Below are 288358 nucleotides of genomic sequence, written 5' to 3'. Positions count from 1 at the left end.
GTGGGGTGTTTCTCTGGAGGCAAGAGAGGTCTTTATTTCTTCTAATAGGGGAAGCTAGTCCTTCGGCTGGCGCGAGACGTCTAGAATCATCGTAGGCACGTTCCCCGGCTACTGCTAGTGTTGTGAATTAGGTTCAGGATCGCGGTCAGCTCAGTTTCCATCACCCTAGAGCTTGTTCTGTTTTTTGTGTGCTTGTCCTTTTGTGATCCCCTGCCATTGGGATCATGACAGTATCGCCGGCCCAAAAGTGGTAATCGTATTGGCTGAAGTAGGAGGAAAAGTAGTCTGAGGAAGTTTTTTTTTTTTTTTTCCTTCCCTCAGAGTTAGTTAGTGCCTAGCCTTAATTGCAGCCTGGCTGCGTCTTACCTCCTCTTAATCCTTGAATGGCTCTGACCTCAGCTGTTTATCATGGACGTCCAGAGTTTGGCTTCCAGCCTGAATAATCTTGCTGCTAAGGTTCATAATATACAAGATTTTGTTGTACATGCTCCTATCTCTGAACCTAGAATTCCTATCCCAGAGGTTTTTTCTGGAGATAGATCTAGTTTTCTGAATTTTAGGAACAATTGCAAGTTGTTTCTTTCTTTGAAATCTCGCTCCTCTGGAGACCCTGCTCAGCAAGTCAAAATTGTAATATCTTTCCTGCGGGGTGACCCTCAGAATTGGGCATTTGCATTGGCACCAGGGGATCCTGCGTTGCTCAGTGTGGATGCGTTTTTTCTGGCATTGGGTTTGCTCTATGAGGAACCTAACCTAGAGATTCAGGCTGAAAAAGCTTTATTGGCTCTCTCTCAGGGGCAAGATGAAGCAGAAATATATTGTCAGAAATTTCGGAAATGGTCGGTGCTTACTCAGTGGAATGAGTGCGCTCTGGCTGCAAAATTCAGAGATGGCCTTTCTGAGGCCATTAAAGATGTTATGGTGGGGTTCCCGGCGCCTACAGGTCTGAATGAGTCTATGACTATGGCTATTCAGATTGATCGGCGTTTACGGGAGCGCAAACCTGTGCACCATTTGGCGGTGTCTTCTGAACAGGCACCTGAGACAATGCAATGTGATAGAATTCAGTCCAGAAGTGAACGGCAAAACTATAGGCGGAAAAATGGGTTGTGTTTTTATTGTGGTGATTCAGCTCATGTTATATCAGCATGCTCTAAACGCACAAAAAAGGTTGATAAGTCTGTTGCCATTAGTACTTTACAGTCTAAGTTCATTCTGTCTGTGACTCTGGTTTGTTCATTATCAGCCATTTCCGTCGATGCCTATGTGGATTCAGGCGCTGCCCTGAGTCTTATGGATTGGTCATTTGCCAACCGCTGTGGGTTTAGTCTGGAGCCTCTGGAAGTCCCTATTCCTTTGAAAGGAATTGACTCTACACCTTTGGCTATGAATAAACCTCAGTACTGGACACACGTGACCATGCGTATGACTCCCGTTCATCAGGAGGTGATTCGCTTCCTGGTACTGTATAATTTACATGATGTCTTAGTGCTTGGTCTGCCATGGTTACAAACTCATAATCCAGTCTTGGACTGGAAGGCGATGTCTGTGTTAAGCTGGGGATGTCAGGGGGTTCATGATGATGCACCTCCGATTTCTATTGCTTCATCTACGCCTTCTGAGGTTCCTGTATTTTTGTCTGATTATCGGGATGTTTTTGAGGAGCCTAAGCTCAATTCGCTTCCTCCTCACAGGGATTGCGATTGTGCTATAGATTTGATTCCTGGCAGTAAATTTCCTAAAGGTCGTTTGTTCAATCTGTCAGTGCCAGAGCATACTGCTATGCGGGATTATGTTAAGGAGTCCTTGGAAAAGGGACATATCCGTCCATCTTCATCTCCTTTGGGAGCAGGTTTTTTTTTCGTGGCCAAAAAAGATGGTTCCTTGAGGCCTTGTATAGATTACCGTCTTTTGAATAAGATTACGGTCAAATATCAGTATCCTTTGCCATTGTTGACTGATTTGTTCGCTCGCATTAAGGGGGCTAAATGGTTCACTAAGATTGATCTTCGGGGTGCGTATAATCTTGTGCGGATTAAGCAGGGTGATGAGTGGAAAACCGCATTTAATACGCCTGAGGGCCATTTTGAGTATTTGGTGATGCCTTTTGGACTTTCTAATGCTCCTTCTGTCTTCCAGTCCTTTATGCACGATATTTTCCGTGAATATCTGGATAAATTTATGATTGTGTATTTGGATGATGTTTTGGTTTTTTCTGATGACTGGGAGTCCCATGTTCAGCAGGTCAGGAAGGTGTTTCAGGTCCTGCGGGCCAATTCTTTGTTTGTAAAAGGTTCAAAGTGTCTCTTTGGAGTCCAGAAGATTTCTTTTTTGGGGTATATTTTTTCCCCTTCTACTATTGAGATGGATCCCGTCAAGGTTCAAGCTATTTGTGACTGGACGCAGCCTACATCTCTTAAGAGTCTACAGAAGTTCTTGGGCTTTGCTAATTTTTATCGTCGTTTCATAGCTAATTTTTCTAGTGTTGTTAAGCCTTTGACGGATCTGACTAAGAAGGGTGCTGATGTTGCTGATTGGTCTCCTGCGGCTGTGGAGGCCTTTCAGGAACTTAAGCGCCGGTTTTCTTCTGCTCCTGTGTTGCGTCAGCCAGATGTTTCGCTTCCTTTTCAGGTTGAGGTTGATGCTTCTGAGATTGGAGCGGGGGCGGTTTTGTCACAGAGAAGCTCCGATTGCTCGGTGATGAAGCCATGTGCGTTCTTTTCTAGAAAGTTTTCGCCCACTGAGCGGAATTATGATGTTGGTAATCGGGAGCTTTTGGCCATGAAGTGGGCATTTGAGGAGTGGCGTCATTGGCTTGAGGGTGCTAGACATCGTGTGGTGGTCTTGACTGATCACAAAAATCTGATTTACCTTGAGTCTGCCAAGCGTCTGAATCCTAGACAGGCTCGTTGGTCACTGTTTTTCTCCCGTTTCGATTTTGTGTTTCATACCTGCCAGGTTCAAAGAATGTGAAGGCGGATGCTCTTTCTAGGAGTTTTGTGCCTGATTCCCCTGGAAATTCTGAGCCCACTGGTATCCTTAGGGATGGGGTGATTTTGTCGGCTGTCTTCCCAGACTTGCGACGTGCTTTGCAGGAGTTTCAGGCGGATAAACCTGATCGTTGTCCGCCTGAAAGACTGTTTGTTCCGGATAATTGGACCAGTAGAGTCATCTCCGAGGTCCATTCTTCTGCGTTGGCAGGTCATCCTGGAATATTTGGTACTAGAGACTTGGTGGCCAGGTCTTTTTGGTGGCCTTCCTTGTCGAGGGATGTGCGTTCTTTTGTGCAGTCTTGTGAAGTTTGCGCTCGGGCTAAGCCTTGCTGTTCTCGGGCCAGTGGATTGTTGTCACCTTTGCCTATCCCGAAGAGGCCTTGGACGCACATTTCCATGGACTTTATTTCGGATCTCCCTGTCTCTCAAAAAATGTCCGTCATCTGGGTTGTGTGTGACCGCTTTTCTAAGATGGTTCATCTGGTCCCCTTGCCTAAGTTACCTTCCTCCTCTGAGTTGGTCCCTCTGTTTTTTCAGAACGTGGTTCGTTTGCATGGGATTCCGGAGAACATTGTTTCTGACAGGGGATCCCAGTTTGTGTCTAGATTTTGGCGGACGTTCTGTGCTAAGATGGGCATTGATTTGTCCTTTTCGTCTGCATTCCATCCTCAGATGAATGGCCAGACGGAACGAACTAATCAGACCTTGGAAACTTATTTAAGGTGTTTTGTTTCTGCTGATCAAGATGACTGGGTTACCTTTTTGCCGCTTGCCGAATTTGCCCTTAATAATCGGGCTAGTTCTGCTACCTTGGTTTCTCCTTTCTTTTGTAATTCGGGGTTTCATCATCGTTTTTCCTCTGGTCAGGTGGAGCCTTCTGATTGTCCTGGAGTGGACATGGTGGTGGATAGGTTGCATCAGATTTGGAGTCATGTGGTGGACAATTTGAAGTTGTCCCAGGAGAGGGCTCAGCAGTTTGCTAATCGCCGTCGCCGCGTGGGTCCTCGACTTCGTGTTGGGGACTTGGTGTGGTTGTCTTCTCGTTTTGTTCCTATGAAGGTCTCTTCTCCTAAGTTCAAGCCTCGGTTTATCGGTCCCTATAGGATCTTGGAAATTCTTAACCCTGTGTCGTTTCGTTTGGATCTCCCGGCATCGTTTGCTATTCATAATGTGTTCCATCGGTCATTGTTGCGGAAGTATGAGGTACCTGTTGTTCCTTCGCTTGAGCCTCCTGCTCTGGTGCTGGTGGAGGGAGAATTGGAGTATGTTGTGGAGAAGATCTTGGATTCTCGTGTTTCCAGACGGAAACTTCAGTATTTGGTCAAGTGGAAGGGTTATGGTCAGGAGGATAATTCTTGGGTGGTTGCCTCTGATGTTCATGCTGCTGATTTGGTCCGTGCATTTCATAGGGCTCTTCCTGGTCGCCCTGGTGGTTCTCGTGAGGGTTCGGTGACCCCTCCTCAAGGGGGGGGTACTGTTGTGGATTCTGTTTTTGGGCTCCCTCTGGTGGTTACAGATGGTACTGGGTGACTTGTGTTCTCTGCGGTCTCTGGTGTCCACCTGTTCTATCAGGATATGGGAGTTTCCTATTTAACCTGGCTTTCTTGTCATTTCCTCGCCGGCGATCAATGTAATCAGTGTGTCTTGCTACCTCTGCTTTCCGCTTCTGTAATCATCTGGACAAGCTAAGTTTTTGATTTTCCTGTTCCACGTTTTGCTTTATTTTTGTTTTAGTCCAGCTTGCAGTTATGTGATTCCTTGTTGCTGGTTGCTCTAGTGGGCTGATATTACTCCTCATGTTCCATGAGTTGGCACATGAGTTCAGATAATTTCAGGATGGTTTTTTGTAGGGTTTTTCGCTGACCGCGCAGTTCACTTTTGTATCCTCTGCTATCTAGTTTTAGCGGGCCTCATTTTGCTGAATCTGTTTTCATTACTACGTATGTGCTTTCCTCTTATTTCACCGTCATTACATGTGGGGGGCTGCTATTTCTGTGGGGTGTTTCTCTGGAGGCAAGAGAGGTCTTTGTTTCTTCTAATAGGGGAAGCTAGTCCTTCGGCTGGCGCGAGACGTCTAGAATCATCGTAGGCACGTTCCCCGGCTACTGCTAGTGTTGTGAATTAGGTTCAGGATCGCGGTCAGCTCAGTTTCCATCACCCTAGAGCTTGTTCTGTTTTTTGTGTGCTTGTCCTTTTGTGATCCCCTGCCATTGGGATCATGACAGAGAATATCCTCGTAAAGCAAATAGATGAAGCTGCGACTCAAGGAGAAGTCATTATTATGGGGGACTTCAACTACCCTGAAATAGATTGGGGAACAGAAACCTGCAGTTCCAGCAAAGGTAATCGGTTTTTGACAACTATGAGAGACAATTACCTTTTACAACTGGTTCAGGACCCAACAAGAAGGGGGGCACTGCTAGACCTAATATTAACCAACAGGCCAGACCGCATAGCAAATATAAGGGTTGGGGGTCACTTGGGGAATAGTGATCGCAAAATAATACGTTTTCATGTATTCTTTAAAAACATGTGTAATAGAGGGGTTACAAGGACACTAAACTTCAGGAGGGCAAATTTCCAAAGGATGAGAGATGATCTTGGTGCAATTAACTGGGACGATATTCTGAGACATAAAAACACACAAAGAAAATGGGAGACGTTTATTAGCATCCTGGATAGGACCTGTGCACAGTATATACCATATGGGAATAAACATACTAGAAATAGGAGGAAACCAATATGGCTAAATAGAGCTGTAAGGGGCGCAATAAGTGACAAAAAGAAATCATTTAGAGAATTAAAGGAAGTAGGTAGTGATGAGGCATTAAATAAAAACAAAAAATTGAATAAAGTCTGTAAAATGCAAATCAAGGCAGCAAAGATTGAGACAGAGAGACTCCTTGCCAGAGAGAGTAAAAATAATCCCAAAATATTCTTTAACTACATAAATAGTAAGAAACTAAAAAATGATAGTGTTGGCCCCTTTAAAAATAGTCTGGGTGAAATGGTGGAGGAGGATGAGGAAAAAGCCAATATGCTAAATGAGTTTTTTTCATCAGTATTTAAAAAAGAAAATCCCATGGCAGACAATATGATCAGTGAAAATAAAAATTCCACATTAAGTGTCACCTGCCTAACCCAGCAGGAAGTACGGCGGCGTCTAAAAATCACTAAAATTGACAAATCTCCTGGCCCGGATGGGATACACCCCCGAGTACTGCAGGAATTAAGTACAGTCATTGAAAGACCATTATTTTTAATCTTCAAAGAGTTCATAATAAAAGGGTCTGTGCCACAGGACTGGCGTATAGCAAATGTGGTGCCAATATTCAAAAAGTGGACAAAAACTGAACTCGGAAATTATAGGCCAGTAAGCTTAACCTTTACTGTGGGTAAATCCTGGAGGGCATTCTAAGGGATGCTATACTGGAGTATCTGAAGAGGAATAACCTCATGACCCAGTATCAGCACGGGTTTACTAGGGACCGTTCATGTCAGACTAATTTGATCAGCTTCTATGAAGAGGTAAGTTCCCGGACTGGACCAAGGGAACCCAGTAGATGTAGTGTATATGGACTTTTCAAAAGCTTTTGATACGGTGCCACACAAAAGGTTGATACATAAAATGAGAATAATGGGGATAGGGGAAAATATGTGTAAGTGGGTTGAGAGCTGGCTCAGGGATAGGAAACAAAGGGTGGTTATTAATGGAGCACACTCGGACTGGGTCGCGGTTAGCAGTTGGGTACCACAGGGGTCAGTATTGGGCTCTCTTCTTTTTAACATATTTATTAATGACCTTGTAGGGGCCATTCAGAGTAGAATTTCAATATTTGCAGATGACACTAAACTCTGCAGGATAATCAATTCAGGGGAGGACAAGTTTATATTACAGGATGATTTATGTAAACTAGAAGCTTGGGCTAATAAATGGCAAATGAGCTTTAATGGGGATAAATGTAAGGTCATGCACTTGGGTAGAAGTAATAAGATGTATAATTATGTGCTTAATTCTAAAACTCTGGGCAAAACAGTCAATGAAAAAGACCTGGGTGTATGGGTGGATGACAAACTCATTCAGTGGCCAGTGTCAGGCAGCTGCTACTAAGGCAAATAAAATAATGGGATGCACTAAAAGAGGCACAGATGCACATGAGGAGAACATAATTTTACCTCTATACAAGTCACTAGTTCGACCAAACTTAAGGTACCTTCACATTGAACGATATCGCTAGCGATCCGTGACGTTGCAGCGTCCTGGCTAGCGATATTGTTCAGTTAGACACGCAGCAGCGATCAGGATCCTGCTGTGATGTCGTTGGTTGCTGCAGAAAGTCCAGAACTTTATTTAGTCGCTGGACTTCCTGCAGACATCGCTGAATCGGCGTGTGTGACGCCGATTCAGCGATGTCTTCGCTGGTAACCAGGGTAAACATCGGGTTACTAAGCGCAGGGCCGCGCTTAGTAACCCGATGTTTACCCTGGTTACCAGCGTAAAAGTTAAAAAAAACAAACACTACATACTTACCTTCTGCTGTCTGTCCCCGGCGCTGTGCTTCTCTGCACTGGCTGTGAGCGCCGGCCAGCCGGAAAGCACAGTGGTGACGTCACCGCTCTGCTTTCCGGCCGCTGTGCTCACAGTCAGTGCAGGAAAGCACAGCGCCGGGGACAGACAGCGGAAGGTAAGTATGTAGTGTTTTTTTTTTTTTTTTACTTTTACGCTGGTAACCAGGGTAAACATTGGGTTACTAAGCGCGGCCCTGCGCTTAGTAACCCGATGTTTACCCTGGTTACCAGGGGACCGGCATCGTTGGTCGCTGGAGAGCTGTCTGTGTGACAGCTCTCCAGCGACCAAACAGCGACACTGCAGCGATCGACATCGTTGTCGGTATCGCTGCAGCGTCGCTGAGTGTGAAGGTACCTTTAGAATACTGGTAGAGAAAGGAAATATGGATCCAGCTCCAGGAATAAAATGTAAAAACTTTATTAGTTCACATTAAAATGCTGCTGAGACATGACCGGCATAGTGGGTAAAGGAGAGCAACCAGCACCCGACTGGACGCGTTTCGAGCAACAAATGTGCCCTTAGTCCTCAGTATGCTGATAGAAACACAAGTTGCAATAAGTATGTTCACAGCAGGTGAGAACAACTAAAATGGACATGTGAGATAAATACAAACGTGATAAACTCAACATAGTGAACAAATTAAAACTACTTGACGAAAAGGTTGACAGAAAAATATATAAATAAAGAACGTGCGATTACATAGAAAAAATGAAAATGATAATAAGGGAAAAAAAGAAAAAAAAACCCACAAGATTCGTTAGTAATGGAGCATAATCTCCTTTCTAAGATTTAACCCTGAAGGGGCTCTGGTATTGAGTCTGAAAATCCAGAAAGCCTCCCTATCACGCAGTTTTTTTTCCGATCACCACCGCGTATATCTTTATGTATTTGCTCAATGGCAAATGTCTTAAGATGCATAGTTTGCCTGTCATGATTATTAATAAAGTGGTTAGATACATTGGATACATGTCGAAGTGTAGGATGTACTATATCATAAAGATGTTCTCTGAATCTTTCTGTGAACTTCCTAATAGTAGATCCAACATAGAACAATTTACATTCAGTACATTCAACAATGTAAGGGTGGTTTCACACTTGCGTTTTTGTCTGCAGCGTTTTTTTTCCCTATCTTTAACATTGAAAACGCATGCGTTTTTTTGTGTACGCGTTTGGTCGCGTTTTTTGACGCATGCGTTTTTTTACTGCATGCGTTCATTTTCTGAAATGCTACTTGTAGTATTTTTAGAAGCGTTTCTTGGACCAAAAAAAAACGCATGCGTTTTCATGCGTTTTTTTTGGGTCAAAAAATACATTGGAGTCAATGGGGACGCATGCGTTTTTTTGGTGCATGCGTTTTTTGCGGTAAAAAACGCATGCGTTTTTTTATTAAAAAACCAGAAAACACACTGATATGCCACCCCCCAACATAAAGGTGATAAAGGGAACCTAACCCTACCCCTAACCCTACCCCTAACCCTAAACCTACCCCTAACCCTACCCCTAATCCCTTTATGGTTAGGGGTAGGGTTAGGATCCCTTAGGGTTAGGGTTAGGGGTAGGGTTAGGGTTAGGGTTAGGATCCCTTAGGGTTAGGGTTAGGGGTAGGGTTAGGGTTAGGGGTAGGGTTAGGATCCCTTAGGGTTAGGGTTAGGGGTAGGGTTAGGGGTAGGGTTAGGGTTAGGATCCCTTAGGGTTAGGGTTAGGGGTAGGGTTAGGGTTAGGATCCCTTAGGGTTAGGGGTAGGGTTAGGGGTAGGATCCCTTTAGGGTTAGGGTTAGGGTTAGGATCCCTACCCCTAACCCTAACTGTTTCTGTTTATAGTGGGTTTTTTACTTTTTTTTGATGATTGGCAGCTGTCACACATTTCTCAGCATGCATTTAAAAAACGCAAACGCATGTAAAAACGCATGTAAACGCGTCAAAACGCCGCTTTTTTTTACCACATGCAAAAACGCATGCGTCAAAAAAACGCAGCGTTTACATGCGTTTTTTACCGCAAAAACGCACCCCAAAAAACGCCAATGTGAAACCAGCCTAAACCACATGATCAGAGTTGCAATTAAGAAATTTTTTTATGGGAAAAGTGGTAAAATTTTGTGAGCAATTAAAAAATGCGTTTTTTTTCATGCAAGCACAAGTTTTACAGGAGTGCGAACCGCACTTGAAACAGCCTGTGATGGACAACCAATCTGCATGATTTTTAGTTTTTTTGGAATGTAAAAAACTAGGCGATAAAGCATTCCCCAATGTTGGGGCTCGTCTTGATACGATTCTGATGCCGTCTTTCAAGATAGAATCCATGATATGGTCATCTCTGAGTAAATTTAGATTACGTGTAACAATTTGGGAGACAGATTTGAAAAAAGTACTATAAGTAAGAACCAGCACAGGCTGTGCTGAATGCGCATTGCGAAGGGAATTTATGTTGGACACAGTATTTATTTGAGTGCGACTATCAATTACTGTAGGTTCAATGAGTTCATTCGTCATCTTGTCAATGAAACAGCCTGTTTCTCAGATAAATCCAATTTGTCCAGAAGTGAACGGGATTCTCTTGTGAAAATTAGAGCTAATTCAGACATAGTGATCAAAATGTCCGATAAAGGAGGGTCGGTGGTCATTTTGGATAAAGTTGATTACTTTAAAGCCATTCATGACATGCTTGCAGAAAGTGAAATATATAGTGTGTTGAAATCAGATCCCACTTCTGCATTCATGTTATTGATCAAGGAGCTTATTGATAATGGTTTTGAATTGGGTTTTCTTACCAGACAACAATCTGAACATCTTTTTGTTGATAACCCTATCATTCCTATATTGCATGCGCTACCGAAAACCCACAAAGGTGTCTTTCCACCTCCCATGCGACCTATCGTTTCGGGCATAGGCTCATACAGTGAACACCTTGGGGAATGGTTGGATACCATTTTACAACCATTGGCACAACGTGTCCCAGGCTATCTTAAAGATTCTAGAGACGTTTTGAATATGTTTAAAGGGGTTTTATGGAATCAGCAATGGTCTTGGCTAACTTCTGATGTTTCTTCTTTGTACACTTCCATTCCACACAAGGTTGCACTGACAGCGGTTGAATTTCATTTGTTCAAGTACAGTAATTTTTCTCATGATTTTCAGTCTTTTATTTTATCAGTATTATCTTTTTTGTTATCACATAATTATTTTCTATTTGATGGCAAATGTTTCATTCAAACCAGTGGCGTGTCAATGGGTGCTAAATTTTCCCCTTCAGTCGCCAATCTAACAATGTCATGGTGGGAAGAACATTATACTTATTCCCACAATAATCCTTTTTTGGACAACATCAAATGGTATTCTAGATACATTGATGATTTATTATTATACCCTATAGAAAACCTTTGGAGGGAGTTGAAAGTCCGTGTTGCCAAGCGAAAAGCCAAAAACATCACTGCTCTAGAGGAGATCTGCATGGAGGAATGGGCCAACATACCAACAACAGTGTGTGGCAACCTTATGGAGACTTACAGAAAATGTTTGACCTCTGTCATTGCCAACAAAGGATATATTACAAAGTATTGAGATGAAATTTTGTTTCTGACCAAATACTTATTTTCCACCATAATATGCAAATAAAATGTTAAAAAACAGACAATGTGATTTTCTGGATTTTTTTTTCTCAGTTTGTCTCCCATAGTTGAGGTCTACCTATGATGTAAATTACAGACGCCTCTCATCTTTTTAAGTGGTGGAACTTGCACTATTGCTGACTGACTAAATACTTTTTTGCCCCACTGTATGTAACCACTCCACGCATCCTGTTAGCCAAAAGCTTCGCATAAATCTTATAATCACAATTTAGCAATGTGATCGGCCTCCAATTTTTTTGATTTTTCAAATCACCTTTTTTTGGCAATAACACAACCACCCCTGCACGCATACCATTTGCCACCTCTGCATTCGCCCACATTTACTTACATACATCCACAAAATCCTTCCCAATCACATCCCACATCACACGATAAAATTCCACTGATAGACCATCCTCCCCCAGTGATTTATTCAACGCCATACTACACACCACCTTCCATAGTTCTTCACCCGTCACATCACCCATCAAACTTTCCCTTTCTATCCTATTCAAATTTTTTTCCAAAACACTCAGCACCTCACTCTCCAAACCTTCATCCCTCCATTTCACAGCATACAAATCATCATAAAACTTTGCCACTTCCTCACACAAGTCCGCACCACTCACTTCATTTCCATCCATCCCATTGAAAACACACATAATCTGTCTTTTCCCAAAAACTTTTTTAAAGAAAATATGCGAACACTTCTCATTCTTCTCCAAATTCTCTATTTTGGCCCTGTACACAAAACTCCTCCCTCTTTCTAACAAAACATCATTCACTTCTTTTTTCACTTTCACTAAATCTTCACTCACATCCATCCCTCCGGCCCTCAACTTATACAACACACTCAGTCTTGCATTTAAAAAAACAAACCTTTCTCTCTTTGCAGCCGCACACTTGTAACCGAGTTTTTAAAAAAAACCTCTTAGGCTAGGTTCACATTGCGTTAGGGCAATCCGTTAAGTGCATAGCGCTAGCAGATTACGCTAATGCAATGTATCTATAGGGATCTGCTTGCAGCGTCCGAGGTCCGTCCGAAAATAATGGCACATCGCTAGCGCGTGCCGAAAATGGCATGCGCTAGCGATGCACTACAGAGCAGATTCACATTGCAGTCAATGGGTGTGCTAATGGACCCATTGCATGGCGTCAGCGACAATGTCGCCATGCAACGCAGTCCGTTAGCCTTAACCCATTAACGCAATGTGAACCTAGCCTCAGTTTTCCATTTAACCCAATCCCACCATTCACACACATTTCTGAAATCACTCCTGCACCCACACCAATCTGCATAATGCCTTTCATACTCCTCTCTCACCCCCCCTCCTTCCAGCAAACTCACATTCAACTTCCACACACCTTTCTCAGCCATCTCATTAACATGCAAATCCAATTCACACTTCATACACACATGATCGGAAAAAAACACACTATCCTGTGCATAACTAACAGGAATCAGATTTTTTGAAACAAAACAATAGTCCAATCTAGACGCCACCCTCCTACTATCAGAAAAAAACGTATTTAACAATGGAGTTATCTTGCATGCACACTGCATATCCTTTAAACCAAAATCACTCACCATATCCATTAACACTTTCCCTGACACATCCACATTCACACTTCCCACATCACAGTTCATATCTCCCACTATCACAACAGGTACTCTTCCTGGAATAAAAAACTTAATTTTTTCAAATAAAACTTTACACTTCGGTTTTTCCACAGGCGCATATACATTAATAACGCAAAAGCGAACATTTCTAAACTCAAAATTTGCCAACACACACCTCCCAACCTCAATCACCATATAGTCACACACACTCACATCATTTCCCTTCATCAAAAAACCCACACCATCATTTTTATTACAGGCACTCCCTGACCACACAGACAAACCATGAGGCCATTCACTCCCCTTCACATAATCCACAATCCCCCACTCCTGCAAACAAAAAATTCCTGCATTTTGGGTTGCAAAAAAATCCAAAATGGCCGCCCGCCGCAACCTGTTTTTAAAAACCCTCACATTTTGTGATATGATTGAAAAAACCATAACATACACAGAAACAAAAATATAAAAAAATACTAAATACTAATACATAATACTGGTATGGGCTGGTATCATCAAAGATGAACTTGTGGGACCTTTTCAGGTTGAGGATGGAGTGAAGCTCAACGCCCATACCTACTGCCAGTTTATGGAAGACAACTTCTTCAAGCAGTGGTACAGGAAGAAGTCGATATTGTTCAAGAAAAACATGATTTTCATGCAGGACAATTCTCCATCACATGCCTCCAACTAATCTACAGCGTGGCTGGCCAGTAAAGGTCTCAAATAAAAAAAATAATGACATGGCCCCCTTGTTCACCTGATCTAAACCCCATAGAGAACCTGTGGTCCCTCATAAAATGTGAGATCTACAGGGAGAGAAAACAGTCCACCTCTCGGAACAGTGTCTGGGAGACTGTGGTGGCTGCTGCACGTAATGTTGGTCGTAAACAGATCAATAAACTGATAGAATCTATAGATAGAAGGCTGTTGAGTGTCATCATAAAGGAAGGTGGCTATAATGGTCACTAATTTTTGGGGGGTTTGTTTTTGCATGTCAGAAATTTTTATTTCTAAATTTTGTGCAGTTATATTGGTTTACCTTGTGAAAACAAACAAATGAGATGGGAATATATTCGGATTTTATTAAGTTGCCTAATAATTCTGCACAGTAATAGTTACCTGCACAAACAGATATCCTCCTAAGATAGCCAAATCTAAAAAAAAAACCACTCCAACTTCCAAAAATATTAAGCTTTGATATTTATGAGTCTTTTGGGTTGATTGAGAACATAGTTGTTGATCAATAATAAAAATAATCCTCTAAAATACAACTTGCCTAATAATTCTGCACACAGTGTAATAAAATTCACTATAGTGCAATAATACCGTCATGCCCATTTAAACTATCAGTGACTTCTGTCACCATGGCAATAAACAACCAGTAGGATTGTTAGATTTGAATTTGAAAAGAACACAAACGTCAGTTATGCTCAGTCTGTTCTATCTCAGCAGAGAGTGAAGATGGACACCTGCGGCCACCGCGACATATCAGGTATAAACCTGTAATATTACATAAGTGACGGCTGATGATCTCATCACATATTCACACAGAATAACCCGAGATGTTCTGTTACTAATTGTTCTTATTTACCCCAATACTTCACATAGAGGCATGTACATGAGGAGGAGCCGACGGCTTATACTCCGCTGTCACCACTTGTCACATCTTATTGGATGGGTCCAATATTTATCATCAGCTCCGTTCTCCATAGAGAACGGCGCCTGCAGAGCGGAGAACGGACCAAAGTCGATTATTCCGAATATTCCTCCATATACAGCACAGAATAATGGGGGAGGGCAGATATTGGATATAGAACCGTCATATCCTGCACATTGCCCAATGTTGCCTTTGCCCCGGGAGTGCCTCCAAAACACACAGACGGTGTTTCCCAAAGTTTCCAGTAACAGTACACTCTGGTCAATGAGCCCAAAACCTATTCTGACTTTTCTGCTATTTTACAGGATTTTGATAGATTTCGACACGAGTGAAGCCCACAGCGAGACCATGTGGACCGGACCTTCATCCAGCATTGGATCAGGTGAGATTCCTCACACTGTTAGACGACCATTCTCTGTGCTGTGGTCAGACGTGCTCCTAGCACTTAGCGGGATGGTTAGCAATATGGCGGTCAGTAGTGCCGCCTGTCACATCCTCTCTGTATGTTTATGGGTGATCCTTATATTTGGTTCTTTTCTCTGCAGTTGATATCACACCGGAGGAGGCATTCAGAAGACTGGCCTTCTGTATGAATTTTCTGCCGTCACCCCTCTACAAGATGGAGGTTAGTGAGAAGATTATACTGCTGCCTTTAATTTTACAAGGGTGTATAGGAATGTCTTATTACATGAGTAACTTAATCTGCTGTCGTCTTAGCGCCTCATGCTGACCAGCCCAGAAGCCCAGAAGAAATATACACCAAGGCATGAATATGAAGAGCAGCCTGCACCATCCATGAAGACCAGGATCACAGGTCAAGAAGCAAGGGCAATGCGGGCTAAAGTACTATGTATGGACCTGGATGAAGAGCAGAGAACCCAAAATGAAAAAAGGAAGAAAAAAGAGGTCAAAAGCACAATTAAGATCAGCGCCAGAAGAGAGACCCCAACAGAGGCCAGAAGAAGCAGCAGGACAGAGGCCAGAAGAAGCAGCAGGACAGAGGCCAGAAGAAGCAGCAGGACAGAGGCCAGAAGAAGCAGCAGGACCACGCAGTGCCACATCCTCCACTATATCAACCAGTATTTGAGAGGAAAGAAGATCATCATCTGGACAATCCTGCTAGGACCTCTCAGCCGATAACATCATATACGGTAAATACTGGGAGGTAAGTATAAAAAAAGAATAGCAATAAGATTGGTATAATAATATTAGAGCAGCAGTATATTAATATTAGTAGGAAAAACTGTAATAGTAGCTATCATAGTAGTAACAAAAGTAGTAATTATAGTAAAAAACAGTAGGAATAAAAATGTAAAGTAATAATATTAGTAGTTATAAAAGCAGGTTTGATGCAGCAGTAAGTAACATAGGGACCTTATTATTGGTAGGGGCGTAGCATTAATAATAATTAATAATATAAACAATTAGTTACAGTAGTATAAATAGGATATAGAGAAGTAGTTGTCATAACAAGGTTGTCAGCTAGTATTAACCACTATTCTATTAATATAAAACAATATACACATTTTATTAGAATTAGGCAGCTTGATCCAGGGTTCTAGGACTGATCGCCTTTTCCCGGGGTCAAGAAGGAATTTTTCCCTTCAGACACAGATTGGCTGAAAGTGTCCAAGGGTTTTTGCCTTCTTCTGGATCAAAAGCATTTACATAGTATTGTAGTAATATTTATAGTAGAAAAGGTACAATAGTCTTTTTATAATAGCAAAAAAACAAATAAAGCTGCAATGGTAGAATATTTATAATAAGGAAGAAAAAGTACAAAAATCATAAAATAATTATAATAGTTATTAAATTAGTATACTAATAATAATATATAGTAATTTTAGTTTCAATATTAGAATTTACATTACTTAAAATAGAAACAATAATAAACAACGGATAATGTGGGATAATAATAATAATAATAATAATAGTAAAAGCATAATGATAATAATAACCATAGTATGAGTAGTAGGGTTTGATCCAGGGTTCTAGGACTGATCGCCTTTTCCCGGGGTCAAGAAGGAATTTTTCCCTTCAGACACAGATTGGCTGAAAGTGTCCAAGGGTTTTTGCCGTCTTCTGGATCAAAAGCACATACATAGTATAGTAGTAATATTTATAGTAGAAAACGTACAATAGTCTTTTAATAGTAATAGCAAAAAAATAATTAAAGCTGCAATGGTAGAATATTTATAATAAGGAACAAAAAGGAGAAAAAGCATAAAATAATTATAACAGTTATTAAAGTAGTATTTTAATAATACGCATATAGTAATGATTTTAGTTTTAATATTAGAATAAACATTACTTAGAATAGAAACAACAATAATAATAAATAACAATAGATAATGTGGGACGATAATAATAACCATAGTATTAGTAGCAGGGTTTGATCCAGGGTTCTAGGACTGATCGCCTTTTCCCGGGGTCAAGAAGGAATTTTTTCCCTGAGTCACTAATTGGCTGAGTGTGTCCAGGGTTTTTTGCCTTCTTCTGGATCAACAACATTAGACATAGCATACAAAAAAAACCTGTTTGGGAGAGAAGAACAGACAAATCGCGGCGCCCTAAGTGCGTAAACACAATATTATAGTCTTTAAAGGGTGCACAATTTTATGCACTCACCTGATAAAAGACTAAAATGGCTTTAGATCGTGTATCCTCCAAATTCCCTCTGAGATACTTTTCAATATACAGGGCCTGCAGCTTGCCTCGGGTGGATCCAAGTGAGAGAGCCAGAGTAAGGCTCACACAGGATGAGTAGTTCAAGAAAAGCACATCCAGCCCATGAATGGCAGCGCTTCCCAGGACTCACATTCAAAGATGATATTTCATATTTTTTTATTTCATAACTTAAAATAGAAGAGATACAACGCGTTTCGGATACAGTATATATCCTTCTTCAGGTATCATAAAAACACAGTACAAATCCTAGTTGTAACCATAATCGTATGTAACCATATCGCCCAGCGCTGAAGTTATACCCTACACTATCTTCACATTCAGAAGTAGGACACGAAATACTCTCCTCTGTCTAATATGTCTTACCCTCCACAGTTCTGGATTGGTCTGGTGTATAGCGCCACTCTTCTCTTTAGGCTGTGTTTGGTATTGCAATAATAATTGTATTGTAATTCAAAGGAAGAAGGAATAAACATTGCTTCACATTCAGAAGTAGGACACGAAATACTCTCCTCTGTCTAATATGTCTTACCCTCCACAGTTCTGGATTGGTCTGGTGTATAGCGCCACTCTTCTCTTTAGGCTGTGTTTGGTATTGCAATAATAATTGTATTGTAATTCAAAGGAAGCAGACAATAAAAAAAATAAAGAAATTTTTTTTTTTCCACTAATGTTAGAATAGGGTTAGGGTTAGGGTTAGGGGTAGGGGTAGGGTTAGGGTTAGGGTTAGGGTTAGGGTTAGGGGTAGGGGTAGGGCTAGGGTTAGGGGTAGGGTTAGGGGTAGGGTTAGGGGTAGGGTTAGGGCTAGGGTTAGGGTTAGGAATGTGCACACGTATTCTGGTCCTCTGCGGATTTTTCCGCTGCGGATTTGATAAATCCGCAGTGCTAAACCGCTGCGGATTTATGGCGGATTTACCACGTTTTTTTCTGCGCATTTCACTGCGGTTTTACAATTGCGATTTTCTATTGGAGCAGTTGTAAAACCGCTGCGGAATCCGCACAAAGAAGTGACATGCTGCGGAATGTAAACCGCTGCGTTTCCGTGCAGTTTTTCCGCAGCATGTGCACAGCGATTTTTGTTTCCCATAGGTTTACATTGAAATGTACACTCATGGGAAACTGCTGCGGATCCGCAGCGTTTTCCGCAGCGTGTGCACATACCTTTAGAATTAGGCCATGTGCACACGGTGCGGATTTGGCTGCGGATTCGCAGCAGTGTTCCATCAGGTTTACAGTACCATGTAAACATATGAAAAACCAAATCCGCTGTGCCCATGGTGCGGAAAATACCGCGCGGAAACGCTGCATTGTATTTTCCGCAGCATGTCAATTCTTTGTGCGGATTCCGCAGCGTTTTACACCTGTTCCTCAATAGGAATCCGCAGGTGAAATCCGCACAAAAAACACTGGAAATCCGCGGAAAATCCGCAGGTAAAACACAGTGCCTTTTACCCGCAGATTTTTCAAAAATGGTGCGGAAATATCTCACACGAATCCGCAACGTGGGCACATAGCCTTAGGGTTAGGGTTGGAATTAGGGTTGTGGTTAGGGTTAAGGGTGTGTTGGGGTTAGTGTTGTGGTTAGGGGTGTGTTGGGGTTAGGGTTATGGCTACAGTTGGGATTAGGGTTAGGGGTGTGGGGGGGTTAGTGTTGGAGTTAGAATTGAGGGGTTTCCACTGTTTAGGCACATCAGGGGTCTCCAAACGCAACATGGCGCCACCATTGATTCCAGCCAATCTCGTATTCAAAAAGTCAAATGGTGCTCCCTCACTTCCGAGCCCTGACGTGTGCCCAAACAGTGGTTTACCCCCACATATGGGGTACCAGCATACTCAGGACAAACTGCGCAACAATTACTGGGGTCCAATTTCTCCTGTTACCCTTGTGAATCTAAAAAAATGCTTGCTAAAACATAATTTTTGAGGAAAGAAAAATGATTTTTTATTTTCACGGCTCTGCGTTGTAAACGTCTGTGAAGCACTTGGGGGTTCAAAGTGCTCACCACATATCTAGATAAGTTCCTTGGGGGGTCTAGTTTCTAAAATGGGGTCACTTGTGGGGGGTTTCTACTGTTTAGGCACACCAGGGGCTCTGCAAACGCAACGTGACACCCGCAGACCATTCCATCAAAGTCTGCATTTCAAAAGTCACTACTTCCCTTCTGAGCCCCGACGTGTGCCCAAACAGTGGTTTACCCCCACATATGGGGTATCAGCGTACTCAGGAGAAACTGGACAACAACTTTTGGGGTCCAATTTCTCCTGTAACCCTTGGGAAAATAAAAAATTCTGGGCTAAATAATTATTTTTGAGGAAAGAAAACGTATTTATTATTTTCACGGCTCTGCATTATAAACTTCTATGAAGCACTTGGGGGTTCAAAGTGCTCACCACACATCTAGATAAGTTCCTTTGGGGGTCTAGTTTCCAAAATGGGGTCACTTGTGGGGGGTTTCTACTGTTAAGCCACATCAGGGGCTCTGCAAATGCAACGTGACGCCCACAGAGCATTCCATCAAAGTCTGCATTTCAAAACGTCACTACTTCACTTCCGAGCCCCGGCATGTGCCCAAACAGTGATTTACCCCCACATATGGGGTATCAGCATACTCAGGAGAAACTGGACAACAACTTTTGGGGTCAAATTTCTCCTGTTACCCTTGGGAAAATAAAAAATTGCAGGCTAAAAGATCATTTTTGAGAAAATAATTTTTTTTTTTTTTTTCATGGCTCTGCGTTATAAACTTCTGTGAAGCACTTGGGGGTTCAAAGTCCTCACCACACATCTAGATTAGTTCCTTTGGGGGTCTAGTTTCTAAAATGGTGTCATTTCTGGGGGATCTCCAATGTTTAGGCACACAGGGGCTCTCCAAACGTGACATGGTGTCCGCTAATGATTGGAGCTAATTTTCCATTTAAAAAGCCAAATGGCGTGCCATCCCTTCCGAGCCCTGCCGTGCGCCCAAACAGTGGTTTACCCCCACATATGGGGTATCAGCGTATTCAGGACAAACTGGACAACAATATTTGGGGTCCAATTTCTCCTATTATCCTTGGCAAAATAGGAAATTCCAGGCTAAAAAATCATTTTTGAGGAAAGAAAAATTATTTTTTATTTTCATGGCTCTGCGTTATAAACTTCTGTGAAGCACCTGGGGGTTTAAAGTGCTCAATATGCATCTAGATAAGTTCCTTGGGGGGTCTAGTTTCCAAAATGGGGTCACTTGTGGGGGAGCTCCAATGTTTAGGCACACAGGGGCTCTCCAAACGCGACATGGTGTCCGCTAACAATTGGAGCTAATTTTCCATTCAAAAAGTCAAATGGCGCGCCTTCTCTTCCGAGCCCTGCCGAGTGCCCAAACAGTGGTTTACCCCCACATATGAGGTATCGGCGTACTCGGGAGAAATTGCCCAACAAATCTTATGATCCATTTTATCCTACTGCCCATGTGAAAATGAAAAAATTGAGGCGAAAAGAATTTTTTTGTGAAAAAAAATTACTTTTTCATTTTTACAGATCAATTTGTGAAGCACCTGAGGGTTTAAAGTGCTCACTAGGCATCCAAATTAGTTCCTTGGGGGGTCTAGTTTCCAAAATGGGGTCACTTGTGGGGGAGCGCCAATGTTTAGGCACACAGGAGCTATCCAAACGCGACATGGTGTCCGCTAACGATGGAAATAATTTTTCATTCAAAAAGTCAAATGGCGCTCCTTCCCTTCCGAGCCTTACCATGTGCCCAAACAGTGGTTTACCTCCACATGTGAGGTATTGGTGTACTCAGGAGAAATTGCCCAACACATTTTAGGATCCATTTTATCCTGTTGCCCATGTGAAAATGAAAAAATTGAGGCTAAAAGAATTTTTTTGCGAAAAAAAAGTACTTTTTCATTTTTACGGATCAATTTGTGAAGCACCTGGGGGTTCAAAGTGCTCACTATGCATCTAGATAAGTTCCTTGGGGCGTCTAGTTTCCAAAATGGGGTCACTTGTGGGGGAGCTCCAATTTTTAGGCACACGGGGGCTCTCCAAACGTGACATGGTGTCCGCTAAAGAGTGGAGCCAATTTTTGATTCAAAAAGTCAAATGGCGCTCCTTCCCTTCCAAGCCCTGCCGTGCGCCAAAACAGTGGTTTACCCCCACATATGAGGTATCAGCGTACTCAGGACAAATTGGACAACAACTTTCGTGGTTCAGTTTCTCCTTTTACCATTGGGAAAATAAAAAAATTGTTGCTAAAAGATTATTTTTGTGACTAAAAAGTTAAATGTTCATTTTTTCCTTCCATGTTGCTTCTGCTTCTGTGAAGCACCTGAAGGGTTAATAAACTTCTGGAATGTGGTTTTGAGTACCTTGAGGGGTGCAGTTTTTAGAATGGTGTCACTTTTGGGTATTTTCAGCCATATAGACCCCTCAAACTGACTTCAAATGTGAGGTGGTCCCTAAAAAAATGGTTTTGTAAATTTCGTTGTAAAAATGACAAATCGCTGGTCGAATTTTAACCCTTATAACTTCCTAACAAAAAAAAATTTTGTTTCCAAAATTGTGCTGATGTAAAGTAAACATGTGGGAAATGTTATTTATTAACTATTTTGTGTCACATATCTCTCTGGTTTAACAGAATAAAAATTCAAAATGTGAAAATTGCGAAATTTTCAAAATTTTCGCCAAATTTCCGTGTTTATCACAAATAAATGCAGAATTTATTGACCTAAATTTACCACTAACATGAAGCCCAATATGTCACGAAAAAACAATCTCAGAACCGCTAGGATCCGTTGAAGCGTTCCTGAGTTATTACCTCATAAAGGGACACTGGTCAGAATTGCAAAAAACGGCAAAGTCTTTAAGGTCAAAATAGGCTGGGTCATGAAGGGGTTAAGGAAAACCAGTGCTTCCCTCAAACTAGCAATGTTAGATGTCTTAGAAAAGCAGTTTGTGTAGATCAGAAATTGCTGAGCTTATTAACCCCTTTACCCCCAAGGGTGGTTTGCACGTTAATGACCGGGCCAATTTTTACAATTCTGACCACTGTCCCTTTATGAGGTTATAACTCTGGAACGCTTCAACGGATCCCAGTGAATCTGACATTGTTTTCTCGTGACATATTGTACTTCATGACTATGGTAAAAATTCTTTGATAGTACCTGCGTTTATTTGTGAAAAAAACGGAAATTTGGCGAAAATTATGAAAATTTCGCAATTTTCCAACTTTGAATTTTTATGCAATTAAATCACAGAGATATGTCACACAAAATACTTAATAAGTAACATTTCCCACATGTCTACTTTACATCAGCACAATTTTGGAACCAAAATTTTTTTTTGTTAGGGAGTTATAAGGCTGAAAAGTTGACCAGCAATTTCTCATTTCTACAACACCATTTTTTTTTAGGGACCACATCTCATTTGAAGTCATTTTGAGGGGTCTATATGATAGAAAATACCCAAGTGTGACACCATTCTAAAAACTACACCCCTCAAGGTGCTTAAAACCACATTCAAGAAGTTTATTAACCCTTCTGGTGCTTCACAGGAATTTTTTGAATGTTTAAATAAAAATGAACATTTAACTTTTTTTCACAAAAAATTTAATTCAGCTCCAATTTGTTTTATTTTACCAAGGGTAACAGGAGAAAATGGACCGCAATAATTGTTGTACAATTTGTCCTGAGTACGCCAATACCCCACATGTGGGGGTAAACCACTGTTTGGGCGCATGGCACAGCTCGGAAGCGAAGGAGCGCCATTTGACTTTTCAATGCAAAATTGACTGGAATTGAGATGGGACGCCATGTTTCGTTTGGAGAGCCCCTGATGTGCCTAAACATTGAAACCCCCCACAAGTGACACCATTTTGGAAAGTAGACCCCCTAAGGAACTTATCTAGAGGTGTGGTGAGCTCTTTCACCCACCAAGTGCTTCACAGAAGTTTATAATGTAGAACCGTAAAAATAAAAAATCATATTTTTTCACAAAAATTATCTTTTCGCCCCCAATTTTTTATTTTTCCAAGGGTAAGAGAAGAAATTGGACCCCAATAGTTGTTGTACAATTTGTCCTGAGTAAGCTGATATCCCATATGTGGGGGTAAACCACTGTTTGGGCGGATGGGAGAGCTCGGAAGGGAAGGAGCGCCGTTTGACTTTTCAATGCAAAATTGACAGGAATTGAGATGGGATGCCATGTTGCGTTTGGAAAGCCACTGATGTGCCTAAACATTGAAACCCCCCACAAGTGACACCATTTTGGAAAGTAGACCCCCTAAGGAACTTATCTAGAGGTGTGGTGAGCACTTTGACCCACCCAGTGCTTCACAGAAGTTTATAATGCAGAACCGTAAAAATAAAAAAATCATATTTTTTCACAAAAATTATCTTTTCGCCCCCAATTTTTTATTTTTCCAAGGGTAAGAGAAGAAATTGGACCCCAAAAGTTGTTGTACAATTTGTCCTGAGTGCGCTGATACCCCATATGTGGGGGTAAACCACTGTTTGGGCGGATGGGAGAGCTCGGAAAGGAAGGAGCGCCGTTTGACTTTTCAATGCAAAATTGACAGGAATTGAGATGAGACGCCATGTTGCGTTTGCAGAGCCCCTAATGTACCTAAATAGTAGAAACCACTCACAAGTGACACCATTTTGGAAAGTAGACCCCCTAAGGAACTTATCTAGATGTGTGGTGAGCGCTTTGACCCACCAAGGGCTTCACAGAGGTTTATAATGGAGAGCCGTAAAAATAAAACAAACATTTTTTCCCACAAAAATTATTTTTTAGCCCCCAGTTTTGTATTTTCCCGAGGGTAACAGGAGAAATTGGACCCAAAAATGTGTTGTCCAATTTGTCCTGAGTGCGCTGATACCCCATATGTGGGGGGAAACCACTGTTTGGGCGCATGGGAGGGCTCGGAAGGGAAGGAGTGCCATTTGAATGCAGACTTAGATGGAATGGTCTGCAGGTGTCACATTGCGTTTGCAGAGCCCCTAATGTACCTAAACAGTAGAAACCCCCCACAAGTGACCCCATATTGGAAACTAGACCCCCCCGGGAACTTATCTAGATGTGTTGTGAGAACTTTGAACCCCAAGTGTTTCACTACAGTTTATAACGCAGAGCTGTAAAAATAAAAAATCTTTTTTTTCCCACAAAAATTATTTTTTAGCCCCCAGTTTTGTATTTTCCCAAGGGTAACAGGAGAAATTGGACCCCAACAGTTGTTGTCCTATTTGTCCTGAGTACGCTGATACCCCATATGTTGGGGTAAACCCCTGTTTGGGCACACGGGTGAGCTCGGAAGGAAAGAAGCACTGTTTTACTTTTTCAACGCAGAATTGGCTGGAATTGAGATCGGACGCCATGTTGCTTTTGGAGAGCCCCTGATGTGCCTAAACAGTGGAAACCCCCCAATTATAACTGAAACCCTAATCCAAACACTCCCCTAACCCTAATTCCAACGGTAACCCTAACCACACCTCTAACCCTGACACACCCCTAACCCTAATCCCAACCCTATTCCCAACTGTAAATGTAATCTAAACCCTAACTGTAACTTTAGCCCCAACCCTAACTGTAGCCCTAACCCTAGCCCTAACCCTAGCCCTAACCCTAACCCTAGCCCCAACCCTAGCCCTAACCCTAGCCCTAACCCTAGCCCTAGCCCTAACCCTAGCCCTAACCCTAACCCTAGCCCTAACCCTAGCCCTAACCCTAGCCCTAGCCCTAACCCTAGCCCTAACCCTAGCCCTAACCCTAACACTAGCCCTAGCCCTTTTTTTATTTTTCCCTAACTAAGGGGGTGATGAAGGGGGGTTTGATTTACTTTTATAGCGGGTTTTTTAGCGGATTTTTATGATTGGCAGCCGTCACACACTGAAAGACGCTTTTTATTGCAAAAAATATTTTTTGCGTTACCACATTTTGAGAGCTATAATTTTTCCATATTTTGGTCCACACAGTCATGTGAGGTCTTGTTTTTTGCGCGACGAGTTGACGTTTTTATTGGTAACATTTTCGGGCACGTGACATTTTTTGATCGCTTTTTATTCCGATTTTTGTGAGACAGAATGACCAAAAACCAGCTATTCATGAATTTCTTTTGGGGGAGGCGTTTATACCGTTCCGCGTTTGGTAAAATTGATAAAGCAGTTTTATTCTTCGGGTCAGTACGATTACAGCGACATCTCATTTATATCATTTTTTTATGTTTTGGCGCTTTTATACGATAAAAACTATTTTATAGAAAAAATAATTATTTTGGCATCGCTTTATTCTCAGGACTATAACTTTTTCATTTTTTTGCTGATAATGCTGTATGGTGGCTCGTTTTTTGCGGGACAAGATGACGCTTTCAGCGGTACCATGGTTATTTATATCTGTCTTTTTGATCACGTGTTATTCCACTTTTTGTTCGGCGGTATGATAATAAAGCGTCGTTTTTTGCCTCGTTTTTTTTTTTTTTTTCTTACGGTGTTTACTGAAGGGGTTAACTAGTGTGCCAGTTTTATAGGGCGAGTCGATACGGACGCGGCGATACTAAATATGTGTACTTTTATTGTTTTTTTTTTTTTATTTAGATGAAGAAATGTATTTATGGGAATATTTTTTTTTTTTTTTCATTATTTAGGAATATTTTTTTTTTATTTTTTTTACACATTTGGAAATTTTTTTTTTTACTTTTTTACTTTGTCCCAGGGGGGGACATCACAGATCAGTGATCTGACAGTTTGCACAGCACTCTGTCAGATCACTGATCTGACATGCAGCAGTGCAGGCTTCACAGTGCCTGCTCTGAGCAGGCTCTGTGAAGCCACCTCCCTCCCTGCAGGACCCGGATCCGCGGCCATCTTGGATCCGGGACCTGGAGCAGGGAGGGAGGGCGGCAAGACCCTCGCAGCAACGCGATTACATCGCGTTGCTGCGGGGGTCTCAGGGAAGCCCGCAGGGAGCCCCCCTCCCTGCGCGGTGCTTCCCTGCACCGCCGGCACATCGCGATCATCTTTGATCGCGGTGTGCCGGGGGTTAATGTGCCGGGGGCGGTCTGTGACCGCTCCTGGCACATAGTGCCGGATGTCAGCTGCGATAGGCAGCTGACACCCGGCCGCGATCGGCGCCGCTCCCCCCGTGAGCGCTGCCGATCGCATATGACGTACTATTGCGTCCTTGGGAAGTAGGGCCCACCCCCCATGGACGCAATAGTACGTCTGATGGCAGAAAGGGGTTAAAGACTAAATAGAAATCTGCAATACAGCATAAAATAGTATTGTAATAAAAGTCCAATGGTGACATAGTGTCAGACTTCTGGACAAAAAGACTCAGGAATGCGCTGAAACATTGCAGTGATAGATACAAGTGATACAATTTCTCACTATCTTGAACTTAACCCCTTCACCTGTTGGTGATTTTCTGTTCTTTTTCATTTTTCTTCCCCTTCTTCCAATAGCCATAACTTTTTTTCTTAGTTTTTCCATCCATATAGCCATATGAGGGTGTATTTTCTGCTAAACGAGTTGTACTGTTGAATAATACCATTCATTCTACCACATAGTGTACTGGAAAATGGGAAGGAAAAGTGCTGTGAAATTCTTTAAATCTTCAGCTTTGCGAGTGTGAGCGAGCTGAGTGTGACCTGAGCGTAAGTGTGAACGGCGGTAAGTGTGACTTGTGATTCAGTGACTTTGGAGTCAGGGAGTTTCCAAGGGAGGAATTACTGAATTGCTGTCTGTGTTTTATTGATACTTTGCATTTATTTTATTTTTTTGTTTAACGCTTTTGTCTGGTGCAATCCCCATTAGGAAATGTGCTCCGCTATTGTTAATGCCATCCAGTGCACATCTTGCCACAAGTATGCGGTCCTTGAGCAGCCAGTCGAGGGTGCATACTGCTGTGCGAGATGTGAGCACGTTGTGCATTTGGAAGCCCAGATTCTGGATCTAAATGTGCAGCTGGCAACACTGAGATCCATAGGCAATATGGAAAGGAGTCTTCTGCTCACGGAGCAGACGCTCAATGGGATAGATGAGGTGGGGGATGGTAGGATGGAGCTGCAGGACGGTGAAGTAGCAAGCTGGGTGACAGTTAGAAAGCAGGGTAGAGGGAAGAGTGCCAGGGAGGCTAGTCCTGATCTGGAACACCCCAATAAGTTTGCTAAGTTGGCAGATGAGGGGGGTGCCAGTACAGGGGTAGCACTGCTTCAGCCAGGCATGTCCTCTGAAAGCCGGAGGAGTGACTGCTACAGTAAGGAGGGAAATAGGAGAGCAGGGCAGGCCAGACAGGTGCTGTTAGTGGGGGACTCAATTATTAGGGGAACAGATAGGGCAATCTGTCACAAAGACAGGGATCGTCGAACGGTGTGCTGCCTACCTGGCGCTCGAGTCTGACACATCGCTGAGCGGGTGGACATTACTGGGAGGGGCTGGTGAGGACCCAGCGGTCATGGTGCACATTGGCACAAATTACAAAGTTAGAGGTAGGTGGAAGGTCCTTAAAGATGATTTCAGGGAATTAGGCCGCAAGCTGAAAGCAAGGACCTCCAACGTGGTATTTTCTGAAATACTGCCTGTAACACGTGCCACGCCAGAGAGGCAACGGGAGATTAGGGAGGTTAATAAGTGGCTCAAGAATTGGTGTAGGAAGGAGGGGTTTGGGTTCCTGCAGAACTGGGCTGACTTCTCAGTTGGCTACAGGCTCTACGCTAGGGACGGGCTGCACCTCAATGGGGAGGGTGCAGCTGTGTTGGGGGAGAAAATGGCTAGAAGGTTGGAGGAGTGTTTAAACTAGGGATTGGGGGAGGGTATTCATTTTATAGGAGGGGAAGATAGTGCAGACAGAGACCTGGGCACAAATAAGGAAGATGGGGGTGGCGGTGGCATGCGGGTTGGGGTTAGAACAGTTTATAATTTAAGAAAGAATAGAGGTACAGAGAGAAACATCAAGTGCATGTATACTAATGCCAGAAGCCTCGCCAACAAAATGGACGAATTAGAATTACTGTTGTTGGAGCATAATTATGACATGGTGGGGATATCTGAAACATGGCTGGATGAGAGCCATGACTGGGCTGTTAACTTGCAGGGTTATAGTCTGCTCAGAAATTACCGAAAGGATAAGCGAGGGGGAGGGGTGTGTCTGTATGTAAAATCATCCTTAAAACCCATCCGGCGTGATAATATAGGTGAATCTAATGAAAATGTAGAATCCCTGTGGGTGGAGATAAGGGGAGGGGGAAAAATAATAAATTACTGATACGGGTTTGTTATAAATCTCCAAAAATAATGGAAGCAATGTAGAATATCCTCGTAAAGCAAATAGATGAAGCTGCGACTCAAGGAGAAGTCATTATTATGGGGGACTTCAACTACCCTGAAATAGATTGGGGAACAGAAACCTGCAGTTCCAGCAAAGGTAATCGGTTTTTGACAACTATGAAAGACAATTACCTTTCACAACTGGTTCAGGACCCAACAAGAAGGGGGGCACTGCTAGACCTAATATTAACCAACAGGCCAGACCACATATCAAATATAAGGGTTGGGGGTCATTTGGGGAATAGTGATAACAAAATAATAAGTTTTCATGTATCCTTTAATAAGATGTATAGTAGATGGGGGCGTGTCCTAGTTGGCCATGTGAGCGGACGCAGGGAAGAGCGCTCCCGCTGCCAGAGGGATAAAAATCCTGTATTAACCCCGATTTTCGGGATTTCTTACCGCACACCAGCTGGCTGACGGTCTGGAGAACACAGCAGTGCTGAGCGGCAGTAACGGCACCAATGACCAGGCGGCGGCAGAAAGACGCGGGAGCTGGCGATGCAGGAGCCAGCCAAGATGGCGCCGAGGTCAGAGAAGACGCTGACAGGGAGAATGCTGCATGTCAGCGGCACATGGAGGTGGCAGCGAAGCTGCAGCAATATGCCAGAGTGGAGGCTGCGGAAGGGGCAGAACAAGGACCCGGAGCTGGAGCTGACGAGGAGGAGGATGCAGGCATGGCTAAGAAGCATGAGGTACAGAAGGGGAAGGAAGGAGGCAGCATGGCGGGGGCTAGTGGGGGACCTGAAGGCATATCACAGGAAGAGGAGCCGACCCTCAGAGATGTTATTACACTGATCTCATCGTGCCAGCAATCCCTGAATTTCCTGGCCCTGCAGATGCAGGAGGTTAAAAGGGGATACGGCACAGATTAATGCAGCCCTGCAAAAGATGGACAAATGTATGGGAGCAGTGGAGGAGAGGGTGAGCACGGCAGAATACCACATAGTTAAATTACAAAAAGCTGAGAAGAAATTCGCCCAAGCAATAGCCGAGCTCGCTGCCAAAAATGAGGATCTGGAAAATAGATCCAGAAGGAATAACATATGTATAGTGGGGCTGCCTGAAAAGACTGAGGGGAGAAACCCCACAGAGTTTGTTGAAAACTGGCTGCTGAAAATTGGGAGCACAGTATTGTCAAAAGTTTTTGCTGTTGAAAGGGCTCATAGGGTCCCGCCGCAGCCCCCTGCCCCAGGAGCGAATCCCCATACCATGCATGCAAAAATACTGAACTACAGGGACAGAGACATTATCCTCAGAAAGGCTAGAGAGATGGAGGATCTGACGGCTGGAGGTAAAAAAAAAAAAATCGCCATTTACCCGGATTATTCCACTGCGGTTCAGAAGCAGCGGATGAAGTTTACTGGGGTCAAGTGACGACTGAGGGAGCTGGGAGTGCAGTACTCTGTGATGTTCCCCGCAAAGTTGAGACTAGTGGCTTTTAATAAGACCCATTTTTTTCTGACGCCAGAGGACGCTACCCAGTGGATTGATACTAACAAGAAAAAACTTATGGGAAAGGGCGACTGACATTTCGGCGAGATCCGGAGGGGAATTGTTTTCTCTGTCGCTGGAAGAGGGATCTACGCCTGTTAGCGCTGATTAAAAAATTGAACAACTGCTGAGGGATTTGCTGGCCCATATTGAGTGATTGGCTGGAGTGGGCAGTACCGTTTAATAAGTATGGGGGAGGAGGGTTATGCCGGGTACTGTAAATTGGTTTGGTATTTTTTCTACATGATTATATAAGTTGGAATGTTAGGATAAAACAAAAGTCGTGGGAAATTCTGATTGTTACATTTATTAACATCCTGGATAGGACCTGTGCACAGTATATACCGTATGGGAATAAACATACTGGAAATAGGAGGAAACCAATATGGCTAAATAGAGTTGTAAGGGGCGCAATAAGTGACAAAAAGAAAGCATTTAGAGAATTAAAGGGACACTGTCACCTGGATTTGGAGGGAACAATCTTCAGCCAATGAGGCGGGGTTTTGGGGTTTTTGATTCACCCTTTCCTTACCCGCTGGCTGCATGCTGGCTGCAAGATTGCCTTGTGCAGGCATGTACTACAGAGGACAGAGAATGAACTTCAATCCAATATTGCAGCCAGCATGCAGCCAGCGGGTAAGGAAAGGGTGAATCAAAAACCCCAAAACCCCGCCTCCATGGCTGAAGATTGTTCCCTCCAAATTCAGGTGACAGTGTCCCTTTAAAGGAAGTAGGTAGTGAGGAGGCATTAAATAAATACAGAAAATTAAATAAATTATGTAAAAAGCAAATCAAGGCAGCAAAGATTGAGACAGAGAGACTCATTGCCAGAGAGAGTAAAAATAATCCCAAAATATTCTTTAACTACGTAAATAGTAAGAAACTAAAATATGATAGTGTTGGCCCCCTTAAAAATAGTCTGGGTGAAATGGTGGATGAGGATGAAGAAAAAGCCAATATGCTAAATGACTTTTTTTCATCAGTATTTACACAAGAAAATCCCATGGCAGACAAAATGAGTAGTGATAAAACTTCCCCATTAAATGTCACCTGCTTAACCCAGCAGGAAGTGCGGCGGCGTCTAAAAATCACTAAAATTGACAAATCTCCGGGCCCGGATGGGATACACCCCCGAGTACTGCAGTAATTAAGCACAGTCATTGATAGACCATTATTTTTAATCTTTAAAGACTCCATAATAACAGGGTCTGTGCCACAGGACTGGCGTATAGCAAATGTGGTGCCAATATTCAAAAAGGGGACAAAAACTGAACTCTGAAATTATAGGCCAGTAAGCTTAACCTCTACTGTGGGTAAAATCCTGGAGGGCATACTAAGGGATGCTATGCTGGAGTATCTGAAGAGGAATAACCTCATGACCCAGTATCAGCACGGGTTTACTAGGGACCGTTCATGTCAGACTAATCTGATCAGCTTCTATGAAGAGGTAAGTTCAGGACTGGACCAAGGGAACCCAGTGGACGTAGTGTATATGGACTTTTCAAAAGCTTTTAATACGGTGCCACACAAAAGGTTGATACATAAAATGAGAATAATGGGGATAGGGGAAAATATGTGTAAGTGGGTTAAGAGCTGGCTCAGAGATAGGAAACAAAGGGTGGTTATTAATGGAGCACACTCGGACTGGGTAGCGGTTAGCAGTGGGGTACCACAGGGGTCAGTATTGGGCCCTCTTTTTAACATATTTATTAATGACCTTGTAGGGGGCATTCAGAGCAGAATTTCAATATTTGCAGATGACACTAAACTCTGCAGGGTAATCAATACAGAGGAGGGCAATTTTATATTGCAGGATGATTTATGTAAACTAGGAGTTTTGGCTGATAAATGGCAAATGAGCTTTAATGGGGATAAATGTAAGGTCATGCACTTGGGTAGAAGTAATAAAATGTATAACTATGCGCTTAATTCTAAGTCTCTGGGCAAAACCGTCAATGAAAAAGATCTGGGAGTATGGGTGGATGACAAACTCATGTTCAGTGGCCAGTGTCAGGCAGCTGCTACAAAGGCAAATAAAATAATGGGATGCATTAAAAGAGGCATAGATGCTCATGAGGAGAACATAATTTTACCTCTATACAAGTCACTAGTTCAACCACACTTAGAATACTGTGCACAGTTCTGGTCTCCGGTGTCTAAGAAAGACATAGCTGTACTAGAGCGGGTGCAGAGAAGAGCGACCAAGGTTATTAGAGGACTGGGGGGTCTGCAATACCAAAATAGGTTATTACACTTGGGGCTATTTAGTTTGGAAAAATGAAGACTAAGGGGTGATATTATTTTATTGTATAAATATATGAGGGGACAGTACAAAGACCTTTATGATGATCTTTTTAATATTAGACCTAAGACAGGGACAAGGGGGCATCCTCTACGTCTGGAGGAAAGAAGGTTTAGGCATAATAACAGACGCGGATTCTTTACTGTAAGAGCAGTGAGACTATGGAACTCTCTGCCATATGATGTTGTAATGAGTGATTCATTACTTAAAATTTAAGAGGGGACTTGATGCCTTTCTTGAAAAGTATAATGTTGCAGGGTATATATATTACATTCCATGATAGGGCGTTGATCCAGGGAACTAGTCTGATTGCCGTATGTGGAGTTGGGAAGGAATTTTTTTCCCCAAAGTGGAGCTTACTATTTGCCACATGGTTTTTTTTGCCTTTCTCTGGATCAACATGTTAGGATATGTTAGGTTAGGCTATGGATTGAACTAGATGGACTTAACGTCTTCCTTCAACCTTAATAGCTGTGTTACTATGTTACATGGGAAGCACTCCGCTGAATGGCTCTGCTCAGAGTTTAGGCGCTGGGCAGCTGAAGTTTCTTAGAATGATGCAGCCCTGAGGGGGTTGTTCTGCAAGGGTCTGTCCGACCGTCTGAAGGACGCTCTAGCCCTTCATCCTCCTCCTGATACCCTGGAGGATGCCATGACACAGGCAGTTCGAATGGACTGGAGACTCCGTGCTAGAGGAATGATGCAACAGGAGACTTCCTTGTCCTCTAAGTTATGTGACTCTGCACCTGTATCTGAGCCCATGGAGATTGGGTCAGTCTCGGTCTCTGAGAGAGAGAGAAGACATTGCAGAGATAATCAACTGTGTTTTTACTGTGGAGCTTCTGGACATTGGAAAAGGAACTGTCCATCCTGCCCTTCTGTGAAACAATCTGAGAAACGACTGAGTCTGGGCAACAATTTAGGAGGTTGTCCAGACTCCCAGGTACATTTTTTCTCGCTTACAAAACTTGTGCTCCAGGGAAAATTGGAGCTTGCTGGCGGTCCTGTGGTGACCGCCGCTTTTGTTGACTGCGGTTCTTCCGTTAATTTGATTGATGCCCAAGTTGTGACTCGTAATAAGATAAGGACAGTTAGGTTGAAAAACCCTGTTAAAATTGTGGCTGCTGATTCGTCCCCTCTTACCTGGGGTGGAATTTGTTTCAAAACTGATGCTTTTTCTCTGTAACTGGGTTCCACTCACATGGAGCAATTAAGTTGTGTTGTATTGAATAATCTGCCTGCAGGACTGGTTCTGGGAATGCCCTGGCTGCCATTGATTGGGTGGCGGGGGAGATTACTCAATGGAGATGTAAGGGTAATGGTCCGTGTTGTAACCTGGGACCTTTTGTTAACCCGATAAAGTCTGTATCTGTGTCGTCTGTTGGTCTGGAGGGTATTCCGGAGTACCTGAAAGACTTTGAAGACGTGTTTTCCAAAAGTGAGGCTGAGGCGCTTCCACCGCATCGATCCGGTGATTGTGCTATTAATTTAATCCCAGGAGCCAAATTACCCAAGGCTCGTTTATACAATTTGTCTGGGCCCGAGCACCAAGCCATGAAAGAGTACATCGTGAAGAGTCTCCGTAAGGGCCATATTCGGCCTTCTGTTTCACCAGTCGCAACAGGGTTATTCTTTGTGAAGAAAAAAGTCTTATGGTACCGTCACATTTAGCGACGCTGCAGCGATATAGACAACGATGCCGATTGCTGCAGCGTCGCTGTTTAGGTCGCTAGGAGACGTCAAACACGGCAACAGCAGAACGATGCAGGAGCGATCCAGTGACGTACTTATCGTTGTCGCTGGTTGTTCGCTCTATGAGAAAACATTGCAGGCATCGTTGCTTTTGCTGTCAAACATGACGAATCACGCCAACCTGATGACCAAATAAAGTTCCGGACTTCTAGCAACGACCAGTGATGTCACAGCAGGATCCTGATCGCTGCTGCGTGTCAAACACAACGAGATCGCTATCCAGGACGCTGCAACGTCACGGATCGTTGTCGCTCTCGTTGGTAAGTTGTTCAGTGTGAAGGTACCTTTAGTTACTCACCAGTTAACGGTGTTTTTCGGAGTCCATGACAGCACCACGGAGAGAGGGGATCCGCCCTTCAGGAACAGGAAACATACAGATACATAAGGGCTGCACCTCTCCCACGCATCAGTTGGTTTACAGAGCACAAGAGGACCACCAAGGTTAACAGCATAATCTATATACAACGATACTACTGCTAACTATTCACGAGTGGATTATATATAAAAAAAAAGGGAAGAGGTGTACACCCAGTTTTTAAGAAGACAGGAGGGTATGTACGGGTGCTGTCATGGACTCCGAAAAACACTGTTAACCGGTGAGTAACTAAGACTTTATCGGTCGTCCATGACAGCACCACGGAGAGAATTACAGAGAATAACTATTTAGGGAGGGACTACAGCTTGCAGCACCCTAACACCAAAAGAGAGATCCGAGGAACCCCCCATGTTCAATCTATAATGGTTATAGAAAGTGGTTTGGAGAAGACCAAGTAGCAGCCTTACATATTTGGTCGATCAACACCTCTAAACCTCTCCGCCCACGAGGCAGCCATAGCTCTAGTGGAATGCGCTCTTAGACCTTCAGGCGCAGGTTTGCCCTTTGAGACGTATGCCAGCGAGATAGCCTCCATGATCCACCTAGCTAGCGTAGATTTTGATACTCTATGACCTTTCCTGCTACCCTGATAGGACACAAATAGGGCGTTATCTATCTTCCAAGGATCAGTCACTGCTAGATACTCTAGGATACATCTTCTTACATCTAGAGTGTGTAGTTTCCTTTTTTTATCATTAGTAGGATTAGGGAGGAAAGATGGAGGAACTATCTCCTGTGTTCTATGGAATCTAGACACTACTTTAGGAAGATATGCTGGATCAGGGGAAAGTATCACTCTATCATCTCTAAGTTGCATGTAAGGGGAAAGCCTGGATAATGCCTGGATGTCGCCTACCCTACGAGCTGATGTTAGGGCCACCAGGAAGGCTATTTTAAGAGACAGGTTTTTAATAGAAGCCGAAGAAATTGGCTCAAATGGAGCTTTTGTCATGGCCGTGAGGACTAAGTTTAAGTCCCACGGCATGACCCTATTCTTCACCATTGGTCTAGACTGTTTTGTCGCTTTGATGAATCTGCAGACCCAGTAATTTTCAGAAATGTTGCATCCAAAGAGGGCCCCTAAGGCTGACACCTGTACTTTAAGAGTGTTTGGGGATAACCCCATATCCAACCCCTTTTGGAAAAACTTTAATATCTGGTCTATTGGTGTTGATTGACCAGCTACCACCCCCGAATTTTGAAGAAATCTTTTCCAGATACTGCCGTAAATTTTGGTGATTATTTTCCTGCTTTTGAGCAGCGTGTTAATCAGGTCCGGTGAGAAACCTCTATCTCTTAACAGCGACCGCTCAAAATCCACGCCATCAGATGAAGGCCAACTGCCTGAGGATGGTAGACTGGGCCCTGGGATAGATCTGGAATGTCTGGTAAGACCCATGGCTCGGATATTGACATGGTCCTGAGGCATGAAAACCACATCCATCTGGGCCAGATGGGGGCATTTACTATAACTCTGGCTTTGTCCTTCTTGATTTTCCTCACCACCAGAGTAAGTAGAGACAGTGGAGGAAAGGCGTAAGCTAGCCTGAAGCTCCAGTCTATGAGGAGGGCGTCTACTGACAGAGGACTTTCTCTGGGGCACAGAGAGCAGAATTGTGTCACTTTTCTGTTTTCCTTTGTGGCAAAAAGATCTACCTCCGGTTGACCCCATCTTTCCACAATGAGATTGAAGGTAGCGTCGTTTAGTGACCATTCTCCCTGCCTCAAGGTGTTGCAGCTTAAAAAATCCAACGTAGTATTTTCTATTCCTCTTATGTTAAATATATCTCAAGGCACGGTGCACATAGCAATTGTACATGGGAGGAGAGAATATATATATATATAACCACCAATGTGCACCAATGGAAGGTGTATCGGACAAATCGGGAAAACATAGAAAAAACGAAGAAAAACCGAAACAAAGTCCAAAATGCAGTATAAATTACAATATTTATTAAAATATATATAATATAGTGTAACGGTGGGAAAAAATACCATAAAAAGCACAACACCAGGGACATGTAAATGGCAGCACTAAAAATAAGTTAAATATATAACCACATGTGTATATATATGTGCATACCTGTTGTCAATAAGCCATAAAATATATAGCAAGCAGATTTACCAAATGAATATTATAAAGTGCATGTACAAATTTAATTAATTGGTGGCAAAAAGGAGACCGAATAGAGATGCTGATAATAAATATTGGTGCAATCTATTGGCACTAAATCTGGCCGGTATATAGTATAATTTTCATAGTGACCAGTGAGCTATAAAGCACCCAGCGGGCAAGCAAACAAACAAAAAAAAAAAAATGCCCCCCAAAAAAACCAAAATAAAAATCGGAGTAGAGGTCAAAAAGAAGCCACCTGGTATTACCTGCTGAATGGGATGAATGTCCCTGGTATGTGCCGAACCCCAACGCGCGTTTCGGCGTCTGCCTTCGTCAGGGTGCCTCTTATGTGAAGAGCTGTCAATGAGAGAAAGTGCTGCTCTGCTAGCTGGAATAGACGATTTGCCACGTTGATCAGGGATTTGGAACGGGTTTCACCTTGATGATTGATATATGCCACGGTGACCCGATTGTCGGAGAATATCCACACGTGGTGAACCCTGTAGACAGACAAGGAGTTTTTTAACTGCCTGCTCCACCGCCATTAACTCCTTCAAGTTTGAGGACATTTCCGTTTGAAGCTGGTCCCAAAGTCCCTGGATTATAATCTCACCGATGTGAGCCCCCTAACCCGAAGGGCTAGCGTCTGTGGTGATTATACGGGTTACATTGTATTCCAAGGCAACCCCCGTGGATAGGTTATTTCGGTCTAGCCACCATTCTAGGGATACAATAGTGTTTTGGGACAAGGTCAGCTGGCTCTCCAGGTGACCCCCCCCAAATTTTTTGCTGTAATAACACCTCGCTCTGAAGTATCCTTGTATGATACTGGGCCCATCGGACCGCTGGAATGTAGGAAGAGAGAGAGCCTAACAGAGACATCGCTTTTCTAAGGGACATGGTGGGGTTTTTAGAGGCGTTTAGCACTTGAAGGTGCAGGCAATCTATTTTCTCATGAGGTAAATGGCATTCCTGATCCTGGGAATGAAAGGTCAGGTCTAAAAATCACTGCACTTTCATGGGCTGTAGCCGGGACTTTTTGACATTAGTAACCATCCCAGACGCTCAAGGCAGACATAACTTTTTGTAGTTGTTCTAAACAGTGCTCCTCTGTTTTGCCCACTATGAGGAGATCGTTCAGGTAGGGATTACCAGAATGTCAGACTCATGTAGGTGGGCCATTACCTCAGCCATGACCTTAGTAAAAACATGGGGGGCGACCGATATACCAAAGGGGAGAACCCTATACTGGAAATGTCTGACCACCCCATCTAACCGGACCGCTACCCTCAGGAATCTTTGGTGTCCTGCATAAACTGGGATATGGTAATAAGCGTCCTTTAAATCCATCACCACCATAAAACAGTTTTTAAACAGTAGTTTTATTGCGGTATTAACAGTCTCCATTTTAAACGGTTGTATGGTCAGAAAATTGTTAAGAGCCCTAAGGTTGATAATAGTTCTGAAGGAGCCGTCTGGTTTACGTATGAGGAATAGAGGAGAGTAGAATCCTCTACCACATTCTCCTTCCGGAACCTCTGATAGGATTTTTTTACTGAGCAGGTCGTGAATTTCTGTTTCCAGGGACATCTGTTCTGCTGCAGAGGACCTGAGTGGGGTAACCCTGAAGAAATTATGAGGGATAGAGAACTCTAGCCGTAGACCTGTAGCTATTATTCCCAAAATCCAATCGCTACTGGATATATTGGACCAGGCTGGGTAGAAGGCAGATAGTCTACCTCCCACCGGGGCGACTAGTCATTGGGGTGGCTTTTTGATCTCACAGGATGGCTCCTGGCATCCCCCACCACCAAACATGAATCCAGTACCTCTTTTCTGTTTATCGTCCCATCTGCCCTGGTCCTTGGCCGACCTTCTGCGAAAGAATCTTTTCCCTGTGAAGGGACGCCTAAAAGTAGTGGTCGGTAGACTGGGAAATTTCTTTTTCTCATCACTGCCCTTCTCCAGTAGTTCGTCTAGAACCGCACCAAACAGGTATTCTCCTTCGCATGGGATAGAGCTAAGACGGGACCTGGCCTGAATGTCGCCGGTCCAACACTTCAGCTATAGGGCCCTGCGTGCCGCATTCGATAACCCTGCAGCCCTAGCTGCCATCCTTGCAGAATCTGCTGATGCATCTGCGAGAAAAGCAGCGACATTCTGGATTGTCGGTAGGGACATTAATATGGATTCCCTAGAGGCTCCATCTTCTAGATTAGACCCTAGTTGGTCCAGCCAGACCATCATTGATCTGCCTGCACATGTCGCAGCTACTGCAGGTCTTAGAGCACCAGCTGACATCTCCCAAGTCCCTTTAAGAAACGAATCTGCCTGCTTATCAAGAGGATCTTTTAAGTAAGCCATATCATCGAAGGGAATAGAGGATTTCTTAGAAGCTTTAGCCACCGCTGCGTCTAATTTTGGTGCCTTATCCCACGTGTTCACCAAGGGGTCGTCAAAGGGATATCTCCGCTTAAATGCCGGTGGTAGGGAGCCCTTTTTTTCTGGCTTTTTCCACTCTCTTTTGACAAGGTTTTGAACCCTGTCATTAAGAGGAAATGATTTACGTTTTCTTGGGTCTAGACCGCCGAACATTAGGTCTTGCATCGAAAGTTCTTGTTTTTCATCAGCCACCCCCATGGTGGATCTGATTTAACCAGTCCATCTGGTCTAGCAGGAAACAGAATCGGTTAGCATCCTCCTCTGAAGAGGATGCCGAGGAGACGGAGGCTTCCGAATCATATTCTTTCCTAGGGGCAGTAGACGAATTTGAATCTGAGATGCTAGGCTCCTTTCTTCTCTTGGAAAGCTCCCTTTGGGACAAGAATTTTAAGGAATCTTTTACTTCTCTCCTGATAATATCTCTAAGGTTTGAAGTAAAATCGGGACTCTTCCGCCACCTAGGGGAGCGGAAAAAACCCTATGTAATTTAACCAGTACTACATCTATACCATGTGTATATATTATATATATATATATACTAGATGGTGGCCCGATTCTAACGCATCGGGTATTCTAGAATATGCATGTCCTCGTAGTATATTGCTCAGCCATGTAGTATATTGCCCAGTCACGTAGTATATTGCCCACCCACGTAGTATATTGCCCAGTGACATAGTATACAGCACAGAGCATATTGCCCAGCCACGTAGTATATTGCCCAGTTACGTAGTATATTGCCCAGCGACGTAGTATACAGCACAGAGCCACGTAGTATATTGCACAGCCCACGTAGTAAATTGCCCAGTCACGTACTATATTGCCCAGCCAAGTACTATATTGCCCAGCTACGTAGTATATTGCCCAGCCATGTAGTATATTGCCCAGCGACGTAGTATACAGCACAGAGCATATTGCCCAGCCACGTAGTATATTGCCCAGTTATGTAGTATATTGCCCAGTTATGTAGTTTATTGCTCAGCGACGTAGTATACAGCACAGAGCCACGTAGTATAATGCACAGCCCACGTAGTATATTGCCCAGTCACGTACTATATTGCCCAGCTACATAGTATATTGTCCAGTCACATAGTATATTGCCCAGCTACATAGTATATTGCCCAGCGATGTAGTATACAGCACAGAGCATATTGTCCAGCCACGTAGTATATTGCCCAGTTACGTAGTATACAGCACAGAGCCACGTAGTATATTGCACAGCGACGTAGTATACAGCACAGAGCCACGTAGTATATTATATTGCCCAGCTACGTAGTATATTGCCCAGCCACGTATGTCACATGTTAAAAAGTAAAAAATAAACATATACTCACCTTCCGATCCGAGGGCCCCTTGTAGTTCTGTCGACAGCTTCCGGTCCCAGGGTGTGATGACATCGCGGTCACATGACCGTGACGTTATGGAAGGTCCTTCTCGCGCAGGCCCTGTAATGATGTCGCGGTCACATGACCGTGACGTTATGGAAGGTCCTTCTCGCGCGGGCACGCAGGACCTGTGATGACGTCGCGGTCACATGACATGGAAGGTCCTTGTCGCATACCATCCTTAGCACCGGAACGTCGCGAAGAGCGGGAAAGGCGCTGGAGGGCGAGTATATGATGATTTTTAATATTTTTTATTATTTTTAACATTAGATCTTTTTACTATTGACACTGCATAGGCAGCATCAATAGTAAAAACTTGGTCACACAGGGTTAATAGCGGCGGTAACGGAGTGAGTTACCCGCGGCATAACGTGGTCCATTACCGCTGGCATTAACCGTGTCAGTGGTGACTGCGGGGAGTATGGAGCGGGCGCCGGGCACCTGACTGCAGGGGAGTAGGGAGGGACTAATCGGACTGTGGCCGTCGCTGATTGGTCGCGGCAGCCATGAAAGGCAGCTGGCGAGACCAATCAGCGACTTGGATTCCATGACAGACAGAGACCGCGACCAATAAATATCTGCGACAGACAGACAGAAAGACGGAAGTGACCCTTAGACAATAATATAGTAGATTTCCTTTACTCCCTACTGTCTGTCGCACACACGACGGACATAGTCTTTTAGGGTAGGCGTCTGGCAAAGGGCAACCACATAGTGCACACTTCTTATTCTTTACTTTACCAGCGCACTTTTTCCCCTAAGGAAAAAACATAGGGAAAGACTGCATCAGGGCACGTTCACAAAGATCTCTTACCCAGGCAGCAGCGGTAAGTACCGGATTACTGGGGGAGCGAACCGGATCCTTCAGTCTAGACGAAGTCCTGTGCCTGGGCTGATCACTGTGTCCGCGTGTCTTCGGCTGGGGGTTAGCATGGGACCTTTCCGAGGCTCTGTCCTGCTCCAGCAGACCGACGGGAGCTTCTGGCTCATCCATTGCTGCAGATGGACTCATGAGCAGCCCTGCAGCCTTCTATGCGGCTATATATAGCTCTTCCCCCGGATCCGGATTGTCCGCAGGTGTGTTGCCAGCGGTACCGCCCCCTCCCCGTGTGGCCACAAGTCCCCCTATAGCCTCCGACCGCCCCCACGCTGCAGTCATCGCTGCAGCGGCACCAGCTGCAGAAGCCGGCCGGCGTCCGACCTCCGGTCTAGGCACCGTCCCCCCGCCGCATCAGTTCCGGTGCAGGAAGTATGCAGACCGAGGCCCGACCCCGGGCAACCGACTCCAGTGCCGTCGACCGACCCCGCCGCACACCTCCACGCCGAGCCCCACGAACTGGACGACAGACGGCCGCAGGATCTGCCAAGGCACCAGGCAGGCTGAACGGACCCTAAGGGGGGAGGAAAATACTCACCAATGCTGGTCTCTGGAGACAGACATCCCCCGGACTCCACTCCACCTGCTCCGCTCACTGTCGTGGAGCCCTACCCAAACCCACCGTGGCGCTTTCAGGGACCGCACTGCCCGGGGTAGGAGACCCCATCACTACCTGGGTCTGAGAGCCGGCCTGGGTATTCCAGATGAACTTCAGATATATGTAGGGCATCCTGTCCTCCAGGAACAGGAAACTAACTGATGCGTGGGAGAGGTGCCGCCCTTATGTATCTGTAGGTTTCCTCTTCCTGAAGGGCGGATCCCCTCTCTCCGTGGTGCTGTCATGGACGACCGATAAAGATGGTGGTTTGCGACCGTGCCTCGACTTTCGGGAACTGAATAAGATCACTGTGAAAAACACGTATCCTCTTCCTCTGATTCCTGATTTATGTAATCAACTCACTGGGGCCAAATGGTTTTCTAAGCTTGACTTACGAGGGGCTTATAACCTGATAAGGATTTGAGAGGGAGATGAATGGAAAACAGCTTTTCTAACTACCGAGGGCTTATTTGAAAATTTGGTTATGCCCTTCGGTCTCACTAACGCCCCTGCTGTGTTCCAGAATTTTATGTTGATTTTTCTGACCTGATTGGGTGCTATGTTGTCATTTACCTGGATGGCATCTTGATATACTCAAAGGACAGTCAGTCTCACTTACACCATCTTCAGACAGTTCTTGTGAGACTCGGGGAGAACCATTTATACGCAAAACTGGAGAAGTGCTCATTCTTTATGCAAGAACTGTCTTTCCTGGGATTAATTGTATCTGGGGATGGGTTCCGCATGGACCCGGGGAAGGTTCAGGCCATTTTTGATTGGGTGCAACCTCATGACCTGAAGGGGTTGCAGCGATTTCTGGGCTTCGCTAACTATTATAGGAAGTTCATTAAAGGGTTTTTGCAGATGGTGAAACCCTTAATGGACCTCACACTAAAAGGGGCGGAGGTAAAAAATTGGTCCGAGGCCGCAAAAAATTTCTTCCAGACACTGAAGAAATGTTTTGTTTTAGTCCCCTTGTTGATACAACCCATTCCGTCGAGACCTTTTATTGTAGAGTTTGACGCATCAAAGATGGGGGCAGTGTCTCAGGGCCCATCCACCATTACTAACCATAACCCCTTAGTGACAGAGCCAATTTGGTATTTAATGACCGAGCCAATTTTTACAATTCTGACCACTGTCACTTTATGAGGTTATAACTCTGGAACGCTTCAACGGATCCCGCTGATTCTGAGATTGTTTTTTCGTGACATATTGTACTTCATGTTAGTGGTAACATTTCTTCGATATTACTTGCAATTAATTATGAAAAAAACGGAAATATGGCGAAAATTTTTAAAATTTTGCAATTTTCAAATTTTGTATTTTTATGCCCTTAAATCAGAGAGATATGTCACGAAAAATAGTTAATAAATAACATTTCCCACATGTCTACTTTACAGCAGCACAATTTTGGAAACAAAATTTTTTTTGTTAGGGAGTTATAAGGGTTAAAAGTTGACCAGCAATTTCTCATTTTTAGAACACCATTTTTTTTTAGGGACCACATCACATTTGAAGTCATTTTGAGGGGTCTATATGATAGAAAATAACGAAGTGTGACACCATTCTGAAAACTACACCCCTCAAGGTGCTCAAAACCACATTCAAGAAGTTTATTAACCCTTTACGTGCTTCACAGGAACTGAAACAATGTGGAAGGAAAAAATGAACATTTAACTGTTTTTTGCAAACATCTTAATTCAGAACCATTTTTTTTATTTTCACAAGTGTAAAAACAGAAATGTAACCATAAATTTTGTTATGCAATTTCTCCTGAATACGCCAATACCCCATATGTGGGGATAAACCACTTTTTGGGCGCACCGCAGAACTTGGAAGTGAAGGAGCGCCGTTTTACTTTATCAATGTAGAATTGTCTGGAATTGAGATCGGACGCCATGGCGCGTTTGGAGAGCCCCTGATGTGCCTAAACAGTAGAAATCCCCCACAAGTGACCCCATTTTGGAAACTAGACCCCCCATGGAACTTATCTAGATGTGTGGTGAGAACTTTGAATGCCCAAGTGCTTCACAGAAGTTTAGAATGCAGAGTCGTGAAAATAAAAAATATTTTTTTTTCCACAAAAAAGATATTGTAGCCCCCAAGTTTTTATTTTCACAAGGGTAACAGGAGAAATTGGACCCCAAAAGTTGTTGTCCAATTCGTCCTGAGTATGCTTGTACCCCATATGTGGGGGTAAACCACTGTTTGGGCGCACGGCAGAGCTCGGAAGGAAGGAGCGCCGTATTGGAATGCAGACTTTGATAGAAAGGTCTGCGGGCGTTATGTTGCGTTTGCAGAGCCCCTGATGTACCTAACCAGTAGAAACCCTACACAAGTGACCCCATTTTGGAAACTAAACCCCCCCAAGGAACTTATCTAGATGTGTGGTGAGAACTTTGAATGCCCAAGTGCTTCACAGAAGTTTAGAATGCAGAGTCGTGAAAATAAAAAATATTTTTTTTTCCACAAAAAAGATATTGTAGCCCCCAAGTTTTTATTTTCACAAGGGTAACAGGAGAAATTGGACTGCAATAGTTGTTGTCCAATTTATCCCGAGTACGCTGATGTGCCATATGTGGGGGTAAACCACTGTTTGGGCGCACGGCAGAGCTCGGAAGGGAAGGAGCGCCGTTTTGGAATGCAGACTTAGAATGGCCTGTGGGCGTTATGTTGCGTTTGCAGAGCCCCTGATGCACCTAAACAGTAGTAACCCCATTTTGGAAACTAGACCCCCCAAGGAACTTATATAGATGTGTGGTGAGAACTTTGAATGCCCAAGTGCTTCACAGAAGTTTAGAATGCAGAGTCATAAAAATAAAAAATATTTTTTTTTCCACAAAAAAGATTTTGTAGAAATTGGACCCCAGAAGTTGTTGTCCAATTTATCCCGAGTACGCTGATGCCCCATATGTGGGGGTAACCCACTGTTTGGGCGCACGGCAGAGCTCAGAAGGGAGGGAGCACCATTTGACTTTTTGAGCGCAAAATTGGCTGTCATGTTTGGAGACCCCCTGATGTACCTAAACAGTGGAAACCCCCCAATTCTAGCTCCAACCCTAACCCCTACACACCCCTAACCCTAATTCCAACCCGATCCATAATCCTAATCACTAACCCTAACGATAATCACAACCCTTACCCCAACACAAGCCTAATGTCAACCCTAACTATAACCCTAATCAAAACCCTAAATCAAACACACCCCTAATCCTAATCTCAACCCTAACCTCAAACCTAACCCTAATCCCAATACACCCCCAATCACAACCCTAACCTTAACCCTAATCCCAAACCTAACCCTAATCCCAAACCTAACCCTAATCCCAAGCGTAACCCTAATGCCAACCCTAACCCTAATACCAACCCTAATCCAAACCCTAACCCTAATCCCAACTCTAACCCTAACTTTAGCCCCAACCCTAGCCCTAACTTTAGCCCCAACCCTAACCCTAAGGCTACTTTCACACTTGCGTCGTTTGGCATCCGTCGCAATCCGTCGTTTTGGACAAGAAACGGATCTTGCAAATGTGCCCGCAGGATGCGTTTTTTGCCCATAGACTTGTATTGCCGACGGATCGTGACGGATGGCCACACGTCGCGTCCGTCGTGCACTGGATCAGTGTTTTGGCGTACCGTCAGCACAAAAAAAGTTCAATGTAATGTTTTTTTGTACGTCGCATCCGCCATTTCTGACCGCATGCGTGGCTGTAACTCCGCCTCCTCCTCCCCAGGACATAGATTGGGCAGCGGATGCGTTGAAAAACTACATCCGCTGCCCACGTTGTGCACAATTTTCACAACGTGCGTCGGTATGTCGGGCCGATGCATTGCGACGGCCCCGTACCGACGTAAGTGTGAAAGAAGCCTAACCCTAAATTTAGCACCAACTCTAACCCTAAATTTAGCCCTAACCCTAAATTTAGCCCCAACCCTAAATTTAGCCCTAGCCCTAGCCCTAACCCTAGCCCTAATTTTAGCCCCAACTGCTCTTCTCCTGCCGGCCGGCAGATGGAGACATGCATGCGCCCGCCATTTTCTTTTGCCCAGAAGATGCCGGCGGCCAGGAGGAGCAGCAGGAGGACCCAGGGACACCGGTAAGTATGATAGGGTCCCCGAATCCCCCTATTTCTCTGTCCTCTGATGTGATGTGAGAATTACACTTTGCTTTTTTTTTTTTTTTTTGCGGTCGCCAGTAAACAGTTAATTACCGGCGATCGCAAAACAGGTGTCGGTAAAATCGACCCCGATCATGCTCTTTGGGGTCTCGGCTACCCCCGGCAGCCGAGACCCCAAAGATTCTCCCGGGGCCGGCCGGCGGGCGCACTGCGCATGCGCCCGCCATTTTGAAGATGGCGGCGCCCACCGGGAGCCACGAGGAGCACCGGGGGAGATAGGTGAGTATCGGGGGGCTATCTGGGACCCCCTTTCTCTGTCCTCTGATGTGCAATCACATCGGAGAACAGAGAAATTAAAAAGATCGCGTTTTTTTTTTTGCGATCGCCGGTAACCGGTTAATTACCGGCGATCGCAAATACGAGGTCGGTAAAAAACCCCCCGAATCATGTTCTCTGGGGTCTCGGCTACCCCTGGCAGCCGAGACCCCGCAGAAAATCCGACTCTGGGGGGCGCTATTCACTTTTTCCACAGCGCCGTTAATTAACGGCGCTGTGGTTTAAGTACCCTTAGCGGCCGCCGTTAAAAGGCGTATCGGCGGTCGCTAAGGGGTTAAACCCTGTGCCTTTTTCTCTAAAAGAAGTCGTCTCACACTTCTGCAAGAATTTCATGACTGTGTTGAGTGCACACCCTGGGATTGCAGCTACCCGGGGGGCAGTAGCTAAGAATTTTTGGTGGCCTTTTATGGGTACTGATATTAAAAAAAATTGTGAATACTTGTGGGGTGTGTGCTCGCTCTAAGAGCTCTCTGGTCCAACCAGCCGGCGATTTGGTACCTTTGCCAATTCTGGATAAACCTTGGACACACCCTGTCCATGGATTTTATCACTAATCTTCCTCCTTCAAAGGGCTACTCTGTAGTCTGGGTAGTGGTTGATAGATTTTCTAAACAAGCCCACTTTGAGCCGTTATCTGCATTGCCTTCTGCTGAAACCTTAGCTTGTTTGTTCATTCAGCATATAGTTCGGTTGCATGGGGTCCCTGTGAATGTGGTGTCTGACAGGGTTGTGCAATTTGTTGCTAGATTTTGGAGGGCTTTTTGTAAGAAGTTGGGGGTTACGTTCTTTCTCCTCTGCTTATCGCCCGGAATCTAATGGTCAGACTGAACGCACCAACCAGTCGTTGGAACAAATTTTAAGATGCCTTGCCTCTTCCAGACAGGAGGACTGGTGTGAGGTATTACCCATGGCAGAATTTGCATTCAACTGTCGTATTAATCAGTCTACTGGCAAATCTCCTTTTCAGGTCAACTATGGATTTGTTCCGCAATTTGGAGAATTTTGCCGCATGGATTCTGGTTGCCCTGGTGCTGAGGGTCTGGTGCAACAGTTAAGATCCCCTTGGAGGGAGGTTCAGGGTAATATCTCCAAAGCTCAAAGGAGGTACAAACATTTTGCAGACAGGAGGAGGGAGTCAGCTCCTACACTGACAGTGGGGGAGGTGTGGTTGTCTACCCGTAACATCAAACTTAAAGTACCCTCTATGAAGTTGGGCTCCAGCTTTATAGGTTCATACAAGATATTAGAGGTGATCAACCCGGTGGCCTATAGATTACAGTTGCCCGCCTCCTTCAAAATATCAAATGTCTTTCACAGGTCCTTATTAAAACCTGTGGGGACGGTTAGAGAAGATTCCTCAACCAATGTTCTGCCAGTGTTGGTAGAGGGTCAGCCGGAGTATGAGGTAGGACGCATCATTGATTCACGGTGGATGTGTCGAAGGCTTCAGTACTTAAAACATTGGAAGGGTTATTCTATTGAGGATCGGTCATGGGTTCTGGCCAGTTCTGTGCATGCTGATCGACTGGTGCGGGCTTTTCATGCCAGGTACCCTGAGAAGCCTGGGGGCCCAGTGGCCCCCCGTTAAGGGGGGGTACTGTCATGGTTAGGACAAGGTTATGTCTTGTACTATCAGGGTTAATGTTCTTAGCCTCTCTTTCAAGATGGGAGGGCTATTTATACTCGCTCCTAACCTGGTATCCTTGTCAGCTATAGGTATTCTGTATGCTTGACCTCTGAAGTGTGTGCTGGCTTGCTTTGTGTCTTGCTGTCACCTGCTTTATTCGCTTTCCTGGATTACTGACCCATGGCTTGGCTTCTGACTATTCTCTGACTCTCCCTGTCGGTATCTTGTAATCTCCTGGCTATGACCTCGGCTTGTTTCACTATTTTTTTATGCATGTCCCTTCTCTGTTTCCCCGGCATCTGGCTCCGTCCCTGACCACCTCCCACTCTGTCACATGATCGTAGGTCCTTTTGCTTTACCTGGTCACTCTGTCTCATGTGAAAGGTCCCGTTGGTGTTCATGTTAGTTACCCGGTTTCTTGTCCAGCTCCGTTGCTGCTGGGTGCAGTTTCCCCTGCAGCATTTATACCTGGGTATCGTGACACACTGCACATGAGCACGGTGACCAATCAGTAGACTCAGCCGCTCATGCCGTCTACATCACCAGAGCCGCTGAACTCAGTGATTGGCTGAAGAGCTCATATGAGCTGTAGTTGTAATGTCACCACTGCAGTCAGTCAACAAAAACTGAAGAAGCATCAATAGATCCGGATAAGGTGAGAATTGCTATGATTATTATTTTCAATATTTGCAAACTTACTGGTAAAATTTAGGGACAACCTCTTTAAAGCAATGAAATGAGTGTAGAATATGGGATTAACCCTTTAAGGTACAAAAGCTTTTCTTTTTTTCCTTTTGTAATGTAAAGTACCATATTTTTCGGACTCCAAAATTTTGGAGGAAAATGGGGTGTGTGCTTTATAATCCAGGCATACCGGTTGTGGATGGGCGAGCGGTAGCGGCGGACTAGCGGGTCACAGGAGTCAGCGGCTTCCCTTGCCCATAGTACCTTCCACCTCTTTGCACTGAAGCCGGTGCCGAGAGGTTAGCGGGACTATGGGAGTGGAGAGCAGTGAATATTCATTTCTCTTTAATAGTATGCACACTGTTAGCAGCAGCAGCCGCCTCTTACAGTGGCTGGGCAGTCACGTGTCCCATCTATTAAAGAGAATGAATATTCACTGCTCCCCATGCCCATAGCGTGGGAAGCAGTGAATATTCTAGCAGCTGACCTCAAGGTATGGGGGTACATGGCAGTGACATCATGAGCTGCTTACACGCTGAAATCAGCTGCTGTCTTCAGAACAGGACATTGCGAGGGAGCGGAGGGAAGGGATTTAGAATGGTTTATTTTCGTATGTGTGCAGTGAGATGGGGACCATATATACCATGATGTGGGGCCATGTATATCAGAATGGGGATGAGGAGGCCATGTATACCAGGATGGGGATGGGGACCATGTATACCAGGATGAGGGGGTATGTATATCAGGATGAAGATGAGGGAGCCATGTATACCAGTATGGAGACGGAGGCCCTGTATACCAGGATGAGGGGGTCATGTATACCAGGATGAGGATGAGGGGGCCATGTATACCAGTATGGAGATGGGGCCATGTATACCAGGATGAGGATGAGGGGGCCATGTATACCAGGATGGTGATGAGGAGGCAATGTATACCAGGATGGTGATGAGGGGACCATGTATACCAGGTTGGGTATGGTGGCCATGTATAGCAGGATGGGGATGAGGTGGCCATGTATACAAAACTGGGGCCGTTTAAACTGGAGGCATTTCGAACTTCAACTATTCCCATGCAAGAAAACCTTCTTGCACGGAGGTCCAGGTATTAGGCTATTTTTTGCTGTAGAAAGTGGATGATTTAAGCTCCCAATCATTAACAGGGAATAGATACATATTATATATTGGAAAAACTTTTTGATAGTGAGCGTGATTAATGAGTGGAACAGGCTGCCATGAGAGGTGGTGAGTTCTCTTTCAATGGAAGTCTTTAAACAGGGGCTGGACAGATGGTTTAGTGAATCCTGCATTGAGAAGGGGATTGGATACGATGACCCTGGAGGTCCCATCCACATCTAACATTCTATGATTCTATGATTTCAAAAGGGTAAAACTGACTGTGTGTCTATGTAATGGTGGGGCACAATAAAAAGTGAGAGAAAAATAGGGATTTTTGTGTACTCACGGTAAAATTATTTTCTCTGAGCCATTCATTGGGGCACACAGACCGTGGGTGTATGCTGCTGCCAATAGGAGGCTGACACTAAGTGATACAAAAAAACATTTTTTCTGTGATCCGATCAAACTATAAAACAAGCACAAGCTAATAACAGGGTGGGAGCTATGTCCACCAATGAATGGCTCGGAGAAAAGGATTTTACGGTGAGTACACAAAAATCCCTATTTCTCCTTCGCCTCATTGGGGGACACAGACAGTGGGACGTCCCAAAGCAGTCCCTGGGTGGGTACAAGATCAGATCAGGCCCTGTGTAACCGCTACTTACAAGAGCGCTACCGCGGCCTGCAGAGTCCGCCTGCCCAGACTCACATCTGCGGAAGTCTGGGAATTATAGTGCTTCAAGACTGCATGCAGACTGGACGAACCCGCAAGCTTGCAGGCATGCTTTATCGACGCCTGGTACCTCTGGTACCTAGAGCCTAAGAAAACCTCGATCGACAGAGTGAAGTGGAGTTAGGCTGACGTCTAACCCCGAAGGACTTCTGGATGGTGTAACGAATCCACCAGACTAATATGGGCGATGAAATGGCTAAACCCTTCCTGTAACCATCAGGAAGCCTTCCTCTGACCATCAGTAAGTCCAAGTAAGGTATCCAACCTTCGGAAGGACGCTGTGCATGATACGTACCTACTCAGAGCACTCTCTTCTCAATATGGAGAACCCATCCCGTTTTGTGGACTGGTACTGAAAGAGATGAGGGAAGAACGATGCCCTCGTAACATCGGGAATACAATACCACCATGGTAACAAGGGACGGGGATGGCCTGAGGACAACCTTGCCTTGATGATAAGAAGGAAAAAAGTCTGAAAGAACAGAGCGTCTAGCTCCAAAGACTTGTCAGGATGACGAGATCGCAGAGAAAAAAGGGGCGACCTTCCCGGATAGTAAAGTCTGTCCGGATCAAAAAGGAGTCTACTGTAAGACTCCCAGGATCATTTTTTTTTCCTCTTTTGGGCATGCACAGTTTGCGCTGCCCTTCAAACTCACAGCGCAGGCACCGGGGACGTTCATGAAGGAAATGGAGGCAGCGCACGGAGAACCTGAGTCATGGCAGGAAGGCATTTGTGTCAGGGGGGAAAAACATGCCCCCCTGATAAATTAGAGGTATGAGGGACAAATTATAAAAACGATTATTTCAGCGTAGGCAGGGACACCAACTAAAAGAGCCACCTTGACTTAGTGAAGCACAAGGTGGCTCCTACAGTTAAAAACGCCTGGGGGGGGGGGGATGACAGGTTCCCTTTAAGGTCCCAAAGTTCTAATAGTATGTGAAAGGGAAGGACCACATGTGAAAACGCCTTGCGAGAAAGTCCCTACTTGCAGTTTTGTTGCAATAAGATGGGAAAGTACTAGCTCCGCAAACAAAAAACCAAACGTGGTCCGTGCGGATCTCCTAAGACCACTGGGGCCCTTCCTGCTTCCAAACGACTCTCAGAAGTAGGGGAAGGGGGGTTATGGAAACTGGTACCACGAAAGAACCAGAGCATTCACTGCAATGGCTTTTGGATCTTGAGGCCGAACAATGAACACAAGTACATTGTGGTTCAGTCTGGACGCCATCCGATCTACATCTGGAGTGCCCCAGTGAAGGCAGATCTGATGGAAGACTTTCGGGTGGAGTTCCCACACACTTGAGGCGGGACCCTGATGGCTGAAGAAGTCTACTCCTGGGATGTGTACTGCCGAGATCACCAGATGATCTCGGCCCATCAGAGAATGAGAGGTACCTCGTCCATGATGCCTGACCATGGGTACCTGCTAGATGACTGACGTATGGCACAACCGTGGCATTATCCAATTGAATTCGGATGGGGTGACCCACCAGAAGGCAGAGGACCTGCTGTAGGGCTAGCCGTATCGTTCGGATCCCCAGAACAAAGATCGGGAGAAGAAGGCTGGCATCGGTAGTCACTAATCATTGAACTGGAAGGAACTCCCCTGGATGAGGAAGAAGCTCAGAGACTACCCTCTGAAAGCCTGATTGACCTACAGAAAATGAGCGGAGCGAAGGAAACGGCTTCCATTGCTGTCCCCATTTTTTCCTCATAACCCTCCCAGCAAATCGAATCGAATGAGTGATCAAGTAAGTGAGTTATGAGTTGAAGGGCCACGGCCTTGTCTCAATGGAGAATCACCAACACTCTGGAAGTGTTCAGGATCATCCTCCTCTGTTCCTGACATATGAACCATAGTAAGGCTGGGTTCACACTGCGCTAGCAGCAGTCCGTTCAGCACATACGCTAACGGGCTGCTGCTAGCGCAAGTGCCAGCGTTCAATGGCGCTAGCGCAGATAGAGCATCTGCTAGCTCTATCTGCGCTAGCAGTGACGGACCCGGAAACGCTGCAGCCTGCGTCTCCGGGTCCGTCACTCAATGACGGCACATCCCTAGCGCACGCCCATTGTGGGCGTGCGCTTGCGATGCGTCCGACATTGCAGTCAATGGCGGCCCTAACGGACTACGTTACACCGTGTTTATGCCGCGGTGTAAGTCTTGGTTCACATTGCATCAAGGCAGTCCGTTAGACGGACTACGTTACACCGCGGCATAAACGCGGTGTAACGTAGTCCGTTACGGCCGCCATTGACTGCAATGTCGGACGCATCGCTAGCGCATGCCTACAATGGGCGTGCGCTAGGGATGTGCCGTCATTGAGTGACGGACCCGGAGACGCGGGCTGCAGCGTTTCCGGGTCCGTCACTGCTAGCGCAGATAGAGCTAGCAGCTGCTCTATCTGCGCTAGCGCCAATGAACGCCTGGACTTGCGCTAACAGCAGCCCGTTAGCGTATGTGCTGAACGGGCTGCTGCTAGCGCAGTGTGAACCCAGCCTAATGTAGTCCGTCTAAAGGACTGCCTTGACGCAATGTGAACCAAGCCTAACCCGTTAGCAAATGTGATACTTTGGAACCCAGAAGTCTTAAAAAAGCTGCATGTTTGCCTATGGAAAGATCTAATGTACGATACTGAAGGCATGGCCTGTTAGGTTGCATGTCAGTGCAATGTCTCATGCAGCTAGAACGTGCCTATAAGATGTTGCTTTCAATGACAGATCACTTTTTATTGTGTAAAGAGAATTCTCCAGCTCACCAGCATGTTATGTTCAAGCAGTTCGGAGCATGGGCATCGTCTCAGCCTGGACACAAACAATCTAGTAAGAAGAGAAAAGTCCAGCTTTACGAACGTGCAAGAATCTAAAACTGTGGATAAGTTCAATAAGGGTGTTAATCACCCGAAACGCGCATATGTTTTAGCCAAGTCTCTCATGATGATTTAATTTTCACATGTCATTTTGTACTCGTCCACAAATAGATTCCTGCACATTTGTGAAGCTGGAGTTCTCCTTCGCCTCATTGGGGGACACAGACCGTGGGTGTATGCTGCTGCCAATAGGAGGCTGACACTGATACAAAAAAAAGTTAGCTCCTCCCCTGCAGTATACACCCCCCTGCTGGCTCTCAGCTAACCAGTTCTTGCTTAGTGTCTGTAGGAGGCACTTGGGTTCAGACCCCAACGTTTTTATTTTATTTTTTACTTTTCTGTAATTTTTTTTTTTAATTAAAGGAGTGAAGGGGGCGACGGATCCTTCCAAGGTTCCGATCTCCCCCGAACCAACAGGCGAAAACGCGGAGTGTCGCCTCCCCGTACCCTCTCCTGCTACGTGGGAAGCCATGCCTGAGCTCACTTTAGGGGCGACGGTTCCTTCGGGTCCCGATCTCCCCACACCAGCAACGGGCGAGCACATGGAGTGTCGCCTCTATGTATTTTCTCCTGGAGCCAGGCCTATTGCCAGACAACTTGCCCTGTCCACGTGGGGGCTTGAACTCCGTGAATGTACAGAGGCTCCTTCTTTTTGGCGTCCAAGCAGCCCCCACTGTACCACCACTGTTAATGCGGATGGCACAAGGAGGCGGACGGTTCCTCTCCACCTCCCTAACAAGGGGATGGTGGATTGAAGGTTATCGCTTTATCACTGCACCGTCCACGCTGCAATACCTAACCTGCAGCAGAACAGTGCGTGCTTTCCTCGGCGCTGTAACCCAGTCATCCGTGGTCGGCTCCATGCCGGGACGTGCACCAATGGTGAGTGGATCCAGTCGGCGATGGGCCCCTGACGTGGGATATTAACATGGCTTCCCTGTGGCCCACTTCCATAAAGTAACTCTCCGGCCCGCTGCAAAAATTTAGCCCCCGGCTTCAGCCGATGTGTAGGCCGCGTCACAGAAGTCGTGCCTGCACTATGGCGTGCTAAGGCGGCTCCGCCCATCATTTCTGGCGTTTCCTGTCTGGCACTGGAGCGTTTGCTTTTCCCAGCCCAATGCCCCTCTATTCTACCCCTGGGTATTGCTCCTGCCGGCTGCAGAAATTTAGGCCCCGGCTTGGGCCTATTCCTGGAAGTTACAAGGCTCCACCCACATCGTGTCTGGGCTCCGCCCCCGAAATGGCTCCTCTCGCTCTCTGCGAGACTTTATCACCTCTGCAACTCCAGGTGGCCATCTTTGTCCACCCGGCCTGCAGAGGCGATGGTTTTTTGCATTAAAGGGGCTCAACGACTCTGCAGATGGGTAAGGAAGTACTGCCCTCTTCCCTCCTGTACTTACATGAATGACCCATATTAGTCCCCGGTCTTAGAGGTACATGACCAGTATTCCCTGGTCTTAGAGGCACATGATCAAGATTCCCTGGTTTAAAAGGCACATGACCAGCATTTCCTGGTCTTAAAGGCATTTAACTAGCATTCCCTGGTCTTAAAGGCACATGACCAGTATTTCCTGGTCTTAAAGGCACATGATCAAGATTCCCTGGTTTAAAAGGCACATGACCAGCATTTCCTGGTCTTAAAGGCATTTAACTAGCATTCCCTGGTCTTAAAGGCACATGACCAGTATTTCCTGGTCTTAAAGGCACATGACCAGTATTCCCTTGTCTTAAAGGCACATGACCAGTCCGAAGCCGGTCACCCTAAATGAACTCAGGAACCCTCCGTCGCTGATCCCAACTTAACCCAGAGTACCTAATTCCCCTGAGTGGGCTTCATCACTGCCACATCCCATGGCTTCTCTGATCAAGAGATTGAAGCCCTCCATGAACACTCTGTGGCTCGGAGTGCTCGCAGGACCGATATATATGGTTCCTCTCCTACATGGGAGCTGTCGGCTAGCAGGGGCCGCAAGTATTCTAGAAATGTACAGGCGTCTAGAAAATGGAAGCTTCATTTCCTGATCTCCCTCACCAATGATTTGATGAGAACAAGACTCTGAATATGGATTGGATATTGCCTTGGATCTGGACTCGCCAGAGCTTCAGAAGAGGATGGATTCACCTATTTATATCATCAAGCAATCTCTGTAGATTGATGAGGGCTACGGTTCCACTCTAGATCACGCAGTGTCCCTCATAAGGAGACTAAACTCCCTCGCAGAGCATTTGTCATTCACCCGGATAGGGAGCGTCCGGATAAGCAATATGCAAACAGTGAGGTGTCCCCTCAACGTATACTACCCTACGACGTGGGATGCCATGCCTGTTCTGTTTCTTAGTGGCGACGGATCCTTTTAAAGGGCACCGATCTCCCCACACCATCAATAGACAAGCACATGGAGTTTGGCCTCCATGTATACTTTCTGCAGCCAGGCCTAACACCGGAACCAACCCTGTCCACCCGGTGACCTGAACTCTGTGGATGTACAGTGGCACCCTTTTTTGGCATCCGAGCACCCCACTCTGCATCTCCACTATTTAGTGGATGATGCAAGAAGGCGGACGATCCCTCTCCACTTCCCTGTTAAGAGGGTGGTGGATTGAGGGTTCATCATTTTAACTCTGCACTGTCAAAGTAGAGCGGCGGTTGCAAGAGACGGCTTTTCCTGACCTGGATGCAGCCGCGCATTCTGCCACTTGGCAGAATATCCGGGTAGAATCTCCTGTGGTTTGTCTACCAGTATTCCTGCCCAATGGGTCATCAATTAAAATTACAACGGTCTGTCAGATAGTAAATCTGGTTGGTTCCGTCTTGCAGCCTCGGGTTGAGTGCTCTACCCTTCCTTAGCCACCGCATGGGTTGCTAGAGCAATGGTCTCCTGGTTGGAGATCTTAACTACTTTGATTCACATCAGTAACCTTTTCCCGAAGACAGTACAGCTGGTCAATCAAATTTCTTGAGCGGGAGACTAGCTGGTTCACTCCTCTTGGATGCAGCTAGTTGAGCGGCGCTGTCAGCAGCAAGTGCCATTACACTCAGAAGGGCATTATAGCTCAGAGTATGGAAGCGTACTCTGCGTTCAAAAAGCCTCTGACATCACTCCCTAGGATCGCATGTTTTCTATAGACCCAACCAGCAGTGGAAGAATTGTCCAGGACGGTCTAGATCTAAGGGATCTTGGTTCCAAAAGGGGGCACCGAAAAGTAAGGCTAGGGTCACATTGCGTTAGTGCAATCCGTTTAGCGCTAGCGGATTGCGCTAATGCAATGTTTTTTAAGGGGCCGCGTTTCGTGGTCGCGTTAACGTCCCCCTCTCGCAGATCCCCGATCTGCGAGAGCGTGGAACAGACCTCGGGTGCGCCGCGGATGCTGCAAGCAGCGTCCGCGGCGCGCCACAAAACACCGGCGCATCGCTAGCGCGTGCCGAAGATGCGCGTTCCCATTGCCGTGAATGGGCGCGCTAACGGACGCGTTGCAAGGCGTTAATTTCGCCATGCAACGCTGTCCTTTAGCGCGGTCCCATTAACGCAATGGGAACCTAGCCTAAGACCAATCCTGGACCTCAAACTTTTACCAAGCTGGAAAAGGTCCTCCTTCCTCGGATGGAGTTCCTCCGCTCAGCCATTACTTCAACGGAAAAAGGGTAGAGTTTCTGGCATCCACCGACATTCGGGATTCTTACCTTCGCATTCCTATTTTCCCCTTCCTTCACTTTTCTATTCGCAGACAGCATTTTCAAGTCACAACGTTGTCCTTCGGTCTTGTTGCCGCACCCTGAGTGTTCGCAAGGGTCATGGCGGCCGTCATGTTCCTCTTGCACCCTAGAGGCGTGGTCATCCTGCCCTATACGGTCGACTTTCTAGCCGCTGAGTCGTCTATATCAATTGCTATACCCTCTCTCTCCTGGGCTGGCAGCTTCATCTAGACAGGTTTTTCCTCTTTTCCAGCCCACCAGATATCCTTTTTGAGAATGACTCAGTTATGACCTGGCTAATAAAGCGGGGATCTCATTGAAAGAGTCTCATCTCTAAGCCAGTGGTTGGTTACAGAGAAGATAATGCAGCACATCGTGCCTCACAGAGTTAGCCCAGTGTGATGGGGAAATTCACAAAATCAGCAGAAGTCTCCAGCAAATTCAAGTTGATCACTAGTAATCTCAGCAACAGAACATCCTGCGATCAGCCGATTGTTGGGGGCCATCTTCATAGGATTGTCCAAAAGAAAGCATGAAAGAATATTCATTTACATGAGGGGAATGTGTCAAACACAGACATGAAACATAGGCAAAATCAGAAAATGTTTGCAAAGTGAGAAACCATTAGGAAGAAAAAGTGTCCTAAAACCAGAATTACGGTATATACTAAACACTACAATCAAACCACAAACTGACCAGTAGGGATATAAATATACTTTACTTTACAGGACACATATTCATATAATGTACAAGCATGGTTCCCTACTTAAATAGTACCTGTTACCTGTCTGCGGCTGCCTTATATATTGAGAATCAGTGGCCAGCCGCAGACAGATGACTTTACTAAGTCACATATAGGAAAAAAAGCCCATAACAGTCCCCAGTTACACCAATTACATGGTAAAGGACCTGACCTTCTACAAAAAGTCCTGATACAAAGCGGGATCCCACAACCATCCATGGTCCACTTACTGTCAAAGCGCAACATAACATAAAAGTCTTAACGAGAGATCTCCCAATTTTAACTAAAACTAATGTAACAGCGCTGTTTTACTGGAAAGTGGAAAATCTTGTGATGACACCATGATCTTGCGTGTTGAGAGTAAGAGCAGGATGTGTGGAGTGGAGGAGCATTTGGGAGATTAGACCTGAGTGTTGCTACAACGTTAGGCACTTTACACTGTAATTAGTGACTGTCAGGGACATTGTTAATAATAATAAGTTAGTAAAATGATTCGTCTGTGGCTGTCCACTATCTCATAAACCAGCCACAGACGCAGTCAGGTATTCTTTAAAACACAGAAATTAAATAACTTGTACTAAAAAACAGCTGAGACCAAACACAATAATCAGGGGCCCTGCAGGCCACAGGATTCCTACTGAGCCCCTGAAGGCTAACACTGAGGGGTGAAACTCATGCGGACGTCTCCCAGCTGTGGCTTAAATGTCAACTGGTAAGTGACCGAGCTCTGGCTGTCCGTCGGGGCCGGGCCCAGGTCCCAGAGAGAGCTGAAAAAGTAAACTGCTTGCTTGCAGTGTGGATACCACTGACAGCTGCCCTGGAATACAGAAAGGAACAAGACAGGATCCCTTATTATTATTCCTTTTCAGAATAAGGTTAGCAAATGAAAACAAGAAATCCAAAATTTTGCCACACTTTTTAGACAGCGCTCTGGACAGTTGTGTAATGTAGAGTTATGGCACTCTACAACATCAGTCAGTTCCATAAATAATAAATGGTGCCCTAATGAGGGGATCTTCTCATGGACTGCATCTCATGGATAGAGTGGGTGTAGGTTCTCGGAGAAGATGATAAGCCCTAACCGATCAATGATCTCCACTCAAGGTATTTTCTATAAGGTACATGCTTTCTAGGAAGATCTGCACCACCATCTAAGAGACCACAAAATGAGTCTGGACAGTTGGATCTAATTAATCTATTAAAGAGAACTTTTTGTTGGCTGGGGCTACATAGTGACTTTGGTGTGACACTTGTCGCATGACCAAAGATTGCCAGGTGTCACGGCTACATTATAGCGCAAGCAAAGTGAATGGCGACGTTTTATGAAATCGACAATACTTTGGCAGGCAAGTTGCAAAAAGTCTGACAGATTTCTTGTGCCTTGCTTGTCGTCGTTGTAGTACCCTCAGGATAGCAATGAGACCCTATTCACTTGTATTGCGCTTCAATGTAGCAGCGACACCTAGCAAACTTAGGTCGCCCTGTAACCCCCAGCCAGCGTCTGTGCTTAGGCACATCTGTACTCTAAAGACAAATGTCAGTTTTTCAAAGAAGTGGTAAGGGCAGAATAGTTCTTCAGGCCCCCTTATGTGATAGACAAAAGTTTGCAGGAACTGCAGATTTCAGCAGGGTCAGCCTAATAAATGTATATGATGGTGTCCCGACTGTCCCATAAGATTATCGGGAAACATAAGTGTTCGGTGGTGGGAAATCTTTTGTTCAGTGGAGAAGGGGTCTACTGCCAGACTATTGTGACAGTGGCTCTCATAGAGAACAGGCTGAGGAGTCCTGTGTATTGGGGAGATGGACCAGCTAGCCGGCAGTCAAACAATCATGTGACGCAACAAAATTCCTCTACTTCCTCATAAAACGCAAACATTGTATATGTTATACCGCAGGCATCATTGTTACAGAGCGGGAAGCCGGATTTAGGAGCTACTAACCAGGAACTATTATTTACTCACTGTCTCATCGGACACTTCCAACAGTCCGGTGCTGATAGAACTGTCCTCTGTGAGCTGGTAGGACATCCACAGCACTACTCCATGACACACGCCTGACCTGTCACACGGAATAAAGCAGGTTAGACTATTGGGTGAAGTGCCCAGTATAGGCAGCCATGCCATCCTCAACCTACTGAACAGCCGTACAGCCAGCTCTTCCCTCTCCTAGTGTATCCTCACCCACCCCCTGCAGACTGTGAGCCCTCGCGGGCAGGGTCCTCCCTCCTTATGTACTCGTGTGCCTTGTTATCTGCTCATGTTTAATGTATTTGTCTATATTTGCCCCGTATTCACATGTAAAGCGCCATGGAATAAATGGCGCTATAAAAATGTATAATAATAATAATAATAATAATAATAATCACGTCAGAAAATGACACCTAGATGAATTAAAGATTTCCATCTATTGACTACTGATAAATTCCATCAGCAGAAAGTAATGGCGCATCAACGAGTTGGCTCCACTGTAAACCCTTAATGTAATGTAAGCAGCCACTAGCTGGCCTTTATCTTCCACTATTCCTAGAGGAGAAAAATAAAAGCAGCCATGACAGGGAATCTGCTGCCGGTGTGTATGACTATCATCATGTGTAACATCAGTCTTACTCTCAGAGCCTAGAAGTAATACACATTCTGTTCTTCATTTTATGATAAATGGAAGTTGCTTTCTCCATCCCTTCCTGGAAAAGGCATCTTGTAGGAGACAATCTCCTGCTATGGCGGTCATCTCGGAAGTTTTCATCTCTAGACTCTGATTGAAGGTGATATTCAATTTCAACTAAGTGTGACCATTACTACATTTCTCCATTTCTTAAAAACACTGAATAAGTTTTCATGTACTTTGTCTTACTGATGAATTTATTTTAAGTTATTTTTTCTCTCAAAGACTATCATGGCGCAGAACAAGACGGCAATGGAAGTTGGAATAAAGGGCTATTGATGAGTCACATTTTTACTTTGGACACAAGGATAGCCGGAGATTGGTCAGGAGACCATGTGCGCGATGCCATCAAGAGGCTTTCATGAGGGACCATCACACCAGGCCCACTCATGGATCATAGTGTGGGGTGGCATAATCCAGTCTCCATTCTGGGGACACTAACAGATTGGTTTGGTTGTGGCACTAGTTGTATGGCCATTCCTCCAAAGTGTCTCAGAACTGTTTTTGAACACGCCAAGCTGCATGTTGCTCATGCTATTGTGAGCCTCCTCCATAGCCTAAATGTGCTGCCATGGTATGTAGCATCCCCAGACTTGCCTCCGATTGAGCACATCTCAGATGTCATTAGTAGGCAACTACAAAGGGAGCTGCTAGCAGCGGATCTTAATGATTTGCACAAGTTATTTCAGCGGAACAGAACATTTCTCAATCATTAATAACCAATGATAGCAGCTAAGGCGTGTAAGTGGGGGGATTTCTGTGCATGGTGGAGCATACTCTCCATTGAATTAATCGGAATGTGTTTGAAAATGTTGTTTACATTTTTTTATCATTTACATATCAATACCATGTCTGCCCATCCTGGGATCTCCACAACTTTTCCTTCTTGGGTTTGCCATTTCAACATTAAGAAGTGTAAAATAAATAGAGCGTTCATGCCACAGTCTGGTCTTACAACATGTAGCGAATTAGCTAGCGAGGACACACAGTGATTCTCACCTTGTCAGGTTCACATAGCCTTCTGCTTTCATATCTTCAGTAGGGACTTCATGGAGGAAATCAAATGTTATAACCTTTGTGGGATCAGACAGAGCTCTGCATGGGTATTCCCAGAGAGGATGAGGCTCGGCTTCCTGAGATTCACGAAAATCCAAAGATTTCTGACAAGAATGAAAAAAACATATAATACAACTGTGAAACAACAAACTACTAATTCTTTTAACATTGTAGGGATTATTGCCTAAAAGGTATAGAATACCTAAATCACAGCAGCATTGTGAAACTCATCTACTTTACTGCATTCTGCACTTGGCTCCGTCGGATGTTTTCTAGTGCTCAGCATTGCTTATGGGGTCCATGTGGCCCATACACCACACATCTATCCTATTACTTCTTACTGCCATATTGCAGCTGATGGTAAAAAATGAGGATCAGATCTGAATTGGAAAGAATGAGTCTCCTGGTGGCCAGCCCCTCGGGGTAGGACAAATTAGTGACTTGCAGATTGCCTATTTAGAACATGATCTATCAGATGAGATGGAGGTGTCTGGAAGCACACATTTTAGGAAAGAAAATGTCACACCTTTATCATTTTATCCATAATACTGACATCAAATCCTTCACAATTTCCACATGGACTTCTGATCCTCCAAAGGTCCTAAAGCAACGACAAGTAGAAAAATAAATAAATAAGAAAATAATGTGAATCAGTTCTGCTAATAGATATTATCAATGCAATCTGCTGCTAACTGTGATGCCCATAATACCGATAGGATGTCACTAGCTGCATTTACTACATGAAGGTTCCAGGTCAGACGTCCAGCGATCAGTAAGTTATCCCCTATCCAAGGATTAGATTAAAGGGAACCTATCAGGATTGTGCACAGTAACCTACACACAGTGTCAGGTCGGCACCATTATACCGATTACAATGATGCCTGGGTTGATGAAATCCGTCTTATGGTTGTTCTTTGATCTTTATTTTCAGTTTTGAGTTAATGATATACCCGTGCCCCGGGGCGGCGCTGTTGGGGGGTCTTCATGTGGTGCTCTGATTAGGTATTCATAATGCAGACTGCTGATCCCTCACTGACCTGCCCCCTAGTTTACATACTGCGCTTGCGCAGTTTATATTATGGTCTTTCAAAAAATAAGTTAATACCAGTAAAATGGGGCCGGCGCATGCACAGTAACATCTATCTGCAAGTGATGCTCTCAATTTGCGTGCAAGTGCCACCCACCAGTGGGCAAGGTTTGCGCACATTAATTGCATTTCTTGCCGATAGCTGCCACTGCACAAGCCATTTTGTTGAAGCAAAAAAAAAATGTCATAAGCCCATACAGATGCATATGTAAGCAGAGGAACACATAAAGCCCCGTCCACAGACCACGCACAGCCCCGTCCACAGGCCGCCCGGATCACCAGAATCTCATTAACTGAAACTACAAATACAGATTAAACAACAACCACAAGACAGATTTCATCACCCCAGGTATCACTGTAATCAGTATAACGGCGCCGACCTGACACTGTGTGTAGGTTACAGAGCACAATCCTGCTGGCAGGTTCCCTTTAACTTGCATTTTTTGGAGTAAAGCCCCTACACACATTACATGGCTGTGAGACAATCGTTCTGGCCACACCAGAATTGTCTGACTGTCCCATACACAGGAGCGCTCCTGTGTTCTCCATGAGAGACCCTCTACCAGACATCTCTGATGGTGGCTTATCTCAGGCAGAATGAAAGGACTGGCAGTCTGAAATCCGGCATGCTGGTACCTGATCTTCCCTGACAATCAATTGTCTGTGGTGCCCAGATATATTACACTTTTGACATCAGTGGGTTCAGCCATCATAAATCTAACTCTTTAAAGAGTTGTTCAGAACTAGAACAACAAGCTTCTTTCTCCCAGAAACAGTGAGATACCGGATTATGGGGCTGTGTTTGAAATTGCAGCTCTGCATATTTGAAGTGAACCGAGCTGCAAAACTACATAAAAATTGTGTGTCGCCATTTTTTGGAAGAGAACAGCCATGATTTCTCATTTCTGAGCAACCTTTCACCACAAATGTAAAAGTGCTATTATACATCTAGACATAACCTGATACAATATAATAACATTTATCATGGAAGTAAATGATGAACTAATGTCGCTCCTCTTCACACGCTTGTTCCTCACTTGTGACTGCGGAAATCACTACATGATATATCAAAGGCAAAGCCTCAGTGGTTAAAGCTGTGCGATATCAGAGAGAACATGAATGTACAGCAACCCATGCAGGCTGAGCGGGTAAAAGGCCATCGAAGGCATGTGACTATAATAAACAGGGACCAGGAGCCGCCGCTCCGCACAGGACAATTCTCAATCCTGGCTTCTTGTAAATTGAGCAGAACAAAGACACAATTACTTCTTTGTGATGGTCAGAAGAATATCACAACCATGCGCTGAAGTGCTTGCATTACCATAGGGAGAAGGAGCATCTGAATTATAAAAAGAGACAACAAGAGATAATGGGAAACAAAATCTCACTATAAACAAAGCATGTCAGGAATAGATCTGCAGGATCATGGTTCAGTGGTAATTAAACATGATGTACAGGCAGAGCCATCGTGGTCCTTGTTAGATGCATTTACAGAAGGCAAAAATGGAAATCCCATGTCAAGTGATCCAAATCTGAATATTTTTTTACCCAATGTCTTCTGATTTTTCTGCTTGTTGGCTTGTTTTTTAAGTGCTACTTTACAAAAAGAAAGTTTAACATTTTTATCTTCATTAGTTAATTTTTTATAGATTTCTAAACTTTTGAAAAAGTCTGAATTTTGGGCTTGTTACATTTTATATCATATCTCGGGGTAGAAATAGGATAAAGCGACACCGTTTGGTTTAGAATGGTACAGGCCTTAATTTGATTTGTCACAAGATTAGGTTTGTTGTTATTTTGTTTTTGAGGAGTCAAATACAAAATTTTCATGTGCAATTTTGAAAAAACAATATACTATACCATTTTCAAAAAAGGCGTGTTACTTGAGTTCTCGGTTACATTTGTACAACCCTGACAAAATTACCGTATGTACCGTATATACTCGAGTATAAGCCGACCCCCCTAATTTTGCCACAAAAAAATGGGAAAACTTAATGACTCGAGTATAAGCCTAGGGTGGAAAATGCAGCAGCTACCGGTAAATTTCTAAAGTAAAAATAGATACCAATAAAAGTAAAATTAGTTGAGACATCAGTAGGTTAAGTGTTTTTGAATATCCATATTGAATCAGGAGCCCCATATAATGCTCCATAAAGTTTGATGGGCCCCATTAGATGCTCCATATTAAAATGTGCCCCATATAATCCTGCATAAAGGGTAATAAGGGCCCCATAAGATGCTCCATAGAGATATTTGCCCCATATAGTGCTGCACAAGCGTTATGGCCCCATAAGATGCTCCATACAGCCACTTGCCCCATATAGTGCTGCACAAGCGTTATGGCCCCATAAGATGCTCCGTACAGTCACTTGCCCCATATAGTGCTGCACAAGCGTTATGGCCCCATAAGATGCTCCGTACAGTCACTTGCCCCATATAGTGCTGCACAAGCGTTATGGCCCCATAAGATGCTCCATACAGCCACTTGCCCCATATAGTGCTGCACAAGTGTTATGGCCCCATAAGATGCTCCGTACAGTCACTTGCCCCATATAGTGCTGCACAAGCGTTATGGCCCCATAAGATGCTCCATACAGCCACTTGCCCCATATAGTGCTGCACAAGTGTTATGGCCCCATAAGATGCTCCGTATAGTCACTTGCCCCATATAGTGCTTCACAAGTGTTATGGCCCCATAAGATGCTCCATACAGCCACTTGCCCCATATAGTGCTGCACAAGAGTTATGGCCCCATAAGATGCTCCGTATAGCCACTTGCCCCATATAGTGCTGCACAAGCGTTATGGCCCCATAAGATGCTCCGTATAGTCACTTGCCCCATATAATGCTGCACAAGTGTTATGGCCCCATAAGATGCTCCATATAGTCACTTGCCCCATATAGTGCTGCACAAGTGTTATGGCCCCATAAGATGCTCCGTATAGTCACTTGCTCCATATGCTTTTGCTGCAATAAAAAAAAAAAAATCACATACTCACCTCTCTTCGCTCAGGACCCCCAGCACTTTCAATAGTTACCTGCTCCTTGTGCGGCTCCGTCTTCGGCACTGACATTCAGCAGAGGGCGCGCACTGACTACGTCACCGCGCCCTCTGACCTGAGCGTCACAGTCAGAGGATGCTGAAGACGGAGCCGCACTGGAACGAGGAGAGGTAAATATCGCGCAGCGCTGCGCTCCCCCTCCCTGTATACTTACCTACTCCTGGCGCTGTGTCCCTGCTTCTTCCACCGCTGCATCTTCTTCCTGTATTGAGCGGTCACAGTTACCGCTCATTACAGTAATGAATATGTGGCTCCACCTCTATGGGAGGTGGAGCCGCATATTCATTACTGTAATGAGCGGTACCGTGTGACCGCTCAGTAAAGGAAGAATCTGCAGAGCTGGAAGAAGCAGGGACGTCCAGGGACCGCGCCCGGAGTAGGTAAGTATAATTACACAGCCCCCGCTCCCCCGCCGACCCCCGGGTATGACTCAAGTATAAGCTGAGAGGGGGACTTCCAGCCCCCAAAAATGGGCTGAAAATCTCGGCTTATACTCGAGTATATACGGTAATCATCGGCCTTGGAGGATGTTCATTCAGTTGTTTAATTTTGTAGAAAAAAGCAGATCACAGACATGGCACAAAACGAAAGTAATTTCAAAATGGCCACTTTCTGGCTTTAAGAAACAGTAAAAGAAATCAAGAACAAAAAATGTGTTAGTAAGTAATGGTTACTTTTTGTAACCAGGCATAGGGTAAAAATATTGGAGTCACTTAATTATGTGGGAAAAAATTATGGAATCACCCTGTAAATTTTCATTCTCAAAAATAACACCTGCATCAAATTAGATCTGCTCGCTAGTCTGCATCTAAAAAGGTGTGATCACACCTTGGAGAGCTGTTGCACCAAGTGGACTGACATGAATCATGGCTTCAACACGAAAGATGTCAACTGAAACAAAGGAAAGGATTATCAAATTCTTAAAAGAGGGTAAATCATCACGCAATGGTGCAAAAGATGTTGGTTGTTCCAGTCAGCTATGTCTAAAATCTGGACCAAATACAAACATGGGAAGGTTGTTAAAGGCAAACATACTGGTCGACCAAGGAAGACATCAAAGCGTCAAGACCGGAAACTTAAAGCAATATGTCTCCAAAACAGGAAATGCACAAGAAACCAAATGAGGAATGAATGGGTGGAAACTGGAGTCAACGTCTGTGACCGAACAGTAAGAAGCCACCTTAAGGAAATGGGATTTACATACAGAAAAGCTAAACGAAAGCCATCATTAACACCTAAACAGAAAAAAACAAGGTTACAATGGGCTAAGGAAAAGCAATCGTGGACTGTGGATGACTGGATGGAAGTCATATTCAGTGATGAATCGCGAATCTGCATAGGGCAAGGTGATGATGCTGGAACTTTTGTTTGGTGCCGTTCCAATGAGATTTATAAAGATGACTGCCTGAAGAGAACATACAAATTTCCACAGTCATTGATGATATGGGGCTGCATGTCAGGAAAAGGCACTGGGGAGATGGCTGTCATTACATCTTCAATAAATGCACACGTTTATGTTGATATTTTGGACACTTTTCTTATCCCATCAATTGAAAAAATGTTTGGGGATGTTGAAATCATTTTTCAAGATGATAATGCATCCTGCCATAGAGCAAAAACTGTGAAAACATTCCCTGAAAAAGACACATAAGGTCAATGTCATGGCCAGCAAATAGTCCGGATCTCAATCCAATTGAAAATCTTTGGTGGAAGTTGAAGAAAATGGTCCATGACAAGGCTCCAACCTGCAAAGCTGATCTGGCAACAGCAATCAGAGAAAGTTGGAGCCAGACTGATGAAGAGTACTGTTTGACACTCATTAAGTCCATGCCTCAGAGACTGCAAGCTGTTATAAAAGCCAGAGGTGGTGCAACATAATACTAGTGAGGTACTGGAGTGTTTGTTTGTTTTTCATGATTCCATAATTTTTTCCCTCATAATTGAGTGACTCCATAATTTTTACCCTATGCTTGGTTAAAAAAAGTCACCATTACTGACTACCACATTTTTTGTTCTTGATTTCTTTTACTGTTTCTTAAAGGCAGAAAGTTGCCATTTGAAATGACTTTAGTTTTGTGCCATGTCTGTGATCTGCTTTTTTTCTACAAAATTAAACAACTGAATGAACATCCTCCAAGGCTGGTGATTCCATAATTTTTGACAGAGGTTGTACAAGTTGGGCTCTCCTTAAAGGGAACTTGTCACCCCGTTTTGGCGATCTCGACGGCCATTTTCCTGAAGCCGAGTTCGCATCTCGGCTGTAGGAAAATGGCCGCCGCGATCTCCATCTGCGCACGCGCGGCATCCTGGGGCCATTTTCCTGAAGCCCCGGGAAGCTGAGAAGAACCATCTGCGCATGCGCGGCCTCACAAAGATGGCCGCGCCCACGATAAACGGCTGAATAGCGCAGATCGCGCTATTTTCCTTGAAGCTGCGCAGTGGATTCGCCACTTGGACATGCGCACACCACTACGCCACCAACGGAGATCTGGGGGAGAAACAGCGCTGTCACCACGCCCATATGACCTGACCAGCGTGAGTGACAGCCCAAAACGGCGACTTTACAAAGGTATTTCGGCAGCATAGGTGGGGAATAAAGGCTCCAAAATACACTAATGTAAAGCCCAGCTCTGCCCCTATTTAACGCTATTTTTAGCTCTTCTTGAAAAAACGGGGTGACAGGTTCCCTTTAAGATCATATTTTTAAGTGTGATTTTCTAAATACAGTCTCATCCTGATTATATGTTTACTACTAAAGTAAAAGACGTAATATGAAATATTTAAATACTAGATAGAGGCTTGACGCTATCGCATCGGGAGGGTGGTAATGTCAAGATGTGGGCAGGCATGAGGCACTGTTGTTGCCTAATGGCATCCTGTGATAATCTAATGACTTTTGCATCAGGGGACTCATGTGCTTGACACCTACGCTTACATGCATTGTTTTTATCCCAGCAATGCTTTGCTCTTCAAGAGTCTCATTTGCCAGTTGTTGTCTTCGACGTTGTGCCTTTGCTGCTTTCCTTTCATTGTCATTGACGTACTTTTTAGGAGGAGCCATGTTGGCGTTGATATTTGCTTTTTAAGGGGTTTTCCCATGAACAAAAGTTCATTTTAAAAATTGTCTGTGTCTGACCGTGTACAGAACATACCACATCTCCTGGGCAGGGGAGGAAGCAAAAGACAATACTGACATTACAGCAGGAGATCGCAGAGGATACATTTTGTGAGGTCAAATATTTTTTAAGAACAGTCAGTGAAATATTTTACCTCACAAAATGAATCCACTGTGATTCCCTGCTGTAATGTCGGTATTATCTTTTGCTTCCTCCCCTGCCCAGGAGATGTGGTATGCTCCATACACGGTCAGACACAGTCAATTTTTAAAATGAACTTTTGTTCATGGGAAAAACCCTTTATTTTGACCGCCTTCCTCTACCTGTAGACACATCGCGCATCTGGCGCCGGGATCAGCCGAATGATTCACTGCACCTGCACGTAATTTGCGCAGGCGCAGTAAATCAGACCACCGCCATCTTTGTGCAGACAGATAGCGGCGGTCACATTAACCCCTTTACCCCCAAGGGTGGTTTGCACGTTCTGACCACTGTCCCTTTATGAGGTTATAATTCTGGAACGCTTCAACGGATCCGGTAAATCTGACATTGTTTTCTCGTGACATATTGTACTTCATGATAGTGGTAAAATTTCTTTGATATTACCTGCGTTTATTTGTGAAAAAAACGGAAATTTGGCGAAAATTTTGAAAATTTTGCAATTTTCCAACTTTGAATTTTTATGCAATTAAATCAGAGATATGTCACACAAAATACTTAATAAGTAACGTTTCCCACATGTCTACTTTACATCAGCACAATTTTGGAACCCAAATTTTTTTTGTTAGGGAGTTATAAGGGTTAAAAGTTGACCAGCAATTTCTCATTTTTACAACACCATTTTATTTTAGGGACCACATCTCATTTGAAGTCATTTTGAGGGGTCTATATGATAGAAAATACCCAAGTGTGACACCATTCTAAAAACTGCACCCCTCAAGGTTCTCAAAACCACATTCAAGAAGTTTATTAACCCTTCAGGTGTTTCACAGGAATTTTTGGAATGTTTAAATAAAAATTAACATTTAACTTTTTTTCACAAAAAATTTACTTCAGCTCCAATTTGTTTTATTTTACCAAGGGTTACAGGAGAAAATGGACCCCAAACGTTGTTGTACAATTTGTCCTGAGTACGCCGATACCCCATATGTGGGGGTTAACCACAGTTTGGGCGCATGGCAGAGCTCGGAAGGGAAGGAGCGCCATTTGACTTTTCAATGCAAAATTGACTGGAATTGAGATGGGACGCCATGTTGCGTTTGGAGAGCCACTGATGTGCCTAAACATTGAAACCCCCCACAAGTGACACCATTTTGGAAAGTAGACCCCCTAAGGAACTTATCTAGAGGTGTGGTGAGCACTTTGACCCACCAAGTGCTTCACAGAAGTTTATAAGGCAGAACCGTAAAAATAAAAAATTATTTTTTTTCACAAAAATTATCTTTTCGCCCCTAATTGTTTATTTTCCCAATGGTAAGAGAAGAAATTGGACCACAAAAGTTGTTGAACAATTTGTCCTGAGTACTCTGATACCACATATGTGGGGGTAAACCACTGTTTGGGCGCATGGGAGAGTTCGGAAGGGAAGGAGCGCCGTTTGACCTTTCAATGCAAAATTGACAGGAATTGAGATGGGACGCCATGTTGCGTTTGGAGAGCCACTGATGTGCCTAAACATTGAAACCCCCACAAGTGACACTATTTTGGAAAGTAGACCCCCTAAGGAACTTATCTAGAGGTGTGGTGAGCACTTTGACCCACCAAGAGCTTCACAGAAGTTTATAATGCAGAGCCGTAAAAATAAAACAAAAATTTTTTCCCACAAAAATTATTTTTTAGCCCCCAATTTTGTATTTTCCTGAGGGTAACAGGAGAAATTGGACCCCAAAAGTTGTTGTGCAATTTGTCCTGAGTGCGCTGATACCCTATATGTGGGGGGGAACCAGCGTTTTGGGCGCATGGGAGGGCTCGGAAGGGAAGGAGCGCCATTTGGAATACAGACTTAGATGGAATGGTCTGCAGGCGTCACATTGTGTTTGCAGAGCCCCTAATGTACCTAAACAGTAGAAACCCCCCCCACAAGTGACCCCATATTGGAAACTAGACCCCCCCAAGGAACTTATCTAGATGTGTTGTGAGAACTTTGAGCCCCCAAGTATTTCACTACAGTTTATAACGCAGAGCCGTGAAAATAAAAAAAAAATTTCCCCTCAAAATTATTTTTTAGCCCCCAGTTTTGTATTTTCTCGAGGGTAAAAGGAGAAATTGGACACCAAAAGTTGTTGTCCAATTTGTCCTGAGTGCGTTGATACCCCATATGTGGGGGGGAACCACCGTTTGGGCACATGGGAGGGCTCGGAAGGGAAGGAGCGCCATTTGGAATGCAGACTTAGATGGAATGGTCTGCAGGTGTCACATTGCGTTTGCAGAGCCCCTAATATACCTAAACAGTAGAAACCCCCCACAAGTGACCCCATATTGGAAACTAGACCCCCCCACGAACTTATCTAGATGTGTTGTGAGAACTTTGAGCCCCCAAGTGTTTCACTACAGTTTATAACGCAGAGCCGTGAAAATAAAAAATCTTTTTTTTTCCCACAAAAATTATTTTTTAGCCCCCAGTTTTGTATTTTCCCAAGGGTAACAGGAGAAATTGGACCCCAAAAGTTGTTGTCCAATTTGTCCTGAGTACGCTGATACCCCATACGTTGGGGTAAACTCCTGTTTGGGCACACGGGAGAGCTCGGAGGGGAAGGAGCACAGTTTTACTTCAACGCAGAATTGGCTGGAATTGAGATCGGACGCCATGTCGCGTTTGGAGAGCCCCTGATGTGTCTAAACAGTGGAAACCCCCCAATTATAACTGAAACCCTAATCCAAACACACCCCTAACCCTAATCCCAACAGTAACCCTAACCACACCTCTAACCCTGACACACCCCTAACCCTAATCCCAACCCTATTCCCAACCGCAAATGTAATCCAAACCCTAACCCTAACTTTAGCCCCAACCCTAACTGTAGCCTTAACCCTAGCCCTAACCCTAGCCCTAACCCTAACGGGAAAATGGAAATAAATACATTTTTTTAATTTTTCCCTAACTAAGAGGGTGATGAGGGGGGGGTTTGATTTACTTTTATAGCGGGTTTTTTAGCGGATTTTTATGATTGGCAGCAGTCACACACTGAAAGACGCTTTTTATTGCAAAAAATATTTTTTGCGTTACCACATTTTGAGAGCTATAATTTTTCCATATTTGAGTCCACAGAGCCATGTGAGGTCTTGTTTTTTGCGGGACGAGTTGACGTTTTTATTGGTAACATTTTCAGGCATGTGACATTTTTTTATCACTTTTTATTCCGATTCTTGTGAGGCAGAATGACCAAAAACCAGCTATTCATGAATTTCTTTTGGGGGAGGCGTTTATACCGTTCCGCGTTTGGTAAAATTGATGAAGCAGTTTTATTCTTCGGGTCAGTACGATTACAGCGACACCTCATTTATATCATTTTTTTATGTTTTGGCACTTTTATACGATAAAAACTATTTTATAGAAAAAATTATTTTCGCATCGCTTTATTCTGAGGACTATAACTTTTTTATTTTTTTGCTGATGTTGCTGTATGGCGGCTCGTTTTTTGCGGGACAAGATGACGCTTTCAGCGGTAAAATGGTTATTTATATCCGTCTTTTTGGTCGTGTGTTATTCCACTTTTTGTTCGGCGGTATGATAATAAAGCGTTGTTTTTTGCCTCGTTTTTTTTTTTTTTTTCTTACGGTGTTTACTGAAGGGGTTAACTAGTGGGACAGCTTTATAGGTCGGGTCGTTACGGACGCGGCAATACTAAATATGTGTACTTTTATTCTTTTTTTTTAATTTAGATAAAGAAATGTATTTATGGGAATAATATATATTTTTTTTTTACACACTTGTAAATTTTTTTAACTTTTTTACTTTGTCCCAGGGGGGGACAATACAGATCGGTGATCTGACAGTTTGCACAGCACTCTGTCAGATCACCGATCTGTCAAAGAGCGCTGCAGCGTTACCAAGTGCCTGCTCTGAGTAGGCACTTGGTAAGCCACCTCCCTCCCTGCAGGACCCGGATTCCGCGGCCATATTGGATCCGGGCCTTGCTGCAGGGAGGAAGGTAGGAGACCCTCGCAGCAAAGCGATCACATCGCGTTGCTGCGGGGGTCTCAGGGAAGCATGCAGGGAGCCCCCTCCCTGCGCGATGCTTCCCTGCACCACCGGCACATCGCGATCATGTTTGATCGCGGTGTGCCAGGGGTTAATGTGCCGGGGGCGGTCCGTGACCGCTTCTGGCACATAGTGCCGGATGTCAGCTGCAATAAGCAGCTGACACCCGGCCGCGCTCCCCCCGTGAGCGCGGCCGATCGCGTATGACGTACTATTCCGTCCTTGGGAAGTAGGGCCCACCCCACATGGACTGAATAGTACGTCTAATGGCAGTAAGGGGTTAACCTTCCTCAGGCTGCATAATTTTACAACATTAACAGGCTGCAGAGGTACAATTGTACCTTCATATATATTTTATTGAAATTTGGCCAATATATTCTGGACCAAAACTGCAGAGATGTCACGAAATTTCAGCCCTCTACGGCTTTTCGAAAAAAAAAGTTATTTCAATTTTAAAAAGGAATAGTTACAATTGTAGCTAGTCAGCCAGACGAAGGTTAAAAATGTGCATGCGCTCCTCCTGTACAAAGATGGTGTCAGCCAGTGAATCATTCAGCTGATCCTGGCGGCGGTGTTCGCGACAGTGTTCCACTGGTGGTACCGTGCAAGAGGCTGTGTGAGTGTGTATGTGAGAGTGTGTGAGCGTGAGTGTGAGAACGTGAGTGTGTGCGTGGTGCGTACAGCGTATAGAGTGTGTGCGTGTGTGTGGTGTGACGGTGTTCCGCTGGTGGTACCGCGCAATAGGTTGGTAACAGCAGCAGTTTCCATATAGAGACACCCATCACTTGGGTGTCTCAATATGGCGGTCGGTGAACTAAGATACAGTTGTGAGAAAACTATTTGCCCCTTTCGTGATTTCCCATTCTTTTGCATGTGTGTCACATTTAAATGTTTCAGATCACCAAACAGATTGAACTATTAGTCACAGATAATACAAGTATGCAAAATACAGTTTTTAAATAAAAGTCTTTATTTTTAAGGGAAAATGAAATCCAAATCTACAGGGCCCTGTGTGAAAAAGTAAGTCCCCCTTAAAACATAAATTAACTGTGGTTTATCACATCTTTGGGAAGCGGCATTCAAATTCCTTAGCCACACCCAGGCCTGATTACTACCACATCTGTTCTCAACCAAGAAATTACTTAAATAGGACCTGCCTGACAAAGTGTAGTGTCAAAAGACTGACCGCCAATTCCAAACAGAAATCAGCTGTGAACAGTTGCTTACAAAGAGTAGCCATCCCCTTATATAACCAACAAATAAAGTAGCACTCTGTAGCGCTATAGCATGCAAACCAAAAAATAGCCCCCTGCCCCCACCACTCAAGCATTTATGCAAACCTCATCCCCCCAGAATTATTAGGAACCTTATACAGTATAAGCTATGAGGCTGGAAATGCAGCTGCTGACCCCTTGTCTAGCTGCCTTCCAGGCTGAAACACAGCCAGTAGAAGTGCCCCCTCTTACTTCTGCCACCAATCAGTGTGAAGGAGGAGAGGTCAGGCAGCAGGGAGCGGACAGGCTGCAGGGACAGGAGAGAGCCTTTTGTGTGATCCTCCTTCTGTTCTCTATTAGGCTGGGCCACACAGGCTCTTTTTTACCACAATTTGTCATTTTTGTGTGTGATTGTTACTGTACATGTCAAAAATTGCACGTTGTTTTACGATGCGGCTGTTGGCAGATGAAAAACGTTTTGAAATGTGTGATACCTATATAAACTGCATTGGCAAAATCTGCATCACAAAACGGTGACAATTTGTAGTAAAATGCAGTGCACTTGAGAGCACACAAGAATTAAAATTGTGATAAAATGAATCAGTGAAAACTAAGGGTTAGTAGCCAATTAGGCAGCCTGATACTGGGAAGGAGCGTTCCTAGTTTTCCAATGTAAACCAATATGGGCAGCGGGCTTGGTGGAGGCCCAGATGATCTGACAGTAATTCACCCTGAAATTACTGGTGGGGGCCCTTCTCATACAGATACAGAGCTAGCTGGATAGGTTTTTTTCTCGCTTACATTCAAATTTTTAAACACAAAACCTTTTTTTTTTTTTTTTCAGTGTTCAAAAATCAATGTACAAATTAAAGTCAATGTTCTAGTCATTTATTCATAATGACCAAGGGTATGTGCACACGATCAGTAATCGCTGCAGGTCGACGCTGCGTATTTATGCAACGACAAACCCACAGCGCCCAGATGGGACAGTATAGTGGATAGGATTTCAAGAGATCCCATGTCCACTATGCGTCCACAGACACCTGCGGAGATGGACATACGGCGCGTCTTTCCAGACCGCAGCATGTCAACTTCGCTTGCGGAGATGCTAGTCTCCACAAGAAAAATGACACCAATAGAAATGTATTGAACGCGGTGAATCCGCATGCTTCAGTGAACACATGAGGATTCACCTGCATTCAACTGAAATATATGGCAGTACTTTGGACTCAGTGAACATGCGCTGCATCCAAAGCGTTGCTAGTTCCGGATCGTAGGCACCCGCCTTTCAAGTGGACAGAAACGAAAGATACAGATAGCACTCAGAGACAGTCCTGCAGCTGGAAAGTAGCGATACGTCTATATGCAATTTTCACGTGTCAGTTATTTGTAGTTAATTAGCCAGGAGGAGCCGCCAGGATTCAGCACTCACATTATAGAAAACTTGAAAAAAAATTGGGAGAAAAAAAGGAGTATTTTAGGTTTAAAAGAATATTTTATTATAAGAATATTATAAAGTGTAGCACATAGTAAAAATTACAAAAGCCTTAAAGAAATGTAATGATGACATGGATGTGGAATTGCAGAAATGGGTAAACGAAATACAAGCCACTAAGTCCAAGAAATTTAAGAGAGATGTCAATGATAGAATGACTGGTAATATGTATAAGTGGTATTGAACCAAGGATAGGTATGTATTTTTGGGTCCTTTTGGACCACTGTGTAGTACATTTGGGGTTGGGTTATTGTTAATTACCAATAATAGGCACGTTATGCACTTTATTTACATAATATATTATTTATCAGTCACTGATATTGCATATGTATGCACTTTATGCTCTTCAATATATATATATTTTATTGTCCTTGGTGTAATTATAAAAAATAAATATTTATAGTTTTAGTTTATGATATATCACCTTATGTATTACATGTTTTTAGTACCCATATTAACACTTAGTTGGTTGCTATGGACACACATACACTATTAGGAAATTTTAGTTTTATGATAATATATCACTTTTATGTATTACAGGATTTCTACACATATTCTAGTAATCATATTAACACTTAGTTTGCTGTTTAGGGTCGCACATACACCATTAGGTGATTTAATTTATTGTTATCATCATGTCACTTTTAGAATTGTATATGCGCATATATGTCCTTAAATATTCTCCGCATCTTTCTTGAATCACTCCATTGTATGTATTTTTTATAAAGAATTGATTTGTTTTTTTCTTTTTATGTTATCCCTAGATTATGTATCGGGGCTGTCCACAGTGGAGCGCATGCGCGTTGTCCCGTTCCTCCGTCGCCTCCGGTGACGCTCTCTCACTGACACGCAGCCTTCTGGCTTGCGTGTCACTGAGCGTCGACAGGAGGTGAAGTGATTCGGAGGCGAGCGAACGCGCAATGCGCCGGCTATACTGAGGTACAGCCCCTTTCCATACCTCTGATTCTATTGGATACCCGCAATATAAATGCATCTTTTCCCCTCACCCTGACACGCCCCCGGAAGAAGCTGGCGGCGAAACGCGCGTCGGGGCGAGGGGACGCCGGGAGAACTTCTGCGACAGGTATATTGTTACACGTTTACAATCCTGCATATTTATTTGTGCCTCGGTGTTATTGCCTCGGTTAGGCATCACTGAAATACCTGGCACAGGTCTTTGGGGCTTATTACAGCCCGGGGTTTCAGTCTACTTTGGAAATAATTACCCTTTTTAGGACTTATTATATCCGTGTATATACTTATATGCCTGCAGAACTTTACCATCTTATATGTGGGTGAGATTTCAGCGGCCAACTATGTATCACTGGTTTAGGATCTTTGGGTATCCATGCTATTCATGATTGTTACTTATGAATATTATCTGTGGTCAAACGATGTGCCTTCATGCTGTGGTCATTTCCATTGGTCACCTGGCGTCCCCTATTATGCTTTTTCCTGGTGTGTTTCAATTGCTTTGAATTATTGTGAATAAAATATTGGTTTTAATTGTAATACACCGTGTGGGATCTCTTCTTTGTCTCATGCAGATTGACATGGGACTAGTTGTATAGTTGTTAGTTGTATTGAAGTGCCCCTTCTTTTGATATTTCGGACATTTTGTGATTTATTATTCTTATAATATCAGGCTGACTTATCAATATCATTCCACCAGGGTGGACTTCTTGGACGTTACACTGGAGCTCGACGACAGCCGATGCGTCCAGACTGATGTCTACAGGAAGCCGACCTCTGTGAAGGCCTTAATTCGCGCTGACTCAGCCCATAACCCTTCTACCATTAGAGCTGTCCCGGTCAGACAGTTCCTAAGAATGAGGCGGATCTGTTCATCGGATCAAAAGTTTTACACTCAGGCTGCTGATTTACAATCTCGCTTTGAATCACGTGGATATAGACGCAGGAGCATCAGACGTGGCTTTGATAGGGCTAGGAAGATTCAGCGCAGTGACCTACTGTATAAAACAAATACTCGTGTCAAAAAGGATAACACTGATACTGTTAGATTTATCAGTACCTATAATCATGAGTGGCAAAATATTAGGGCAATCCAGAATAACAACTGGTCCATACTGAAGACAGAGCCCGTCCTGGGGGCGGCCCTTAGTGATTTTCCGGCTATGACTTCCAGGAGAGCACCAAATATTGGTAGTCTTTTGGTGAGGAGCCACTACATTCCTCCGATCAGGAATGTATTTGGCACTCGGGGTCCTCTCCTGGGCTACTTTCAGTGCGGCCACTGTCTGGCGTGTGCAAATCTTCAGCGTAGTTCCACATTTGAGTCATCAGATGGCCTTAAACAATTTAAGATCCGACAGCACATTACTTGTGGCAAGAGTAATCTTATTTATTATGCTATATGTAGGTATATATATAGGCCTTACCTCTAGGGAGCTTAGAGTCAGGGTACGTGAACACGTTTGGGACATTTGCGCCGCCAGAACCGTGGTCGACCTCTCAGAGTTGAAGACGATCCCGCGTCACTTTAGGACACATCATAATTATGACGTGGGATCGCTCCGAATCAGAGGTATAGAGAGTATACATATGGGGGTAAGGGGAGGGAATAACAAAAAATTCTTGGCACAAAAAGAGGTTAAATGGATAGTGCAATTAGAGACCATGGCCCCGAAAGGGATAAACGAGGCATTGAGCTTCGCTTCATTCTTATAAATTGGTCTTTATTCTCTTCTTTTCCCCCATTTCCTGAGATTGGATGTTACAATGCCTACAAGTAGTATTCAACCCCCTGCAGATTTAACAGGTTTAATAAGATGCAAATAAGTTAGAGCCTTCAAACTTCAAACAAGAGCAGGATTTATTAACAGATGCATAAATCTTACAAACCAAAAAGTTTTGTTGCTCAGTTAAATTTTTATAAATTTTTAACATAAAAGTGTGGGTCAATTATTATTCAACCCCTAGGTTTAATATTTTGTGGAATAACCTTTGTTTGCAATTACAGCTAATAATCGTCTTTTATAAGACCTGATCAGGCCGGCACAGGTCTCTGGAGTTATCTTGGCCCACTCCTCCATGCAGATCTTCTCCAAGTTATCTAGGTTCTTTGGGTGACTCATGTGGACTTTAATCTTGAGCTCCTTCCACAAGTTTTCAATTGGGTTAAGGTCAGGAGACTGACTAGGCCACTGCAACACCTTGATTTTTTGCCTCTTGAACCAGGCCTTGGTTTTCTTGGCTGTGTGCTTTGGGTCGTTGTCTTGTTGGAAGATGAAATGACGACCCATCTTAAGATCCTTTATGGAGGAGCGGAGGTTCTTGGCCAAAATCTCCAGTTAGGCCGTGCTATCCATCTTCCCATGGATGCGGACCAGATGGCCAGGCCCCTTGGCTGAGAAACAGCCCCACAGCATGATGCTGCCACCACCATGCTTGACTGTAGGGATGGTATTCTTGGGGTTGTATGCAGTGCCATCCAGTCTCCAAACGTCACGTGTGTGGTTGGCACCAAAGATCTCGATCTTGGTCTCATCAGACCAGAGAACCTTGAACCAGTCTCAGAGTCCTCCAAGTGATCATGAGCAAACTGTAGACGAGCCTTGACATGACGCTTTGAAAGTAAAGGTACCTTACGGGCTCGTCTGGAACGGAGACCATTGCGGTGGAGTACGTTACTTATGGTATTGACTGAAACCAATGTCCCCACTGCCATGAGATCTTCCCGGAGCTCCTTCCTTGTTGTCCTTGGGTTAGCCTTGACTCTTCGGACAAGCCTGGCCTCGGTACGGGAGGAAACTTTCAAAGGCTGTCCAGGCCGTGGAAGGCTAACAGTAGTTCCATAAGCCTTCCACTTCTGGATGATGCTCCCAACAGTGGAGCCAGGTAGGCCCAACTCCTTGGAAAGGGTTTTGTACCCCTTGCCAGCCTTGTGACCCTCCACGATCTTGTCTCTGATGGCCTTGGAATGCTCCTTTGTCTTTCCCATGTTGACCATGTATGAGTGCTGTTCACAAGTTTGGGGAGGGTCTTAAATAGTCAGAAAAGGCTGGAAAAAGAGATACAAAGAGATAATTAATCCAAACATGTGAAGCTCATTGTTCTTTGTGCCTGAACTACTTCTTAATACTTTAGGGGAACCAAACAGAATTCTGGTGGGTTGAGGGGTTGAATAATAAATGACCCTCTGAAAAGACTTTTCACAATTTTTAAAAAAAATAAACAAAGAAATAAAAATTTTTTTTGCTGCAGTGCATTTCACACTTCCAGGCTGATCTACAGTCCAAATGTCACAATGCCAAGTTAATTCCAAATGTGTAAACCTGCTAAATCTGCAGGGGGTTGAATACTACTTGTAGGCACTGTATGTTCCATCTTCCACTAGCGTTTTATGCCTCCTTGATCATGCTATGATCCATATTTTAACTGTTTTCTTCTTTTTCTTATGTGAGCTACTAATCTGGTTTATTGTCACTTTTTTAATTTTAGTCATTCCCTGCTTGAACCTGCTTATACCCACTTTGATTTGTATGTGTCTGCAGCCATGCCGTATATCTTGTTTGAAGAACCAAATACATCACTGGACTTGGATTTAAACCCATTACATCAATTGGAAGATCTCAGTTGCTGTATTTGCCTTTGTATTATATATTGTCGTTATGAACTGGACTGATACTTAAATAACATTTTCGGATGATAGTATGATAATTTGTATGGGGCTATTAGATTGCGGTATTGTCTGAGGGTAGTATTTGGTGGTGCGCATGCGCCCTGGCTGTCCAGCGGCTCCTCTCCTGCCGCGTCATCTTCCCAGCCTCTCATGCAAGCTTCTAGGCATGCGTGATTGTGCCTGATGCCGGCGGCCGCTGAAGGACCTGCGGATCGCAGGGTGCATGCGCCAGGATGCCAATACTACTGGCCGGGTCACATCATCACCAGGAATGAGACGAATCACCAATGGGATAAAAAAGTCCTAGCAAGAAGCATGAGTTTTCCCCTTGAGAAAGCGATTTAACAAAAAAGCGAAATGTACGTTGGGGGCTCTGTTTGGATCTCTCTCGTTTGTGCCATCCACCCTATTGAGTGTCAGCTGCTGGTAAACGCCATATTATAGCTATTTGCTTAGAAGACCACATGGTCACAATGGGTTAACACTTTTAGCGCTACCTACTTTATTTGGTGCCAGCAGTAGGGAAGTGCTATCTTATAGGTATTGATCATATTGTTGCACTATGCTAGCACTTTAAATATGATATGCCTTCCTGATGTATGTATCACTGGCAGTAATGTGGGGTGCATGACACTCATGATCTCTTATGTCATCCTTTTGTAATTTTTACTATGTGCTACACTTTATAATATTCTTATAATAAAATATTCTTTTAAACATAAAATACTCCTTTTTTCTCCAAAAATGTTTTCTAGATACTATATGGAGTTGTTTTTTTTCTTGTCCTCTTTTTGAAGCTTAGTTTTGCACAATTTTGTGCATGATATGAAGACAATGTGGTTATCTGGTATTTGTGTTTCATTATAGAAAACTTATACTGAACACTTACCTTGAATTCTACAGCTAACACATATAACGAGGCAGAAATGGGGAGAATCACGCAGTCCTTAGCCAAATTCTCAGAGAGACTCATACAGGAGTACCAAAAGCGTAAGTTATGCCACGGAAGGAGGCTGGTTGTGAAAAAAGGCTCTCCAATCAAAGCAGTTACCTAAAAAGGAAGGTCTAATAGTTAAAGTGTCCATACAGAAAGATTACTAGAGACCCCCATACACACTGGAGGTATCCCAAGTCCACCAATTTCAGTGGGACTGGCAGACCATGTAATGGGGGACTGACTTACCAACTGATAGAGGACTTCCTGCTCCTCTGATGTGCTGGACAGGATAACTAGCTAATGGGATACTGGCTGAAAAGCTTATGTGTGGAATTGGCTGACCACTTGATGTGGGGGGACTGGCTGACCATCTGATGTGGGGGGACTGGCTGACCATCTGATGTGAGGGGACTGGCTGACCATCCATTGTGGGGGGACTGGTTGACCATCTGAAGTGGGGGGACAGCTGACCATCTAATGTGGGGGGACTGGCTGACCATCCATTGTGGGGGGACTGGTTGACCATCCGATGTGGGACTGGTTGACCATCTGATGTGGGACTGGTTGACCATCTGATGTGGGGGAACTGGTTAACCATCTGATGTGGGTGAACTGGTTGACCATCTGATGTGGGTGAACTGGTTGACCATCTGATGTGGGGAGACTAGCTGACCATCTGATGTGGGGGGACTGGCCTGGCTGATCATCCGATGTGGGGGGACTGGTTGACCATCCAATGTGGGGGAACTAGTTTACCATCTGATGTGGGGTGACTGGTTGACCATCTGATGTGGGGCGACTGGCTAATGATCTAATGTGGAGAAATGGCTGACCATCTGATGTGGGGGAACTAGTTTACCATCTGATGTGGGGGGACCAGTTGACCATCTGATGTGGGGTGACTGGTTGACCATCTGATGTGGGGGAACTGGTTGACCATCTGATGTGGGGAGACTAGCTGACCATCTGATGTTGGGGGACTGGCCTGGCTGATCATCCGATGTGGGGGGGACTGGTTGACCATCTAATGTGGGGGAACTAGTTTACCATCTCATGTGGGGTGAATGGTTGACCATCTGATGTGGGGGGACTGGCTAATGATCTAATGTGGAGAAATGGCTGACCACCTGGTGTGGGGGGACTGGCTGACAATATGATATAGGGGACTGGCTGACCATCTGATGTGGGGATTGCTTGACGTGGAGGACACTTTTATTGCACAATTAACACTGCGAAACCCCCCCCCTAAAAAACTATAGCAAAACTGTGTTTTTTCGCCATCTCAACCCACGTAGGCTATTTTTTCTAGTTTTCCAGTACATTTTATGTTAAAGTGAATACTGTCATCCAAAAATTCATTCAGCAAAAACAAGCCCTCATATAACAATGTTTGAAATTTTTTGCAATTTCCAAACTTTTAATTATACTGCCCTCAGAACAGACAGTGGTACCACATGAAATGGTTAAAAAAATAACATTTTCCATAGGTCTACTATACGCCGGTATCGTTCCATTAAACATCTTTTGATTTTTGTTTTTAAGGATGTTAGAAGCATTTTGATGATTAGCAGTAATTTTCTGTAGTTTCAAAGAAATGTCACAAACTTTGTTTAGGAACCAATTCAGTTCTGCAGTGTTTGCAAAGGACCTATATATTTTTGAAACTCCCAAAAGTAACCCTTCCACCCCCCTTTTTAAAATCTGTCGCAATTGTACTGCAGGGGCCCACCCCTACCCCTGGAGTGATTTCATGTAAACCAGCAATTTTTGGGACATTTAGATGCAACTTTTTCCTCTAAAAAGACACAAATCGGGACATAGACCATTTTTGATTTTGCACAAAGTAGATAAACCACATGAGCCATTTTAAAGAATGCGGAGCAGAAAATGTCAGCAAATTCCACAAGATAAACAAATAAAAGTGACTTAAAAAAACATAAATTTTGAATCGATCCCTTTATTCTTAGGCTTACATAGCTTCAAGGCATATAGGCATAAAATGAATACTTATAATAATCCTAAAAAAGAGCACAGATAAAAAATGTAAAAAAAATTGATGGTATTTTATTATATGTCAATTTACCTTTCTATCCCCAAGGTCGTCTGCAGTAACTTTATCTGGAGATTTCTGCAAGATGTGAATGGTGTCTTTGAGGTTGTTAGTTTCTAAAATCTGACAAAGGAAAAAACGTAGAGTGCCAGGATTAGACTGATCTTATACTGAATATACAAACCACAGTGTTCATTGTGCGGTCACGGAATTTGGAGTTCATAGATGGGGACCATATTGTATTAATCAAAGGGGCTCTTACATCGGGGGGCAGCGGAATGCAAAGTTTACTGTCATATTCACAGCTGATTGAAGTGGGTCAGCCTCTCGTCACCTTATTTCTGTAATGCTTTTCCAATAAAAAAAAACCTTCTGACAACCTCAAATTTTAACACAGGGGTCTCAAACACTTGGCCCAAGGGCCACATGCGGCCTGCAGATATTGTAGACCCCTTGGCATCCCTGGTTCAAGCGGTGTTTTATTTCAGCCTTAGACGCACATTCAATTGAAATTATGTACCTGCTGTGGGCGTGGGGGAAGAAGCAGTGGCGAAGCTCCAGGTCACAGGAGGCAGGAGCCGGTTGACGCTGCTAATCCGTTTGCCCGCAGCTAAAGAGAAATAAATATTCACGACTCTCCACGCCCATGGGAGTGGAGAGCAGTAAATATTCAATTCTCTTTAATAGCGGACACCGTTAGCGCTGCCGCCGGCTTTCTGCAGTGGCCGGGTGATCACATTAAGAGAATAAATATCCACTGCTTTCCACACCGGGACTATAGGAGTGTAGAGCAGTGAATATTCATTCCCTTAAGTAGAGGGCACACATGATCACTCGGCTGCAGCTACTGTGCCCACTATTAAAAGATCAATGAATATTCACTGCTCTCCTGTTCGATAGTCCCGGGCATGGGGAGCAGTGAGTATTCTGGCAGCTGTCCTCTGCTTGTAGGCAGCGCATGATGTAACTGACATGTGCTGCTTACAAGCATAAATCAGCAGCTGGCATCAGAACAAGACGCTGCGAGGGTGTGCAAGGAAGTTAAGTAGGATGGTATAATTTTTTTAAATGTTTTTCTGAAGGGAATAGGGATTTTTCAGATAGGGATGGGGACCATGTATACCAGGATAGTGATGAGGGGGCCATGCATATCAGGATAGGCATGGGGATTATGTATATAGGGATTACTTTTTTCTATTTTCATCCTCTAAAACCTAGGGACATAACTACAATATGAGGACCTGGATGGGGACACGATTGCAATATGGGGACCTGGATGGGGCCATAACTACAAAATGGGGACCTGGATGGGGACATATCTACAATATGAGAACCTGGATGGGCAAATAACTACAATATGGGGACCAGGATGGAGAAATAACCACAATATGGGGACCTGAATGGAGCCATAGCTACGATATGGGGACTTGGATGGGGCCATAACTACAATATGGGGACCTGGATGGGGCCCTGGATGGGGCCATAACTACAATATGAGGACCTGGATGTGGACATATCTACAATATAGAGACCTGGATGAGGACATAACTACAATATGGGGACCTGGATATGGGGACATAAATACAATATGGGAACCTGGAGGGGACCATAACTACAATATGAGAACCAGGATGGGCATATAACTACAATATGAGAACCAGGATGGGCATATAACTACAATATGAGAACCAGGATGGGCATATAACTACAATATGGGGGGCCAAAATTACAATATGGGGACCTGGATGGGGACATAACTACAATATGGGGACCTGGATGGGAACATATCTACAATATGGGGACCTGGATATGGGGACATAACTACAATGTGGGGACATAACTACAATATGAGGGCACATTTGTTATTACCACATCCATAACGACCCAAGCTCTACATTTAATTTAAAAAAAAAACACATATGCAAAATAAAACAAGCACAATAGCCCTAAATGTCCCAAGACTAGGACATACAAACACACTACCAAAGTAAGGCACTCCGAGTGAACACACTACCTACATGCAGGGCTAGCAAATAATACACATGAATCATCTCCCCGAAAAACCAGCGGGTGTAATAACCCAAATGTGCTGACAGGCATGAAGAGTGCCTTACTTTGGTAGTGTGTTGGTATGTCCTAGTCTTGGGACATTTAGGGCTATTGTGCTTGTTTTATTTTGCACTATCTGAGGAATAGGAGTGCGATAGAGATTAAGTTCCATGCCTTATCCGCTTGCATATACCTGAGTGACGTTATTGTGTGTGCACTACCTTGGGCCTTTGAGCTTTATTTCCAGTTCATCCAGCGCTCCTGTATTATACTGAATGTATTTCTACCACAATATTCCTATATGTGTCTTATATGTTGTACATGCGTTTATTTTGACGCTTTGTACATTGAGAAATATGCTGTCCATATAGTATTTTGAGGAGTTTCTGCATACTTATGTTTCTTATTTTGTTTCCCCCTTTACCTGTTTACAGGCATATGCTTTATTTTAGGCATCAGTTTCTATGTGTTTTTAAATGTTTTTAATGTCCTTTTTCCCGTGTTAAACCTTAATAAAGCTGTGTTTTTGTACAAATCTTTGCTGTTCGGTGATCCCCATTTCATATGGCCTGTGCTTTTTCGTTTGTTTCTTGTATATTCATATTCTCAGGTCTGGGTTGGATCCCTTTGCTGGATATTCTGTGGTGCCCCCATATCCTAGTATTATGTCCAGAATGGCAGCGTTTCTGCTGAGGAAACTCATATATGGCTAGGAGACAGCTACCTTCATGTCAGGAGAGCAGCGCCTATGTGTGCAATGTCCATACAATGTGTGTAGAACTAGTAGTGACATATAATCACACACACTGTATCTTCAGGATGTGATGCCCACACTCACCTTGTCCATGAGTTGCTGAGCCACAGAAGAAGACTCTAAAGTGAACACCTGGAAGATGAAGATGTCACTTATCACATACAACACCGCAAAACATTTTATTTGTAGTAAAAAAAAAAAGAAGTCAAACGCCATTAATTACTGCTAGACTCAGGGACAAACTTCAGGTTTGGGGGTCCTCCAAGCTACGTGATCATATTCAAGTCATAAGGGTCTTCATTAGACTGCTGGGTGCAGACTACACTGCCAGACATTAGTTATGCTGGGGATATCCACACCCCACAGTGAGAACGGTATTATAGTGGGTGCTAGATGTCAGCACTATGGGGGGCACTGGATGTAACTACTGTGAGGGGCTCTATGATTTCTTCACAGACAGTACTAGCGACCATGGTCCCGATGTGGCAGACAAAGCCACATATCAGACACAATAGACTGCTATGAAACACTATTTCAATTCTAAACTTGAGAAATACACTTATGGGAGTGCACTGCAAAGATCTCTGCGGGTTCACTCGTAACACCATGAAAACAAGCAAGATTGTGTATCTGGAAAACAGGAGGAGGTTATAAAGTGAGAAATCAATCTAATAAGTAGGAATATTACCTGCGCTGCCCCAGCAGAGTGTGCCAGGATGGGCAGTGTGCTGCCGTCACTCACACACAAGCACACTGAGCTCGGACTCAGGATCTAGGAGGCAAGGGAAGAAACACAAGTGAAAAACAAGGACACACTCATCTAGAAAATTAGATTAATGGCAATCCCTAAGAGAGTATCATCACACGCAGAGAATAGGTCTCAGCTCTCGGACAGATGCCACGCTGCTTCTTATACTCAGACTAAAAGTGAATGCTGATTGGCTGTAGCTGCTCATGTGACAACCTCGCCAAACGATCAGTCCGGTAGAGCGGAGAGGGAGGAGCAGCACCAATCTGGGAAGGGAGTCTCCATTCGGCTTTTTTTCCCCTCTATCCTGGACTCATTAATAAGGGGTTGGCCAGTAGTGGACTACCGCCTGTTACTAGTAATTATAACCGTTACATACTGTAGGGTAATTACCGGTAAGATACCGCAGTAACACTCACCTTCTTTAAAGCTTCTTGGTACTTGCCCATTCTGTGTTGATCATTTAATTCCCCAAATCGTGCACGGTTCCAAGTGATGTGAGCCCCGCAGCGACAGGCAGGACTCTCTGCTGAGCTTGTGTCTGCCGCACTACAACGGTAACATGAGAGGGATTGTGATCTCACTGTAGCCTTTACATCCAGACGCAGCCGTGTTACTCCAGGTGGACCAAGGGGCACAGTGCGCTCATTTTGGTAGAGAGATATCTGCTTTTCACGCTTGTGCTTATTTCTCAAGTCTACCTTCAGACTGTCATATATTAGGTGGCAAAATGTTGGCGCTTTTAATGGTGCATGTAAAGCCACTGCCCTTTCTGTATTTCTGCTTTTCAAGTATACATTATGGTGCACTGAGAGTGTCCACAGGTACCCTATCTCACAGCACTGGTGTGTACCCCGTCTCAGAGCACCGAGTGTGTACCCTGTGTCACAGCACCGAGTGTATACCCCGTCTCACAGCACCGAGTGTGTACCCCGTGTCACAGCACCGGTTTGTACCCTGTGCCACAGCGCCGAGTGTATACCCCGTCTCACAGCACCAACCCTGCGTCACAGCACCGAGTGTATACCCCGTCTCACAGCACCGAGTGTATACCCCGTCTCACAGCACCGAGTGTATACCCCGTCTCACAGCACCGAGTGTATACCCCGTCTCACAGCACCGAGTGTATACCCCGTCTCACAGCACCGAGTGTATACCCCGTCTCACAGCACCGAGTGTATACCCTGTCTCACAGCACCGGTTTGTACCCTGTGTCACAGCGCCGAGTGTATACCCCGTCTCACAGCACCAACCCTGCGTCACAGCACCGAGTGTATACCCCGTCTCACAGCACCGAGTGTATACCCTGTCTCACAGCACCGGTTTGTACCCTGTGTCACAGCGCCGAGTGTATACCCCGTCTCACAGCACCAACCCTGCGTCACAGCACCGAGTGTATACCCCGTCTCACAGCACCAACCCTGCGTCACAGCACCGAGTGTATACCCCGTCTCACAGCACCAACCCTGCGTCACAGCACCGAGTGTATACCCCGTCTCGCAGCACCGAGTGTATACCCCGTCTCACAGCACCGAGTGTATACCCCGTCTCACAGCACAGAGTGTATACCCTGTCTCACAGCACCGGTTTGTACCCTGTGTCACAGCGCCGAGTGTATACCCCGTCTCACAGCACCAACCCTGCGTCACAGCACCGAGTGTATACCCCGTCTCACAGCACCGAGTGTATACCCCGTCTCACAGCACCGGTTTGTACCCTGTGTCACAGCACCGAGTGTATACCCCGTCTCACAGCACCAACCCTGCGTCACAGCACCGAGTGTTAACCCGTCTCACAGCACCGAGTGTATACCCTGTCTCACAGCACCGGTTTGTACCCTGCGTCACAGCACCGAGTGTATACCCCGTTTCACAGCACCGAGTGTATACCCTGTCTCACAGCACCGGTTTGTACCCTGTGTCACAGGGCCGAGTGTATACCCCGTCTCACAGCGCCGAGTGTATACCCCGTCTCACAGCACCAACCCTACGTCACAGCACCGAGTGTATACCCCGTCTCACAGCACCGAGTGTATACCCTGTTTCACAGCACCGGTTTGTACCCTGCGTCACAGCACCGAGTGTATACCCCGTCTCACAGCACCGAGTGTATACCCCGTCTCACAGCACCGGTTTGTACCCTGTGTCACAGCACCGAGTGTATACCCCGTCTCACAGCACCAACCCTGCGTCACAGCACCGAGTGTTAACCCGTCTCACAGCACCGAGTGTATACCCTGTCTCACAGCACCGGTTTGTACCCTGCGTCACAGCACCGAGTGTATACCCCGTTTCACAGCACTGAGTGTATACCCTGTCTCACAGCACCGGTTTGTACCCTGTGTCACAGGGCCGAGTGTATACCCCGTCTCACAGCGCCGAGTGTATACCCCGTCTCACAGCACCAACCCTACGTCACAGCACCGAGTGTATACCCCGTCTCACAGCACCGAGTGTATACCCTGTTTCACAGCACCGGTTTGTACCCTGCGTCACAGCACCGAGTGTATACCCCGTCTCACAGCACCGAGTGTATACCCTGTCTTACAGCACCGAGTGTATACCCCGTCTCACAGCACCGAGTGTATACCCTGTCTTACAGCACCGAGTGTATACCCCGTCTCACAGCACCAACCCTGCGTCACAGCACCGAGTGTATACCCCGTCTCACAGCACCAACCCTGCGTCACAGCACCGAGTGTATACCCTGTGTCACAGCACCGAGTATATACACTGCGTCACTAGGAAAATTTGAATTGATATGCAAATAAGGTGTTAGGCTTCTTTCACACTTCCGTCTTCTGCTGTGCGTCGTTGTGCAGTGAAATGACGTATTGATGGACGTCACGAAAATAGTTGAAAACATGTGTGATGCATCCAGTGTAATGACGGATGCATCGTTTGTGTTGTTGAGAGAGAGAGAGAGAGAGAGAGAGAGCTTTTTCCCGGATTTGAAAATCCTTCCGGCATGCTCAGAGGGGAAAAATGTGATACGTCGCTGGATTCCTGTGTGTGATGATCAGCGACGGATCCTGCGTCTGTAGGCTTCCAATATAGCCGACGCCGAGCAGCGCAGGATGCGTCGCAGACCGATTTTCCAACGTGCAGAAAAAACGTTCCTCTGAACGTTTTTTTTCCGCACGACGGACCGTTATTTTCCGACGGATCCAGTGCACGACGGATGAAACAGATGGCTATCCGTCACAATCCGTCGCTAATACAAGTCTATAGGAAAATGCAGGATCCTGCATTCTCAAAAATCGACGGATTGTGACGGAACCTGAAAGGCTTCTTTCGCACTTCCGTCGGTACGGGGCCGTCACAATGCGTCGGCGCGACGTACCGATGGACGTTGTGAAAATTCGGCACAACGTCGGCAGCAGATGCAGTTTTTCAACGCATCCACTGCCCATTGTAAAGTCCCAGGGGGGAGGGGGCGGAGTTCCGGCCGCGCATGTGCGGTAGGAAACGCAGGATCCGACGTACGAAAAAACGTTCCCTTGAACGATTTTTCAATACGAAGGTCCGCCAAAACACGACGCATCCAGTACAATACAAGTCTATACAATATGCAAGTCTATGCAATACAAGTCTATGGGCAAAAAACGCATCCTGCGGGTAGCTTTGCAGGATGCGTTTTTTGCGCAGAACGACACATTGCGACAAAGGCCAAACGACACAAGCGTGAAAGAAGCCTTAGAGGTATGGTAGATCTTAAACCTCTGTTATTCCTTAGTATAAGGAAGAGTTGCATACAAGTTTATAATTCATCTAGTCGGCTTAGCAGGTTTTGCTGCGATTACCTCGGATCTCTCAAGTCGTACCACACGCAGTAGTCATCTTGGTGAGCGATGAGACAAGTCTCCCCACCCTGCGTCACCTCTTTTTCCTCTGGCAGAAAGTAGACACACTGCATCCAGTGATCTCTCCACTAAAATAAGTTAGGAAAAAAGGAAAAATTAAGGGTGAGGCAGCAAAAGCATGTCTGAAAGATAAATGCTCGGATTACAAGGATATCACAAATGTAACACTGCTAAGGTAAATGTGCGCTTGTTGTACCATGTGGTCACTTTCTCTTGCACAAACTTGGGAGAAATGGGAGTTATCTTAACACACTCTAAGGAAACTTGTCATCAGGATTTGCCTTTGCGCTTTACATTGGACCCTATCCTCTAGCAGCCGTAAAGTACTGAAACGAGGTGTTATCTCCCCTGATCCAGGACTGGCCCTCCGCGCTGCCCTCATCTGTGCTTTGGCTGCTGCGCTGAGCTCAGCAGCAGGTGCTTGCTACAAAGCAGCGCCATGGAGCTCAGCGATTATCTGAAGCGACGATGCACGCGCTCAACGTGACATGACTGCTGCAGCCAAAACACAGAAACTGGGCAAGCGAGACAGCTGGCGTTGGATCAGGACTCTCGGGCTTTGTTATTTTACAGGCATTTGGGGTCCACTTTACTGACAGTGGAAAACCCCTGTAAAGATCTACAGAACCAGATGGAGGATGCCTCAACCTGACCTGAAACATTGTTGTTACACCTGAATATCCCCCTGTACAGTAAAGGAATCACAGATCTGCTCCTTACTGGCACAGGCTGCAGTGCAGGACACAACCTGACCTGAAACATTGTTGTTACACCTGAATATCCCCCTGTACAGTAAAGGAAGGAAGCACAGATCTGCTCCTTACTGGCACAGGCTGCGGTGCAGGATATAACCTGACCTGAAACATTGTTGTTACACCTGAATATCCCCCTGTACAGTAAAGGAATCACAGATCTGCTCCTTACTGGCACAGGCTGCAGTGCAGGACATAACCTGACCTGAAACATTGTTGTTACACCTGAATATCCCCCTGTACAGTAAAGGAAGGAAGCACAGATCTGGTCCTTACTGGCACAGGCTGCAGTGCAGGACACAACCTGACCTGAAACATTGTTGTTACACCTGAATATCCCCCTGTACAGTAAAGGAATCACAGATCTGCTCCTTACTGGCACAGGCTGCGGTGCAGGATATAACCTGACCTGAAACATTGTTGTTACACCTGAATATCCCCCTGTACAGTAAAGGAAGGAAGCACAGATCTGGTCCTTACTGGCACAGGCTGCGGTGCAGGATATAACCTGACCTGAAACATTGTTGTTACACCTGAATATCCCCCTGCACAGCAAAGGAAGGAAGCACAGATCTGCTCCTTACTGGCACAGGCTGCGGTGCAGGATATAACCTGACCTGAAACATTGTTGTTACACCTGAATATTCCCCTGTACAGTAAAGGAAGGAAGCACAGATCTGCTCCTTACTGGCACAGGCTGCGGTGCAGGATATAACCTGACCTGAAACATTGTTGTTACACCTGAATATCCCCCTGTACAGTAAAGGAATCACAGATCTGCTCCTTACTGGCACAGGCTGCAGTGCAGGACATAACCTGACCTGAAACATTGTTGTTACACCTGAATATCCCCCTGTACAGTAAAGGAAGGAAGCACAGATCTGGTCCTTACTGGCACAGGCTGCAGTGCAGGACACAACCTGACCTGAAACATTGTTGTTACACCTGAATATCCCCCTGTACAGTAAAGGAATCACAGATCTGCTCCTTACTGGCACAGGCTGCGGTGCAGGATATAACCTGACCTGAAACATTGTTGTTACACCTGAATATCCCCCTGTACAGTAAAGGAAGGAAGCACAGATCTGGTCCTTACTGGCACAGGCTGCGGTGCAGGATATAACCTGACCTGAAACATTGTTGTTACACCTGAATATCCCCCTGCACAGCAAAGGAAGGAAGCACAGATCTGCTCCTTACTGGCACAGGCTGCGGTGCAGGATACAACTGACCTGAAACATTGTTGTTACACCTGAATATTCCCCTGTACAGTAAAGGAAGGAAGCACAGATCTGCTCCTTACTGGCACAGGCTGCGGTGCAGGACACAACCTGACCTGAAACATTGTTGTTACACCCCAATATCCCCCTGTACAGGAAAAGAAGGAAGCACAGATCTGCTCCTTACTGGCACAGGCTGCAGTGCAGGATATAACCTGACCTGAAACATTGTTGTTACACCTGAATATCCCCCTGTACAGTAAAGGAAGTACAGATCTGCTCCTTACTGGCACAGGCTGCAGTGCAGGATATAACCTGACCTGAAACATTGTTGTTACACCCCAATATCCCCCTGTACAGGAAAAGAAGGAAGCACAGATCTGCTCCTTACTGGCACAGGCTGCAGTGCAGGATATAACCTGACCTGAAACATTGTTGTTACATCTGAATATCTCCCTGTACAGTAAAGGAAACACAGATCTGGTCCTTACTGGCACAGGCTGCGGTGCGGGATACAACCAGCCCGGCTTCATGCTGCAGTTGATTGTAGCTTCCGGGTCCATGTCAATGTCCCACCATGACAGTACCACTTGAGCTGCTCCACTGCCCAGTGATGTGAAGTGGACGATATGAGAAACTGCAGAGCTGCGGACCTGCTTGCTGAAGTCCAGTCTGGTGAAATAAATACACGATAATCAGAAATAGAAGCACCAATTTCACTTTCACCAATGAATACAGATATGAGATTATCTCGACAAATACATACACCCCCATCAATTAGCCAGTAAAGTATCTGGCAGCCTGCAGCTGTATGGCTCGTGACGCTACTCCGCCAGTACGCCCTGACATCGGCCCTCTATGGGGTCTGAAGACTGTAGTGGAGCCATGTAATGCTTAGCTTGTATTCCACACTGTCATACATAAATGACTACGTATAGTCTCCATGGTACATAGTGGTGATGGACTCTTCCTCCCATCACTTTCTTCTTACCGGAAGACAACTAAGATATCACTGAGAGGTGTGAAGTCACCCGGGCTCAGCTGGCTCAGCTGCACGTCACATACTGAGGAGGCTCCAGGACAGCTCTGCATTTCGGGAGGAGGCTGAATAATTCTGCAATCCAGCTGCATGGGTAAAAGTTTATTCCAACTCCAGAGCCTGCGGGATTCCACCACTTGAGCATAAATGGTGGCTCGGTGAGGAACAGCTTCCCAACGCTCCTGGTAAGAGAGGGGCAGAGATGATTGGTTGTATTGTAGTAGCACAGGACATGACTGCATGAATCTTAACCCATTATCTACCAATGTCCTTTTTTTGGGACGCCTAATCTTTTGATCCTAGCAACTAAGATTTTATCATTTTTATAATTAGGTCCAATTTTTTGTGTTGTGTTTGTAAAATAGGGATTTTTGTGTTACTCACCGCAAAATCGTTTTCTCCGAGACGCTCATTGGGGGACACAGGACTGTGGGTGTATGCTTCTGCCGCCAGGAGGCTGACACTAAGTAAACTTGAAAAAAAGTTAGCTCCTCCTCCATCGTATACACCCTGACACTGGCTACCAGAGACTCCAGTTTGGTGCAAAAAGCAGTAGGAGAACAAAACACAAAAAATAATATAACAGCATAAATACAGAAACTTTATGTCTAGAAAAGATCCTACTGACTAATGTAATCAGATATAACCAAAGCAGCCATAAGGCTACCAGGGAGGGAGCTGTGTCCCCCAATGAGTGTCTCGGAGAAAAGGATTTTACGTTGAGTAACACAAAAATCCCTATTTATCCTTCGCCTCATTGGGGGACACAGGACAGTGGGATGTCCTAAAGCAATCCCTGGGTGGGAAAAATAACTCACCAGTCAAAGACATCCAGATGATGGTTGTCTATAAATGCGCCACTGCCGCTTGAAGAATCCTTCTACCCAGACTTGCATCTGCAGAGGTCTGGGAGTGGACATTATAATGTTTGACAAACGTATGCAGACTAGACCAGGTCGCAGCTTTGCAAACCTGTTCTGCTGAGGCCTGGTGCCGAACGGCCCAGGAAGCCCCCACGGCTCTTGTTGAATGAGCCTTGATTCCGGCCGGAACCGTCATGCCCATGGTGCGATAAGCCTCCTGAATGGTCGCCCTTATCCACCTGGCCAGGGTAGATTTTGAAGCAGCGCATCCCTTCCTGCGACCCTGCGGAAGGACAAACAGAGCATCTCTCTGGCGAAAAGGAGCTGTTCGGGAAACGTACCTCCTCAGAGCCCTTACCAGATCCAACGTATGGAGAGCTTTTTCTACACGGTGCGTAGGTGCCGGACAAAAAGAGGGCAGAACAATATCTTCATTGATGTGGAATGACGAAACAACCTTCGGCAAAAAGGACGGTGCTGGTCTGAGAACTACCTTGTCCTGATGAAACTGCAGAAAAGGGGAACGACAAGAAAGGGCTGCCAGCTCCGATACCCGTCTTATGGACGTTATGGCCACTAAGAACACGACTTTCCAAGAAAGAAACATCAAAGAAATATCTTGAAGAGGCTCAAAAGGAGCGTTCTGTAAAGGCCTTAAAACCAGATTAAGGTCCCAAGCTTCCAAAGGAGTCCTATAAGGAGGGACCTTATGAGCGACTCCCTGGAAAAAAGTCCTGACCTGATGATTCGTAGCAATCTTGCGCTGAAAAAGGACTGATAAAGCCGAAATCTGCCTTTTAAGAGTACTTGGAGCAAGCCCAGAATCCAGGCCTGCTTGAAGGAAGGCTAGAATGTTCGGAATGGAAAAACGCAGAGGAGTCAGCCCGCACTCTCTACACCAGGAAAGGAACACCTTCCAAGTGTGATAATAAATCTTGGCCGAGACGGGCTTACGTGCACTGATCATGGTATCCGCCACTTCTTGAGAAAACCCTGCCTGGGTTAAAACCCAAGATTCAACGGCCAGGCCGTCAAACGTAGGACCTCTGAGTTCTGGTGGTAGATCGGCCCTTGAGATAGAAGATCCGGCCGATCGGGGAGCCGCCAAGGAACCCCGGCGAGAAGTTGTACCAGGTCTGCATACCAGGTCCGTCGTGGCCAATCCGGGGCGATCAGGATGGCCGGTGCACTCTCTGAATTTATTTTCTTGATTACCCTCGGGAGCAGTGCCAGAGGAGGGAACAGATAAGAGAGATGGAACTGGTTCCAAGACAATACCAGCGCATCCACGGCGATCGCCCGGGGGTCTCGGTACCGAGAGACAAAACTGGGCACCTTGGCATTCATCTTGGACGCCATTAGATCCACGTCCGGAGTCCCCCAAAGATGGCAAATCTGCAAAAATACCTCGGGATGGAGAGACCACTCCCCGGAGGCCAAACCCTGACGGCTTAGGAAATCTGCCGCCCAGTTTTCTTCCGCTGAGATTACAGAGTGATTCCTCTCTGCCCAGAATAGGATTTGCTTTACCTCCCGCATGGCTGCCTTGCTGCGGGTGCCCCCCTGGTGATTTATGTAGGCTACCGCTGTGGCGTTGTCCGATTGAATTCGGACAGGGCGACCTGCCAGAAGATGGTGGAAATGTAACAAGGCTAGTCGAACTGCTCGAATCTCTAAGATATTGATGGGGAGGGCTGATTCCAGAGGAGACCAGAGCCCCTGAGCAGTGTGATGAAAGAATACTGCTCCCCAACCCAGGAGACTGGCATCTGTTGTGACCACTAGCCAATTGGTTGGGGGGGAAGGGCTTCCCCCTGAGTAGAGATGAGCTGTTTAGCCACCAAGAGAGGGCCATCCTGGCCTGGAGAGACAACCGAAATCTGCGGTTGAGAGAGAGAGGATTTCTGTTCCACACTGATAGGATTGCTTGTTGGAGGGGTCGAAGATGAAGCTGCGCAAACGGAACCGCCTCTATAGTCGCAACCATCTTTCCTAACACCCTCATGCCAGACCGAATCGTATGAGGGCCTGGTTGTTGAAGACTCCTCACTTCCCGCCGAAGGGCTAGGACCTTGTCCTGGGAAGGATTGATAGGGCTTGAGAGGTGTCGAAGATCATGCCTAAAAATGAGATCTTCCGGGACGGCTGTAGGGATGACTTCCTTAAATTCACCAGCCAACCTAGACTAGAAAGGGTGTCCAGAGTGAAGCCGACATTTTCCCTGCAAAATTGAAAAGTCGGTCCCTTGATCAGCACATCGTCCAGGTATGGCAAGACAACTATACCTCGGGAGTGCAGAATGGAAACTACAGTAGACATGACTTTTGTGAACACCCTGGGAGCGGAGGTCAGCCCGAAGGGTAATGCCGTGAATTGAAAGTGTAGATTGTTTACGGCAAACCGGAGAAATCTTTGATGAGGTGGAAAGATAGGAATATGTAGATAAGCATCCTGAATGTCTACTGAGGCCAAAAACTCTCCCTTTTCCAAAGAGGCGATGACTGACCGGAGAGACTCCATTCGAAAGTGACGAACGCGGACAAACCTGTTTAAGAGTTTGAGATCTAGAATAGGCCTTACTGCTCCGTCCTTTTTGGGCACTACAAAAAGATTGGAATAAAAGCCCTGAAACCTTTCCTCCCTTGGAACAGGAGAAATGACACCGCTGATACGAAGGGACTCTACGGAATTGAACAGGCTTTGACGAAGAGACTTGGACCTGGGAAGACGGGATGGAAAGAACCGGGGAGGAGGCAGCTGAACCAGCTCTATTTTGTACCCTGATGATACGAGCTCTCCAACTCACTGGTCATGGATTACCTGAAGCCAGACCTGGCGAAATAAAAGTAGACGTCCGCCTACTCTGTTGGAGACACCCAGAGGGGGCCTCCAGTCACTTAGCCAAAAATCTTTGAGTCCTAGATCCTCTGGATCTAGTAGACTGGGGACGCATTCTTCCCCCCTGGCTGGCCGTATAAGGGGTCCGACCGTCTCGGTCCTGATTGGGTCGACCCTGCGCAGGAGAGCCTGATGCTGGGGCCCATCTAACGTAGCGAAAGGTTCTAAAACGGGCCTGAAATTGGCGACGAAAAGGCTGTCTAGACCTCTGCTGAGGAAGAAACTTACTCTTCCCTCCTGTGGAGTCAGAAATAAGCTGATCCAGCTTCTCTCCGAACAAACGACTACTCTGATACGGTAGGGATGTAAGAGATTTTTTAGATGTAGAATCAGCCCGCCAGGACCTTAACCAAAGGGCCCTTCTGATGGCAATAGCATTAGATGCAGCCGAAGAAGCACAATCTGCCGCATCTAAGGATGCGTTAATCAGATAACTACCAGCCATTGCTACCTGAGATGACACTTCTGCCAATTCTGGTGACAAATTACCTTCTTGGAGAGCCTTAGATAACGACTCTGACCAAGAAATCATAGCCCTGGCAACCCAAGTTGCTGCAAAGGAAGGAAAAAGTGCTGAATTTGAAGCCTCAAAGACGGAACGAGCCAAGCTCTCTATAAGACGATCCGTAGGATCCTTAATCGATGAGCCATTAGGGAGAGATAGCAACGTGTTAGAGGCTAAACGGGACACTGGAGGATCTACAGAAGGGTTTCCTGCCCAGTTACTACAAAGTTCCGCAGCAAAGGGATACCTGGCCTTCAGAACTCTTTTCCCTGAAAAACGCTTGTCCGGGTGCTCCCGATTGCGTTGAATCAGATCCTCAAACTCAGGGTGAGAGGAAAAAACCCTATGGGCCCGTTTAGCCCGCTTAAATGAGACCTTATGATCAGAGGAAGAGGCAAGCTCGTCCTCTATCCCTAAAGACTGATTGACAGCCTCAATAAGGCTATCTACCGACTCCTGAAAACCAGGTTTCTCAAAATTAAGAGACCCTTCTGACTCGTAATCAGTCTCAACTTCCCCGCTTTCTGCAGGGGAAGGAGAACGAGATACGGAACTCCAGGATGCGGAAGCACCTGAGTGCCTGGACGACGCTTTGCGAATCCGCTTTCCATGCGTCTGTCTAGAGTGAGTGCGGCCCCTGCAGGCCGAAGGCTCCTGAGACCCCGAGGCCCTCTCCGAGACAGGTGGACTACCGGCCCTGACTGCCGGGGTCTGCAGGGATTTGATTGCTTCAGTAAGGGACGCCATGGATTGAGACAAGGACGTGACCCATTCTGGCGGAGCTGCCCCAGCATCTGCTTGAGGAACCGGAGCGACTACTGGAGAACTGGCAGGGGGGGGCTCCTGGGCGCGTTCAGAGTCACAGGCCTCGCAGAGGCGATTACTTTGGGCGTGCGGGAAAGGGGCACGACAAGATACACAACCAGTAAAAAGAATCGTGTGAGTCTTAACCCTTCTAGACATAACGATCCGTAAAGCTATACCCAGGGCCAGAGACTGGGACAAAAAGAATGCTTCAGCCAGATGGAGGAAGAAGCACTTACCCCAGTCCTGTGTCCCCACGAGTACCGTGATGGATCCTGAAAGCACAATGCGGAGCCCAAAAGCGCTGTCTTATATGCACAGCAGGCCTTAGGGGGGAGGGACCGCCAAACGATGCTGCAGCCTGGAGCATCCCCGAAGCCGGGGCCTCAATTTTTCCCCCCTTAGAGCGAGGAGAGCCGGAACCGGAAGTGACGCGCCGGAGGGGGCGGAGCCTCACAACGCGGTCCGATGGCCGGAAGTCCCGGCTCCAGGAGGCTGCCCCACGCCCGAAGCAGCCAGGCAGGGCCGAAGCCTATGGGGGGACAGCGGCGCCGATCATACCCGCAGCGCCGCTCCTAACGCCGCGCGCCGCCGGACCACGCTGCAGCGCCACCGTCATAACGCCACAGCGCCGGACAACGCTGCAGCGCCGCAGACCCAACGCAGCAGCGCCGGATCACGCCGCAGCGCCGACTCACCAAGACGCCGGCCTCAGCAGCGCTGAAAAAGGCACCGCACTCCCGGAGGACGCAGCAGCAGGTAATGCCAGGAGCCCCCCTTGTCATACTGCACTCATCGAGGGGTAGAACCAATGACGGTGCAGGAACCCTATCTCCATTATCCCCAGGATAAGGAGAGGGACCGTCCACCACCCCAGCTAACACCCGCAGGGGTGTAGAAATCAGGGGGGAACACACGGACATCTTACGGGCACCTGTACAGCCTGGAGTCTAGCTACCTCAGGGTGGTCAGGGCTAAGTCCGGTGAATAATCCCACGTAGCGGGGAAGGATACGTGGAGAAATATCGCACGTACTTGCCCGTTGATGGTTTGGGGAGATCGGACCCTCAAAAAGGTCCGTCGCCCCTTCAATCCAAAGATGTTGAAAAATCGGGTCCAACGATCCAGGACCCAGAGATGTGCCTCCTTGAGACACTAAGCATAAACTGGAGTCTCTGGTAGCCAGTGTCAGGGTGTATACAATGGAGGAGGAGCTAACTTTTTTTCAAGTTTACTTAGTGTCAGCCTCCTGGCGGCAGAAGCATACACCCACTGTCCTGTGTCCCCCAATGAGGCGAAGGAGAAATGAATGTTTTCAAAATAGGAAATCATGTCATTGTCATTTTTAATTGAATATTGGGACGCCCTTTTCTGATAAATCCGTAAAATGAAAATTCCTAATTTGGCAAGTAATGGGTTAAAGGGATTTTCTGCATTTACTCTCGCTTTTCACCCACGATCTGGCCATGAGTTTATGATCTCCACTGTTCCATCACACGCATGACATCTCTGTGCCAATAATGTTGCACAGATTTGTAGTCACAGCTTCACGCTCAAATTATAGTTCCCAACAATTTTTTACTTTTAATATTCATCTGTAAAAAAAAAAAAAATGATCGTTAGAGTCCCCAAAATAAAACGGGGCGTACTAGCCGAGTCGTGCAGACTCGACCGGAGAGGGACCATCCAGCTTGTTATCAGCACACAGTTCCTGCATCTCTAATGGTATGGGGCTGCCTTGGTGGCTATGGCAAGGGCAGCTTATACATCTATAAAGGCATTATCAATAACATACAGTATGCTCCATCCAGACATCGCCTTTTTCAGAGACGACCTTGTTTATTTCAGCAGGACAATGCTAAACCCCATACTGCATCCATCCATCCAGCATGGCTCCACAGGAGAGTTCTGGTGATGGACGGGCCGCCCGCAGTCCAGACCTTGCTTTCACCAACAGAAAACATTTGGTACATTATGAAGCAAAAATCCAGCAACGACCCAGAACCTTGAACAACAAGAATCCTACATCAGACCAGAACGGGACAACATTCCTCTCCCAAAACGGTAGCAATTGTCTCCTCACCTCACAGACTGATGTAATAAGATGGGAAACTACACAATGGTGGACGCGGCATGGGCACTACTTTTTAGAAATGTGTTGCTGCCAATAATTACTAAATTAGGAAATGTTTTCAAGTGAAATGAGAAAATGTCCAACGTTCAACTTCTGATCTGTGTCCTATTGTGAATAAATAATGGCGATAAGAAACTTCCTAATCATTGAATTCTTCTTTTCTTTATCTATAACACAGCGTCCCAACCTTTTTTGAATTGGGGTTGTAAAAAGATTCTTCATTCTGTGCGGATCCACCTCCTAATAAAGCAATACAGTAGCCGCAGCTCAGCTTTCCTGTTTTCACCCCCCAATGCCCTGCACAGATATCGGCTTACTCCATACGGTGTATTACAGTATGCAGGACGCTGCTGGGCTCTCTACACACAACTTCAGGCAACTAGCCTGGTAATATTTGTAATCCATGCTGATGCAGGGAAATTGGACTCAAGTATGAGGAAGGCAAAGCCCCCGCTGCAATCAAGACGTTTTAAAAAAACCAAATCCATCTGTTGGCCCTAAAGAAGATAGGGAGAAAGCCGTAAATATCATCATTTTTTTCCATTTACCTGCATAAGATTATGCTGTGCATGTTCATAGCTAGGCAATGCCCCCTCTCCGATAAGTTCTGTATCAAACAGTTCTGTGATTAGTATGTTGGCTCGCCGAGTCATGTCTCCATCTGCCAAAGAATATGCATTTTATCAGCTTCTAACAATAAAAAGACTTCTCGCAATTTGGTAACAGATATATAATCTATGCTGTAACTTCAGGAAAAGGTAGCTCACAGATTGGCTGCCACACCGTCAACAGAGATCTCAGCAATGCAGCCAATCCCAGAAACCAGGAGCAGCGGTAGACTCGCATGTGAATCTGGGGAAGGCGAGTACAAAAAAGCTTGTGTTGCTTTATACCAAACTGTGCCTACAACTTTAAGGATGTGTTCACATGTGGGGTTTTTGGTATGCTTTTCCAAAAATCAACTAGTGAAACCAATGTCCCTTTGTCTTGATTTTTGAAAATCACTCTTAAAAGTGCCCTGGTATTGAATGGTGTGGACCCACCCTCAGGAGACTGGACCGGTGATGGGACGTTCTTCTCTTTTTTTTATTTATAAACTCATTTAATTGAAGGATATTTTCAGAATAAATGTTACAAACGTACAGGAAAAGAAAAGTAACTCAAAGTCATGTCATTAAAACATGCATAGAATTAGAGGTCAGACATTATAACATACAATTAGCAAAGGTAACTGCAATCAGGGGGAGTATAAATATAGGGAATGGCACAAATGTAGCAGAGATCTAGGCACTCTGTACACTCTTTGTAGCCTACTTTATGTGAATATTGCCATCATATACATTTGGATTCCTGGACCACATCAGATGTATGGTACGAAAGTGAGGAACATCGTGTGCTGACCGTGATACAGCTCCATCACACCACTATCCCCAGATTTTAAGACATTTTTTGAGGGCATCCTCTATTCTTATATAGTAGGTTCTCATATGGTAGTGTGTTAACTATCTCCTTTCACATGTAATTGTAGGCCTTCTCCCTCCCATCAATCTCAGTGCTATTGTCTTCCTGGCAAGGAACAGAGTCTCACGAAGAAATATCTTATCATTATGGGGCCACACTTCATCTAGAACGTCCAGGACACAGAGTTCTGGAACAGTCGACTGGAGCTCCAATTATTTCGGACAGAAAGCTAATCCCTTCCCACCATTATAGTAATATGACCGAGCAATTCACAATAAGATGCCAAAAGTCTGCACCTAAGGGTACCGTCACACAGTGCAATTTTGATCGCTACGACGGCACGATTCGTGACGTTCGAGCGATATAGTTACGATATCGCAGTGTCAGACACGCTACTGCGATCAGGGACCCCACTGAGAATCGTACGTCGTAGCAGATCGTTTGAAACTTTCTTTCGTCGTCTAGTGTCCCGCTGTGGCGGCATGATCGCATGGTGTAACATATATCGTATACGATGTGCGCATAGTAACCAACGGCTTCTACATCGCACATACGTCATGAAATTATCGCTCCAGCGTCGTAGATTGCAAAGTGTGACAGCAGTCTACGACGCTGGAGCGATATTGTTACGATGCTGGAGCGTCACGGATCGTACCGTTGTAGCGATGAAAATCGCACTGTGTGACGGTACCCTAAGTCACCGCATCTCTGGCAACTATCCGAAGATAATCTACAAAATCAAAATAATCAATGAACATGTAGAGGAAGCCAGGGAAAGCCTGTAGCCCGGACTTCCTCTTCATGTTCGGTTTGTCCGACGGTGGAGACAGTGACGCCAGAGCTGACTGGGCACCGTTGACGGGCAAAAAAAAAAAAAAAATTAGAATATATATATTTTTTATTTTAAACATCACAAAAATAAAAATGGGCCGATGCCAAACTTTGGGCACCCTTGGAGATTTGTGTGCTCAGATAGCTTTGACCAAGGTTTCAGACCTCAACCCCTTCATGACCCAGCCTATTTTGACCTTAATGACCTGGCTGTTTTTTGCAATTCTGACCAGTGTCCCTTTATGAGGTAATAACTCAGGAACGCTTCAACGAATCCTAGCGGTTCTGAGACTGCTTTTTCGTGACATATTGGGCTTCATGTTAGTGGTAAATTTAGGTCGATAATTTTTGCGTTTTTTGTGAAAAAAATGGAAATTTGGCTAGAATTTTGAAAATTTAGCAATTTTCAAATTTTGAATTTTTATTCTGTTAAACTAGAGAGTTATGTGACACAAAATAGTTAATAAATGACATTTCCCACATGTCTACTTTACATTAGCACAATTTTGGAAACAATTTTTTTTTTGCTAGGAAGTTATAAGGGTTAAAATTTGACCAGCGATTTCTCATTTTTACAGCAAAAAATTACAAAACCATTTTTTTTAGGGACCACCTCACATTTGAAGTGAGTTTGAGGGGTCTATATGGCTGAAAATACCCAAAAGTGACACCATTCTAAAAACTGCACCCATCAAGGTGCTCAAAACCACATTCAAGAAGTTTATTAACCCTTCAGGTGCTTCACAGCAGCAGAAGCAACATGGAAGGAAAAAATGAACATTTAACTTTTTAGTCACAAAAATTATTTTTAGCAACAATTTTTTTATTTTCCCAAGGGTAAAAAAGAGAAACTGGACCCCAAAAGTTATTGTACAATTTGTCCTGAGTACACCGATACCCCAAATGTGGGGGGGAACCACTGTTTGGGCGCACAACAGGGCTCAGGCTGGTTTCACATTTGCGTTTTTTGCCGCTGCGTTTTAGCGCAAAAAAAGCATGCGTTTTTTTTCCTATACTTAACATTAAAAACGCATGTGTTTTTTTGCATGCGTTTTGCCGCCGCATGCGTCTTTTCTATGCATGTGTTGTGTTGCAGAAATGCAACATGTAGTAATTTCTAGCAGCGTTTTTTGCCGCAAAAAAAGCATGCGTTTTTTGCGGCAAAAAATGTATTGCTGTCTATGTAAACGCATGCGTTTTTAAGCACATGCGTTTGGTTGCGTTAAAAATGCATGCGTTTTTATAGAAAAAAAAACAGAAAACACACTGATATGCCACCCCCACCATAAAGGTGATAAAGGGATCCTAACCCTAACCCTAAAGGGATCCTAACCCTAAAGGGATCCTAACCCTAACCATAGGGATCCTAACCCTAACCCTACCCCTAACCCTAGGGATCCTAACCCTAGGGATCCTAACCCTAACCCTAAAGGGTTAGGGTTAGGATCCCTAGGGTTAGGATCCCTAGGGTTAGGGTTAGGATCCCTAGGGTTAGGGTTAGGATCCCTAGGGTTAGGATTAGGGTTAGGATCCCTTTAGGGTTAGGGTCCCTTTAGGGTTAGGGTTAGGATCCATAGGGACCCCACAAATTTCTTTTAGCCTCAATTTGTTCATTTCCACATAGGCAAAAAGGCATAAACATTGGAGCTCCCCCACATGTGACCCCATTTTGGAAACTAGACCTCTCATGGAACTAATTTAGATACATAGTGAGCACTTTGAACCCCTAGGTGCTTTACAAATTGATCCGAAAAAATGAAAAAGTACTTTTTTTTTTTTTTTTTCCACAAAAAATGTCTTTTAGCCTCAATTTGTTCATTTCCACATAGGCAACAGGATAAAATGGATCCTAAAATTTATTGGGCAATTTCTCCTGAGTACAGTGATACCTCACATGTGGGGGTAAACCACTGTTTGGGCACACGGCAGTGCTCGGAAGGGAAGGAGCGCCATTTGACTTTTTGAATGAAAAATTAGCTCAAATCGTTAGCGGACACCATGTCGCGTTTGGAGAGCCCCTGTGTGCCTAAACATTGGAGCTCCCCCACAAGTGACCCCATTTTGGAAACTATACCTCCCATGGAACTAATCCAAATGTGTGGTGACCACTTTAAAGGGCCACTGTCACCCCCTCCAGCCGTTATAAACTAAAAGAGCCACCTTGTGCAGCAGTAATGCTGCATTCTAACAAGGTGGCTCTTTTAGTTTTGTGTTCATTTATTACTAAAATAAAGCGCTTTGAAACTTTTCAAAAATACCTATCTTTGTCCACAGAGGCAGGTCTGAAGCCTCCTCTGTGAAGCGCCCAACTGCGGTCGCTCATCTCTTCTGGGGCGATGGTCGCCGCCCCCTGCGCGCTGTTCTTCTTAAATCCGGCGCCTGCGCTGTGCGTGCCTGCCTGGGGCAGGCGTAGTGTTCATTGGCCGTCATAGCTCAGATGCCGGGTTCCTGACTGCGCCTGTGCGGGCAGTGCGGCCACCCTGTTACTGAATCCCCGCCCCGCACTGTGTTATGCATTATGCACAGTGCGGGGCTGGGATTCCTGGGCATGCGCACTGCGCTTGTCAGACGCTCCCCCAGGTTCCCCGCCTTCCAGCGTCAGTCTGTGCAGGAATCTGCCCAGGAATCCCAGCCCCGCACTGTGCATAATGCATAACACAGTGCGGGGCGGGGATTCAGTAACAGGGTGGCCGCACTGCCCGCACAGGCGCCGTCAGGAACCCGGCATCTGAGCTATGATTGCCAATGAACACTGCGCCTGCCCCAGGCAGGCACGCACAGCGCAGGCGCCGGATTTAAGAACAGCGCGCAGGGGCGGTGACCATCGCCCCAGAAGAGATGAGTGACGGCAGTTGGGCGCTTCACAGAGGAAGTTTCAGACCCGCCTCCGTGGACAAAGATAGGTATTTTTGAAAAGATTCAAAGCGCTTTATTTTAGTAATACATGAACACAAAACTAAAAGAGCCACCTTGTTAGAATGCAGCATTACTGCTGCACAAGGTGGCTCTTTTAGTTTATAACGGCTGGAGGGGGGTGACAGTGGCCCTTTAAACCCCCAAGTGCTTCACAGAAGTTTATAACGCAGAGCTGTGGAAATAACATCATTTTTCTTTCCTCAAAAATTATTTTTTAGCCCACAATTTTTTATTTTCACAAGAGTAACAGGAGAAATTGGACCCCAAAAGTTGTTGTCAAGTTTGTCCCGAGTATGCTGGTACCCCATATGTGGGGGTAAACCACTGTTTGGGTGCACGTCGGGGCTCAGAAGGGAGGGAGCACCATTTGACTTTTTGAATACAAGATTGGCTGGAATCAATGGTGGCGCCATGTTGCGTTTGGAGACCCCTGATGTGCCTAAACAGTGTAAACCCCTCAATTCTAACTCCAACACTAACCCCAACACACCCCTAACCCTAATCCCAACTCTAGCCATAACCCTAATCACTACCCTAACCCCAACACACCCCTAACCATAACCCTAACCACAAACCTAATCTTAACCCTATTTCAACCCTAGCCCTAATTCCAACCCTAACTCTAATTCCAACCCTAACCCTTTTCCGCACCATTTTTGAAAAATCCGCAGGTAAAAGGCACTGCGTTTTACCTGCGGATTTACCGTGGATTTCCAGTGTTTTTTTGTGCGGATTTCTCCTGCGGATTCCTATTGAGGAACAGATGTAAAACGCTGCGGAATCCGCACAAAGAATTGACATGCTGCGGAAAATACAACACAGCGTTTCCACGTGGTATTTTCCGCACCATGGGCACAGCGGATTTGGTTTTCCATAGGTTTACATGGAACTGTAAACCTGATGGAAAACTGCTACGAATCCACAGCGGCCAATCCGCGCATGCTGCGGAAAAAAACTGTGCGGAAACGCAGCAGTTTACATTCCGCAGCATGTCACTTCTTTCTGCGGATTCCGCAGCGGTTTTACAACTGCTCCAATAGAAAACCGCAGTTGTAAAACCGCAGTGAAATCCGCAGAAAAACCGCGGTAAATCTGTGATAAATCCGCAGCGGTTTTGCACTGCGGATTAATCAAATCCGCTGTGGAAAAATCTGCAGAGGACCAGAATACGTAAGCACATAGCCTTACCCTAGCCCTAACTGTAGTTCTAACCCTAACCCTAGTTCTAACCCTAAACCTAGTGGAAAAAAAAATATATGTATTTTCTTTATTTTATTATTGTCCCTACCTATGGGGGTGCTCTGTGCTCTGCTTTACGGCCAGCACTCAAAGTCAGTGCAGGGAAGCTGACGCCGGGGGACGTGACAGACATCGGAATGTGAGTATGTACTGTTTTTTTTTTTTTTAACTTTTACAATGGTAACCAGGGTAAATATTGGCTTACTAAGCGCGGCCCTGCGCTTAGTAACATGATGTTTACCCTGGTTGCCAGTGAACACATCGCTGGATCGGCGTCACACACGCCGATTCAGCGATGACAGCGGGTGATCAGCGACCAAAAAAAGGTCCTGGTCATTCCCAGTGACCAACGATCTCCCATCAGGGGCCTGATCGTTGGTCGCTGTCACGCATAACGATTTCGTCAACGATATCGTTGCTACGTCACAAAAAGCAACAATATCGTTAACGAAATTGTTATGTGTGAAGGTACCTTTAGGCCAGACAGGAGATTGCTAAAGGTAAATGTAAATTATTAATTCTATTAATCTCATCAGTGTCTCAGGGACCTCAAGCCATTGTCCTCCCAGTCTCTAGGCTCATTGAGACAATGGGGATAGTAGACCTAGGGGAGCCGTCACTACAGGGGGTCTCACATGCAAGCCCAGGTGATGGAACTCAGCCTGAGTGAGACATCTCCACCAATGTACAGTTAGCTTTGGGTGGGGAGCGTTTCCCGAGGGCCGGGCTCAATTCCGGGGCACAGCTTTGGGTATGGAGGACTGACGAGAAAATGTTATTGCTGTTGGCTGGAGGGGTATCCATGAACTACGGTCGCGATATCCATCGTCTGTAGGAACATAGGCTGTGACTGCACACTATACCGGCTGGAGATACCAAAAGCTGTGGGCCAACCAAAAGTTGGGAGACCGTGGGTATTGCCTGGTACGGGGGCAGTGGAACTTTCAATCTCAGATTGGGAATTTGTAGACTAAAGACACTGTATTTTGGCCATTAACCAGGATTTGCTGTAAAACCGTGGACGAAAGAAATAAAGATAGCGGCATCGTTAACCTGCCTAGGTGATTATTACAACCCACAATCTCAGATCTTCATATCAACCATGAAGCATGGTGGAGGATCAATCATACTTTGGGGTTGTGTTGCAGCTAATGGCACAGGGAACATTTCATGGGTAGAGGAAAGAATGGATTCAATTAAATTTCAACTAATTCTTGATGAAAACATAATACCATCTGTAAAAAAGCTGAAGTTGAAAAGTGGATGGCTTCTATAAATGGATAATGATTCTAAACACACGTCAGAATCCACAATAGACGACCTCAAATGGTGCAAGCTTAAGATTTTACAATGGCCCTCACAGTCCCCTGAACTGAGCATAATTGAAAATCTGTGGCTAGACCACAAAATATCAGTGCATGCAAGACGACTCGGGAATCTCACAGAACTGGAAGAATATTCCAAGGAAGAATGAATGAATGAAAATCCCTCAAACAAGAATTGAAAGACTTATCTGTCTACAAAAAAAATTTACAAGCTGTGAAACTTTCAAAAGGGGGTGCTAATAGGTACTAACCATGCAGGGTGCCCAAACTTTTGCATAAGCCCATTTAACTTTTTTTAATTTTTAAAATGTAAAAGATGAAAATATATATTTTTTGCCCAAAATACAAAGAAAATGTGTCATAAGGTGCAGCACAAATTCATCTCAACTAAATGCTGAGATTCTTTGACCAGGAACAGACATTTATAGAAAAGTTCATAACTTTTCTAAAGTCTTCTGAAAACATTTCCAGCACATCCTGCACTGAACAACTGAACCCAATTTATTATATATTTTAAATGTCTGTCCATTTTATACCGACTCCACCAAAATGGACACTGACTCCACAGCCCTGGTCAGAATTCCCTTAAACTTGACAATCCTGCAGTGCAGAGGAGATGCGGATGACCTTCTTCTTTTCTTGAATGGGGGAGCATTTTGTGTAAAACACCCACCACAGGACTGGATCATGTTTGTTTGGAGCTCGGTGCTGAATCACTCACACACAAGCTCATTATTGCCAGCATTTCATGCATAAAAAAACACTTTCCTCTCTGCAACTTATTAATACTAATGCATGGAGCCAAACTGCTCAACAATAACCAGTGTTTAAGATAAAGCCGTCGCGTTGATCAGTGGACTGCCACAGGTCTGGATTTACAAACTACATGTTAGATGTATGCATGTTTTTTGCTGTTCAGTGGCCAAGTGTATAATGCGCTTACACGCTGCATGCACACCAATTCACATCCCAGTTCATACCTTTAAGTTTTTTCATGTTATATGTATCAGTAGATAAAAACCTACGCATATTAGTCAGTCTAGGAAGAAAAAGTTGATCCAGCTTCTGATCCACAGGTCAAAGAGACATGGTAGAGGAATGGTAGGGAGGACGCAGAAAATTAAGGTGCATCTAAACATTTTATATCTTGCCACAACAGACAATCAACTTTCTCGCCTATGCCATATAATCTATTATTATTATTATTATTATTGTTTATTTATATAGCACCATTAATTCCATGGTGCTGTACAGGAGAAGAGAATCTATCCCAAAACATGTACGGGGTGGAGATCGTGGAAAATGCTCCACAATAGAGAAGATTATTATAGTTTGTCTATTCTCGTCTGAATCTGAGGAGGGAGATAATGTTACACAATTAATACACATATTTACAAGTTATTTATCCCTGTTTTTATTTTCTAATCAGCTGCTTATGCTTTTTCTTTATTGCAGTGAGTTTTTGCCAAACCTCCCTTTTTTCCTAGATTCAGACTAATGACATGCATTCTATACTGTTCCTCCTTTCTTTGCAGTATTGTGTTTTAGCCAAGTCGAAGAACACACTCGCGTTTGAAACGCACATGGTATTCTCAATTTTCCGTGAATCCCTACTAATCCTTTGCCATAGAGGATGTTTGTTTTCTGGATTTTGTATTTTTGAATTTTTCTAGTGATGTTTAACTCTTCTGGAATAAAGACTTCATGATTTTAACACGTCTTTTTCGTTCCCTGTATCTAACTAACGCCATGCGGTGGCGTGGATCACGGGCTTCTGTGCAGATCGAGCTACATTGAGGGATGAGCTGATTTTATCCTTTTTTCTATTCACTCCATATTAGTCAGCCTACAACAAAATGCCAGAAACAGCAACAACAGAACGTGTTACAAAGACGCCCTTGCTCTTACCTGGTCCCAACGTCACCTCTGTAGAATGCTTGTTTATCACTTTGACTTTGTCACCGAAGCCATTCACTTTCACTATTTGTGCCGCTGCATCTGCCATAGGCTTAAAAACCTGAGAAAATAATTAACAGGCTGATCTCAGAGGTGGTGTCACAGTCTCAGACATGCAGTCAGACTGAGTACACCTTCTTACAACTCTTTAGTTTTTACCTATCAGGATATAATAAAAACATCTGGTCCTCAGAAGGACTTAAAGTGAAATCACTACAACCGCAGATGAATAATACATGACAAATTACACTCGGTTAGTATTTAATTATATAAAACTAGGCCACAATGTACAGGCAGTCTGTAAAAAATTAAGTACACCCTTTCCTCATCCATAGAAAAACGAGATGCTGCTAATCAAATGCCGTTAATTGTTCATCGGCAAGTGTGACCGCCTATATAAAAGCAGAAGTTTTGGAAGTCTGCTGGTCTGGAGCATTCAGATGCTTGTAAAATCAAAGCAACAGAGGAAAAACATTACCCAAAACCTTAGAGAAGCACAATGGTTGCAGGACATGAATAAGGTAAGGATTATAAGCCATTTCCAAATAAAATTGGAATCTATAGTCTACAGTGAGAAAGAACATATTCAAGAAACTAGAGAATCTTCCCAGGAGTGGAATGCTCAGATAAACTGAAAAATACACAGGAGAAACAGCTTATGCCCTAAAGGCCTTGGCATGTTAAATGCTCAAGTCTAGGATAGTAAAATTAGAAAAAAAAACTGAAGTATGGCTTGTTTGGAAGGGTTGCCATGAAAAATCCTCTTATTTTTATAAAAAAAAAACATGGCGGCTCAGCTAATGTTTGCAAAGCTGCAGCTAAACAAACCCCAAGATTTATGGAACAATGTCCTTTTGGACATACACCAATAAAGTTGAGATGCTTGGTCATAATACCCTGCTCCATGTTTGATCAAAAACAAAAACCAAAATCAACGCAAATATCTCATGCCTACTGTCCAGCATGGTGGTGGAGGGATAATTACTTGGGCTTGTTTTGCAGCCACAGGTCCTGGCAGGCACCTTGCAGTCATTCAGTCAACCATGAACTCCCCTGTATACCATAGTGTTCTAGAGTCAAGTGTGAGGACATCTGTACTAGAGCAAACACTTGGCTAAAACTCGGCCATGCAATAAGACAATAATCCTGAGCACACCGCATGATCAATCACATTCCATTCACATGTTGCAGTCCTCAGGATCACTGGGGTCGAAACGTTAGCAGGTAACTTCCAAATTTGAGACAACACCTTTCACAGAGCTGTGCATAACCCAAAGAACTTAAGCAACAATGTAAAGCGTCGGCAAAAATCCCTCCAGAATGATGTGAAAAACTGATAGTCGTACACAAAATGATTACTTCAAGGTGGTGCAAGCTATGGGATGTGCTTCATTTGTCACACGGTATGCCTGCATTTCGGCCTAGCATTTGGGGAATAAATATTATAAAATATTTTATTATATAAAAGCTGGCAAACTGGTGCTCTTATGGCTACGGTAACAATTACTGCTTGTAGGCGACACCTAGTACATCTAGTAGAAGGGTGGCGTGAAGTGGTTGGCAGGAGCACATCAGGTTGTGGGACTCGTGGGCTCATCTCTGGTGGGAAAATGCCCTTGATTATCATATTTTAAGAGAACTCCTCCACATGCTGCGTACATAACCAGAGATTACCCGGCATGGCGGACTCAAAATGTAAACCAAGTCAACTTTTACTGCAGACTTCACTCTTTGCAATGTATAAGGTAAAATCTGCACCACCTCCGCAACAAACCCACGGCAAACTAATCCAATGCGTCTAAAACAATCCCTGCAGGTCTACCAGCAGCAGTGGCTGCATAACGGACAAGGAAAACACTTTACTGCAGGACTGTGGACCACACAGGGTTCATTGGAAGTCTGTTACTATAGAAACGCATAGGTTTGTAATGGAGGTGTGTACACAAAAGGTAATAATTTAGAATATTTTATGCTAATTAACCACAGACGGTGAGGAGAGACTTTAGTAGACCAGTTCACCTCAATGGCAAAGCAGTAGTCCGCCCCGGCTGTGAGAGCCATCATGGATAAGAGTCCGGTCCCAGTCCCAATGTCGAGAACAATGGCCTCTTCTCCTCTTTCCTTCACCCTCTTCACTGCAGCCCAGATGCCCTGGTAATACTTCTCATTCTGCAGAACATCAGCAAAATGTCATCATAGCAAATAAAACTAAATAATATACAGATTATTCATGACAAAGCTGAATGTTCACAGGTTATTAAGATGCAATTTCAATGCTTCTGGTAAAGAAAAAGCGTACCCGGTCCTTGTCATGTAGCATATCAGCATATGAAGACCTGCGGGAAAGGAAGGCAAAACATCAGGAATCCAGAAAAGGCCGTGAGGCTAGCAGAACACATTCCATAGACAGCCATCACTGTAACAGTGTAAATGTCTCCCGACACCCCCCGTACACAGGAACGCTCCACTGGCCAATCACCCCTGTGCTCTCCATGTGGGAGCCAAACTAAAGGACAAGGGGGTATTCTCACGTAGGAAGGTATACTCTATCAACGGGACAGGAGGGAACTTTCCAACCGCAGGGTGTCTGACAACTGGGGTCTCCAGCAATCCCAAGAACAGGGGCTCTAGTCATTCTGAAGAGTGGTGAAGACTAGTGATGAGCAACTTTGTTCAGAAATAAATTCGGCACGAATATAGCACACTCGGATTCATGATCGGAAACACAAGCAAAATGTTCTAAAATCGAAGAAAAAAAAAATCAATAACATTCGATAAAAAGTGTGAGAAAATATTTGCATTGCCACAAAAGTATTTTCAACACTTTAGTAATGATAATGGTGGTGTATGAGCGTGGGACACGTTTGATGAGGGGAGGGGGTTTGCAGAGCTCAGTGGAGCGGCGTTCTTGTAAACAGTCATCTTTTATTTTTCCTAACTTTGTGTGTGCACATTGCGGCAAGCCAATCAGGGAGCAGGAAACACCCACAATGTCCTGACACAACGGCTTGGGTCATTGGCTGCTGAAATCACATGTCCCTCTCTATATAAACAGCAGAAATCTTGTCTTAGCGCCATTTTGACACTGTAGCAGCGCAGAGAGGCGGCTGCTCCTGATGCTGGCACTATTAGTAGCTAGACTTTAGTTATTTAGCTAGGTGGTTGCATATCAGTCAGATAGTATAGCTAGTGTCCACTGTGGCTGTTAAATTGACCTTCCAGCATGTTTTGCCCTTATTGAGGTCCACAAACAAAGCCAGCAGGGCACACGTCCTAAAAATGTGTTGTGCACAGCTTCTATTGTGCTTCATGCACGAGTATAGTGTTCTAAATCTTATTTTTTCACTAGCTAAATGTGAAACATTGTTCTGTGATTTGAGCATAATTCACAATGCCATCTCTCACCTTATTTTTTAGTGTGGGTGAAATTCAACAGTGTGCAAAGTTCATGCATATTAAAAAAAAAAAATATATATATATATATATATATATACATTTTTTCTGTTGCTAAATGTCATACAGCCAGCCGTATCTCACGTTGTCATTTTGTGGCAGTGATATGAACCTGTCTGCAGACCTCACATAAATAACAAAAAAAATATAATTTGTTCTGTTGCTAAATGTCATACAGCCAGCCGTATCTCACGTTGTCATTTTGTGGCAGTGATATGAACCTGTCTGCAGACCTCACATAAATAACAAAAAAAATATAATTTGTTCTGTTGCTAAATGTCATACAGCCAGCCGTATCTCACCTTGTCATTTTGTGGCGGTGAAATGAAGCTGTCTGCAGACCTAACGCAACTTAAAAATACAAAATTACAATTTTTTCTGTTACAAAACAGGATACAGCCCACTGTATCCCATGCTGTCATTTTGTGGCGGTGATATGAAGCTGTCTGCAGACATCACACACATTAAATCTTTTTTTTCTGTTGCTAAACATGATACAGCCTGCTATATCCAACCTTTTCATTTTGTGGCGATGAAATTCCTCTGTATGCAGAGCTGTTGCACATTAAAATTTATTTATTTAAATTTTTTTTACCAACATGACAGAGCAGCAGCCAAGATATGAGTTTGCAATTGTTTTGAGCCTATCTTCTATCTAGATTATGTGCATCTTTAGCATCCAATTTCTCATGGGCATCTTTTATGCCTAGCTTGAGACGCGCATCTGTTACACCTATTTCTTACGAGCATCAAATGCTCTCTGGTAATTGGTGTTGGGTAAATGAGTAACCTTTGTAGGCTGGATCCTGGATCTCGTACCTCCCATAGCCACCGTTATTGATCCTGCTGTACGTTTCCATTTCCGCTGCCGTCATGCCCCTTTTCCTGATCAGTTCATCTAACGACACATTGGCCACATTTCTCCGGCAAACCAGAACCTTACCAGCGGCAAATGTAGGAAATAGGACGTTCCAAAGCCATGAACAATCTTCTAGATTATACAAGCCTCATACACACTAAAAATATATTTTTTATGTTACTAACGTGATTCAGAAGGGGAAATCTCAGTTTGAAGTGTTTGGAGGCTATCTTCTAGATTATGTGCATCTTTGGCATCCAATTTTTCACGGGCATCTTTTATGCTTAGCTTCAGTCGAGCATCTGTTACACCTAGCTTCTGAAAAGAATCAAACGCTCTCTGGTAATTGGTGTTGTGTAAATGAGTAATAATTGTAGTCAGGATTAAGCATCCATACCTCCCATAGCCACCTTGGTATTGATCTGGTTATAGGATCCCATTCCCCCCGCAGTCATGCCCCTTTTCCTGATCAGTTCATCTAACGACATATCGGCTATATTTCTCAGGCAACCTGTACCTTACCAGCAGCAACTGTAGGAAAGAGGGCGCTCCAAGGCCACGGACAATCTTTTAAATTATACAGGGCTCATCCACACTAAATATATATAGTATTTTAGATTACTAACTTGATACAGAAGGAGAGTTCTCAGTTTGAAATTCTTTTGAGCATCTATTCTAAGTTATACAGGCTTCATCAACAGGCCCCAAAAAATTATTCTATTACTAACGTAATACAGTAGGGGACATCTCACGTAGAAATTGTTTGGAACATGTAGTCAATGATATACGGGCCTCATACACACACCCAAAAAAAATCTGTTACTAACGTCATATAGTAGGGGACAACTCACTTTGAAATTTTTTGGAGCAGATGTTCTTTAAAATACAGGCCTCATCCACACTAAAACAATTCTTTCTTATTTGAGCAAGGTGATTAATCATGACATTTTTCACCTATTTTTGGGCCGCTGAAATTCAGTTGTGTGCAGAGGTTGTGCAGAGTAAAAAAAAATCTAAATTTTAGTTGCTAATAGTGTGCTCCTAGGACACTATCTGAGCACATGACTGGGAAAAAAAACGAGGTCATGGTGGAAGGGGGATTAGCCTGGGTGTTCGAGGTGTATGTGGGGTAGGTGTTAATGCTTCTGAAAACACTAGTGAATTAACAACAGGACATCATATCCAAAGACAACTGACAACTTCTGTTACTGGATGTTGTAGCTTTTAGTGTGCTGCATTGTTCTCACATCTCTGATATCTTTAGTGGGGCTTATGTGCCTGCTGTTGCAGCAACAGGAGATGTTAACACTAATTTGTGGAAATGTGACCAGACCTGCTTGGGTGTCCATCTGCTGGGTGGGTGTAGTGGAAGCCCTGCTGATCCCTATTAGACTATTTCTACTGTGGTGAAATTAATGTCACTTTGTTGGCGTCTGCCAATAAATGTTTGTAAATGTGTAGATTCCTGGTTGGGTCTCCTTCAAGTGTGTTGCCTGTAGCAAGAGGCCTCCGATACCAGCAGTTCTCCACTCTCTTTGAGTCAACTACCCGTGTCACTATCCTTTCATTTTTCTGACAATCTACAAAACTGATATGAGTGCCACCTGAGTGTGTCTGAGCACAAATTTCATTTTTTTTTTGTTTTAACACTTATATAGTGCAAATAATTCAACATTCGCTTTACAGACATTTACACACATTATTGGCGCTGTCAGCATTGGGACTCACACTCTAAATTTACTATCTGTAGGTCTTTGTAGTGTGGGTAGAAAAATAATTACTGGGAGTAAACCCTCGCAAACACGGGTAGAACATATAAACTCTTTGCAGACGCTGTCCTTGATGGTGTTGCAACACAGGACTCTGGCGATGCAAGGCTGCTAATGTTTTTGTGTTAACAATTGAACGTTTCTGTCACTGCTGTATTGGGAAAAAACATTGTCAAGATTGTCTTCAAGCATGTTTTGATACTGCAGCATCGGAGCGTCCATTTCCAGAGTGGGAAGCAACAGGCAAAATTTACTTTTTTATTGTGGATAGAACACACTGGTAACCCAGTAGTCAGCACTATTTTGAATCATAACTATACGGGTAACAATAACAATCATGTTGCAGATAGTGCTGCAATTAGGCACTCATGGGTCGGTCTCTTTGAAAAGGTCCAACTTCACAGTGTGTTGGTGGTGGGATAACACTCAAGCTTTCTTCCTCCATCCCCTCCTGACCACCAAGGACCACAGAGGGAATCATTATAGTCTTCATCTCTTAACTGTTACGTGTCCATCACGCCTTCCTTCTCGTCCTTTTCATAGTCCTTCTCTATTTGTTCCTCCCATAGCAAACGCCTGTGAGATGACAGACTTGAACATACACATATTGTTAATGGAATCCTCCTATGCTTCCTCGTCTTCCCCCAGGACAACCACCAACTCCTCCTCACCAAGAATATTTAAAGTGTGCTCCAGCATGTAGCTGACAGTACTAGTGATGCTGATGACTGCTGCCAAAGTCGCTGCAACATGGGCAGAGTTTATTTCCACGGTGTGGTCATATCGCATATTAACCGGTAATCAAAAAGATTTCTATATCAACTGAAGTGGAATGGTGGAAGTCAGCACACAATGACAGTGGTTTCTGAGGATGCGTGCAATGCAAGGCCCATGTGTAAGGTTGGCACACGGCCTTCCCTGGCTCCAGGTTGAGTGTGGACAGTCATTGCTCAAACTTGGCATGGACAGCTGTCCACAACTGTTGATCTGTATGACTGTGATCTCCAAGGCATATTAATGTAAACACTGCCTGTTTACAGTGAGCCCTGGCTGAATAGTATGGAGGGGGGATTCTCTCTGCAGTGTTGGAACGTGTGTTTAATTAAGGCAGGGGTTGAGGGCGCAGGTGGAGGCCCTAGAGCAGGTGGAGGAGGCAGAATCACTGGAGGAACTGATACATACAGAGGATTGTTCTGGAAGCCCTGGGGATTCCAAGACGTGGTGTCTAGTGACACCTTGGTGTCTACTGATTTAGTTCTCCATCCCCTGGTGTGTACTAGTTTAGTTCTCCAACCCAAGCTGTTTAGAAGTTTAGTTCTCCAACCCCTGTTGTCTAGTAATTTAGTTCTCCATGTTTTGGTGTGTATTTCTTTCCTTCGGCAATCATAGTGTGATGGAAATATATAAATTCACTTGCATGTATACATTATACTAACAGCTAATGTATACATTATAACCAATTGCCTAAAATGGCCGCCGCAGACCAGACAACGCCTTGAGACTTTCCAGAGCTGAAGAGGAACTCATTATGTCTCAACTTTGACCTGATTACAGAAAAAGCGACAGTTATACGTTAATTACTTAATCAGCCTGTTGCTATGCCTTAACCACAATATTTCATATATTTAGATAACCAATAACAGAGAAGCTTGACCATATGATCATTAATTAACCTCCCCTTCTATATGCAACTATAAAAGCATATGTTACTATAATAAAGCATTAGTATTGAGAGAATGTTATTCTGTTACCTTGGTGTGTGGTGTCATTCTTCCGATCTCGAATACTTAGCCTAATTAGGAATGGACGCAGCACACAGGGATATATTTATCCACACAAATTTCTATTACAATAGCTGTTTAGTAGTTTAGTTCTCCAACTCCTGTTGTCTAGTTTAGTTATCCATCGTATGGTGTGTAGTGGTTTAGTTCTACAACCCTAGCTGTTTAGTACTTCAACCCCTGTTAGTTTAGTTATCCATCTTAGGGTGTGCAATGGTTTGTTTCTCCATCCCCAAGCGCCCTACAAGCCTTGGGGATGGCAAGACTTGAGGAGCAGCCAATTCCCCGACTGCCCCCACAGCCACCAGAGTTACCCAGTGCGCAGTCATCGAGATATATCTCCCATGCCCATGCTTGCTCATCCAGGTCTCCCTGTTGAAATGCACGCTGGCAAACATAAAAAAAATTTCAGGGAACAGGTGATGATGTCTGTGACTTGTTGCTGTAGAAGTAAGGGTGACTGGGCAACTGGTACTGGGGGACTACGATGGCCATCAGCTTTTGGAAACTGTCTGTATCCACAAGGAGGAAAAGCTGCATTTCTGTGGCCAACAGATTGGGAGTGGACTTGCAATAATCACAGGCCATGAGTCATACAGAAACAAGCGCTGTAATCTTTGGAGCGAAGAGCTTCTCAGCAAGGCCCTATCGTCCAGACAATGACACGATTGGGCAACGAACCATCCGAGGAGGCTGCAGGCTGTTATAATAATAACAATAGAAATAGTGAGCATACAGCTTATCCACGTCCAGATTACAACGCATGGAATATGCGCATATCCCGCCGTACAAACACTGCTAACTCCACGATAACCCTACACTCTTTGCTGCCAAGAACAATCCTGTTTTTAACCCAATAAATATATATATAGGCCGATTGGATGCCATTCTTCTTTTGAGGTTCACACCATCAGGGTGTTCTATCCCCTCTCCTTCAGAGTAGCAGTCCTATACCGGCCCCCAGACTCACCCACCCACTTCCTTGACCACTTTTATGCATTGCGGCCACACTTCATGTCCTCAGAATTGACAACCCTTATCCATGGGAAACTTCAACAGCTCCACCTCCGCAACTACATCCCAGCTTCTTTCTCTAGCCAATTCTTGTGGCCTCTCACAACTTTCAAAATCTGAGACACACAAAGACAGTAACACCCCTAATCTGGATTTTGTCCGGTTAAGTTCAATCTCCTACCTAGATGACTCACCTCTTTGTCCCCCATGAAATTAGGAGTATAACCACAACTTAGACATTTTTAGGTGCTCCCTAAAAACACATCTGTTTAGGGGGGCCTATCACGTTCCCTAATCAAAGTCCTTTTTACATATATAGCTTATTCTCTACTTCTCTGAACATAATTCGCCAAACTCAACCATACCCAAAAGGCTCATGCAGCCTTTATATATCCCCCCATTCCTCAAGATGGTTGGACCATCACTGTAAATAAGCACCTGTAATTGGTGTCACCCCCACCTCACTGCAGATTGTAAGTTCTGAAGAGCAAGGTCGTCATTATTTTTGCTTTGTTTGATTATCTTAAACTTTGTAATTTTTGACTATTTTATATGAACTGCTGACTTGCAAAGCTATGCAGAATGTGTTTGCAATACATAAATAAAGGTTATTATTCTTAGTAGATTGAAGATAGTGAAGTTCAAGCTCTTAGCTTTGCCGTGTGTAGGAGGAAAATCTTTTATGTGAGCACAACTGCACAAACGAGGGTTTGCAGCTGTGCTGACACAGGGTGGAGTAGGGTGAATACCACAAGCTGCTGGACTGTGAGAGAGGTGCAGGTGGGTATGTTACGGTGGATTGACAAAGATGGGGTATGCATGGTATGCAAGATCAGTCAAAAACAGCAAGCATATCCAATTCCGTATCAGCTGACAGGCTCTCAGTCACCCCAACTGTAGGGGGTAAACAAGTGGAGTTTTTTTGGCCGCAGACCTGTGTGTCAGCATTTGCCACGATGAAGGAGAAGGAAGAATCAGAAGATGCGGTTGATGGGGTAGATGGCGGTTGGCGAGGCAAGCTAGTCTGCATTTTAGCACAGTGACATTCCCAGATTAACGCATGATGATAACGCATGTGCCAATTTATGCATGTAGTAATGAAATGATTTCATTTATTTTTACTCTACTAGGTCTTTTTTAACAAAGTTGACAGATAACGTGATTTTTTTAAAATTTTTGCCGGTCTGAAAGTAAGACCCAAGATAAGCAACTATAGGACCGCAACTGCTGCTGTCCACTGCCAGAGTTGGGGCTCGGGATGCATTGGTTGTCGTGGTTGCAAAACTCTGTGTCTACGTAACTTCCTCATCTTCCTCCTCTGCTGAGTTACTCAGCTGCATGCCTCTGGGTTTGCACCAAGTGTGATCTACTACCTCATCGTCATCCTCTCTGTTCTCCCACTCCTCGCCTAAGTCACCCTTCTCCTCTTCCTGCCTTGAAAGCACAGTACAGTCCGCGGGCGCCTCAAGTATCTGAGTCTCGTTACGAATGGATCACCTTCACCCAACGGGGTTAACGTCTGTTGACGAGGGTTTTGATTATGCTCAGACCCAACTTCGTCTGGCCATGAATCAAACTGAGAAAAAATTTGGCCACTGGTGCACATGCATTCCTCCTCTTGACTCTGTGAATCTTTAAAGTACACTTCTGCTGCCAATGGCATACAATGGGTGAAGAGATCTGCAGACTCAGCCATCTGTGGTTCCCAACAGTCAGTTGGGTGCTTGGATAGTTGTGATATGGGGGAAAACAAGGGTAATTGGGGTTCCACCACTTAGGACTGTACTGTGTGTGATGTTAAGATGGAGGTAGAGGAGCAGAGGCCACTTGATGCAACACTTGCCATCTATAGGAGCACATATTCTTTCTGGCCCTCATCTAAAAAGCGTACCATTGCCAAAGAAACAGAGTGGAGTAACAGAAGTTTTAAAAATGCTGCGCAATTGCTCACTGCAGCAAAACAAATCAACTTCTCATCCTTCATATCATACGCGTTTCACGACCCTAAACAGCTACACACGTGGTCAAAATTGTTGGTACCGCTCGTTTAATGACAGAAAAACCCACAATGGTCACAGAAAAAAACTTGAATCTGACAAAATTAATTATAAATAAAAGATCTATGAAAATGAACAAATGAAAGTCAGACATTGCTTTTCAACCATGCTTCCACAGAATTGAAAAAAAAAAAAAAAAATTCATGAAATAGACCTGGACAGAAATGATGGTACCCCTGAAAATAATGTGACAAAAGGGAAATGTTAAATCAAGGTGTGTCCACTAACCAGCATCACAGGTGTCTACAATCTTGGAATCAGTGAGTGGGCCTGTATATAGGGCTACAGATACTCACTGTGCTGTGTGGAGACATGGTGTGTATCACACTCAACATGGACCAGAGGAAGCGAAGGAAAGAGTTGTATCAGGAGATTAGAAAGAAAATTATAGACAATCATGTTAAAGGTAAAAGTTATAAGACCATCTCCAAGCAGCTTGATGTTCCTGTGACTACAGTTGCACATATTATTCAGAAATTTAAGATCCAGGGGACTGTAGCCAACCTCCCTGGACGTGAAAATTGATGACAAATCCAAGACGGATAATACGAATGGTAACAAAAGAGCCCAGAAAAACTTCTAAACAGATTAAAGGTGAACTTCAAGCTCAATGAACATCAGTGTCAGATCGCACCATCCGTCATTGTATGAGCCAAAGTGGACTTCATGGGAGACGACCAAGGAGGACATCATTGTTGAAAGAAAAAAATCATATAAAAGCCAGACTGTAATTTGCCAAACTACATGTTGACAAGCCACAAACCTTCTGGGAGAATGTCCTATGGACAGATGAGACAAAAATGGAACTTTTTGGCAATGCACATCAGCTCTATGTTTATAGACGGAAAAATGAAGCATATCAAGAAAAGAACACTGTCCCTACTGTGAAACATGGAGGAGGCTCTGTTATGTCCTGTGGCTGATTTGCTGCATCTGGCACAGGGTGTCTAGAATCTGTGCAGGGTACAATGAAATCTCACGACTATCAAAGGATTCTAGAGAGAAATGTGCTGCCCAGTGTCAGAAAACTTGGTCTCAGTCGCAGGTCATGGGTCTTGCAACGGGATAATGACCCAAAACACACAGCTAAAAACACCCAAGAATGGCTAAGAGGAAAACATTGGACTGTTCTGAAGTGGCTTTCTATGAGCCCTGACCTAAATCCTACTGAGCATTTTTGGAAAGAGCTGAAACATGCCGTCTGGAAAAAGCAACCTTCAAACACGAGACAACTTGAGCAGTTTGCTCTTGAGGAGCGGCCAAAATACCTGTCGAGTGGTGCAGAAGTTTCATTGACAGTTACAGGAATAGTTTGATTGCAGTGACTGCCTCAAAAGGTTGTGCAACAAAATATTAAATTAAGGGTACCATCATTTCCATCCAGGCCTATTTCATGAGTTTTATTTTTTTTGTAATTCTGTGGAAGAATGGTTGAAAAACAATGTCTGATTTTTCTTTGTTAATTTTCATAGATTTTTTATTTATTATTACTTTTGTCAGATTCAAGTTACGGGATATATACTTGAGTATAAGCCGAGATTTTCAGCCCATTTTTTAGGTTAAAAGTTGCCCCTCTCGGCTTATACTCGAGTCATTGTCCCTGGGGGTTGGCGGGGAAGGGGAAGCGGCGGATGTCACATCATACTCACCTGCTCCTGGCGCGGTCCCTGCTTCTCAGATTGTCTCTGATGCCGGCAGCTTGTTCCTGTGTTCAGCGGTCACATGGTACCGCTCATTAAAGTAATGAATATGGACGCGACTGCACTCCCATAGGGGTGGAGCGCATAGTCATTACTTTAATGAGCGGTACCATGTGACCGCTGGACACAGGAACAAGCTGCCGATGCGCGTCAGAGACCATCGCATTGGAGAAGCAGGGACCGCACCAGGAGGGTGAGTATGATGGGGGAGGGTGAGTATGATGGGGGAGGGTGAGCCATGCGATATTCACCTGCCCCCGTTCCACCGCCGGACTGTCTTACGCGTCCTCTGGCTGTGACGTTCAGGTCAGAGGGCGTGATGACGTGGTTAATGAGCGCCTTCTGCCTGAACAGTCGCTGCAGAGACCCGGAAGAGACAGGTGCCCGCAGCAGTGGAACTAGGACAAGTGAATATCGCAAGTGCCGGAGGCCTGAGCGACGAGAGGTGAGTATGTCATTTTTTTTTATTTATTTTTTTTAACTGCAGCAGCATATGGGGCATAATATGCTATGGAGCATCTTATGGGGCCATCAACCTTTGTGACGCATTATATGGGGCATAATCTATGGAGCATCTTATGGGGCCATCAACCTTTGTGCAGCATTACATGGGGCATAATCTATGGAGCATTTTATGGGGCCATCAACCTTTGTGCAGCATTACATGGGGCATAATCTATGGAGCATCTTATGGGGCCATCCACCTTTGTGCAGCATTATATGGGGCATAATCTATGGAGCATCTTATGGGGCCATCAACCTTTGTGCAGCATTATATGGGGCATAATCTATGGAGCATCTTATGGGGCCATCAACCTTTGTGCAGCATTACATGGGGCATAATCTATGGAGCATCTTATGGGGCCATCAACCTTTGTGCAGCATTATATGGAGCATAATATTCTATGGAGTATCTTATGGGGCCATCATTAACCTTTTATGCAGCATTATGTGGGGCATATTTTAATATGGAGCATCTTACGGGGCCCATCATGAACTTTATGGAGCATTATATGGGGCTCCTGATTCAATATGGATATTCAAAAACACAACCTACTGATGTCTCAATTAATTTTACTTTTATTGGTATCTATTTTTATTTCTGAAATTTACCAGTAGCTGCTTCATTTCCCACCCTAGGCTTATACTCGATTCATTAAGTTTTCCCCGTTTTTTGAGGCAAAATTAGGGGTTTAACCATGGGTGTATTTAGTATTTTCAATTCTTTTCTGCGTCCACCAGCTCCCCCTCTCTCTCTGCTCATCTCAGTTGAAATCTTTGCCCCACCACCTGTGAACTTGACACAATAATGTCCCACCTCATTCCAAACCATACCACAGCCTTCATCACAAGCCTACCCCACTTCTTCAACCTATCACTAACAACTGGTGTCTTCCCTCCTGATTGAAACATACCTCGATCACACCCATCCTCAAAAAGCCCTCCCTTGACCTATACTCTGTATCCAGCTATCGCCCCATATCACTTCTCCCCTATTCCGCCAAACTACTGGAACAAGACATCCATTCTGAACTGTCCTCCCATCTCTCCTCTTGCTCCCTCTTTGACCGCTTACAATCTGGCTTCAGACCGCACCATTACACTGAAACTGCCTTGACTAAAGTCACCAACGACCTACTAACCGCCAAAAGAAAGCGGCGCGAGATTGTCCTCCTCCTTCTCCTGGCATCTACCTTTGAGACAGTGGACCATTCACTCTTACTACAGACTTTCTGATCTGTTGACATTGCAGACTTGGTCCATTGTTGGATATCTTTGTACCTAACAGACAGGACATTCAGTGTCTCCCACTCACACACAACCTCCTCATCTTGCTCCCTATGTGCTGGTGTCCACCAAGGTTCAGTTGTAGGACTGGGCCCTATGATTAGGGAGTGCGCACGCTCGCTTCCTCCTCTTAAAGGGACCGCCTGCATCAACCTAAGGTATTCCCAGCCTATAACTAGGCGACATCTTCTATTTAAGGTTTCTCCTCCAATATGGAGGTGCATGAGCTACGTTGTTGTCAGAGTCCATCTAACTAACACTCGGTCCAGCCCACACCTGCCAGTGCTTTTCTGTTCCTCAGCCGGTCCCATCTGCCCCTGCGGTTCCAGAGTCCCTACAGTGCCTGCCTGCATTCTTGATCCCTCCTTCGGGCCGTAGCAGCTTACCCACTGTAGGAGGTCAGATGCCACATTCTGTAGGTCAACCATGGAGTAGCACCTAGTGTCACCTCCTTGTCCCTCCTTGGGTTGCAGCTTTCGCCTCCTGCCACTTCTCCGAGTTGGGATTTGGTAGGCCAACTAGTTCCACAACTTTGCCCATTACAGTCTCCATCTGCTGGGTTGGCTGTAGTGGAAGAGGTGTTTGTACTCATTATACTAGTTCTACTCACTTATAATCATAATAGATAGATAATAATCCGAACCGAACATTGAAATGATCGCTCTTCTCTAGTGAAGACCATCCGAGCGCTGCACTCAGCAATGTCCGGCGCTCTCATGAAAAGTGTGCCCAATCGACCAATGCTCCATTCACAGAGGGCTCATCAGAGCTCCAGTTCTCAGGATCAGTGGGGGCCAGGTCAGACACCCAACATTGGAAAGTTATCCCGTCACATGAATACCAGATAACTTGAAAAATGAAAATATGCCATTAAAAATTAAAAAAAACATATATTAATCACTTATTAAATTCTCTGCTACTCCATCAGCGGTGTACCCAACAGTCTTTTTTTTACCGTACTTTTCCTGCAATTATGACATGGAGTACATGTATATGATCGCTGCAGCAGACCCCTGTCCCCAGTGGTGATATTGGCCAGTATGGCACAAGACCCCTGAGACAAGTGATTGGCTGCAGCTGTCACATAGATGGTCATCACTTCATGGCTACAATAGATGAAACAAATCCAACAAAATAGTGGAGCAGTGAGCCCCAAAGGTATATAACACTAAAGTATCAGTCATAGTAGCGTGTTTAAAAAGGATTACATTTTATTACTCAAAAGGTAAAAAATCTAATTAATCAAACAATCTTTATTTTTATAATCTTTATTTTTATATAGCGCTAACATATTCCGCAGCGCTTTACAGTTTTGCACACATTATCATGACACAATTTACAAACAGATTAGTAGACCAATGGTGAGGACACAATAACGACGTTACCAAGGGTAATAATATGTAGAGGTCAAAACATATAAGGACAATTAGTAATCACATCATATACTAAGGTTAATAGAAAAGGGAATAGTAATAAAGCCTGATGTAGAAAAAAGGAAGTGGATAATAATATGGTATAGCCACAAGAGGGCAGCAGTGTTCTCACGATACTGTCAATGATGTCATGTTTGGCATTTGATTAATTAGATTTTTTACCTTTGATTAATACATTGATACCTCATCAAACAAACTACTATGACTGATAGCTTAGCGTTATATACCATAGATGGCCCACTGCTCCTCTATTTTGCAGGATTTATTCATTTGCGAGTTGCCGTTTCCCTTTTGGGGTTACGGTACTCATGCATACCCATTGCTTCGGTCGTATTCAATAGATGAAACAAAGACTGAGTGGTGCAAACATCACACCCCCTTCAGGAAAGGGAGACAGTACCCCTGTTCCTATGACCGGCAGGAGTCCCAGAGGGGGACCCCAAGAGACCTGATACTAATACACTATGATGGATAAGTGTTATGCTCTTATTGTTGGCCACATGCTTGTCACCGCAAGGAACGCTGATCCTCCAAAGAAAATGCCAACATCCAAAGGGTATGTTCTGATGCATGAAGCATTTGGAGCATCAGATAAATATTAATAGCATTTGTCTTCACTACATGACATTCTTCAAGGCACCATAGGGCCCCTCAGGAAGGTTTGGGGTGCCAGCAATGTTGTGTGAGGCTCTCCAGATGAGCCTACCCATGTCCAGCTCTAGAAGGTGAGAATAGACCTATTATTGAGCCTGTGCGCCCTGATCCTGGACTGACAGTATCCATGGCATAGCTCAGGTCTGGGTGTACTAACTATGCATTTGTAGCCATGTTGTATTTCATTATCTATCCCACTAACCGGGCAATCTCTTGGTGATAATCATAACTCTCATCCTCTTCTATCCAGTCCAATGACCCCGTAATGGGGTTCACCCGTCCGCAGAACACCATCCACGCGGCTGTTGTAAACTTTATATGTCACTGAGGAAAAGCTGGAAAGAAACAAGAGTATCAGCATCAGTATGTGACGGCCTGCCCCCATGATGAGTAAGGGGCAGATCTCAGTGGACAGTGGCACTTTCCATTACTGGGATACACATTCAGGTGATTGCAGGGCACAATTATACACCACTACTGCTTGGTGGCTGCTGCAGCGCTTCTTTCCCGGCCGAGCATATGATGTGGTAATAGATCAGCTTGGATGTAATGACGGAATACAGGAGTGGCGCTCAGAGTCCACGGAAGAATAAAGGAAGCATACATGCAATATATTATTGATGTATTAACCAACTTTCATCGGGTGCATATATGGGGTTAACGCGCTGCTAGTGGTCAAAATCCACATTTTGGCAGGTAACAAAAAAAAATTCCTTTTTGTGGTAAATGTGTAGCGGTCAGAATGGCGGAATCCTAGCATTACATGCATAAAGGCAATATGTAATTAACACAAAGCAATACATTCATTAATACTAGTAATACTGCTCTGACAGAGTAAAATACACTGCGAAAAATAAGAATTAAAACGAAGTGCAGCATTATTTCCTATGCAGATTCTATCACTAGTATAGGCGTCTTCCTATTCCTGTAATGTCCGTATCGCACTAGTATAGGCATCTTCCTATTCCTGTAATGTCCGTATCACACTAGTATAGGCGTCTTCCTATTCCTGTAATGTCCGTATCACACTAGTATAGGCGTCTTCCTATTCCTGTAATGTCCGTATCGCACTAGTATAGGCGTCTTCCTATTCCTGTAATGTCCGTATCGCACTAGTATAGGCGCCTTCCTATTCCTGTAATGTCCGTATCGCACTAGTATAGGCATCTTCCTATTCCTGTAATGTCCGTATCACACTAGTATAGGCGCCTTCCTATTCCTGTAATGTCCGTATCACACTAGTATAGGCGCCTTCCTATTCCTGTAATGTCCGTATCGCACTAGTATAGGCATCTTCCTATTCCTGTAATGTCCGTATCACACTAGTATAGGCGCCTTCCTATTCCTGTAATGTCCGTATCGCACTAGTATAGGCGTCTTCCTATTCCTGTAATGTCCGTATCGCACTAGTATAGGCGCCTTCCTATTCCTGTAATGTCCGTATCACACTAGTATAGGCGCCTTCCTATTCCTGTAATGTCCGTATCACACTAGTATAGGCGCCTTCCTATTCCTGTAATGTCCGTATCGCACTAGTATAGGCGTCTTCCTATTCCTGTAATGTCCGTATCACACTAGTATAGGCGTCTTCCTATTCCTGTAATGTCCGTATCGCACTAGTATAGGCGTCTTCCTATTCCTGTAATGTCCGTATCGCACTAGTATAGGCATCTTCCTATTCCTGTAATGTCCGTATCACACTAGTATAGGCGTCTTCCTATTCCTGTAATGTCCGTATCACACTAGTATAGGCGTCTTCCTATTCCTGTAATGTCCGTATCGCACTAGTATAGGCGTCTTCCTATTCCTGTAATGTCCGTATCGCACTAGTATAGGCGCCTTCCTATTCCTGTAATGTCCGTATCGCACTAGTATAGGCATCTTCCTATTCCTGTAATGTCCGTATCACACTAGTATAGGCGCCTTCCTATTCCTGTAATGTCCGTATCACACTAGTATAGGCGCCTTCCTATTCCTGTAATGTCCGTATCGCACTAGTATAGGCATCTTCCTATTCCTGTAATGTCCGTATCACACTAGTATAGGCGCCTTCCTATTCCTGTAATGTCCGTATCACACTAGTATAGGCGCCTTCCTATTCCTGTAATGCCTGTATCGCACTAGTATAGGCATCTTCCTATTCCTGTAATGTCCGTATCACACTAGTATAGGCGCCTTCCTATTCCTGTAATGTCCGTATCGCACTAGTATAGGCGTCTTCCTATTCCTGTAATGTCCGTATCACACTAGTATAGGCGTCTTCCTATTCCTGTAATGCCTGTATCGCACTAGTATAGGCGTCTTCCTATTCCTGTAATGCCTGTATCGCACTAGTATAGGCGTCTTCGTATTCCTGTAAAGTCCGTATCGCACTAGTATAGGCGTCTTCCTATTCCTGTAATGTCCGTATCGCACTAGTATAGGCGTCTTCCTATTCCTGTAATGTCCGTATCGCACTAGTATAGGCATCTTCCTATTCCTGTAATGTCGGAATCGCACTAGCATAGGCGTCTTCCTATTCCTGTAATGCCCGTATCGCACTAGTATAGGCGTCTTCCTATTCCTGTAATGCCCGTATCGCACTAGTATAGGCATCTTCCTATTCCTGTAATGTCCGTATCGCACTAGTATAGGCATCTTCCTATTCCTGTAATGCCGCTAGTGCGTCTTCCTATTCCTGTAATGTCCGTATCGCACTAGTATAGGCATCTTCCTATTCCTGTAATGTCCGTATCACACTAGTATAGGCGTCTTCCTATTCCTGTAATGTCCGTATCACACTAGTATAGGTGTCTTCCTATTCCTGCAATGTCCGTATCACACTAGTATAGGCGTCTGTCTATTCCTGTAATGCCTGTATCGCACTAGCATAGGTGTCTTCCTATTCCTGTAATGTCCGTATCACACTAGTATAGGCGTCTTCCTATTCCTGCAATGTCCGTATCACACTAGTATAGGCGTCTTCCTATTCCTGTAATGTCCGTATTGCACTAGTATAGGCATCTTCCTATTCCTGTAATGTCCATATCGCCCTAGTATAGGCATCTTCCTATTCCTGTAATGTCCGTATCGCACTAGTATAGGCATCTTCCTATTCCTGTAATGCCGCTAGTGCGTCTTCCTATTCCTGTAATGTCCGTATCGCACTAGTATAGGCATCTTCCTATTCCTGTAATGTCCGTATCGCACTAGTATAGGCATCTTCCTATTCCTGTAATGCCTGTATCGCACTAGTATAGGCGTCTTCCTATTCCTGCAATATCTGTATCGCACTAGTATAGGCGTCTTCCTATTCCTGTAATCTCCGTATCGCACTAGTATAGGCGTCTTCCTATTCCTGTAATATCTGTATCGCACTAGTATAGGCGTCTTCCTATTCCTGTAATGTCCATATCACACTAGTATAGGCGTCTTCCTATTCCTGCAATGTCTGTATCACACTAGTATAAGCGTCTTCCTATTCCTGTAATGCCCTTATCACACTAGTAGACGGTCACATGTACATTACAGCACAGGCCGCTGACGGTCACATGTACAGCGCTGGCCGCTGATGTTCACAGGTACATTACAGCACAGGCCGCTGACGGTCACAGGTACAGTACAGGCCGCTGACGGTCACAGGTACATTACAGCACAGGCCGCTGACGGTCACATGTACAGTACAGGCCGCTGACGGTCACAGGTACATTACAGCACAGGCTGCTGACGGTCACAGGTATATTACAGCACAGGCCGCTGACGGTCACATGTACAGTACAGGCCGCTGACGGTCACAGATACATTACAGCACAGGCCGCTGACAGTCACATGTACATTACAGCGCAGGCTGCTGACGGTCACAGGTACATTACAGCGCAGGCCGCTGACAGTCACATGTGTTGTGAATTCTGCTCTTGGGCTCCCTCCGGTGGTTGTTGATGGTAATGCAGTTATTCCTGAGTAGCAGTCTTGGACAGGTGTTTCTGCTAATTGCAATTCGGACTGGGGTATTTAGCTGAGCAGGACTCATTAGTCCTTGCCAGTAGTCAATGTTCCTTTGGAAGTGTTGGTCCTCTGCCTGGCCCCTCCTGCTTGCTGCCAATTCAACTAAGATAAGTGTTTTCTTCATTTTTTTAGACACACTGCTGTGTGTTTATTTTCTGTGCTTATCTTGTTTCTATTTTGTTCCTGCTAGACTGTGCCTGTTGCTTTTCTCAGTCTAGTTGGACTCGCTGGAGTCGCAGATATACTCTCCACATCTTTAGTTAGGTGGTGGAGTTTTTGTATTTTTCTGCGGTGGATATTTTGTAGTGTTTTATGCTGACCGCATAGTATCCTGTACTATCCTTTCCTATCTAGGTAGAAGTGGCCTCCTTTGCTTATCCCTGTTTTCTGTCTGCGTGTCTTTTCCTCTCCTACTTACAGTCATTATTTGTGGGGGGCTACCCATTCTTTGGGGGTCTACTCTGAGGCAAGAGAGTTTTCCTATTTCCATCTTTAGGGATATTTAGTCCTTAGGCTGTGTCAAGGTGTCTAAGTCTGGTTAGGCACACCCCACGGCTACTTCTAGTTGCGGTGATAGGATCAGGGGTTGCGGTCAGTAAAGTTACCACTGCTCCAGCGAAGGTCATTTCATGCTGCTCCAAGGCCACCTGATCATAACAGTACTACTGGCCAACAATGAGTTAATTGCATCTCAGAAGAAGGGAGGAAAGATCTTGAGCCATTTTTTTTTCTTCAGTCTGTTTTGTCTTATCCTCCCTCTTTATCTCTGGGTGGCTGAAGAGCCTTGTGCTAGCATGAGTGTTCAGGAATTAGCTTCTCGTGTAGACCAGCTTGCTGCTAGAGTACAGGGTATTTCTGATTACATTGTTCAGACTCCTGCTTTAGAACCGAAGATACCTACTCCTGATTTGTTTTTTGGTGACAGGTCCAAATTTTTGAGTTTTAAAAACAACTGTAAACTGTTTTTTGCATTGAAACCTCGATCCTCCGGGGATTCCATTCAACAAGTTAAGATCATCACTTCCCTGCTGCGTGGTGATCCACAGGATTGGGCATTTTCCCTGGAATCTGGGGATCCTGCTTTGCTTAATGTAGACTCCTTCTTTCAGGCGTTAGGATTACTGTATGATGAACCTAATTCGGTGGATCAAGCTGAGAAGACCTTGTTGGCCCTGTCTCAGGGTCAAGAGGCGGCAGAATTGTATTGTCAGAAATTCAGAAAATGGTCTGTGTTGACTAAATGGAATAATGATGCTTTGGCGGCAATTTTCAGAAAGGGTCTTTCTGAATCCGTTAAAGATGTTATGGTGGGTGAGGGGCGTGGCCTGAATGCTCATGTGAGCGGACGCACGGCAAAGCGCTCCCGCTGCTAACATTGTAATTATCCTTATAAGCCGCAGCTGAGCGGCGATTCACGGCGCTTACCGGCTGCAGGAGAGTTCCGGGAGTGCGGCGGTGAATAGCGGTGGCCCCGAGGTCAGCAAATATGACCAGGAGGAGGCAAAGAGACGCCGGAGCCGGCGAGGCTGGGACTGGCCAAGATGGCGCCGACGCCAGGGAGAAGGCGGAAAAGGAGAACGCTGCATGCCAGAAGCGAATGGCGGCGGCAGCAAAGCTCCAGCAGTTTGCTAGAGTGGAGGCCGCAGAGAACGCAGGCAAAGTAGAGGAGGACGCCGGAGCGGACACGGACACAGAAGAGGAGGAGGAAAGCCCAGCAGAGGAGCAAGAGGTACAGCAGGGGAGCAGGGATAACAGCATGGCGGTGGTAGTAGGGGGATCTGAAGATAAGGGGCCAGGAGCAGAGCCCACCCTTAGAGACGTTTTTGCACTGGTGTCATCATGCAAACAGTCCCTGACCCAGCAGCTACAGGAGGTCAAGGGTGACACAGCCCAGATAAATGCAGCCCTGCAGAAGATTGACAAACGTGTGGGGGCTGTGGAGGAAAGAGTGAGTACTGCGGAAGATCATATAGTGCAGCTGCAGAAAGCGGAGAAGAAGTTTGCTCAAGCAATATCGGAGCTAGCTGCAAAAAATGAGGATCTGGAGAATAGGTCCAGAAGAAATAACATTCGTATAGTGGGTATCCCTGAAAAAACTGAGGGGAGGAATCCCACGGAGTATATTGAAAGCTGGCTCCTTGAGACCTTTGGTGACGCAGCACTGACAAAAGTATTTGCGGTAGAGAGAGCCCACAGGGTCCCACCGAAACCACCTGTCCCTGGAGCAAGTCCCCGTACCATGCTTGCCAAAATCCTAAACTACAGAGACAGAGACATTATCCTGAGGAAGGCTAGAGACATGACGGATTTGACAATTGGAGGTCAAAGAATTGCTATCTACCCCGACTATTCTACCCTGGTACAGAAACAACGGATGATGTTCACGGGTATCAAGAGACGGCTAAGGGAACTGGGAGTGCAATACTCCATGATGTTTCCGGCACGACTGAGAGTGGTGGCGTTGGATAAGATTCATTTTTTCCAGACGCCGGAGGACGCTACCCAGTGGATAGATCTCAATGCTAAAAGGCTTACAGGGAAAGGAGATTGAAAATACGGGGTGGGTTGGTCGGGAGGTATTTTACTTTTTAAAAAGGAAAAAGAGATTGACTGACAGTACATTGGTAATTGAGATGTGAAGGTTTGAGGGTGGAGCTGGGCATTACGCAGGGAACGCCCGGGGAGTGTGGAAACGGCGGAGAAGTACGAGGGAGGAAGGGTGTGCAGCGTACTAAAAGTTTATTTAGTTTCTTGCAGTTGTAATTTAATACATGTTGAAATATTTTGTTCTTCTAAGAATTGCGCCGAATTCTGTTATAAACGGTAGCGGGAGGTGGAAGGAGAAGGTTACGTTAACAAGAGTGTTCGCAATGGGTGATGGTACCCCACTCTTGATAAGAGGCAGAATGTATAGTATTGGGGGGGGAGTGTGGGGGAGGTGGGGTAGGGGTAAGGGAAGGGAGGGAAGTTAGACAGCTCAGAACTGGGAGTAAAGACATAACTAAAAATGATGAGTCACATAATAGGGGACCGCTTTAAAATACTGAGTTGGAATGTGAGAGGTCTGGCGGATAAGTCTAGGAGAGCTGCGAGCTTGCAGTATGCAAAGGATCAATGGGCCTCTATGATATGCTTGCTGGAGACGCACTTGATACGGGAGAAGGTGGATGTACTAAATAGACGATGGATTCAGAAGGGGTATCACTCTACCTTTTCGACGTACTCAAGGGGGGTGTCAGTGTTGGTGCCGGTGGGAGTGCAGTATGAAGAGGTGAAGGTATGCGTGGATGATGATGGTCAGTATGTGGTGATACAGTGTATATTATATGGAGTGAGAGTGTGTGTCGCGGCAATGTATATTCCACCTCCATATTCAAGTAAGAAGATTAGGGAGGTGTTGGAGAAGGTGGAACGATGGGGACCGCTACCACTTTTAATTATTGGGGATTTGAACAATATTTGTGACGATTTTTGGGATAAAAATAAGAACACCCAGAACAGGTCGGAGGGGCACACTACAACATTTGGTACCTATGTGCGTGAAATAGGCATGATTGATCTATGGAGAGTTAGACATGTTGGGGAAAGAGGGTACTCGTGCTACTCACCGGCTCATGCTACGCTATCCAGAATTGATATGGCGCTGGGTAACCGCCTGTTGGACACAATGGTGGGGGAAGTGCGTTATCTGCCGAGGGCCCTTTCGGACCACAGTCCAATTGAGGTGGAGGTTAGGTTATTGGGGACACGGACCGCAAGCGGGAGAGAATGGAAGATCCATCCTAACTGGTTACATAGTGTTGACTTGGAAGGTATAGGGAAGGAGGTGACGGAATTTTTTGCTTTAAATGATGGGAGTACAGATGCTCTAACTGTTTGGGATGCAATGAAGGCGTACCTGAGAGGGCTACTATTTAGAGATATTAGTAGGTGTAAGCGGAAGACAAGGGAGGCAGAGAGAGCGGCGGTGGAGGAGTTGAAGGCTGCAGAGGACGAGATGGTAGTATTGGGGACTTCCGAGGCAGGGAAAAGGTTGAGAACAGCGCAAACTCATATGGAGAAGATTCTGCTGGGAAAAGCTGAAAGGAAGCGGGAGTTTCAAAGGGTGACTTATTTTCAGGAGGAAGAAACAGTGGGCCACATGCTATCGGTGGTAGCTTCTGCTCAGCGAAGTACCTCATATGTACATTCGTTGGTTTCTGATGGTGGGAGCAGGATATCTGAAACATCTGAAATTATAAAGGTCTTTGCGGACTTTTACGCGGACTTATATTCCTCCAGGGTCAATGAGTCAGTCGGAGATACAGAGACTTTCTTGGAGAGTCTGGGTCTGCCGAAATTGAGTGAGGAGGATAGGGTGAGCCTTGATGCCCCTATCACTGAGGAGGAACTGAGTCGAGCGCTGAAGTCTATGGCCAATGGGAAGGCACCTGGAGTTGATGGGTTACCAGCCGAAATCTATAAAAGCCTAGGGGAAGTGTTGATTCCCAGATTAAAGTTAGTACTGGAGGAGGCTGGAGGCCAGGGGTATCTCCCAGCATCTATGAGGGAGGCCATTATAGTGGTTATTCCGAAGGAGGATAAGGATCTGGGGAAACCTGAGTCATATCGCCCAATCTCTCTGTTAACCATCGATGTCAAGCTCTTGGCCAGGGTCTTGGCTTCCCGTTTGTCCAGAGTCATTACTAACCTTGTACATTCGGATCAGTCCGGCTTTATGCCTGACAGGTCTACAGCGGTCAATCTGCGGAGGCTGTATATGAGTTTGCAGCTAAAGTCTGACAATTGTGGCCGGAGGGTTGTTGCGTCCTTGGATGCCCACAAGGCGTTTGATAGTGTGGAGTGGGGATATCTCTGGCGGGTGTTGAAGTGTATGGGTATTGGACCGCAATTTGTGTCATGGATTCAATTGCTATATTCACTACCGACAGCTAGAATCAGAGTGAATGGGGAACTTTCTCAGCCTATAAAGTTGGCCAGAGGTACGAGGCAGGGATGCCCACTGTCGCCCCTTCTGTTTGCTCTAGCTGTGGAGCCACTGGCCGCCAAGATTCGACAATCTGATGAGGTCCCTGGGTTCAGATATGGGAGTGTTGAGGAGAAGACTGCGCTATATGCGGACGACATTTTACTGTTCCTGGCGGACCCGGAGGACGCCTTGAAAGGGGCCATCGAGATCATTGAGAAATTTGGTGCCTTGTCGGGGCTGAGGATAAACTGGGAAAAATCGGTCCTCTTTGATGTGGATGGGGTGGAGGAGAGTGGGAGTGAGCCATTGGGAGAGGGGCGGCTTAAGGTGGCATCCCTTTTTAAATACTTGGGAATATGGATCTCGATGCCAGTTACAGAGTTTTTGTATAGGAATTTGACTCCTCTCATGGGCGTGCTTAAGGCAAAAGTAGACGCGTGGAACAAGTTACACCTATCGGTGGTGGGTAGGGTTAATCTTATTAAAATGGTTCCGATGCCCAAAATACTCTACGTCCTCCATAACGCGCCAGTTTGGATTCCACGTGGGAAGTTCCGGCAGATTAATGCTCTCTTTAGAAGCCTGATATGGGGGAGGCAATACCCACGTATTAGCCTGGAGACGCTTCAGCGACCCAAGGAAGATGGAGGTCTGGCTTTGCCCAACCCTGAGCTATATTTTCTTGCAGCCCAAAGTCAGCATTTGAAGGGCTGGGCGCGGGAGGTGTCCTCCAGTGCGGTACAACACTTGATGGAGGGGGTGACAAACCGACGACCGGTGGTGCAGTGTCTGGAGGATGGCTCCTTGGGCGTATTGGGGAAATTGTATCCAACTATGTTTTTGATACGTAAACTATGGACCAGACTGCGACAGATTCGGGGGGTTATTGGACTGACTAAATTTACACCGATATGGCTTAATAATAATTTGGTAGAGTTTGCGGCTCTTGGAGTGCTGACAGAGTGGCACGCTAAAGGAATTTATTTTGTTGCTCAGATAATTCAACAACGAGTGTTAAAATCCTTTTCTCAGCTGCAGGGGGAGTTTGGACTGAGAACGACTGGGGAGTATCAATATGCCCAGATGAAGCATGCTTTTGGAGCTCAGAACAGGGGCGATGGCATTGGGATCCAGGAGGACATAGTTTTGGAATATGTGTGTGGGGATGGGCCCACAAGGGGAGTCATTTCCACCCTTTATAAGGACCTACTGCATGCATATTTGCTGGATTTCCCTCTAAAAGCGAGAGCTAAGTGGGAAAGAGATCTAGGCCCAATGGAGAATGAAACTTGAGAGTCGGTGTTGGAGTGGGTTCCACGAGTGTCACTAAGTGAGCCGTATAGACTATCGCAGCTGTACATCTGGCACAGAGTCTATAAATCACCGGAAGTGTTACATAGAGCAGGGTTGCGTGCTGACTCTGAATGCCCGAGATGTAGGACTGAGAATGCAGGAATATATCACATGATGTGGACATGTCCAAGACTGATTGCTTTTTGGCTGGTAGTACTGAGTCGTGTGGAAGGGGCGTATAAATGCAGAGTGCCGAGAGATCCGATGGTGTGCCTACTGGGATATGTGGAGGAAATTAGAGTGGACAACACCTGGAAGATAGCAATAGCTAGGCTATTATATATGGCTCGGAAGGTGATAGCACGGAATTGGATCAAGGAGGAGCCGCCTACAAGGAGTGAATTCCTGAAATATGTTAAACATGGTCTCAATCTGGAAAAGGGGGTCTACAAAAGACGTGGGAAAACAGAAATGTTTGACAAAATGTGGTCTCCGTGGCTCAAGCTGGGATGATTAGGTATAGGAAATGGGAGGTTGAGGACCTTTGTAGGGGCGAGATTGCTAGAGGAATAAGCGGTCATAAGTGAGTCAAGCGGCTCAAAGAGCCATCAATACTGGTAATAAAAGTATCATTGGGAAGAAGCTGTCATGGGGGGGGGGGGGGGGGTTGGGGTTTGTTGGGATTGCTGGGGGTTTGGAAAATGAAGAAACTTTGTTTGTAATACACTGGAAGATTGATAAAATGTAATGTTCATGTTTATTCTCAATAAAAATCTATTTAAATAAAAAAAAAAAAAAAAAAAGATGTTATGGTGGGGTTTCCCACACCCTCCAATCTGAGTGATTCTATGTCTCTGGCCATTCAGATTGACCGGCGCTTGCGGGAGCGCAGAACTGTGCGCGCTGTGGTGTTATCCTCAGAGCAAATTCCTGAGCCAATGCAGTGTGATAGGATTCTGTCTAGAACGGAACGACAAGTTTTCAGACGTCAGAATAGGTTGTGTTATTATTGTGGCGACGCTTCTCATGTCATTTCTGTTTGCCCTAAGCGGACCAAGAGGATCGCCAGTTCATTTACCATCAGTACTGTACAACCTAAATTTCTGTTATCTGTGTCCTTGATCTGTTCATTGTCATCATTTTCTGTCATGGCGTTTGTGGATTCAGGCGCTGCCTTGAACTTAATGGACTTTGAGTTTGCCAGGCGTTGTGGTTTTCCCTTGCAGCCTTTGCAGAACCCTATTCCTTTAAGGGGCATTGATGCTACACCCTTGGCTAAAAATAAGCCCCAGTTTTGGACACAGGTGACCATGCGCATGGCACCAGCCCATCAGGAAGATTGTCGATTTCTGGTGTTGCATAATTTGCATGATGCTATCGTGCTGGGTTTTCCATGGTTGCAAGTACATAATCCTGTTTTGGATTGGAACTCCATGTCTGTGACTAGTTGGGGTTGTCAGGGGGTTCATAATGATGTTCCTCTGATGTCTATCGCCCCTTCTCCCTCTTCTGAATTTCTGGAGTTTTTGTCTGATTTTCAGGATGTATTCGATGAGCCCAAGTCCAGTTTTCTTCCACCGCACAGGGACTACGATTGTGCTATTGACTTGATTCCAGGCTGTAAGTTTCCTAAGGGCCGACTTTTCAACCTGTCTGTACCTGAACATACCGCCATGCGGAGCTATATTAAGGAGTCTTTGGAGAAAGTGCATATTCGGCCATCTTCTTCACCGTTGGGAGCGGAGTTCTTTTTTGTTGCTAAAAAAGATGGTTCCTTAAGACCCTGTATTGATTATCGTCTCTTGAATAAGATCACGGTCAAGTTTCAATATCCTTTACCTTTGCTTTCCGATTTGTTTGCTAGGATTAAGGGAGCTAGTTGGTTTACTAAGATTGACCTTCGGGGGGCTTATAATCTTGTTCGTATTAAGCAGGGTGATGAATAGAAAACTGCGTTTAACACACCCGAGGGCCATTTTGAATACCATGTGATGCCATTCGGACTCTCTAATGCTCCATCTGTTTTTCAGTCCTTCATGCATGATATCTTCCGGGATTATCTTGATAAATTCCTGATTGTATATTTGGACGATATTTAGATTTTTTCCGATGATTGGGAGTCTCATGTGCAGCAGGTCAGGATGGTATTTCAGATCCTTCGTGACAATGCCTTGTTTGTGAAAGGGTCTAAGTGTCTGTTTGGGGTGCAGAAGGTTTCTTTTTTGGGCTTTATTTTTTCTCCCTTGTCTATAGAGATGGATCTGGTTAAGGTTCAGGCCATTCATGATTGGATTCAGCCCACATCCGTGAAGAGCCTTCAGAAATTTTGGGGTTTTGCTAATTTTTATCACCGTTTCATTGCTAATTTTTCCAGCGTGGTTAAACCCTTGACTGATTTGACGAAGAAGGGCACTGATGTGGCGAATTGGTCCCCTGCGGCTGTCTCTGCCTTTCAGGAACTTAAGCATCGTTTTACTTCTGCTCCTGTGTTGCGTCAACCGGATGTTTCTCTTCCGTTTCAGGTTGAGGTTGACGCTTCTGAGATTGGGGCAGAGGCCGTTTTGTCTCAGAGGGATCCTGTTGGTTCCTTAATGAAACCGTATGCCTTCTTTTCCCGTAAGTTTTCGCCTGCTGAACGCAATTATGATGTCGGCAATCGGGAGTTGTTGGCTACGAAGTGGGCGTTTGAGGAGTGGCAACATTGGCTTGAGGGTGCTAAGCACCGTACTGTGGTCTTGTGACCGATCATAAGAATCTGATTTACCTCGAGTCTGCCAAACGGTTGAATCCTAGACAGGCTCGATGGTCCTTGTTTTTTTCTCATTTTGATTTCGTGGTCTCGTACCTTCCGGGTTCTAAGAACTTGGAACCAGTCAGTATTTTGAAGGAAGGGGTGGTCCTTTCTGCCGTTTCTCCTGATTTACGACGGGTTCTTCAGAAATTTCAGGCTGACAAACCTGATTCTTGTCCTGTGGGGAAGCTGTTTGTTCCTGACAGATGGACTAGTAGAGTGATTTCTGAGGTTCACTGTTCTGTGTTGGCTGGTCATCCTGGCATTTTTGGTACCAGAGACTTGGTTGGTAGGTCATTTTGGTGGCCTTCTTTATCGCGTGATGTGCGGTCTTTTGTGCAGTCCTGTGGGACTTGTGCGCGGGCCAAGCCTTGTTGCTCCCGTGCTAGTGGGTTGCTTTTGCCATTGCCGGTCCCTGAGAGGCCCTGGACGCATATTTCTGTTGTGAGTTCTGTTTTTGGGCTCCCTCTGGTGGTTACTGATGGTACTGGGTGACTTGTGTTCTCTGCGGTCTCTGGTGTCCACCTGTTCCATCAGGTTATGGGAGTTTTCTATTTAACCTGGCCTTTTTGTCATTTCCTCGCCGGCTATCAATGTAATCAGCGTGTCTTTTTACCTCTGCTCCCTGCGTCTGTTATCTTCAGGACAAGCTAAGTTTTGATTTTCCTGTTCCACGTTTTGCTTTATTTTTGTCTTAGTCCAGCTTGCTGATATGTGATTCCTTGCTGCTGGTTGCTCTAGTGGGCTGAAATTACTCCTCATGTTCCATGAGTTGGCACATGAGTTCAAGTAATTTCAGGATGGTTTTTTGAAGGGTTTTTCGCGGACCGCGCAGTTCACTTTTGTATCCTCTGCTATCTAGCTTTAGCGGGCCTCATTTTTGCTGATTTTATTTTCATAACTACGTATGTGCTTTCCTCTCATTTCACCGTTATTACATGTGGGGGGCTGCTATTTCTGTGAGATGTTTCTCTGGAGGCAAGTGAGGTCTGTGTTTCTTCTAATAGGGGAAGTTAATCCTTCGGCTGGCGCGAGACGTCTAGGAATCATCGTAGGCACGTTCCCCGGCTACTGCTAGTTGTGTGTTTAGGTTCAGGATCGCGGTCAGCTCAGGTTCCATCACCCTAGAGCTTGTTTTGTTTTTGTGCTTGTCCTTTTGTGATCCCCTGCCATTGGGATCATGACAGTATAGCCGGCCAGAAAAAATTGGTCATCGTTTTGGCTGAAGTAGGAGGAAAAGTAGTCTGAGGAAGTTTTTTTTTTTTTTTTTTGTTTTCCCCTCCTCAGTGTTTGCTGCCTAGCCTTAATTGCAGCTTGGCTGTTTTTTTTTTTCCTCCTCTTAATCCTTGAATGGCTCTGACCTCAGCTGTTTATCATGGACGTCCAGAGTTTGGCTTCCAGCCTGAATAATCTTGCTGCTAAGGTTCAAAATATACAAGATTTTGTACATACGCCTATGTCTGAACCTAGAATTCCTATCCCAGAGTTTTTTTCTGGAGATAGATCTAGTTTTCTGAATTTTAGGAACAATTGCAAGTTGTTTCTTTCTTTGAAATCTCGCTCCTCTGGAGACCCTGCTCAGCAGGTCAAGATTGTTATATCTTTCCTGCGGGGTGACCCTCAGAATTGGGCATTTGCATTGGCACCAGGGGATCCTGCGTTGCTCAATGTGGATGCATTTTTTCTGGCATTGGGTTTGCTCTATGAGGAACCTAACCTAGAGATTCAGGCTGAAAAAGCTTTATTAGCTCTCTCTCAGGGGCAAGATGAAGCAGAAATATATTGTCAGAAATTTCGGAAATGGTCGGTGCTTACTCAGTGGAATGAGTGCGCTCTGGCTGCAAAATTTAGAGATGGCCTTTCTGAGGCCATTAAAGATGTTATGGTGGGGTTCCCGGCGCCTACAGGTCTGAATGAGTCCATGACTATGGCTATTCAGATTGATCGGCGTTTACGGGAGCGCAAACCTGTGCACCATTTGGCGGTGTCTTCTGAACAGGCACCTGAGATAATGCAATGTGATAGAATTCAGTCCAGAAGTGAACGGCAAAATTATAGGCGGAAAAATGGATTGTGTTTTTATTGTGGTGATTCAGCTCATGTTATATCAGCATGCTCTAAACGCACAAAAAAGGTTGATAAGTCTGTTGCCATTGGTACTTTACAGTCTAAGTTCATTCTGTCTGTGACTCTGATTTGTTCATTATCATCCATTTCCGTCGATGCCTATGTGGATTCAGGCGCTGCCCTGAGTCTTATGGATTGGTCATTTGCCAATCGCTGTGGGTTTAGTCTGGAACCTCTGGAAGTTCCTATTCCTTTGAAAGGAATTGACTCTACACCTTTGGCTATGAATAAACCTCAGTACTGGACACAAGTGACCATGCGTATGACTCCCGTTCATCAGGAGGTGATTCGCTTCCTGGTACTGTATAATTTACATGATGTCTTAGTGCTTGGTCTGCCATGGTTACAAACTCATAACCCAGTCCTAGACTGGAAAACAATGTCTGTGTTAAGCTGGGGATGTCAGGGGGTTCATGATGATGCATCTCCGATTTCTATCGCTTCATCTACTCCTTCTGAGGTTCCGGTATTTTTGTCTGATTATCGGGAGGTTTTTGAGGAGCCTAAGCTCAGTTCGCTTCCTCCTCACAGGGATTGCGATTGTGCTATAGATTTGATTCCTGGCAGTAAATTCCCTAAAGGTCGTTTGTTCAATCTGTCAGTGCCAGAGCATACTGCTATGCGGAATTATGTTAAGGAGTCCTTGGAAAAGGGACATATCCGTCCATCTTCGTCCCCTTTGGGAGCAGGTTTTTTTTTCGTGGCCAAAAAAGATGGTTCCTTGAGGCCTTGTATAGATTACCGTCTTTTGAATAAGATTACAGTCAAATATCAGTATCCTTTGCCATTGTTGACTGATTTGTTCGCTCGCATTAAGGGGGCTAAATGGTTCACTAAGATTGATCTTCGGGGTGCGTATAATCTTGTGCGGATAAGGCAGGGTGATGAGTGGAAAACCGCATTTAATACGCCTGAGGGCCATTTCGAGCATTTGGTGATGCCTTTTGGACTTTCTAATGCTCCTTCTGTCTTCCAGTCTTTTATGCACGATATTTTCCGTGAATATCTGGATAAATTTATTATCGTGTATTTGGATGATGTTTTGTTTTTTTCTGATGACTGGGAGTCTCATGTTCAGCAGGTCAGGAAGGTGTTTCAGGTCCTGCGGGCCAATTCTTTGTTTGTAAAGGGTTCTAAATGTCTCTTTGGAGTCCAGAAGATTTCCTTTTTGGGGTATATTTTTTCCCCTTCTACTATTGAGATGGATCCCGTCAAGGTTCAGGCTATTTGTGACTGGACGCAGCCTACATCTCTTAAGAGTCTACAGAAGTTCTTGGGCTTTGCTAATTTTTATCGTCGCTTCATAACTAATTTTTCTAGTGTTGTTAAGCCTTTGACGGATTTGACTAAGAAGGGTGCTGATGTTACTGATTGGTCTCCTGCGGCTGTGGAGGCCTTTCAGGAACTTAAGCGCCGGTTTTCTTCTGCTCCTGTGTTGCGTCAGCCAGATACGTCGCTTCCTTTTCAGGTTGAGGTTGATGCTTCCGAGATCGGAGCGGGGGCGGTTTTGTCACAGAGAAGCTCCGATGGCTCAGTGATGAAGCCATGTGCGTTCTTTTCTAGAAAATTTTCGCCCGCTGAACGGAATTATGATGTTGGTAATCGGGAGCTTTTGGCCATGAAGTGGGCATTTGAGGAGTGGCGTCATTGGCTTGAGGGTGCTAGACATCGTGTGCTGGTCTTGACTGATCACAAAAATTTGATGTACCTTGAGTCTGCCAAGCGTCTGAATCCTAGACAGGCTCGTTGGTCACTGTTTTTCTCCCGTTTCAATTTTGTGGTTTCATACCTGCCAGGTTCAAAGAATGTGAAGGCGGATGCTCTTTCTAGGAGTTTTGTGCCTGACTCCCCTGGAAATTCTGAGCCCACTGGTATCCTTAGGGATGGGGTGATTTTGTCGGCTGTCTCCCCAGACTTGCGACGTGCTTTGCAGGAGTTTCAGGCGGATAAACCTGATTGTTGTCCGCCGGAAAGACTGTTTGTTCCGGATAATTGGACCAGTAGAGTCATCTCCGAGGTCCATTCTTCTGTGTTGGCAGGTCATCCTGGAATATTTGGTACTAGAAACTTGGTGGCCAGGTCTTTTTGGTGGCCTTCCTTGTCGAGGGATGTGCGTTCTTTCGTGCAGTCTTGTGGAGTTTGCGCTCGGGCTAAGCCTTGCTGTTCTCGGGCCAGTGGATTGTTGTCACCTTTGCCTATCCCGAAGAGGCCTTGGACGCACATTTCCATGGACTTTATTTCGGATCTCCCTGTCTCTCAAAAAATGTCCGTCATATGGGTTGTGTGTGACCGCTTTTCTAAGATGGTTCATCTGGTACCCTTGCCTAAGTTACCTTCCTCCTCTGAGTTGGTCCCTCTGTTTTTTCAAAACGTGGTCCGTTTGCATGGTATTCCGGAGAACATCGTTTCTGACAGGGGATCCCAGTTTGTGTCTAGATTTTGGCGGACGTTCTGTGCTAAGATGGGCATTGATTTGTCCTTTTCGTCTGCATTCCATCCCCAGACGAATGGCCAGACGGAACGAACTAATCAGACTTTAGAAACTTATTTAAGGTGTTTTGTTTCTGCTGATCAAGATGACTGGGTTTCCTTTTTGCCGCTTGCCGAGTTTGCCCTTAATAATCGGGCTAGTTCTGCTACCTTGGTTTCTCCTTTCTTTTGTAATTCGGGGTTTCATCCTCGTTTTTCCTCTGGTCAGGTGGAGCCTTCTGATTGTCCTGGAGTGGACATGGTGGTGGATAGGTTGCATCGGATTTGGAGTCATGTGGTGGACAATTTGAAGTTGTCCCAGGAGAGGGCTCAGCAGTTTGCTAATCGCCGTCGCCGCGTGGGTCCTCGACTTCTTGTTGGGGACTTGGTGTGGTTGTCTTCTCGTTTTGTTCCTATGAAGGTCTCTTCTCCTAAGTTCAAGCCTCGGTTCATCGGTCCCTATAGGATCTTGGAAATTCTTAACCCTGTGTCGTTTCGTTTGGATCTCCCGGCATCGTTTGCTATTCATAATGTGTTCCATCGGTCGTTGTTGCGGAAGTATGAGGTACCTGTTGTTCCTTCGCTTGAGCCTCCTGCTCTGGTGCTGGTGGAGGGTGAATTGGAGTATGTTGTGGAGAAGATCTTGGATTCTCGTGTTTCCAGACGGAAACTCCAGTATTTGGTCAAGTGGAAGGGTTATGGTCAGGAGGATAATTCTTGGGTGATTGCCTCTGATGTTCATGCTGCCGATTTGGTCCGTGTTTTTCATAGGGCTCATCCTGGTCGCCCTGGTGGTTCTCGTGAGGGTTCGGTGACCCCTCCTCAAGGGGGGGGTACTGTTGTGAGTTCTGTTTTTGGGCTCCCTCTGGTGGTTACTGATGGTACTGGGTGACTTGTGTTCTCTGCGGTCACTGGTGTCCACCTGTTCCATCAGGTTATGGGAGTTTCCTATTTAACCTGGCCTTTTTGTCATTTCCTCGCCGGCTATCAATGTAATCAGCGTGTCTTTTTACCTCTGCTCCCTGCGTCTGTTATCTTCAGGACAAGCTAAGTTTTGATTTTCCTGTTCCACGTTTTGCTTTATTTTTGTCTTAGTCCAGCTTGCTGATATGTGATTCCTTGCTGCTGGTTGCTCTAGTGGGCTGAAATTACTCCTCATGTTCCATGAGTTGGCACATGAGTTCAAGTAATTTCAGGATGGTTTTTTGAAGGGTTTTTCGCTGACCGCGCAGTTCACTTTTGTATCCTCTGCTATCTAGCTTTAGCGGGCCTCATTTTTGCTGATTCTATTTTCATAACTACGTATGTGCTTTCCTCTCATTTCACTGTTATTACATGTGGGGGGCTGCTATTTCTGTGGGGTGTTTCTCTGGAGGCAAGTGAGGTCTGTGTTTCTTCTAATAGGGGAAGTTAATCCTTCGGCTGGCGCGAGACGTCTAGGAATCATCGTAGGCACGTTCCCCGGCTACTGCTAGTTGTGTGTTTAGGTTCAGGATCGCGGTCAGCTCAGGTTCCATCACCCTAGAGCTTGTTTTGTTTTTGTGCTTGTCCTTTTGTGATCCCCTGCCATTGGGATCATGACATATTTCTATGGATTTTATTTCCGATCATCCTGTTTCCCAGAGGATGTCGGTTATCTGGGTTGTTTGTGACCGATTCTCTAAGATGGTTCATTTGGTGCCTTTGCCTAAATTGCCTTCTTCTTCTGATTTGGTTCCGTTGTTTTTTCAGCATGTGGTCCGTTTGCATGGTATTCCTGAGAATATTGTGTCCGACAGAGGTTCCCAGTTTGTTTCTAGGTTTTGGCGGGCCTTTTGTGCTAGGCTGGGCATTGATTTGTCTTTTTCTTCTGCATTTCATCCTCAGACAAATGGCCAGACCGAGCGTACTAATCAGACTTTGGAGACTTATTTGAGATGCTTTGTGTCTGCTGATCAGGATGATTGGGTGGCTTTTTTGCCATTGGCCGAGTTTGCCCTTAATAATCGGGCTAGTTCGGCTACTTTGGTTTCGCCTTTTTTTTTTGTAATTTTGGTTTTCATCCTCGTTTTTCTTCTGGGCAGGTTGAGTCTTCTGACTTTCCTGGTGTGGATTCTGTGGTTGACAGGTTGCAGCAGATTTGGGCTCAGGTGGTGGACAATTTGGTGTTGTCTCAGGAGGAGGCTCAACGTTTTGCTAACCGTCGTCGGTGTGTTGGTTCCCGGCTTCGGGTTGGGGATCTGGTTTGGTTATCTTCCCGTCATGTTCCTATGAAGGTTTCTTCTCCTAAGTTTAAGCCTCGGTTTATTGGTCCTTATAAGATTTCTGAGATTATTAATCCGGTGTCTTTTCGTCTGGCGCTTCCGGCCTCTTTTGCTATCCATAATGTCTATAGATCTTTGTTGCGGAAATATGTGGAGCCCGATGTTCCCTCTGTTGATCCTCCGGCCCCTATGTTGGTCGATGGGGAGTTGGAATATGTGGTTGAGAAGATTTTGGATTCTCGTTTTTCGAGGCGGAAGCTTCAGTACCTTGTCAAATGGAAGGGTTATGGCCAAGAGGATAGTTAGACTCGCTGGAGTCGCAGATATACTCTCCACATCTTTAGTTAGGTGGTGGAGTTTTTGTATTTTTCTGCGGTGGATATTTTGTAGTGTTTTATGCTGACCGCATAGTATCCTGTACTATCCTTTCCTATCTAGGTAGAAGTGGCCTCCTTTGCTTATCCCTGTTTTCTGTCTGCGTGTGTCTTTTCCTCTCCTACTCACAGTCATTATTTGTGAGGGGCTACCTATCCTTTGGGGGTCTACTCTGAGGCAAGAGAGTTTTCCTATTTCCATCTTTAGGGATATTTAGTCCTTAGGCTGTGTAGAGGTGTCTAGGTCTGGTTAAGCACACCCTACGGCTACTTCTAGTCGCGGTGATAGGATCAGGGTTTGCGGTCAGTAAAGTTACCACTGCTCCAGCGAAGGTCATTTCATGCTGCTCCAAGGCCACCTGATCATAACACACATGTACAGTACAGGCCGCTGACGGTCACAGGTACATTACAGCACAGGCCGCTGACAGTCACATGTACATTACAGCACAGGCCGCTGACGGTCACAGGTACATTACAGCACAGGCCGCTGACAGTCACATGGACATTACAGCACAGGCCGCTGACGGTCACATGGACATTACAGCACAGGCCGCTGAGGGTCACATGTACATTACAGCACAGGCCGCTGACAGTCACATGTACATTACAGCGCAGGCCGCTGACGGTCACATGTACATTACAGCACAGGCCGCTGACAGTCACATGTACATTACAGCACAGACCGCTGACGGTCACAGGTACATTACAGCACAGGCCGCTGACAGTCACATGTACAGTACAGCACAGGCCACTGACGGTCACAGGTACATTACAGCACAGGCCGCTGACAGTCACATGTACATTACAGCACAGGCCGCTGACGGTCACATGTACATTACAGCACAGGCCGCTGACAGTCACATGTACATTACAGCACAGGCCGCTGACGGTCACATGTACGTTACAGCACAGGCCGCTGACGGTCACAGGTACATTACAGCACAGGCCGCTGACGGTCACATGTACATTACAGCACAGGCCGCTGACGGTCACATGTACATTACAGCACAGGCCGCTGACGGTCACATGTACATTACAGCGCAGGCCGCTGACGGTCACATGTACATTACAGCGCAGGCCGCTGAAGGTCACATGTACATTACAGCACAGGCCGCTGACGGTCACATGTACATTACAGCACAGACCGCTGACGGTCAGAGGTACATTACAGCACAGGCCGCTGACAGTCACATGTACAGTACAGCACAGGCCGCTGACGGTCACAGGTACATTACAGCACAGGCCGCTGACGGTCACAGGTACAGTACAGCACAGGCAGCTAACGGTCACAGGTACAGTACAGCACAGGCAGCTGACGGTCACAGGTACAGTACAGCACAGGCAGCTGACGGTCACAGGTACAGTACAGCACAGGCAGCTGACGGTCACATGTACATTACAGCACAGGCTGCTGACGGTCACAGGTACAGTACAGCACAGGCAGCTGACGGTCACAGGTACAGTACAGCACAGGCAGCTGACGGTCACAGGTACAGTACAGCACAGGCCGCTGACGGTCACATGTACATTACAGCACAGGCCGCTGACGGTCACAGGTACAGTACAGCACAGGCCGCTGACGGTCACATGTACATTTCAGCACAGGCCGCTGACGGTCACATGTACATTACAGCACAGGCCGCTGACGGTCACATGTACATTACAGCACAGGCCGCTGACGGTCACATGTACATTACAGCGCAGGCCGCTGACGGTCACATGTACATTACAGCGCAGGCCGCTGACGGTCACATGTACATTACAGCACAGGCCGCTGACGGTCACATGTCATTACAGCACAGGCCGCTGACGGTCACAGGTACATTACAGCACAGGCCGCTGACGGTCACATGTCATTACAGCACAGGCCGCTGACGGTCACAGGTACATTACAGCACAGGCCGCTGACGGTCACAGGTACATTACAGCACAGGCCGCTGACGGTCACATGTACATTACAGCACAGGCCGCTGACGGTCACATGTACAGTACAGGCCGCTGACGGTCACTGGTACATTACAGCACAGGCCGCTGACGGTCACATATACATTACAGCACAGACCGCTGACGGTCACAGGTACAGTACAGCACAGGCCGCTGACTGTCACAGGTACAGTACAGCACAGGCCGCTGACGGTCACATGTACATTACAGCACAGGCCGCTGACGGTCACAGGTACAGTACAGCACAGGCCGCTGACTGTCACAGGTACAGTACAGCACAGGCCGCTGACGGTCACAGGTACAGTACAGCACAGGCCGCTGACGGTCACATGTACATTACAGCACAGGCCGCTGACGGTCACATGTACATTACAGCACAGGCCGCTGACGGTCACAGGTACAGTACAGCACAGGCAGCTAACGGTCACAGGTACAGTACAGCACAGGCAGCTGACGGTCACAGGTACAGTACAGCACAGGCAGCTGACGGTCACAGGTACAGTACAGCACAGGCAGCTGACGGTCACATGTACATTACAGCACAGGCTGCTGACGGTCACAGGTACAGTACAGCACAGGCAGCTGACGGTCACAGGTACAGTACAGCACAGGCAGCTGACGGTCACAGGTACAGTACAGCACAGGCCGCTGACGGTCACATGTACATTACAGCACAGGCCGCTGACGGTCACAGGTACAGTACAGCACAGGCCGCTGACGGTCACATGTACATTTCAGCACAGGCCGCTGACGGTCACATGTACATTACAGCACAGGCCGCTGACGGTCACATGTACATTACAGCACAGGCCGCTGACGGTCACATGTACATTACAGCGCAGGCCGCTGACGGTCACATGTACATTACAGCGCAGGCCGCTGACGGTCACATGTACATTACAGCACAGGCCGCTGACGGTCACATGTCATTACAGCACAGGCCGCTGACGGTCACAGGTACATTACAGCACAGGCCGCTGACGGTCACATGTCATTACAGCACAGGCCGCTGACGGTCACAGGTACATTACAGCACAGGCCGCTGACGGTCACAGGTACATTACAGCACAGGCCGCTGACGGTCACATGTACATTACAGCACAGGCCGCTGACGGTCACATGTACAGTACAGGCCGCTGACGGTCACTGGTACATTACAGCACAGGCCGCTGACGGTCACATATACATTACAGCACAGACCGCTGACGGTCACAGGTACAGTACAGCACAGGCCGCTGACTGTCACAGGTACAGTACAGCACAGGCCGCTGACGGTCACATGTACATTACAGCACAGGCCGCTGACGGTCACAGGTACAGTACAGCACAGGCCGCTGACTGTCACAGGTACAGTACAGCACAGGCCGCTGACGGTCACAGGTACAGTACAGCACAGGCCGCTGACGGTCACATGTACATTACAGCACAGGCCGCTGACGGTCACATGTACATTACAGCACAGGCCGCTGACGGTCACAGGTACATTACAGCACAGGCCGCTAAGGGTCACAGGTACAGTACAGCACAGACCGCTGACGGTCACAGGTACATTACAGCACAGGCCGCTGACAGTCACATGTACAGTACAGCACAGGCCGCTGACGGTCACAGGTACAGTACAGCACAGGCCGCTAACGGTCACAGGTACAGTACAGCACAGGCCGCTGACGGTCACAGGTACATTACAGCACAGGCCGCTGACAGTCACATGTACAGTACAGCACAGGCCGCTGACGGTCACAGGTACAGTACAGCACAGGCAGCTAACGGTCACAGGTACAGTACAGCACAGGCAGCTGACGGTCACAGGTACAGTACAGCACAGGCAGCTAACGGTCACAGGTACAGTACAGCACAGGCAGCTGACGGTCACAGGTACAGTACAGCACAGGCAGCTAACGGTCACAGGTACAGTACAGCACAGGCAGCTGACGGTCACAGGTACAGTACAGCACAGGCCGCTGACGGTCACATGTACATTACAGCACAGGCCGCTGACGGTCACAGGTAAAGTACAGCACAGGCAGCTGACGGTCACAGGTACAGTACAGCACAGGCAGCTGACGGTCACAGGTACATTACAGCACAGGCAGCTGACGGTCACAGGTACATTACAGCACAGGCCGCTGACGGTCACAGGTACAGTACAGCACAGGCCGCTGACGGTCACAGGTACAGTACAGCACAGGCAGCTGACGGTCACAGGTACAGTACAGCACAGGCCGCTGACGGTCACAGGTACAGTACAGCACAGGCCGCTGACGGTCACAGGTACAGTACAGCACAGGCCGCTGACGGTCACAGGTACATTACAGCACAGGCAGCTGACGGTCACAGGTACAGTACAGCACAGGCCGCTGACGGTCACATGTACATTACAGCACAGGCCGCTGACGGTCACATGTACATTACAGCACAGGCCGCTGACGGTCACATGTACATTACAGCACAGGCCGCTGACGGTCACAGGTACATTACAGCACAGGCCGCTAAGGGTCACAGGTACAGTACAGCACAGACCGCTGACGGTCACAGGTACATTACAGCACAGGCCGCTGACAGTCACATGTACAGTACAGCACAGGCCGCTGACGGTCACAGGTACAGTACAGCACAGGCCGCTAACGGTCACAGGTACAGTACAGCACAGGCCGCTGACGGTCACAGGTACATTACAGCACAGGCCGCTGACAGTCACATGTACAGTACAGCACAGGCCGCTGACGGTCACAGGTACAGTACAGCACAGGCAGCTAACGGTCACAGGTACAGTACAGCACAGGCAGCTGACGGTCACAGGTACAGTACAGCACAGGCAGCTAACGGTCACAGGTACAGTACAGCACAGGCAGCTGACGGTCACAGGTACAGTACAGCACAGGCAGCTAACGGTCACAGGTACAGTACAGCACAGGCAGCTGACGGTCACAGGTACAGTACAGCACAGGCCGCTGACGGTCACATGTACATTACAGCACAGGCCGCTGACGGTCACAGGTACAGTACAGCACAGGCAGCTGACGGTCACAGGTACAGTACAGCACAGGCAGCTGACGGTCACAGGTACATTACAGCACAGGCAGCTGACGGTCACAGGTACATTACAGCACAGGCCGCTGACGGTCACAGGTACAGTACAGCACAGGCCGCTGACGGTCACAGGTACAGTACAGCACAGGCAGCTGACGGTCACAGGTACAGTACAGCACAGGCCGCTGACGGTCACAGGTACAGTACAGCACAGGCCGCTGACGGTCACAGGTACATTACAGCACAGGCCGCTGACGGTCACAGGTACATTACAGCACAGGCAGCTGACGGTCACAGGTACAGTACAGCACAGGCAGCTGACGGTCACAGGTACAGTACAGCACAGGCAGCTGACGGTCACATGTACATTACAGCACAGGCTGCTGACGGTCACAGGTACAGTACAGCACAGGCAGCTGACGGTCACAGGTACAGTACAGCACAGGCAGCTGACGGTCACAGGTACAGTACAGCACAGGCCGCTGACGGTCACATGTACATTACAGCACAGGCCGCTGACGGTCATATGTACATTACAGCACAGGCCGCTGACAGTCACATGTACAGTACAGGCCGCTGACGGTCACAGGTACAGTACAGCACAGGCAGCTGACGGTCACAGGTACAGTACAGCACAGGCCGCTGACGGTCATATGTACATTACAGCACAGGCCGCTGACGGTCATATGTACATTACAGCACAGGCAGCTAACGGTCACAGGTACAGTACAGCACAGGCCGCTGACGGTCACAGGTACAGTACAGCACAGGCAGCTGACGGTCACAGGTACAGTACAGCACAGGCCGCTGACGGTCACAGGTACAGTACAGCACAGGCAGCTGACGGTCACAGGTACAGTACAGCACAGGCCGCTGACGGTCACAGGTACATTACAGCACAGGCAGCTAACGGTCACAGGTACATTACAGCACAGGCAGCTGACGGTCACAGGTACAGTACAGCACAGGCCGATGACGGTCACAGGTACATTACAGCACAGGCCGCTAACGGTCACAGGTACAGTACAGCACAGGCCGCTGACGGTCACAGGTACAGTACAGCACAGGCCGCTGACGGTCACAGGTACATTACAGCACAGAAGCTGATATCAAATAATCCGATTAAATCACTTCTATCACACTTTCTATCACAGGCAGCTGACGGTCACAGGTACAGTACAGCACAGGCCGCTGACGGTCACAGGTACATTACAGCACAGGCAGCTGACGGTCACAGGTACAGTACAGCACAGGCCGCTGACGGTCACATGTACATTACAGCACAGGCCGCTGACGGTCATATGTACATTACAGCACAGGCAGCTAACGGTCACAGGTACATTACAGCACAGGCAGCTGACGGTCACAGGTACAGTACAGCACAGGCCGATGACGGTCACAGGTACATTACAGCACAGGCCGCTAACGGTCACAGGTACAGTACAGCACAGGCCGCTGACGGTCACAGGTACAGTACAGCACAGGCCGCTGACGGTCACAGGTACATTACAGCACAGAAGCTGATATCAAATAATCCGATTAAATCACTTCTATCACACTTTCTATCACAGGCAGCTGACGGTCACAGGTACAGTACAGCACAGGCCGCTGACGGTCACAGGTACATTACAGCACAGGCAGCTGACGGTCACAGGTACAGTACAGCACAGGCCGCTGACGGTCACATGTACATTACAGCACAGGCCGCTGACGGTCATATGTACATTACAGCACAGGCCGCTGACGGTCATATGTACATTACAGCACAGGCCGCTGACAGTCACATGTACAGTACAGGCCGCTGACGGTCACAGGTACAGTACAGCACAGGCAGCTGACGGTCACAGGTACAGTACAGCACAGGCCGCTGACGGTCATATGTACATTACAGCACAGGCCGCTGACGGTCATATGTACATTACAGCACAGGCAGCTAACGGTCACAGGTACAGTACAGCACAGGCCGCTGACGGTCACAGGTACAGTACAGCACAGGCAGCTGACGGTCACAGGTACAGTACAGCACAGGCCGCTGACGGTCACAGGTACATTACAGCACAGGCCGCTGACGGTCACATGTACATTACAGCACAGGCAGCTGACGGTCACAGGTACATTACAGCACAGGCAGCTGACGGTCATATGTACATTACAGCACAGGCCGCTGACGGTCATATGTACATTACAGCACAGGCCGCTGACGGTCATATGTACATTACAGCACAGGCAGCTAACGGTCACAGGTACAGTACAGCACAGGCCGCTGACGGTCACAGGTACAGTACAGCACAGGCAGCTGACGGTCACAGGTACAGTACAGCACAGGCCGCTGACGGTCACAGGTACAGTACAGCACAGGCCGCTGACGGTCACAGGTACATTACAGCACAGGCCGCTGACGGTCACAGGTACATTACAGCACAGGCCGCTAACGGTCACAGGTACAGTACAGCACAGGCCGCTGACGGTCACAGGTACATTACAGCACAGGCCGCTAACGGTCACAGGTACAGTACAGCACAGGCCGCTGACGGTCACAGGTACAGTACAGCACAGGCCGCTGACGGTCACAGGTACAGTACAGCACAGGCCGCTGACGGTCACAGGTACATTACAGCACAGGCCGCTAACGGTCACAGGTACATTACAGCACAGGCAGCTAACGGTCACAGGTACATTACAGCACAGGCCGCTAAAGGTCACAGGTACAGTAAAGCACAGGCCGCTGACGGTCATATGTACATTACAGCACAGGCCGCTGACAGTCACATGTACAGTACAGGCCGCTGACGGTCACAGGTACAGTACAGCACAGGCAGCTGACGGTCACAGGTACAGTACAGCACAGGCCGCTGACGGTCATATGTACATTACAGCACAGGCCGCTGACGGTCATATGTACATTACAGCACAGGCAGCTAACGGTCACAGGTACAGTACAGCACAGGCCGCTGACGGTCACAGGTACAGTACAGCACAGGCAGCTGACGGTCACAGGTACAGTACAGCACAGCACAGGCCGCTGACGGTCACAGGTACAGTACAGCACAGGCAGCTGACGGTCACAGGTACAGTACAGCACAGGCCGCTGACGGTCACAGGTACATTACAGCACAGGCAGCTAACGGTCACAGGTACATTACAGCACAGGCAGCTGACGGTCACAGGTACAGTACAGCACAGGCCGCTGACGGTCACAGGTACATTACAGCACAGGCCGCTAACGGTCACAGGTACAGTAAAGCACAGGCCGCTGACGGTCACAGGTACAGTACAGCACAGGCCGCTGACGGTCACAGGTACATTACAGCACAGGCCGCTGACGGTCATATGTACATTACAGCACAGGCAGCTGACGGTCACAGGTACAGTACAGCACAGGCCGCTGACGGTCACATGTACATTACAGCACAGGCCGCTGACGGTCACATGTACATTACAGCACAGGCCGCTGACGGTCATATGTACATTACAGCACAGGCCGCTGACGGTCACAGGTACAGTACAGCACAGGCCGCTGACGGTCACAGGTACAGTACAGCACAGGCCGCTGACGGTCACAGGTACAGTACAGCACAGGCCGCTGACGGTCACAGGTACAGTACAGCACAGGCCGCTGACGGTCACAGGTACAGTACAGCACAGGCCGCTGACGGTCACAGGTACAGTACAGCACAGGCCGCTGACGGTCATATGTACATTACAGCACAGGCCGCTGACAGTCACATGTACAATACAGGCCGCTGACGGTCACAGGTACAGTACAGCACAGGCCGCTGACGGTCACATGTACATTACAGCACAGGCCGCTAACGGTCACAGGTACATTACAGCACAGGCCGCTGACGGTCACAGGTACAGTACAGCACAGGCCGCTGACGGTCACAGGTACATTACAGCACAGGCCGCTGACGGTCACAGGTACAGTACAGCACAGGCCGCTGACGGTCACAGGTACATTACAGCACAGGCCGCTGACGGTCATATGTACATTACAGCACAGGCCGCTGACGGTCATATGTACATTACAGCACAGGCCGCTGACAGTCACATGTACAGTACAGGCCGCTGACGGTCACAGGTACAGTACAGCACAGGCAGCTGACGGTCACAGGTACAGTACAGCACAGGCCGCTGACGGTCATATGTACATTACAGCACAGGCCGCTGACGGTCATATGTACATTACAGCACAGGCAGCTAACGGTCACAGGTACAGTACAGCACAGGCCGCTGACGGTCACAGGTACAGTACAGCACAGGCAGCTGACGGTCACAGGTACAGTACAGCACAGGCCGCTGACGGTCACAGGTACAGTACAGCACAGGCAGCTGACGGTCACAGGTACAGTACAGCACAGGCCGCTGACGGTCACAGGTACATTACAGCACAGGCCGCTGACGGTCACAGGTACATTACAGCACAGGCCGCTGACGGTCACAGGTACAGTACAGCACAGGCCGCTGACGGTCACAGGTACATTACAGCACAGGCAGCTAACGGTCACAGGTACATTACAGCACAGGCAGCTGACGGTCACAGGTACAGTACAGCACAGGCCGCTGACGGTCACAGGTACATTACAGCACAGGCCTCTAACGGTCACAGGTACAGTAAAGCACAGGCCGCTGACGGTCACAGGTACAGTACAGCACAGGCCGCTGACGGTCACAGGTACATTACAGCACAGGCCGCTGACGGTCATATGTACATTACAGCACAGGCAGCTGACGGTCACAGGTACAGTACAGCACAGGCAGCTGACGGTCACAGGTACAGTACAGCACAGGCAGCTGACGGTCACAGGTACAGTACAGCACAGGCCGCTGACGGTCATATGTACATTACAGCACAGGCCGCTGACGGTCATATGTACATTACAGCACAGGCAGCTAACGGTCACAGGTACAGTACAGCACAGGCCGCTGACGGTCACAGGTACAGTACAGCACAGGCAGCTGACGGTCACAGGTACAGTACAGCACAGGCCGCTGACGGTCACAGGTACAGTACAGCACAGGCAGCTGACGGTCACAGGTACAGTACAGCACAGGCCGCTGACGGTCACAGGTACATTACAGCACAGGCAGCTAACGGTCACAGGTACATTACAGCACAGGCAGCTGACGGTCACAGGTACAGTACAGCACAGGCCGCTGACGGTCACAGGTACATTACAGCACAGGCCGCTAACGGTCACAGGTACAGTAAAGCACAGGCCGCTGACGGTCACAGGTACAGTACAGCACAGGCCGCTGACGGTCACAGGTACATTACAGCACAGGCCGCTGACGGTCATATGTACATTACAGCACAGGCAGCTGACGGTCACAGGTACAGTACAGCACAGGCCGCTGACGGTCACATGTACATTACAGCACAGGCCGCTGACGGTCACATGTACATTACAGCACAGGCCGCTGACGGTCATATGTACATTACAGCACAGGCCGCTGACGGTCACAGGTACAGTACAGCACAGGCCGCTGACGGTCACAGGTACAGTACAGCACAGGCCGCTGACGGTCACAGGTACAGTACAGCACAGGCCGCTGACGGTCACAGGTACAGTACAGCACAGGCCGCTGACGGTCACAGGTACAGTACAGCACAGGCCGCTGACGGTCACAGGTACAGTACAGCACAGGCCGCTGACGGTCACAGGTACAGTACAGCACAGGCCGCTGACGGTCACATGTACATTACAGCACAGGCCGCTGACGGTCACATGTACATTACAGCACAGGCCGCTGACGGTCATATGTACATTACAGCACAGGCCGCTGACGGTCACAGGTACAGTACAGCACAGGCCGCTGACGGTCACAGGTACAGTACAGCACAGGCCGCTGACGGTCACAGGTACAGTACAGCACAGGCCGCTGACGGTCACAGGTACAGTACAGCACAGGCCGCTGACGGTCACAGGTACAGTACAGCACAGGCCGCTGACGGTCATATGTACATTACAGCACAGGCCGCTGACAGTCACATGTACAATACAGGCCGCTGACGGTCACAGGTACAGTACAGCACAGGCCGCTGACGGTCACATGTACATTACAGCACAGGCCGCTAACGGTCACAGGTACATTACAGCACAGGCCGCTGACGGTCACAGGTACAGTACAGCACAGGCCGCTGACGGTCACAGGTACATTACAGCACAGGCCGCTGACGGTCACAGGTACAGTACAGCACAGGCCGCTGACGGTCACAGGTACATTACAGCACAGGCCGCTGACGGTCATATGTACATTACAGCACAGGCCGCTGACGGTCACAGGTACAGTACAGCACAGGCCGCTGACGGTCACATGTACATTACAGCACAGGCCGCTGACGGTCACATGTACATTACAGCACAGGCCGCTGACGGTCACATGTACATTACAGCACAGGCCGCTGACGGTCATATGTACATTACAGCACAGGCCGCTGACGGTCACAGGTACAGTACAGCACAGGCCGCTGACGGTCACAGGTACAGTACAGCACAGGCCGCTGACGGTCACAGGTACATTACAGCACAGGCAGCTAACGGTCACAGGTACATTACAGCACAGGCAGCTGACGGTCACAGGTACAGTACAGCACAGGCCGCTGACGGTCATATGTACATTACAGCACAGGCCGCTGACAGTCACATGTACAATACAGGCCGCTGACGGTCACAGGTACAGTACAGCACAGGCCGCTGACGGTCACATGTACATTACAGCACAGGCCGCTAACGGTCACAGGTACATTACAGCACAGGCCGCTGACGGTCACAGGTACAGTACAGCACAGGCCGCTGACGGTCACAGGTACATTACAGCACAGGCCGCTGACGGTCACAGGTACAGTACAGCACAGGCCGCTGACGGTCACAGGTACATTACAGCACAGGCCGCTGACGGTCATATGTACATTACAGCACAGGCCGCTGACGGTCATATGTACATTACAGCACAGGCAGCTAACGGTCACAGGTACAGTACAGCACAGGCCGCTGACGGTCACAGGTACAGTACAGCACAGGCAGCTGACGGTCACAGGTACAGTACAGCACAGGCCGCTGACGGTCACAGGTACATTACAGCACAGGCCGCTGACGGTCACATGTACATTACAGCACAGGCAGCTGACGGTCACAGGTACATTACAGCACAGGCAGCTGACGGTCATATGTACATTACAGCACAGGCCGCTGACGGTCATATGTACATTACAGCACAGGCCGCTGACGGTCATATGTACATTACAGCACAGGCAGCTAACGGTCACAGGTACAGTACAGCACAGGCCGCTGACGGTCACAGGTACAGTACAGCACAGGCAGCTGACGGTCACAGGTACAGTACAGCACAGGCCGCTGACGGTCACAGGTACAGTACAGCACAGGCCGCTGACGGTCACAGGTACATTACAGCACAGGCCGCTGACGGTCACAGGTACATTACAGCACAGGCCGCTAACGGTCACAGGTACAGTACAGCACAGGCCGCTGACGGTCACAGGTACATTACAGCACAGGCCGCTAACGGTCACAGGTACAGTACAGCACAGGCCGCTGACGGTCACAGGTACAGTACAGCACAGGCCGCTGACGGTCACAGGTACAGTACAGCACAGGCCGCTGACGGTCACAGGTACATTACAGCACAGGCCGCTAACGGTCACAGGTACATTACAGCACAGGCAGCTAACGGTCACAGGTACATTACAGCACAGGCCGCTAAAGGTCACAGGTACAGTAAAGCACAGGCCGCTGACGGTCATATGTACATTACAGCACAGGCCGCTGACAGTCACATGTACAGTACAGGCCGCTGACGGTCACAGGTACAGTACAGCACAGGCAGCTGACGGTCACAGGTACAGTACAGCACAGGCCGCTGACGGTCATATGTACATTACAGCACAGGCCGCTGACGGTCATATGTACATTACAGCACAGGCAGCTAACGGTCACAGGTACAGTACAGCACAGGCCGCTGACGGTCACAGGTACAGTACAGCACAGGCAGCTGACGGTCACAGGTACAGTACAGCACAGCACAGGCCGCTGACGGTCACAGGTACAGTACAGCACAGGCAGCTGACGGTCACAGGTACAGTACAGCACAGGCCGCTGACGGTCACAGGTACATTACAGCACAGGCAGCTAACGGTCACAGGTACATTACAGCACAGGCAGCTGACGGTCACAGGTACAGTACAGCACAGGCCGCTGACGGTCACAGGTACATTACAGCACAGGCCGCTAACGGTCACAGGTACAGTAAAGCACAGGCCGCTGACGGTCACAGGTACAGTACAGCACAGGCCGCTGACGGTCACAGGTACATTACAGCACAGGCCGCTGACGGTCATATGTACATTACAGCACAGGCAGCTGACGGTCACAGGTACAGTACAGCACAGGCCGCTGACGGTCACATGTACATTACAGCACAGGCCGCTGACGGTCACATGTACATTACAGCACAGGCCGCTGACGGTCATATGTACATTACAGCACAGGCCGCTGACGGTCACAGGTACAGTACAGCACAGGCCGCTGACGGTCACAGGTACAGTACAGCACAGGCCGCTGACGGTCACAGGTACAGTACAGCACAGGCCGCTGACGGTCACAGGTACAGTACAGCACAGGCCGCTGACGGTCACAGGTACAGTACAGCACAGGCCGCTGACGGTCACAGGTACAGTACAGCACAGGCCGCTGACGGTCACAGGTACAGTACAGCACAGGCCGCTGACGGTCACATGTACATTACAGCACAGGCCGCTAACGGTCACAGGTACATTACAGCACAGGCCGCTGACGGTCACAGGTACAGTACAGCACAGGCCGCTGACGGTCACAGGTACATTACAGCACAGGCCGCTGACGGTCACAGGTACAGTACAGCACAGGCCGCTGACAGTCACAGGTACATTACAGCACAGGCCGCTGACGGTCATATGTACATTACAGCACAGGCCGCTGACGGTCATATGTACATTACAGCACAGGCCGCTGACAGTCACATGTACAATACAGGCCGCTGACGGTCACAGGTACAGTACAGCACAGGCAGCTGACGGTCACAGGTACAGTACAGCACAGGCCGCTAACGGTCACAGGCACAGTACAGCACAGGCCGCTGACGGTCACATGTACATTACAGCACAGGCCGCTAACGGTCACAGGTACATTACAGCACAGGCCGCTGACGGTCACAGGTACATTACAGCACAGGCCGCTAACGGTCACAGGTACAGTACAGCACAGGCCGCTGACGGTCACATGTACATTACAGCACAGGCCGCTAACGGTCACAGGTACATTACAGCACAGGCCGCTGACGGTCACAGGTACAGTACAGCACAGGCCGCTGACGGTCACAGGTACATTACAGCACAGGCCGCTGACGGTCACAGGTACAGTACAGCACAGGCCGCTGACGGTCACAGGTACATTACAGCACAGGCCGCTGACGGTCATATGTACATTACAGCACAGGCCGCTGACGGTCATATGTACATTACAGCACAGGCCGCTGACAGTCACATGTACAGTACAGGCCGCTGACGGTCACAGGTACAGTACAGCACAGGCAGCTGACGGTCACAGGTACAGTACAGCACAGGCCGCTGACGGTCATATGTACATTACAGCACAGGCCGCTGACGGTCATATGTACATTACAGCACAGGCAGCTAACGGTCACAGGTACAGTACAGCACAGGCCGCTGACGGTCACAGGTACAGTACAGCACAGGCAGCTGACGGTCACAGGTACAGTACAGCACAGGCCGCTGACGGTCACAGGTACAGTACAGCACAGGCAGCTGACGGTCACAGGTACAGTACAGCACAGGCCGCTGACGGTCACAGGTACATTACAGCACAGGCAGCTAACGGTCACAGGTACATTACAGCACAGGCAGCTGACGGTCACAGGTACAGTACAGCACAGGCCGCTGACGGTCACAGGTACATTACAGCACAGGCCTCTAACGGTCACAGGTACAGTAAAGCACAGGCCGCTGACGGTCACAGGTACAGTACAGCACAGGCCGCTGACGGTCACAGGTACATTACAGCACAGGCCGCTGACGGTCATATGTACATTACAGCACAGGCAGCTGACGGTCACAGGTACAGTACAGCACAGGCCGCTGACGGTCACATGTACATTACAGCACAGGCCGCTGACGGTCACATGTACATTACAGCACAGGCCGCTGACGGTCATATGTACATTACAGCACAGGCCGCTGACGGTCATATGTACATTACAGCACAGGCAGCTAACGGTCACAGGTACAGTACAGCACAGGCCGCTGACGGTCACAGGTACAGTACAGCACAGGCCGCTGACGGTCACAGGTACATTACAGCACAGGCAGCTGACGGTCACAGGTACAGTACAGCACAGGCCGCTGACGGTCACAGGTACATTACAGCACAGGCAGCTGACGGTCACAGGTACAGTACAGCACAGGCCGCTGACGGTCACAGGTACATTACAGCACAGGCCGCTGACGGTCACAGGTACATTACAGCACAGGCCGCTAACGGTCACAGGTACAGTACAGCACAGGCCGCTGACGGTCACAGGTACATTACAGCACAGGCCGCTAACGGTCACAGGTACAGTACAGCACAGGCCGCTGACGGTCACAGGTACAGTACAGCACAGGCCGCTGACGGTCACAGGTACAGTACAGCACAGGCCGCTGACGGTCACAGGTACAGTACAGCACAGGCCGCTGACGGTCACAGGTACATTACAGCACAGGCCGCTAACGGTCACAGGTACATTATAGCACAGGCCGCTGACGGTCACAGGTACAGTACAGCACAGGCCGCTGACGGTCACAGGTACAGTACAGCACAGGCCGCTGACGGTCACAGGTACAGTACAGCACAGGCCGCTGACGGTCACAGGTACAGTACAGCACAGGCCGCTGACGGTCACAGGTACAGTACAGCACAGGCCGCTGACGGTCACAGGTACAGTACAGCACAGGCCGCTGACGGTCACAGGTACAGTACAGCACAGGCCGCTGACGGTCACAGGTACAGTACAGCACAGGCCGCTGACGGTCACAGGTACAGTACAGCACAGGCCGCTGACGGTCACAGGTACAGTACAGCACAGGCCGCTGACGGTCACAGGTACAGTACAGCACAGGCCGCTGACGGTCACATGTACATTACAGCACAGGCCGCTAACGGTCACAGGTACATTACAGCACAGGCCGCTGACGGTCACAGGTACAGTACAGCACAGGCCGCTGACGGTCACAGGTACATTACAGCACAGGCCGCTGACGGTCACAGGTACAGTACAGCACAGGCCGCTGACAGTCACAGGTACATTACAGCACAGGCCGCTGACGGTCATATGTACATTACAGCACAGGCCGCTGACGGTCATATGTACATTACAGCACAGGCCGCTGACAGTCACATGTACAGTACAGGCCGCTGACGGTCACAGGTACAGTACAGCACAGGCAGCTGACGGTCACAGGTACAGTACAGCACAGGCCGCTGACGGTCATATGTACATTACAGCACAGGCCGCTGACGGTCATATGTACATTACAGCACAGGCAGCTAACGGTCACAGGTACAGTACAGCACAGGCCGCTGACGGTCACAGGTACAGTACAGCACAGGCAGCTGACGGTCACAGGTACAGTACAGCACAGGCCGCTGACGGTCACAGGTACAGTACAGCACAGGCAGCTGACGGTCACAGGTACAGTACAGCACAGGCCGCTGACGGTCACAGGTACATTACAGCACAGGCAGCTAACGGTCACAGGTACATTACAGCACAGGCAGCTGACGGTCACAGGTACAGTACAGCACAGGCCGCTGACGGTCACAGGTACATTACAGCACAGGCCGCTAACGGTCACAGGTACAGTAAAGCACAGGCCGCTGACGGTCACAGGTACAGTACAGCACAGGCCGCTGACGGTCACAGGTACATTACAGCACAGGCCGCTGACGGTCATATGTACATTACAGCACAGGCAGCTGACGGTCACAGGTACAGTACAGCACAGGCCGCTGACGGTCACATGTACATTACAGCACAGGCCGCTGACGGTCATATGTACATTACAGCACAGGCCGCTGACGGTCATATGTACATTACAGCACAGGCAGCTAACGGTCACAGGTACAGTACAGCACAGGCCGCTGACGGTCACAGGTACAGTACAGCACAGGCAGCTGACAGTCACAGGTACAGTACAGCACAGGCCGCTGACGGTCACAGGTACAGTACAGCACAGGCCGCTGACGGTCACAGGTACAGTACAGCACAGGCCGCTGACGGTCACAGGTACAGTACAGCACAGGCCGCTGACGGTCACAGGTACAGTACAGCACAGGCCGCTGACGGTCACAGGTACAGTACAGCACAGGCCGCTGACGGTCACAGGTACAGTACAGCACAGGCCGCTGACGGTCACAGGTACATTACAGCACAGAAGCTGATATCAAATAATCCGATTAAATCACTTCTATCACACTTTCTATCACAGGCAGCTGACGGTCACAGGTACAGTACAGGCCGCTGATGGTCACATGTACATTACAGCACAGGCCGCTGACGGTCACAGGTACATTACAGCACAGGCAGCTGACGGTCACAGGTACAGTACAGCACAGGCCGCTGACGGTCACATGTACATTACAGCACAGGCCGCTGACGGTCATATGTACATTACAGCACAGGCCGCTGACAGTCACATGTACAGTACAGGCCGCTGACGGTCACAGGTACAGTACAGCACAGGCAGCTGACGGTCACAGGTACAGTACAGCACAGGCCGCTGACGGTCATATGTACATTACAGCACAGGCCGCTGACGGTCATATGTACATTACAGCACAGGCAGCTAACGGTCACAGGTACAGTACAGCACAGGCCGCTGACGGTCACAGGTACAGTACAGCACAGGCAGCTGACGGTCACAGGTACAGTACAGCACAGGCCGCTGACGGTCACAGGTACAGTACAGCACAGGCAGCTGACGGTCACAGGTACAGTACAGCACAGGCCGCTGACGGTCACAGGTACATTACAGCACAGGCAGCTAACGGTCACAGGTACATTACAGCACAGGCAGCTGACGGTCACAGGTACAGTACAGCACAGGCCGCTGACGGTCACAGGTACATTACAGCACAGGCCGCTAACGGTCACAGGTACAGTAAAGCACAGGCCGCTGACGGTCACAGGTACAGTACAGCACAGGCCGCTGACGGTCACAGGTACATTACAGCACAGGCCGCTGACGGTCATATGTACATTACAGCACAGGCAGCTGACGGTCACAGGTACAGTACAGCACAGGCCGCTGACGGTCATATGCACATTACAGCACAGGCCGCTGACGGTCATATGTACATTACAGCACAGGCCGCTGACGGTCACAGGTACAGTACAGCACAGGCCGCTGACGGTCACAGGTACAGTACAGCACAGGCCGCTGACGGTCACAGGTACAGTACAGCACAGGCCGCTGACGGTCACAGGTACAGTACAGCACAGGCCGCTGACGGTCACAGGTACATTACAGCACAGGCCGCTAACGGTCACAGGTACAGTACAGCACAGGCCGCTGACGGTCACATGTACATTACAGCACAGGCCGCTAACGGTCACAGGTACATTACAGCACAGGCCGCTGACGGTCACAGGTACAGTACAGCACAGGCCGCTGACGGTCACAGGTACATTACAGCACAGGCCGCTGACGGTCACAGGTACAGTACAGCACAGGCCGCTGACAGTCACAGGTACATTACAGCACAGGCCGCTGACGGTCATATGTACATTACAGCACAGGCCGCTGACGGTCATATGTACATTACAGCACAGGCCGCTGACAGTCACATGTACAATACAGGCCGCTGACGGTCACAGGTACAGTACAGCACAGGCAGCTGACGGTCACAGGTACAGTACAGCACAGGCCGCTAACGGTCACAGGCACAGTACAGCACAGGCCGCTGACGGTCACATGTACATTACAGCACAGGCCGCTAACGGTCACAGGTACATTACAGCACAGGCCGCTGACGGTCACAGGTACATTACAGCACAGGCCGCTAACGGTCACAGGTACAGTACAGCACAGGCCGCTGACGGTCACATGTACATTACAGCACAGGCCGCTAACGGTCACAGGTACATTACAGCACAGGCCGCTGACGGTCACAGGTACAGTACAGCACAGGCCGCTGACGGTCACAGGTACATTACAGCACAGGCCGCTGACGGTCACAGGTACAGTACAGCACAGGCCGCTGACGGTCACAGGTACATTACAGCACAGGCCGCTGACGGTCATATGTACATTACAGCACAGGCCGCTGACGGTCATATGTACATTACAGCACAGGCCGCTGACAGTCACATGTACAGTACAGGCCGCTGACGGTCACAGGTACAGTACAGCACAGGCAGCTGACGGTCACAGGTACAGTACAGCACAGGCCGCTGACGGTCATATGTACATTACAGCACAGGCCGCTGACGGTCATATGTACATTACAGCACAGGCAGCTAACGGTCACAGGTACAGTACAGCACAGGCCGCTGACGGTCACAGGTACAGTACAGCACAGGCAGCTGACGGTCACAGGTACAGTACAGCACAGGCCGCTGACGGTCACAGGTACAGTACAGCACAGGCAGCTGACGGTCACAGGTACAGTACAGCACAGGCCGCTGACGGTCACAGGTACATTACAGCACAGGCAGCTAACGGTCACAGGTACATTACAGCACAGGCAGCTGACGGTCACAGGTACAGTACAGCACAGGCCGCTGACGGTCACAGGTACATTACAGCACAGGCCTCTAACGGTCACAGGTACAGTAAAGCACAGGCCGCTGACGGTCACAGGTACAGTACAGCACAGGCCGCTGACGGTCACAGGTACATTACAGCACAGGCCGCTGACGGTCATATGTACATTACAGCACAGGCAGCTGACGGTCACAGGTACAGTACAGCACAGGCCGCTGACGGTCACATGTACATTACAGCACAGGCCGCTGACGGTCACATGTACATTACAGCACAGGCCGCTGACGGTCATATGTACATTACAGCACAGGCCGCTGACGGTCATATGTACATTACAGCACAGGCAGCTAACGGTCACAGGTACAGTACAGCACAGGCCGCTGACGGTCACAGGTACAGTACAGCACAGGCCGCTGACGGTCACAGGTACATTACAGCACAGGCAGCTGACGGTCACAGGTACAGTACAGCACAGGCCGCTGACGGTCACAGGTACATTACAGCACAGGCAGCTGACGGTCACAGGTACAGTACAGCACAGGCCGCTGACGGTCACAGGTACATTACAGCACAGGCCGCTGACGGTCACAGGTACATTACAGCACAGGCCGCTAACGGTCACAGGTACAGTACAGCACAGGCAGCTGACGGTCACAGGTACATTACAGCACAGGCCGCTAACGGTCACAGGTACAGTACAGCACAGGCCGCTGACGGTCACAGGTACAGTACAGCACAGGCCGCTGACGGTCACAGGTACAGTACAGCACAGGCCGCTGACGGTCACAGGTACAGTACAGCACAGGCCGCTGACGGTCACAGGTACATTACAGCACAGGCCGCTAACGGTCACAGGTACATTATAGCACAGGCCGCTGACGGTCACAGGTACAGTACAGCACAGGCCGCTGACGGTCACAGGTACAGTACAGCACAGGCCGCTGACGGTCACAGGTACAGTACAGCACAGGCCGCTGACGGTCACAGGTACAGTACAGCACAGGCCGCTGACGGTCACAGGTACAGTACAGCACAGGCCGCTGACGGTCACAGGTACAGTACAGCACAGGCCGCTGACGGTCACAGGTACAGTACAGCACAGGCCGCTGACGGTCACAGGTACAGTACAGCACAGGCCGCTGACGGTCACAGGTACAGTACAGCACAGGCCGCTGACGGTCACAGGTACAGTACAGCACAGGCCGCTGACGGTCACAGGTACAGTACAGCACAGGCCGCTGACGGTCACATGTACATTACAGCACAGGCCGCTAACGGTCACAGGTACATTACAGCACAGGCCGCTGACGGTCACAGGTACAGTACAGCACAGGCCGCTGACGGTCACAGGTACATTACAGCACAGGCCGCTGACGGTCACAGGTACAGTACAGCACAGGCCGCTGACAGTCACAGGTACATTACAGCACAGGCCGCTGACGGTCATATGTACATTACAGCACAGGCCGCTGACGGTCATATGTACATTACAGCACAGGCCGCTGACAGTCACATGTACAGTACAGGCCGCTGACGGTCACAGGTACAGTACAGCACAGGCAGCTGACGGTCACAGGTACAGTACAGCACAGGCCGCTGACGGTCATATGTACATTACAGCACAGGCCGCTGACGGTCATATGTACATTACAGCACAGGCAGCTAACGGTCACAGGTACAGTACAGCACAGGCCGCTGACGGTCACAGGTACAGTACAGCACAGGCAGCTGACGGTCACAGGTACAGTACAGCACAGGCCGCTGACGGTCACAGGTACAGTACAGCACAGGCAGCTGACGGTCACAGGTACAGTACAGCACAGGCCGCTGACGGTCACAGGTACATTACAGCACAGGCAGCTAACGGTCACAGGTACATTACAGCACAGGCAGCTGACGGTCACAGGTACAGTACAGCACAGGCCGCTGACGGTCACAGGTACATTACAGCACAGGCCGCTAACGGTCACAGGTACAGTAAAGCACAGGCCGCTGACGGTCACAGGTACAGTACAGCACAGGCCGCTGACGGTCACAGGTACATTACAGCACAGGCCGCTGACGGTCATATGTACATTACAGCACAGGCAGCTGACGGTCACAGGTACAGTACAGCACAGGCCGCTGACGGTCACATGTACATTACAGCACAGGCCGCTGACGGTCATATGTACATTACAGCACAGGCCGCTGACGGTCATATGTACATTACAGCACAGGCAGCTAACGGTCACAGGTACAGTACAGCACAGGCCGCTGACGGTCACAGGTACAGTACAGCACAGGCAGCTGACAGTCACAGGTACAGTACAGCACAGGCCGCTGACGGTCACAGGTACAGTACAGCACAGGCCGCTGACGGTCACAGGTACAGTACAGCACAGGCCGCTGACGGTCACAGGTACAGTACAGCACAGGCCGCTGACGGTCACAGGTACAGTACAGCACAGGCCGCTGACGGTCACAGGTACAGTACAGCACAGGCCGCTGACGGTCACAGGTACAGTACAGCACAGGCCGCTGACGGTCACAGGTACATTACAGCACAGAAGCTGATATCAAATAATCCGATTAAATCACTTCTATCACACTTTCTATCACAGGCAGCTGACGGTCACAGGTACAGTACAGGCCGCTGATGGTCACATGTACATTACAGCACAGGCCGCTGACGGTCACAGGTACATTACAGCACAGGCAGCTGACGGTCACAGGTACAGTACAGCACAGGCCGCTGACGGTCACATGTACATTACAGCACAGGCCGCTGACGGTCATATGTACATTACAGCACAGGCCGCTGACAGTCACATGTACAGTACAGGCCGCTGACGGTCACAGGTACAGTACAGCACAGGCAGCTGACGGTCACAGGTACAGTACAGCACAGGCCGCTGACGGTCATATGTACATTACAGCACAGGCCGCTGACGGTCATATGTACATTACAGCACAGGCAGCTAACGGTCACAGGTACAGTACAGCACAGGCCGCTGACGGTCACAGGTACAGTACAGCACAGGCAGCTGACGGTCACAGGTACAGTACAGCACAGGCCGCTGACGGTCACAGGTACAGTACAGCACAGGCAGCTGACGGTCACAGGTACAGTACAGCACAGGCCGCTGACGGTCACAGGTACATTACAGCACAGGCAGCTAACGGTCACAGGTACATTACAGCACAGGCAGCTGACGGTCACAGGTACAGTACAGCACAGGCCGCTGACGGTCACAGGTACATTACAGCACAGGCCGCTAACGGTCACAGGTACAGTAAAGCACAGGCCGCTGACGGTCACAGGTACAGTACAGCACAGGCCGCTGACGGTCACAGGTACATTACAGCACAGGCCGCTGACGGTCATATGTACATTACAGCACAGGCAGCTGACGGTCACAGGTACAGTACAGCACAGGCCGCTGACGGTCATATGCACATTACAGCACAGGCCGCTGACGGTCATATGTACATTACAGCACAGGCCGCTGACGGTCACAGGTACAGTACAGCACAGGCCGCTGACGGTCACAGGTACAGTACAGCACAGGCCGCTGACGGTCACAGGTACAGTACAGCACAGGCCGCTGACGGTCACAGGTACAGTACAGCACAGGCCGCTGACGGTCACAGGTACATTACAGCACAGGCCGCTAACGGTCACAGGTACAGTACAGCACAGGCCGCTGACGGTCACATGTACATTACAGCACAGGCCGCTAACGGTCACAGGTACATTACAGCACAGGCCGCTGACGGTCACAGGTACAGTACAGCACAGGCCGCTGACGGTCACAGGTACATTACAGCACAGGCCGCTGACGGTCACAGGTACAGTACAGCACAGGCCGCTGACGGTCACAGGTACAGTACAGCACAGGCCGCTGACGGTCACAGGTACAGTACAGCACAGGCCGCTGACGGTCACAGGTACAGTACAGCACAGGCCGCTGACGGTCACAGGTACAGTACAGTACAGGCCGCTGACGGTCACAGGTACATTACAGCACAGGCAGCTGACGGTCACATGTACATTACAGCACAGGCCGCTGACGGTCACAGGTACATTACAGCACAGGCAGCTGACGGTCACATGTACAGTACAGCACAGGCCGCTGACGGTCACATGTACATTACAGCACAGGCCGCTGACGGTCACAGGTACATTACAGCACAGGCAGCTGACGGTCACATGTACAGTACAGCACAGGCCGCTGACGGTCACATGTACATTACAGCACAGGCAGCTGACGGTCACAGGTACATTACAGCACAGGCAGCTGACGGTCACATGTACAGTACAGCACAGGCAGCTGACGGTCACATGTACATTACAGCACAGGCCGCTGACGGTCACAGGTACAGTACAGCACAGGCCGCTGACGGTCACATGTACATTACAGCACAGGCCGCTGACGGTCACAGGTACAGTACAGTACAGGCCGCTGACGGTCACAGGTACAGTACAGCACAGGCCGCTGACGGTCACAGGTACATTACAGCACAGGCCGCTGACGGTCACAGGTACAGTACAGTACAGGCCGCTGACGGTCACATGTACATTACAGCACAGGCCGCTGACGGTCACAGGTACAGTACAGTACAGGCCGCTGACGGTCACAGGTACAGTACAGCACAGGCCGCTGACGGTCACAGGTACAGTACAGCACAGGCCGCTGACGGTCACAGGTACATTACAGCACAGGCAGCTGACGGTCACAGGTACAGTACAGCACAGGCCGCTGACGGTCACAGGTACATTACAGCACAGGCCGCTGACGGTCACAGGTACAGTACAGCACAGGCCGCTGACGGTCACAGGTACAGTACAGCACAGGCCGCTGACGGTCACAGGTACATTACAGCACAGGCCGCTGACGGTCACAGGTACAGTACAGCACAGGCCGCTGACGGTCACAGGTACAGTACAGCACAGGCCGCTGACGGTCACAGGTACAGTACAGCACAGGCCGCTGACGGTCACATGTACAGTACAGCACAGGCCGCTGACGGTCACAGGTACAGTACAGCACAGGCCGCTGACGGTCACAGGTACAGTACAGCACAGGCCGCTGACGGTCACATGTACAGTACAGCACAGGCCGCTGACGGTCACAGGTACATTACAGCACAGGCCGCTGACGGTCACAGGTACAGTACAGCACAGGCCGCTGACGGTCACAGGTACAGTACAGCACAGGCCGCTGACGGTCACATGTACAGTACAGCACAGGCCGCTGACGGTCACAGGTACAGTACAGCACAGGCAGCTGACGGTCACAGGTACAGTACAGCACAGGCAGCTGACGGTCACAGGTACATTACAGCACAGAAGCTGATATCAAATAATCCGATTAAATCACTTCTATCACACTTACACCGCTAGTGCATGGAGGCCGCCATCTTCCCACAATGCAACATACCGGAAGCACGTGTACTGTGCAACCGAAAACATGGCGGCGCCCGCTGCACGACGACATGGCCGGGGGAGAGTGACGCCTCCTGTGCGACAGGTAGTGTCGGACCATGGAGGCTGCGGTGCTCCGCGTGAAGCGTAAGCGGGGGGCAGAGCCGGCGGGGGCGCTCATCATCCAGTGCAAGAGGCCGCGGGCCGAGGAGGAGGACAGTGAGGAGAAGGAGGACAGTAAGGAGAAGGAGGGCGCCGAGGCCGCAGCGGTCCGCACACAGGTGTTCAAGCTAGCGGCGACTGTCAGCTCCCAGGTAGGTGAGCTACTGCACGGGAACTACAACTCCCAGCATGCCGCGCGGGCCTGCAGCAGAGAGAAGCATTGTATACACTCTGGCCCCTGCTGGGAGTTGTAGTTCCACAAAACCTGGAGGTTGCAAATCCCTTCATTAACCCTTTTTTTTGCTTCTTGTCTTTCCAACAGAAATATCTGCTTAGGTCACGTGCACACGGTCAGTATTTCACCTCCGTATTTGTAGCCGTACACAGGAGTGGATGATAACCCTCTGATTGTTCCTCTCCTGGTTACAAATCCTGAAGGTGTGACCGCGGCCATAATCTCTTCATTGCAGAGGATTTTTCTTTGCGACCTAAATAGTAATAAATGCATCTTTTGGCGCTGGATGAATCCTCCGCGCTGTTACCGCTGTGCGGATACCTGATGTGCGTAGGTTTTTTGTCATGCAAAGTTTTTATTTTTGTAGATGTTTTCTACATTTTAATATTTAAATGATTGTCTCCAGAAATCAAATATCTCAGGTGAATGTTTTTTTTTCTTGTGTATCTTGGGCTTCCATAGGAGCCCCCTATAATTACAGATCTGCTGACACCTGTGTGCAAGGCGTACTCTGCACACTAGATGGCGCTCTAAACTTGTCGCTTGGTCGTTATCTGGTTAAATAATTGCTAATACTCCCATCTATCCCGTATGTAAGGTGTTCTGGACCCAACAGTTCCCCAATAATGGAGCCTTATCTTTGTCCGGTATTAACCCTTGGACACTCTAATCGTATGTGAGCGTCCGATCTGCCACCCTGCCTGCCCCTCTCGTGCGGTGCCACTTACTAAAAGGAGTTTTCTGCTTCTTCATTGACTGTTGATGTTTTGGTACTTTTTGCCTGATTCATCACTTGTGACTTTTCAGAAAGATCCTCCGGAATCTTTGGTGCAATTTTTGTCACATTTTTTTTGAAACTTGCAAAAAATGGGTCAAAAACAGAGGTAAAAAGTATTTTATTTAGCGCCAAATTCTTGAACCACATGGGTCATTTTGATTGATGTGGCACAGAAGCATCAATGAGTAAGACCAGACCAAAAAAAGTCAGATGATGAATCAGGCCATGTATTTCCTTCTGAACCTTCTCCTTTCACACTCCTGTGTTTTTCTGGCCCTTGGTAGAATGAACCACTCCAGAAGTACGTGCAGGAAGCCATATCCCGAGACCACGACACTCGGCTCCACCGTCCCCCCATTGGGAACTTACAGCAGATCCAGAGAGACTTGAGGGCCAGTAGAGATGCTGAACGCCAAGCGAGGCGCTACCGCTTAGTCTCCAGCCTTAGACCAAAATGTGAGGAGGAGGAAGACGGCAAGTCTGACAACAGCCAACCTGCCAGCCCTGCGGACAAACCTGTGCCAGACACAGCGGAAGCCTCCGAAAAAGCTGAAGCCGACTCCAAGGGCAAAAATGAAGAGACCTTCCAAGTTTTTGATATAGAACAGGAGGAAACTGAGAAGGAAACTGGCGATCTGAAGGTTTGTGTGGGCAGGAGGGAGAACGGTGGCGCTTTCTGATATCATGTGTCGGATATGTTGGCGCACAATGGGCATCACTATGCGCTCCATTCCCCATATCACATCTCTATCCATCATGAAGTTAAAGGGATTGTCCAGGACTTGCATATTGATGATGAGATAGGTCATCAATCTGAGATTGGTGGGATCCTGCTCCCCACAAGTCAACTGAAATCTGCCCCACCATAGTGGGAGATAAACTGCAGTGCTCAGCAGCGACACTTTACCAATGTGCAGAGCATGTGGCTGTTGCTGGGCAGACACCAGATGATCAGTGGTAGGTCATCAGTATGTCAGACCTGGACAGCGCCTTTAAATGACGAGTGAACAGGATTAATATCATCTGGAAGTCTATCGGTTCCAGGTATTTTCGCAGGTCTCGGCTCACAGCCACCACTGATTATATCCCCAACATGTGTCTTCCAATAATAAAACATTGCTTTGGCGTCTTGCCTTCCCCCAGTAATTTCCCCCAGTCCTTCACAGCATTGTCTCATCCCTATGGACTTGTAGATCCAGAGTCTAGATACTATTAGAGGAGGCAAATCAAATGAAATGGTGAGTATTATAACATGACGGCTTCCTGAGCAGCGCCACATTTGTCCATGGGTCGTGTCTGGTATTACAGCACAGGTCCAATGGAGTGAAGAAAGCGGGGCTGCAGTCCCAAATACAACCTGTGGACAGGTGTGGCAGTGTTGGGCACATAAGCAGACACGTTTGTAATGACAAGACAACGTTGTTTTTCTTGATATAGCAAGAAGTCCAGCCCAGCACTCGGCAGCCTCATAGGGAATGAATGGAGTGGTGGTCGCACGTGCACTGCAGCACCATTCTAAAAAAAAGGTTCCCTGTTCTGCCGATTTGTGCAGGTCCCAGCAGTCGGACCCCCAGTGATCATGGGTGATAACTCGTTTTACCTTCATCCATACTCCCTTGGCCCTGGGGTAATAAATTACATACACGTATTGTGAATCATTGGAATTAGCACAACAGGTAGAATAAATGTACAAAGTGATGGTGTTGGGAAGAGTAAATGGGTTTTGTTGCTGCTCCTTCCTCTACCTGCGGTGCCTCATGGGCTGCTCTCCTTTTCCTTTTTGTAGTCACAGAATCAGAACACTCTTTTTTTTCTATTCCTGTAGGTCTCTGACCCGGAAACCATCGTGTGTAATTCCATGAAGATGATTCGGGAGCGTCTGGCCGTGTCTCCGGGAGGGCACGGCTCGGAGCACAGAGAGGACCCAGAGGAGTTTGTGTATGACATTTACTATGCGGAGTCGTCTCCGAATAACTGGATCCAGGCCATCCTCTCTGTCCAGCCTTACCAATATGAGCAGGAGCTGGTAAGAGGAGCACGGAGAGCCTATTCACAGCTTCCCCTAAAGATACAAATGTCTGTGGGGAAACTGAGTGACGACCAGTGTGCTCTCTGAATAATTCTGTCTTAACGTCCTGTGACGTATATATTCGTCAGAGGTCCGGTGTATATCGCAGTGTCTGTAAAACTACAGTCCATCAGAATATATCATTTAAACTTGTAAAGTAAATGGTGTAAAAAAAAAATACTAGTTGGCCCGTGCGAAATTTTTGCACATTAGTTGCAGGCAATTTCAGGAAAATCAAGCTGGTCAAATGTTAATGTGTTTAATGAGATGATGAACACAGAGAGGTATTTATATATGTAGATTGGTAATACAATAAATTGGGTTGATAAGTGGAGGCTAAAAAAATGTCTTGAGGTTGTGGTGCCACCTGCAGGTTATTGTTGTTTTCTGCAGGTTTCTGAAAATGAATATTTAAACTGTATTTTTTGATCAAATCGTGAATGTGAGGTTTGTTTGGCTCCCCCCCCAAGGCAAATGTTAGGATTTGTTTGTGATGTCTGTAAGTAGCTTTGTGGTAGTGTGCTTTGGGGTAGTGTGGTGCCACCTGCAGGTCATTTTTCCTTACTGCAGGTTTATGAAAATTAATGTTTAAACTGTATTTTGTGATCACATCGTGGATGTGTGGTTTGTTTGGCTATTTTCTTGCTGAAGGGGGCAAGTTTACCTTTCAAATGGTGTATCATTTGTGTGTGTGGGTGTAGTATGAACAGAGATACAAAGTAATCACCGAAAAAGAGGGTTTAGAAATAATATACGGTATAAGGATAGAATAGATAGAAAAGCCGGAAGTTCAGTTTTTTTGGACTCTCCACCGCCTTCAAAAACTGCAGTCCGGTTCAAAAACCTATATCTCAATGTTACCGATAAAAATGGCAGACGCTTAAAGGGAACCTGTCACCTTGAATATGCCGTCCAATCTGCAGGCACCATGGTATAGAGCAGGGGGAGCTCTGTTTGTGTTACTATAATTTTGATCTTTTTTAAACCTTTAAAGAATCAGCATTTTTGATAGTCCCCACACAAAAGATTGGCGAGAGGTTTCTGCTCGGACCAAGGCAGGACCCAGCCCCATAATCTGGCTAGATCCCGGGAATTTGTCCTAAGTATATCACGTGGATTATACTCAAGTACCAGAATAATCCCCTCGAGTTTTCTTTTATATTATTATTATTCTGACCTGTATTTTTCCCTCCCACTTTGCTTGCGCAGATGCTGGAAGATGATGAGCCGGATGAAGTGTATGAAGATGAGGATGATGAGAATGAAGAAAACAACTGGAGGAATGATTACCCCGATGAAGAAGACGAGGAGAGCAGTGATCGGGAGGAGAGATACCGGGGTAATTTCACCTGTAATAAGTTACTGATCCATAGAGCAGCTTTATGGACTAGTGACCCCACAATATGTTATTAGGACGTCTCCTTTTCTTTAGGATGCTTCATGCAAACTATCGAAACCTCAGAATGCACAAACTCTGTATTGTGTACATCATTCGTGTGAGATATGGCGGTGGGACAGCCGTGGGCACAGGTCGTCCATATGATGTAACCATGCCCTTCTTGGCCCCTATAGCTACACATAGCTAGTAAAGCCCTAGTAGATGTAGTATAGGGTATGTTCACACATGGCAGACTAGACTACGGAGTGTCCTGCATTTTATTCATCAAAGCCCCATTCAGATAAATGGAACTGAATCTAATTTCTGCAGCAAAATCTGCAGCGTGAGAACTCTACTTAATAAGGTCGTATTCTTATTTGGAAACCCCTGCAAATTCTAAGTTGTCCAATAGATGGCGCCCTACATGAACACCTAATAATGGTGGTGGTGGCGGCAGAGGGCACATTGCTGGCTTGTTAGCTGCACTGCATTGTTACAGAACGCAGGACATTGAGTTCACAAACTTTCAGAATTTCTGATTGCCATGCAAAACTTAACACCACAGTGTTGTCACAACACATAGACGTATGAACACATGTAAAGGCATTTTTGGTATGCAATTAACCCAACATATGCAATGGCAAAACAAGTAAGTGGAACTTTTTGGACTACTTATGTCTGCTTTCATTACTAATAACATGGTCTGAAAAAAAATACATATATATATTACTCAAACAGAATCTAAATAAACTAATATGGGCTCGCTCACACTTGCGATGAATTCGGACTAGTGCAATTTGATTTAAAAAAATCAGATAGCACTAGGTCCAACGTTAGGGCTTGTTTCCACTTGCGAGAAACACGTCCGTGTCTCGCATGTGAAAACCAAGCTCTGGCACCGGCACTCCAGAGCAAAGCGTGCGACTGCATAGCAACACATGGAGCCGCACACTCCGCTCTGGAGTGGTGGCACCAGAGCTTGGTTTTCACATGCGAGAAACGGACGTGTTTCTCGCAAGTGGAAACAAGCCCTTACTCTATGGTGCAGCTCACATTTGCCATTATACTTTCATGACAGTTCGGTATGTGAATATATGTGAATATAGTTACAGCATGCTGCGATTGCATCCAAGAATCTGATTGCAGATAAGCATACAAGTCTATGGGTGCGTGTGAAACGTCGCGCTGCGCTAGGATATCTCCCGAGTGCAGTGCTACTACTTCCTCCGTCTCCTCTGCAACTGTGCTGCCATTCTCTCACACAGAGCACTGACACTCACATCACGCTCGAAGCAGAGCTGGAGATGAGGGTCACAGCCCATGCTATGCTAGTGTGACTACGGCCTAACACACAAATGGTTGTATCGTTCATGTCTTTTATTGAGCCCATAGGGAAGGGTGCAGAAGTAAGTGAACCAATCCACAAGCGTGAGGAGGAATATTGGACCAATCCCGCCTGCTGATGTGTAGAAAAAAGGAGATTTTTGTGTACTCACCATAAAATCTTTCTCTTAGCCTCTAATTGGGGGACACAGGACCATGGGTGTTATCCTGCTGTCCACTAGGAGGCGACACTATGCATAATCTGAAAAAGATTAACCGTGGCGGCTCCTCTGCAATATACACCCCTGGACGGCGTCAGCCTTCACCAGTTTTGTGCAAAAGCAGTAGGAGAAACGTAACATGAATAACATAACCATGCCAATAAGAAGGCAACTATGTACGAGCTCAAGAAAACAATGAGAACTCAACAGTAACAACAGCCTGGAAAGGGCAACAGGGTGAAAGCTGTGTCCCCCAATTAGAGGCTAAGAGAAAGAGATTTTACGGTGAGTTCACAAAAATCTCCTTTACTCTGTCGCCTCATTGGGGGACACAGGACCATGGGACGTCCCAAACCAGTCCCGGGGTGGGAAGCAATGGACGAATATTGTGCAGACAGGCCCCTACACTTGGAGCACCGCCGCCTGCAGAGCACATCTACCCAGGCTCGCATCCGCGGATGACTGGGTATGAACCCTGTAGTGTTTAGTAAACGTGTGTAGGCTAGTCCGAGTGGCCGCCTTACACACTTGTTGTGCTGAAGCCTGGTGCCGAATGGCCCAGGAGGCCCCTACCGCCCGTGCAGAGTGTGCCGTAATACCGGCTGGAAGAGGAGAATTCTTAAGGCGGTAGGCCTCTTGTATGGTGGATTTGATCCACCTGGCAAGGGTAGCTTTGGAAGCTGGCAGACCCTTGCGGCCGCCTTCCGGAAGAAGGAAAAGAGAATCAGACCTCCGGAAGGACGCAGTCCTAGACACATATATACGCAATGCCCTGATAAGGTCAAGCGTATGCAGAGCCTTCTCCACTCTATGAACCGGGACCGGACAAAGGGATGGCAGTGAAATTTCCTCATTGAGGTGGAAGTTGGACACAACCTTTGGAAGGAAGGATGGGACCATACGGAGAACTACCTTGTCCTGGTGAAAAGCCAGGAAGGGCCGTCTGCAGGAGAGTGCTGTCAGTTCAGACACCCTGCGTAGAGAGGTGATTGCCACCAAGAAAACCACCTTCTGGGAGAGAAGGCAGAGCGGGACCTCCTTAAGGGGTTCAAAGGGTGGTTCCTGCAGTGTTGTCAGGACCAGGTTGAGGTTCCACGTTTCTAGTGGTCGTCTGTAGGGGGAACCAATCGGGGAACCAATCGGGAAACCCCCTGAAGAAAATTCCTTACTTGCGGCTTGGTAGCAATGCACCTTTGAAAAAAAGCACTGAAGGGCTGACACCTGGCTCTTATGCGAGCCCAGGGACAGCCTGGCCTCCAGACCCGATTGGAGAAAACCAAGTAGTTTGGGGAGGGAATAAGGGAATGGGGTCTGGCCACGAGATTCGCACCAGGTAAAGAAAGCTTTCCAGGTTCGGTAATAAATCTTGGCAGAGGCTGGCTTCCGTGCCTTGATCATGGTCCTAATGACGTGGCGATAGCCCTGCCTGGGTTAGAACCCAGGTTTCAAGGGCCACGCCGTCAAATTGAGGGCCCATGAGTTCTGGTGGTAGAACGGGCCTTGTGATAGAAGATCCGGGCGGGCGGGGAGGCGCCAGGGGGCGTCTGCTGTAAGTTGTACGATGTCAGCGTACCATGTACATCAGGGCCAGTCCAGTGCGATTAGGATGGTTGGAACTCCCTCTTGCTTGATCTTCCTCACCACTCTGGATATCGGGGAGAGGTGGGAAAATGTACAGAAGCTGGAACTGGGCCCAGTCCTGAATCAGAGCGTCTGCTCCGAGCGACCGTGGATCGTGTGCTCTGGCCATGAAGTTGGAGACCTTGGCATTGAAGTGGGATGCCATTAGGTCCACATCTGGGATCCCCCAGCGATGGCAGATCTGGGGAAAAATTTCGGGATGGAGAGACCACTCTCCCGAGTCTATTCCTTGTCGGCTGAGGAAGTCTGCTTCCCAGTTGTCCACACCCAGAATCTGGACCGCCGAGAGAACTGACCCTGTGTCCTCCGCACAGTGGAGGATGTGTGACACTTCTCGCATCACCCGGGTACTGTGGGTCCCCCCTCGGTGATTCACATATACCACAGCCGTGGCATTGTCCGACTGTATTCTGATGTGAGAGGCTGCCAGTAAGTGATGGCACGAATTTTCAGGATGTTGATGGGCATGGTCGCTTCCACTGGGGACCACTTGCCCTGTGGTGTAAATGTACTGCACCCCAACCCGTCAGGCTCGCATCGGTGGTTAGAACCTTCTATTGACCTGTGAGAAAGGATTTCCCCTTTGCTAGTGAGGTTGGTTTGAGCCACCAGTGCAGGAACCTCCTGGTTGACGACGTTAGCCAGAACTCCCTGTCGAGAGAGAAAGGGTTCTTGTCCCAGGACTTGAGGATGGCTAGTTGGAGAGGCCTGAGGTGAAACTGGGCAAAAGGGACTGCTTCTATTGCTGCCCCCATCCTGCCGAGGACTCTCATGGCAAACCGGAGAGATCGAGGGGGTTTGCGGAGGAGGGTGCAAACTCCTAGGCGGAGAGCCAGTGCCTTGTCCTGGGGAAGGAGCACCAGACCCCTGTAGGTGTTGAATAGCATTCCCAGGAATGTCAGAGACTGACTCGGGGTTGGTGATGACTTTTGTTGGTTGACTAACCAGCCCATGCGACTCAGTGTCGATTGTGATTGAGACGCTGAGCTCGCAGTCCTTGAAGGTGGGAGCCTTGATGAGTAGATCGTCCAAGTATGGAACGACTACTATGCCTCTGGAGTGCAGGACGTCCATGGTGGCTGCCATGACTTTGGTAAACACTCTGGGAGCCGTGGCAAGTCCGAACGGGAGAGCCACGAACTGGTAGTGGTCCTGGTCGATTGCGAACCTGAGAAACCTCTGATGGGCAGGTGCAATTGATATAAGCAGGTATGCGTCTTGTATGTCTATGGAGGCGAGATATTCTCCCTTCTCCATGTACGCAATGATGGACCGAAGGGACTCCATGCGGAAGTGACGGACCCGTACATATTTGTTGAGTTGTTTTAGGTCCAGTATGGGCCGCACGCTGCCGCCTTTCTTGGGGACTACGAATAGATTGGAGTAGAACCCTTGGAAGCGCTCGGCCGTGGGGACCAGTACTATGACTCCTGCCTGAAAAAGCAAGGAGACTGCTTGTCGGAAGGCATGAGCCTTGGCTTGGGGGGACAGAGAGGAAGAATCGGTCCGGTGGGTTGGAGTTGAACTCTATCTTGTATCCGGAAGAGACTAGTTCCCTGACCCACCTGTCTTCTATAATAGGGAGCCAGACTTGATGAAAGAGCCGCCTACGGGTGTGGTGTCTTCTGGAGTCCGTGTGTCATGATGAGGAGAAAATCTGAGATTTTCCTCCTCTGGGCTTAGACTGGCCTGCTTTTGACTGCCAGGTCTTGTCCGACCTCTGCGTCGATCAAGAGTTGCCCCTCGTGGGGAACGGTTACGATTTTGTGCTTGACGCGAGACCGACCAGCCCGAGGCGTTCCGAAATTATCGGAATCGAGTTTGGTTATGCTTCTTGTAAGTGCGTTTTAGGTTTCAGTTGGGGAAGAGAGGTACTCTTGCCCCCGGTGGCGTTGGATATCATCGTGTCCAACTGTTCACTGAAGTCGCCCACTGAGGTAGGGGAGGTGCGTGAGGGACTTCTTTGAGGCTGTGTCCGCTGTCCATTCCCACAGCCAGAGGATATGCCGAATTGTGATGGCGTTTGATGCTATCCCCGCTACCCCCTTGCTGAATCCAGAGCTGCATGAAGCATGTAATCTGCTATGACTATTTGAACCGCTTGGTCCAACAGCTCAGGAGCGGATGCTTGGAGGCCAGCTTGTAAATTTTTGGCCCAGGCCAGAATGGCCTTGGCAGCCCAAACTGATGCGAACGCAGGAGCCAGGGATGCCCCTGCAGCCTCGAAAATTAAACGAGCCATGCGTTCTACCTGCCGGTCTGCTGCGTCCCTAAGGATTGAGCTATCTGGCATTGAAAGGAGGGTCTGTGCTGCTAGTCTAGAGACTGGGGGGTCCACTTTGGATGGGTCTGTCCATCCCTTGGTATCCTTCTGCAGGAAGGGGTACCTCGCCTCCAGATATTAGCGATTAGCGAATTTTTTCTCAGGCTGTGAGAGCTGCTTTTTAAGGATCGCCTTAAACTCTGGGTGGTTTGAGAAAACCTTAGGCGGCTTCAGAGGTCCTTCAAAGGAAATCTTGTGTTCTGGGGCATCTGGTGGCGGATCAGAAATGTCCAGCACCCGATGGATGTCCTCAACTAAGGCTGTATTGTTGGGGGGGATTGGGATCAGGGACCCCTCCGTTTTCCTTGTCGGAGGCACAGATGCCTTCCGAATCCCGTGCATCACTGAGGCGTCCCCTGCTAGATGAGCTGGGGCGGAGGCCTTCTCTGGTCGGGGATTGTGGAGATCTGCATTGTCTGCCCCTGGAAGGGGACGGTCTAGATGACCTGGAACTACGGTGTCTCTCCTTAGAAGGGGATGACCGTGTACTATGGGATGACGCAGATGGACTTGACCTATGGGTCCGCTTGCGTCCTGACCTAGACGTGGATGTGCCAGGGTCGTCCTGTCCTTGAGTGAAGCTCTCCATTTGCTGGGTAACGGTCATAGCCCCGGCATGACTCTGCAGAGCCTGAAGCAATGTGGAGGTTAGGTTATCTATAGATTGCGTCATAGATTGCGACATCTGAGTGACCCATTCCGGCGTGGCATTAGACACCGAAGCATTGACAGGGGCTTCTTGGGGCTCTGAGTGCAGTCCTGGCAGTGCGAGTATGTACTGCCACTGGGAAGAGCGGTCCTGCAGGCTGTGCAGAATAGCAGTCCTGCCTGGTTCTCTTAGACCTTGAGCCCGGCATAGTGCACAGAGTGCAGAAGGGCTGGCTATGCAGAGGACCTTACAGGGGTAGCTATGCTGAGGAACCTATAGGGGAGCCTTATAGGGAATATGGATTCACAGCCGAGTAAAACAACCCAGCTGTGATCTTACCCCAGCAGTTTGCCCCTAGGTCCAGCGCCGAAGATCCACAGTCCTGTGCCCCCCGGAGACTGGCTGGCCTGGTCCTGCTGACCAGGAGATGAAGGGATAATCCTTGCTGCAGTAGAAATGGCCACCGAGAAGAGGAAGGGGGCGGAGAGCTGAGAAAAAAGGCGGCAAAGCTGTGTAAAAACGCGCCCTTTCTGTCTCGATCCGCCCCCACTATGACACTGTAGAGTGTCATACTTGTCATCCGGGGGGCGGAGAGGAGGCGGCGGCTTCAGCTAGGCAAAAGCCGTGGACTAAATTAGATGCCTGATGCCCAGAAAGGCTCCAGGCCAGCGCGAAAGTCTGGGAGGGGGTCAGATCTGAACCGGACACCCCCCCTCTTCCCCTGGATTTAAAAGCAGGACAGTGGTGGGGCTATAAGCATAAGGGGGGCCCTGTGAGGTGTCCCCCTGAGGCAGTATAGAGCTGGTGCTGCCGCAGAGACAGGGGCGCAGGGAGCCCTGTATCTCTATTGTGCCATGCCTGCCTGCACTCCCCCCGACCCCGACAGTACAGGCCTTACCTGAGGCGTCTCAACCTAATGCCCCCAGAGGGGGATTAGGGAGGGTGCTGCTGTCACCTTCAGGGGGCTTTATCCTCGCCTCGACCTCAACCAAGAAACCAAAAGGAATTGGGGAAGAAGGGGGGGGCGGGTCTCGACTTCGATCCAGCACCCGAGGGACTGGGGAAGGAGCAACATGGGGAATAGCCATCTCGACTTCAGCCGGGCACCCCGTAATAGGGGGCCGAGGAAGGAGCCATGCTGGGAGTCTCACAGGAGACCCACTTTTCTTCATCTGTGATCCCGTCGGAAAAAAACGTAGCAAAAAATTTTTTTAGGTGTGCCTCCTATGCGACACTAAGCAAAACCTGGAGAAGGCTGACGCCGTCCAGGGGTGTATACTGCAGAGGAGGAGCCACAGTTAATCTTTTTCAGATTATGCATAGTGTCGCCTCCTAGTGGACAGCAGCATAACACCCATGGTCCTGTGTCCCCCAATGAGGCGACAGAGTAAACTGGTATACCTTGTATGCACCACTCACTGCAATTTATGCCACATTATGTTTTGTTTTGTTTTTTTATTGAACTACTTCTGAACTGCTCCTAGACCATAAACCTTCAGGTCGTCCACACTTTACTCTGCAGTGACATTATGGAGTGTCAGTGCAGAGTAATCCGCTTACACAAATGTGCAGCTGTAGGGGCAGAGAGCCAGCTGTCAGGCACAGCCAGAATCCCCACGGAGAAGGGAAACATGATTTATCACATTTATTGATACATTGATCATGAGATCACTGGGGCTAGGGAGAGAGAAGGAGCTGTTGGGTCCTAGGAGACAATCAGCTGTGCTAGGCAGACACGAGGCTGAAATTCCCCACTAACTAGGGCAAATATTCCAGCCCCAGTTACAGGAGAAATTGTCAATAAAAAATTATATATTGATATGTTCAAATACCCCAAAAGTTTCTGAAGACCTTATGTGGGGTTCTATGTGTAGTGTAAAATAAAAAGCTAGAAAAGTTACAAACTAAAAACACACTACTGGACCGATTTGCGGAAAATAAATATGTCCAGTATATAAAAGTAATTTCTAGAGATTCCGATATTGTGAAAAAAGGAATGTAAAAATGAAATCCAATGTATCGCGGTATTAAAAAAGACAGTCTTTGAATTTCTGAGATGCTGAACTTAACTGAACTGAACTTGTCTTGCACATTTCGGGTGTGGAGGATCTTGGAAATCAAGATCTGTTGTGCCCATTACAGAACCTGTTTTCTAACGTGTGACTCCTCACCTGGAGGCGCCTGTGTCCTCCCCTAACATGTAGGCAGCCTGGCATCGTACATTGTAAGTCAGCCAAAGCCATCCTGATTGTTACACACCCACCTTGGGTTAGGAATTAGGAAACCTCAGACGTGTTTGACAATGAGAACAGTGAAAGTAAATCTACAGCCGGATCAGACGTTCTAGAAATCCTGCAGAGTAGTTGTCATGCACACGCACAGTGTGGTAAGACTAAGTGCAGCATGAGGGGAAGTAAGCACAAATGCTAGGGAAAGGGGGAGTGGAGACCCCAAGGTAGATCTAATAGAACCCTGCCTCCCCTACCGTCCCTATATTGGTTCCACGCCAATCGCCGAGCAGGAACCTAGGCCCTGAATAGGGAAGGGGGGAACAGTGCTGCTGCTATATCTCCAAGCCTTCACAATGGGAAAACATGATTATCACTGGTGACTCCTGAAGCAGCTTGGGAGTTTATAAACACCCAGTTCCATGTGTCAATTAGAGCTGAAGGGAGGTTGCCACTGGGTCCAAAGGTCAGAAGGATTAAGAAGGTGTCTGCGAAGCCAAACGCAGAGACCTTCTGCAGCCAGATGTAGAGCGACTGTCTGCAGCATCTGACACAACTGCGACAGTAGTAATCACCTGTAATGAAAGTAGAGCATCGGAAAGTGTTGGTTTACTTGTTGTTTTCTGTATTTGGGAGTATTCTCCATTACAGACTATTTCTCCAAACTTTTTTTTTTAACCATTTTTTTGTATAAATGTGCATATATGAAAATGTTGTGATATCCTATGTTTTGTACTATAAGATATAAGATGCACTACAGGAAAATAATATTTTGTATTCCTGGTGGTCTGATGGCGTGCAGGGGTTAATATCGCTTACTCCGCACTGAGCAGCTGCTGTGCAGGAACACAATGTGACCTATTATATTTAGATTACATCCTGACTTACAGAGCACTGGTGTCTGCCCCCTGTAGACTCCTGGTATGCAGCATTAAAGGTTCATTCCGAGGTCATAAATATTGTTACAACTGGTGTACTCTGGGTACACCCATTCTTAAAGGGGGTTCAGCTTTGGGGGCTTTTTTTTTTTCCTCCAAAAATGATTATTAGCCAAAAGTACATGCATTTAATTGGGCGTCATCAATGATTTAGCACAGTTTGCCTTATATAGCTAATGAGTGGCATTGGCTATTGCTGTCCGTAGAACCTAACTGAGAAACCATCAGAGAGCTCGTTATGCCATTCCAATTGCAGAATTTCTAGATCTTTTTTTCTGAGCTCTTCTCAACTGATTTATGATCACAGACCACATCAAAATTCAATGTGCAAATAAATAAAGAGCCTGTTAAAGCAAAATGGTGCAACATTCCAATGAAACCCAATTGCAAAAATTATTTTTAGCCAAAAATTCATCCAGTTACATTTTATTGTACGTATGCTTTCTCACAGCTTAATGAAGTCATACAAAATAAAAGACCATGTGGGGACACCTGGGCAGCGTCTTCAGAGGGAATAGAAAAAATGTTAAACGGTGTGGTGTTTCTGCTGAGCTTCGCTCGTCCTGAATCACTTTTCTTTTCTGCATTTGTATCAATAAGTTCATAGGGGACAAGGGTTGCCAGATAACTGGTTGATAGGAGGAGATCTGGGCAGTGCCCCCCTGGGTAAGGCCACACACAAAGGAAATTTGTGGAGTAAGATCATCCCCATTAAACCTGCACACATGAGCATAAAGGTCTTTGAAATGTAAATGAACACCTTTATATCGTTTATCTGTTGCTGCATTGCAGAGAAATTAGCGGTTTCATTCATGTTCATATTGCGTGCTGTGGGTGTGACAGCTCTGGAGCCACTTCCTCTCCCAGGTTGTTTCTCCAAGCTCCAGCCTCCCTAGCTTGATTGATTGTACCCAGTCCATGGAAGCTGGTGCTGGGTGAGGATACAACCTTGGGAGGCAGACTCTTGGAAGTGCTTTGTCACACCGGGAGCACTTAATGCCTTATTTAAATATGAACTGAAAGTCTGATTTCTCTGGAATGCAGCAACAGATAGAAGATAGGACAGGAGACTAATACTTGCTGTATCCTCTATGGAGAGGAGGATGTGACTGTGAGGATTTAGAGGCCAAGGACACTGCCACACTGATTCTATTCACTCCCACGTCCTCGCAGGCCTGTCTCTAGAAGGGATCGGGGATATCACAGGTTCATGATTTGGGAGGGTCCTCTGACTGCAGACTATGGTGCAGGTGCTCTTTAATCCCCTTGCCATGTTTGTTGGTTGTGTACATTCTCCAAACGAACTCATTTCTGTAAACCCATGGAGAACTAAATAGCAAAGCTCTGAGCACATACCAGAAACGCCAAGGGGTCTGACGCTTTTAGCTACGAACTGTTTAATCTCTGTCTACCCCCATGTCTATTACATGAGTCCAACCTGCGGAGAAAGGCCAAGGACGAGCTCCGAACTAAAGATCATACTAGAGGTGTCAAACTAGAGCAAGCGGGGGGTAGAACAACCCTTCGAGGGGTCGCCAAGCACTCATATCCACGTCGGGATGTACTGCCTAACTGCTCTGATAGTGTTGTCTTGTACCGAGGTGAACACTTTTTTTTTTGGTCCCACCAGAAGTTTTTTGATGCTTTTACCAGACAACCGAAGGGGAAATTGTACAGGGTTGGAGGACATTGTTATTTCATTATGTTGTGATTTCACACTGAGAGAAAAACATAGATCAAAGAAACATAGACCAATATGTATTTAGTCTTTGGCGGCCCAAAAAGCTCACTGTCCTAAATGTAAAAGCCATACGTCTGGCATATTGTGTGGCAATTGCCCATAGCCTAATCCTTCTTACATAATGGTTCACGCTGCACCCTTCCCCCAATGTTCTACTGCTGTCATTACTACAAAGAATCTTAGGAAGGGTTAGCCTACTCTGCTCCACACCAGAGACGCTTGCTATAATCTATTCTGCCACGATTGCTTCATTTGGAATATATAGAAACAAAACCAAAGAAATGAACCGGAACATAAGTTGGTATGTGTATGCTTCAGCAAGGCTGAAATTGGGCAGGTTAATCTTTGCGAAGGACGTATGAATCAAGCCGCAAAGTTATCCTGGAAAAATGGTTGATTCCTTCTGCTCAGGCAATGTTCCCCAACTCTGAGGACTGGTTTTCCAGCAGGACAATGCGCCATGCCACACAGCTAGGTCAATCAAGGTGTGGATGAAGGACCACCACATAAATCCATGTCATGGGCAGCCCAATCTCCAGACCTGAACCCCATTGAAAAGCTCTGGAATGTAATCAAGACAAAGATGGATAGTCACAAGCCATCAAACGGCTTACATTTTTGTACCAGGAGTGGCATAAGGTTACCCCAAAGCAGTGTGAAAGACTGGTGTAAAGCATGCCAAGTCGCATGGAAGCTGTGATTAAAATTCATGGTTATTCCACCAAATATTGATTTCTGAACTCTTCCTGAGTTAAAACATTAGTATTGTTGTTTCTACATGATTATGAACTTGTTTTTTTGCATTATTTGAGGTCTGCAAGCAATGCATTTTTTTGCTATTTTGGTTATTTTGACCATTTCTCATTTTCAGAAAATAAATACAAAATTTACAGCGTGTAAATTCGGAGACATGTTGTCAGTAGTTTATAGGTATATTTTTGAGTAAAATGTAAATTGTTCTTTTATTCTATAAAGAGAAAAATCAGGCAAACTGAACATGTTGCAGTGGTCTCTTAATGTTTGCCTGGGCTGTATGTACATCAGTTTGTGAAATCATTCACCCCCTTGGCATTTTTTGTGTTTTGCTAACTAACAAACTGGAATTTCACTTTTTTTTTTTTTTGAGGGTTTGCATTCGTTTATGTAAAGAACATTCCTACAACTGTGATCATTTGTTTTTCCTTTTATTATGAAGCAAACACATAGGACAAAATGTCTGAAAACTTCAGTGTGCATAACTATTCAAGTAGTTTGTGGAGCCTCCTTTGCTGCAATTACAGCTACAAGTCGCTTTGGATAAGTCTCTGAGCTTTTCACATTTTGCCACTGGGATTTGTGCCCATTCCTCAAGGCAAAACTGCTCCAACTCCTTCAAGTTAGATGGTTACCTCTGGTCGAACAGCAAGCTTAAAGTCTGACCACAGATTCTCCATTGGATTAAGGTTTGGGCTTTAACGAGGCCACATTCACACGTTTCCCCTTAAACATCCAGAGTGTTGCGTCAGCAGTATGCTTTGGGTCATTGCCTTGGTGGAAGGTGAACCTCCGTCCCAGTCTCACATCACTGACAAGACTGAAACTGGTTTTGCTCAAGAATATCCCTGGAATTCACACCATCCATCTTTTCCTCAACTCGGACCATATCCCTGAAAATATCCCCAAAGCATATTGCACCACCAGGTTTTACTGTGGGGATGGTGTTCTTGGGGTGATGAGCTGTGTTGGTTTTGCACCAGACAGCGTTTACATTAGTGGCCCTAATTTTAGTCTAGCCTGACCACAGCACCCTCCTTCATACATTTGGGGAGTCTCCAGCATGTCTTTTGGCAACTTTGTCCCTGACGTGTTTGGAGATCTCCTTGGTTTTCATGGTGTTTGGTTAGTGGCGCCTCTTGCTTAATGGTGTTGTAGCCTCTGTGGCTTTTCAGAAAGGGTAAAGTGTATATACTTACAGACATGTGACACTTAGATTGCACACAGGTGGACTTCTTTTCACCAAGCATGGGACTTATGAAGGTAATTGCTTGTGCTAGCAAATTTGAGGGGTTTCATAGCAAAAGGGGAGTACATATGCACTTGCCAATTTTTACTAATATGATCCCATAAATTTAATTTGCCTATATCTTTTTCACTTTAATTTAGTGCTGATGCATCACACACAAATCAGATTAGAAACCTATTTAAACCCTGGTTGTAATGTAACAAGATAGATAAAAAGGCATTGGGGTGAATACAAGCCACAGTATATACACACACAGAAACAAAGACTAAAAGGCCATTCACATTTTTTTTTTCTAACTTTGGCAACTTTTTATTAGAATTTTCCACAATGAGAGATTGGACGGTTAATGACATGCTCTAATCTCAGTGGCTCCAGCCAGCGAGAGGCCGAGGGTCTACCGGTGCTACGTCGTGGCACTACAATAATTAATGGGGGTGCATTCTCAAGCAAGTCCTAAAAATTCCACCTGAGTGGGGATTTTGCTACATAACCCTAGACTAGACACTTGTTCATTATCTGACATTTTCTATATGGGCTTCTATTGCCCATAGCCATGTTTGTAGATTATATGCAAAATTAAATAAAACTACACCTACTAAATGGCGACCAAAAGCACGTTAGAGCTGCCTGTGCTGCTCGTTTTCACATCGGATGATGTCCGGTCAGTAAGTGCCCCCCAGAATACAATCTGCACCTCCCGGCTATGCATACAGCCTTGAGACATCATCAGCTCTGCTCACCACCCGATTGCTGGACGGGGCTGTACGTTTAAACATTAGAAGACAAGCAGGTAATGCGCTAAAGGGAATGTGTTACCAGGTTTCTGCTTCCCCACCTGTGAGCAGGCAAAGACCCCCGATTCCAGCAATGTGTCACTACTGGGCTGCTTACTGCAGTTTTGATAAAAATCCATGTTTTCTCAGATCTTCCAGTTTCCTGAATGCTGTGCTCTGTATAACCCCGCCCACATCACTGGCATCTTGCTGCCTATGCACAGTGTACTCCAAGCTGCCAATCAGTGGTGTGGACCTGGTTAGGCCGAGCCCATTGATATGGAGGGCTGCATGGCAGCAGGTTTACACGTCCTCTAATGATAAAATCACTTAGCAGGAGACTAGCAAAACTACAGGAAGCCTGACTTTCACAATATCATTGCGGTGACGCCAACAAGCTGTTTTTCTGCCTGCCTTCAGTCTGGTGCATGTGATTTGAGTCCATAATAATAAAAATACAATTTTGGGTGACAATAGTGACCGTGGGGCCAGGTAATTCAACCATACAATTCTCTATCCTCAGGGTACTATGAAGACAGTGATGAGGACTCCGGGCACGGCCGAGGCCATGCATGGGATGACTACCGTTTGAGATCGAGAGACTGTGAATATGCCGCCAACGAGCATTCTGACTAACGGGGAATACGACATTATGGAGGGCATCTCTCTGCGGTACAACGCCAATGTTCTGTTTTAAGGGCGAGATTACCAGGCTGAACTTTCCTTTTTGTCCATTAACTTTGAAATAACTGGTTGACTTTCTCTGTTCTTACTAGCTGGGTCCCCAATTTTCTCTTGTCACATAATGTCTCCAGCCTTGTTACATTAGAATGGTTGCTCTCACTGTTAAGTGTTATGGACCCAGTGATCACAATGGTAAGGGCTTCTGTGTGGATCGTTCACCTGATTAAACATGTATATTTCTCACCTATAAAACTGCCTGTAAATGTGGATTTTATGTTAATAAATAATTGTTGTATAACTGGTAATTGCACCATAGTGTTACTCATTATGACCTGGGGAATTAATATAGGGTCTCATGCTGGTTCTACAGAAACATGGCGGTTCCACATCTGTTTATAAGGTTCTGCATTCCACATTTTCCTCTAGACAATGCCATGTAACTTCTGTTATTTATTATTCCTATTGTATCTCACAAATGTGATTTTATGCGTTTTGTTCCCTACAAGACATCCCATTATACAGATTTTATAAATTAATTTGTGAGAAATTAGCTTTAAAGGGGTTAGCAATGATTAATTATCCATGGTACTGCCAGAGATGGTCACGCACAATGTAGTAATGGTGGGCATGCCTCACCATCGCCCCATTCTCTGGATTGGCGGGGGTCCCAAGAGTTGGATCCCTAATATTGAGATTCTTTGTGCATATCCTTACACTGTTTAAGTTATTGTGGGACAATCCTATGAAGATTATTTTCACACTGACTTTATGGCTGGCTTTATAGGAGCCATTAAAGAAGCTATTGACTTAGGTTTTCAACACCACTTACTTCTTCAACAGGCTGTGTGCCGCCTTGCCAACATGTCTGCACGAACCAACCAGGACATGAGAATGGGCGTGAGGCATCATGTAGCTATCCTGTGCCCATGTCTCCTATCACATTCCCTGACGTCATCAGTGCCGCTCACCTGGGTGGAAATGAGAAACCCATAGAAATGCCCTTAAACCGGCAGATTTCTGTCTTCTGCAGTTGAGACTGAAAACTTGGATAATTTGTAATCGTGGAAATAGTATATGTTTCCTAGTTTTACCAAAATGTCCCTACACTTTTGCAAAAGTAAAGGCTACTGGCAATAATGCCATGCTTGGTGTAATTCAGCCAAATGTTGTGCAAATCGGGACTTCTTACAGCAGGGGTCCTCAACTTGTGGCTCACCGACGGTCACCGGAAAGAAGACTGTGTTAAGTCCCCAGGGAGCCGCCCCACCGCCTGTAATATGCCGTCCCTCCTGTGTATGTATGTCAATCGGTGACTGCATTCACGCCTGCACAGTGGCGCGGGTCACTGTGCTTTATTGAAACCGCACAAAGTTTTGTGACACTTCACAAATCTCGCAAGACTTTGGTTACTGCGGCTTCACACAGTGACCTGCGCCACCAGGGCTGCCATCAGGACATTACTGCCCTGACTGGCGTATGGGGCCCAATCAGCAGAGGGGGGCCTGAGCGGCAGCCTTGTGCTCCGTGCAGTAACTGAACTTGTGTCCGAGACGCAGGTTAACTTACTCTATTGCCATGTGGGCTTGGGCCCACACGGCAATAGCTAAAGCCACCAGTCAATCGGAGGCTGGCAGCTCACGTCACCAGTGAGTGCGCGCTTGAGGCAGCTGGAGGGATCATCATCGCTGCAGGAGCGTGGCAAGGTAAGAAGAAAGTTGCTTTCAATAAAAAAATATATATATATGTTTCACCAGCAGGATGGAGACACATTGACCATGTAACTGGGATGGGAGACAAGGGGCAGAATCGAGACACGGGCTGGTTTGGAGACAAGGGGGCAGAATTGGAGACATGTTGCAGGATCAAGACAGATCGGGCAGGAATATAGGGAAGGATGGAGACAGATGAGGCAGGAATATGGGGCAAGATGGAGACAGATGATGCAAGATCATGGGGCAGGATGGAGACACATGGTGCAGGATCATGGGGCAGGATGGGAGAACATATGGCTGGAGCCAGGAATGAGACACACAGAGGCCAGGATGGGGGATATTACTGCATTGAGGTATTTATTTTATTTTTTGAGCATAGTGTTTTAAATGGGGGAGGCGGTCCAGTTACTGGGCAGAGCAACACTGTTGCCTTTTTTTCTTCATCTGGTCTAGTTTAGAATTTTAGAAAAAAATAAGTAATGTGTTCTGCAAGCGGAGCTCTATATAACTTATTTCCTGCAGAGACAAGCCCAGGCTGGAAGAAGTGATGGAGGTCTGTGCTGGATGAAGATGAAAAGCAAAGATGAAGGACTTCACCTAGAGACATCACTGGTGAGTCAGTGTGTTACCTGTACACTGACACTGTACACAGGACCGCTGTATACAGTATATGTCACCAGTGATCACTGTATTACCTGTACACAGACATTGCATACTAAGGCTACGTTCACATTTGCGTTGTGCGCCGCTGCGTCGGCGACAACGCAAATAACGCACCAAAACGAACGCAAAAACGCTGCGTTTTGCAACGCATGCGTCCTTTTTTGCCAAAATTTGGACGCAAGAAAAATGCAAATGAAAAACGCATGCGTCGCACAACGCAGCACAACGCATGTCCATGCGTCCCCCATGTTAAATATAGGGACGCATGCGTCGCCCGACGCAAACACGCAAAACACTAATGTGAACGTACCCTAAGGACAGATCTCCTGTGTATAATGGGAGTTATGGTGATATTAGTATTGTGTTTTTTTCTATTACGGATCAGTATTTTAGTATTCAGTCACTATGTGGTGGTAATATGTTGTCCACAATGCAGAAAAGAAATATGCGGCACTCACCCGATTCTGGCTGTGTAATTCGTGAACGTTTATTGGAAAAAATATATGATACATCCGTCAGGACATCAGGTACAGAGGAGGGTGCTGTATTGGAGTGTCACACTCCAATACCGCACCCTCCTCTGTACCTGATGTCCTGACGGATGTATCATATATTTTTCCAATAAAAGTTCATGAATTACACAGCCAGAATCGGATGAGTGCTGCATATTTCTTTTCTTTACTGCATTGTGGGTCTTATACACTTTTATGCAGAGCACCATACACCCACAGCTGTCGTGACACCTGCTATTCGGTGGTTCTCTATCAGTCCTGACTAGAGAAGTTCGTAGTTTTTCTAGCGCCGTCCTGCCTCTCTATTACTACGTTGTAATATGTTGTCCAGCCATGGTGTGGCAGTATTTGGTCACTGTGTGGTGGTATTTGTTCCTTGTATGTGATATTATTGGTAATATGCGGTCTGGACATGGTGCGGTGGTATTTGTCCCTTGTATGTGACCCCCTCCTATCGCTCCCTTTCTAATACAAACTACCGCAATCTTTCCAACATAAAACCAATGATGCCCACCCCCCCTGCTCCCTCTCTCTAGAGCACTCTGGAATGCACGCTCAATCTGCAATAAGCTTCATGTGATTCATGACCTTTTCTCTCTCTCGCAATCTTTCCTTCCTTGGCCTCACAGAAACATGGCTAACACCCTCTGACACAGCCTCCCCTGCTGCGCTGTTTTACGGCGGCCTCCACTTCACCCACACCCCTCACTCCGGCAACAGACATGGGAGAGGAGTGGGTCTTTCTTCAAACTGCACCTTTAACCCAACACCTCTACCCTCCCCTCTTTTGAAGTCCACTCTGTCCGCATCTACTCTCCCTCCAACCTCCAAGTGGCCGTCGTATACCGACCTCCGGGCCCGGCCACTGCCTTTATTGACCAATTCTCCACCTGGCTTCTCCACTTTCTCTCTATTGACATTCCCACCATCATCATGGGTGACTTCAACATCCCCACTGATACCCTTCAGTCAACAGCCTCCAAACTTCTGTCCCTTCATCTTTTGGACTTACTCAGTGGTCCTCCGCAGCCACCCACACAGACGGACATACCCTAGACCTGGTCTTCACCCATCTGCTCTCTATCTAATTTCACCACCTCCCCTCTCCCTCTATCCGACCACCATCTGCTCACTTTCTCATCCCTGTCCTTCTCACCGGTCACCCATGTCCAGCAACATGCGCACCCCCGCAGAAACCTTGCACACCTAGACACCCACAATCTGAATCTATTCTACCACTGGCATCCACATCCTCACTCAATGACAGACAGTCCCACTGCTTTCTACAATGCCCCTCTCTTTCATGGCAGAGTACGACGTATCAATAGACAACTGGCACAATAACACCACTAAAAAGCTCCGGCAACTGTCCAGGGTTGCAGAGCGGCATTGGGAGAAAACACATTCGCGAGACAACTTCACTGCATTCGCTTTTAAATCTGCTCTCACCTCTGCTAAACAGGCCTACTTCACAACCCTCGTATCTTCCCTATCCTACAACCCTAAACAGGTATTCAAAAGCTTTAACTCCCTCCTCTACCCCCTCCAAGCTCCCTCATCTCTGTTGAGGACTTTGCCACACTGTGAACAATGAAGGCTTGCCTTGTTTGGTTGATCTTATTTTTAACCACCACAACCCCTTTGTATACCAGACCAGTGCCCAAACCCCATAACCTCCCTCTCCAAGATCACTGAAGGGGGGCTTAATTGTCTCCTCTCCAAATTGCACCTCACCACCTGTGCGCTTGACCCCATCCCACCTCCTCCCCAACCTCACCACCACACTTATCCCATTCCTAACCCACCTCTTCAATCTATCACTAACTTCTGGCACCTTCTCTTCTGCTTTCAAACATGCCACAATCACGCCTATCTTTAAAGCCAACCCTCGACCCAACAGCTATGTCCAGCTATAGCCCAATATCGCTGCTTCCAAAATCCTGGAGCAGCACGTCCACGCTGAACTTTCCTCCCACTTCTCATCTAACTTGCTCTTTGACAATCTGCAATCTGGTTTCCGCCCCCATCACTCAACTGAGACAGCCCTGACCAAAATCACTAATGACCTACTGACAGCCAAAGCTAACGGACAATACTCTGTACTCCTCCTTCTAGACCTGTCCTCTGCTTTTGACACAGTTGACCACTGCCTCCTACTACAGATCCTCTCCTCCTTTGGCATCAAAGACCTCACCCTATCCTGGATCTCCTCATACCTTTCAACCGCACATTCAGCGTCTCCCACTCCCACACTACCTCCTCATCCCACCCTCTCTGTTGGAGTCCCCCAAGGCTCTGTTCTAGGACCCCTACTCTTAATCTATACACTTGGCCTGGGACAACTCAAAGTCCCATGGTTTCCAGTACCACCTTTATGCTGATGACACTCAGATCTACCTTTCTGGCCCAGACGTCACCGCTCTGCTGTCCAGAATCCCGGAGTGTCTATCGGCCATATCCTCGTTCACCTCTCGCTTCCTCAAACTCAATGTGGACAAATCTGAACTCATCATCTTTCCTCCATCTCATAGATCTTCCTTACCTGACCTATCTATCGCAATTAACGACTTCACGCTTTCCCCCGTACCGGAAGTCCGCTGCCTCGGAGTAACCTTTGACTCTGCCCTGTCCTTCAAACCGCACATCCAAGCTCTTTCCACTTCCTGACACCTCCAGCTCAAAAATATCTCCAGAATCCATCCTTTCCTCAACTGTCAATCTACTAAAATGTTTGTGCATGCCCTCATCATCTCCCGCCTTGACTACTGCAACATCCTTTTCTGTGGCTTCCCTGCTAACACCCTTGCACTTCTCCAGTCCATCCTTAACTCTGCTGCCTGACTAATTCATCTCTCTCCTCCTCTGCAAATCTCTTCACGGGCTCCCATTCCCTCAGCGTATCCAGTTCAAATTACTAATACTGACCTACAAAGCCATCGATAACCTGTCTCCTCCATATATCTCTCAACTAATCTCCAGATATCTTACCTCACGTAATCTCCGGTCCTCCCAAGACCTCCTTATCTCCTCCACACTTATCCGCTCCTCACCCAACCGCCTCCAAGACTTCTCCAGAATATCCCCCATCCTCTAGAATTCTTTGCCCCAACACATCCGGCTATCAACCACATTGGGATCCTTCAGACGGAACCTGAAAACCCACCTCTTCAGGAAAGCCTACAGCCTTCACTGACCCTACTACCGCGTCACCAACACCAGAGCTCCTACAACACTCAACCTATTGTCTCCATCCACACCATCCTGTAGAATGTAAGCCCGCAAGGGCAGTCCACGCCCCTCTGTATCAGTCTGTAATTGTTAGTTTGCTTACTGTAAGTGATATCTGTAATTTGTTTGTAACCCCGTCTCGTGTACAGCACCATGGATTCAATGGTGCTATATAAATAATATTTTTTGGTCACTGTGGTGGTAATATGTGGTCTGGTCATGGTGCGGTGGTATTTGTCCCCTGTATGAGATATTATTGGTCATTTTAAAAATTGAGAAATACAAATATACCTACATTGTATTGGATGTTTTAACAAGTTATTAATAGGATAGAGTAGGGCCTGGCCAAAAGAGTCTACCTTGTCGTGGCTTAAAAAAAAATCTGACTGTGGACAGTTCGTAGGGTGGAGGCAGGGCTGGGGTGGAGCTTGGGTGGAGTCACAAGGGGGCCCTGAACATTTTACAAGTGTAGGGCCCTGAAATTCCTAGTGGCAGCCCTGACTGCATGTGCATGACTCTCACTAATTACAACCCAGATTTTGAAACACTGGCAGAAAACATGAAGTGCCAGATTTCACACTGAACTATTAAGTTGGACACTTTCAAGTTTCATGGCATTGTTGAAGTTCTACTACATGTTCTTTTCCAGTTGTTTCTTGTTTTCTACTAGTAAATTGGCTTTGACTATGTCTTTCTCTAAAATGTGGCTCTCGACCAACTTTCATAGCGGAATGTGGCTGTCAAGGTAAGAAAGGTTCGGGACCACTGTGTTACATGGTGTGAAAAGCGAATAACATGCACATTATAAGAAAGACCATCAGTCATATATTCAAGTTGTACTTTATTGTATGTTGGAAACAACAGTCACCAAAACCTTTTATTTAAAAAGTCTGAGCAACAAGATTACAAGTTGGCATACAAGAGTCAGGATTGTAGTGGAGACCTGCTCCCTTTGTCTTGTAAAATTAAAATGGCACCCAAAACAAGGAATCCCTCAGTCTGTACCACACGAAAAAACACTCAACTTGTCGTTTCAAGCCTCCAGGATTCTCCAGCTATTCTTCCCCCTTCTGTACAAAATATGAATGTCCTATCTTATTGTGGACCACACAGTATCACCTGGTTTCTTACCCAGGTTTGAGTTGTGATCACACTGGCCATAATGATTTAGGCATAAGTCACTGTCATGTATTACTTCATCAGGTGCCGACCTTCTATGCAGTAATGTAATGGCCTTGCAGAAGATTTGGGGCTATATAGGAGGTAGAAGCTTTGCATGCCTGCAAGGAGGACTGGTGTCAGAGACAATTCACACCGTATAGACCAGTTGTCTGTAGCCTGTGACTCCACTGCAGTTGGTGCTAGTCTATTGGCAGGACCTGGCCCATCCATGTTGTCTAGCCACTAGACGCGGGTCCTTAGAACTGCCTCTTACCTGATTAACTGGTCAGGCACGACATCATATGGACTTCATATCGCAACGAAGATGTCACATCAGGCCGGCTAATGAGAAGATTTCAGGCAATTGGAGGTGGCTGTAAGGGCTCCTGTCCAGCGGCCACCGATTACTGATGTGTTCCTGTAAATCGATTCTCACCAAATTTATTCCCGATCTATTGTGAAACCACAACTCCCAGTATTGGTATTTCAGGATTGGAGGTCTGCATCTCAAGACAAGCGGCACGTAGTTGCTGTGTACACAATACGGTGTAAGACCAGGGGCGCAGCACACTGCACCCCCTTTTTTCATAGATAAGGATCCCAACAATAACACCCGTTATTATTCTATAAAACATTTCCATAGAATGGCTCATTTAACACTGACTGACCTGAATTTAAGCCATTAGGTTTACTAAACACAATACAGACGTGGCATGGTCTGCATTAGGAGACAGCTACTTCTGTCCCATCAAGGCAGAGACTGGTTTCTATGGTTAGAGCCATGGTATAAGGCTGTGCAGAATGGATAGCGAGACCCTGCATGTGCACCCCACTCTAATAAAAATGCAAAGGCACAAAAAGAAAGGAAGACTGCATGTGGCCCAACATCTGACAGCAAAAAGGCAATGTGATGTATCAGAAAAATGGGAATACAGATGTGCAAAGTGGAATAGGATGTTTCAACAGAGTTGCCTGAAGGGTCTTCCAGAAAGGCTACGTTCACAACATGTTTTTAACTCGCACCACGGTTTCTGCATCCAACACTAGAAGACAGGATTTGGGCAGAAATGATTGACGTTAATGAAGCGGATGGAGTCACTCTGCTCTGGTGCACCTTGGCTAGGTCACACATTTCAGTGCACCTTCCCACCTGCTGCCCTTTTCACGCTCAATATAGCCACGCTGGCACTCAAAAAAAAAAAGTGAGAGGCTGTGGCTTGAGGGAAAACACCTCGTGTCTGTACTTGATTTCAACAGTCATTCTGTGCTGACAGGTTCACTTTACACCTCCAGCCATGCCCCAGAGTGAATTTACTAAAACTTCAGTTCTCTTCAGGACAACTGATGAGAGAACAAAAAGTCAAAAGTTTATCTTCAGCTATCTTCAGTTTTATTCTGAAGTTGTTTCTTGAGCAGCTCCTTGCTGTGCAGTCTCCCTCCTTACTGGTTTTTGGTGGGACAGCACGCCTCGCTGAGTAACCGCTTTGGTTAGAAGCAGAGCTGTGTTATTAGAACAATAACGCTCAGCGCAGGTTTGCTGTAACATTCTGCCATCAGTGGCTTGTTGTGAAGTTTACGTGTTGATCACTACTTATATCGGGATAATAGGGGATTTCTACACACAGCTGGGGGGGATGAGATTGTTATTACACAGGATAACTGCTGGAGAAAAATCAATGTTTGGACATACAGTTAAATCCAGAAATATTTGGCCAGTGACCCAATTTTCATGATTTCAGCTCTGCATGACACCATTTTTTAGTTAAAATGAAACAACTGAGATGCAATTGATATGGAGACTCTCAGGTTTAATTAAAGGAGTTGAACAAAAGTATCCTGCGAAACGTGTAGGGATTGCAACCATTTTTCTACAGAGCCTCCACATTTCCAGGGCTCAAGAGTATTTGGACAAATTAACTTTACCATAAATAAAATGTTAATTTGTCATACTTTGTAGAGAATCCTTTGTAGGCAATGACTGCCTGAAGTCTGGAAGCCATGAATGTCACCAAACACTAGGTTTCCTCCTTTGTCTTGCTTTGCCAGTCGTTTACTACAGCTGACTTCATCTGTTGCTTTTTTTTGTGGGTCTATCTGCCTTAAGTTTTGTCTTAAGCATGTGAAATTCTGCTCGATGGGGTTGAGGTCTGGTGATTGACTCTGCCATTGCAGAATATTCCACTTTGCTTTAAAAACTCCTGGGTTGCTTTTGCAGTATGTTTTGGTTCATTGTCCATCTGTACTGTGAAGAGCCATCCAACCTTGCTGCATTTGGTTGAATTTGAGCAGAGAGGATAGCCTTGTACACTTCAGAATTCACCCAGCTGCCATTGGAAACCATGCATGCCTATGCCATCACGCTGCCTTCATCATGTGCTACAGAGGATGTTGTAGGCTTTGGATCATGAGCCATTCCAAGGCTTCTCCATACTTTCTTCTTCACATCATTCTGGTACAGATAGATATTAGTTTCATTTGTCCAAATAATGCTTTTCCAAAACTGGGTTGGCTTCTCTAGATTTTTTGGGAGGGTAAAGTCTAATCTCGTCTTTCTATTTTTAGGCTGATTAATGGTTTGCACCTTGTGGCGAACCCTCTGTATTTGCGCTCATGAAGGATTCTCTTTATTGTATACTTATATACTGAATCACCTACTTCCTGGAGAGTGTTCTTCACTTGGGTGGATGTTGTGAAGGGGGTTTTCTTCATCATGGAAATGATTCTGTGGTCATCCATCACTGTTGTCTTCTGTGGACATCAAGTCCTTTTTGAGTTCCCAAGCTCACTAGTGTGCTCCGTTTTATTTTTTGCAGATTGTGCCATACTGTTGATTTGCCACTCATAACAGTTCTGCTTCTCACTGATGGATTTTTTTTTTTATTTCAGGCTAATGATGGTTTGTTTGTCTTCCACTGAGAGCTCCTTTTACCGCAATGTTGTGGGTTTACAGCAACAGATTCCAAATGCAAATGCCATACCTGGAATCGGCTCAAGCCCTTTTACCTGCTTACTTGATGATGTTTAGTGAGAAGCTTTTGAGATAATTGTCAGATTACTTTTGGTCCCTTTAAAAATAGGCAGCTACATATTAAAGAGTTGTAAATCATTAACCCTTACTCCAATTAGGATGCGAATACCCTCAATTAAAACAGAGTCTGCACTTTAGGACCAAATGGATTATATAATTGTCTCTTGAATGTGTTTTGGAAATCCGCTAAATGCCAAAACTTGTGTCACTGTCCAAATATTTCTGGACTTACCTATGGATGGCTGAGATGTTAGGAGTTGAAGGGTTATCCAAGACTTTGGTTACTTTTCTCCACTTTTAACTTTGTGGCTGTTCTGCCCCATCCTGGTCTATGTCAGGTCAGAGCAGTCATGAACCTCTCCCGCCGCCATTTCTGCGGCTTGATTTGACCTTACTTTAACAGAGCTTCTCTTCCTTTTCCCGTTTGCTCTGCTGACATCATGCTGATTGACAGTTGGCTCCATGTAGAGAGCCGACTCCTTGCAGCCTAACTGCATGCAGCCAACTCTCAATCAGCATGACATCGGCAGCGATGCCTTTTAAACATAGCGGAAGGTGACATGAAGTCATCAGAAACCACAGAACTGTCAGCAGAAGCGCTTTGTAAATTCTTAGCCCCATAGGAAAAAATAAGCAAAGTCCTGGATAACCCTTTTAACTCCTCAGCTTAGAATGTAACTACTGCACACAGGTGGCCAAGCTCTGGTGGCCGACTGCTTTGGAAATGAGTAGTGGTGAGCGAAGTGCTTGGATGTAGTGTTATCCGAGCAGATCAGTCTTGCTCGAGTAATATGTTCAAGTCCTCACTGCTGCATGATTCACAGCTGTTAGACAGCCTCAACCCATGCTGGGATTGCCTGTTCGTTAGACAGCTGCAACACACGTGGGGATTGCCCGTTTCTTAGACAGCCGCAACACACATGGGTATTGCCTGTTTATTAGACAGCTGCAACACACGTGGGGATTGCCTGTTTATTAGACAGCCGCAACACACGTGGGGATTGCCCGTTTCTTAGACAGCCGCAACACACATGGGGATTGCCTGTTTATTAGACAGCCGCAACACACGTGGGGATTGCCTGTTTATTAGACAGCCGCAACACAAGTGGGGATTGCCTGTTTATTAGACAGCCGCAACACACGTGGGGATTGCCTGTTTATTAGAAAGCCGCAACACAAGTGGGGATTGCCTGTTTATTAGAAAGCCACAACACAAGTGGGGATTGCCTGTGTGTTAGACAGTCGAAACACACATGGGGATTGCCTGTTTATTAGACAGCCGCAACACACGTGGGGATTGCCTGTTTATTAGCCGCAACACAAGTGGGGATTGCCTGTTTATTAGAAAGCCGCAACACAAGTGGGGATTGCCTGTTTATTAGACAGCCGCAACACACGTGGGTATTGCCTGTTTATTAGAAAGCCGCAACACAAGTGGGGATTGCCTGTTTATTAGACAGCCGCAACACACGTGGGGATTGCCTGTTTATTAGAAAGCCGCAACACAAGTGGGGATTGCCTGTTTATTAGAAAGCCACAACACAAGTGGGGATTGCCTGTGTGTTAGACAGTCGAAACACACATGGGGATTGCCTGTTTATTAGACAGCCGCAACACACGTGGGGATTGCCTGTTTATTAGCCGCAACACAAGTGGGGATTGCCTGTTTATTAGAAAGCCGCAACACAAGTGGGGATTGCCTGTTTATTAGACAGCCGCAACACACGTGGGTATTGCCTGTTTATTAGAAAGCCGCAACACAAGTGGGGATTGCCTGTTTATTAGACAGCCGCAACACACGTGGAGATTGCCTGTTTATTAGAAAGCCGCAACACAAGTGGGGATTGCCTGTTTATTAGAAAGCCGCAACACAAGTGGGTATTGCCTGTTTATTAGACAGCCGCAACACATGTGGGGATTGCCGGTTTATTAGACAGCTGCAACACACGTGGGTATTGCCTGTTTGTTAGACAGCCGCAACACACGTGGGGATTGCCTGTTTATTAGAAAGCCGCAACACAAGTGGGGATTGCCTGTTTATTAGACAGCCGCAGCACATGTGGGGATTGCCTGTTTATTAGACGGCCACAACACATGTAGGGATTGCCTGTTTATTAGACAGCCGCAACACATATAGGGATTGCCTGTTTGTTAGACAGCCGCAACACATGTAGGGATTGCCTGTTTGCTAGACAGCCGCAAAACAAGTGGGGATTGCCTGTGTGTTAGACAGTCGAAACACACATGGGGATTGCCTGTTTATTAGACAGCCGCAACACACGTGGGGATTGCCTAACAGCTGCAAAATATGCAGTCGCAGAGACTTGAACATATTACTCGAGCACACCCAAGATACTTGGGTAACATCAGAGCATGTTCGCTCATCACTAGAAAGGAGTTGTGCACCATGTAAGATGAAATCTCTCATTGCAGGAAAATACCCAACAAGTAGAAATAGCAAGGTAGTTGCAGACTTGCTTATTTTCATGCTGTCTAATTATAGCAATTTTATAACTTGAGAGTCCCTCTTTAACAAGGGAAGTTAAAGCCAATATGACAAGTAATGGCAGTTTGAGTAGCGACCTTCCAGGGAGTTGTCCTTAAACTGCAGGTAGGCAAGGTGCAGACTGCTTTGTGCCAATTGTTGGGGGGGGGGGGCATATGCTAGGGTATTGGCCAAAGACAGGATGGATGTTGAGGCATCTATCAACCATTGAGACCCATTGTGCAAAACAAAAAATACAGCAAGGCATGCCATTCTCTGCAGTGACCATGTGTATAGGAAAGTGCAATCTACACACCCATACTGGAGGACAGCAGAGCCTGCATTTGCCCCAGTCTGGTGACTGGCCTCATCATACATAGAGAAATGCTCTTCCTGTATGTTGTAGGCGCAGACGGTGTGTGCACAGAGACGTACACATTCTCATATTCTAAAATAATTTTACTTTACTCCCTATAACGATCTGCAGATCTTGTGGATTAGTTTACTTTGTCGTTAAACCCATCTTTAAGACAGTCCATAAGTGGTGCAAAATCTGTCTGCAACATAAGCATTGTAGCAATTTCCTGGAGTGTTTTCTGGCACTTCATGTTTAACTACTCTAGAAATGAGGTGTGGACAGTTAGCATTAGGCTGAGAAATTCTAGAGCTGGCATGTGGATGGGTGATTTACCAGGAACTTCAAGGCAGGAGAGGGAACTGTGCAGATCTTCCTTAATTACACTCTAAGGAACTTACAGAAAGGCCCAAGCAAGCAGAGTCCATGCCTTCCTGCAAGGCCCAAGCAGGCAGTGCCCATGTCTTCCTGCAAGGCCCAAGCAAGCAGTGCTCATGTCTTCCTGCAAGGCCCAAGCAAGCAGTGCCCATGTCTTCCTGCAAGGCCCAAAGCAAGCAAAGTCCATGTCTTCCTGCAAGGCCCAAGCAAGCAGAGTCCATGTCTTCCTGCAAGGCCCAAGCAAGCAGTGCCCATGTCTTCCTGCAAGGCCCAAAGCAAGTAGAGTCCATGTCTTCCTGCAAGGCCCAAAGCAAGCAGAGTCCATGTCTTCCTGCAAGGCCCAAGCAAGCAGTGCCCATGTCTTCCTGCAAGGCCCAAGTAAGCAGAGTCCATGTCTTCCTGCAAGGCCCAAGCAAGCAGAGTCCATGTCTTCCTGCAAGGCCCAAGCAAGCAAAGTCCATGTCTTCCTGCAAGGCCCAAGCTAGCAGAGTCCATGTCTTCCTGCAAGGCCCAAGCTAGCAGTGCCCATGACTTCCTGCAAGGCCTATGGGCTATAATGCAGAGGCCACGTGCAATTTTGGTCACTTCTCTATTGGTTTCAATAGAAAAAGTGAAATAGTAAAAGTGGGTCTCAGAGCTCCTCGTTCTGCCCAAATGGGAGTCTCAATGAAGGAACCACCACTTACGTTTAGCAATTGAAAATGGGAATTCCCTTATTAAAATAAAGAGAAACCCAATTCAGTTAGACAGTATACTTTTTATGTAAGAGAAGGCCAGAGCTCGTGCTTAGGTCGCCATTCATACCTCATTCACAATTTCCAAACATGCACAGTCAACATTAGCTGCATTTTCTATCATTTGTTTGATACCTTCATCATGGAAGTTAGAGGTTTTAGTAAATAATGTAAAGCTGTATGAGGACCACCTGAAGGGAAGCGCCTGAGGTTAGCAGTGCCCCGTATCTGGAATTCTGCTTTTGGTAACACAAAATGGAGTGCACATACACATTGGTGAGCGGTGCTGGCACCACCTTACTAGATCATTTGTCACCATCTTTTAGTGCCTAAGGTCTCTTTTAGACGTTCGTGAAAAATATAGATAGGACGTGTATGAGAAAAACTGACCTCTTAAGTTATGGGGCAGTTCATATGGAGGTGTGTTTTGGCTGATCAAGTGGTCCACGCAACATCACGCAGACATGTCCGAGTCTCTGATGAAACTCAGAAATGCAATCTATGGGTTTGTGAAAGCAGAAGGAAAAAAATTGTCTGTTACGTGGCTGTTTTTCACGTAATGTTTGATAAAAGAAGCTTAAGAAACATTTTTCCTTCATCTGATGACAGAATTACCGACGTCTGAAAGAGCCCTTAGGCCTAAAACACGTTGTATGTTTTGGTCAGTATTTTTTTTATCAGTATTTGTGGAGGAAGAATACTGATTTTTAACGTCTGTGTTTTTTGTATTTGGCTTACAAATACTGACCATAATACATCCATGTGAATGGGGCCGTAACCTTATTCCCATAGATCACAATTGTGAGGTTGATAATATGCTATAAATTACACAGTTTCCTTCCAGTTCCACTTAGAATGATGCTTTATCTCCGTCACTTGATCATAGAGGTTGCTTTGATATCTCCACTGGCTTTTTCTCATTGACAGGATCTATCTCCGTCACAACACAATTGAAGATCAGTTGGGTCCACTTGGTAAGAAAAGCTGAGATAGAAACAAAGACAAAAACATTCCACTGGTTACTTTATAGTGACGACTACAGGGGTCCGTTGAGTCGAGACCTCATGTCGCCCAAACCGCGGGCAGCATTAATCAGAGAACATATAGTTTGGAGATCCGCACCCTCCAGGTCATTGACAGGTCTTCCTATGTACAAACATGGGTGAGACCTGTCATCACCTGGGGCAGCACAGGGAAAAGTATGTTTTCATTGAACTGCCGCAGGCTCCGATTAATGCTACCCGTGGTTTGTGGAGTATGAATGACAGGTTTCCTTTAAAGTCTTTCACTTGCGTAAAAGAAGAAATGCACCATGGCGCTGTAGCACAAATGCAGACATGTTTTACATGTAGACCCCGTCTGCTGAATCTCTATTACTGCTCATTGTTATGGTCTTTTCCAAGTGGGCGTGGCTCAGTAACAATGCGGAGCAGCCTAAGACACGCCCCCTTGTAATGACCATAAAAAAAGAACACTAAATAAAACAGACAAATATCAGTTTAAAAAAAAAAAATACACACCCAGGGAAGCATCTGACATACAATAAGGGTAAAAACTGGTCACGTTTTATCTGACCACAGATACTTATTAAGGGGTCATTGTATAACTTTAGACTAGAAACAAATCTAAATTTTTCTAAAATTGTTTCAACATCGAAAAGTGAAACCGGCTTCTTTCCTTACCAAATAATTTGCCGATACAGGGTGGCCTTTTGGATTCGGGTAAGTAGACTCCCATTAGATAAACCGGGATGCCAGAAAGAGCGATGCCAATCCCAATGAGCGAGTTCACAGTGTCACTGTACAGCGGTACACAGATCAGGAACAAAGTACACAGGCAGAACACAATCGGATAAAACAGGCTGAGCTGAAAACAGAACAAACCGGCCATTAACACTTCACATCTACATATGCCACTAGGAAAGTGATGTCTCAAGGGTTACATGTTCAAGAAAGAGGCCATTATTTTAGAAAATCGGAAAATCCATTTACGGTAATCAAGACTGTAGAAGTTGCCTCCGTGTTTAGTGTAGCTGCATTATGGCGTGACATTACGTGCAGCAGAAGCCAAACGCAACAAATCAGCACTATTTTAAAGCTGCTTGTTCATGTTTGCATAGTTTTTGCAGGTAAACCATGTACTCTGTGTAGGGGCACAATACGAAACAGTGCTTTGTGTTTTAGCATCATTTCATTTTTAAATGAACAATTACACAAGCCCCTTAAAAGTAATTTCCACATCGGCACGACCCTACAAACCTGCCAAGATGCAGGCACACGTCCTATTATACAGAACATATGCATGATACACATCTTGGCAGGTAACATAGTAACATAGTTAGTAAGGCCGAAAAAAGACATTTGTCCATCCAGTTCAGCCTATATTCCATCATAATAAATCCCCAGATCTACGTCCTTCTACAGAACCTAATAATTGTATGATACAATATTGTTCTGCTCCAGGAAGACATCCAGGCCTCTCTTGAACCCCTCGACTGAGTTCGCCATCACCACCTCCTCAGGCAAGCAATTCCAGATTCTCACTGCCCTAACAGTAAAGAATCCTCTTCTATGTTGGTGGAAAAACCTTCTCTCTTCCAGGCGCAAAGAATGCCCCCTTGTGCCCATCACCTTCCTTTGTATAACTAGATCCTCAGCGAGATATTTGTATTGTCCCCTTATATACTTATACATGGTTATTAGATCGCCCCTCAGTCGTCTTTTTTCTAGACTAAATAATCCTAATTTCGCTAATCTATCTGGGTATTGTAGTTCTCCCATCCCCTTTATTAATTTTGTTGCCCTCCTTTGTACTCTCTCTAGTTCCATTATATCCTTCCTGAGCACCGGTGCCCAAAACTGGACACAGTACTCCATGTGCGGTCTAACTAGGGATTTGTACAGAGGCAGTATAATGCTCTCATCATGTGTATCCAGACCTCTTTTAATGCACCCCATGATCCTGTTTGCCTTGGCAGCTGCTGCCTGGCACTGGCTGCTCCAGGTAAGTTTATCATTAACTAGGATCCCCAAGTCCTTCTCCCTGTCAGATTTACCCAGTGGTTTCCCATTCAGTGTGTAATGGTGATATTGATTCCTTCTTCCCATGTGTATAACCTTACATTTATCATTGTTAAACCTCATCTGCCACCTTTCAGCCCAAGTGTCCAACTTATCCAAATCCATCTGTAGCAGAATACTACATAATAACTCCTTTACACTGAACAGGTCATCAGAAAATGACCTGTTTAATCAGATCTGTGTATTAAAAGGAACCTGTCACCTTGGAAAGCGCTATTTACCTGCAGATATAGGGTTAATGAGCAGATACATAGTGTTGCAATGCTTTTTTTTTTTTTTTAAAGACCTTAACATCCTTTTTTGTTTGTAAATCCGTGGATATTAGCTACAAAGGTCAGAGCCAGACTATCTTTTGTAATGAAGCAGCTAATGTGCATGTGCAAAGAGAGGAGAGAGGTCAGCTGTGACATCACCTATTGTGATGGGTGGATCCTGTGTCATCAGCTGTGTGTACAGAGGTGTTACCTGTAGTGATGAGCGAGCATGCTCGCGTAAGGTGCTATTCGTGCACGCTGATAAAGTATCTTCGACGTGCTCTAATAATATGTTCAAGTCCTCGCTCCTGCATGTCTCGCGACTGTTCAACAGCCCCAACACATGCAGGGATTGTCTAACAAACAGCACACCTAGCAAACAGGCAATCCCTGTATGTGCTGCGGTTGTCGAACAGCCACGAGACATGCCGGAGCGAGGACTCGAACATTATTTGAGCACACCAAAGATGCTTTATTAGCACACGAGCATGCTCGAGTAACACCTTAACCAATTTGTCTCTTTTATGACACACTCCCTTTAATTACCAGGCTCACAAGACTATCAGGCTGAGGCTTTTGCTGGCAATTACTTACACATGTTAAATTATAGCTCCTCCAGCACAGCATCTCAAGCCCGCCATCTGCCCCCACTATGTCCCTTTTCCCTAGGGTAGCCATATTAGATGAGCACTGACCTTCACAGGTCTATGCCTGTCTGGATCCTTCCAGCGTAGATAGATCTGGCCAGCAATAGATAACCCAACAAAGAGCCAGTAACTGAAGCTGTAATAATTGATCAGCTGGAAGACGTCTCTCACAGACAAGTAGACGAGGGTAGCAGCACACTGCGGAGGATAAGAAAGCACAAGTCACAGACATGGAGTACAGTGCTCCTTACTCCAAGTAACAGCAAATTCACCCAATAGGGTCAGACACTGTGCAGCCTAGTAGAGTGCAGCGTGTGGACGGACGCCGGGGCCGATGTGCCACAGTTATCGTAATGGTGGAATATAAATGGGGGGCATTGTTAGACACCTTTGTCATCTTTACACCTCTTGGTTTTCTTGAGACCAATTTTTTTTTTGCCAAAATTTATCACAGACCAGGTGAATGATCCACGCTTTGTAAGACAAAGGTATTGGTCGATCTTCCGAGAGACGCAGGAATTCTTTAATCAACTTTGGATTGTTGAAATAGTTTTAAAACTCTGCTCCCCAATTTGTGCTGCAGTCTGTCCGGACATCAGAGAAACGGAGGTCCTACAGCACCTTTTATCTGGGTGGGGGACAGTTTAGGGCATGGGCAATGCTCATGCCTGGAATTTTTTGAGAGTTTTCACAACAAGAAAAACATGAAAATATTTTATTTCCATCAACACAGCAAGTAACCAACACCTTTTCCCGGCTCTGCTGTCAGCAAGTTACTGTCGCCTGTAGCCTACAAACAAGAACCTGCTAACAACGGAAGAGACATTTCCTGCAGTCTCCTGGGACTAGAGGGAGTATACTGAAAAGGGAGGCTGGCAGCGCTGTAGTCAATAAAGGCAATTATTGCAGTGGATCGGTACTTTTCTGCCCGCACATACACTTTTCACTATGATGCTCCATGAAAACAAGGTCACAAGAAGGCTCTGTGCAGTAAACATGGCCCCTTGATTTCATTGCCATCTGTGCATCCCCCTTGGTGCCATCAGTGCAGACGTCAATCACAGCTATCTGTGACAGGATCCTACATCCCTATGATACAAACCTGTGGCAGATCACCACAGCTCTAATTTGGTTGGTAAAATTCGCCCCCATTATAGCCGTGAGGCATTCTCCATGCATTTCCTAATATAAAATGAGGCAGAACCTGGTAAAACTGCCCCATACTGCAAGATGTGGAGTCTATCACTATGATAACTGCTGGCAAACCTCACACAGTTAATGATATATACAGTGGGGAAAATAAGTATTTGATGCACTGCCGATTTTACAAATTTTACCACCTACAAAGAATGGAGAGATCTGTAATTTTTTATCGTAGGTACACTTCAACTGTGAGAGACAGAATCTAAATCTAAAATCCTTAAAATAACATTGTATGATTTTTACATAATTAAATTGCATTTTATTGCATGAAATATGCATTTGATCACCGACCAACCAGCAAGAATTCTGTCTCTCACAGACCAGTTAGTTTTTCTATAAGACCTCCTCCTACTCTGCGCTCATTATCTGTATTAATTGCACCATCGAACTTGTATAAAAGACACCTGTCCACACAATCACACTTCAACCTCGCCACCATGGCCAAGAACAAAGAGCTGTCTAATAACACCTGGGACAAAATTGTAGAACTGCACAATGCTGGGATGGGCTACGAGACAATAGACAAGCAGCTTGGTGAGAAGGCAACAACTGTTGGCACAATTATTAGAAAATGGAAGAAATGCAAGATGACTCTCAGTCTTCATTGGTCTGGGGCTCCTTGAAAGATCTCGCCTGGTGGGGCAAGGATGATTCTGAGAAAGGTCATGATTCAGCCCAGAACTACATGGGAGGACCTGGTCAATGTCCTAAAGAGAGCTGGGACCACAGTCTCAAACATTACCGTTACTAACAAATTATGCCATCGTGGATTATAATCCTGCAGGGCACACAAGGGCCCAAGCTCACGCCACCACATGTCCAGACCCATTTGAAATCCACCAATGACCATCTGAATGATCCAGAGGAGGAATGGGAGAAAGATGGCCATGTGGTTACATGAAACTATAAAATGTAATGTTTTGTTATCAACTCCATGCGCCGTGTTTGGAAGAAACAAACAACATGAGTACAACCCCAAGAAGACCATCATGTGCCCCACAGTACAGGGCAGACGTCCTGAAGCATGCCCCATGCCCAGATGCCAATAACCAAATGGCCAGAACGCTGCAACATGGACATGCCAACGGACTCTTACCATCTAAGGCGACTGACGAAAGGTTTTCTTCTTCTTCTTCATACACTATGCCCTTACTAATGAAGCTAGACATACTCTTATCACGGACCCCCAAATGTGCTTACTTTTTACTCCACATCCCCAATTTGCACCTTTATAAATATCTACAGAGATGCTGAAAAGCCGAATTCTGGCGCTGAACGTGCAGATGTATTCACAAGCATGCCTTACATTGAACAGGAGCGCAGACACCGGCGTGAACCTTTCCAGGTGTATCAAGCACAGCATATCAGGGAGATGTCCTTCCCTCGCACCAACGAAGAACAGTCTGCAGACATAAAAAAAAAAGTAGAGAGTTGACGATTACATTTCCAAACCTTCATTTTGGCCCCCTTCAAAGTGAATTGATCTCCAGAACATAAGCTACTGTTTAAATCAGTGCGATTGGCCGCCAAATTTCACAATGTTCACTACATCCATTAATACGTCTTGGACCAGATATGGCTGGTGTACTTGCTTTGAAAATCCATTTTAACCAAATGTTTTTTTAAAACAATTTGTGGCAAGTCTTTTCTAGTTTCCTATATCTACGGTATATTAAAAACATACAATATTTTTTGTAATGCTGTTATTATTATTATTTATTTTTATAGCGCCATTTATTCCATGGCGCTTTACATGTATTAATAAAATGTATTGCGTTTCCATTATATATGGTTCTGGTGTACAATTCTTTTTATGTGATATATCTAATATGTACTGAACCGGTTATTTTTTCCCCATGTAGACATCTTGGCACTTAACATGTTTTTCTAGGTCTAATATTTGCTCTGATGGTTGACATTTGCTTTCAAAAATATTTTTTTATGTACAACTAAAGGAAAATCTATACTGCAAACATGAGTTTTATGAGGTCAAGTCCCCTATAGGACTGTATGAGTAGCTAAAATGGAGTTTGGGGGGCGAAATACTCCCTTTAATAAGAATTCTCCAATAACTAAAGAATGTATTGACTGTAAATCCAAAACCGCAGCAAAGACTTGTGAAAATGCAGTGCATGCCGCGTGCCTGTAATGAAGAAGATGGCGGCGGGCCATTAATACGGTGTTCTCTCCCCACAGACGTGCCATTCATTAGTAACGCTACAAGGAAACAATAACATAGCACAGGACCCCTAGGTAGAAGAATCCTAACCAGTGGCCTCCGTGGACTTGTCCTTTTGTCCAACGTGGAGTGGGAATGCCAATGGTACGGCATTGATAGCCTGCAGCTTTTACACTGACCGCTGTGCCTGCCAGAGGAGGATATGGTTTTCGGGATGCGGACAAGCACTTTAACCAGTTCACGACTGTCTATTTTCCCCCTTGACGTTTTTGTTTTGTACATGCGCTTGTTACATCTGTAATATTTTCTCTCGCTTGTATATTGAACTATCAAATAACTTTTGCCTCTCCACGTGATCTACTTAATTTTTGTATCATTTTTAATATTCCTTTTTTTGCCGATACTGGGTGAAAATATAAAGAAAGAAATAAAGCCAGGAAATCCATGCCCATTTTCACTGCTTTATTTTTTTTTTCTTTACGACCAGAAAAGAACGCTAGCACGCATTTACCTTAATTGCATTCCCTTTTCTGCAAATATTTATTCTTATCGGACATATGTTCTTCCCATCGTGGCAGAGCTAGGAGCAGCAGTCCAGACTTTTGTTTGTGTTTATATTTATTTTGTGTTTTCTTTCTTCATTTATTCCACACACCCCTTTCTCCTAAAAGGTCCAAGACCTTTAGGGGGCATTTGAACACATTAATACTTTTTTTTTATTGACTGTTTCCCCTGTAACTGGGGCTGGTATATTATCCCCAGTTACAGAGGAAAGTTTCATATCTGCACTTGCGCTTTTTATGTATGAAAATAAATGAAATTAATAAAAATGACGGTTACACTTTAATGAAGAAAAAAACAACAACAAAAAAAAAATTTTTAAGAACCAAATAATTAATTTGTTTTATCAAAAGATTGGCCGTTTTTAGTCAGGTGGCAATGTTCAGCTATGTGAGCTAGCAGCTGACTAGTTCACACAATGTCCTAGGTAAAATGACCATTATGGGCACCACCAGCTTATGGCACTACATGCTGCTGGTTCTCACTGGTCTCCCTGATTTATACACTCTACAGCATTTGTGCAGAATTCGTCCTGGTCATTCAGGCACAACAGGCAGATTGTTCCTGCACTCCCACGATTCTCAGATTTGTGCATAAGTACACTGTAATAGTTAATGAACCCTGCAAACAACAACATTACTGAGCGGCTGCCAGTGGAGCATAGCCGCTGTCACAAGGCAATGTTTGCAGCCATTGTATGCGGTGCGGATGTTCTGCTTAGGTCGTAAGCTGAAAATAAGCCTGTGGAGGCAGAGCTTAGGTGGATGCTGTGCCACACGGACATTACAGTGCATGCCTGGGGGATCTAGAAATGCCCTATCCTCTGTGCAGATTTCACCAATATCAATAGTGTCAGATATCCGCATCTGAATTCATGTAGACTAGATGAAAGTACAGATAAAGGGAATCTGACCCCTCCTAAGCCATCTATATGGGCACGCAGGTCATAGGAAGCTGAATAACATGATACCTTGATATCTGCGATCCGATGTCTTATTCCAGAGAAATCCACATTTTCCTTAATATATAAATCAACTGTTAAGATCTATGGGTGGGACGTAGATCTCCCCCAGAGCTTCTTATAGAGGCATTACCAGTGTGAGGCACAGATCAGACTGTCAGTCATTACACGTCTCACACTGGCTATGCCCACTTTCATGTAATATTAGCTCTGGGGAGATCCATGTCCGCCCCAAAGATTTTAATAGCTCATTTACACATTTAAACAAAAATGTTAATTTATCTGGACATTAGATTGCAGACGTCAAGGTATCATTTTATTCAATTTTCTAAAATAGACGGATCAACAGGGTTAATCCTAGTACTGACAGATTCTCTTTTAGGGGATGTTCTACGAATAAACAAAATAAATAAGGTAAGCTGATGAAAGGAAAAGTTTTAAAATGGGAAAATAAATAAAAGCAACAACCTTGGTAAATCCCTCATGGCTCTTACACTTCATATAAAGTGTCTCACTGATAAAGAAACATTTCCCATAATAGGTCACCATTACCGAGAAGCAGCAAGAATGGACGAGTTGAGGCCACCGAAACACGAGAGGGCCACAGCCAAGGGAATCGTCCAGCTAAATACACCGTACACCATGTCAGCAAAGGTCTGTTTTGGAAAAAAAAAAAAAGAGAAATCGTGAAAAACGCTTACTACGATAGCAAGAATTGTTTCTTTACACGAGATTTGAGAAGTGAACCCCACAGTCTATTGTGCATTTCCCTAATGAATAGCACGGTTTACTCCCCAATATTCAGGTAAAGAGCAGCAGTGATTATTCTAAGTTATCTTCTGTCCATGACAAAATTCATATAGCCATTAATCTAATCCTCCAACAAACCCCTGTGGCTGTGACATGAGCCCACACGTGCAGTAATGTGCAGCATCTCGGTGTTCTCTCTGGTCATGGAGATCATCTGCCTCATCATCTGCTGCGTCCTACACATGTAGAACAGAGATGCTCATGCACGAAGTCCCAGCAGCCACGTGCAATCTTCTGTGCAATAGGACTATTGTCATCAAAATAAATAAGAACGTTTAAATGCAAAAAAAGGTGTTTTCTAGGGCATTCATATTTTCTAGGGGTCAATTTTACCCTCTAGATAGAGGGCAGAAGGGAAGCATAAGGGGCACAGTGGTGGCATTACTATGTGGAGCAGTAAGAAGAGCCATTCTTGTAATACACCAGTACTAGGGTCACATAAGGCAGCAGCGGCTCGGCATTGAGGCGACAGTAGGATTAGGTGTTTTGTTTTGTTTTTAATTTGCTTAAATAAAAAAAAAACGGAGTGGAGACCCCCCTCTATTGTTGATAATCACCCATGATAAAGCGGACAGCTTTTGCCTGACTGGTTATAAAAAAAATACAAGGGAATACCACGTCCTTTCTTTTTTTTACTGATTTATAGCGCAGGCATCGGCTGATGAATACTCTCATCAGCAAGCGCCTGCTCTCACTCTCCTGACAGATGATCTAATGATCTTATCGCCGATAAGAGGTAGTGTTTGCTGACATGCATGACAGCGTGGCAAACAATAGATGTTCGGACCACCAAATCATGTGAATCAGGTTCGGGTACTGTTCTGATAACCAAACTTTTTTTTTTACTGTTTGGCTAAACCCATTGGACCCAAACATCCAAGTACCTATGATAATGATAAATGCAAAATGTTTAATACTTTTTTGTCCCAGAGGTTTTTGCTTAATGCAATTGTTTTAACCTTTAACGACAGCCGATATACATTAAAAGGACTGTCACTAAGGGTACTTATTCCCTCATCACCGTTTTAAAATAGCGACTGGGTCTCAGGTGCGGGGGGTAGCCGAGACCCCGGAGAACATGATCAGGGCCAGATTTTCTGGTCCATGATCATGTTATCGCCATTATTCAGTGAATAACGTTGATCATATATATATATATATATATAGTGGGCACATGAGCTGTGTGCTCACAGAGATCTACCAGATGGTACCCGGCAAGCAATAGAAAATTTTTCTATTGGTTCCTTTTAATGACTGAGAGAATCTACAAGATTCTATCCCAATATGTAGTAGGTGTAATAATATTATTAGCAAATAATACCTCCAATTAGAAATGTGATATAGTTTTTCTGATTCCCTATGTCTCTTTCTTCCTGTGCAGGTCCTTAGATATCCACAGTTACAACCACTAGCAACTAACAAAAAGTATCACTACTGTATATCAGTGGTCGTAACAATGGATACCCAAGGTCCCACTTAGACACTTTTAAGTCTAAGTTGGTGCTATCAGATAGCAACTCCTACACGAAGAAGAACACCCCCAGTGATAGCATCTCATACAGGGAGAAGAAGTACACCCCCAGTGATAGCGACTCATACAGGGAGAAGAAGTACACCCCCAGTGATAGCGACTCATACAGGGAGAAGAAGTACACCCCCAGTGATAGCGACTCATACAGGGAGAAGAAGTACACCCCCAGTGATAGCAACTCATACAGGGAGAAGTACACCCCCAGTGATAGCATCTCATACAGGGAGAAGAAGTACACCCCCAGTGATAGCGACTCATACAGGGAGAAGAAGTACACCCCCAGTGATAGCGACTCATACAGGGAGAAGAAGTACACCCCCAGTGATAGCGACTCATACAGGGAGAAGAAGTACACCCCCAGTGATAGCAACTCATACAGGGAGAAGTACACCCCCAGTGATAGCATCTCATACAGAGAGAAGAAGTACACCCCCAGTGATAGCGACTCATACAGGGAGACGTACACCCCCCCAGTGATAGCATCTCATACAGAGAGAAGAAGTACACCCCCAGTGATAGCGACTCATACAGGGAGAAGTACACCCCCAGTGATAGCATCTCATACAGGGAGAAGAAGTACACCCCCAGTGATAGCGACTCATACAGGGAGAAGAAGTACACCCCCAGTGATAGCGACTCATACAGGGAGAAGAAGAACACCCCCAGTGATAGCAACTCATACAGGGAGAAGTACACCCCCAGAGATAGCATCTCATACAGAGAGAAGAAGTACACCCCCAGTGATAGCGACTCATACAGGGAGAAGAAGTACACCCCCAGTGATAGCAACTCATACAGGGAGAAGAAGTACACCCCCAGCGATAGCGACTCATACAGGGAGACGTACACCCCCCAGTGATAGCGACTCATACAGGGAGAAGTACACCCCCAGTGATAGCAACTCATACAGTGAGAAGAAGTACACCCCCAGCGATAGCGACTCATACAGGGAGACGTACACCCCCCCAGTGATAGCGACTCATACAGGGAGAAGTACACCCCCAGCGATAGCGACTCATACAGGGAGAAGAAGTACACCCCCAGTGATAGCAACTCATACAGGGAGAAGAAGTACACCCCCAGCGATAGCGACTCATACAGGGAGACGTACACCCCCCCAGTGATAGCGACTCATACAGGGAGAAGTACACCCCCAGTGATAGCATCTCATACAGGGAGAAGAAGAACACCCCCAGTGATAGCGACTCATACAGGGAGAAGAAGTACACCCCCAGTGATAGCAACTCATACAGGGAGAAGTACACCCCCAGCGATAGCGGCTCATACAGGGAGACGTACACCCCCCCAGTGATAGCAACTCATACAGGGAGAAGTACACCCCCAGTGATAGCATCTCATACAGGGAGAAGAAGTACAGCCCCAGTGATAGCGACTCATACAGGGAGAAGAAGTACACCCCCAGCGATAGCAACTCATACAGGAAGAAGAAGTACACCCCCAGTGATAGCAACTCATACAGGGAGAAGAAGTACACCCCCAGTGATAGCAACTCATACAGGGAGAAGAAGTACACCCCCAGTGATAGCAACTCATACAGGAATAAGTACACCCCCCAGTGATAGCAACTCATACAGGGAGGAGTACAACCCCCAGTGATAGCAATTCATACAGGAAGAAAAAGTACTCCTCCAGTGATAGCAACTCATACAAGGAGAAGTATACCACCCAGTGATAGCAACTCATACAGGAATAAGTACACCCCCCAGTGATAGCAACTCATACAGGGAGGAGTACAACCCCCAGTGATAGCAATTCATACAGGAAGAAAAAGTACTCCTCCAGTGATAGCAACTCATACAAGGAGAAGTATACCACCCAGTGATAGCAACTCATACAAGGAGAAGTATACCACCCAGTGATAGCAACTCATACAGGAATAAGTACACCCCCCAGTGATAGCAACTCATACAGGGAGGAGTACAACCCCCAGTGATAGCAATTCATACAGGAAGAAAAAGTACTCCTCCAGTGATAGCAACTCATACAAGGAGAAGTATACCACCCAGTGATAGCAACTCATACAGGAATAAGTACACCCCCCAGTGATAGCAACTCATACAGGGAGAAGTACAACCCCCAGTGATAGTAACTCATACAGAGAGGAGTACAACCCCCAGTGATAGCAACTCATACAGGGAGAAGTACACCCCCAATGATAGCAACTCATACAGGGATAAGTACACCCCCAGTGATAGCAACTCATACAGGAAAAAGTACACCCCCCCAGTGATAGCAACTTATACAGGAATAAGTACACCCCCCAGTGATAGCAACTCATACAGGGAGAAGTACAACCCCCAGTGATAGCAACTCATACAGGGAGAAAAAGTACTCCTCCAGTGATAGCAACTCATACAAGGAGAAGTACACCACCCAGTGATAGCAACTCATACAGGGAGAAGTACACCCCCAGTGAAAATACCAAAGTTAACTAATTAGATTGTTAGACGCCAAATACTTTGATTCTTAATATCTCAGCACTGGAGAGGCGAAATGAAAATAAATAAAATGTTTTATTCTGCTCTGCAGCCACTATTACATCATGTACTAATCTCACTAACTCACCCCTCCCCCTGTCTGACCACAACCTACTGACATTCTTTTCCCTCTCCTCTCCTAGTGTGCAGCCCCCACTCCACAAACTCACTCACCCTTGCAGAAATCTCAAACACCTCAATTTGCAATCACTCTCTGAGTCCTTTCTCCCTCTTACAGACATAGCTTCCCTTCATGACACAGATGCTGCTGCCGCTTTTAATAACACCACAATAACAGCAACACTTGATTTGGCCGCCCCCTTCACGCACAGCAAAATTCGTACAATCAACAGGCAGCCCCGGCTGACCAGCCTGACCAAAGAACTGAGATGGGCTTCCAGGGTCGCTGAGCGGAAATGGAAGAGATCCCACTCTGCCAAGCACTTCATCGTATACAAGCAGTCCCTCGCCAGCTTCAAGTCCACACTCACTGCCGCAAAACAAACTTCTCATCGCTCATATCCTCCCTGTCTCACAACCCTAAACAGCTTTTCAACACTTTCAATTCTCTGATAGAAATACTGCAACTGAGACCGCGCTCAAGGGATGACTGACAGGCAGTCATACAAAGTACTTGAAATTTATAGGAAAAGCCTATTATGACCACACAATCAAGCACACTAACGAAATCCCTGTGCTACGTGCTAATCCAGGGAAGTATGTAGTGGTGTACTGATATAATAAGACCGCAATGGGTTAATAATGAACGTTGCATGTGCCCTGCAAGTCATATAAAAATCACCTATGAACTGCACCTGAACTTGTGCCGCACGTGAGAGCAAGAACGTACTGAACAATAGGGGCACAAGTGATGCCGCGCCAGGCAGGGACTCACCGAGGTTCGAATGCAGCGGTGTGTAGTGCACTTGTGTCCATCCGGTTCAGCGGAGAAGTGTCCGGCGTGTAGATGTTGGAGGGCAGGCAGAATCAATCAGCCGCAGCACAACGGCACAGTGAAATAGCTGCACAGAGCCAGGGAATGCCCTGGCCGGTGGCGTCCCTGGACACGAGCGGGAAAAAAAGAAAGATAGCTGGCGATGAGCACAGCGTGTGACGTCACAGGAGTTACAGGGCGGCACAGAGACCAAAAAGAATACCGACGCGTTTCGAAGGAGTGGCGTCCTTCATCAGGGACCCCATTGCGGTCTTATTATATCAGTACACCACTACATACTTCCGTGGACTAGCACGTAGCACAGGGATTTCGTTAAGTGTGCTTGGCTGTGTGGTCATAATAGGCTTTTCCTATAAATTTAAAGTACTTTGTATGACTGCCTGTCAGTCATCCCTTAAGCGCGGTCTCAGTTGCACTATTTCTATCTGGTTATTCATTTGACAGTGGTAGCACCTACCTGTCCTGATTCCAGCAGCTAAGGGATACTTCTTGTGAGTTAGCGCTTGTGTGTCCTATTATGCTACACTTTCAATTCTCTACTCCATCACCTAGCACCTCCTCCCTCTCCTCTCATTTCTCCCAAAGACTTTGCCTCCTTCTTTAAGCAGAAGATCGATACAATCAGAGAAAGCTTTGGCCCGCAGCCCCCAATGCCCCTCTTCGCTTCTCAGCACTCTTCCTCCAAATTCTCCACCATGACAGAAGATCAGCTCTCCACCCTCCTGTCAAGATCACATCTCACCACTTGCATGCTTGACCCGCTACCGTCCACCCTCATCCCTAACCTCGCCAGTCTGCACCCCAACCCCAAAACACCCCTTCAACCTCTCACTTACAACCGATCACACCCATCCTCAAAAAGCCCTCCCTCGACCCATCCTCTGTATCTAGCTATCGCCCGATATCTCTTCTCCCTTATGCCTCAAAACTACTGGAACAGCATGTTCTTCTTGAATGGTCCTCCCACCTCTCTTCATGCTCCCTCTTCCACCTCTTACAACCTGGCTTCCGACCACATCACTCAACTGAAACTTCCCTAACTAAAGTCACCAATGACCTACTAACCACCAATAGCTAGCGACACTACTCTGTCCTCCTTCTCCTGGACCTGTCTTCTGCCTTCAATACGGTCGACCATTCCCTCCTGCTACAGATTCTCTCATCTCTTGGCCCTATCCGGGATCTCGTCAAATCTAACAGTCCGAACATTCAGTGTCTCCCTCTCCCACACCACCTCCTGAACTCGCCCCCTGTCTGTCTGTGTTCCCCAAGACTCAGTCCTAGGGCCTCTGCTCTTCTCCATCTACACCTTTGGCCTGGGACAGCTCATAAAATCCCACGATTTACCGTATCATCTCTACGCCAACGTCACGCAGATCTACCTCTCTGGACCCGACTTCATTTCCTTACTGACCAAAATCCCACAATGTCTGTCTGCCATTTTAGCTTTCTTTTCTGTTCGCTTTCTAAAACTGAACATGGACAAAACAGAATTCATCATCTTTCCCCCATCTCACTCTGCCCCTCCACGAGACCTATCTATCAATGTCAATGGCTGCTCACTTTCCCCAGTCCCACAAGCTCGGTGCCTCGGGGTGATCCTCGACTCTGCCCTCACTTTCAAGCCACATATCCAAGCCCCTGCCTCATTTAATGAAAGGTCCTCCTTTAGGAGGTGTCCTACACCAGGCACAATGCAATAATGTTATGTAGATAAAAATCACATGTCCGATACAGATCCAGCAGCAGTCTGGTATCTTAGCAGGACAAAAAAGTTGTGCACAAACATTTCTGTCTCGCAAAAACAAAAAAACGTTGCAGCTGGATCAGTTTTAACATTGAAGTCTATAGAAAAAGGATCACTTTAATATCCATCCGTATACAGTAGATATACACACTGATAAAGATTTCTAGCGCCATGAGAAAAAAAAAAAAAAAAACAACATTTTAAAAAGTAGAGAAAATTATATTTTTACAATAATGGTACTCACCACAGCCACTGCATCGCTGCCGATAACTGCACTGAAATCCAGCAAGGTGTAATAAGCAACATTGGTCAAAATGTATATAATGGTGACAACTGGCATGGAAATCGCAATGGACAATGGCAAGTTCCTGAAAGCACAAAAATCTGAACTTTAAAAGCAGTTCCTGGATGATAGACGAAAATTAAAGAATCACTCTGGCATTTTAGTGTTGTACTTACATATAATGGTCACTGACCAGCAATATTCTAGTTGTGCAGTTTCTCCTCAAGCCAGGTTTTATCCAAAAATTTTGAACCCCCTTCACATAATCTCTAGCCTGACCACCAACCCAATGGCGTTGTACTGTGTACACTTGAGACAAAAAGTTTTGGTTTTCACAAAAAGTTTGCTGCTTCAGTTTTTATAGTGGCAATTTGCATTAACTCTAAATTGTTGTCTAGAGTGATCAGATGAATTACAAAAAAAATACAAAGTCATTCCTTGCCATGAAAAATTAACTTAATACAAATAAAAACATATCTACTGATTTTTCAACAAAATGACCTGCTTAAATAATCAGCGATCTTCTAAACAGCTCGTCCTAGCTCATTAGCAAGGACGAGGAAGCAGATATAATTTAATCAGCATGACAGGGTGATAAAAGTCCACTGGTTGCTTTAAAAGGGGGTTGGTGCTTGAAATCATAGTAACATAGTAAGGCCGAAAAAAGACACTTGTCCATCCAGTTCAGCCTATATTCCATCAGAATAAATCCCCAGATCTACATCCTTCTAAAGAACCTAATAATTGTATGATACAATATTGTTACGCTCCAGAAAGACATCCCAGCCTCTCATGAACCCCTCGACTGAGTTCACCATCACCACCTCCTCAGGCAAGCAATTCCAGATTCCCACTGCCCTAACAGTAAAGAATCCTCTTCTATGTTGGTGGAAAAACCTTCTCTCCTCCAGACGCAGAGAATGCCCCCTTGTGACCGTCATGCTCCTTGGTATAACTAGATCCTCGGAGAGATATTTGTATTGTCCCCTTATATACTTATACATGATTATTAGATCGTCCCTCAGTCATCTTTTTTCTAGACTAAATAATCCTAATTTTGCTAATCTCTCTGGGTATTGTAATTCCCTCATCCCTTTATTAATCATTTTCTTCTATTAAATGGCTACTTCGAAAGAATCACATGCAAATCATCACTGTTTTGCAAAAGGGTTTTACAGGCAAGGACACTGCTGCTTGTAAAATTGCCCCTTTAAAAAAAACAAAAAAACATTTAACATACCTAACACACCGGACATTCAGCATGTCCCATTCACACACACACCACCTCCTCATCTCTCTGTCGGTGTCCCCCAAGGATCAGTCTTTGGTCCCCTGCTCTTCATCTACACCTTGGACCTGGGAAGGCTCAGAGTCTCATGGCTTTCAGTGTCACCTCTATGCTGATGGCACACAGATCTACCTCTCTGGACCCAATATCAGCTCCTTATTAAACAGAATCCCACAATGTATGACTGCTAGTTCATCTTCTCAGCTAGATTTCTAAACTTAAAATGGCTAAAACAGAATTCATCATCTTTCCCCCATCTCATTAAACGCCCCCAACAGACCTATCCATCAAAGTCAAGGGCTTTCCACTCTCCCGAGTACTGCAAATTTGCGGTCTCGGGGTAATCTTTGACTCTGATCTCTCCTTTAAACCACATATGCAAGCCCTTTCCACCTCCTGCTGACTCAGACTCAAAAATATCTCCCGGATCTGCTCATTCCTCAACCAAGACTCTGCAAAAACACTAGTGCATGCCCTCATCTCCCGCCTTGACTACTGCAACCTCCTGCTTCGTGGGCTCCCCTCTAACACTCTTGCACTCCAATCTATCCTAAACTCTGCTGCTCGATTAATTCATCTATCCCCCACTATTCCCCGGCCTCTCCCCTCTGTCAATCCCTTCACTGGCTCCCTATTACCCAGAGACTCCAGTTTAAAACCCTAACCATGGCATACAAAGCCTTCCACAACCGGTCTCCACCATACAGCTGTGACCTCGTCTACCGGTACTTACCTGCATGAAATCTCCGATCCTGACAAGATCTCCTTCTCTACTCCCCTCTTATCTCCTCTTCCCACAACCACATACAAGCTTTATCTTGTGTAACTACTCTACTCTGGAACTCTCTACTCCAACATATCAGACTATTGCCTCCCGTGGACACCTTTAAAAAGGAACCTGAAGACATACCTCTTCCGACAAGCCTGTTACCTACAGGAACCCCCGAACCACCATATCGCTGCATGATCAACTCTACCCTCACCTTCTGTATCCTCACCCATCCCTTGTAGATTGTGAGCCCTCATCATTATGGTCCTCTCTCCTCCTGTACCCGTCAGTGACTCATTTTTGTTCAAGATTATTTTATTTGTTTTTATTTTGTATATCCCCTTTCACACGTAAAGCGCCATGGCACTATAATGATAATAAACAATAATTTCATAGATCTAACAGAACTTAAAAGAAAGAGGTTCAATTCCTGTGAAGAAAGATTCAGGGTGCCAAAGAAAGCTCAAAGAGTGTCAGGTCCCTCTCCTAAAGATGATTCGGCTAGGGAAATCTGTTCAACACCTGTGCAGAGCTTGCTCAGGAATGGCAGCAGGCAAGTATCCTCATTTGGAGGATGACCTAGTGTAATGAAGGGCAGCAAATAAGCCACTTTTCTCCAAGAAAAACATCAAGGACAAACTGATATTAGTACAGGGATTTGACTGCAGAGGTCTTGGGTAAAATTATTTTCTTTGATGAAGCCCTCTTCATACTTTTTGGGACATCTGGAATAATGATTGTCCAGAGAAGAATAAGTGAACCTTACCATGAGTCCTGTCTCATGTCAACAGTAAAGCATCCTGAGACTACTCATTTGTAGGGTTGCTTTTCACCTAGCAGAGTGGGCTCACTCACAATTTTGGCTAAGAACACTGCCATGCATAAATAATGGAATCTCATCCTACTCCAAAAGCAACTTCTCCCATCCATCCAGGAGCAGTTTGGTGATGAAGAATGAATTTACGGTATGTCACAATGCAAAAATAATAACTAAATTGTAGAAGAGAAGAAAGTGGCACTTCCAGTACTCCGTAGCTCGCTTCCCTCCCTTTGATGTGGGCTCCGGCGGTGAACCAACATCCACGGGTGGAATCGCGATCCACCTGCGACAATTAACTCGTTAAATGCCACTGTCACATTGACAGCTGCATTTAACGCGTATTTCCGGCCATCGGGTCGGAAATCCACCCACCAGTGACCCCCGTCATGTGGTCGCGGGTCACCGGCGAGTTGGCATAAAAACCAGAGGTCTCCTGGAGACTTCTATTGTTGTCAGTGCCAGATTGCTATGAGCACCGCCCAGTGGTCAGCAATTCTGTTACATACATGTGATCTGATCATCGCCTGTATGTGGCGGAGCTGAGCAGGTTATGGCAGCTTCTAGTCTAATGAAGACTATTGAAGCATTTCAAAAGTTTAAAAAAAAAAAAAAAAAGTTTTAAAAAATATTTTAAAAAATAAATAGATAAAAGTCTAAATCACCCCCTTTTGCCCCATTCAAAATAAAACAATAAAAAAAAAATCAAACATACACATATTTGGCATTGCTGTGTTCAAAATCGCCCGATCAATAAAAAAAAAATAAAAAAAGGGATCAACCTGATTGCTAAACGGCGTAGCGAGAAGAAAAGCCAAAACGGTGTAGCGAGAAGAAAAGTCAAAATGCCAGAATTACTTTTTTTGGTCACCGCGACATTGCATTACAATGCAATAACGGGTGATCAAAAGATCATATCTGCAAAATCACCAAAATGGTATCACACATCCCTATATAGGAAGAGCATTTCTGGAAGTACCAAATTACAATCCACAAGTTGTCACCGTAAACACAGAATGTTAGAGTGTGAAGGGACCTCCAGGGTCATCGTATGCAACCTCTGCTCAATGCAAGATTCACTAAACCATCTCAGACATACAGTTGTGGCCAAAAGTATTGACACCCCTGCAATTCTGTCAGATAATACTCAGTTTCTTCCTGAAAATGATTGCAAACACAAATTCTTTGGTATTATTATCTTCATTTAATTTGTCTTAAATGAAAAAACACAAAAAGAATTGCCCTAAAGCCAAAAGGAATATAATTCCACACCAAACATAAAAAGGGGGTTTGACAAAAGTATTGGCACTGTTCGAAAAATCATGTGATGCTTCTCTAATTTGTGTAATTAACAGCACCTGTAACTTACCTGTGGCAATAACTAAATCACACTTGCAGCCAGTTGACATGGATTAAAGTTGACTCAACCTCTGTCCTGTGGCCTTGTGTGTATGAGCATGGAGAAAAGAAAGAAGACCAAAGAACTGTCTGAGGACTTGAGAAACCAAATTGTGAGGAAGCATGAGGAATCTCAAGGCTACAAGTCCATCTCCAAAGACCTGAATGTTCCTGCGTCTACCGTGTGCAGTGTCATCAAGAAGTTTAAAGCCGATGGCACTGTGGCTAACCTCCCTAGATGTGGACGAAAAAGAAAAATTGACAAGAGATTTCAACGCAAGATTGTGCGGATGTTGGATAAAGAACCTCGATTAACATCCAAACAAGTTCAAGCTGCCCTGCAGTCCGAGGGTACAACAGTATTAACCCGTACTATCCGTCGGCGTCTGAATGAAAAGGGACTGTGTGGTAGGAGACCCAGGAAGACCCCACTTCTTACCCCGAGACATAAAGAAGCCAGGCTAGAGTTTGCCAAAACTTACCTGAAAAAGCCTAAAACGTTTTTGAAGAATGTTCTCTGGTCAGGTGAGACAAAAGTAGAGCTTTTTGGGCAAAGGCATCAACATAGAGTTTGCAGGAGAAAAAAATAGGCATTCATAGAAAAGAACACGGTCCCTACAGTCAAACATGGCGGAGGTTCCCTGATGTTTTGGGGTTGCTTTGCTGCCTCTGACACTGGACTGCTTGACCGTGTTCATGGCATTATGAAGTCTGAAGACTATCAACAAATTTTGCAGCATAATGGGGGGCCCAGTGTGAGAAAGCTGGGTCTCCCTCAGAGGTCATGGGTCTTCCAGCAGGACAATGACCCAAAACACACTTCAAAAAGCACTAGAAAATGGTTTGAGAGAAAGCACTGGAGACTTCTAAGGTGGTCAGCAATGAGTCCAGACCTGAATCCCATAGAACACCTGTGGAGAGATCTAAAAATGGCAGTTTGGAGAAGGCACCCTTCAAATATCAGGGACCTGGAGCAGTTTGCCAAAGAAGAATGGTCTAAAATTCCAGCAGAGCATTGTAAGAAACTCAATGATGGTTACCGGAAGCGGTTGGTCGCAGTTATGTTGGCTAAAGGTTGTGCAACCAAGTATTAGGCTGAGGGTGCCAATACTTTTGTCTGGCCCATTTTTGGAGTTTTGTGTGAAATGATCAATGTTTTGCTTTTGCTTCATTCTCTTTTGTGTTTTTTTCATTTAAGACAAATGAAATGAAGATAATAATACCAAAGAATTTGTGTTTGCAATCACTTTCAGGAAGAAACTGAGTATTATCTCACAGAATTGCAGGGGTGTCAATACTTTTGGCCACAACTGTATGTCTGTCCAGCCTTTGTTTGAAGACATACTACTAAAGCTATCCCCTATGGGGAATTGTCACATGCTAGACACATATGTTCGGGTGATGAACTTCACTGCAGAAAAGATGTAATGGTAACCAAGTAATTCCTAGAGCATTGAAGTAAGTAAGAACAAAAACTGGAAATCCGCCTTTATTTAATAGCAGAAATTCTCTCCCAAACAATACCAATAGTGCACCCGTCACCTTTTCCACAACTTACAGCCTCAAATATACCCAAATCATAAACATTATCCCAAAAAATCTTCCAGTCATAAATCAAGATGATGTATTTAGAAAAAACATTTCTCAAGATTGTAGATTTATGGCAAAGGGAGGACGCAGCAAAATAACAAGGTGGTTGAAACCCAAAGGATTTTTCCCGTTGTGGAAACCGCTGTATTTGCTTAAAAGGAGACCAACGTTATTCTATTGTCATACAATGAATGAGGGTTTCTAGGATGCCAGAATCGCGTCAGTTTTTTGATGCTGGGTTTTATGGCTTGATAAATAACTGCACTGTTTTTTATCAGCCGCTGGAAGTGCCGCTCTCCAGTTGCTGTGCTACACCGGCTGGAGACATGTCACCCACCGGTGTTTCCTCCCATGGATTCTAATTCCGCAGATGTGGTAAACTTTAACTCCCTTTTTTTCCTCACAATAACCAAATTCCTCAATGCACAATACACTGCCATTTTGCGTCCATGGCCAGAAATCTCCCCCGATCTTAATGTGATTGTGAACCTGTGGTGAATCCTCAAAAACGGCATGGACAAACAAAAACACAGGAGATGTGGTAAGCTCCAATTTCTGATTAGGCAAGAATGGATTGCAGCGGGACAGAATTTTGCCCAGAAGATGATGTCCAGTTGCCAGGGCGAAGAGCAAAAGTCTTTAAAAATAAGGGTGAACACTGGAAATATTGAGCCTTCTTTGTATAAAGTTGATGTATTTGTTAATAAAAGTGTAAAATCGTATGAAATGCTGATAAATGTGCTTCGATAACCATAGCAAAACCCAACTAAAAGATCTAAAACTACAGAAACAACAAACTGTGAAGCCTAAAATTTGTGTCAGTCTCAAAACTTTTGGCCATGACTAGATAGAGCTAATGTTGAGCGAGCTGTCAGTCGGTGCCACAGGCGCGGTTACAGCCGCCGCTCACTATACATGTGCTGACGGGGCCATAGACTGTAATGATGCAGACAGAGCGAATGTGTGCTCTGACATGCATCATTTTCGGGAGCGTACCCTTACTGGAGGCAGACATGGAGACTGTCTGGTCATCCGCCTCCAGTAGGCGTACACTCCCGAAAATGATGCACGTCAGAGTGCACGTTTGCTCTATCTGTATCACTACAGTCTATAGCCCCGTCGGTGCATACGTTTGGATTCTGTTCTTCGAGGGGGTTTGGACGTATGCCCCAACAGCGCAACTAAACGTAATGTGAAAGCACCCTTAGCCAAATCAGGATTTGGATGTTTCACCCCCAGCAGTTCCCCCGGGTACGTTTTCTTCACCTGTGGGAAGTTATACCATCCAGCTGCCATACCATCACCCCAGAGGACCCCTTTAAGCAGCGTCGCTCCCTACTGACCGAATACCACATGTGGCGTCACGAGCAAACTTTATTCTTAAACTCCCTTTAAAGACCTTTCCCTTTACTTGGGCCCCCAGAGCCACGGACCGGGTGGCAGCCACCGTAACGTCCCCTTCAAGTACCGGACCCGGTACCGAGTACCCCACTGCCCTGGTGGTGATTCAACTTGGCGACACGAACAGGATGTACCCGGGGGGTGAACTGCTGGGGGCGAAACATCCTATAACCAGCAAAATCAGACCACCTACTTTGCACTGGTGATCGGCAAACACCCAAAAACATGTTCCTGCAAATGGAATATCTGGTTTGGCTATTCATCTTAAGTCATGTGGCAAGGCGCCTTAAAGTGTCAATATTAACTTTTAGCATTGCAAACCCCAATAAATGCCATTAAAGTACCCATCATCTTTCTCTGTTTAGAAGATATTTGTATACTGTATCACCTATAGTACAATGAGACTATGCAATATTTGGGACAGCAGTGAAAGGGATCAAGACATATCTCAGTGACATTGGTTAGTCTCATCACACTGCATGTCCAGAGACTAACCCCTCCTGATAGCCACATATCATGGGACAAAGAAGGACTCAAAAAGAAGGACTCTATCACAAGACTCCATGTCCAACAATACAGCTAGGCGCAGGCTTTACAGGAAGATCACATGTTGGCCTTTTCTGATCTAGCTTATTATTCTAGTTACCTTTCCGGATTCTTAATTTCTTCTGTTACATAGTTAAGGGTGTCCCAGCCAGAATAAGAGAAGAGGGCAGAATACAGAGCTAGGGAAATGTCACCGGCGTCCCATGAAGAACCAGCAAATGAATCCTCAAAGTTCTGTGTGTGTCCTAGGAAAAACAAAAAAGCATAATATAGCCGCCATCTGGGTCACTAGGTTTGTGCAATTAGTCTCCATTCATCACAAAAATGTGACAATGTACAGACACGGGCATTGAAAGAAAAATTCTGCAATCAATACACAACACTGGGGTCACAACTAACGTCCTCAGTGAAGTATAGCGCGGCACAGCTGTGTCGGTGCTCAAGAGAGGTTTCCCACACCAGTAAATATAATAGATAAATAACTTGGCACTCAACTTGGTGAATAGTGGTAATCAAGAAAATCAAAATTTATTACTTAGAGTAGCAGTCCAGAAAATAGACGTTTCGGTCAAACATAAAGACCTTCTTCAGTAAACCGACTGCTGTAAAGGTGGAATGTATATAGCACTTGTATGTGTATATATGAATGAGGGGTCCTATGTTAGAATCCAGTAGGACCTAAATGACGGCCAGTAGCCGAACTAAAGGTCATCAGTATTCATCCACAAAGAATAAGAAACGGAGAGCGGAGCTAATAAAGATGTCTGGGGAGATATGTGGCCATGAGGGTAGTGTCACATATATGGCAGAACGATATGCCCAGAGATTAACATGGGTAGAGAAAGGTCCTAAAAGGAATATTGGGAGCGAGAAAACCTCTAAGTAGACGTTGGTGATAGTGGAAACAATCAGCTCCGATATGCTGCGGACCGTAGGAGTACATCAACGCGGCGTCCACCGCGTCCATTCAACCAGCGGTGGACGCCGCGTTGATGTACTCCTACGGTCCGCAGCACTTAATCTCTGGGCATATCGTTCTGCCATATATGTGACACTACCCTCATGGCCACATATCTCCCCAGACATCTTTATTAGCTCCGCTCTCCGTTTCTTATTCTTGAATGATGGTCTCAAAGTATCACACATGTAAAAGACCATACACAGCACGATTAAAAATATATACATATATATCTTACCTTGGCATAATTTAACAATTCCTGTTACAATGATAGCAATTAACGCAATGACTTTGGCATAAGTGAAGAGATCTTGAACCCGAGTGCCCCATTTCACATACGCACAGTTTATAAAAGTGATTATACCTGGGGATAAGAGGATAAGCAATTAGAATACACAACATACCATTCATAGTTTTATAGTACTGAGTGAAGCCTACTAAAAAAAGAAACAAGGCATAAAGGGTTAATGCCGCACATTGCACACTGCTGTTTGGGAGTCTGGGTATGCGGGCATGTCTGGAATATATATATAGCTTTACACACCGTATTGCTCAATACTGTACATGCAGACTCATGGTAGGGCTTCTACATAACAAGTGAGCCCTCAGCTCTTACATAGGACTGCTACCTGGGTAAACAGCTCCTATTACTGCAAGACACTTATACAGAGCAAACGTCTTTCCCACCTGCACACAGTGACCGTACAGTCCTGATACAATGCACTGTACAATAATCTAACAAAGGGCATAATTCATACAGGGGTTTAGTTAAAAAAATGATATGTACTGTATATAATATATAAATAATGATAATAATAATTGCAGCATGTAGAAGCCAAGTCTTAGGACTCTTTCACACTTCCGTCGTTTGGCATCCGTCGTTTTGGGCAAAAAACGCATCCTGCAAATGTGCTCGCAGGATGCATTTTTTTGCCCATAGACTTGTATTAGCGATGGATGGCCACACGTCGCGTCCGTCGTGCGATGCATCAGTCGTGTTTTGGCGGACCGTCGTCACAAAAAAACGTTCAAGTGAACATTTTTTCGGCCGTCGCGTTCCCCATTTTCTACCGCGCATGCGCGGCCGAAACTCCGCCCCCTCCTCCCCGGACTTCAGAATGGGAAGCGGATGCATTGAAAAACTGCATCCGCTGCCCAAGTCGTGCAGAAATTTCACAACGTACGTCGGCCCGACAGATAGCGACGGACCCGTACCGACGCAAGTGTGAAAGTAGCCTTATTTGGGGGCAGAGTTTCCAGTAATTTGATGGCAATAAATGCTATGCTCTCCAGGATTCTTCTCATTGGCAATATGTCAGATCCATCCTATAGGTCAGGGCTCTGTTACAACCAGAAACCAAAACGCTGGTGTGATCAGAGGGACTGCACTTCTACACGAAGTGACGCCAAGTCATAGAATAATCTGGACATTACCCACAGGCCCTCATTTATTCATTTTCCTAAAAAGCATCATATAGGCAAGTTTCTTTACAGTTATACGGATATATAGGAGGTAACATCACAATAGAGTCATGCTGCCCGAACCACAGGCAGCACATATCGGGGTCCGGCTGTGTAGCCAGAGACGTGTACATTTTAAAATTTTACTCCAAAACACGCTGGCCAGGGACTATGCGTATTGCATGACCATTTCAAAGCAGGTCATGGCAGTCTCTCCCCAAAATGGACTAGTCTCTCCCCAGGGATATATTTAAGGAAGAGTCCTATCAGTCTAGAGCAGACCTGGGCAAAATGCAGCCCTTTGCCCAGATCTGCTCTAGCCTGATAGGACCGAGACAGTCGTGAGGCTGAAAACCTGAGGTCCGTGGGCCGCACCGTACCCGCTCGCTCGCTGTCGATGTGTAACGCCGGAGAGTCCGCATCAGAGACAGCAACAGAAGAAGCAGGGCACCAGGGAACGGGAACGAGGTGAGTATGTGGTGGCTTTTTGTTGTTTTTTTTCATGTGTATGAACATGTGGATTCTATGGGGGTGAACATGGGGATTCTATGGGGGTGAACATGGGGACTCTATGGGGTGAACATGGGGATTCTATGGGGGTGAACATGGGGATTCTATGGGGGTGAACATGGGGATTCTATGGGGGTGAACATGGGGATTCTATGGGGGTGAACATGGGGATTCTATGGGGGTGAACATGGGGATTCTATGGGGGTGAACATGGGGATTCTATGGGGGTGTCATGTTGCACACGAGGAGGCTATGGGGGTGTCATGCTGCACACGAGGAGGCTATGGGGGTGTCATGCTGCACATGGTGAGGCTATGGGAAGGCTGTATACTGTCATGCAATATATGGGAGGCTGTGTGGGGCTCATGCCGCATATGTAGTAGGCTGGGTGAGGCTCATACTGTATATAAGGGGCTATGGGGGGGTTCAAAGATATATAGGGGGTGTCAGCATACTTACTTATGCTCAATATTAAGTGATACAATTAATATTAATAAATTAATATTGAGTAGAATTACCGTAACTTCAAGCTATTAGTTTGGACCTCCACAACAGTCATGGTCTCTCATGTGGCCCCTCGGGAAAATTAATAGCCCACCCCCGGTCTAGAGGAGTAGGGTGGGAAGAAGCCACCAGGATCTGCTTGGACTAGTCATCCAAGACACACAATCACTAAAAGATTCTCAAACTAAAGGTACCGTCACACTAAGCGACGCTGCAGCGATACCGACAATGATCCGGATCGCTGCAGCGTCGCTGTTTGGTCGCTGGAGAGCTGTCACACAGACAGCTCTCCAGCGACCAACGATGCCGGTAACCAGGGTAAATATAGGGTTACTAAGCGCAGGGCCGCGCTTAGTAACCCGATGTTTACCCTGGTTACCATCGTTAAAGTAAAAAAACAACCACTACATACTTACCTACCGCTGTCTGTCCTCGGCGCTCTGCTTCTCTGCTCTGGCTGTGAGCACAGCGGCCGGAAAGCACAGCGGTGACGTCACCGCTGTGCTTTCCGGCTGCCCGGCGCTCACAGCCAGAGCAGAGAAGCAGAGCGCCGGGGACAGACAGCGGTAGGTAAGTATGTAGTGGTTGTGTTTTTTACTTTAACGATGGTAACCAGGGTAAACATCGGGTTACTAAGCGCGGCCCTGCGCTTAGTAACCCGATGTTTACCCTGGTTACCAGCGAAGACATCGCTGAATCGGCGTGACACACGCCGATTCAGCGATGTCAGCGGGAGAGCCAGCGACGAAATAAAGTTCTGGACTTTCTGCCCCGACCAGCGATATCACAGCAGGGGCCTGATCGCTGCTGCCTGTCACACTGGACGATATCGCTAGCCAGGACGCTGCAACGTCACGGATCACTAGCGATATCGTCCAGTGTGACGGTACCTTAAGTTTCCTCTGACATTCCGCAGCATTTCAGAATAACACTGCCAATCTGATCCGTGCTGCCAATGGCGCAGAATTCATCCGAGTCCGGCAGCATTACATAGGTAGGATATCTGGAGATCTGATGCAAGAATGATGCTGCCAGACTATTTAATGGCATCTTCAAATTTCTTGAAATATAAACAATACTGTAAAAAATATATAGTTCTATCTACAGTATATGGTTTTTTAGATATGTGTAACCAATATCTATATGTTAACAAACGATACTCGAAGTCAAGCCAACTGCTAAAAAGTAACCACCATGTTGTTACTTGCTTGCTCAGCCAAAGCCTTAGGCAGCAAGAAACTGCTGAGAAGATATGTTCCATTTCTGTTTATTTCTGTGAATGTTGATGATTATGACATTCAGCCAATGATAACCCAAAAGTTATTATCTCAGTAAATTGGAATAATTAGCAAGAACACCTGCAAAGGCTTCCTAAGCATTTAAAAAGGTCCCTTAGTCTGTTTCAATAAGCTCCACAATCATGGGGAAGACTGCTGACTTGACAGATATCCTGAAGGCAGTCACTGACACTCCGCAAGGAAACTCAATTTCGCATTTAATTTGGAAATCAAGGTCCCAGGGTCTGGAGGAAAAGTAGAGAGGCCACAATCCAAGCTGCTTGAGGTCTAGTGTGAAGATCCCACAATCAGTGATGGTTTGGGGAGCCACATCATCTGCTGATGTAGGTCCACTGTGTTTTATCAAGACCAAAGTCAGCTCAGCCATCTGCCAGGAAATTTTAGAGCACTTCATGCTTCCCTCGGCCGACAAGCTTTTTGGAGATGGAAATTTCATTCTCCAGCAGGACTTGGCACCTGTCCACACTGCCAAAAGTACCAATACCTGGTTTAAAAACAACAGTATCATTGTGCTTGATTGGCCAGCAAACTCGCCTGACCTTAACCCCATAATCTATGGGTTATTGTCAAGAGGAAGATGAGAGACACCTGACCCAACAATGCAGACGAGCTGAAGGCTGTTACCAATGCAACCTGGGCTTCCATAACACCTCGGCAGTGCCACAGACTGATCGCCTCCATGCCACGCCGCATTGATGCAGTAATTGATTCAAAAGAAGCCCCGACCAAGTATTGAGTGCATTTACTGAACATACATTTCAGTAGGCCAACATTTCAAATGTTAAAATCATTTTTCAAGCTGCTGTTATAAAGTATTCTAACTTACTGAAATAATGACTTTTGGGTTTTCATTGGCTGTAAGCCATAATCATCAACAGTAACAGAAATAAACACTTGAAATAGATCACTCTGTTTATAATGACTATATAATACACGAGCTTCACTTTTTGTATTGAAGAACTGAAATAAACTTTTTGATATATTCTAATTTTATGAGACGCACATATAATTTCACAAAAAACAAACATGGTCAGGACAAAATTGTTGGCATCCTCACCTTAACCCCTTCGTGCCATGAGCCGTACTAGCACTGCGCTGCGGCCCTGCATTTGTGCCAGACGCAGTACTAGAACGGCGCCGCCATTTTCCGGTCATCGCGCGGTGTTCGGGTTCCGATGGCTGCTGTCCCTGACAGCAGACCATCTCTGCACGTAGCCCCGGGGGGCTGCACGTAGCCCCGGGGGGCTGCACTGCCCCCCCCCCCCCCCCCCGCATCGGCGATCGCTGTGATTGGCTGGTCAATTCTGACCAACCAATAACAGCGACATGACAAAGTTAAAAAAAAAAAGCATGTGACAGGCTGTGTTTGGTGCTGTGTGACGTTGCACCAATCACAGCCGTCACAGTAGCTGGGGTGATCGCCACGTCACCTCACCTGATTAACCCCTATGGCGTTGATTGACTGAACAATAGCTTCTAGCCAATCAGCGCCAAAGGGGTTAATTTAAAATACCGATCACCGCCCTGCACGCCATCTTTACCTCATATTTGGCATGCAGAGCGGTGGTCTAAGCCCCTCTGTGTTACCTGAGATAGAGAATCCATTGGTGGCCAGTATGATCAACCCAGCAATCTCTGTTATGGACCTGGTGGTTAGAAGCACCCGGCACGACGTGATAGTAAACTCACACAGGACAAGCTCTGGGATGTGGGAGCTCTGCTGACTGCAGGCCCTAATCCTATCACAACAACTAGAAATAGCCGTGGAGCGTTCCTGACACTCCCTAGACGCCTCTTCACAGCCTAAGAGCTAGCTAGCCCTAGAGATAGAAAATAAAGCCTACCTTGCCTCAGAGAAATTCCCCAAAGGAAAAGGCAGCCCCCCACATATATTGACTGCGAGTAAAGATGAAAGTCACAAACGCAGAAATGAAACAGGTTTCAGCAAAGGGAGGCCAGACTTACTAAACAGACAGAGGATAGGAAAGGTATCTTTGCGGTCAGCACAAAAAACTACAAAAGACCACGCAGAGTGTGCAAAAAGACCTCCGCACTGACTAACGGTGCGGAGATGCCACTCTGCATCCCAGAGCTTCCAGCTAGCAAGACAAAATCATGATAACCAGCTGGACAAGGAAACAATGAACAAATAATAGCTATCAGGAACTTAGCTTCTGCTGGAGAAGACAGGTCACCAGAAAGATCCAAGAGCGAACTGAACCAATGCAGGAACATTGACAGCTGGCATGGAGTAACGATCTAAGTGGAGTTAAATAGAGCAGCCAACCAAAGGATAAACCACGTCACCTGTGTAAGGAACCTCAGAAGCAGCAGCTTCACTCGCAGCCACCAGAGGGAGTCCATGGACAGAACTCGCCGAAGTACCATTCACGACCACAGGAGGGAGTTCGACAACAGAATTCACAACAGACCTCCTGCCCTCCTGTGCTCTGTGCTTGTGCTCTCTGCTGCCATCTGCCTGCTGTGTGAGGCCTGTGATCACAGCAGCAGCACCTCCCCCACCCCTTTCCCATCCCCCCATCCCTGTTCCAGTATCCCCTCCCTCCTCCGCCCCCCCAATTGAATTTTTTGCGCACTTTTTTAGCGAGTGCATTACGGGATCGGACGTCACACTGTTAGTGGCGTTCGCTTTTCTTTTGTAAAAAGAATAGTTGCGTCGTCTAATTTTTAGCGCGATCATTAGGAGAGCGTACTTCAGGGCTGTGGAGTCAGAGTCAGTTTTGGTTGGAGTCGGAGTCGGTAGAAATGTACCGACTCCAGCTTTTTAAAAAAATGTATTAATATTTCATAATTGAACTTTCATATGAATTTTATAAATGTTACTCAAATATATATGTTCTATCAAACTATGAACAACAATGATAAGCAGTTCTGCTGGAGATAGAGACATTTCTAAAGGTACCGTCACACATAACGATATCGTTAATGATATCGTTGCAACGTCATGCTTTTGGTAACGTAGCAACGATCCCGCTAACGATCTCGTTATGTGTGACAGCGACCAACGATCAGGCCCCTGCTGGGAGATCGTTGGTTGTTGGGGAATGATCAGGACCATTTTTTGGTCGTTGATCACCAGCTGTTATCACTGGATCGGCGTGTGTGACGCCGATCCAGTGATGTGTTCACTTGTAACCAGGGTAAATATTGGGTTACTAAGCGCAGGGCCACGCTTAGTAACCCGATATTTACCCTGGTTACCATTGTAAAAGTAAAAAAAAAAAAAAAAAAAACAGTACATACATTGTGATGTCTGTCACGTCCCCCAGCGTCCACAGGGTTAAAACTGCTTTTGGCAGGAGATGTTTACCCTGGTTACCTGGGTGCTGCAGTTGGACTTCGGCATCGTTGAAGACAGTTTCAACGATGCCGAAGTCGTTCCCCTGATCGTTGGTCGCTGGAGAGAGCTGTCTGTGTGACAGCTCCCCAGCGACCACACAACGACTTACCAACGATCACGGCCAGGTCGTATCGCTGGTCGTGATCATTGGTAAGTCGTTTAGTGTGACTAAAGCATTACTTCTTGTGTATCACTGTTCTCCACTGCCCTTATCTAATCTTATACTTGGTTAACCTCATGCTGCCCCAACCCCCCTACTTACAATGTATGAAACTGAAAGTGAAAATGTGTTGCAAATTCTTAGTAGTAAAGCTCCTCCTCTAGACTAGATATTTGGTGTGCGTCTTCCAAGCATCTCACAGCTGCTACTCAGAAGAGGAAGACTGTAAAGGTACCTTCACACATAACGATATTGTTAACGATATCGTTGCTATTTGTGACGTAGCAACGATATCGTTAATGAAATCGTTATGTGTGACAGCGACCAACGATCAGGCCCCTGCTGGGAGATCGTTGGTCGCTGAATAAAGTTCAGAACTTTATTTCGTCGCTGGACTCCCTGAAGACATCGCTGGATCGGCGTGTGTGACACCGATCCAGCGATGTCTTCACTGGTAACCAGGGTAAACATCGGGTAACTAAGCGCAGGGCCGCGCTTAGTAACCCGATGTTTACCCTGGTTACCATGCTAAAAGTAAAAAAAAACAAACACTACATACTTACCTACAGCTGTCTGTCCTCCAGCGCTGTGCTCTGCTCTCCTCCTGTACTGGCTGTGAGCCGGAAAGCAGAGCGGTGACGTCACCGCTCTGCTTTCCGGCTCCCAGACAGTACAGGAGGAGTGCAGAGAAGCAGAGCGCAGCGCTGGAGGACAGACGGCTGTAGGTAAGTATCTAGTGTTTGTTTTTTTTTACTTTTAGCATGGTAACCAGGGTAAACATCGGGTTACTAAGCGCGGCCCTGCGCTTAGTTACCCGATGTTTACCCTGGTTACCGGCATCGTTGGTCGCTGGAGAGCGGTCTGTGTGACAGCTCTCCAGCGACCAAACAGCGACGCTGCAGCGATCCGGATCGTTGTCGGTATCGCTGCAGCGTCGCTCAATGTGAAGGGGCCTTTAGAAGTATTATCCTTTCAACAAACTTTGCATCAGTTAACTGTGAGTACATGAGAAATAACAGTATTACTGACCACTATATCAGTTGTACGACCTGGCAATAATTTTGTACAATTGTTTTTTAGGAAAAACAATTGTCATTTGGATTGTGAATGCAGAATTAAAAACCTGAGAATGTCAAAGAAGCGTCACATTAAATCAGCTGTATTTGAACATTTCACCATCACTCAAGATAGAAAACATTATGTCTGTCAGTGTATGACAAATGATCCAGACGAAAACAAATGCTGTGAAGCCAAGATCAGTGCATATTCAGGCAAAGATAAAAATGCTCCTACCAGAGCTTCCAATCTAAAGAGACATTTACAGCGCTTTCATCCAGAAGTACTGAAAGCAGTGGATGAGAAAGACTGCATCCAAACCAATGAACCAGTGCCCAGCTCTTCCAGCCAAACAAAGGAGCAGAGAACTTTGCAGCCATCAGTTGCAAGATATTTTGTCAGTGACAAAGTTACTGTGACAATTACAGTAGATACATTTAAAAAACAGATCATAGAGCTTGTTGTAAAGGATAGTGTGCCTATTCATTATTTTCACGACCAGCTTTTATGTGTCTGAATGGGGAAATGGCCCGCAAGCTTGGTGTTTCTCTGGAGAGAGAGAGAGAGTATTAGAAAATTAGTAATCGAAGAAGCTTTTAAACAAAAGGAAGAACTTAAAAAAACTCTCAAGGGACGCTGTTTCTTAAAATGGGTGCCTGCACACGTCACAGAGTGAACTATTTTGCCATCAATGTCCGATTTGTTTGTGACAAAAATGAAATAGTTACCAAGACTTTGGCAGTAAAAGACACCAAAGCTCATCACACCAGTGAGTTTCTCCAGGTCTTGGTGGAAAAGGTTCTGCAAGACTATGAACTTAAAAAAGTCCTTTCTGTCATAACTGACAATGCTTCAAATATGATAAGTACTGTTAAGCTAATGAATGAGAGTAATGATGGGGACCAGCAGCTAGAAGAACATTCTGGGTCCATGGACACAGAAATGTTTGAAATAGAGGAACACCGTATTGTAACTGAGGAGCAAACTGAAGTTGCTTCAGATGAACAGCAACATGATAGTTTAGATGATCTTGTTGAAACTGTGTCCATACGTTCTTTCATTCATCACATGCGCTGTGTTGTGCATACGCTACAGCTGGCTATAAGAGACAGTCTGCAAGAAGGACATGCTGCTGCACTGACTGGCAAGGTGAGAAAATTGAATACTGTTGCCAGAACCCCTAAAGTTGACTCAATTTCGAAGAGACATGCTGGAAAAGGGGCAATTATTGACCAAGCCACACGATGGGGCAGTACTTACTTAATGATTCAGCGCTTAGTTGAACTGAAAACCTTTCTTGTAGACATGGCTAACCCTCAACTGACGCTAAATGAAAGTCAGTGGAATCAAGTGACTGAGCTGGAAAAATTGCTAGAGCACCCATTTACAGTAACTAAAAAATTACAAGCAGAGGACTTAACTCCTGGTATTTTCTTAAAGGAGTGGAAGAACCTGATGTTTCGCCTTTCCCAAAGAGGAGGGTTAATTGCAAGTGGCATTGCTACATCAATGAAACGGAGAGAGGAGCTACTATTACAAAATAACATTCTTTTGGCAGCTGTTTATGTAGACCCAATGCATCGGATTCTTCTAGATGATCAACAGCTAACTAATGGAAAAGAAGCTCTGTTTGAAATAGCAGTAAGGATGAAAGGGTTGCAGAACAGTAAGGAGGAACAAGAAGAATTTGGTCGTCCTGCCACATCTTCACCCTCATCAACTGATGAAGAATTTAATTAAAAAAAATATTTGGATCACAAGGACCGTGCAAAGCATTCCCGCATAGAAGAGTCATCCCCATCAAACAACACAGCCAGTACATTTCAGCAGAATTTTTCATGTGCACTAAAAGAAATTGAGAAATTTGACCGTTCATCAAAAATAACAGTGCAACAAGCGATTCCTCTGTATCCTGACATTGTCAGAGATGTTACCCGAGTGGTTACTGCTTTGCCACCAACCCAAGTTAGTGTAGAGAGGTTGTTCTCTGCTCTCAAAATAATTAGATCAGATTTGAGGGCATCCATGAAGGAGGATCTGACAGACACAATACTTTTTCTGAGGACAAATTTATAGATTTCTTCTTATTAACTGCATAACATTGTTTATTGCATATTTACTTACAAGAGTTTATAAAAGTTTATAAAAGTTATTTGCTATATTCTAATTGTATTCTAATATAGTTTTTGCTCTAAGTGGTCTGATTACTTATATGATGGTGAGAAACTGAATAAGCACGATGTTAATATTTGACAACATTAAATTTATTGTTACGAATTGGCCATTTATGAAGGAGTCGGAGTCTGATAAAATCCAGGAGTCGGAGTCGCAACTGTGGCTTACCGACACCACAGCCCTGACGTACGTCACACTATTAGTGGCTTTCGCTTTTCTTTTGTAAAAAGAATAGTTGCGTCTAATTTTTAGCTCGTTCATTAGGGGAGCGTACGTCACACTGTTAGTGGCGTTCATTTTTTCTTTTGCAAAAAAAAGATTTAGTTGCGTAGGGTAAATTTATACTTTTTTTTTTTTACACAAACTTATTTTTTTTACATCTGATTTTTCTTTTCATCTTTTTTTCTTGTTCTACATTTTTTCTCACTACTTGTTTTTTCTCTGATTGGTTATAATAAAAGAGTACCCTATACACAAGCCCCACACATTACACGTGTAAAAGCACCACTTACACACATACCCAGGGTTTGGGGGAAAAAAATGGCCCATTCGTCAACAAGGCGCTATTCACCAGAGGAGGCTTACGCCATCCTTGCGTCCGACACGGATACAGCCAGTGAGGAAGATCCCACATTCCTCTATTCCTCCTCATCTGGTGAGGAAGGACCCCCAACAAGATGCCGTAGGCACCCCCTGAAAATTTTCAGCCTGTCATTCCGAATTTCAGCAGCAGCTCAGGAATCCAGTTTGACACGACTGGCCTCACCGAAATTGACTTCTTCAAATTCTTTTTCAGTGATGAAATAATAAATCTTATGGTGGCCCAGACGAACCTGTATGCCCAACAATTTTTCACCCAAAATCCCACGTCATCACACGCCAGATGGACCCCCTTAAATGCAGCAGAGATGATGACATTTTGGGGAATTGTGCTGCATATGGGCATAATCCAAAAGCCAAAGCTTCGGCAATACTGGAGTACTGACATTCTCTACAATACACCGGTATTCCGCATGGCAATGGAAAGGACACGATTTGAAGGGATCCAAAAAATTTTGCATTTTAGTGATAATGCACAGTGTCCTCCTCGAGACGATCCAAACTTTGATCGTCTATATAATATTCGGCCAGTGGTTAAACACTTCAGCAGAAAATTTGCTGAGGCGTACACACCCCAGAGGGACATCGCTATTGATGAATCTCTCGTTCATTTCAAAGGGAGGCTAAAATTCCGACAGTACCTGCCCAGTAAGAGGTCCAGGTACGGAATAAAGCTGTACAAACTGTGCGAGAGTACCTCAGGGTACACCCACAGATTTAGGGTCTACGAGGGCAAGGACACCCAGATTAACCCCCCTGAATGCCCCCCCCCCCCCATCCTGGGGGTGAGTGGGAAAATTGTGTGGGAATTGCTGCACCCACTACTGGATAAGGGTTATCACCTCTACATTGATAACTTTTACACCAACATCCCACTCTTCAAGGCCCTCTCTGCCAGAGGTACAGCTGCATGTGGCACCGTGCGAACAAAATCAGCGAGGCCTCCCTAAGCCGGTAATTGGGCAAATGCTGAGAAAAGGGGAAAGCAGAGCCCAATACAGCGACAACATGCTGGTGGTCAAGTATAAGGACAAAAGGGATGTCCTTATCCTGACCACCATACACCGTGACAACAGCACCCTTGTCACTGTTCGTGGGACCACAACACAAGTCCCAAAGCCAGATTGTATCCTGGATTACAATCGGTACATGGGGGTGTGGATGTCTCAAATCAGGTCCTCGAACAATACAGTGCCATGCGAAAAGCCAAAGTATGGTGCAAAAAATTGTCCATGCACATTGTACAGATGGCAATGTACAATGCTTTTGTGCTGTTCCGATCTACAGGCAAAAAGGGGGGGACCTTCCTTCAATTTCAGGAGGTAGTCATCAAGGCCCTAATGTTTGGCACTCAGGGAGGCGAGGGCCCCAGTACTTCTGAATCTGATAGTGCCCGTATTGTCCCAGGTCAACATTTCCCAGGACAGGTTCCCCAAACAGCGAGGACAGGACGATCACATAAACAGTGCACAGTATGTTCCAAGAGGGGAATTCAAAAGGACACAATTTACCATTGTGAAACCTGCCCTGAGAAACCTGGCCTTTGCATTAAGGATTGCTTCAAAGCATACCACACGTCCACAAATTAATAAAATTAGTTTATACCCTGTTGACACAACACACTTTTATAAATCTGATGTACCCCGCACATCTTACACATACGCCACATTATAAATTCACACACCAGTAAAACCAAAAGAAATATAATCAATACTATAAAACTATGCCTCTAGATAAATTCCTTCAGGGGTGTAGTTTCCAAAATGGGGTCACTTGTGGAGGATTTCCACTGTTTAGGCACATCAGGGGCTCTGCACATGCAACATGACGCCCGCAGACCATTCCATCAAAGTCTGCAATCCAAAACGTCACTTATTCCATTCCGAGCCCCGACGTGTGCCCAAATAGTGGTTTTTCCCCACATATGGGGTATCGGCGTACTCGTGAAAAATTGCACAACATCTTTTTCTGTCTGTTTTCTCCTATAACCCTTGGGAAAATTAAAAAAATCGTAGCTAAAATATCATTTTTGTGGAAAAAAATGTGTTTTATTTTTTTTCACAACTCAACGTTATAATTTTTGGTGAGTCACTTGGAGGTTCATGGTGCTCACCACATAGCTAGATAAGTTCCTAGAAGGGTCTAGTTTCCAAAATGGGGTCACTTGTGGCGGTTTTCCACTGTTTAGGTACATCAGGGGCTCTCCAAACGCGACAGTGTCCAATCTCAATTCCAGCCAATTTTGGTTTGAAAAAGTCAAATGGTGCTCCTTCCCTTCCGAGCCCTGCTGTGCTCCCAAACAGTGGTTTTCCCCCACATGTGGGGGTATCTGTGCTTTCAGGAGAAATTGCACAACTACTTTAGTGGTCCATTTTCTCCTTTTACACTTGTGAAGATAAAATTAGTTGCTAAAAGATCATTATGTGAAAAAAAAAAAAAAGTTAAAATGTTCATTTTTTCCTTCCACATTCCGTTAATTCCTGTGAAGCACTTGAAGGGTTAATAAACTTCTTGAATGTGGTTTTGAGTACCTCGAGGGGTGTAGTTTTTAGAATGGTGTCAGTTTTGGGTATTTAAAATCATATAAGCCCCTCAAAGTGACTTCAAATGTGATGTGGTCCCTAAAAAAATGGTTTTGTAAAGTTTGTTGAAAAAAATGAGAAATCGCTGTTTAACTTTTAGCCCTTATAACTCCCTAACAAAAAAAAAAAAAAAATTTGGTTCCAAAATTGTGCTGATGTAAAGTAGACATGTGGGAAATGTTATTTATTAACTAATTTGTGTGATATGAGTCTCTGATGCAAGGGTATAAAAATTCAAAGTTTGAAAATTGCAAAATTTTCAAAATTTTCACCAAATTTCCATTTTTTTCACAAATAAACGCAAGTAATATCAAAAAAATGTTGCCACTATCATAAAGTACAATATATCACGAGAAAACAAGGTCAGAATCACCAGAATCCGTTAAAGCGTTTCAGAGTTATTACCTTATAAAATGACAATGGTCAGAATTGTAAAAATTGGCCCTGTAACTTAGGTGAAAACAGGCTTCGGGGTGAAGGGGTTAATATCTGGTTGCACACCCTTTGGAATAAATAACTGCAATAAATCACTTCCTATAACCATCAACAAGTTTTTACACCTCTCAGATGGAATTTTTGACCTCTCTTTTGCACACTGCTCCAGGTCTGTCATATATGAAGGGTGCCTTCACCCAACAGCAATTTTACGATCTCTCCACAAGTGCTCAATGGTATTTAGATCCGGACCACTCCAGAGATCTCCAGCGCATTGTTACCATCCATTTCTGGGTGCTTCTTGAACTATGTTTGGGGTCATTGTCCTGCTGGAAAACCCATGACCTAGGATGCAAATCCAGCTTTCTGACACTGGGCACTACATTGCGACTAGAGTTGAGTGAATATGTTCGGAATTGTTTGCCAAATCTGAATTTGCCATTTTTGTACCATATTACTGAGCTATTCGTGACAAATTTATGTTTGATGATCGGTTCCGAACACATTTGGTCATTTCTACTCTCATTGCCTTCAATGACATTCGGCGAATATTGCAAAAACAATATTCACCGATCATAATCGGAACCAAATTTTGAAAAATTCTCTCAATTCTAATTGCGACTCAAAACCCTTTGGTAATCTTTAGATTTCATGATTCCTTGCACACAGTCAAGGAACCCAGTGCCAGAGGCAGCAAAATCACCCCAAAACATCTTTGAACATCCACCATATTTGACTGTAGGTACTGTGTTCTTTTCTTTCTCCCCTTTTTATCTGGTATCAGGTGTGATTTTCATATTGCCCACAGTGGTTACTTGCCACATTTTTGTAAAGGTGCCAACAATTTTGTCTGGACCGTGTTTGGGATCCTGTGTGAAATGATGTCCAATTTGCCTTTTTTTCTCTTTTTTGTGTTTTTCCAGTACACACAAAAGGATAATTTTCTGGGAGAAATGCTTCTTTTTCTGAAACAATTTTAAAGAGAGCCAACACTTCGACCATGACTGTATCTATCCCAAAGATGTGGGGAACTCTAAAAATTGTCACTATTCACCTACTGCTATTTCATAGGACTAATAGCAGCAGTATTTCTTCATCCATAGCAGTGTCACAAATCCCAACTGATCAGCAGGTCTCAGGACTGAAACTAGCAGCGTCATCTTTGCTTTCAATGCTGTTTATTCAGGTCATTAGGCATGCAGTTAGGCTGGGCCAGAACAGGGACGAGAGCCATAGTTGTGTGACTTGCCCCTTAAAGGGAATCTGTCACCAGCTTTTTTCCACCTAACCTGAGAGCAGCATAATGTAGAGACAGAGACCCTGATCTCATTCTGTCTCACTAAGGCTGGTTTCACATTTGCGTTTAAAAACGCGTTTTAAACGCAAACGCAGTTGGTGAAAAAACGCGTTTAAACGCTGCAGTTTTTAGATGCCTGCGTTTTTGCATGTTTTAATACAAACGCGGCGTTTTGACGCGTTTACATGCGTTTTTTCCTGCGTTTGCGTTTTTGAAACACATGATGAGAAGTGTGTGACAGCTGCCAATCATCAAAATCAACAAGAAAACTCACTATAAAATAGAAATAGCTAGGGTTAGGATCCCTAGTAACCCTAGGGACCCTAACCCTAAGGGATCCTAACCCTAACCCTAAGGGATCCTAACCCTAACGCAAACCCTAGGGATCCTAACCCTAACCCTTAGGGTTAGGATCCCTTATGGTTAAGGTTAGGGTTGGGGGTTGACTTATCAGTGTGTATTCTTGTGTTTTTCTATTAAAACGCATGCAAACGCATGTGCTTAAAAACTCATGCATTTACATAGACAGCAATACGTTTTTTTTGCCGCAAAAAAAACGCAGCTAGAAATTACTACATGTTGTTTCTGCAAGCAAACGCATGCATAGAAACGACGCATATATTGCCAAAACGCCGCAAAACGCATGCAAAAAAACGCATGCGTTTTTAATGTTAAGTATAGGGAAAAAAACGCATGCTTTTTTTGCGCAAAAACGCAGCGGCAAAAAACGCAAATGTGAAACCAGCCTTACTTGGCTTCTTAATGTAGTTTTGATCAAAATCACTGTTTTATTAGCAGGAGATTATCACTAGAGGACTAGTAAACCTGCTGCCAAGTAGTCCTCCATATTCATGAGCTCTGTATATCCCACCTCCTACACTGACTGGCAGCTTCAAATGTACACTGTACATGGGCAAAAAGTTGCCAGTTATGTGGGCGGGGTTACACTGAGCTTAGCATTTAGAGAAATACAGGATCAGCAGCAGAGAGAATAGTGACTGTATCAAAATGACGGAAAATAGCTCAGTAAGTAATCCATCACTGGAAACATGGCCTCTGTCCCCACATTATGTGGCTCTCAGATGGGGAGGCAAAAACCTGATGACAGTTTCCCTTTAAACAGAAATGGCCACAACAATGCTACTAATAAAAGGCGACCCCATGTAAAAAAAAAAAAAAAAAAGACATGTATATTAAATACTGTATATACTCGAGTATAAGCCAAGATTTTCAGCCCATTTTTTTAGGCTGAAAGTGCCCCTCTCGGCTTATACTCGAGTCACTGCCGCAGGGGATTAGCGGGGGAGGGGGAGCGGCAGCTGTCACATCATACTCACCCTCCCGGCGCGGTCCGTGGCAGCTTCTCCAATGCGATGGTATCCGGGCGCCGGCAGCTTGTTTCGGTGTTCAGCGGTCACGTGGTACCGCTCATTAAAGTAATGAGTATGGATGCGACTCCACTCCCATAGGGGTGGAGCGCATATTCATTACTTTAATGAGCGGTACCAGTGGGGCCAGAATCAACCTTAATGCAGAATTGTATGGGGCAAATTTTTCTATGGAGCATCTTATGGGGCCATAATCAACCTTTGTGCAGCATTCTATGGGGCAAATGCTTCTATGGGGCATCTTATGGGGCCGTAATCAAATTTTGTGCAGCATATGGGGCAAATGTTTCTATGGAGCATCTTACGGGGCCATAATCAACCTTTGTGCAGCATTCTATGGGGCAAATGCTTCTATGGGGCATCTTATGGGGCCATAATCAACTTTTGTTCAGCATATGGGGCAAATGTTTCTATGGAGCATCTTATGGGGCCATAATCAACCTTTGTGCTGCATTATATGGGGCATAATTTTGTATGAAGCATCTTATAGGGCCCATCAAACTTTATTGAGCATTGTATGTGGCGTATTTTGTATGGTACATTATATGGGGCTCCTGATTCAATAGGGATATTTAAAAACGCTTAACCTACTGATGTCGCAATTAATTTTACTTTTATTGGCATCTATTTTTATTTTTGAAATTTACCGGTAGCTGCTGCATTTCTCACCCTAGGCTTATACTCGAGTCACTAAGTTTTCTCAGTTTTGTGGCAAAATTAGCGGTCTCGGCTTATACTCGAGTCGGTTTATACTCGAGTATATACGGTATATGACCAATTTAAGCAAAGGCTACAAAAATGTTATGATGCATTATTTGATTCCAAAAAATGGTGAATAATTCCTATTACTAAATTTGTCATTAGTTAATAGTCCATAATATACATACACACACAAGCAGCAGCAATGAGACGAGATGCGACGTAAGGAGGTTCACATGTGGGGAACATGGGTTGTACCAGGTAGTTGGCAAAAGTGATTGCAATCACCGCTTGGCTGGTGGGTTCAATAATCAGCAGTGAGGTCCAGAGTCTGATGAAGGCAACAAATCCCCCGAAAGCCTCAAGTATGTAGGAATAGCTGCCTCCTGATTTAGGAATAGTGGTGCCAAGTTCTGCATAGCATAAGGCCCCAATCACTGAGAAGATACCACCGATTGTCCACAGGACAAGAGATAATCCATAGGATGCGGAGTAAATAAGGACTCCCTTAGGAGATACAAAAATCCCTGAGCCGATCATGTTGCCCACAATGAGGCAGACTCCATTTAGAAGCGAGATTTCTTTCTTGAGTTGCATGACATCTTTTGGACATTCGGAGCCCGAGGTGGACTTCTTTGGACGGACCCTGTTGCTAGAAGAAGTCAGAGGTACGGCTTGGCTCTCAGTTTCTTCCATGATGAAGTTGTGGAGTACCGTCGTCCTACTAAAATAAAAAGAAGCAGAGTTAGACAAACAGGAGATGGAAGGTCAGCAGTTTGTTACCTCCCGGGGATTAATCCAGCGCAAATCAAACGACACGGCCAAACCCATGAAACCAGTAATAGGCTCCCCCATGGTGAGCACCACTGCTGTCTAGGAACCAGGAGAGTCCTTAACGGAACTGAACCCTGCCAAGGAAGTCTAGATTGTCTGAGCATATACCTGTGATTAGTGCTCACTCTGGGTTTAATAATAGTTGATTCACAAGAAATCCATTATTGTATCGCATTTATTTCCATGGGTTAAATGGAATCTGTCACCAATCTGCCCCATCTGAACACAGCATAATGTAGGGACAGAGACCCTGATGTATCACTTAGTGGGCTGCTTGCTGCAGTTTGGATAAAATCCCTGTTTTATCTGCTGCAGACCTCCCAGTGCTCTGAATGCTGAGCTGTGTATAACCCCCACTGATTGTCAGATTCTGTGTACACTGTGCATAGGCAGAAAGCTGCCAATCAGTGGTGTGGATGCGGCTATACAGAACTCAAATACAGAGGACTATCTGGCAGCAGTGCTCTAATGATAATCTCGTGATGAACACAAGAGACCAAGAAGAGTTGGATACCGAGGTAGCCAGGAAAACCTACTTATAGATTTTTCCAATATATTTTTTATGGATTGGCAATACAGACATGCTCTCAATACTACTTTTATTTTTTTGAATAGCAGATGTACATTAGGGCATCATATACATACCAACCAAGAAAAAGCTGCATGTAACCAATGTGGAATATAGGGTGTATGCCTTAAAACTCTCAAGTTCCAAAACATGAAAAAAAAAAAAAAAAAAGCAGCACTGCCACTATACTGGGACATTTCTCAAGTCTACACACTTTTGATACACCCTTTTTGAAGGAGAGGTTAGACTTTGGCTCTCTTTGGTGCGTTTTTTCAGCATCTTTTTGACCACCTATTTCTGTCAGTGGGTAAAAAACGCTGAAAAACGCTGAAAGAAGTGACATGCTCCATTTTACAAAAAAAAAAATAAAAAAAATTGCAAAGCACAAAAATACTGATGACAAAAAAAACAATGTGTGCATGAGATTTCTGAAATGTTATAGACTTTGCTGGTACTGTAAGACGCAGCTGAAAATTTGCATAAACATGCATTAAAATGCTGCAAAAATGCCCAGTGTGAAGTTAGCCTAACATGTTAGTCAATAGAGAAAAGATAAAAGTTAGTAGGCCTTCAAGACAACCTGTGCTTCTTGGTCAGGTATGGTATAACAACATCTGAGTCACCTAATTATATACAATAGGACAATTACTGGCATAAGTGCATGCTGCTACACTTTACCTAGCACGCTGCATGTGGTCTCAATGGAGAGAGAGGAGTAAGCCGATATCAGTCATCTTTGGCGATAGTTCATTCCTCCTACCACTGAGATTAAAAAGATTGGGCATGTAAAAAATCCAACTAGTCAACAAAAACATTAAATGGTCTACCTGTCAGGTTCAGCGGACATTGATTTAAAGTGAATGGCCAGCTTTATTGAGATAAATAAGTATTGCAAATTGGAACTATCACTACGAGTAATGGAGTACAGAGGCCACATCTTAATGGAGCCATGAGTAACAGTAGTGGAGTACAGATGTCACATCTTGATTGAGCCATCAATACAAGTAATGGAGTACAGAGGCCACATCTTAATGAAGCCATGAGTAACAGTAGTGGAGTACAGATGTCACATCTTGATTGAGCCATCAATACAAGTAATGGAGTACAGAGGCCACATCTTGATTGAGCCATCAATACAAGTAATGGAGTACAGAGGCCACATCTTGATTGAGCCATCAATACAAGTAATGGAGTACAGAGGCCACATCTTGATGGGGTCATCAGTACAAGTAATGGAGTACAGAGGCCACATCTTGATGGAGCCATCAATACAAGTAATGGAGTACAGAGGCCACATCTTAATGGAACCATCACTACGAGTAATGGAGTACAGAGGCCACATCTTAATGGAACCATCACTACGAGTAATGGAGTACAGAGGCCATATCTTAATGGAGCCATCAGTAACAGTAGTGAAGTACAGAGGTCACATCTCGATTGAGCCATCAATACAAGTAATGGAGTACAGAGGCCACATCTTGAAGGAGCCATCACTACGAGTAATGGAGTACAGAGGCCACATCTTAATGGAACCATCACTACGAGTAATGGAGTACAGAGGCCATATCTTAATGGAGCCATCAGTAACAGTAGTGAAGTACAGAGGTCACATCTCGATTGAGCCATCAATACAAGTAATGGAGTACAGAGGCCACATCTTGAAGGAGCCATCAGTACAAGTAATGGAGTACAGAGGCCACATCTTGATGGGGTCATCAATACAAGTAATGGAGTACAAAGGCCACATCTTGATGAAGCCATCAGTACAAGTAATGGAGTACAGAGGCCATATCTTGATGAAACCATCAGTACAAGTAATGGAGTACAGAGGCCATATCTTGAAGGAGCCATCAATACAAGTAATGGAGTACAGAGGCCACATCTTGATGGAGCCATCAGTACAAGTAACGGAGTACAGAGGCCACATCTTGATAGAGTGATCAGCAAGATAAGGACAGAGGCCATATTTCGATGGAGCGGTCAGTACAAGTAGTGGAGTACAGAGGCCACATCTTGATGGAGCCATCAGCAAGATAAGTAAAGGACAGAGGCCAGATTTTGATGGAGCGATCAGTACAAGTAGTGGAGTACAGAGGCCACTGCTTGAGTTGCTCAGGGGAGTACAGCAGATTGTGATTTTACAGTCATGAATTTGCAATATTTCTAGACTATCATCTTCTGTGCTAGGACATCTTGATCTCAAAAACAGAATTCTCAGGAGCTCACTGTCACCAACAGGAACATTTCTCTGCAATGCTGGAGGAAAAACCTGTAAAACCTGTCCATACGCAACCACAGACAAGATTAAGATTCCCAGAACATATTCTGATTTCAGGCATCTTCTGGGAGTAGGAACTAACCTTTGACACACAGAGCAGGAATGAAAGAATATGTCCTATGGCTTTAGCTTTTTGTATAACACAGACCTCGTAGGGCCACAACCATAGACCAGATCTCAGAGAACATGAAATCTTTCGCACTTATCCACGAACGTTTCAAACTACGGTATTTACTGTTCCAACTCTCTATTCCTACCTTATACTGATAGTTCTACTGTACATTTACATCCCAATGACCATGCAGTGTACACAATCTTCAGGTTACCCGACAAACAAGCAAAAGGCTCTTTTGTGGGGTGAAATGATTTTTATTTGCAATGTTAAAAATAGAAGAAAAGGTAGCACTCACCCTCCAATTAAAACTTACTTTATTCAGTCATGTAGTAGCGCGTTCAGCGGGAGGATAGTGGGGGACTTCAGGAAACTTACAAAATGTAAAATAATGTAACTGAGCAGACCACTACCGATCTATCGCACAGTTTAGTGGCCACTCTCAGATACTGACGCTATACATCTGAATAAGATCTGCAGTCCCTAGTGAAGCAAGCTGTGGTGCTCTGCTCAACCATTCACATCCAGCCACTAGCAGTGCTGCTGGTACTGATCATTGGGGGCGCCAGGTGTCAACCCCCACCAATCTGATATTGAAGACCTGGAGAGATGTGAAAAACGGATGGCAATATGGATGAAAATCATCTGAGTTTTTGGGATGAAACGAATATGATTTTTTATACATTTGCGCGAACTTAGCGACTCGCATACACAGAGAGCAGCATAGAGGACCTGTAGAATGTAAGCCCGCAAGGGCAAGGCCCTCTCCTCTCTGTACTAGTCTGTCATAGCTAGTTTGTTCACCGTAATTTACATTTGTGTTTTGTATGTAACCCCTTTGCACCAATCAATGGTGCTCTAAAAATAAAAAAAATAAAAAATACCACAGTACTGAGCGGAAGCTGTGAATTCAGCTCTAATCGGAGATAGCTTGAAGCAGCAGCACAGACTTTTCCAGGAAACCACAGCAACCTGATCCTTCAGTGTACAGACTCATGTGTATTTCTTTAGCTACCCTATAAGACAAGGTGCTGTTAGAGCGTTATTTAGAGCAGTAATGACAGAGGAAGCGACTAATGGCAGATTTAGTGTCTGAAGTTCTAAGCTGCAGAATCTGGGAATCGGGTGTCTTAACACCGCACAGATCGGGAGAATGGAGTTCCCGCATCACAGTCACGAAACCCATTGCTTCTTATCACTAACTACACTGCCTCGTCATTACTGCTCTGATACATCCAGGCTCCAACTGGTCCAATGGCCCTGGACCTTATGTCCTTCCCCCATCACTAGTGAAGCTTAGACATTAAAAGGGTTATTCTCACAATCACATTATTTTTCACAAAGCACTGCAAATTTATATTATAAATGTAAGGGGGTACAAGGACTGGTTGTGCACCTGGAGCAGCCAGTGCCAGGCAGCAGGTGCCAAGGCAAACAGGATCATGGGGTGCATTAAAAGAGGTCTGGATACACATGATGAGAGCATTATACTGCCTCTGTACAAATCCCTAGTTAGACCGCACATGGAGTACTGTGTCCAGTTTTGGGCACCGGTGCTCAGGAAGGATATAATGGAACTAGAGAGAGTACAAAGGAGGGCAACAAAATTAATAAAGGGGATAGGAGAACTACAATACCCAGATAGATTAGCGAAATTGGGATTATTTAGTCTAGAAAAAAGACGACTGAGGGGCGATCTAATAACCATGTATAAGTATATAAGGGGACAATACAAATATCTCGCTGAGGATCTGTTTATATCAAGGAAGGTGACGGGCACAAGGGGGCATTCTTTGCGTCTGGAGGAGAGAAGTTTTTTCACCAACATAGAAGAGGATTCTTTACTGTTAGGACAGTGAGAATCTGGAATTGCTTGCCTGAGGAGGTGGTGATGGCGAACTCAGTCGAGGGGTTCAAGAGAGGCCTGGATGTCTTCCTGGAGCAGAAAAGTATGGTATACAATTATTAGGTTCTGTAGATCTGGGGATTTATTATGATGGAATATAGGCTGAACTGGATGGACAAATGTCTTTTTTCGGCCTTAATAACTATATTACTATGTTACCCTTGCCCATATTTTTACATCCCTGACAAGCTCGTATCTTTAAATAGGTTATGTTGTGAACTGTATAATGCAGCTATATTGTATATGACTGTTAAATGTTATGTGCACTGTAAGATTGCCAATGCCATGCATTTATGTTATTATCTAGGGAAAGTAAAGTATTCAGATTGGCCCACTAGAGGAGGGCACCATAGTATAAGACATCAGTAGGATAGGAACTAGTTAATTCGGAGGGGCCAGCTGTGTAGGGTGTAGAGAGCTTCCTGCATTTAGTCAGAAGGGCCTCAGAGCCCGTGCAGGGCAGTTGAGCCACGTAACATTCTTCAAATAAAGGAGCCCAGCTTATCCAGGGCCTAGGATTAATGATTGCCTAGAAGCAGAGGAATACAGGGCAGCTTTGTCATGATGGCGGTCAGCTACTTAGGAAGACGCCTGCGTGTCTGGGGCGAAACGGACCCTGGAATTCCTATAGTTAGTCAGACCAAGTGCTGCGGTAACGGGGACAACGGTGCGACCCAGAGGTATTACTAAAGAAGAGAGGGACAGCACAGGGACCGAAAATGTTGTGTCAAGTATTTTGTGCTGTACCTGAATGTGAACAGGACGAGCTGAGAAAGGAACCAAGTAAAAGCGTTTGTTTTTAAGTGGCAACTTGACTCTGGTCTCTCTTTGTATGGATTCTCAAGAAAGAAACCGTCAGTGAATCAGAGAGGACCCAGATGGACAGGAAAGCGGACAAAAAGGTACACTACCACTGGGACATTGTATGCATGTGACGGAGGGCCACCATTGAGAGTCATGACTACAGCCCTGGCCCCCGTTACACTTGGCATAGTTGGCAGGATCCAGTGACCTTGCAATGCGGGGATGCCTTTAATGTGATAAAGAAACGTGCCTCTAAAGTGACTGATATCCTGGAAGTGGTCTGACACCTTGATTGTGACCAAGATGGCGACTTTGAATAGGGCGGAAAATGGAGGACAACTTTAACCTCACCATTCGTGGGCATCCTGACTTGAAGATGGCACGAAATTCTGTCTGGCAGAGTCAGCGGCCTAAGCTGGAGATGCACGCCCCAATGAACAGTGCCCACCCATGGTGGGCGCGATGGAGAAGAAGGCCTTGCCCCTGTAACAGATCCCAGAGAAATGGGTGGAGCAGCCGAAAGCGGCCCCACCCTGGAAAGGGTGGGGTCCAGAAGAGGACCCCGTATGCAGCTGCGTGGCGCCATTGCTAGGTACGGCAGCGATGGACCACTCTTGTGCACAGTGCTGCGGTGGCATAGGCCGCATTGAATGGAGATGGCGGCAGGAGGAAGAAAAGACCCGACCCAGAAGTCACTGATAAATTTTGGACCGACCGATTCCCCGTCCCTGCCGAGGAGAATGTGCGGCTGCCGCAGATGAAACACCGTCGTCGGGTCCTGGAAAGGACCGATGAACCGGAAGGAGAGTCTGTCCCGGAGGAGCCTGTGGCAGAAATGGAGAAGCCTGCTCTGGAGTGCACACCTGCCATGATGGAGGGGTCCAACAGTCGTGGAGTCATCGTGGCCGGGATGTCGGGACAGTTGGTAAGTGAGCTCCGGTCTCAAACTGCAGAACGCGGGCCCGCACCCAGCGGCGCACCATCTCTTGGCCTGTCGCAGTTCCACCAAGAGACAGAGGGCCCCTTTCCATCCCCCGGGCAGGCCACCTAGATTGTGGGGGTCATAGAAGGGAAAAAACAGCAGGAAAAGGAAGTCTGGGCAGAGCTGCGCCGACCAGGAGGGGGCGCTACGGCCAGATGTCGCACCCGCGAGCAGCTGGATCACACGGATACCGACCGTGGCTATGGATTTATTCGTGAGGTGGGCACCAACGCTAAGGTGTACGTGAATGCCTCCTCAGTTAAATTCGGCAGGCCCCTGAGGGAAGGAGATTGGGTCTCCTTCTTTAACCCCTTCCCGACCTGTGACACAGCGTATGCGTCATGAAAGTCGGTGCTAATCCGACCTGTGACGCATATGCTGTGTCACAGAAAGATCGCGTCGCTGCAGATCGGGTGAAAGGGTTAACTCCCATTTCACCTGATCTGCAGGGACAGGGGGAGTGGTAGTTTAGCCCAGGGGGGTGGCTTCACCCCCCCGTGGCTACGATCGCTCTGATTGGCTGTTGAAAGTGAAACTGCCAATCAGAGCGATTTGTAATATTTCACCTAAAAAACTGGTGAAATATTACAATCCAGCCATGGCCGATGCTGCAATATCATCGGCCATGGCTGGAAACACTGATGTGCCCCCACCCCACCGATCGCCCCCCAGCCCTCCGATCTGTGGTCCGCTCCCCTCCGTCCTGTGCTCTGCTCCCCCATCCTCCTGTCCGCTCCCCCGTGCTCCAATCCCACCCCCCGTGCTCCAATCCCACCCCCCTGCACTCCGACCCACCCCCCGCACTCCGATCCATCCCCCCTGTTATGTTTGCTAATGACAGGTGTTATGAAGGCAATCCAGAAACACAGTGTGCTTAGCGATCAGAGCGCACACAGTGATCTGACAAATACCCAAAAATACAAGAACGAGCTCTGAGACGTGGAAACTCTGTAGACTGCACACCTGATCCTATCCTAAACACAACTAAAAGCGGCTGTGGATTGCGCCTAACAACTACCTAGGCAACTCGGCACAGCCTAAGAAACTAGCTAGCCTGAAGATAGAAAAATAGGCCTGACTTGCCCCAGAGAAATTCCCCAAAGGAAAAGGCAGCACCCCACATATAATGACTGTGAGTAAGATGAAAAGACAAAACGTAGGGATGACATAGATTCAGCAAAGTGGGGCCCGAGATTCTAGGACAGAGCGAGGACAGTAAAGCGAACTTTGCAGTCTACAAAAAACCCTAAAGCAAAAAAACGCAAAGGGGGCAAAAAAAAACCCCACCGTGCCGAACTAACGGCACGGCGGTACACCCTTTGCGTCTCAGAGCTTCCAGCAAAACAAAAGACAAGCTGGACAGAAAAAAAGCAACAAAAAAGCAAAAAGCACTTAGCTATACAGAGCAGCAGGTCACAGGAACAATCAGGAGAAGCTCAGATCCAACACTGAAACATTGACAAGGAGCAAGGATAGCAGCATCAGGCGGAGTTAAGTAATGAAGCAGTTAACGAGCTCACCAGAACACCTGAGGGAGGAAGCTCAGAAGCTGCAGTACCACTTGTGACCACAGGAGTGAATTCAGCCACAGAATTCACAACAGTACCCCCCCCCCCTTGAGGAGGGGTCACCGAACCCTCACCAGAGCCCCCAGGCCGACCAGGATGAGCCGCATGAAAGGCACGAACAAGATCGGAAGCATGAACATCAGAGGCAAAAACCCAGGAATTATCTTCCTGAGCATAACCCTTCCATTTAACCAGATACTGGAGTTTCCGTCTAGAAACACGAGAATCCAAAATCTTCTCCACAATATACTCCAATTCCCCCTCCACCAAAACCGGGGCAGGAGGCTCAACAGATGGAACCATAGGTGCCACGTATCTCCGCAACAACGACCTATGGAATACATTATGTATGGAAAAGGAGTCTGGGAGGGTCAAACGAAAAGACACAGGATTGAGAACCTCAGAAATCCTATACGGACCAATAAAACGAGGTTTAAATTTAGGAGAGGAAACCTTCATAGGAATAAGACGAGAAGATAACCAAACCAGATCCCCAACACGAAGTCGGGGACCCACACGGCGTCTGCGATTAGCGAAAAGTTGAGCTTTCTCCTGGGACAAGATCAAATTGTCCACTACCTGAGTCCAGATCTGCTGCAACCTATCCACCACAGAATCCACACCAGGACAGTCCGAAGACTCAACCTGTCCTGAAGAGAAACGAGGATGGAACCCAGAATTGCAAAAAAATGGAGAAACCAAGGTAGCCGAGCTGGCCCGATTATTAAGGGCGAACTCAGCCAACGGCAAAAAGGACACCCAATCATCCTGGTCTGCAGAAACAAAACATCTCAGATATGTTTCCAAGGTCTGATTGGTTCGTTCGGTCTGGCCATTAGTCTGAGGATGGAAAGCCGAGGAAAAGGATAGGTCAATGCCCATCCTACCACAAAAGGCTCGCCAAAACCTTGAAACAAACTGGGAACCTCTGTCAGAAACAATATTCTCAGGAATGCCATGCAACCGAACCACATGCTGAAAGAACAAAGGTACCAAATCAGAGGAGGAAGGCAATTTAGCCAAGGGCACCAGATGGACCATTTTAGAAAAGTGATCACAGACCACCCAAATGACTGACATCTTTTGAGAAACGGGAAGGTCAGAAATGAAATCCATCGAAATATGTGTCCAAGGCCTCTTTGGGACCGGCAAGGGCAAAAGCAACCCACTGGCACGAGAACAGCAGGGCTTAGCCCTAGCACAAATCCCACAGGACTGCACAAAAGTACGTACATCCCGTGACAGAGATGGCCACCAGAAGGATCTAGCCACTAACTCTCTGGTACCAAAGATTCCAGGATGACCAGCCAACACCGAACAATGAAGTTCAGAGATAAGTTTATTCGTCCACCTATCAGGGACGAACAGTTTCTCTGCTGGACAACGATCAGGTTTATTCGCCTGAAATTTTTGCAGCACCCGCCGCAAATCAGGGGAGATGGCAGACACAATGACTCCTTCCTTGAGGATACCCGCTGGCTCACATAAACCCGGAGAGTCGGGCACAAAACTCCTAGACAGAGCATCCGCCTTCACATTTTTAGAGCCCGGAAGGTACGAAATCACAAAGTCGAAGCGGGCAAAAAATAACGACCAACGGGCCTGTCTAGGATTCAAGCGCTTGGCAGACTCGAGATAAGTCAAGTTCTTATGATCAGTCAATACCACCACGCGATGCTTAGCTCCTTCAAGCCAATGACGCCACTCCTCGAATGCCCACTTCATGGCCAGCAACTCTCGATTGCCCACATCATAATTACGCTCAGCGGGCGAAAACTTCCTGGAAAAGAAAGCACATGGTTTCATCACTGAGCAATCAGAACCTCTCTGTGACAAAACCGCCCCTGCTCCAATCTCAGAAGCATCAACCTCGACCTGGAACGGAAGAGAAACATCTGGCTGACACAACACAGGGGCAGAACAAAAACGACGCTTCAACTCCTGAAAAGCTTCCACAGCAGCAGAAGACCAATTAACCAAATCAGCACCCTTCTTGGTCAAATCGGTCAATGGTTTGGCAATGCTAGAAAAATTACAGATGAAGCGACGATAAAAATTAGCAAAGCCCAGGAACTTTTGCAGACTTTTCAGAGATGTCGGCTGAATCCAATCCTGGATGGCTTGGACCTTAACTGGATCCATCTCGATAGTAGAAGGGGTAAAGATGAACCCCAAAAATGAAACTTTCTGCACACCGAAGAGACACTTTGATCCCTTCACAAACAAAGAGTTAGCACGCAGGACCTGAAAAACCATTCTGACCTGCTTCACATGAGACTCCCAATCATCTGAGAAGATCAAAATGTCATCCAAGTAAACAATCAGGAATTTATCCAGATACTCACGGAAGATGTCATGCATAAAAGACTGAAACACAGATGGAGCATTGGCAAGTCCGAACGGCATCACTAGATACTCAAAATGACCCTCGGGCGTATTGAATGCAGTTTTCCATTCATCTCCTTGCCTGATTCTCACCAGATTATACGCACCACGAAGATCTATCTTAGTGAACCAACTAGCCCCCTTAATCCGAGCAAACAAGTCAGATAACAATGGCAAGGGATACTGAAATTTAACAGTGATCTTATTAAGAAGGCGGTAATCAATACACGGTCTCAGCGAACCATCCTTCTTGGCTACAAAGAAGAACCCTGCTCCCAGTGGTGATGACGATGGGCGAATATGTCCCTTCTCCAGGGATTCCTTCACATAACTGCGCATAGCGGCGTGTTCAGGCACGGATAAATTAAATAAATCGACCTTTAGGGAATTTACTACCAGGAATCAAATTGATAGCACAATCACAATCCCTATGCGGAGGTAGAGCATCGGACTTGGGCTCTTCAAATACATCCTGATAATCAGACAAGAACTCTGGGACCTCAGAAGGGGTGGATGACGAAATCGACAAAAATGGAACATCACCATGTACCCCCTGACAACCCCAGCTGGATACCGACATGGAATTCCAATCCAATACTGGATTATGGGTTTGTAGCCATGGCAACCCCAACACGACCACATCATGCAGATTATGCAACACCAGAAAGCGAATAACTTCCTGATGTGCAGGAGCCATGCACATGGTCAGCTGGGCCCAGTATTGAGGTTTATTCTTGGCCAAAGGTGTAGCATCAATTCCTCTCAATGGAATAGGACACCGCAAAGGCTCCAAGAAAAACCCACAACGTTTAGCATAATCCAAATCCATCAGATTCAGGGCAGCGCCCGAATCCACAAACGCCATGACAGAAAACGACGACAAAGAGCATATCAAGGTAATGGACAGAAGGAATTTGGACTGTACAGTACCAATGACGGCAGACCTAGCGGACCGCTTAGTGCGCTTAGGACAATCAGAAATAGCATGAGTGGAATCACCACAGTAGAAACACAGACCATTCAGACGTCTGTATTCCTGCCGTTCAACTCTAGTCATAGTCCTATCGCACTGCATAGGCTCAGGTTTAACCTCAGGCAGTACCGCCAAATGGTGCACAGATTTACGCTCGCGCAAGCGTCGACCGATCTGAATGGCCAAAGACAAAGACTCATTCAAACCAGCAGGCATAGGAAATCCCACCATGACATCCTTAAGAGCCTCAGAGAGACCCTTTCTGAACAAAGCTGCCAGCGCAGATTCATTCCACTGAGTGAGTACTGACCATTTCCTAAATTTCTGACAATATACTTCTATATCATCCTGACCCTGGCACAAAGCCAGCAAATTTTTCTCAGCCTGATCCACTGAATTAGGCTCATCGTACAGCAATCCGAGCGCCAGGAAAAACGCATCGACACTACTCAATGCAGGGTCTCCTGGCGCAAGAGAAAATGCCCAGTCTTGAGGGTCGCCGCGCAAAAAAGAAATAATAATCAAAACCTGTTGAATAGGATTACCAGAAGAATGAGGTTTCAAGGCCAGAAATAGCTTACAATTATTTTTGAAACTTAGAAACTTAGTTCTATCTCCAAAAAACAAATCAGGAATAGGAATTCTTGGTTCTAACATAGATTTCTGATCAATAGTATCTTGAATTTTTTGTACATTTATAACGAGATTATCCATTGAAGAGCACAGACCCTGAATATCCATGTCCACACCTGTGTCCAGAATCACCCAAATGTCTAGGGGAAAAAAAAAAAAAATGATGTCAGAACTTTTTCTTTCCCTCTATTGAGAATCATTAGTTTGGCTCCTTGTACTGTTGTGTTTGCTAATGACAGGTGTTATGAAGGCAATCCAGAAACACAGTGTGCTTAGCGATCAGAGCGCACACAGTGATCTGACAAATACCCAAAAATACAAGAACGAGCTCTGAGACGTGGAAACTCTGTAGACTGCACACCTGATCCTATCCTAAACACAACTAAAAGCGGCTGTGGATTGCGCCTAACAACTACCTAGGCAACTCGGCACAGCCTAAGAAACTAGCTAGCCTGAAGATAGAAAAATAGGCCTGACTTGCCCCAGAGAAATTCCCCAAAGGAAAAGGCAGCCCCCCACATATAATGACTGTGAGTAAGATGAAAAGACAAAACGTAGGGATGAAATAGATTCAGCAAAGTGGGGCCCGATATTCTAGGACAGAGCGAGGACAGTAAAGCGAACTTTGCAGTCTACAAAAAACCCTAAAGCAAAACCACGCAAAGGGGGCAAAAAAAAAACCCACCGTGCCGAACTAACGGCACGGCGGTACACCCTTTGCGTCTCAGAGCTTCCAGCAAAACAAAAGACAAGCTGGATAGAAAAAAAGCAACAAAAAAGCAAAAAGCACTTAGCTATACAGAGCAGCAGGTCACAGGAACAATCAGGAGAAGCTCAGATCCAACACTGAAACATTGACAAGGAGCAAGGATAGCAGCATCAGGCGGAGTTAAGTAATGAAGCAGTTAACGAGCTCACCAGAACACCTGAGGGAGGAAGCTCAGAAGCTGCAGTACCACTTGTGACCACAGGAGTGAATTCAGCCACAGAATTCACAACACCCCCCGCACTGCGATCCACCCCCCTGTGCTCCAATCCACCCCCCCGTGATCCAATCCACCCCCTGTGTTCCGATCCACCTCCCCATGCTCCGATCCACCCCCCCGTGCTTCCCCCCCACCCCATCATACTTACCGAGCCTCCCGGGGTCCGTCCGTCTTCTTTCCTGGGCGCCGCCATCTTCCAAAATGGCGGGCGCATGCGCAGTGCGCCCGCCGAATCTGCCGGCCGGCAGATTCGTTTCAAGTGCATTTTGATCACTGTGATAAAACCTCACAGTGATCAAAATAAAAAAAATACTAAATGACCCCCCCCCCCCGTTTGTCACCCCCATAGGTAGGGACAATAATAAAATAAAGATTTTTTTTTTTCTTCCACTAAGGTTGGGATTAGAACTGGGGTTAGGGTTAGGGTTTCGGTATGTGCACACATATTCTGGTCCTCTGCAGATTTTTCCGCAGCGGATTTGATAAATCCGCAGTGTTAAACCGCTGCGGATTTATCGCGGATTTACCGCGGTTTTTTTGCGCATTTCACTGCGGTTTTACAACTGCGGTTTACTATTGGAGCAGTTGTAAAACCACTGCGGAATCCGCAGAAAGAAGGGACATGCCGCGGAATGTAAACCCCCTGCGTTTCCGTGCAGTTTTTCCGCAGCATGTGTACAGCGATTTTTGTTTCCCATAGGTTTACATTGAACTGTAAACTCATGGGAAACTGCTGCGGATCCGCAGCGTTTTCCGCAGTGTGTGCACATACCTTTAGAATTAGGCTATGTGCACACGGTGCGGATTGGCCGCTGCGGATTCGCACCAGAGTTCCATCAGGTTTACAGTACCAAGTAAACCTATGGAAAACCAAATCCGCTGTGCCCATGGTGCGGAAAATACAGCGCGGAAACGCTGCGTTGTATTTTCCGCAGCATGTCAATTCTTTGTGCGGATTCCGCAGCGTTTTACACCTGTTCCTCAATAGGAATCCGCAGGTGAAATCCGCACAAAAAACACTGGAAAAAGCAGTGCCTTTTACCCACAGATTTTTCAAAAATGGTGCGGAAAAATCTCACACGAATCCGCAACGTGGGCACATAGCCTTAGGGTTAGGGTTGGAATTAGGGTTGTGGTTAGGGTTAGGGGTGTGTTGGGGTTAGGGTTGTGGTTAGAAGTGTGTTGGGGTTAGTGTTGGAGGTAGAATTGAGGGGTTTCCACTGTTTAGGCACATCAAGGGTCTCCAAAACGCAACATGGCGCCACTATGGTTGAGCGACTTTTATAGGATCGGGTCGAGTTTCACGAAACCCGACTTTTTCAAAAGTCGGGTTGAGTGAAATCGGCCGATCCTATAAAAAAGTCGGGGTCGGCCGAAACACGAAACCCAATGCAGTGCATTGGGTTTCCAATGGTTCCCAGGGTCTGAAGGAGAGGAAACTCTCCTTCAGGCCCTGGGATCCATATTTAAGTGTAAAATAAAGAATTAAAATAAAAAATATTGCTATACTCACCCTCTGACGCGCCCTGGTTCTCACCGGCAGCCTTCCTTCCTTAGAATCAGCGCGTGAATGACCTTAGATGACGTCGCGGCTTGTGATTGGTCGCGCGACCGCTCACGCGACCAATCACAAGCCGCGACATCACCGAAGGTCCTTCAAGCGCTGATTCTTAGGAAGGAAGGCTGCCGGTTAGTACCAGGGCGCGTCAGAGGGTGAGTATAGCAATATTTTTTATTTTAATTCTTTATTTTACACTTAAATATGGATTCCGATACCGATTTCCGATATTGCAAACATGTCGGAACTCGGTATCGGAATTCCGATACCAGATTCAGAAGATCGCCGACCTCATGGCCGACCCCACACAGGGGTCGGGTCGGGTTTCATGAAACCCGACTTTGCCAAAAGTCGGCGACTTCTGAAAATGGCCGACCCGTTTCGCTCAACCCTAGGCGCCACCATTGATTCCAGCCAATCTTGTATTCAAAAAGTCAAATGGTGCTTCCTCACTTCCGAGCCCCGACGTGTGCCCAAACAGTAGTTTACCCCCACATATGGGGTACCAGCATACTCAGGATAACCTGCACAATTATTGGGGTCCAATTTCTCCTGTTACCCTTTTGAAAATTAAAAAATTGCTTGCTAAAACATCATTTTTGAGGAAAGAATAATTATTTTTTATTTTCACGGCTCTGCGTTGTAAACGTCTGTGAAGCACTTGGGGGTTCAAAGTGCTCACCACATATCTAGATAAGTTCCTTGGGGAGTCTAGTTTCCAAAATGGGGTCACTTGTGGGGGGTTTCTACTGTTTAGGCACACCAGGGGCTCTGCAAACGCAACATGACGCCCACAGAGTATTCCATCAAAGTCTGCATTTCAAAACGTCACTACTTCACTTCCGAGCCCCGGCATGTGCCCAAACAGTAGTTTACCCCCACATATGGGGTATCACCGTACTCAGAAGAAACTGGACAACAACTATTGGGAAAATTAAAAAATTCTGGGCTAAATAATTATTTTTGAGGAAAGAAAACATATTTATTATTTTCACTGCTCTGCGTTATAAACTTCTGTGAAGCACTTGGGGGTTCAAAGTGCTCACCACACATCTAGATAACTTCCTTTGGGGGTCTAGTTTCGAAAATGGGGTCAATTGTGGGGAGTTTCTACTGTTTAGGCACATCAGGGGCTTTGCAAACGCAACGTGACGCCCGCAGAGCATTCCATCAAAGTCTGCATTTCAAAACATCACTACTTCCCTTCCAAACCCCGACGTGTGCCCAAACAGTGGTTTACCCCCACATATGGGGTATCAGCGTACTCAGGAGAAACTGGACAACAACTTTTGGGGTCAAATTTCTCCTGTTAGCCTTGGGAAAATAAAAAATTGCGTGCTAAAAAATCATTTTTGAGAAAATATATATATTTTTTTTTTTCATGGTTCTGCGTAATAAACTTCTGTGAAGCACTTGGGGGTTCAAAGTGCTCACCACACATCTAGATTAGTTCCTTTGGGGGTCTAGTTTCCAAAATGGGGTCATTTGTGGGGGATCTGCAATGTTTAGGCACACAGGGGCGCTCCAAACGCGACATGGTGTCCGCTAATGATTGGAGCTAATTTTCCATTTAAAAAGCCAAATGGCATGCCTTCCCTTCCGAGCCCTGCCGTGCGCCCAAACAGTGGTTTACCCCCACATATGGGGTATCAGCGTACTCAGGACAAACTGGACAACAACATTTGGGGTCCAATTTCTCCTAATACCCTTGGCAAAATAGGAAATTCCAGGCTAAAAAATCATTTTTGAGGAAAGAAAAATTATTTTTTATTTTCATGGCTCTGCGTTATAAACTTCTGTGAAGCACCTGGGGGTTTAAAGTGCTCAATATGCATCTAGATAAGTTCCTTGGGGGGTCTAGTTTCCAAAATGGGGTCACTTGTGGGGGAGCTCCAATGTTTAGGCACACAGGGGCTCTCCAAACGCGACATGGTGTCCGCAAACAATTGGAGCTAAATTTCCATTCAAAAAGTCAAATGGAGCGCCTTCCCTTCCGAGCCCTGCCGTGTGCCCAAACAGTGGTTTACCCCCACATATGAGGTATCGGCGTACTCGGGAGAAATTGCCCAACAAATTTTATGATCCATTTTATCCTATTGCCCATGTGAAAATGAAAAAATTGAGGCGAAAAGAAATTTTTTGTGAAAAAAAAGTACTTTTTCATTTTTACGGATCAATTTGTGAAGCACCTGGGGGTTTAAAGTGCTCAATATGCATCTAGATAAGTTCCTTGGGGGGTCTAGTTTCCAAAATGGGGTCACTTGTGGGGGAGCTCAAATGTTTAGGCACACAGGGGCTCTCCAAACGCGACATGGTGTCCGCTAAAGAGTGGAGCCAATTTTTCATTCAAAAAGTCAAATGGCGCTCCTTCCCTTCCAAGCCCTGCCGTGCGCCCAAACAGTGGTTTACCCCCACATATGAGGTATCAGCGTACTCAGGACAAATTGGACAACAACGTACGTGGTTCAGTTTCTCCTTTTACCATTGGGAAAATAAAAAAATTGTTGCTAAAAATAATTTTTGTGACTAAAAAGTTAAATGATCATTTTTTCCTTCCATGTTGCTTCTGCTGCTGTGAAGCACCTGAAGGGTTAATAAACTTCTTGAATGTGGTTTTGTGCACCTTGAGGGGTGCAGTTTTTAGAATGGTGTCACTTTTGGGTATTTTCGGCCATATAGACCCCTCAAACTGACTTCAAATGTGAGGTGGTCCCTAAAAAAATGGTTTTGTAAATTTTGTTGTAAAAATGAGAAATCGCTGGTCAAATTTTAACCCTTATAACTTCCTCGCAAAAAAAAATTTTGTTTCCAAAATTGTGCTGATGTAAAGTAGACATGTGGGTAATGTTATTTATTAACTATTTTGTGTCACATAACTCTCTGGTTTAACAGAATAAAAATTCAAAATGTGAAAATTGTGAAATTTTCAAAATTTTCGCCAAATTTCCATTTTTATCACAAATAAACGCAGAATTTATTGACCTAAATTTACCACTAACATGAAGCGCAATATGCCACGAAAAAAACAATCTCAGAACCGCTAGGATCCGTTGAAGCGTTCCTGAGTTATTACCTCATAAAGGGACACTGGTCAGAATTGCAAAAAACAGCCAGGTCATTAAGGTCAAAATAGGCTGGGTCATGAAGGGGTTAAAGGGGATAGCCCTCGGGGGTATTTTGCAGTGGCTGTCGCAGCACGACACCTGCTGCTGCAGAGTCGTTGTCGACAAACCCGGGCAGGGAGCTCGATGGAAGATAAAGCGGCACGGGATGTGCATTGCTGAACTGTGGTGCTTAACCTAGTGAGAGGAGTAGTGCTCGTTGCACAGTAAGGAATGGGACTGTTCTGCGTCTCTGTGGGCAAAAGGAGCCCTGTCGCACCAAAGTTAGGTGCAGCGTGGCCAGTCCAGGCCACAGTTATATGGTGAACGTTGAGTTTCCCCTATCCCAGTTCTTTTGCACACGTTGCGCTTCCCCTGCTGGATTGCAGGACTTTAAGCCTGCGGAATTACGGGCCCGTGGACTGAAGAAACGAACTGTGTGAGGCTGCAAAAAAAAAAAAAAGGGGGGGGGGGGGACTGTGTTTCAATGTATTTAACCTGAACTTTACTTTTACGAAAATGCAGCAAACGTGCTTCTTAAAGGGCTGTGCTCCATGCAAGGGAGGGAGGGGGAGATTTCCCAAGGACTGAGGACCTGATGAGCAGGTCAGGATGATCCAATATGGACTGTTTAAAAATTAAATATGGACTGTGTACGTGGTCAGGTCCTGTAGGCAGACGGGACCAGGGTCATTTAGGTTGGGGTTGCATCTGTCAGAGTTACTAAAAAGGACAACGGACTCTTACATGAGCCAAAGGACTCTCACCGGAGTGGTTGGTGTCTGACACCTACCGCTGAGCCAAAAGACTTTGTTCGAATTGTAGAAAGATTTTATAGGAAAAGACTTTCTACTGTTACCTCCCTGCGTGGAGTATTATATTGTACATATTAAAGTTATATCTTCCGGCACTGCATGGTCGGGGATGACCATATTTAAAGAAGGGAGGGATGTAAGGGGGTAAAAGGACTGGTTGTGCCCACTCACCCTCGCCTGTATTTTTATGTCCCTGACAAGCTGTATCTTTAATACGTTATGTTGTGAACTGTATAATGCTGCTATATTATATATGACTTAAATGTTATTTCCACTGTAAGATTGCTAATGCCATGCTTTTATGTTATCTAGGGAAAGTGCAGTATTCAGATTGGCCCACTAGAGGGGGGCACCATAGTATAAGACATCAGCAGTATAGGAACTAAATAATTCGGAGGGGCCAGCTGTGTAAGGTGTAGAGAGCATCCTGCATTTAGTCAGAAGGGCCTCAGAGCCCGTGCAGGGCAGTTGAGCCACAAAACGTTCTTCAAGTAAAGGAGCCCAGCTTGTCCAGGGCCTAGGATTAATGATTGCCTAGAAGCAGAGGAATACAGGGCAGCTTTGTCATGTCAGTTAGCTACTTAGGAAGATGCCTGCATGTCTGGGGCGAAACGGACCAGGAACTCCTACAGTTAGTCAGACCAAGTGCTGCGGTATCGGGGACAACGGTGTGACCCAGAGGTATTCCTAAAGAAGAGAGGGGCAGCACAGGGACCAAAAATGTTGTGTCAAGTATTTTGTGCTGTACCTGAATGTGAACAGGACGAGCTGAGAAAGGAACAAAGTAAAAGCGTTTGTTTTTAAGTGGGAACTTGACTCTGGTCTCTCTTTATAGGATTCTCAAGAAAGAAACCCTCAACGAATCAGAGAGGACCCAGATGTAAAGGAAAGCAGACAAAAAGGTACACTGCTGCTGGGATATTGCATGCATGTGACAGAGGGCCAAGAAGCGCTGAAGCAGCCACCATTGAGAGCTACGACTACAGCCCTGGTCCCCATTACATTAACATAGAGCCCAAGCCTAACAAGGATTACTTCTTGTATCTTTGTGTCTTTTCCTTTGTATCTGCCCCTACATGCATACAGCTTCACATAACTGACTGTGCAGTCAAATTCTTACACAGCTAAAACTACATTTACCAACAGCAACCTGCTTCTCCTAAGTGCTGCCAACAGACTTCTAAGAGTGGATGACTCAGATCTGTGCTGAAAGCCAGCTGACTGATGAAGGCGTCATCTCTGCCATGCTGTTTAGCTTAGCTGTATTCCCCAGATATTTGTCATATCGAGCTAATCTACCGTAAGTGTAGAATTTACTCTATTTTTATGTGCCCTGTACAGAACTCGACCAGCCTGTGTTTATCATCCACCTTCTACATCTATATAGCTGCCTGTGGGTTTTTCCATCATTGCTCTGTTGCTGGTTGCCAACAGAGCTCAACTGTCCTGCATTCTGTTCTGCTCAAGGGAGGTACAGAACTGAGATAGGCAGAGTTGAGCAGTTTTTGATGCCTGCAGTGTTACATGGGCTTGCAGTTGACATCTCCAACATTTTTGTACCCAGATTGTAATTTCAGATAACAGTGCTAATTATTTTTTTGTTCTATCGTTTTCTCTATTAGCTGTAATATTACAATAGATCTGCTGCGTATACTGGCTACAATGAAGGTAGGACTGTAGGCGTCACATATGGCTACATGTCTCTGGCTTTTCTCTATCTATTCTTGGAACATACCATATGCCATCAGCTGCAGCATTTTTACAATCACCTCCATGAGGGTTGTAATGCACAGCCAACATGTATACAGCATAGACCCTGACTTTCTAAAACAAATATAGTATTTGGAATAGAATACACTAATATCATTGTGGACATAATGCACATTATTTGTTTTAAAAAACAGAAGTTTGTGTAACCAGGAAATTCAAAACATGTTGATTTGGGAGCTAAAAAGGGACATCTTGAGGATCACTGCTCTGTGGCATGTGGCCAACTTGGCAATAAAGTGTTATACCGACTACAAATGTCAACAAAAAGGTAATACTAAACAGACAGCATGGGGAAATAAAGGGAAAGGAAACCTGCACACGGAAGAGACTCAGTAAGGAGTTGCCTCTGTGGAGGCCATATGTATATCTATCTATCTATACTAGCTGTACTACCCGGCTTCGCCCAGGTTAATTACTGCTGTTAGCAAAACAGAATGTGTTAACAAAAATTTATTATGCACACAAAAACCACAAAACAAATAGAAACGTAATTATTAAAAGGCAAAAACTAAGTTCATTGGCTCTTGAGGAAGCAGCTCTTTGTTCTCTTGTCTGCAAGCCTCACTTCCCTCTGCTCAGAAAGTTCATTGGCTCTTGAGGAAGCAGCTGCTGTTCTCATGTGTGTCAGACTTGTTTCTCGGTCTTCACATTTTTCATTGGCCCGTAATGCAGCTTTTCTTTTCGCATCAGCTGACATTTGTGCCATAGAATTCCTTTACTTATGAGGCATTATTGTGGTAAAAATAGTCTGTAACAGGCAGTTTCTATATCCTCTCACATAGAGGTAATGTGACTTACATCAGCCTTTCCATCAACACACCCTAACTGACATGCTATTACCTCACACAAGCCTTATTATACTGAGAATGTCCTTTGTTGCCTATATTAACCAATCAGAGCTCAGATTAATTAACTGTAGCAAAATAGAAGCAGAGCTGTGATTGGTTGCTATTGGCAGCCTGATAAATCCCCAGCCAACAGGAAGCCCTCCCCCGGCAGTATATATTAGCTCACACATACACATAATAGACAGGTCATGTGACTGACAGCTGCCGTTTTTCCTATATGGTACATTTGTTGCTGTTGTAGTTCGTCTGCTTATTAATCAGATTTTTATTTTTCAAGGATAATACCAGACTTGTGTGTGTTTTAGGGCGAGTTTCATGTGTCAAATTGTGTGTGTTGAGTTGCATGTGGCGACATGCGTGTAGCAACTTTTTGTGTGTCGAGTTGCATGAGACAGGTTAGTGTAGCAAGTTGTGTGCAGCAAGTTTTCCACATGGCGAGTTTTGCGTGTGACGAGTTTTATGTGTGGTGCGTTTTGAGTATGTGCAAGTTTTGTGTGAGGCAGCTTTTGCATGTGTTGCAACTTTTGTGCATGTGGCAATTTTTCCATGTGTGCAAGTTTTGCGTGTGGTGAGTCTTCCATGAGGTGAGTTTTGCACGTGTGGCGAGTTTTGCATGTGGCGAATTTTGCACGTGGCGAGTTTTGAGCGGCGACTGTTGTGTTTCGACTTTTATGTGGCGAGGTTGGTGTATGTGTGGTGAAATGTGTGCTGAGGGTGGTATATGTGTTCAAGCACGTGGTAGTGTGTGGCGCATTTTGTGTGTGTATTCATATCCCCGTGTGTGGTGGGTATCCCATGTCGGGGCCCCACGTTAGCAACTGTACGGTATATACTCTTTGGCGCCCTCGCTCTCATTTAAGTCCCCCTTCCTCACATCTGGCAGCTGTCAATTTGCCTCCAACACTTTTCCTTTCACTTTTTCCCCATTATGTAGATAAGGGCAAAATTGTTTGGTGAATTGGAACACGCGGGGTTAAAATTTTGCCTCACAACATAGCCTATGACGCTCTCGGGGTCCAGACGTGTGACTGTGCAAAAATTTGTGGCTGTAGCTGCGATGGTGCAGATGCCAATCCCGGACATATACATACATACATACATACATATTTATATTATACTAGCTTTTGAACCCGTTCTACGCCCGGGTGGCGAGCATCTATATTGGTATATGGTCTCCATCCTGGTATGTGCTGCTCCATCCTGCGTCCCCATCCTGTCATGTGCTGCTCCATCCTGCGTCCCCATCCTGTCATGTGCTGCACCCATCCTGCGTCCCCATCCTGTCATGTGCTGCTCCATCCTGCGTCCCCATCCTGTCATGTGCTGCTCCATCCTGCGCCCCCATCCTGTCATGTGCTGCTCCATCCTGCATCCCCATCCTGTCATATGCTGCTCCCATCCTGCGCCCCCGTTCTGTCATGTGCTGCTCCCATCCTGCACCCCCGTTCTGTCATGTGCTGCTCCCATCCTGCGCCCCGTTCTGTCATTTGCTGCTCCCATCCTGTCATGTGCTGCTCCCATCCTGCGGCACCGTTCTTTAATTTGCTGCTCCCATCCATATGCCCCATACGCTGCTCCATAAGATGCTCCATAGTATATGCCCCGTATCAGGTGGCGTAAGTAACAAATAGCTGTGGCATGAAGTGCCATAGCCTCATGCCACAGCAATTTGTTACTTGCGCCACCTAATTCCTTTCCGCCGCCATTTTCTTGGTCCTCCTGCTGGCGGAATCGGCGCCTGCGCAGTCCGCGCTTTCCGGCGCCATTTTCTTGAAGACGCACCTGCAGTGTGTCTTCAAGAAAATGGCGCCGGCAGTGTGTCTTCAAGAAAATGGCGCCGGAAAGCGCGGACTGCGCAGGCGCCGATTCGGGCAGCAGGACCAAGAAAATGGTGGCGGAAAGGAATCAGGTGGCGTAAATAACAAATTGCTGTGGCATGAAGTGCCACAGCTTCATGCCACAGCAATTTGTTACCTACGCCATTCCTTTCCGCCCATTTTCTTCGTCCTCCTGCTGCCGGAATCGGCGCCTGCGCAGTCCGTGCTTTCCGGCGCCATTTTCTTGAAGACACTCCAGCTCCACTGCAGGTGTGTCTTCAAGAAAATGGCGCCGGAAAGCGCTGACTGCGCAGGAGCCGATTCCGGCAACATTTTCTTGAAGACACACTCCGGCTCCTCTGCCTGTGACTGGTCAGAGGGCGGCGCCGGCGCGCATTAAGCGCGTCATCGCGCCCTCTGAGCTGTCACAGCAGAGGAGCCAGGAGACGGAGCCGCACGCAGCGCTGGAACGGGGAAAGGTGAATATGCTTACCCTCCTGGCGGTCCCTGACTCTCCGGTGGAGATCGCGGTATGCGTTCAGTGCTTATGCATTCCGCGATCTCCTGGGAGCGTTACTCTGTGGGGGCCAGACTGCGCCGGCGCTTGCGCCTGCGCAGTCTATAAAGGCTTCGGACAGAGTGACGCTCCCAGCGTTATATCATAGATATATACTGCTTTGGTTACTTTTCTGCTAACCAGGTGACCACAGGAGTTGTTCCTTTGCCACTAGTAAAGATAACCATATGTATAAACAATGCAGTGATCTGTATTGGGACTGGTGTTTGGGGTACAGGAGTTGCGATCCCTTCATTTTTGCAACTGATGAAAGTTGGCAGTGCTGTGCAGTGAAAAAAAGTGCTGCAGCCCACAGGTTCTTATGACCAGTGGGTGTCACACACTTGAAACAATGACCAGAACATCCTTTTAACCATCAATACATGGGACTAACCCTTTACACAAAATTATGGACAAAACACTCAGACTTTGATCATTGAGTAAGGTAAGGTACAAGGTAAGAAAAACTTTCATAGACATCCAAAAAAGTAAAGTGTCAGAAGGAAATTTCTAGATCAGTCCCCCTTAAGGCCCCTTCACATTAAGCGACGCTGCAGCGATACCGACAACGATCCGGATCGCTGCAGCGTCGCTGTTTGGTCGCTGGAGAGCTGTCACACAGACCGCTCTCCAGCGACCAACGATGCCGGTAACCAGGGTAAACATCGGGTAACTAAGCGCAGGGCCGCGCTTAGTAACCCGATGTTTACCCTGGTTACCATGCTAAAAGTAAAAAAAAACAAACACTACATACTTACCTACAGCCGTCTGTCCTCCAGCGCTGTGCTCTGCTCTCCTCCTGTACTGTCTGGGAGCCGGAAAGCAGAGCGGTGACGTCACCGCTCTGCTTTCCGGCTCACAGACAGTACAGGAGGAGAGCAGAGCACAGCGCTGGAGGACAGACGGCTGTAGGTAAGTATGTAGTGTTTGTTTTTTTTTACTTTTAGGATGGTAACCAGGGTAAACATCGGGTTACTAAGCGCGGCCCTGCGCTTAGTTACCCGATGTTTACCCTGGTTACCAGTGAAGACATCGCTGGATCGGTGTCACACACGCCGATCCAGCGATGTCAGCAGGAGTCCAGCGACGAATTAAAGTTCTGGACTTTATTCAGCGACCAACGATCTCCCAGCAGGGGCCTGATCGTTGGTCGCTGTCACACATAACGATTTCATTAACGATATCGTTGCTACGTCACAAATAGCAACGATATCGTTAACGATATCGTTATGTGTGAAGGTACCTTTACAGTCGCCCTTTACAGGATGTAAGTGCAGGGGAAATGGATAACAGACAGCAGCAATCAGAAAATGACTCGTCATAGGAAATGCCCTTTAAGGCCTGAGTCACATTAGCGCATCACATGCGATATCATAATTACACTCGTCTTCTGCTCTTCTACGAGCGCGATCCAAGTGTCAGTGCTCTGTGATCCGATCCTCTCGCATCCGAGAATGACAGCACAGCTGTAGAGGAGATGGAGAAATTAACTTCTCTGTCTCCTCTGCTGCCAGCATTGGCAGGAACTGCACTACACTAGGGTAATATCCAAGTGCACTGCGATGCTTCACACAAATCAATAGACTTCAATGGACGCCTGAGATCCGGATTTTGCATGCAATCACACCATGCTGCATTTTTTTTTTCCATACGCCTGTAATCCAATTGGAGAAGGTAAAAAAAACACCATTGAGAACAGAAGCATGGGAATAAATTGGTTCGAATGTAATCCAATTTTTAATTGCCAGGACACCGAACAATCCACCGGTGGGCCCCTGTGCCGGATATAGTGAGAGCCTGACAGTAACCGTGGCTTTTCTAACCCTGGGCCTATCAGAGGCACGTGGCACATACCTTTGTCATGATGGCTGCCGGGAATGTCGCTATCTGCTATGAAACACACGCTGACGTTGTGCGACACATAGCTGTGACATTTAAAGGCAGCTGAAATCACTGCTATGCGCCGCGCACTGATGTCAGCACCCAGCGTATAGCAGTGAAGTTAATCAAAGGTCGCTCGCATTAATGTGCGGCCTCTGATAGGCCAGCGGTCATTGAACGTCACTGCTATGTGCCGGGCGCTGGCGTGAGTACATAGCAGTAATGTTGGCTGCCTTTTAATGTCACGGCTATGCGTCGCAAACCAACGTCAGTGCGCAGCCTCTGATGGGTCGGCTGCTATATTAAAGACTCTGCCGATGTGAAGTCACAAGAGGACACCACCGGATGAGCGCTGGAAGGAGAGAAGATTTTTTTTTACCCTATATGAATAGGTAGGGCAGTGAGTGGACATAGGGACCTAGGATGGGGCAGCATAGGAGTCAATGATGTGGGGATGTATAATGCTACATAAAGGCTCATGATGAGGCGTGGGGGTAACACAGAGGCCCAGGATGGGTGGGTGAGTGTTATGATCTGGTGGCCTTGGAGCAGCATGAGACGTACTCTGGAGAAGGTGGCACTTGTACTGACCGCAAACCCTGAACTTAGCAGCGCAACTAGAAGCAGCCGTGGGGGGTACCTAACGCTCCCTAGACCCCTCGACACAGCCTAAGAAATAACTACCCCTAAAGACAGAAACAGGAAACCTATCTTGCCTCAGAGAAAATCCCCAAAGGATAGACAGCCCCCCACAAATATTGACTGTGAGAGGAGAGGGAAATAACATACGCAGACATGAAATCAGGATTTAGCATAGGAGGCCATACTAGCTAAAAAGAAAGGATAGAACAGAATACTATGCGGTCAGTATAAAAACACTAGAAAATATCCACCACAGAAAATACAAAACACCACATCTGACTAAAGACATGGAGGGTATATCTGCATCTCCAGAGACACAGCTAGGCTGCAAAAAATCCTTCACAACAAAGCTGGACAAGACAAAACATGAAAAATGCACAGAACTATAAGGTCCACAGCAGGTGGACAGCAAAAACAAAGCCAGGACTTATCCTTGAAGAAAAGCACAGCGAACAGGAGAGACCAGAAGGGATGTGAATCCTCCAAAAACAATGGACAACTGGCACTGACTAAAGGAACAAGCAAGGCTATATAGCCCAGCCCAAATTGCAAAAAATAGATACACCTGATAAATGCTGCGATCCAACTACCGCAGCACTACCACTCATAACCACCAGAGGGAGCCCAAGAGCAGAATTCACAACAGGTGAGGGAATACATGAGTGCTTTGGATGGGGAAGAATATTAAATAAAAGGGGGCCCTGAGCGGTGACAATTACAGTACGGGAGCCGGAATTAGGTATTATTATTTTATGGTTGCAAGTGGGGACATAATTAGTGTAGGGGCAAATTAGGGGATATTACTACTACTGTAATATACGGTAATTTTTGAGGCAAGTGTCTTCCATGGGGGGAACAAAAGGGAGGTCCTGTGAAAGTGCAGGGCGTCACTGTGCCGCTTTTTTTTTTTATCTGATGTGTAGAAATAGGGAAAAAGTGGGGAATGTGCTCTGGAAGCGATCAGCTATTGATGACCGTGTTATTTTCTTCAGAGCCGAGTCCTGGATAGAAGAAGTGAGAGCATCAAATGCGATATGCTAATGAGACTCAGCTCCTGCCCTGCTGCGAGTGTGAGGCGAGTGTCAGTGCTCTGTGCTCCAATCATCTCGCATGAGACAATGGCAGCACAGGTGCAGAGGAGACGGAGAAAGTAATTTCTCCATCTCCGTTGATAGCGTCGGCGGGAATCGCACTGCACTCTGGTGATATCCGAGTGCTGTGCAATGTTTCACACGCACTCACAGACTTACATGGGTGCGTGAGATCCAAATTCAGCATGCAATCGCAGCATGCTGAGCGTTATTTTTTGTTGTCGAATCTCGATCAAATCAGAGCTGAAAAAATACACCATTGAGAACATGAGCATGGGATTAAATTGGTACAAATGCAATCAGATTTTTAATCAAATTGCATTCACCCGATTTAATCGCAAGTGGGAGTGAGCCCAACCTGTGGATCGGTGATGACTTGTTTTCACCAAAGAAACCTTTAATACAAACTAACGTCAATACATCCCAGTTATGGTGGTGCACATTAGATGTGCAGGAGCCGCCTGTGTGTTTTACAGTCAATGCTCCACTATAATGGGGATAGCTGAATATAGCTGTAGGGTGGGCCCCTAGAGTCAATTCCCCGTGGGGGCCCCAGACCGACCCTGATCATGTGGCACAGTTTCTGCAATCGTTGGCCTGAGAGGTCTGGGGTCTTGTTCTATACAATCATGATTTATGCAGCAAAGTAAATTAGACATCTGAATGGCAGCGATTTGGAGGTCAGGGATTCAACAACTGATGTGTTTTGGTTTTTTTTTTATTATTCCTACCATTATACATCTATATATATAATTGTCTAAGGGTTTCTCTGTCTGTCTGTCTGTCTGTCCTGGAAATCCCGCGTCTCTGATTGGTCGAGGCCCTCAGGCCTCGACCAATCAGCGACGGGCACAGGATGGCGACGATGATGTCATAAAGGTTGCCTCGACCAATCAGCGACGGGCACAGTCTGCCGTGAATTCGCCTCGACTAATCAGCGACAGGCACAGTATCGACGTAGATGTCATAATGGTTGCCATGGCGACGATGATGTCATAAAGGTTGCCTCGACCAATCAGTGACGGGCACAGTCTGACGCGAATTCTGGAATCATCATTGTCCATATACTACAGGGACATGCATATTCTAGAATATGTTGTGGTAAACCCCTGTGTGGGCACACGGGAGAGCTCGGAAGGGAAGGAGCACTGTTTTACTTTTTCAACGCAGAATTGGCTGGAATTGAGGTCGGACGCCATGTCGCATTTGGAGAGCCCCTGATGTGCCTAAACAGTGGAAACCCCCCAATTATAACTGAAACCCTAATCCAAACACACCCCTAACCCTAACCAAACCCCTAACCCTGGCACACCCCTAACCCTAATCCCAACCGTAAATGTAACCCAAAACCTAGCCCTAACACTAATCCTAGCCCCAACCGTAACCCTAGCCCCAACCCTAATGGGAAAATGGAAATAAATACATATTTTTAATTTTATTATTTTTCCCTAACTAAGGGGGTGATGATGGGGGGTTTGATTTACTTTTATAGCGGGTTTTTTAGCTGATTTTATGATTGGCAGCCGTCACACACTAAAAGACGCTTTTTATTGCAAAAAATAGTTTTTGCGTCTCCACATTTTGAGAGCTATAATTTTCCGATATTTTGGTCCACAGAGTCATGTGAGGTCTTGTTTTTTGCGGGACGAGTTGACATTTTTATTGGAACAATTTTTGGGCACATGACATTTTTTGATCGCTTTTTATTCCAATTTTTGTGAGGCAGAATGACCAAAAACCAGCTATTCATGAATTTCTTTTGGGAGGAGGGGGCGTTTATACCGTTCAGCATTTGGTAAAATTCATAAAGCAGTGTTATTCTTCGGGTCAGTACGATGACAGTGATACCTCATTTATATCATTTTTTTATGTTTTGGCGCTTTTATATGATAAAAACTATTTTATAGAAAAAATTATTTTTGTATCGCTTTATTCTGCGGACTATAACTTTTTTTTTTTTTCCGCTGATGACGCTGTATGGCAGCTTGTTTTTTGCGGGACAAGATGACGTTTTCAGCGGTACCATGGTTATTTATATCCTTTTTGATCGCGTGTTATTTCACTTTTTGTTCGGCGGTATGATAAAGCGTTGTTTTTTGTCTCTTTTTGGTGACGTGTTCACTGAAGGGGTTAACTAGTGGGACAGTTTTATAGGTGGGGTCGTTACGGACGCGGCGATACTAAATATGTGTACTTTTACTGTTTTTTTTTTTTATTTAAAGAGATGCATTTATTGGAACAATTTATTTTTTTTACACGTGAATTTTTTATTTTTTTTTTACTTTTTTGCATTGTCCCGGGGAGGGGGGGGGGGGGGACGGACATGATACTATAGGGTCAGATCACTGATCTGACACTTTGCAGTGCACGGTGTCAGATCAGCGATCTGACAGGCAGGGCTGCAGGCTTACCAGCGCCTGCTCAGGGCAGGCGCTGGTAAGCCACCTCCCTGCAGGATCCGGAAGTAGCCCAACGGCCATTTTGGATCCGGGCCTGCAGGGAGGAGGTAGGAGACCCTCGGAGCAACACGATCACATCGCATTGCTCCCAGGATCTCAGGGAAGCACAACGGGAGCCCCCTCCCTGCGCGATGCTTCCCTATGCCGCCGGAACGCGGTGATCATCTTTGATCGCATTGTGCCGGGGGTTAACGTGCCAGGAGCGGTCCATGACTGCTCCTGGCACATAGTGTCAGATGTGAGCTGCGATAGTCAGTATCAATCCTAACAGTCAATGTTGATCCTTTAACGAGCCTTGTCACATGACTTAGGATAATAGCCAAACCAGGATTGCTAGTTCCAATAGGTGGCACTAGAGTTCTAGTCCTCTTCCTATCTGAAGAGACAATTTGCATATTTCCCAGAGGAGCATGGCGGCTTAAAGTCTCCTCACCTCAACATGCTTATCATGTCACTCTGCACAAGGAGAAACGATACTTCTTGGATCCCTTTTTCAAAAGGTAGAAGAGATAACAAGAGGATGTGTAATCTTGAACCTAATTCTTACCAATAGGGAGGAAATGGTTGAGGAAGTAAAGGTGGCTGGGAATTTAAGAGGCAGCAATCACGCTATCCTCGAATTTTGGATTACAAGAGGAGAAAGTTCAGTGCGGAATCATACTTTAAAGTGGCACTTCAGAAAGACAGAAATGTCCAAGAAGGAAGGGAGATTTTGCTAAATGAAATTCTCACAGCACAGTCGGTAATATTCCCAAAAGGAAGGATGAAGTGAGGCTTGCAAGGGAGACCAAAGGTAATAAAGATTTTGGGGGTACGTCAAAAGCAAAAGAAAAGTCAAAGATGTTATAGGATTTTTACAGGATGAGAAGGGTGAAGTGGTCAAAAGTAATGTTGAGAAGGCTGAACTTTTAGGGTATGTGCACATGATCCAAATCCCTAGTTAGACCGCACATGGAGTACTGTGTCCAGTTTTGGGCACCGGTGCTCAGGAAGGATATAATGGAACTAGAGAGAGTACAAAGGAGGGCAACAAAATTAATAAAGGGGATGGGAGAACTACAATACCCAGATAGATTAGCGAAATTAGGATTATTTAGTCTAGAAAAAAGACGACTGAGGGGCGATCTAATAACCATGTATAAGTATATAAGGGGACAATACAAATATCTCGCTGAGGATCTGTTTATACCAAGGAAGGTGACGGGCACAAGGGGGCATTCTTTGCGTCTGGAGGAGAGAAGGTTTTTCCACCAACATAGAAGAGGATTCTTTACTGTTAGGGCAGTGAGAATCTGGAATTGCTTGCCTGAGGAGGTGGTGATGGCGAACTCAGTCGAGGGGTTCAAGAGAGGCCTGGATGTCTTCCTGGAGCAGAACAATATTGTATCATACAATTAGGTTCTGTAGAAGGACGTAGATCTGGGGATTTATTATGATGGAATATAGGCTGAACTGGATGGACAAATGTCTTTTTTCGGCCTTACTAACTATGTTACTATGTTAGCTGCACTTTGGCCAGGAGCAGCGAGTTGCTAAAGCGGCATCTTAAGAAGACCCCTGTAAGATTTGCTGCTGACACTTTAAATCCGTGCATTGCACGATCAGGCAGAGTCTAATGTAACACGGAGATGACAAGAGTCCCAGCTTCCCGGGATACGAGGGGCCGATATTAGGGCGCACACAGGAGCGGAGGTGGGCCATGTCCTCTGCCTTGTACCACGCTCCGTCCTTTGTGAAGGAGAGAATGATGTCATGTTCCTGTGTGCTCACTGCTATTGATCAGGACAACAGATAATAAAACTACATCTGGTCCTCTCCATAACAAGCCCTGGTTTCAGGACCAGACCGCGTCTTACCTTGTGCGGCTCTTACACTATCTGTGGAGGTCGGGACACCAAATAGAAGTCAGAGGGGGGATTCTGTTAGATAGAAGCACGTTTACGGTATACAGATTATTAACATTTGCAGCCTTTCTTGAGAAATTAACACTTTTCTTCTGTTTACAGCTCGTTGCCTCAGAGACCGACCACCGCTGCTGGCCAGGAGTAGGAGGGCACACACATCTCTAATGTGATCCTGGCCAGCCTGAAAACCGTGCTCACAAGCTGAATAGAAAAGAGCTTGGAAACACTGCGCACTGCCCATCTCCTGATGTTTTGCAGCAGTGGTTGGTCACCAATATATATTTTAATTACATTACTATCTGAAGAACGGATACAAATTGTAATAAGCGGTAAATTGCTTGTTTGTATTTACAAGCACTATCCGAAAATTTTAACTCAGGCTAAGTTTACATCAATGTAAGGTTTAGTTTTATAACCGGCATCCCCAGTAAGGCCAGGATCACACATGCGAGAAACACGTCCGTGTCTCGCATGTGAAATGCAAGCTCTGGCGTGGACATTGTGGAGCGAAGCATACGGCCGCATAGCAACACATGGAGCCGCACGCTCCGCTCTGGAGTGCCCGCGACAGAGCTTGGATTTCACATGCGAGACACGGACGTGTTTCTCGCATGTGTGACTCCGGCCTAAAGGTCTTCTCCTGAGACTCACAGATGACGTGCAGGTTTATGCCTTTAAAAAAACATACTGATAAAAATAGTAAAGTGCAAGAATCTACACTTGGTCTATGCAGCAAGCGGAGATGCACTGTGTGTACGGACTATGATAACATACCAGAACTGATATAGTATGACCATATTTAGAGGAAAACTCCACTAGAACTATAGAAAACATATGAAAAAAAAACAGAGCTTTTAAATTCCAAAACATAACCAAAACTGCTACAAAAAAATAATAAATAAACTAGTGTAAGGCAAGAAAGGGGTGTATAAAAATGTATAACTTTATTATAGTACAAATAATAAAGCCAAACACACAAGTACAAAACATAAAAACAAAACAAAAAAAAAAAAAACTGGACAGGTCTACAGAATGATGATACAAACTGGCAGGGGCCGGCAATCCAATAAAACAGAGGCGCTCACAAATATATGATAAGTCTACATACCAAAAAATGCACAATAAATATAAAGGCAGAATGTCATATCACATGGCATGTATGGAGGACAGAGCAACCTAATGGAAATCCACTAAGATAAATGGGGATAGAGTACGCCACATATCACAGGCAAAAACAGACCAGGATGTGAGTGGGAAGTAACATGTAATAACCCGGCCACATTATAATAAAGCTGACAGTGCAACGCCAAAAGTACATAGGGATGAAATGATAGGCATATCTTACCCGTGGATGCCGTGACCCTCCGCACAGATACCCCAACGCGCGTTTCGCTGCTGCTTATTTGTTTTGTTTTTATGTTTTGTACTTGTGTGTTTCGCTTTAATATTTGTACTATAATAAAGTTATACATTTTTATACACCCCTTTCTTGCCTTACACTAGTTTACTTATTATTTTTTGTAGCATTTTTGGTTATGTTTTGGAATTTAAAAGCTCTGTTTTTTTCATATGTTTTTTACTGTGTGTACGGACGCCTATCACCAGCATTACCTGGTTCTGTACGACCAGACGAACCACCATCACCCCAGCAGCATCTGTCAGACACAATGTTGGGCTGTAGGGCCACTAATGTTCTCACACAGGGGCTCCTGTGGCCCCCTGATGTCAGTGACTGCCCCACAGTGTTACACACAGCTGTGCCCGCATCCTGTGCAGCAGTTGCCGGCTTCCCTGCGCCTCCTGCCAGCTTGTGTCTTATTTCAGCACCCTGGGTCACACAATGTTGGGCTGTAGGGCCACTAATGTTCTCATACAGGGGCTCCTGTGGCTCCTGATGTCAGTGACTGCCCCACAGTGTTACACACAGCTGTGCCCGCATCCTGTGCAGCAGTTGCCGGCTTCCCTGCGCCTCCTGCCAGCTTGTGTCTTATTTCAGCACCCTGGGTCACACAATGTTGGGCTGTAGGGCCACTAATGTTCTCACACAGGGGCTCCTGTGGCCCCCTGATGTCAGTGACTGCCCCACAGTGTTACACACAGCTGTGCCCGCATCCCGTGCAGCAGTTGCCGGCTTCCCTGCGCCTCCTGCCAGCTTGTGTCTTATTTCAGCACCCTGGGTCACACAATGTTGGGCTGTAGGGCCACTAATGTTCTCACACAGGGGCTCCTGTGGCCCCCTGATGTCAGTGACTGCCCCACAGTGTTACACACAGCTGTGCCCGCATCCCGTGCAGCAGTTGCCGGCTTCCCTGCTCCTCCTGCCAGCTTGTGTCTTATTTCAGCACCCTGGGTCACACAATGTTGGGCTGTAGGGCCACTAATGTTCTCACACAGGGGTTCCTGTGGCCCCTGATGTCAGTGACTGCCCCACAGTGTTACACACAGCTGTGCCCGCATCCCGTGCAGCAGTTGCCGGCTTCCCTGCGCTTCCTGCCAGCTTGTGTCTTATTTCAGCACCCTGGGTCACACAATGTTGGGCTGTAGGGCCACTAATGTTCTCACACAGGGGCTCCTGTGGCTCCTGATGTCAGTGACTGCCCCACAGTGTTACACACAGCTGTGCCCGCATCCCGTGCAGCAGTTGCCGGCTTCCCTGCTCCTCCTGCCAGCTTGTGTCTTATTTCAGCACCCTGGGTCACACAATGTTGGGCTGTAGGGCCACTAATGTTCTCACACAGGGGCTCCTGTGGCCCCCTGATGTCAGTGACTGCCCCACAGTGTTACACACAGCTGTGCCCGCATCCCGTGCAGCAGTAGCTGGCTTCCCTGCGCTTCCTGCCAGCTTGTGTCTTATTTCAGCACCCTGGGTCACACAATGTTGGGCTGTAGGGCCACTAATGTTCTCACACAGGGCCTCCTGTGGCTCCTGATGTCAGTGACTGCCCCACAGTGTTACACACAGCTGTGCCCGCATCCCGTGCAGCAGTTGCCGGCTTCCCTGCTCCTCCTGCCAGCTTGTGTCTTATTTCAGCACCCTGGGTCACACAATGTTGGGCTGTAGGGCCACTAATGTTCTCACACAGGGGTTCCTGTGGCCCCTGATGTCAGTGACTGCCCCACAGTGTTACACACAGCTGTGCCCGCATCCCGTGCAGCAGTTGCCGGCTTCCCTGCGCCTCCTGCCAGCTTGTGTCTTATTTCAGCACCCTGGGTCACACAATGTTGGGCTGTAGGGCCACTAATGTTCTCACACAGGGGCTCCTGTGGCCCCCTGATGTCAGTGACTGCCCCACAGTGTTACACACAGCTGTGCCCGCATCCCGTGCAGCAGTTGCCGGCTTCCCTGCTCCTCCTGCCAGCTTGTGTCTTATTTCAGCACCCTGGGTCACACAATGTTGGGCTGTAGGGCCACTAATGTTCTCACACAGGGGCTCCTGTGGCCCCCTGATGTCAGTGACTGCCCCACAGTGTTACACACAGCTGTGCCCGCATCCCGTGCAGCAGTTGCCGGCTTCCCTGCTCCTCCTGCCAGCTTGTGTCTTATTTCAGCACCCTGGGTCACACAATGTTGGGCTGTAGGGCCACTAATGTTCTCATACAGGGGCTCCTGTGGCCCCTGATGTCAGTGACTGCCCCACAGTGTTACACACAGCTGTGCCCGCATCCCGTGCAGCAGTTGCCGGCTTCCCTGCTCCTCCTGCCAGCTTGTGTCTTATTTCAGCACCCTGGGTCACACAATGTTGGGCTGTAGGGCCACTAATGTTCTCATACAGGGGCTCCTGTGGCCCCCTGATGTCAGTGACTGCCCCACAGTGTTACACACAGCTGTGCCCGCATCCCGTGCAGCAGTTGCCGGCTTCCCTGCGCCTCCTGCCAGCTTGTGTCTTATTTCAGCACCCTGGGTCACACAATGTTGGGCTGTAGGGCCACTAATGTTCTCACACAGGGGCTCCTGTGGCCCCCTGATGTCAGTGACTGCCCCACAGTGTTACACACAGCTGTGCCCGCATCCCGTGCAGCAGTTGCCGGCTTCCCTGCGCCTCCTGCCAGCTTGTGTCTTATTTCAGCACCCTGGGTCACACAATGTTGGGCTGTAGGGCCACTAATGTTCTCATACAGGGGCTCCTGTGGCTCCTGATGTCAGTGACTGCCCCACAGTGTTACACACAGCTGTGCCCGCATCCCGTGCAGCAGTTGCCGGCTTCCCTGCGCCTCCTGCCAGCTTGTGTCTTATTTCAGCACCCTGGGTCACACAATGTTGGGCTGTAGGGCCACTAATGTTCTCACACAGGGGCTCCTGTGGCCCCCTGATGTCAGTGACTGCCCCACAGTGTTACACACAGCTGTGCCCGCATCCCGTGCAGCAGTTGCCGGCTTCCCTGCGCCTCCTGCCAGCTTGTGTCTTATTTCAGCACCCTGGGTCACACAATGTTGGGCTGTAGGGCCACTAATGTTCTCATACAGGGGCTCCTGTGGCCCCTGATGTCAGTGACTGCCCCACAGTGTTACACACAGCTGTGCCCGCATCCCGTGCAGCAGTTGCCGGCTTCCCTGCGCCTCCTGCCAGCTTGTGTCTTATTTCAGCACCCTGGGTCACACAATGTTGGGCTGTAGGGCCACTAATGTTCTCACACAGGGGCTCCTGTGGCCCCCTGATGTCAGTGACTGCCCCACAGTGTTACACACAGCTGTGCCCGCATCCCGTGCAGCAGTTGCCGGCTTCCCTGCGCCTCCTGCCAGCTTGTGTCTTATTTCAGCACCCTGGGTCACACAATGTTGGGCTGTAGGGCCACTAATGTTCTCATACAGGGGCTCCTGTGGCCCCTGATGTCAGTGACTGCCCCACAGTGTTACACACAGCTGTGCCCGCATCCCGTGCAGCAGTTGCCGGCTTCCCTGCTCCTCCTGCCAGCTTGTGTCTTATTTCAGCACCCTGGGTCACACAATGTTGGGCTGTAGGGCCACTAATGTTCTCACACAGGGGCTCCTGTGGCCCCTGATGTCAGTGACTGCCCCACAGTGTTACACACAGCTGTGCCCGCATCCCGTGCAGCAGTTGCCGGCTTCCCTGCGCTTCCTGCCAGCTTGTGTCTTATTTCAGCACCCTGGGTCACACAATGTTGGGCTGTAGGGCCACTAATGTTCTCACACAGGGGCTCCTGTGGCTCCTGATGTCAGTGACTGCCCCACAGTGTTACACACAGCTGTGCCCGCATCCCGTGCAGCAGTTGCCGGCTTCCCTGCGCCTCCTGCCAGCTTGTGTCTTATTTCAGCACCCTGGGTCACACAATGTTGGGCTGTAGGGCCACTAATGTTCTCACACAGGGCCTCCTGTGGCTCCTGATGTCAGTGACTGCCCCACAGTGTTACACACAGCTGTGCCCGCATCCCGTGCAGCAGTTGCCGGCTTCCCTGCTCCTCCTGCCAGCTTGTGTCTTATTTCAGCACCCTGGGTCACACAATGTTGGGCTGTAGGGCCACTAATGTTCTCACACAGGGGCTCCTGTGGCTCCTGATGTCAGTGACTGCCCCACAGTGTTACACACAGCTGTGCCCGCATCCCGTGCAGCAGTTGCCGGCTTCCCTGCGCCTCCTGCCAGCTTGTGTCTTATTTCAGCACCCTGGGTCACACAATGTTGGGCTGTAGGGCCACTAATGTTCTCATACAGGGGCTCCTGTGGCCCCCTGATGTCAGTGACTGCCCCACAGTGTTACACACAGCTGTGCCCGCATCCCGTGCAGCAGTTGCCGGCTTCCCTGCGCCTCCTGCCAGCTTGTGTCTTATTTCAGCACCCTGGGTCACACAATGTTGGGCTGTAGGGCCACTAATGTTCTCACACAGGGGCTCCTGTGGCCCCCTGATGTCAGTGACTGCCCCACAGTGTTACACACAGCTGTGCCCGCATCCCGTGCAGCAGTTGCCGGCTTCCCTGCGCCTCCTGCCAGCTTGTGTCTTATTTCAGCACCCTGGGTCACACAATGTTGGGCTGTAGGGCCACTAATGTTCTCACACAGGGGCTCCTGTGGCCCCTGATGTCAGTGACTGCCCCACAGTGTTACACACAGCTGTGCCCGCATCCCGTGCAGCAGTTGCCGGCTTCCCTGCTCCTCCTGCCAGCTTGTGTCTTATTTCAGCACCCTGGGTCACACAATGTTGGGCTGTAGGGCCACTAATGTTCTCACACAGGGGCTCCTGTGGCTCCTGATGTCAGTGACTGCCCCACAGTGTTACACACAGCTGTGCCCGCATCCCGTGCAGCAGTTGCCGGCTTCCCTGCGCCTCCTGCCAGCTTGTGTCTTATTTCAGCACCCTGGGTCACACATGTCGCAATCCCAGCCTGGGATAAACACGCAGCCCCCCACAGCCGGACTGCAGACCCTCCTCCTCATCATCACTGTCCTCCACACAGCTGCTTCCTGCAGATAACAGCCCGGCCGTCCTGCGCTGCCCACATCTCCGGGGATGCGCCGTGCAGTGTCCTGGGTGATGCCGGCTGTGTGGACAGATGGCACGGGCTAGGCTCCGCTCACTTACCGTCACATTCCCGGCGGCGCCGTCCCTGGTGCTGCCTTCCCACAGTGCTGCCCGTCCCTCCGCTGGCCGGCTCCTCTCGCCTTGTCTGCGGAGGCTCCGCCCCTTCTGCCGGCAGCACGTGACCCGAGCCCCAGCGCTGGCACCCGGGGAGGCAGATGGCAGATGCCGGGCTGTGCATTGTGGAGCGGAGCCCTGTACAGACAGTGCGGCTGTGGCTGCGGCGTTGTCCCCGCAAACACGTGCCGTGCTGCCCACAAGCTCCCTGACACTGCTGCTCATGCTGTCATATAGGAGGCCGGCTGTCTGAGGAGAGATTTTTGTTTTGTTTTAATTTTTCTTTACAAAATGTGTCAGATTGGTTTTAAAACATTAAGGCCTCGTTCACACCTTCAGTATTTGGTCAGTTTTTACCTCAGTAT

The 288358-nt window shown here is 46.3% G+C and overlaps 3 protein-coding genes across 7 annotated transcripts in view; 1 reads left to right on the top strand and 2 right to left on the bottom strand.

Annotated features, from left to right (window-relative positions):
- Positions 1 to 57641: 57641 nt before the first annotated feature.
- Positions 57642 to 184320, bottom strand: PRMT7 (protein arginine methyltransferase 7). Of its 2 annotated transcripts, none has more exons than XM_069740322.1 (18): positions 184208 to 184320; positions 127282 to 127414; positions 112871 to 112907; positions 112591 to 112740; positions 110524 to 110632; positions 101392 to 101504; positions 93592 to 93821; positions 93092 to 93272; positions 90569 to 90696; positions 87186 to 87315; positions 86707 to 86790; positions 86103 to 86150; positions 83249 to 83338; positions 81118 to 81279; positions 61938 to 62012; positions 61355 to 61515; positions 59656 to 59752; positions 57642 to 58508 (listed from the first exon to the last, which is right to left on the bottom strand). In XM_069740322.1, exons 2-18 carry the CDS (start codon positions 127371 to 127373, stop codon positions 58344 to 58346), a joined length of 2052 nt encoding a protein of 683 aa, XP_069596423.1. In that variant the 5' UTR covers positions 127374 to 127414; positions 184208 to 184320; the 3' UTR covers positions 57642 to 58343. The 2 variants fall into 2 exon arrangements, with proteins under 2 accessions (XP_069596423.1, XP_069596422.1); XM_069740321.1 differs by lacking the exon at positions 184208 to 184320 and adding an exon at positions 172503 to 172563.
- Positions 172580 to 191980, top strand: SLC7A6OS (solute carrier family 7 member 6 opposite strand). The gene is made up of 5 exons (XM_069740323.1): positions 172580 to 172845; positions 173991 to 174347; positions 175532 to 175732; positions 176984 to 177113; positions 191515 to 191980. Exons 1-5 carry the CDS (start codon positions 172651 to 172653, stop codon positions 191625 to 191627), a joined length of 996 nt encoding a protein of 331 aa, XP_069596424.1. The 5' UTR covers positions 172580 to 172650; the 3' UTR covers positions 191628 to 191980.
- A 6634-nt stretch (positions 191981 to 198614) lies between these two features.
- The window catches only part of SLC7A6 (solute carrier family 7 member 6), a 148218-nt gene continuing 58474 nt past the window's right edge, over positions 198615 to 288358 (bottom strand). Inside the window, exons 1-12 of one of the 4 annotated variants that reach the window (XR_011315345.1) lie at positions 287940 to 288043; positions 249122 to 249657; positions 231646 to 231771; positions 230550 to 230694; positions 222602 to 222725; positions 215369 to 215472; positions 212422 to 212518; positions 209961 to 210110; positions 207614 to 207797; positions 204235 to 206915; positions 203573 to 204160; positions 198615 to 203206 (exon numbers count right to left, since the gene is read on the bottom strand). Coding sequence is in view for 3 of the 4 variants with exons in the window: in XM_069740314.1 (XP_069596415.1) it covers positions 206812 to 206915; positions 207614 to 207797; positions 209961 to 210110; positions 212422 to 212518; positions 215369 to 215472; positions 222602 to 222725; positions 230550 to 230694; positions 231646 to 231771; positions 249122 to 249657 (1570 nt within the window). In the remaining variant the exon portion in view is untranslated. Of the gene's footprint in view, positions 203207 to 203572; positions 206916 to 207613; positions 207798 to 209960; positions 210111 to 212421; positions 212519 to 215368; positions 215473 to 222601; positions 222726 to 230549; positions 230695 to 231645; positions 231772 to 249121; positions 249658 to 287939; positions 288044 to 288358 lie in introns of those variants that run through there. The other 3 variants (XM_069740316.1, XM_069740317.1, XM_069740314.1) reach the window with 3 other exon arrangements.

This window comes from Ranitomeya imitator, chromosome 9 (genome assembly GCF_032444005.1).
Source record: "Ranitomeya imitator isolate aRanImi1 chromosome 9, aRanImi1.pri, whole genome shotgun sequence".
Taxonomy (NCBI): domain Eukaryota; kingdom Metazoa; phylum Chordata; class Amphibia; order Anura; family Dendrobatidae; genus Ranitomeya; species Ranitomeya imitator.
This window is presented reverse-complemented; position numbering and strand designations above follow the sequence as displayed.

Excerpts from the sequence above, each read along its gene's own strand:
- PRMT7 (XM_069740322.1), bottom strand. The coding sequence starts at position 127,373 with ATGGTGTTCTGCGGACGGGTGAACCCCATTACGGGGTCATTGGACTGG. Across the intron at positions 93,273-93,591 it reads GATATCTTAGTTGTCTTCCG|ACTGGACTTCAGCAAGCAGG; the intron begins GTAAGAAGAAAG and ends TTATTTCACCAG. Across the intron at positions 58,509-59,655 it reads TGGAAGTGTCCGATGAGACA|GGCAGCTGTCAGTGGTATCC; the intron begins GTGAGTAAATAA and ends TCTGTATTCCAG.
- SLC7A6OS (XM_069740323.1), top strand. The coding sequence starts at position 172,651 with ATGGAGGCTGCGGTGCTCCGCGTGAAGCGTAAGCGGGGGGCAGAGCCG. Across the intron at positions 174,348-175,531 it reads AGGAAACTGGCGATCTGAAG|GTCTCTGACCCGGAAACCAT; the intron begins GTTTGTGTGGGC and ends CTATTCCTGTAG. Across the intron at positions 175,733-176,983 it reads ACCAATATGAGCAGGAGCTG|ATGCTGGAAGATGATGAGCC; the intron begins GTAAGAGGAGCA and ends TTGCTTGCGCAG.